This window comes from Thunnus albacares, chromosome 4, assembly GCF_914725855.1.
Source record: "Thunnus albacares chromosome 4, fThuAlb1.1, whole genome shotgun sequence".
In the NCBI taxonomy this organism is placed as follows: Eukaryota; Metazoa; Chordata; class Actinopteri; order Scombriformes; family Scombridae; genus Thunnus; species Thunnus albacares.
The window spans coordinates 7,487,903-7,724,729 of NC_058109.1; the positions used below are offsets into that span (position 1 = coordinate 7,487,903).

At 39.1% G+C, this 236,827-nt stretch overlaps 9 protein-coding genes across 18 annotated transcripts; 5 read left to right on the forward strand and 4 right to left on the reverse strand.

The window, feature by feature from the left end:
- The first annotated feature begins 389 nt into the window (after window positions 1–389).
- On the forward strand, window positions 390–3,616 carry LOC122980977 (E3 ubiquitin-protein ligase TRIM39-like). The gene has a single exon (XM_044349449.1). It carries the CDS (start codon window positions 1,472–1,474, stop codon window positions 2,867–2,869), a length of 1,398 nt encoding a protein of 465 aa, XP_044205384.1. The 5' UTR covers window positions 390–1,471; the 3' UTR covers window positions 2,870–3,616.
- Window positions 3,617–9,986: 6,370 nt separating this feature from the next.
- LOC122981505 (complement C1q subcomponent subunit C-like) lies at window positions 9,987–16,927 on the forward strand. The gene is made up of 7 exons (XM_044350250.1): window positions 9,987–10,102; window positions 11,166–11,340; window positions 12,372–12,548; window positions 13,897–13,973; window positions 15,057–15,173; window positions 15,402–15,485; window positions 16,511–16,927. Exons 2-7 carry the CDS (start codon window positions 11,178–11,180, stop codon window positions 16,655–16,657), a joined length of 765 nt encoding a protein of 254 aa, XP_044206185.1. The 5' UTR covers window positions 9,987–10,102; window positions 11,166–11,177; the 3' UTR covers window positions 16,658–16,927.
- Window positions 16,928–19,892: 2,965 nt separating this feature from the next.
- LOC122981445 (complement C1q subcomponent subunit C-like) lies at window positions 19,893–26,252 on the forward strand. Its single transcript, XM_044350171.1, has 7 exons — window positions 19,893–20,063; window positions 20,760–20,875; window positions 20,970–21,032; window positions 22,514–22,667; window positions 23,282–23,422; window positions 24,519–24,645; window positions 25,376–26,252. Exons 2-7 carry the CDS (start codon window positions 20,770–20,772, stop codon window positions 25,508–25,510), a joined length of 726 nt encoding a protein of 241 aa, XP_044206106.1. The 5' UTR covers window positions 19,893–20,063; window positions 20,760–20,769; the 3' UTR covers window positions 25,511–26,252.
- A 2,638-nt stretch (window positions 26,253–28,890) lies between these two features.
- Window positions 28,891–33,662, forward strand: LOC122981460 (complement C1q subcomponent subunit B-like). The gene is made up of 5 exons (XM_044350208.1): window positions 28,891–29,002; window positions 29,785–29,950; window positions 30,605–30,836; window positions 31,715–31,832; window positions 33,309–33,662. Exons 1-5 carry the CDS (start codon window positions 29,000–29,002, stop codon window positions 33,516–33,518), a joined length of 729 nt encoding a protein of 242 aa, XP_044206143.1. The 5' UTR covers window positions 28,891–28,999; the 3' UTR covers window positions 33,519–33,662.
- Window positions 33,663–36,269: 2,607 nt separating this feature from the next.
- On the reverse strand, window positions 36,270–38,295 carry LOC122980518 (protein ATP6V1FNB). Its single transcript, XM_044348590.1, has 4 exons — window positions 38,120–38,295; window positions 37,433–37,598; window positions 37,191–37,293; window positions 36,270–36,391 (listed from the first exon to the last, which is right to left on the reverse strand). The coding sequence occupies exons 1-4, from the start codon at window positions 38,293–38,295 to the stop codon at window positions 36,270–36,272; spliced, it is 567 nt and encodes a 188-aa protein (XP_044204525.1).
- Window positions 38,296–41,014: 2,719 nt separating this feature from the next.
- Window positions 41,015–116,435, reverse strand: LOC122980693 (filamin-B). Of its 2 annotated transcripts, XM_044348958.1 has the most exons (49): window positions 115,895–116,435; window positions 87,406–87,515; window positions 87,119–87,254; window positions 85,750–85,847; window positions 83,359–83,506; window positions 82,719–82,837; window positions 82,533–82,607; window positions 82,107–82,269; window positions 80,845–81,045; window positions 80,605–80,742; window positions 80,169–80,295; window positions 77,910–78,046; window positions 77,481–77,674; window positions 76,523–76,636; window positions 75,382–75,525; window positions 68,784–68,907; window positions 66,040–66,200; window positions 65,824–65,914; window positions 65,505–65,659; window positions 64,911–65,028; window positions 64,663–64,742; window positions 63,756–63,941; window positions 63,010–63,324; window positions 62,422–62,539; window positions 61,902–62,102; window positions 61,528–61,701; window positions 61,261–61,423; window positions 60,980–61,140; window positions 58,647–58,938; window positions 58,246–58,399; window positions 57,956–58,145; window positions 57,595–57,842; window positions 56,091–56,174; window positions 55,172–55,277; window positions 53,445–53,585; window positions 52,235–52,363; window positions 51,918–52,091; window positions 51,526–51,684; window positions 51,148–51,351; window positions 50,844–50,996; window positions 50,388–50,510; window positions 48,818–49,084; window positions 48,579–48,716; window positions 48,364–48,479; window positions 46,215–46,347; window positions 45,859–46,035; window positions 44,981–45,199; window positions 44,127–44,336; window positions 41,015–42,897 (listed from the first exon to the last, which is right to left on the reverse strand). In XM_044348958.1, exons 1-49 carry the CDS (start codon window positions 116,184–116,186, stop codon window positions 42,710–42,712), a joined length of 7,848 nt encoding a protein of 2,615 aa, XP_044204893.1. In that variant the 5' UTR covers window positions 116,187–116,435; the 3' UTR covers window positions 41,015–42,709. The 2 variants fall into 2 exon arrangements, with proteins under 2 accessions (XP_044204893.1, XP_044204894.1); XM_044348959.1 differs by lacking the exon at window positions 56,091–56,174.
- Window positions 116,436–121,497: 5,062 nt separating this feature from the next.
- slmapa (sarcolemma associated protein a) lies at window positions 121,498–189,202 on the reverse strand. Of its 9 annotated transcripts, none has more exons than XM_044348961.1 (26): window positions 188,772–189,202; window positions 187,384–187,809; window positions 165,674–165,821; window positions 164,131–164,203; window positions 154,124–154,160; window positions 150,771–150,833; window positions 150,044–150,139; window positions 149,649–149,720; window positions 149,399–149,539; window positions 149,140–149,277; window positions 148,737–148,905; window positions 148,461–148,511; window positions 145,809–145,955; window positions 143,862–143,927; window positions 140,200–140,259; window positions 139,848–139,922; window positions 138,359–138,433; window positions 137,775–137,834; window positions 137,372–137,497; window positions 137,026–137,100; window positions 136,819–136,919; window positions 136,462–136,666; window positions 135,706–135,823; window positions 133,465–133,636; window positions 133,116–133,250; window positions 121,498–125,264 (listed from the first exon to the last, which is right to left on the reverse strand). In XM_044348961.1, exons 2-26 carry the CDS (start codon window positions 187,579–187,581, stop codon window positions 125,169–125,171), a joined length of 2,697 nt encoding a protein of 898 aa, XP_044204896.1. In that variant the 5' UTR covers window positions 187,582–187,809; window positions 188,772–189,202; the 3' UTR covers window positions 121,498–125,168. The 9 variants fall into 9 exon arrangements, with proteins under 9 accessions (XP_044204896.1, XP_044204895.1, XP_044204898.1 ...); XM_044348962.1 differs by adding an exon at window positions 130,093–130,180 and having other exon boundaries at window positions 125,163–125,264; window positions 187,384–189,202; XM_044348960.1 differs by having other exon boundaries at window positions 187,384–189,202.
- Window positions 189,203–196,529: 7,327 nt separating this feature from the next.
- On the forward strand, window positions 196,530–216,429 carry dennd6aa (DENN/MADD domain containing 6Aa). The gene is made up of 19 exons (XM_044348481.1): window positions 196,530–196,959; window positions 198,623–198,661; window positions 198,852–198,894; window positions 203,351–203,463; window positions 203,613–203,693; window positions 204,694–204,799; window positions 205,322–205,401; window positions 206,655–206,714; window positions 207,199–207,254; window positions 209,470–209,592; window positions 210,400–210,495; window positions 210,791–210,885; window positions 211,423–211,488; window positions 211,817–211,881; window positions 212,243–212,332; window positions 213,046–213,209; window positions 213,576–213,678; window positions 215,215–215,289; window positions 215,954–216,429. The coding sequence occupies exons 1-19, from the start codon at window positions 196,729–196,731 to the stop codon at window positions 216,083–216,085; spliced, it is 1,818 nt and encodes a 605-aa protein (XP_044204416.1). The 5' UTR covers window positions 196,530–196,728; the 3' UTR covers window positions 216,086–216,429.
- Window positions 216,430–223,563: 7,134 nt separating this feature from the next.
- LOC122980450 (soluble scavenger receptor cysteine-rich domain-containing protein SSC5D-like) lies at window positions 223,564–234,585 on the reverse strand. Its single transcript, XM_044348482.1, has 5 exons — window positions 234,205–234,585; window positions 229,002–229,565; window positions 227,012–227,304; window positions 225,985–226,112; window positions 223,564–223,944 (listed from the first exon to the last, which is right to left on the reverse strand). Exons 1-5 carry the CDS (start codon window positions 234,353–234,355, stop codon window positions 223,755–223,757), a joined length of 1,326 nt encoding a protein of 441 aa, XP_044204417.1. The 5' UTR covers window positions 234,356–234,585; the 3' UTR covers window positions 223,564–223,754.
- Window positions 234,586–236,827: the final 2,242 nt, after the last annotated feature.

Consider the following 236,827-nt stretch of genomic DNA (forward strand, 5'->3'; position numbering starts at 1 on the left):
TAATAACTCTGAATTGAGGACAATATAGTCCTAGAGTTAGAACAGATTTAAATATCTGTGAATCGACACCACTTTCTTTATGATTCATTCCTGATTAACTTTGATCAGCACTAAACTAATAACTGATCATTAATTACTAATTACTTAAACATTAGTTACTATTTTTGTGCACTCCCAAGTAATATCTCATGACATTCATCATTATGTTTCCATTATTTACCCTTTTTATGTCCCATCAAGTAAACAATCATCCAACAAAACTAACAAGTAGCTACTGAGTTTTTAGTTAATATTTTATTAATAACAAACCAAAAACAGCAGGATTATTATAAAATCTTTTAATCATCATAATCAGAGCACATATACATTAATATTCATGATGCCCAGTAGCCTTTGGTTCAGAATTAATCAGGAACAGCATTTATGAACTTATTATTACATAATGATTCATTAATAAAGTATCTCCCTGTCTGTCCTCTACTAACTCATCATTATAGTCCTTGATTCAGAGTTATGGAGGAACTTATTAACGATTTATCAAATATCATTCATTCCTCCCTTGTTCCTTCATGACTATTGTTATGAAGGAACGATTGTGTGCACCGTATGTCATCTTTGTGTTTTTATGTGTTTTAAAACTGTGTCATCTTTACAATCTCTGCTGAACTTTACAAAACACTGTTGATTTGGTTTTACTCCAATTTTCTTTTTCTTTTCTTTTTTTTTTTTGCTTTTAGTCATCTTTATTGTAGCTGCTTTGACTTTGACTGGACTTTCTGTTGACTTTTATCACCTTTATTCATGTGTTTGACTCTCTCCTTTATTTTTATTTCCTGAGATTTGCCCAGTTTCATTAATTGTGTTTTTACTTCTGTGTAACTTTTGTTTTGGAAAGAAATGTATAAAGCGATGTTATAATGATAATGTTTATGGACCATAATGTTTTTCCATCATTTCTGGATGACGTGATGGAAACTAAACCAGAAATATGGGATTAACAGTGTGTTTCACGTGTGTTTTCCATTCTTACAGAAACAGCCTACAAGACAGGACTTGTCATGGTTTCTTAGCATTCTTCTCATGAAAGGTATGTTGAAATGTTAACTCCAAGCAGTGTGACAGTTTGTTATCATCATATACATCATCAGCTATCTTCAAAATGCTCCTGATGGCCTGATGAAGCTCCACCTCCTACCATGCGACACAAACAGGAAAGAGAGTTATTCTTTGTTACTCTGACAAGAGATTCACAAACTGAGAGACAGATATTAAAATTAATCGCCATAACTGAGGAAGGATTGTCACCACGATACTGAATACTTCTCTTCAAATCTGCTGCCAACTGAAAAGAGGATGAATCAAAGTGAAAGTAACTGAGGAAACTTGTTACAGCAGTGAGGGAAAACACAACTGACTGTCTTCCTGTTTTAGCCTTCGGCTGGGTGTGTTTTTGGCTTCACTCGAAGAGGAAATGGCTTCCTGTTTAGCAAAGGATCTCTCCTGTCCTGTCTGCCATGACATCTTTAAAGATCCTGTTGTCCTGTCATGTAGCCACAGCTTCTGCAAAGCCTGCGTGCAGAGCTGGTGGAGAGAAAAACTACCACATGAGTGTCCGGTTTGTAAGGAAAGACATTTACTGAGTGATCCACCTCGTAACCTGGTATTAAAGAATCTGTGCGAGACCTTCTTACTGAAGAGAGATCAGAGAGCTTCAGCAGGGTCTGAGGCTCTCTGCAGTCTGCACTTTGAGAAACTGAAACTCTTCTGTCTGGACCATCAGCAGCCAGTGTGTCTCGTCTGCAGAGATTCAAAAACACACAACAACCACAGATTCAGACCCATTGATGAAGCTGCACAAGATCACAAAGAGGAGCTCCAGAAATCTCTGAAGCCCTTGCAGGAGAAACTGAAGCTCTTCAAAGAAGTTAAAGGAAACTGTGATCAAACAGCAAAACACATTAAATTTCAGACCCGAAACACAGAGAGACAGATTAAGGAGCAGTTTAAGAAGCTTCACCAGTTTCTACAAGAGGAAGAGGAGGCCAGGATTGCTGCTCTGAGGGAGGAGGAAAAGCAGAAAAGTAAAATTATGAGGAATAAGACTGAGGCTCTGAGTAAAGAGATAGCAGCTCTTTCAAACACAATCAGAACCACAGAGGAAGAGCTGAGAGCTGAAGACGTCTCATTCCTGCAGAACTACAAGGCTGCAGTGGAAAGAGTCCAGCAGCACCCCCTGCTGGATGATCCAGAGCTGGTCTCAGGAGCTCTGATAGATGTGGCCAAACACCTGGGCAACCTGACCTTCAACATCTGGAACAAGATGAAGGAGATGGTCTCCTACACTCCTGTGATTCTGGATCCAAACACTGCTCATCCAGGGCTCATCCTGTCTGAAGATCTGACCAGTGTGAGACGTGGAGAGACACAGAAGCTTCCTGAAAACCCAGAGAGGTTTGACTATTATTGCATTGTCCTGGGCTCTGAGGGCTTTAACTCAGGGACTCACAGCTGGGATGTTGAGGTTGGAGACAGTACAGGCTGGGTCCTGGGTGTGGCAGCAGAGTCTGTCCAGAGGAAGGGAGACATAAAGTCTGGATTATGGAGAATAGGGTTATCTAATTGTAAATACGCAGCAGTCTCCCCATCAGTTCCCCACACTACTCTCTCAGTGAAGGAAAAGCTGCAGAAGATCAGAGTTCATCTGGACTGGAACAGAGGAAAACTGTCATTCTCTGATCTTGATACTAACACACACATACACACCTTCACACACACTTTCACTGAAAGACTGTTTCCATACTTCAACAACAGGAATGAACTCCAACTAAAAATATTGCAGAGAAGACTCTGTAACAGTGGAACAGCCTAGTTAGAGATGATGATGAAGCATGAATAGTAATACTTTTTTTAAAAGGAAATGCTGCACACTTAGAGCTCTTTACTGTGTATTAATGAGAGTTTATTATCTGTTGTGCTTGTAAGGTGGCTCTGATAAGTTTATAGTTTGGTTGGCAGCTTGTATTCAAAGCTTGATTCCAATGTTGACCCAGAATCATGGAAAAATTACATCAAAATGTCCACGTAAACTTCTCAAACCACTCCTGCAGCATAACCAGCTTCTGCAGTGCTGATATTCTCCAAGATTTTTTATTGAGTTTGTCTTGTCTTTTTAGAGAGCTTGAGTTGGTTCTGGAAATGTTGACTGACATATATGTATGTGAAAATACTAGACTTGATATTTAATTGATGTTGCATATTATGATTGGCTGTTTCAATACTACACACTAGCATCGGCATCAGTTATAGTATTTGCTTTTATATGATAGTCTAACAGTGTAGTCAGACTATCATATAAAAGAGTAAACATTTTTTGGTTCAAGTGTTGAAATTATTATCAGTATTAATATATGTAGTTAGAAGACAAAGTGGACATAAGTTTGTGCCACAATCATTTCTTCAATATATCGTAAAAAGCAATGTGATTATACTAATCAAACATGTCACTCTGTGCTCTTTAGCTTCTTTGCTAACATGATAGTTATATTTGCTTACTAGTGTAACTTACCCAGGAGCTCACAAATGTTACTGTTTTTTAAAGTCTGTTTACAAATGTACAAGACTTACCTTTTTCAGAGGTATTTTTTCATCAGCTCATACATGTCTTTGTTAGTTTTGACAGGAATAGTTATCCTGGAATATGAAGTAGCAAAAGTTAACCAAGTCTCAAAATAACTTTGGCTGACTAGTCTGTAACTTCATCTGCTAGGTCTGTCACTTTTTATTCAAAATTTAAACTACAATTTCAACATGGGAAAAATTTGTAATGTTTGATCAAAGACCAGCTTCAAATTTAACAGTGTGTAGAAGCACAACAGGCTCCAGCGAGGGGTTTTCCTTAAATGCACTGTGAATGACTGTAGGAGCCATGGCATGCCCTGTTGGCCTATAAAATAGGCTGTTGTTGTTCTCTTGCTAATGAAAAGTGAAGAAAACATGGCTGTTTGTCAATGACAGTAAAATTAGTTTAGGAGTATAGGTTCATATTAATTCAGACAAAATATGTTTGTTTGAATTAATTCTAATTAGATTTATTGAAAAAGTTTTACTCCTATTACCAACCCAAACTTAACCCCACAGTAATTTTCTGAGAACTTGTCAGTTGTTAATTTTAGTTACTGTGGTGTAAAGCTACTGAAATGCTGAATCATTGTAAGGTCAAGATGTCTTGTATGACTTTAACAGGCATGTAACCTCTCTCACACTCAGTGGGGGCCTGACGGACCATGTGACGTTGCAGGGGTTCAACTCTTATTAGTTTGTTGCAATGACTGGCTCCTTCCACAGATAACGAGGGGAGCTGTTTGCATCAGTTTATGACCTTGTTGTCTCTTGTGCCGAGGTATAAGTCAAGTATTCTTTAAACATTTGTATTGTTTATTTTATTCTGTAATTGCATTCTGTGTGTGTACAATAGCTTCCTAGGCTCAAAATTAAAGTACTTTAATCTAAGACAACAGAGACCTGACCAGAGAGTTTTGGGGTTAACATTTGTAGAAATGCTCCCTGCAAGTCTAAAGCCAGGGCTACAACCTGTCAAATGTTTTTCTTAAGATGGAGAAGTCATGACCTGCCGTACTCTACCTCTGATTGGCTAGTACTCATTACCTTCGTTGATTGGGTTGGTTGGGTTTAGGCATGAGGAGTGAGATTGGTTAGGGTTAGAGTAAGAATATCAGGGTAAGCCAATCAGAGGCAGAGTAGGACGGGTCATGACTTCGCCATCCAAGGAAAAACAATATCGCCAACCTGCCCTCGGTTGCTAAGGTTGTTGCTAAGGTTGTTACATGGGTTGTTGACATTGATTGGATTTCAGCTCCAACATGCACAGATGTATTTGAGAAGTTGACATTTCGAGTAAACAATGAGAAAAAGAAGTGAAATCCTGCTACTACAGTTTTTTGATGTTGCCTCCTTTAGCTGCCAGATGAGGAAATGTACACAGTTACTTCCCACCACTGAATATGACTAAACTGAACTTAAATCATGGTCAATAAAGGGATCCAGAGAATTGTAGCACGATATGAGATATAAAACACTGAGCTGTTTGACTTTGAGACAATACATTTCCTTTTCTTTGCATCCTAAAAAACAGAGACATTTTTAATTACATATTTGTCATTCATTTTAGTTGTGTCTTTCACATCAGATCACAACTTCCACTAAAGGGTGATCAGTTACAGGAAGGAACACTAGCAGGCCCGAGGCTACCATTGTGGAAACCGAGGTCATGTCCTAGGTATTTTTTCTGGGCCTTTTTCAATATATATATTTCTTAAAATGTTAAAGTAAAGTGACAAATCGCGTGTGTTGTGAACAAAGGTTGACATTATCTCGCCAGCAGAGTTGATCAGCTCTATGTAGAGTACGGTCCCTTCAGTTCAGCCTCTGTCTGAAACAGGTTGTTTTGGCTCCTGTCTCTTTAAAGCCCCCCTCCCAATGAACCCACTCTGTTCTTATTGGCCAGCTTCCAGAAGGTGACCCTCTGCAATCTTTAACCTATGTTACAACAGAGAATGAGGGCCACTTCTTGGGGGTTTAGGTTAAGAATTGGTTGTAGGCTCCTTAGCTGCCAGAATTCTGCCGAGTGTCAGCTTCTGGAAGTTGGCCAATCAGAACAGAGTGGGCTCATTGGGAGGGGGGCTTTAAAGAGACAAGAGCCAAAACAACCTGTTTCAGACAGAGGCTGAACTGAAGGGACCGTACTCTACGTAGAGCTGTTCAACTCTGCTGGTGAGATAATGTCAACCTTTGTTCACAACACACCATACAACTAAGCAGTTTTAGCGATTTGTCACTTCAGTTCACTGAACTGAAAGGCAACATATGGAGCCAGTATAAGATAAATAACATACTTATCCCTGATTTTCTTTGACCCTTTTTTCCTTATTTGTATTTTAGAGACTAGACTTTGCGAGGTAACTCCAAGTAACTTTCTTATACACTATTCCTGTCTAGTACAAATTGAACGGTCTGCACACGATACTGTGAGGAGGCTTATGTTCCCAGGCAGGATTTTTTGGTCATTGGTGGTTACAAATGTCAGTGAGATTTTAAATTAGGTGATCTTACTTTTGAAACAGAGCCAAGAAGATCAGTATAACTCAGTTTTGGCTCTCTGTTGCACAATTAAATGAAAATCAGTTATGTATGCATCCTCATACTTGCAATGATGTGCAGATATGGGGACATATGACCACAAAGAAAAATGTTATTTTCATATATATATGTAGTATTGTTGTATATATGTTTATATATACATAACATAATGTTTATATATTACATTTCTATAGTACAACATAGAGTGCAGAGTAAGAAGTAAGAGCTTGTCTTTTACTGCTGTCCTTGATGAATAAAAACCGACATTCATAGTGCTGTGAAAGGAAATACATGCTTTGTTTATTGCATTGAATGGCTTATTGTTTGACACAGAGTGCCTGACAAAGCACCACCTCCTACTCACCTGAGACAAACCAGGAAACAAGACCGTTGTTCCTCCACCAGGAAGCCACACACATACACACACAACAAACACACAAACTTTTTGTTCCCCACACCTCTGAAATGAATCAGATACCCCTGAAACCAGGCAGGTACATGTTTACTGGTTGATGCCAGACAAGTGTGCGATTCATCTTCTTGAGAAGAGGTGGGCCCTTCTTGCTCAACAGCAAAATTTACAATGAAATATTAAACTGTAGCAACATGTCCTGAAGATGCCTTTTTGCTGATGTTGTAAACCAAGACAGACATTTAATGTGTGTGTTGATTTCATAAAGTAGAAATGGAGCTCCTAATCTTGGTGAAGATTGTGCAAAGCTCAAAACAGTTAATGGAAATACATTGTACATACGATCAGTTCAGTCTTTTTAATTTAAACTATGTTACAACAGAGAATTAGGGACACTTCCCAGGGGAGTTTATTATGAATATAAAGTTGTAATGTTGAGAATTAAAATATTATTACAAGAATAAAGTTGTAATGTTTTGAAAAAAGTCAGTAACAAATTCATAATTTTACAAAAAAAAAATCAATAAAATCTACTCTTAAATTTGAATATCATAAGATTACAGTGGTTATTTTTCCAAAAAACTGCAATAACCAAGAATAAATTACAAAAGGTCATCTTAACTCATTTATATAACAGTGCATCGTATTATAGAAGCTCATCACATGAAAACTGTCTTGATTCAAGGAAATACTTCATAAATTAACAAAATCTGAAAAGTAATAGCAAACTAAAGCTGTCAAATAAATGTAGCAGAGTAAAAACTAAATTAAAATTCTACAGTAGTACTTTAAAAGTGTACGTAAACATAGTACTTGAGGAAATGTACACAGTTACTTCCCACCACTGAATATGACTAAACTGAACTTCAATCAAAGTCAATAAAGGGATCCAGAGAATTGTAGCACGATATGAGATGTAAAACACTGAGCTGTTTGACTTTGAGACAATACATTTCCTTTTCTTTGCATCCTGAAAAACAGAGACATTTTTAATTACATATTTGTCATTCATTTTAGTTGTTTCTTTCACATCAGATCATAACTTCCCCTAAAGGGTGATCAGTTACAGGAAGGAACACTAGCAGGCCCGAGGCTACCATTGTGGAAACCGAGGTCATGTCCTAGGTATTTTTTCTGGGCCTTTTTCAATATATATATTTCTTAAAATGTTAAAGTAAAGTGACAAATCGCTAAAACTGCTTAGTTGTATGGTGTGTTGTGAACAAAGGTTGACATCATCTCGCCAGCTGAGTTGAACAGCTCTACGTAGAGTACGGTCTCGTCATTCTATTCACTCCGTGGACGAGAAGGCTGTAACCTACACACACATACAACACTTACAAGATTAGTCAACACTGTGTTTAAATACAGTTTGCTCTTTCAAACCATGCATGACTGACCATGGATAATACAAATCCTCTTAAGAACAATATAGAATGGCCATAATAAGGTGGGGCGATCCGGTTATATAGCCTACATCTTGAGGCAAGATTGGTCAATGTCATGAACGATAAGCCTGGCTATAGCCTTCCATAGACTGTATTCCACTTGATATACACGCACAAAACAAGTAACTACAAGTTACACTACAGGAACAGAAGCTGCAACTGTGTTCAAGATCTGAGCTCACCTACTATTAATCTTTCAAATGATGTGTCCAAACTTATGCACACGGAATAAATTAGGAGTTTCCGCTCTGATATTTTAAGTAGCAAAAATATTGATGGGAAATAGGCTAATACATTATAATAAAGTTACAGAGAATTACTGTCTCTGCACGGCAGCAGCTTTGGATAAACAATTAGACTACTTCGCTGCTGTCACACTGTCTGCTATTGTCTCCTCCAAAACTGGTTCATGGTGGTGAAGGATCGCATCAGGGCATATAGCCTATGTCCAAAATAATGCTGCACCTTCATGTATCAGAATCTGCAGACAGGAAATGAGTCACAGATAGACAATTGTGTGTACAGTGATTATTACCAAAATGTTTCAATGATACCTTATTTATCACTACAATCTATTGATCAATGAAGAGAAATACCTCTTCCTTTTATTTCATTGCAAATAAGAATTACATGAACAGTATTTTATTTCTTATTTTAAAGGGCATACTATGTATTGGTATATATTTAATTTAAAGACATATTAGGCCAATGTATCTTTTCAACAATTTTATACAACTTCCTTGAATCTGTGGAACATGTTAGTATTTTTTTTTTTTTTTTTTTTTTTTTTTTTGCAAAGTTTGAATCAAATTGTAATTTTTCAAGTCAAAAAATTTCCAGCACCTCTTTCTTCCCTTGTATTGAACACGCCATTTTTGGTGGGTGTAGCAACCATCGCATTTAAAATGAATTATTTCCATCCCTGCCTGGCTACTTCATACCCAAAAGTAAAAAAAAAATAAATTACAAACTGGACAGCGGGCTACAGTACGTTAGGTAAGCAATGCTCCTGCCTCCAAAAAGCACAGCTAACTGATTAATCAATGCTTGTTCATTGCATTACAGAATTACTGTCTCTGACATCATCAGGGACAGTAACTTAAGTAAATGTGAGTGTGATATAACTACAATCCTCATTAATGTGCAGTGTACTTAGCTCGAGTCACTTGTGATTGCATCTCAGAATTGCTCCTTGCAGATATAATTCATGGACAGTATCTGTCTGCTGCCATTGCATCATGTGACCACATGAGGGCGCCCCAATCTGTCTAAATTGTTGAATTTGTGGTTTGCACTCAAGTCATTATTGCTGAAAGTTATTTTATTTTATTCATTATTTGTTTGTAGTTTTTCATGCATATCAGTTGGTATATGATACTTTGGGAAATATATATATATATCCCACATTTGAGAATCAAGGTTTTTGATCAACAGTGAAACTAAACTTTCTTTTCTTTTTGATATTTGAGAGAATTTTATTGGTTATACTTGTTCTCTTTTACTTGTAAATTTTGAATGCTTTCTGCATTATATTTTCACTGTGGTGTTACTACTTTTACTTAAGTAAAGGATTTTAATACATCACAGACAGATGTTCCAGCACTCTGTGTGTCTGTGTTTGCTTCAGAAAGGCCACATATTCTAAAAGTTTTATTGTTGCTTTCTCTGACTGCCTGGAAGGTGAGGTTTGATTTGTTAAATGATTATCAATAATGTTGAGGAGACTATAGGAAAATTGTTGTGGGTTAAAAAAAAAAAAAAAGCTAAATCACAACTATGAACCTTTAAATCTCAACCCCATCAACCCTGATGAAGTCCTACAGCAGCAACTTTTATGTCGATCCATCTTTCTGTGAGAACATAAGTTTCATTTCCTTGCTGATTTTGTACTCTGTGTGTGTGTGTGTGTGTGTGTGTGTGTGTGTGTGTGTGTGTGTGTGTATGTGTGTGTGTGTGTGTTTGTGTCAGAATAAGTCAGTGAGTGTCTCTCTTCAGTCTAATAAGAACTCTTCATTTGTTCACCAAAAGAGGAAATACCGTCCTTTGCAGCTCTGAATCTCCGCTGGTAAGACAGAAAACTCGACTGGTGAGTAAAATAAAAACTGGTGAAAAACTGATAATAGAAAAAAAAAAACAATTTTCTGTTCAATATTTCTTTATTGTGCTCTGTAAAAAATTACAACAATCAACTAAAACAATCAAACAAATCTTATTTTGTCTGAAATGTTTTGGTACCTTCTCAATATTAAAAAGCTGTTGAGGTAACAGTGAAGCAGCACAATGTGCAACTTTGTTCAAACAATGTGTTTGTGGAGGCACATATCAGTTTCTTTTTTATGTTTTTAGGCAATCAACCTCAAATGACCAAGTCATACTGTATGCCATTAACTCCAGTGTCTTTTTTTTTCTTTTAATCTTTACTCTTACACTCTTTTTCCTGGACTGATTTGTGTGTGTGAATAATTTAATGTGTTTTCGTGTGTTTTAATGTTTGGAAACCAGCTTTCCTATAATTCCCCCCCCCTCAGAGGGACGAATAAGTCATTTGAATCAGTTTTAGATTGATTTTCTTCTTGTTAGACAGCCATTAAATTCAGCTGATTTCTATGTGAAAACAACTTGCAGAGATTTGAATCTTGTCATGTTTTCCTTTTGACTACCCTCACACATTACAACAAAAATGCAATCTGTAGTTTCAAATTAACTGTTTGATTATATTTTCCTATAAATTTTATTTCACAAGATGAAGTTCTAACTGTCTAAAGTCTGTTTACAGTACAGGACAAATAATGCAAAGAAAACGATTATGTCTTTGGTTGTTCTGTGTCGATTTTGATCCTTTTTTTACTGTCCAGTCCGGTGTACTCTTAAATACTCCATAGACATATAGGATACAGATACTGAAATCAGAGTAAAAAATAAAATACCCATGATGTGTAAGTTATTACTTTAATGGTAGAATGGCTGCTAGAACCCAAAATACACAGTTTACAACCTCAATGTCTTCAATATCGGCTGGTTTTAAAGTCTTAAAACGTGTAAAAATGATTTCCACCAACATATACTTAAATATCTTATATCATTTATTCTCATTATCTCTTTCTTGTATTTTAACTATTGTCATCACCATCATCACCTTTTTCTTCTAGTGTTTTGGGACCATGGGAGAGTATTATGGGCTGGCAGTTGCGGTGGGCGTGGCCTTGTTGCTGTCGACCGGCCAATGTGATGTGAGCTGTAAAGGATTGGACGGTCGCCCGGGAGAGGCAGGAGCAGTGGGCAGAGATGGATGGCCTGGACAGAAGGGAGAGAAAGGAGAGCCAGGTAAAAGTCTGAAGAGTACACAAACACATAGTTAATGCATACTGATTTGTTCTTCAGGCAGCTTTCTGTATGGAGACCTAAAGTCTTTATTTTGGGGTATTTTATTTATTTATTTGCTTGGTTGGTTGTTCTTTGCCCTTCTAATCATACTGCAGAGTACTCTCAGTAGAGCAGCTCAGGGGAATCAATCATTCCAAATGTGGGAGAAAATAGAGATCCAATCCACTGCTAAAATTTCAAATACTGATTGTATCAAAATAATTATCCTGGAAATATGTCCTGTCGTGATAAAAGCTAGAAAATGACTAAATACTTCAGAAATTAGGAGCAGATTTGTCTCGTTCATTTTGGTTGACAGTTAAACCTGTATTATCAGGGTTTTTTGTTTTTTTTTTGGCCACTTGGGGGCAGCAGAAAAAAGTTGTGAACACAAAACTAACATATCATTGTCTTTTAGGTTGATGTGGCACTTGTTAGCAAACAGTTGCTTATTTACACATCCAGCAGTTAAGGAGCAACATTATCATTCATTTGCAGTTGTGTTTCTGTCCACCTGGTCCAATAAGTCCAATACTCACTCTCTTTTAGTTCTGTTTTTAGTCTCTAGCGACTCCTGAGGGAAATATCTGGTTCTTTAGCTGCTAAATGCTCCACTATGTTCACCAGCTAGTCTACAGCTAAATGTGTCTCTTTGCTGTTTGGTGCCTAGCAGGTAGTGTACAGTGGGTTTTTAGAGCTTTTTCTCTGGAAATAGCTGCCTTCTGCAGCTGAAAAAGGACGCTATGAGAGCGCTGAGAGTGAACCAAAAAGCTAAACAGCTAAACAATGAGCTGAAACTGGCTATAAATCTCCATAAAGACGAGGGGAGCTGCAGCGTCTGTAGGTTCATCACTACGAGAAACGCCTCTGACATTACACAGTCATTTGATACATTGTTATGATGAAAAATATTAATTATAGCCGCTTTAAGAACAGCATCATGATGCCCTTCTCTCCCGGTAGCTATTAATCATTCATCTGTTTGTCTTCAGCTGTGGCAGACAACACTCAGGTGGATGCAAACACCCTGCTGATGCTGAGGGGGGAGATGGGGAGTCGGGGCTTGCAAGGGGACATGGGTCCCAAAGGTTACCGTGGAGCTCTGGGAGCAGTGGGTCCATCTGGACAACCTGGTCAGCCCGGCCCTGAGGGGAAGAGCATCGGCCACAGTAATGACACGACCTCTGACTCTCCTGTATATAAATATAACTGACTCTTTAACTTATCTCTCATGTATTCTTTATGCCTAACAAGTTTAAAGAGTAACTGAACACCAGTTAAGTCCTGATACATGTCTTATCACACCCAGTGGTGATGTCACAGTGTACTGACCACACCCTGAGTACACTTCTACATCACGTCAGTAAAGTGAAAACTTCAACAAAAACAAGACTTTTCAGCTGGTGTTGAATTACACTTTAAATGCAGCCATGGCCAATTCTCACACTCCTTATCAGCTAATTCTCCTTATTATATCATAATACTATAAAGCAAATATTTCAACAAATGTATTAAATTAAGGTGCTCACATTTTACTGTACAGATGACAGGATTGATATTTATGCTGATACCTCTTTGAAGGGCCAAAGTCTGAACTACTTTTGTGCTACCTCACAATACTTTTCCCATTGACCCTGATCCATAGAGGAAGGCCATTAGTACAGTATGACCACGGCTGTAGCTGGCTGTGAGTTGAGTTATAGTTGAAGTTGTGGCTGTTTCTGTGGCTGTTGCTATGGATATGTACATCTTAAGCACTGCAGGTGATGTCTAGTTTAGTGTACTGGTCATGGTGTATTATCCATGTGTGGACTATGTCTTGGACTGCCCGCTAATTGTGATTGATTTTTCTTCTTTCTTTCGTATGTTGAATTTTGTGACCACACTGCATTTCCCTCTGGGATGATAATAAAGTTAACCAAATATAGCTACAGCTATACAACTGTATATACTGAGTATGACAAAAGTGGCTACTCTTTACAGCTCCTAATGTATCAACAGTAGCTGAGAAAACATGGTAAAACTTGACACTCAGGAACCCTGTGCTTCTACCAAATATGACAGATCTGTTGCTTATATAGACCACAGAGGTTCAGGAATAGTTTCACCACAAAAATCAGCCATGTCTACTCACTGCACACACACACAACCCCTACATGTAGTTCACACTAATTAAAATCTCACATGGCTATAGTCACCATCATGGTGACAGTGGCAGTCCACTAGCTTGCCTCCACTAGTTATCTTGACATTAGTTGCAATGAAAAAGACGTGCACTGTGGTCACAACCAGCTGCTGTAATATTATTGTATATCGTAATACATCCATGTTGTATGTTAGCATCAAAACTCCTCCTTCCTTCCTTTATGGCTCAGGGGGAAAATAAAAAAGTATCTCAAGGTGATGGGAAAGGTAGAAAGAAGGAAAAAAGGTGACCTTGGTCTGTAATATGTCCTCCTCTGTGTTTGATGGTGAAGAAGAGTGATGTTCACCACTGTGTCTCCTCTCTGCTCCTAGGTGATGACTCCCCTCAGCAGGCCAAGTCAGCCTTCTCAGTGATCAGGAATATTAACACTTACCCTACCTTTAACCAGGTCCAGTCTGTCGTCCATCACTCCTCTCTGTCTCTCAACTTTTTCATTATGAAATGTTTTCAACATTTTAGAATACATCTGTTTCTTTCTTTAATGTCTGCTGGAGTAAAAGAAAAGACATTACATTTTAATACTATAATTAAAGGCTAGCGATTTTCTGTATTTTTCTCTTTTTCTCAACAGAGTCAAACCAACAATGATCTACTTACAAGTATTGTTTGTATATCCAAAGCCGAATATATCTTATTCCTCTGTGACGAAGACCTTCGTTTTTGTCCAAAAACTATTAAAAACACGTCAGTGAGCCACACTGTTGCACTGGGTGACATGTTCCTTCATCCCGAAGATCAAGATTACGTTAGTTTGTTTAGAAATGGCTCCAAAGACAAATAACAGCGATCACGTTTTGAGTCTCCAGAGAGTAGTTCTCACTAGCTTATGCTACATATCACAACCTCTTGACTTTGTACTACATTATAAATTCATAAAGAACTTTAGTACAAAGTCAAGAGGTTTTGATATTTATCACAATAAGCTAGTGAAGCTTTGTAAATGGAACCACGTTCCTGCCTTACACAGAACTACTCTCCAGAGACTGAAAACATGATCGCTGTTATTAGTCTTTGGAACTGTTCCTAAACCAAAATCTTCAGGACCAAGGAGCATGTCACCCAGTGCAGCTGTGTGGCTCATTGATGTGTTTTTAATAGTTTGGAGGTCTATGACACAGAGGAATAAGATATATCAGACTTTGGATACGCACACACAATGCTTGAAAATAGATCAGATCATCTTTGGTTTGGTTCTGCACATGAGATTTGATTACAATAAGAAAAAGATTGAAAATTGCCAAAAAAATATATATGTTTAGCCATGCAGATATTTTTTGAGTCATCTGCTCATGTTTTAAAATATCTGTCTTAACTGTTGCCTCTGCCCCAATACACTGCTGATAGTAGTGTGTCTTTCCTGTAAAAGTCTGTTATTCCTTGTTACTTAACATCCAGCAACAAATGACATTTTTCACCGAGTCTTTTATGTTTTTCTCATTCTTGTCATTATTTATCTTGTACTGTCTAATAGGTAGTAACCTACCAGAGATATGCGGTCAACAGACCTGGGGACTTTAACAAAGACACAGGTCACTTCACCTGCAGAATACCTGGTGTTTATTACTTCGTCTTCCACTCTATGGCCAAGGTAACACGCTGACCGCTTCTTTACATGAGAATAAGTGCTGACCATTTCCTAAAATATATCATGAATGTTTTTGATATCAGAATGTGTTTTATTACTTTCTAGATAGACAGGAGTTTCATTAAATGCAGTAAAAATCAACATGCAGCGAAGAGACTTTAAACCTGAGATGTGATCTAAACCTTCAGCTCTATCACCGCTCTGTGTTATAGTGATGTTGTGTGTTTGTAGGTCAGCATGTGTCTGCGTATCGCCAGTGAGGTTCTGGGCCAAGACAAGATTGGATTCTGTGATTACAACAGAAACCTTGATCAGGTAAGTTTCAATTAGTACCACAGTGCCAAGGAGATATCAGGAGAGGAAGTCTTTCACTGAAATTCCTAATGTACTCTTTAAAATGACTTAATGATGAATCAATAGGTTATTCCCTACCATTTGTCCTTGTGGAGTGCAACTAAACCTTACTCGAGTTTACCTGAAGCTGTGTTTTGATGAACTAGAAGAAATTTGCTATATCTAGTCTTTTGTGCCTGAGCAAATTAGTTTTTCCCCTTTTTCCACATTATCTTTATTGACAGTACCAATAAACAGGATTGTGACAGTTTGAAATAAATTATAATAATAATAAATACAGTCCAGACAGTAAGTATTTGGACAGTTATACATTCTTTGTCCGTCAGGCTCTCTGACCCTTCACAGTATCCTCTCATAATTAGTCCCCCACAAATATATTTTTCATTCATAAATACCTTATCAGTCATTAATAAATGGGTGATTAATCCTTAATGAAGCTTTCATAGAGCAGAGAGAGTGTATTATTTAGGTTTTACGCTATTTGTTTACAAAGAAAAAACACAATCACGCTATACAATAGTCCTATGATACATAAAGCACAAGAACATAACAGCACCATGATTTCAATTAATTGTATTGAATTTGAAGAATACAACAACATTTTGAAGGGTGATTTATGAAAAAATACAGGTCAAATTTAACCCGGAACACCCTCTATCACTCTGGGAAAAGTCTTAACATTTCAGGCTAAAAGAAAGGGTGTTTTTACTGCTCTCACATGTCAAAACGGGTCAAATTTGACCTGAGCAGTATGTAATAGTTAAAGTACCAAGTGTCAGCTTTGATGTGAGTAGGATTACGTCAATATTGAAAGAACTGTGTGGGAGATACTGCCCTTTTACTTTTGTACTGTTGCAAAAACACAGTTTAGGCTGCTTTGGAATCACAGATGGTTACAGGACACAATAATCTGTGTTTTTAGTTGTTTAATATATATTGACGGCTGAGTATTGTCATGAAGTCTTAATGTAATTGTTGTGTTTCAGGTGCTGTCGGGTGGCGTGGTCTTAGAGCTGAGATTTGGACAGAGGGTCTGGCTGGAGTCCTTTAAGGAGCAGCAGACAGATCATGATGCAAGAGACTCCAGAGAAAAAGAGATCATCTTCAACGGCTTCCTGCTCTTCGCAAATTAACAAAAAAAGTTCAGTTGTACACTCAATGATTTCACTAAAGCATGGATTCAGTGCTGAAGACTGAGACCGCACCAGTTTATGAATTTAGCATCTAAAAGTCTCAGATTTCAGTTCACACTTTTCAAAAAGCTGTTTTTAAAAGTTGCTTGTGAAACTTTTGATTTGTTCACTTATTTGTTTCCTTTATACTGACTCATGTAAACCTTCTTTAAATGTTTATTTGGTCTGTAAATGCTACTAAAACAAAATTAAAGTGTATTATTGAGTGTGGGTATGTTTGGTATAATTTCATTACACACAGATTTAATACAGACAATCACTGATTTTATTGTAGCTTCAAGCAATCCTCCAAAATCGAGCATTTCCTCCATTTCCACAAATTTTCACAGTTGAGTTTCAAAACATAAAAACTTCCTCTGAGTGAATGCGGAAGAAATTTGGAGATTAGGGAGCACTGTTATGCACTATAAAAAACCTCAGGGTCCGATGTTCTTGTGTGTATAAATGCTAACACTGGCTACTAGTATATGGTGAGATATGCCACATGTTGTTGTAGTATTATCACACTTTGTTGTACTTAAATGTCATCAAACTTTATTGTGTAATTGTAGAATAATATTATTGATTTTAACTTTCAATAGGACTGTGAATGACCTTTGGTTTTGTCTGAATACACATACAAACTAACTGTCAAACACTCAGAGGGGAAACACTCTCGCCAAGTGTGCATAACTCTCTAAATCTGGTATCATAAAAAACAAATGTTTAAAATTTTGAATATGTATCTGGATTCAGATATGTATCAAAATACACATTAATAATTAAAATAATGAGATATATGTGCCAGATTTTAGTTGAAAGTTGAAAATGTTCAAAAATATATTGTCTCTTAAAGGTTATTTAAAGGTGTAACCAACTGAATACCCCTCCCCCTCACCTTTCAAGCATGTGGAAGAACCCACAATGGCCATAAAACCTTAGAAAAAAGTAAAAGGCCCTTTTTAGAGCCGATGTTTGATTTGTCTGTTCTGGGCTACTGTAGAAACATTGCGGTGCAACATGGCGGGCTTCATGGAAGAGGACCAGCTATGTAGATATAAAGGGCTCATTCTAAGGTAACGAAAAGCCAATGATTCTTATTTTCAGGTGATTATACACTAATTAAAACATATTTATGGGTATTACCTTCCAATTCTGCTGAGTCCATTCCACTAAATTCTTCACACTGCACCTTTAATGTTTAGAATTTTTATAAAAACTTTTATAAAAATCATGGATTACTTGTTCCTGGTCGACAGCTGAACTGTCTACCAAACTTGCCAAAGTCTGTACAGTTTTTGCGTTATCCCACTAACAGACAAAGAGGACCAAAAACATGACCTCCTTGGTAATTTTTTCTGTCTCAGCTAACACAGCTAATCAATAGACCAAGCCCTCTTCCCACATCCACAGAGAATATTTCAATATGACACATAAAAAGCAGACTAGTTTGACCTCGCGGCAATGAACATCTTACAGAATGGAAGTATGTATCGTCTTACTCAGATAAGAAGATCAGCAGGGCAAAGTTATCAGTTTCCCCTTGCTTCCAGTCTTTGTGCTTCGCTAGGCTAAATAATGTCTCGGATCTATGTTTGTATATGAAGCACAGAGATGAAACTGATCTCCATCTTCTCATCTGAGTCTGAGGAAGACAGAGAAAAAGCAGATTTCGCAAAAATGTTGCACTGTTCTCATAGGTCATCTATGCACAAAACACTGTAAACAAGTTCATCGCCCCGTCTCAGCATTGCAGACCTCCATAAAATTTTTTAAGGTCTGTTTCCTTTCTTGCATATTTATTGATTTTCTCTCATCACATTCTCGTGTGACCCCTCTGAAGGTTACGGAAGTGAAACGTTTTCAGGTTTTTGCACTTCTTCTTTTTGGTAAACTTTTGTCATTTTGGCACATCCTCAGCTGACCTCTTCTTTTTATTGTAGTGTATGTGTGTGTGTGTGTGTGTGTGTGTGTGTGTGTGTTTGTGCATGTTTTGAAGTATATTCTTGCTGTATTTGTGGTTAAATCGCTGAAACCTGCATCTAAGAAAAACATATCCTGTCAAGAGTCAGAAATGTAATTGTCTGAGTTAAAGGTCCTGTATGCACAGAGGGGGACTATAGTGTAGTGTAGTGGCAGTGATGGTAGAAAGGGGTCAATAAAGGTTTTAAAAAAGACTTGTCAGTATTTTTTGAGGTAAGAATGCATTCAACATATTCAATAAGGCTGGCGATATTCTACATAGGGCTGCATCTAATGATCATTTCATTATCAATCAATCTGTTTTCTTGATTAATTGATTAGTTGTTTGGTCTATAAAATGTCAGAAAATGGTGAAGTATGTCGATCACTGTTTCCCAGAGCCCAAGTTGACATCTTCAAATGTCTTGTTTTGTTTACAAACCAAAGATATTCAGTTTACTGTCATAGAGGACTAAAGAAGCCAAACAGATATTCACATTTGAGAAGCTGGAACCAGAGAAACCAGAGACAAGAAGATCATCAGACACTACATGAGTAAATGTACACTACATGGCCAGAAGTATGTGGACAATGTATGTGGTCCAAGTGTACTGGTCTGAGGCTGTTTTTGGTCTGGTCCTCTTAGTTCCAATTAAAGAAAACGTTAATGCTGCAGCATACAATGATATTTTCAACAGCAGAGTGCTTTCAACAGAAAGTCCTTTCCTGTTACACGACAATGTCCCTGTTCACAAGGCCAGCTCCATAAAGAAATGTTTTCCCAGTTTGGTGTGGAAGAACTTGACTGACCTGCACAGAGCTCTGACCTGAACCCCATCCAACATCTTGGGGGTGAAGTGGAACACTGTGAGCCAGGCCTTATCACCCAACATCGCTGTTGGACCTCACTAATACTCACTAATATCCCTGCAGCCAGGTTACAAAATCTTCTGAAAAGCCTGAGACCAGGAGAGTGGAGGCTGTCATATCAGCAGATTAATGCTCATTGTTTTGGAATATCACATATGGGTGTAATGTTCAGGTGTCCACATACTTTTGACCATGTAGAAAACTTTCATACCTCTGCTGGTTTTGTGTCTCAGTTTGACAACTTGCTGGTGTCATAAAAAATTTGACACCTAAACACAGAAAAGGTTGACAAACACTCATTTACTGTTGAGGGATTTGTTACTTTATTATCTCTCTCTCTCTCTCTCCTCCAATCTCTCAATCACTCCCTAAAAATGCAGAACTACATACAGCAGACGCCGAAAAAATAGCAAAAGCTGCTGAATCTTCGGTTCTGCGTCGGCTTCCTCTTCTGGCTGCTGCAGGACTCGGAGCTCCACTTCAGTTTGCTTGGAACGCCAGGTGGTGGATTTTATTCCTCTGCCTGTCCTCTCAGGTGAGTTTAATACATTTATTTTCAACATCTTTCAACATTTACCATGTTCTAAATAGAAGTAAATGAAATCTATTTGTGAAAGAGAATCTGCTTTTGTTAACAAGATCATCGACTGTTTCTCCTATTTTACTATGATTGTGTATTATTTTTTATTAAAAGAGGACTTTGATATCTGATACACTTTGATTATTGGGGATTGAACCAACAACCTGTCAGCACCTGCTTTTCTCCTTCTTCTCCTTGTCTCCTCTTCTTCTCCACTTCATCCTCTTCCTCATCGTGCTTTCTCTCCTCTCCTCCTTTCTTCTTCCCTTATCTCATCTATCATGTTTCTTTCCTTTTCTCATCATCTCCTCTCCTTCTGTCCTTTCATCTAATCTCCCTCCTCTCCTCTTTTCTCCTGTTTTATCATCTTCTCCCCTCTCTTCTTTCCTTCTCTCCTCTCCCTCTACCCTTTGTCCTTTTCCATTCCTCTCATCCCTTCCCATCCTGCCTTCACCTATTTTCCTCTCCTCCTTCCCTGTATTCTCATCCTCATTCTTCTTATAATTCCTTGTCCCTTCCTCTCTCCCTATTTCCCTCCCTCGCATTTCTTTTCTTCTCAGCTTCTCCTCTCATTGAATCCCTCAACACCTCTCCTTGTCTCCTCTCGTCTAATCTCCTCTTCTTTCATCTATCTCCTTTTCTCTTTGTCAGGTTCTCCATCATGCTCCATCGTTGTCTCATTGTGAGCGGGGCCCTGCTCTCATTAGCTGTAACCCTGCTGGTTGCCCAGGACACCTGCCCAGCAACAGGGATGCCTGGGATGCCAGGTATGTGTGTGCATGTGTGTATATGTTTATAGGTGCATGTGTGTGTGTGTGTGTGTGTGTGTGTTCATCTGTTTATCTATCTGTACGTCCTCAGGTATTCCCGGGCTGCCCGGCAGAGACGGTCGTGACGGAGAGAGAGGACAGAAAGGAGAGCCAGGTATCCAACACACACACACACACACACACACACACACACACACACACACACACACACACACACACACACACACATACACACATATACACACACACACACACATACACACATATACACACACACAATCATAACCTGAGCAGTCATACACTGAGTTGGTTACATTAGGGGCGACCATCAGAAGTTTGTACAGATATTAGAATACAGTAAGGAAACGATAAGTCACACAGAAACTTTGCACTTCTCTAAATTTTCAGCCAGAATTTCCCTGAATCTTCTTAAGACCCTTCTACATAAGGCACATTTTTTTTTTGGGGGGGGGGGGGGGGTTCATTTTCATGTAATTTAAAAAACATATAATTGAATGAAATAATGCAATAACCTGCAACAATGCAACAATTGCTCCAAAGTCAAATTTTCCTTATTTTACCTGTCACACATTGCAAAGTAAAGAAAAAAATGGTAGATCATATCATTTACAACTCACAGCAGCCTCCACTTTTTGTAAAACCTATATTAAAAAAAAACACATTCAGACACATCCAGTTTTCAGTTCCTAGAAAGTTCACCGAGGTGCAGACAGTAGTGCTGGTTTTGGTGCACACATGATTAAAATCTCAGACAGCTGTTCATTTATCTACCATAATGGGCAGCAGCTGATATCAAAGCAGCTTTTTCTCAAATGCAAAGCAGTATGAAGTATTCAAATTATCTGACTATCATATTGTTCTTTCAAGCTGTGTGAAGCTTTGTGGAAATAACTGGAGGAATCGTCTTAAATTTGCACTGCAAATTAACAACGTTGACAGCAAACTTGACACATTTTCATGCTATTAATTCTTGACGAGTAAAAGGGCCTTTAGTTTTTGTCCTTTGGTGTAAAGTTCAGTTTTAACAAAATGTGTCTTATGTTTGTACTTTAATTCGTCTTTGTATGAAAAAACACAAAACAAATCTCCTTTATTATATAAACTAGAATAAAGTTAATGCAAATACAATGCATGCTGAAAAGTATGCTTATAGAGCTAATTGTCAAATTATTTTATTATTTGACAAATTATTTGCTGTTATCTTAACAAAGTTTAAGTTGATTTGACAGGATTAGTGAATGATCAGCATTCAACTCATTTCAAGTCACATGACTTGAACATCTGATTATAAGTCTACCTCCTCCTTTAGCCAACTCCTACTTAAACCACAAACAGTTCTTTAATATCTGTGATTGGAACAAATGAGATACAATATGTTAACTTGAGAGTTTTAGAGGTGCTGATAGGTGTATTTAGATGAACTTTGAACAGAGCTTAGCTTGCTGTTTCCCCCCTGCTTCCAGTCTTTATGCTAAGCTAGGCTAACCACATCCCGACTCCAGCTTCTTGAAATGAAAGCGAATAAGCTGAACTGTTCCTTTAAAGTGTCTGACACAGCAGGCGATTGCTGCTGGTTTTTCTCTACAATGACTCGCCTGTTGTTGTCATCTGCAGGACAAGCGTGGGGCGGCGGCCGCGGCCCTCAGAGGGGAGTGAAGGGGGACCCGGGGAATGTGGGATTCGTTGGTAAACGAGGTCAGAGCGGGGAACCAGGGAAACCAGGGGTCCCAGGGCTTGCAGGACCTCCAGGAGAACCAGGAGAAAATGGGTATGGAGTCAGACAAACCCTTGAGCAAAGTACAAGTGTTCTAATGTGGACAGCAGGGAGGTTGACTGAGAAGTTTTGGTTGTTAAAAGTTTTGGAATCCGTCATCTTGCTTTGAATTAAAGGAGACCCCAGTCTACATTATAAACCATTACAAATTAATAAAATCTTAGACCACTCTGCAAGCCCACAGGGGTTAAATCTACCATACTCAAAAGACAGAGAGTGTGAGAGTGTGAGATTTTCAGAGGAGAGTCACTTAAAGGGACTTAATTATATTTGATGAGAACAGATTGCCAGATTCAGCTGAGCCTCGAGGCTGGATGACTGAGTGGGCCCCAGACCCTCAAGGGGCCTCAGATTCACTGTGTGGCAATAGCTTTGTGGTATTTTGATTAACAGAATATAAACAATATAAAATTCAAAAGGCAATTCCTGGATTTTTACCTTCTAACCTAAAATCTAGTTTTCATATTCCAATTGATTTAATGTTTACATTGTGCATATATAACGTAGCATCTAATTAAACTAAGTTGGGGGACATTGGCAGCTCAACAAGGGCCCACTAGCAGGTTAATCTGGCTCTGAGTGTCACTGTGTTGTTTCTGTGGTTACAGGGCTGCCGGAGTCCAGCAGAAGGCGGCCTTCAGCGTGGCCAGAGGAACTACCGAATACCCGGACAGGAGCAGCGTCATACGGTTCACCAAAGTCATCACCAACATCAATAACGACTACAACACAAACACAGGACACTTCAGGTGAGGAAACCACTCGTTTTCTAGTCATATATTACTGAAAGGTAAAACCCTAGACTACAAATAAAGTTGGATGTAGTGAGGTGTGACGTCACCCATTGCTCTGTATTGGAACCAACAAGTAATATTAAACTGAGTGAAATATTACGACAATAGTCCGAGTCCGAGTCAGGGAGAGTAACAGGTGAGCCAACTGTCAATCACAACTGTCAATCAATGCTCACACAGCAGATATCACAGCTACTAAAAGTCTTCAAATCTTATTAATGGAGCAATAATTTCCAAAATAACCACCAGCACACTTATTAGAGGGCCTGAATTTAGTGATTGAGACCATAATGACTTCTTGACGCTTTGTGAATGGGAGTCAGTTGGAACGCTTCAGCCTCAGGCCGTAGTAGTTTCCACTTAATCACAAATTTGTATGATCAACTGACTCTGAATAAATGGTTTTGGATGAGGTTAGGGCAATGTCAGTTCAATGTAAACAAGGCTAAGAGTCTACAGCGTGGCTCACAATGACGATGCTAACATGCTGATGTTTAGTGGTTTACTATCTTCCCCATCTTAGTTTAGCATGTTAACATGGCTAAAATTTGTTAATTAGCACCAAATGCAAGTGCGGCTGAGGCTAATTGGAACGTCATTCATTTTGCAGATATTTAGTCATAAACCAAAATATTTGAGAAATAGAAATTTTGACCCAACAATGAAGTTAGATGATAAGTCAGAGGATCATCAAAGTTATTAAAGTTCATCATGAGGAGAGCATGTCTTAACCAAATTTCATGGCAGTCTATCAAAGAGATGATGATGATCAATGGGACTTCCTCCTCTAGAGACAATGAAAGTCTGTACAAAATTTCAGTGAAACCAATCCCACAGTTATTGAGATATTTTAGACCAACATCCTTACAGCCATGCCGCCAGATTGGCTAAAAGCTAAATGATTCCCTGGTTGCTCTGCAATGTTTCAACCATGTCAAACAAATTCAAGACATTTCTTTTTGTACGCATTTCATTTGTGATCAAACTGTCAAACCAGACAGGAGGAAAAAAAATCCACTTTTAGTGAATTAATGAAGTTTGTGTGTTGTAGGTCTCGGATCCCAGGAACGTACTACTTTGTGTTCCACGCCTCTGTAGATAACCGCCTCTGTGTGACGCTGAAGCTGGACGGAACATCGCTGACGTCGTTCTGCGATCATCGCCACAGGAGACGACAGGTAAGAGCATTAAAGGGATAGTTCAAATTTTTTTGAAGTAGGATTGTATGAGGTACTTATCCATAGTCAGTGTATTACCTGCAGTAGATGGGGGTCGGCACGTTCCCAGTTTCGAGAAGCAAACAAGAGTACAGAAGCCAAGAGCACAACAGCATTACAACATATTTTAGTCACTTAAATAAAAGCCCACTTAAAAAAGTCAATATCAGTTTAAGTGTACGCTATATTCAGAATATTTTCACCGCTTTACCTTGCAGTGAGACAGCCCTTTACTTTGGCACTACATTTTCTCAACCATAGAACTACTCCTATGCATGCCGCACACTATATTACACCGCACATCAGCTGTTTTGGTCAGAAAGTGCTGTTGCGTCCATGCTGGTACTCGTGTCTCCAAACTAGGAGCAAGCTGATCCAAATCTACTGTAGGTAACACACTGACTATGTATAAGTACCTCATACAACCCACTTCAAAAAATACGAACTATTCCTTTAAAACAATACTACAGATTTATTTTACTACATTGTTATGCCACCAAATAATACTCAAGTATTAATCAACATAAATTAATATTAAATCTAATGAGTCAGCTCATGTTTCAGCTAACTAAACTACTAACTAAATCCTCAAATTTTTGTAAAGTATGAGTGAATGTTATCGTTTACAGTAGTTCTCATTTCTGGAAAAAGATGCACCCTGTAGTTAAATTTCAACCGGTACTGATTACAGGTGACTTCAGGTGGCCTGGCGGTCTACATGTCGAGGGATCAGGAGGTTTGGCTGGAGACTAAAGACTACAGAGGGATGACAGGGAAAACGACTGGTTACAGCATCTTCTCCGGCTTCCTGCTGCATCCTCACTGACCCGCAGGGACGAGAAACACAAAACAGCCTTTCTCTCGCTTTTACTGAACAGTTTAACAGCAACTATTTGAGTGAAATGAGTGAAACTAAAGGCAAAACAGTATCTTCCCTCCCTTCACACTGACCCTTTCACATTGTTAAAAAAAACACATGTTCGTTACTTTTCATTCTAACATTTAATTTTCTGTTGATTTTCAATGATTTAACCAGGTTAAGGCTCATTAAGATTGATATTTAGGTTAAAGAGAGTTGGCCAAGAGGGCAGCATAAAAAATGTTCTTACTAACAACATAAACACTGTCACATGCTACAAATAAGTGCAGGCAATTTCCTGTTAAGATGCATAAACACATTTTCTCAAAATTATCTAAAAAAAAAAAAAAAAGCAAACACTTTGACCAAGAATATGGTTTTCCAGATCCATTTAGGTCCTTCTGTACATTGTTCCAGGTGGAAGGGAAAGCACATTTAAAAGCTTTTTTTTTTTTACCCAACTTTGTCCAAACATCTGCACAACATCATGAGACTAAAGGTCATACTAGATTAGATTTTTACACATGTATGTAAACAGAGAAGGAGGAACCAGCCCACACAGAGATTTATTAATAAAAGTGCAGTGGTGTACAAGATAACATAGACAGTAATCTGAAAAAAAAAACATCTGCTGATGTTACTTTCTCTGTCTGTCAGTAAACAGATAATATTGTATGAACAGGAAATCAAATAAACAGCTGAAAAACAACCTGAATGCTTCGTATTTGTTTGTCATTTCTCCTTTTTCTCTAATCTGTTCAATATTTTTTATTTTGGTCTCATGCTGATCAGAACACAAAAAGCTACTATTACTAGCTAAGCTATTTTAATTGTAATTTTAAAGTGTCCATCTCCATGTGTTGTTTAAAGACAGCTGAGGCTAATTGATTTACAATAACAATAATAAAACCTTCCTAGTTATTTTTTAGAGATTTTTCGAACATGGTTCAGCAGGCATTAAAACAACACGACAGAGTGCAATTTGCAGAAAGCCTGGAAGGTATAAAGGTAATAAATTTTAATAAGACCGACATACTTATATCTAGAAATGAATTAATAAAAAATAACACGATCCAGACTCTTTTCTTTTGTGGTTCTGCGATGGTGGATCGAGCTACTCAGCTCCACACATCTGCTGGTTCCCCTGGTGCATTCAAGAAACACCTGAAAACTCAGCTCTTCCATGAACACCTCAACACTTGATCCCCTTTAACCCTTTAGTACTTCTAAGCACTTTGTTGATTGTTGCATTAGTTTCTTGTTGTTTATGGTATTTCTTATGCATTTGTCTACCTCTAGTCATTTCTAACTTTAATTTACAAAAAACAACAACAAAAACGTGTCTGTCTGTCTTCTGTTTGTTTGTTTTTGTATTAATTGAGCATGGCATTCAAGCAAAGCCCTGAACGTTGCACTTGAATTAGCTGATTAGTATCAGCTGCTTCATTCATCATGCAGGTGTCCAGTGTGGCTGTTATAACCAGACACATCTTGTTATTACTCTGCTGATACCTTCGTTACAACGCCATCTGATGCTGCAGCTCCTGCAACCCCAAACCTCCTCCTTATAGCTTTTCTATTGTTGATTTACAATCATCTATGTTTGTTACATAAGGGAGGATTCGTTCTCTCTGCAGAGTCTTTGCTGCGTCTCAGTTTCCTTGAGAGCTCCCTCGAAGAGAAGAGCCTTTTTCTGCCAATTTTAACCATTCACAATAAATAGACACTTACATTTCTGCTTGGAGTTTTTCCTGATTTGAATCAAGGGTCTAAGGATAGAGACTGTTGTATGATGAACAGATTATAAAGGCATCTCGGTGTCATTTGACATTGACATTCATGCAAAAATTGGCGATTTCCAAGTCAAGTTAATTTTTTATTTGTATGGCCCAATATTGCAAATTAGAAATTTGCCTCAGAGAGCCTGAAAAATGTGGTTGTTTACCTGGAAAACAGTAGTGCATTTATTCATTAGGTGTAACAGCATGATTCAGACCAACCCAGGACATTAACCCCCAAAACACAAGGGATCATGGGTGGAAGCTGATGCTCACGTTTACCAGAACGAGAAAACGGAAACATGGAGAGAATGCAGTAAATGGAAAGAGGATCTGAGAAAGAAAATTTCACAGGATGTAATTATTACATAAAAAATACATAACAGCTCTCTGTTTTTAGATGCAGCTGAGGAAATTAAATATTTTGTGGAACAGATACTGACCTCCACATCCGGGGGGGGGGAGGAGAGAGAATCAGCAAAACACTGCCGGGAATAACAAAGAGGAAGTCCAAAGAAAAACAGAACAAAATGTTAATTTGAAGAAAACTTTTTCTAAGAATCAGATACATTCAATGATGCTTCATCAGTTCTTCATCAGGTGGACTTGTTCCTGACTTCGGGTTAAACAGTTTCACTTCCTCTGATTCATGATTTGCAGATAAATGCAATCAAATACTCCATCGAAACCCACAGAAATGAAACTGATTCGAAAAAATGGAATGAAGACACAAACAGGAACAGAGCAAACAGGAGGGATGATAAACAAATGCAAGAAGATTTAAAGTATCATGCAGGAAATTATCAGCGATTCTGCAGCTCCCCTCGGCTTTATGGAGCTTTATATTGAGTTTCAGCTCTTTCCAGCTGCAGCAGGAAGCTGTTTTCAGAGAAAAACTACTAAAAACCCACTTTACACTACCTGCTCAGCACCAAAAAGCAAACATACACAGTTAGCAACACTTAGCAAGAGCTAAAAGCGGATATTGGACTCACATTCACCAGTTTGACAGAAACTCAAAATGAATCATAATGTTGCTCTGTAACTGCTGGATGTGGAAATAAAAACTTAAAAGTTGATGATATGTCAGTGTTTTGTTCACGACTTGTTTCTGCTGCTCCCAAGTGGCCAAAAAATCAGTTAATGCAGGTTTAAGTAGAATCTTGAAAGCTTGTTTTTGAATTACTTGTACAAGGTAATAGAATATTTTTACATTGATGTATTGGTACTTTTACTCAAGTAAATGATCTGAATACTTCTTCCACCACTGCTTTATGAATGTCCTAAAAATGAGCACAGTGCTAAAGATTACCTTTAAAGGTCTTTAGGTAACGCGTCACCTTTAGCTAAAATACAGATAGAAATAGTAAATTCAAGCTGTGTCAGACGTTTGTTAAACCCAGATAACCTGGGTTGACCCATTCACACCAGCAGCAAACATGCACACAGTTTTTTTACAGGTCCATGCTACGCTAATGTGAACAGTCAGTATTTTATCCTAAAAAAAATATTTTTATGAACTCCAGTGGAACAGCAACCATGCTGTCTTCTATTGTTTCACTTCCTTTTTTTTTCTGATTGAGCCACTGCTGTCGCTGTGAAGCAGGACAGCTCTTCACCTCCACTCTCCATCAACTCCACCACTCCACCACAGCACGAGAGACTGCTTTACCTGCAAATGGTGAGACTTTTTTATCCTAAAAAAAAACAAAATAAAAAAACATATATATGGAAGGAGAGAGGGGGAGAGAGAAAATTCAGATTTGACATATGTGTTATTGAGACAGAAGTGGGTGGTTTTCAGTTTCATGACACTCTTGCTGAATGTTTCTTGATGTTTAATCTAAATCTCTGTCAGTATGTTTAACTGTTAAATATAGTTCAGTATTATTTGTCTTTCTCAGGCAGAGTTAGAGCTGTTGTTGTGGGCTGCAGATCTGTAAGAGGCTTCAAATGTTTTAAATTTAAATGCACAAAAATTTAATTTGTCTTAATTACAGTGTTTTATATCATCTTGTATTATTTGCAGATAATGGACATTCATCACATTTAGTACAGTAGAGTGTTTGTATGTCGCTGTTGCCAGATTTCAGCCTCCAAAGTGAAATAAGTCTTTATTATATGTAGCTTATGTATTTGTGTAATGTGTGTGGCTGTAAACTTGTTGTCATATGTGGGTTTTACTGATATGAGTCATTGAGTCAGCTACAGTTATAAGACTTTATTATTGTGTATGTGTGTATTGTGTTAATCACAAGAACACTCCTTCCATTTTGGACAAAGATCTGGTCCCCACAAGACAAAACATTTCATATGAAAGTTAAGACTTGGTGTTATGATGCGTTCAGGTTTAAACATGTTCTGGTTATGATTAAGGTGCAGGGAATCTTTAAAAAGTCAATGCATTGACACAAACAAGTTGCTGTGTGTGTGTGTGTGTGTGTGTGTGTCTGTGTGTCTCAGGCCCCCCAGTGGCTGAGCTGCAGTACTGCAGTGTTGCTGCTTTTGGTTCACGTCGCTCCGGTTGTCACGCAGTCCTGCACCGGGGGAACTCCAGGGATTCCTGGGATACCAGGAACCCACGGACCTGATGGCAAACACGGTGTGAAGGGAGAGAAGGGAGACCCTGGTGAGCTCGCACTGGACATGAAGACATCAGACACATTTTACACATCCTGTTCACAAACTTTTCTCCACATTATCACCATTTCTGATTCAGTAAATACTGTATATAATCTATATAAAGTTTTAACTACCTTATACTGAGAGTGTGGCTTTAGACTCCACAAAACAAGGTTGTGCTCTTGTTTGTTTGTTTGTGTGTTTGTTCGGAGGATTTTTCAAAAATATGTCAACAGATTTTAAATGAAATTTGATGGGAGTTTGGCCCTTTTGACCAAGAAATAAGTGATTAGTTTTTTTTGTTGGAAACAGGAGTTTATCTTATAGGATACACGTGTATGTATTTTACAGTGGTCCTGATCACTCAAAGTGTCGCAGCTTAAGAAAACACATGCAAATAGTCAAAATACAGGCAACATCTCAACCTCATGTTTTTTGTATTTGGTTGTGTTTTCTATTTGCGGCATGTTTTATGATGCTGTATGTGTTGTCAGATTGGTGGAGATGTGTCCTTCATTTGATTTTATCTTTGTATTTTCTAAAAGCTTGATGCAGGATACATTTTTCTAAAAACATCCTTTTATTATAACACCTGTCTTTCATCTTAGATTCAGATCACAACCATGTGACATGTAATAAGTGTTTTTTTTTGTATGAGCAGGTGAGTCAAGTCAGCCTGTCAGGGGCCAGAAGGGGATGACAGGTCCACGGGGCCCCCCAGGACGACCTGGGATGAAGGGGGACCTGGGTCTGCCGGGACCTCCTGGCCTTCCGGGCCAACCAGGGGAGAAGGGAAGGGCCTTCAACCCTTCTAACCAGCTGAAATCCTTCTTCTCCTACAAACGGATGATACCGCAAGTCCCAGAGTCCGACACTGCCATCGAGTTCAGCAGGTCAGAGACGAGAGATCAGAAACGTGACATCCTTTTTTGGAGATGTGTGCATGGAAATGGAAACATAATGTGACCGCACCTTTATTCAAAACTGCGAACCAATGTTTAAAACAGAGAGGAAGTGAAAGGCCATTTGATTGGATAGTGAATGTAAAAGATTAGAAAGAGAGTTTTTTTTATTTGCTGCTTAAAGTTACAGGATATTTACAGGACATTTTCAAACATTTAAAACACAAGTAACAAACAAAAACTCTGTAGATGTTTTGGAGTTTCTTGTTAAAATGATGAATAATGTAAAATAGATGTCTTAAATTTGATTATTATCATTAAATTGTGACAAAGATACACTCTGAGGGGAGCATTTTACAGTTTAACAATAAAATAGTGAATGCTCTTTGGTGCACTATATAGTAAATTTCAGACAAGCCTGTGTGTAAATTTATGAACCAATGTGTATATCTGTGAAAATCAGGCTCTAAAAGTATTTAAATATATATATATATAACTTGCTTGCTTCATAAGAAAGGATGGACTACTTTATGTGTCCATGTAAAAAAATATATACATACATCCGACTTGTTAAAGGATATAAATATCAATATTGGTCAGGTTTTTGTCATAAATCTAAAATAAATGGCTTTATTTGTGTATCTCACTATTTACAAAATGTTTACAACTGTATTCATAAAATAACCTTTGTTCCCCAGACATGATTAAAACATTTTTGATTTTTATAGAATCATTAAATACAAATAAAGTAATAAATAGCTCACAAGGCTTAAACATAAATGGAGAATGTTTTGATGATGGAGCTGAAAAAAGAACAATCATAATCAATAATCAATAAAACATGAAATGTGTGTGTAAACTTCCTACAGTCCGATTTTGCCGGACCTGGATCCACTGCTTCAAGGAGTATCGCTGATAGATAAAAGTTTCGAGTGTGTCATCAAAGGAGTCTATTTCTTCAGTTACCACATGTCAGCGAAGAGCAAGGTGAGTTTCTGTGTATCTGTTAGTATCAGTCTACTTTGTCTTTCCAGCCTCATCGTTCTGATTTCCTTCATCTCTTTGTTTCTCTCTCTCTTGTTTCCTGTCATCTCTCTACTGTTTATATTAAATGCTTAAAGATCCCCTCCACACATGTTTTAAAACATATAATAATACTCTGCTTTGAATCATAATTTGTGTCTGTTATGGCTTTCCCACATAAACGTTAAATTTCCTCGTTAAAACCTCTTAAATTAGAAATTAATCCTTCATCCTCACTGAAAAATCCAAAATCTATAAAAATGCAAATATGTCTTATTTCAAGTTGAACTGCTGAATACAAGACGTCTCCCATGTCTCTGAAAAGTCTCTCTAGTGTTTGTGCACTGAAGAATTCAAGTTTCCACATCAAAATCATGTAAATTGTATACTGGACCTCGATTGGCTCCAAACTAGTTGTGATGTCACAAATCATCCTCATCCTCACTCACCTTAAACGCAGATTACATTTAATTATTATTATTGTATTATTATTATTATTATTATACAAAACAACTGTGGAGTAAATTGTCACGATTTATTGCTGATTATATCTACTCTCACTTTACATCAGTGGTTCCCAAAGTGGGGGTCTGAGGACCTCCAGGAGTCCTTGAAGGGGTTCCAGGGGGTCCTCAACAAAAAGTTTTTTATTTTCACTATACTTCCATCCATTAGTAACACAATAACAGACTGTATGACTATTTTGGTCATGGGGTTCATACACTTACTGTAATAAAACATCTAAAAGCAAAAATCTTATCAGATTAGGGGTCCTTGACGTGAAACATTTTGAGAACCACTGCTTTACCAAAATGTATTGCTTGGATTCACTGGATATGACAAGAATCTCTGTTCTCAGTTTTATTTAATTCATTTGTTTATTATTTTGACCAAATTTTATATTCACAAATCAACATTTTTAAGACGAAGCCAAACTTTTTAGAGCTGATTGTCCGTATCAAACAATACATTTATTTTATATCTGAATGTACGAACAAAAAAAAGCTGTTAAAATGTATTAATCTCATTCAGCAGATTAATGAGAGAACGGCCTTCTAGTGTCATTCTGCACCATGAAGTGAAGGAACAAGAAGAAAAACACATTTTTGAGGAAGGGCACTTTAAAATGCCCAAAAACATAACATTGTGTCATACATGAGTTATTATTATTTTTATGACTCCTGACCACCATCTCTCCTCAGCCTCAGCCGTATCATATGTAGATATTGCAGAAAGCAAGAATTTTAAGAACATTGGATGTAAGAAAACATCATTGAAATGTCTTTTGCAGAATTTTCAAATGTTCTTGTCTAGAATAAAAAACACATCTACTGTTTCTTCACCAGATGCAAATTACATCCTGACCTCCACCTCTCAGTGGATAACGATATCTCATACTCACATATTCATACTCCTGACTGTATTTTAATGATAATCTAGGTGTGTCTGAAGCTGGTGAAGGGAACTGAAGCTCACATGACGTTCTGTGACGCATCTGAGGGTTTCCTGGTCACCTCCGGCTCGGCGGTCCTGGAGCTGGAGGTCGGAGACACGGTATCGCTGCAGGCATCCAGGTTCAACAACATCGTGACGAGCATGGGCAGCACCAGCCACACCTTCACCGGCTTCCTCATCTTCCCGACCAGCTAGAGCTCCAGCCTCTGATCCATACAATCATTAATAAAATCACAGATGTTTTGGGACATTTACGGCAATTAAATGAATATACTGTATGTGTTTTCTGTAATAGTACAAAGATCATCAGAATTAATAAAGGCTGGCTCAATTGTGTCACTGCTGCCTTCAGAGATCAGTGTTTTTGCTTGTTTTAGTCTATTAACTACAAATCATGTGTACTTTAAATTGCTGATGTGCATTTTCCAAAACATACTATAACGGTTTTGATTGAATCCAAACTTTCCAACAGTTCGTGGTTTAAGTTTATTTCAGTACAATAAATCTATCACAGTAAACAATTCACCAGCTTAATTCAATCATTTTGTTGGTAACACTCTACTTTAAGTCCCCTTATTTAGTATTTATAAGCAGTAATGAATAAATGGTTTATAAGACATTATAATGTTGTTGTTTGCAAAAATAAGTGTTTATTAATGTATTTGTCAACAACTATAACTCCTCCTGTGGACACCCACAGGCCTGATGTATACACAGATAATATAGTACAATACAGTATAAAGTACACAGTTGTAATAACATAAAATATGTCTCCATATGTTGACATGTTGACAAATACTATACATTCATAAGCACTTAAAATGTCCTTATATCTGTGTACAACTACATTATAGTGTGTTATAAACCATTTATTACATGCTCATATACTGCTTCTAGATGCTAAATAAAGGGATGTATATAAAAGTGTTTCCATTGTTTTTAATACAATTAGACTGAAAAAGCAAGACTGAAACCTGCTGTTGCTCCCACACTGACAGACAAACTTCTAATACTTTCCAACGTTGAACAACTAAATCTACATTAAAATGTTTTTTGAGGCTGTTAAGTGTTTGTTTTATTCGATTATAAGCACTTGAGACACTTGCTCCATTTACAAATCTTCTGTTGTATATCCTCAATAAACCTCCATTTTTTATGGTTATAAAATTATTGACCATGTGAAACATTTCACTTTGTTCAGATTGGTACCAAAATGAGTAAAAACACCTCAAGATCAGATTCATATGACAAACACCTTTTGTCCACTAGTGGTCTGGTAGAGAACTTGCATACAGGAAGTCTGTCTTCTCTGAAACTTCTTAATGCAGACTTCATTTCCTCTGTATATAGCAAACATAATGTGTAGAACTTCTTCTAATATTCATCATGTGTTTTGTTCTTGTTTTTAAAGTGAATTTTTGTTCTTTTTTTCTCATCAATAACAACTTAAATAATAAAATTGTTGTTTTCAGTTGTTGACATAATGTCCAGCACCAGCAAATCGTTTTACAGCGATGACATTTTTTTGATTTTATTTCATCCATCATTATATTTTATTAATTACATATTTTATCAGCTGAATTATCAAAGAACAAAGTGGTGTCTAAAAAGGAAACAACACGTTCAAATATCAGTCTAACTATAGACATAATATTGTGCAGATAAATAAAATAAATAAACAACTTCTTCACACTTCCATCAACAACATGTGCAGGTGCTAAATTAGATAACTGAGACTGTTATTATCATAATTTAGATGAATTAAAAGACTGACATTATTTTTCCAGTTTTATTTTATGATGTCAGGTGTCCCACATACATCGTCCCGCTGCAGGAAACACACACTAGAGCATCAAATGTGTATTAACTTGCAACAAATGCAGAAAATCTACTCCAGTTTGACATTTGCTGAAATCTTCAGTGGCCAGCCTTCAGGAAATTACTGAGGCTTTTCCACAAATGAAAGAATATATTCATGATCCATTTTTAAAGACTTACGTCTGTACAGACAGGGTGGGAAGTCAAAATGCAATAAGAGATGAATTGTTGGGTTTGGTCTCTTAATGTGATTTGTTGACAAATGGAAACAAAAATACACATCATTACCAACCTTATCCTTCAAAAATCCTGATTCAGTAGCCTTAATTTTAAAACACACTAATGTGTAAAAACACCTGGGAAGACATCTCTATATATGGAGAAAGAATAATTGGATTATTATGACGGAATAGAAATAAAATATTTAATGGGGTGTGGTGTGTAACATTTCCTCCAGTGACTCAGTGTTTAAAAACACTGAGGTATCAGGTGTGTGTGGTTGAAGTGACTCTGTCTGACTGACACCAGTCCAGGAATCCATTAATTATCCATCATACAGTATCAGGTTGTCAGACACTTAACCTTACAGCTGTATGGATGGTAAACAGACATCACAACAGGAAGTAGAAGATGGATGGACTCATCTGTTGCGTTTTTTTTCCCCATATCATCGTTCTCACAAAGACCCTGATTGGACAGACAGACGCTCTGATCCCGATTTAAATATTTGCTGCTCATTCAAACTGTCCAATCAGTCTAACATCTGACACCGGTGTTTTTATGTGGGAGGAAGTCAGAATAAAATCTCTTAAACACAAAATAATTAACCTAATAAAATTCAAAAAGCCTCATAAAAACAAAATACTGTGTAATTTTAAGGGAAGCGCTCCCTAATTTTGTTATAGTAATCCCAAATGCCAACATTTTATATCGTGCTCCCAAAATTTGCCATTTGTCATGATCCCAAAACGGGTTATAGTACCACCAAATCCCACAGTGATGACATGAGCGGGGTAGTGGGGGTGTTTGTGGGATTTGTTGGCACTATTTGCCATTAAAACTAAAATTGTGTCATAAAACAAACAGGAATGCTGTTTATCACATGAAAGACTTTTAGCTGCTCTAAAATCACACACCAGGTGTGTCAGTAAATGACGGGCTGCTGAACACGCCGTTCCTGGCGTAGAAAGTGTTCTTCACCACTGACGACCTGGCGTGGGGTGGAGTTCTGTAATCCAGAGTGTAGTCACCTGTGGATATAAAGAGATACTCAGGTGACTCCAGGACAAAGACAATACACAGGCATGGCTCTATGGATGGTAATGTTGCTTGGTCTGTCCACTACTTTGGTTCATGCTGAAATATCTGAACAGCTATTTGGTGGATTTCCATTAAATTTTGTCCAAACATTAAGGGTTAATCAGTTAATCAATCAATCTAGCGTCACCAGCAGGTCAAACTTCTCCCCTATCCAACTGAAATATCTCAGCATTTACTTGATGGATTGGCACATTTTGTACAGTCATGGTTCACAGATGAATCCTAATGACTCTCACTTTCACCATGACGTTGATATTTGTAGTTTTGAGTGAAATATCTCAACAACTATTGGATAAACTGGATGAAATTTTGTACAGACATTAATTTTCCTCTGAGGATGAATAACCTTGGTGATTCCTCTGCTTTTCATCTAGCACCACCATCAGGCCACAGATTTAATGTGTCGAATACTTTGGTTTATGTCCAAATATCTGCAAAACTAATGACATTACCCATGAGTCTGTACTTTGTGTTTAGTGGTAGCTTGCAAATGCTGAACTACGATGGTTAATATGGTAAACATTATACTTGCTGAACATCACCATGTTAGCATTGTAATTTTAAGTATGGTAGCATGCTGACATTAGCATTTAGCTCAAAGCAGAGCTGTGCCTGTAAGTACAACCTCACAGAGCTGCTAGCATTGCTGCAGACTCTTAGTCTTGTTCAATCCAGAATAGGCTTTAATCAAAGATACAGACATATTAGATACATTAAATTCCTCTATACCCAGCCTCCAGCCGTACTCCCAAGACGACAGCAGAGGAAAGTCAAACTTCTCCTCAGGTCTCATCAGGCCACGTCTCTGCAGGTAGAGACTCCGCCCCTTCCCCTGCACAGGAGATATTGTTTAATGTTTTTGTTTTCTTTGCTATAAAATGAAAAGGTTTTGTTTCATGCATAATATTCCCAGGTAGTGAAAGATTTAAAATGAAGACTTTGAAAACAAATGTAGTTTAAATGTTTTGTACGTGGTGAGAGGAATCCTGATAGAGAGCCTGTCTGGTCTTGGGGGAAATTGGCCTCATCAGAGGGGCCACATTGAGTCGCCCCTCCCCTTCCATAGAGAGCACAGGAGGAGGAAGAGGAGGGACACTCTTCTTCTCAGGTGTTCTGGTGACAGGAGGCAGGAAAGCTCTGGTGGGTGGAGCATAAACACAAGATCAGTGTGTATCATCAATAGCTTACATGATACATTTATAGAATTTTACAAAAGTCTTTATGAATATCATTAAAACTAAAACTTTTACCAGATTTAGTTTCTATTGCACTACATTCCCACTCATTAAACAATACGTATGTAAATGAATTCAACACACATCGGCGCCTTAATGGGGGTTCAGACACATGATTGCATCAGGATAAACCACGGTCCTATTTTCCAACATTGATACATATCAAGCCTCCAGAAAAGCAAACATTTTTATCTCAATCATACCCTGGATCAGCACATCCTGGCTATTGTACCTCAACTACTCTTTTGATAGTCTGTGTGGTACGTCTGCTGTGTGCTAGGGGCTTCAGATGATGCAACTCTACGTGATGCATTCAATGTCTGTACTCAGATTTAACTAGACTGAAATCACAATTAATTTTGGACAGGGTGTTACAGAACGGTGTTGTCCAACTGCAGGTTGAATGTGAATAAATTAGCTCACTGGGGGTCAGCAGGCAGGTGGGGCAGCTGTGTTGAGTCTGTGCTGTTTTTTCGGGGATTGTCGCAGGACGGGTAGAGTTTGGCGTAGCGGCTCTTCCAGGCCAAACGGGTAAACATCTCCTTCTGGATCTGTTCCCGGTAGCAGTTCTGGCTCTGGGTCGTCAGCAGGCAACACATCTTCTGCCAGAAAGCTTGATTTAGCAATTCTGTGTACCATTTTGACAAAGTTTTACATTAATTAACATCTTAAAGAGACTGAATTCAAAGGGCTTTAAACATGAACTGACGCAGGCACAGGTACAGTTGTTTTGATTGGTGAACGTTGTTCCTACAACAAGAAAACAGTGTCATTAATATAAACCAGGCTCATCCAGTATCACATATTTATGAGGTGGGAGGAGCTATTTTGGGCGCCACTGGCTCCAGAAGTAAAAGTCCCGTTCATTTTCTCATAGATAATGCCTTGTGACTCACAGTTGAAGTACTTTCATGTGTTGGATGGACATGAAATTCTCCCGGTTGAATCATCAGTACAGAAAATTATTTTTAAAAGTCAAACGTACAAGCCAGTGGGCATAAAAATGTAAGGTGAAAAGTCCACTATGACTCCCTACAGAATCATCCCATCACAGAGCTTCAAAATCTCTTATGTACATCGCTAACAGTGAGCAAAACATAAAATTACACTGTTCAGAAAACTGATCTTACAATCTGCAGCTATAATTAATTCTTTGTCAATTTTGGATGATTTCAGCAACAAACAAGTGACCTGCTTCAGCGAGGCAAACACTGGGGACAGACATTTAAATAGTCCCAGTAGGTGTACTAAGTGCTGAAATAATTGTCCCCCATCCTGATGAAAATGTCTTGATGCATACATGTATACATGTGCACATGCATGAACATGCAGTAACGTAAGCTTGAGGATCCCAGTTTGGGGATTTGAAAACCCTACAATGTCTTACTTTGACAAAGAATGCTGTTCACATACAGTCTCTTACCAACAGTCAGTGTTTGTTTATTTAAATGACCACAATCTTTCCCTAAACTCAGCCAAACTGTTTTAGTTGTCTTAAATTAACCAAACCTTCATATCTGAAAACAGTCACATGACTCAGAGACAGTTTTGAAAGATGGAGCGATTCATAGAGCTTCATCTACTGGATAAGTTTCCATCACCATCATTTTGTTTCTGGTCAAGGTTGTGAAAAAAAAATCTCAAAGACACTAAAAGGAACATAGCCTTGAGTCAGTTTGGACTGGTACTGCAAATGTTTATAAAGTCAAGAAGAAAGAAAAAAACAGTGATCAAAAACTCTAGATTGAATTCACTTAGATTTAGACTGTAACATCACAAATATGGAAAAAGTCCATGAGGGTTGAATATTTTCTATAGAATCTGTTGTACACCACAACACCACCACAAACTGCACAATAAACACTACCTGATGGATTCATGACCACGACCAAGTAAAAAAAATGTCTGAAAATCCAATTGTCCGATGTAGATTTAGTATTTGACTGAGTACACAACAATATTTAAATGTTAAAGCTGCTGCATTTCTGAAATCCTTTTATGAAACGATTAAATTAGACAACAGTTAAATCCAAAATGTCTTCATTTACCTTTTGTGTGATGCAGAGCTGTGCAGGATCAGCTTCTCACTTTGGAAATGAGCTGTGGATCAGATAACACACAGCAACACAGGGAAACATGAGACACACACTCTCTCACACACTGACACACTCATTAGCATCCTGGTTCTGATCTTAGTCGGGAAAGGCCGTCTACAGGGATCATTAGAAACCTCGTTCATTCAACAGTATCCAGATTTCTGATCATTTATGTCCAGTTGTGTCTTGATTTCTTAATCATCTCAGCGTCTCATTTTGCTGCTAACAGAGAAGGTTCAGAAACCAGATGTATACATGCACAACACATATCCGGGATACGCCAAAAACGGATACTATTGGAGGATACTATTGTGAATGTAAACACACTCACCATGGTAATTATTCAACATTCATATTGAAATCCCTAACATATTTCACAATTTTCACAGTTTGAACAGTGAAAGAGGTTTTCCTCACTGTAATCATTCCTCCTGTTCATACTGGCTATTAAAATCCCCTTCAAATGTGCTTTCAATGTAAGTGATGGAGGCCAAATATCACTGTTACAGATTATCAGATGGGTGTAGAGACGCAAACACAAAGTAGTCACTCACATCTTCAGGATTCTCATTGGTCAGTGCTCAGAAATTTTGAGCATTGCTATTTAAGGAACGGAGAAGTCAAAGGATTTTACAAAATAAGTATTATATGTAGTATTAGTGTCCTACAGGTTGTGTGACAAATTGTGTTAGATTGTGGGTTGTAGCAGCATTTTTTCAAGATCAACTGCGTTGAAAACCAGAATGTTCACCACTTCTTGACTTCTCCCGATTTGGACGTAATATGTTAGCATAACTGCTTAGATCCGGCACTTGGCTTTTTTTGGGGGGTTATGACCTAGGAAGTCCTGCGAAAGACCAGAGACTAGATGTGACTTTGAATATGTGCTAAAACAAATATCTGTATGCACTCTTTTTGTCAGATTAATACAACTGTGTACACACATTGCTGTTTTATAGATCTTAATCATAATGCAACTGGCACAAGTCTGATTTCCACTTCTACAGTTAGCATAGCCCCATCGGTGACCTCAGTACTTCATCTGTTATTCTGTGGAAATGCATTTTACTGTTGGCAGATTGTTACATAAATGAGAGGAAAATTTGAACTGTAAAGTAACTGAACTACTTACAACCTCCTGTAGTCCATGAATGAAGCTGGATGTCAGAACGTTTCTTAAAATAAATGAGATCCAGGAAATGACAGACTCAAGTCACAATCATCTTATTCCAGTTGATTTTAATTATCAAATGTACATAATCTCAGAGTTTAGTTTCACATTAACACACCCATTCCCTAATAACAAAATGAGAATTTTTTTCCCCCCGTACAAAATCCTCTAATCCCTTTAGTATCAAAACTAGCAGTAATTAGGCAACAACATCCAGATGAGGCATAAAGACAGAGGTTTCTGTGGGTTTTACACACAAACCAAAAATCCGACCTCCAATTATGCAGCTCAGATCTGATTTTGAATGTTTTATTTTAACATTTTATACCAAGAGTATAGCTGGTAGAACAATACGGTGGATGATAGATAAACTTTCATTAATAACAATATCAAATCTAAATCCCGGTCCTCTATATCAAGAGGGGATTTGAAGCAGATCAGAACTGAGCCACAAAAGTTAAAAGTCAGATTTGTTCATGTAAAAATGCAGCTGAAGGAACAACAGAGAACAGCAATAAACTCAGCATGTATAGTAATTAAGTAGTCTGTCGTACAGTGCAGGAAACAGCAGTGTGAAGGCAGCTTAACAGTCATTGATTTGTTATGGCAACATGCACTCATGGGATTCTGGGAGCTAACGTTCAAGAGCAAGAAATCAACAATAAACATCAGTAGTCTCGTATAGTTTGACCCTTCCTGTCAGAGTGAGTCCGGTCTGTTTGCACTTTAAAAAAAAGAGACCTCAAACTGACAATAAACCAAACAGAAATCTCCAGTTTTCTCCTTTTTTTAATTGAGATGTTTAGCCATTTTTGTTCTGTTCACAGCACTTCATAATTTAGTTGAGAAAAGTTCTGCAAAAAAAATCTGGTTACTATTGGCTGGTTCCCTGTGGCAGGTGGCCAAGCAGAGAAACCATTAGCTGGTCATTTGGCTCCCTGGTACACAATCAAACCATTAAGAAACCTCACAGAACTCCAAGTTAAATATGTCTTTCGTTTGTTCCTGGCACTGTGTAACCTCCTGAAGGAAAGTGCTGTGTAATTCCAGTTTTTTTTTTTTTTTTTACTCATTTAAAAAGGTTTGGCTCCACTCGTCTCGGTCCAGACTTTCTCCAAATCCAGTTTAACATTTTGGAAACGTGCAGAGACACCAAGCTGATGTGTTGGGACGTTCTAATCAACCGACTTCTTGTGTAAAATCAGCAAACTTTAATTTATCATCAAGTGTAAAAAAATATCATCAAGTGCAAAATTTGTCAATTGATAATTTCAGGGCATCAAAAAAACAGACTAGATTTTCCTCCCTATCAGGTCGTGTCTCCCTCTACTTTCTTTACAGCTCCAGTTTTAGGCCAGATTATAATCTGCCACTTTTACCATTTTGCCTCCCTGATTCATTGCAGAAGAGTCCAACTAACTAACTAACCAACTACCAAGTCTCCATTCACTGATGTGTTTTTTTTGTTTGTTTGTTTTGTGTTTTTTTTTTAAATGTCTTTTGCATTTTTGCTTGTTTCTATAGAGCAGTTTGGAAGGATGAAAAATGTCTCAACAAGTAAATCAATTGTGTCAGGAGTGTGTCTCATTTGAACTGAACACATCTGAAAGCAAAATTAGCAGACAAAGCTTTGTTAAGCAACTTGTTCACTGGACAGTTACTTGCAGTCCAGCTAATGTGTCCCCTTTTATTCAAACAGGGATGCAAAATGGTACAAGAGGAGTGACAGTGGGTTTTCTTAGTTCATCATGGGACGGTGACTTGGAAGGGGGATCCAGGGATGTGGTCCTCGCCCCATTTGACCACCAGGACGTAGCTGCCCCGCTCCTTCAGCAGGTAGCTGACGTTGTACTGCAGGTTGCCCATGTGTTTGACCAGAACCTCCTCACAGGGAACCTGAGGACCGTGTACACCCACCAGGAGCATGTTCTTACCTGTGGAGAGGAGGATAAGGAGAGGACGGGATAACGGGTAAGTAAAGTATCTGATTATCAATCAATTATCCATCTTCTGTTTTAACATGTTATGTATTTTCATAGTTTCATTCATCGTTCTTGTCAGTCATAATGGAAACATGGACATCACCGGACAGATTTACATCTCAGTGTAGTGTATGAGTGTTTCCTGCATCATCTTATAGCAGAGGCTGGAAGGGCTGGGTATTGTTTGAAATACTGTTGCTAATATGACACCTGAATAGGTCTGGATATCGAACCTCACTACTTTTTTTGGTACCTATTGAGTAACGCAAACAGTCAAGTAATGAAAGCATTGAATGCCTGATCATTATTCTGGATTATTAACTATTCTGTGACCAAACATTATATTCTTCATTCCACAAGGTAGTGGAAGAAAGTATAATTGAACGCTATTAAACAGAGGCAGCTGTTCAAGAACTTTTGATTTACAACAGGAACTATCTGATCAGAGAATCGGTATCCAAGATTATCAATCTGACCAGAACCAGACATTCAATGACAACTTTCAGTGCTTGACAGTTTGATACTGTAACAGTCATACAGAGATGTCACTAGACAGCTGAGTCCATTAAAAAAGCAACAAAAGCAAGAAAAGAATCACACAGAATTTAAACAAATCCCAGATTTTACCGAGACCAAGTGTCACAACGAAATTCTCTCATTTATTTCAGTGAAGAAAAGGGCTGGATGCATGTAGTTATTATCATTATTACTGTTAAGCATATTAGTTTGTCAGCATGGTATGTTCGTATTAATCACAAAGTCATCAGGATTTATCCTCCATGGATGTCTGTAGTATAGCCAAAATATTTCACTTTGTGTCACTCAAACTGTTGGATCAACAGGTCATCCCTGCAGCAACAGGGCCAGTTTGGAAGATAAAAGAAAGATGAACTTTGATGTTTATGACCCCAAAGTATTTATTTAAAACGTCACTGTAGTGCAGCATTGCTTGTGCCTGCAACTACTTACCTTAGCTGCGCACATGCACACACACAAAGCTGTACATACATTTTGTTTTGGTCCCAAATCATTAAATTTAGATAACTGGATTAAAGTGTAAGTTAAAGTTGTTGTCCCGTTGTTCCCCTCATGGAGTCTATTAATTTGTAAATTGAAAACAAATCTTTCCCTCCAAACACAAAACATGTCATGAGTTGCTAACTGAACTCTGTGTTCCTCACCGGCTTTGCTGCAGTCGACGGAGAAGCTGCTCTTCTGGCCCACAAAGGCCTTGCTGAGGCCGGGACCTCGACTCAGCACCTTGCTGGCATCAGAGTCGGCCGGCCTGGGCATAGCACTCTGGGTGAAGCTGCTGCTGGACGCCCTCAATACTGGATCCACTGTCAGGGTCGACGTCTCGCTGGCGTTGGTTACATTCACCAGTCGAGTACCTGAGAAAGAGGGAGAAAAAAAATCAGGTATAATCATTTTTATTAAATCTTACCGTGGTAGCTGAGCAGAACCACAAATGATAAGTGAAAAAGAAGAAGCTGTTATGCAAAAAACAGGGATTTAAATAAAAGAAGAAAGAAAATCAAATGAAATACACCAAATGTATTCAGCTCTGTGTTTTTTCATGTTAGGAGGAGGAAAACTACTCATACTGAATGGATGATAAAATAAGTAGCTTTCAGCTTCATGTCACAGTCATCATTGTTCCATTTGCAGAAAAAGACCATGAGATGGGGTTGGAAGCTAAAATCAAAGGCTATTATTATTTTTCAACCCATCTGGTATTAATGTTCTTCCAGAGGTCAAGAATGAACTATGCTCAAGATGCCAAATGGCATTACTAATGGAAATAAATATATTTTTCTACATCTGAGAAAAAGTGAAAATCACTGCATTGGAGCTGGTAGAAATATAAGGACATGACGTCACTTCTTATGCAATGAGCAGTTATCCACAGAAAAGACCCACACAAATAAACCAATCTACACAGAGCCATGTCTTCATCACAAACATCTGGTTTTTAATGTAAGATTATAGTGGTTCAGTACACTGACGATCAACAGAGTGACTTTCAACACATTACCTGTGACTTTGGCCTTGAAGGGGCTGCCGGTGATGTGGTTCGGGCCTCCATATTTGATGCTGATCAGGTAGTTCCCGGGCGCCATGGGAGTGTACTGCACCTTGTAGCCCTCTGGAACCTCCTGGCAATCCATCTTTACCTTGGACGGACCCTCAATGGTCACGGCCAAGGCCCCAGGGCCCGCCTTAGTGTTGTTGATGATGAACTCTGACTGGGTACCTGAGAGATAAGTTTTATAACTATCAGTCATCACAGTGTTGTGTCCTGTGGTCAGAGCAACAGCTGACTGCTAAACCACTGTGTACTGCTGGTGGATATGTGTTGTTGTGTACGTCATGTTAAGCAATAAAATTAAAGGCACTGAAACATCTATGTGATGTTGTTGATGTACAGTACCAGTCAAAAGTTTGGACACATTTTCTCATTCAAGGGAACGTGAAGGTGTTTCCAAACTTACATCATGTGATTAACAGATGTTACAGTAAGTCTTTCCCACTGTGACACCTTAACCTGTTAACATCCCGTAACATGAACTTTTAAGAACCTGTAAAGCTTTGGGGCTACAGTCTGCCTTGTGTTGACTGTCTGTCATGTTTACACACAATGAATTTTAAATATCTTGATTATTAAATTATTGGAAGTTAGTAAAACCTCCTTAGCAGTGCTGAAATTTAGTTTCTGGAGCATGCATGTGCAGAACCCGTGACAATGGATACATGTTACATTACAGGTTGTTAAGTTTCTGCAGTGGAAAAGGCGTATTTGTGTTGTTGCGTTCTTTAATGGTGCCGTTGTGTCATTTATTTTGTATCGTAAAGCCCTTTTGTAACTTTGTTTTTTAAAAGTGTGGAGGTCAGGGGTCACACAGATAAACCCACCTGTCGTGCCTCTCTCCAGTCCAGCTCCATACGCTGAGACCAGACCAGGATCTCCGGTCTGTCCTGGTTCCCCGACTCGGACCTTGAAAGGACTTCCTGGGATGTGAGCGCCGTTGAACTTGACGTCGATGGAGTGGATGCCGTTCTCTCTGGGGATGAAGCGGATTGCGTACTTGTCTGGAGGACAGGAGAGAAGGTTTGGTTACCAGCAGTCACAATATCAAAGATTTTTGAGACTTTTCTACACTTTTGTAGTGTTTGTGAACAACAACAGGGATTCAGGCAGCGACTTTCTGGCATCTCTGGACCACTAAGTTGCCGAATGTGGTCTTGAAAACCTGCTCATAAACACAAACCTCTTTCCAGCTCACTGACAGCACACTCCTCCAGAGCTCCGGAGGGGCTGTGGACTTTGGCCTCTATCTTGCCCTGTGCTCCGTTCAGACGCACTGCAAAGGATGCTGGGTGATTCGCCTTCAGACCAGACTCCTACCGAGGTCGGATACGCACACACAGTTAGTGTAGGGATGGACAGTTAACACAGACACACACACACACACATACATCAACATGTTTATTAGTAGCAGATCTACTCTATTCTGTTATGGTCTCTGCTCTACTGGCATCATTTCTCATGATGCATCTACTCACTGTCTTCTACTCTTACCTGAGCTCCTGTTGGTGCAGCTCCAGCAAACAGAGACAGACGGCCACAGTGTTAAAAAGCAAAGTTAGACGCACCGACACTACACTAGAGTCTTACAGTGTTATAGTACAGTCTCTAGTCTTTATAGTACATCTGCTTCTTAAAGAATTTTACTTGTCAGGATATACACCAACACAGGTACTACTGTCATAAGTTAAATGTTGTAATCGTATTAAATGTTGTGTAAACAAAATCAACTGTACAGGAACACTGACTTAATAAAATAGTGTCCAATGGGCAAATTTGTTCTGTAATCTGATCAAAGAATAGAAGAATATAAATAAAGTTATAAATCTAACCAGGCATTCAAAGGCTTTTGGTTCTTGACTGTTTTAATCTCATTTTCCAGTATTGAGGCTCAATACCTAACTCTGATCACAATATTACATTATTTTAAATTAGAGTGTTATATATAATGATATATTGAATTGAAATTAATTTGAGAAACTGTTGTCATATAGGATAGCCAGATGAGCATGTCTGTCATAAGCTAAATGTTGTAATCATATTAAATGTTGTGTAAACAAAATCAACTGTACAGGAACACTGACTTAATAAAATAGTGTCCAATGGGCAAATTTGTTATGTAATCTGATCAAAGAATAGAAGAAGCAGGTCTGTTTTCGGTTAATGGGCTGAATAAATATCTGATTACATTGATACAAAAATACTGGAAATAAAGCTGATCTGTTCACTAATTTGCAAACAAGAGATATCAAAGAAAAAGGCAATTTGGCAAAATCTATTTGTTGACAAATTTGTATTGCTGCACGGTATATATCATCATATCATCCAACACTAATTCATTATTCTAATTCAGCACCAACACAGCGGTGCTTTACCTGTTGACTGTACTATAAAGACCCAGATTTAACTAGCTAACGAGAGCAGACCTTCATTTACAGCTACAGACGAGAAACAAACTACGGTCTCTAAGAGCAAAGCAGGAGGTCTGCTGTGGCCCGCCTCTGTCTGCTGTAGCCAGGCAACCAGGGAGCTGATGTTGCTGTTGATGGTGATGAAGATGATGATGCTGTTAGAAGCCTTTAAATGAAACACAAGAGAAACACCGACAGTTCCACACCAGACAAAAAGGGATGACCAGAGCCAGGCAAAACGCTCAAGAGAGGGAAGATAAGCTGACATCAGATCTCTAAACTCAGCCAATCTGAACAGCTGTGTAGAGCTATTAGATTACTGTCATTTACTGTAGAGGATGAAAAATCTAACAGTCAAGATAACAATGACTTTACGTCACTACATCACTGAGAATATTCCAAATCTCACTGTACGATTTTGGACTTTTGGTCAAATAATGGTGCTGTCTGTCCAACACCTTAGTCAAGAGAAAGTTATGTCTACAACTGTCGGCCAGATTGCAATTTACTTTTCCTCTAGTTCCACCATCACAACAAAATTTAATGAAAAGTCTCTAAATCTCATTGATTGAGTGTAAAATCTGTCTCTTTCAACATTTGACACACACAAAAGCTGTGTTTGCCTAGCTGTGGTCACACCCATGAGGCCAGTTGCATAAAGAAAATTCAAATACTATAAATAACCTATCTGTTCATCTGCAAAGGGGTTCAACTGACATGGGCTATTTAAGGCTGGCACTAAGCCTCAAATAAAAAAACCCCAAACCAGTCAAACCCTCAGTTAATCATCTCTGTATGGGATGAAAATCTAGCGTGTTGTAACGCTTCGCTCACTATTTCACATTTTTATGCAACTGTGCCCCAGAGCCCCTTAATAAAGGCAGGGCAGGCTGGTTGTGGAGGTGTCTCCTCATGCCTCACCTGAAGACCGGTAACAGTGAGGCGGCGGGCGTCGTTCACTGGAGCGACGACAGGAACCAGGTAGGGGCTGTCGGGTATGTGCTGGTCGTTAAACTTCACTGAAATCTCATAATCACCTGGAGGAGGAGGAGGAGGAGGGTGAGAATGTGACTCAGAGACAGAGATACATCAGTGAACACCCGTAAGTGATCTGTATAATTGTGTGTTTTCTCTACCAGGCTCCTGAGCGATGTAAGAGACACCACAGGATCCGTCTTTGCGGTCGTCGAAGGAGATCTCCGCCCTGCTGGGTCCCTCCACAGCGATGGACAGACCGCCGGCCCCGGCCTCCCTCGTCCAGATACTGAACTCAGCTGGAGAGAGAGAGAAGATATAAGAAAAACCTAAAATTCACAGACCTTTTTCTTACATATTAGGCCTTTTTGTGCATGTGTGTGTGTGTGTGTGTGTGTACCTGGCTCTCCTGCCTGTGCTCCCTCCAGTCCCGGACCTCCTGCTTTCACCTTGGGGGCTCCTCCCTCTCCGAGAGGCCCCACAGTGAACTGGAAGGGGCTGCCCGGCACGTGCATGCCCCTGTACTTCACACTCACGCTGTGCACGCCCATCTCTGTGGGCACAAAGCGCACGCAGTAGGTGTCCTTGCCCACGGCGACCAGCTCGGCAGGCTGACTGGCTCCGGAGGGGGAAGTGACCTCAGCAGTGACGTCCTGTATGTCGATCGCTGTGAGGACAGAGACAGTACGCTGTTTTACTACTTTTTTGTGTAATGATATTTACTGTTGGGAAGTTTAATCTGTAACAATCGTAACAATAAATCAATTAGTCCAAGACTGAAGTTGTTGCAGATGCTCATGGTGGAACTACGCCTTATTAACTCACTTTGTTAGTTTTTACTGAAATGTGTCACCCATCTGTGTACACTCATATTAAAGGAAAGTTTTCTGATTATTGTGATATAGTAATTTATCACCGAGCCCTAAAACCAAAACAAAGTAATGCTGAAAACAGATGTGGCAGATTCTCTTAAGCACACACACAACCACACAGCTGCAACTTAATAAAGCATGTTGTTGCAAACCTTGTACTTATAATTCTTTCCCCCCCTAGGGCTCTACAACGCACCCTCTACCCTGGAACTGCCCACCGAGCAGCGGGCATCAGCGACCCAAACACCCCTCGCTGCCCTCGCACCCCCTGCTAGCACCAGACCAGAGAGGCCAGAAATGAGGCGAAAGCGCCCAGGAGAGAGGCTCTGATCCTGGGCAGCAGTAGAGGGACGAGCCCCGCGACCGCTGGATCTTCCAGACCACCAGATGGAGCAGTAGGAGCGAGAGGAGGTGTGAGAGAGGAGCTGCCGAGACAAGACCAGGAGGAACCAGCTGACTGGAGGAAGAGGGGGGTGATGAAGAGGAGAGGATGAAGAGGAGGAGGAGGGAGAGAAGGAACGATTGGAGATGGGGACAGAGGGTAGAGGAAGACAAAATAAGAAGAAACTGAGTAAGAGAAGAGGGACGAGGAGAAAGGGAAAGTGGATTAGAAGAAGAAAAGAAAGAAAGAATAAAGAAGAAAAGGAAGGTAGCAAGGAGACGGTAAGGAGGAGGAAGGGTGAGACAAAGGGAGGAATGGAAGGGGAGGGAGAGAAAGAGGAAAAGAAGAGAATGAGAAAGGAGAAAAGACAAATCTGACACAGAGTACAGTCAGTACAGAGCAGCAGTGAGAAACAACAGACAGAAACCAGAGAAATGTCGGAGCTTCAGACAGGAAAAAGATTTTAAAGGAGGAAGAGCAGCTCTGATGGCGCAGGATGTCTGAACGCTGACATATGAAACATCCAAACACACCGTTTTTACTTTTAGAAGCGTTTACAGGTGAGCGGTTGGATAAAAATAAGAAAAGAAACACAGCACCTGTCTCATCCAGAAGTGTGTGAATACCTCACAGTAACCACATAAGGAAACTTTTGTGTGTGTGTGTGTGTGTGTGTGTGTGTGTGTGTGTGTGTGTGTGTGTGTGTGTGTGTGTACCTGGTATCTTCAGGCTGAGGTCACACACGCTGCCCACACTGGCGACAGACGCCGCCTTCTGTCGTCGGGTGATGCTCTCCCGAATACGACCCTCTCCCGTCACCCGCACAGTGAACGGACTTCCTGTTGACAAACACACACACACCTTAAATTATTTGTCTGTAAAGACTTATCACTAACATCGCCCCAGTGAATACACATACTGGTGATTTGTTCTCAGCGGTACTTGTTCTATGTTAGCATGCTAACAGGCTAAACTATGGTGAACACATTATTCCTGCTTAGCATCAGCATGTTAGCATCGTCATTGTGAGAATTGATGCCGTGATGAAGTTTGCATTTAGCTCAAAGCACCACTGTGCCCAAGTACAACCTCTAAGTGTTACTAGCACGGCTTTAGACTCTATTTTCTATTTTCATTAACAGTAGAGGCTGAAGATAATTGTTAGTTTTTACCTGGAATATGTTCTTCAGCAAAGCGTATTGAGACGATGTAGTTTCCTGGTTCAGTGGGACAGTAGGTGACTCCACAAGTCCCGTCCTCCAAGTCCTCTGTCTGGATGTCCACCTTACTGGGACCTTCGATGGACAGAGCCAGTCCGCCATAACCTGCACACACACACACAGTATATAAGCTACCACTGGCTCCCGATCAGCAGAAATGAAATGAAATGACATGACATGACAGGAACAATCCTTTAAGTTTATATATAACAAAAAACAAACAAAAGCTGTGGCGGACAGAGACCACCGTACTGACCGGCCTCCTGTGTGTCGACCACAAAGCTGGCGTTGGTGAAAGTGGTTCCCTGGACGAGGCCGTCGCCGTGAGCTTTGACCCGGCTGGCGTCGCCGATCTCAGATTGGACGACCATGATGGTGATGGGACTGTTGGCGACGTGACGCCCGTTCTTTAGGATGCTGACCACGTGTTCACCCACTTCCCTGGGGATGAAGGAGATACCTGAGAGGAGGAGGGAGGGAAAGACAGAGAGAGAGAGAGGGGGGGTGAGGAGTAAGAATTTGGAGGGAATAAAAAGAGGAAGAGGAAGTGAGGGAGGAAGTAAAAGATTCAAATCAACACAGATTTCAACACTAACTTTAATGACTTCAGAGCGTGTTTGTTTTCGTGTGTTACCGATGTGGTTGTTGGGCATCCTCTTCAGCAGGCAGGGCTCGTCACGGCCGGACGGCGCCTTGATGCTGGCAGTCAGCAGACTCAGGTCCGTCTCATTAATGTCCAGAGAGAAATCCGCTGCTGAGCCCAGTTTGACCTGAGAGCGCCGCTGTTTGTCCTCTGAAACACACACATGACACCACTGTGAGCATGTAGCCAAATTCAAATATTTATAGATTATATGACGCTATTTACCAATCACATTCACAGATTAATTTACATTTTAAGAAAATGAATTTTGGAGGCAGGACTGAGAATAAAAGGCTTGTAAAGAGGAGATATTATGCATCACATCCTTAATGGTGACATCATTCTCCACATATCTGTGTCTGTCTGTTGGTGTGCAGACTGACCGGTGATCCTGGCGGTGAAGGGGCTGCCGGCGATGTGTTCGTCGTTGTATTTGACCAGGATGTTATAGTCTCCGGGCAGAGTAGGCAGGTAACTGACGCTGCACGTCCCGTCTTTGTTGTCCACACAGCTGATCTCAGCTTTGGATGGACCCTCGATGGCCAAGTCCAAACCTCCTGGACAGACAGACGGGGAGACAGACACAATGAATATATCTGATACTACTGTAAAATTAAGAGCAAGTAAGTCTCTTGCAATCCAAAACCACGTTTGCTCTCACTGATGTTGTTGCTACCACAATGACTACCATCTCTCGTACCTTCAGAGGCGTCCTCTGTGAAGACTGTGAACGTGGCCGTCTTCATGGCGACTCCGTAACTCAGACCAGGACCGTAGGCTGTGACGTTGGGGCTACTGGTGTGGTTCACATAGAACTGAAGGGGAGACTCTGCAACATATAAAATATGCCATAAAGAAAAAGGATGAAAAAGGAGAAAAATGTCACCTAGAGGCTGCAATGTTCATTACACCCACACAGGAAACGTCAAGGAGCAATTAACATCTAAAATGTTATCATCCTCTGGAGAGCAGGACTGATTTTATGGGCTGGCGATTCTAATAGAGCAAACTTAATGATGCCATCTCTGCTGCCATCGATAATAGTTGAGGTGTAAATATAGCTGAAGTGTGTTGTGCTCTGAGGTGTAGCTGCACCGTCAGCTCCTGAGGGAACGACTCCATCACACAGCTGAATATGAACACATAAAACCTCCTTAAGTTTGAGCTCTGTGGAGCAAAAAACTCTTCAACTCAGGTTTCAGTTTCCAACTTCAACACACATACACAGAATCGCTGACACACAAGAGTAGACACACACATACACAGTAGTGTTTCCATCTCTTCAGAGGACATTACACTGACGTACATTCATTATTTCCTGCAGACTTAAAGACCTAACCTAACCACAAACCAAGGCTTCACCCAAACATTTTTGGATTTACATTATGGGGGACTCGCTTTTCGTTCCCAAAAAGGGAGACGAGTCCCCACAATGTAAACACATTTGTCCCCACAACATAAGTAACATCTGGTACAAACACACACACACACACAAACAGACAGATTCTCAGGGTGTGATGTCATCGCTGGTTGGTGGTTAATGGTTTTCTCCTTGTGGCTAAAAAAAGACCAACAGATGCGTAACACTCACTCACTCACTCACCCACTCTCACACACACACACACTCTCTTAATCATTAACATGCACATATCACATCACACTGCACACATTTCTTCTATAGCTGATATACAGTCTTAATCTCTCTCTCTCACACACACACACACACTCCTCTCCATGTTTCATCCTGACTCTGATGTCAGAGCCCAAACATCCTGACAGCAGATTGATGTCTGAGAGAGAAACAGGCTGCAGTTCTCCTTCTGGACACCAGGTGTCTCCAGTCCACCTTTCAAACCCTTGTCATGAGATATGACTGAAGTGTGAGAGTGTGTGTGTGTGTGTGCGCTGACCTGGGATGTGTGTGCCGTTGTATTTGATGTGCATCTCGTGCAGGCCGGCCTCAGTGGGCGAGTACTGCACTGTGACCGTCCCGTCCAGGTTGTCTGTGATCAACGGCTGAGCTGATTTACCTGAAGGCATCAGCACCTCACCTGAGAGAGTTGAAGAGAGAAGTACATGGTTTTTGCATATTTCCATGTGACCTATTTCTGTTATTATTCTGTTATTATTTTTCTCATTTTGAGGACAAAGAGAGAGAAAGAGTGTAACCCCAGTGCCCCGTATGAGCTGTACTACTTCACTTAATGGCAGAGTAGATGTTGAAAGAGTCTCTACTACACATTTGTTATGTTAATAAAACACATTTTTTGCCCTGTGTGATTTGCATTTTGATAGCAGAAACCAGTTTTATTTCCTGCATTGTCACGTTCAGCTGTGGTGACATTACAAAAACAAACAGAGAACCTTTAGTCACAGAATTTGGTTCTGAGTTTTACATTTCTGGCGACATGAACACTTTAACCGCGGTCTATTTATACGGACTCTTCTTGTAAAAATAGATTATATTTACATTTTACAAATATATTTCCCTCTGATAGCTTTGTGCTGCTTGGGCCCCGTTCTTGTCTGAATCATACACTGCGTGGTAGACAGATGCTTTGCGGCTCTGTGCTGCTCTTTAATGAAGGTGGAAAAGTTAACCAGATGTATATTTACCAAAGCAACCAGTTGTTTCTCATGCTTGAAGCCTTTTTTCTTATAAAACTGAAACATACCGTTTAAAAATTTCAGATAAAGAATTCATCTCAATGTGCAGCTTGTCTAAAAGCACGATTTTGAGTGTTACTGGAACTGACTTATTACTCCCCTTGTGGCCACTGGAGGAAAAACACCCACAATTAACATGGATGTTTTTCTCATATTGGCTTCAGGCAGCATTAATAAACCTATTCCTATTTGAGGCACTAAAGTGGGGTGGAAAAAGTTGCCACACTCAGGAACAGACTTAAGATTTACGGGAAGCAGAGGTGCAGTGATGCGTATACTCAGGTATACAGTATATACCTGCATCTGGGCAGGGAAATTTACCCTATCCCTAACTATGAATAGCCACAGATACACAACAGTGCATATCTGACAGATAACGATGACACTGACAACAATTATGAGCTAGAGGGGGGAAAAAAACAATGAGATGGACTTAACGATGAAAAATAAAGAAAGACTGTGATGTTATAGCGGCTGGGGGTGGAGGTGTTGATAAGAAAGTAGCAATAATGCAATATAAAAATTCTCCGTTACAACATAAAAGTTGTATTGAAAGTGTCAGCAAAATGTACTGTACTTAAAAAAAAAAATCAAAAGTAAATAAGCTTCTTATAATTTAGAGCTGGTGACTGCTATGCTATTATACATTATTGGATTATTATATCTGATGCAGTAATGTGTAAGTAGCGATTGAGGATTTTCATATTATATTACAGGTCAGATTCAGACATGAGACCAACATGTAAGATTAACATCACATCTACGTAACGAGGTGCATATCTGAGAGGGGCTTCTGTCTGAGTAACTTGCCGACCTTCAACAAAGAGCAGCTTCTTCCCAAAGATTTTAAATAGCAGCATCCAGGACAGTCTCCACACAGCGGACGAGATACGGATCACCGACATAAACCACTTTGCATTTCTGAATCAGCAGATAATATACATTCAGTTCACCAATCCCTCTCTCTCACCGGTGATTTCTCCCTTCCTGAAGGAGAACGGTATCACCATGTCGAACGGTCTGAAGCCGCTTCCGTTAACGCTGCTGCTGTTTGGCTCATAGTTGTCTGTTGTAACCTGCAGAAGACAAACAGACGGAGTTTAACGTGTTATTGAATACTAAAACAACTTCCTGTCCTTCTCAACGACCTGCATTACAAATATGCTGCCGCATCTGCACGGGCATCCTGGGAAGTGTAGTGCGATGGAGCAGCAAGGAGAAAAAGGATGACGAGGCGACTTTGTGATGCAGCCACGGCGATGAAGAGTGCACTGAGGAAGAGGAGAAAGAGATAGAGAGAGAGAGAGGCCACCACAAACAAACCTCTGGAGGAAAAGACCCCTCGAACACCCCGTAACCATAGCAACGCCTTCTGCAACACGGTTCATTCATGTTACATTGTTAGATGTTTGCTGCGATCCGATTGGCTGAGACAAAAAGAGAAGCGATGACATGGAGGAAGGCAAAGCGGCTGAGCGAGTACACTTTAGAAAGGAGAGAGAGAGGTCAAGGTTTAACCAGCAGCCATTCACCTGCAACAGAGAGGAGCTGTGTGTGTGTGTGTGTGTGTGTGTGTGTTGATGTGTGTATTTAGTGCCTCTGTGTGAATGTTGCGCATATCCAGTATGTGTGTACACTAAATACATTTGTGTACTATGAGTGTTTGTCTAAGTGTGTGTGTGTGTGTGTGTGTGTGTGTTGTTGCTACTGCTTTGTATATATGTTGCATGGAGCTGCTTGTCTGTTAAAGGGACATTTCACCCAAATAACAAAAACGTACCGGATGTGTTCAAGGTTGTCCATGTATATGCAGTAAGCTTGTGCGTGTGAATGTGTGTGTGTGTGTGTGTGTGTGTGTGTGTGTGTGTGTGTATGTATGCGTGTGGTACCCAGGGCTGGAAGCCAGCTCCAGGGGCAGCGGCTTGTTGCTGTAGAGACTTCTGCTCTTGCATCATGGGTACCTCGTCAGTAGCCTGCAGACACAACAGTAAGGGTTAACATCTGACGTCACACACACACCTATCCACTCCCCCTTTTGTTTGTACACACCGGTATGTGTGGAGGTTTCTCTATATTAAGATCCACCACAAATCATTAAGTTTGCAGTGGGAGTGCTAATTCAAACCCCCCAACAGTGAGTCTACACCAGTGCTGACTTCAGCTAGTAAACAGTATTTTGGACATGCTCATAAACCTTTAGCTACTTTTTTTTTTTTTTTTTTAAACACTGCCATTAAACTGTGGGTTCAAAATCATTGAATATACATTAAAGTAAAATAAATTACAAAATGCAAGTTTATGTTAAAGTGAAGGTACAGTATGTATTTTAATAGACAGTGAAATATATGGGTACCTCTTCTTTATATTACTGGTGAAAATGGTTTGAATTTTCCTAATATGGTATTTAAATCATGTCTGTTATACTTCATTAACAAAATTTAAACATCAAGAAAGATATAATGTCACTGTCTTATTTCCTAGCATTAATGCATGTCTAAAACTTTCCAAAAAAGCAACAAATTTAGATCAGCACATCATGACTACTGCACCTTGACTACTTCCTTCGTCTTTTGTGCTTTACGTATCAAATGACACAATGCTACATGATGCATAATAAAAGCACAGGGCCAGTGTAGACAGCTGTATTTGTTAAATTTGAAACGTATCTGTTCCATCAGATACATGAGACAGAAAACTGAACAACAGAAAGACCTACACACACACACACACACACACACACACACACAGCTTAACAGATGGGAAGCACAATTTACACATTCAAAAGGTTGACAACCACTGCTGTGCCATCGTGGGTAAATCCTTGTCTGTAACCAAAAGGCACAAGGTCAAAGGTTAATTAATCAACCCATAGTCTCACTTAAAGCTGCATTAATTGATGTTTTAGGAGAAAAAGAACATCACGACTATGATGCAGTGGAGACTTTTTCAAATTCAGTATTATAATATAACAAACACTAATGAAGAATTCATGTTCACAGAGAAGGATTACACAACTCAAGAGGCTGCTAGTTGGTCGCACAACTCCCTGACGTTTTTGGCTATCTTGCCTTCATCCAGATGATGGTAAGATGGCCGAAAAAGCTTGGTGAATAAAACCTGGTGTACTGGAGAAGAAGTGCAACCTGTTTTTATATTGATTGACTTTCAAGAAAAATACATAGAAAATCTAAAACTGTAAATACATTTTTGTGGTTAGGGAGCTGGCCCTTTAAATACTAAACCCATTTTGGATCCCCAATTAGACTGTAATAAGCACAAACACAGTGCAGGTCTTCCCTTCAAGCTGCAACAGATAACCACCTCTGCTTACATGAACCCATTTTGGATCCCTAATCACAGTGTAATAAACACTATTCTGCATCCCTGGCTCACCATGACTTTGAAGGGACTGCGCGGGATGTTTTCTCCTCCAAAGCGGACGTAGATGACGTAGTTTCCGGGTGCCGGCGCGGTGTAGAAGATGTCGAAGGTGCCGTCCTCGTTCTCCAGCACCTCAGCCTCCACCTCGCTGCCGTCGGGCTGAACCACAACGCAGCTCACCTTCCCCTTCCCAGCACCCTTAGCGTTCACCACCAGGCCCAGCTCCTCGCCGATGGCCACTGTAGGACCAACACCAGGACCTAAGAGAAGAAAAATGTACTTGATTTTATTTACTATATTTAAATATATTTAAAAGCATCTTTTAATGTTTGTATTTATTTATTTGAAACAGATGTTTTGAGCGGTGACAGACCGGTTACGGTGCACTTGCTGGCGTCTCCAGTTGCTGTGGCGCGGACTCTGTAGGGTGAGGCGGGGATGTCGTCACCTCCGTACTTTATGACGATGGTGTACCGGCCCGCACGGTCGGGGATATAAGACACCCGGTATGTACCGTCGCCGTTGTCATGGATAGTGGGCTGCTTAGGTTTACCATCCTGGTCCTGAGGTAGAAAGAAGAAAGAGAAAGGAACATGTGAGACAGATTGTCTCAGTGTGATGTCCTCTTTCATGTGTGTGTATGATTATGTGTATGTTACTGACGGTGATGAGCACGCTCAGTTGGCCCTGGCCGGCGTCCTTGGCGTCGATGTTGAACTCTACGGGGAAGCTGGCAGGGACGCCGCTGGTCAACCCGGGACCACTGGCTCGCACTTTACTGGCATCGTGAGTCGGCAGAACCCGAAACTTGAAGGGACTAAAGAGACACAGACACCGTTACTACCTACAGTGATCCACAGGGAAACAGTGCAGTACTGACATTCCCATTCAGAGTGTCAAAGATTATTATCCTCCAATGCAACAAAGATGAAAATAAACATTAAAATAAAATAAAAAATACGTGTGAATGAAAAAATATTCTGATATTCAGATCTTATTTTGGATTTAAACAGATCACATAGGATCCTACGTTTGTACTGCAGTACTGCAGTACTGCTCTGTACCTGCGGGGGATGTCCTCCTCTGCGTACTTGACGGCCACAGAGTACGGACCCTCCACGGATGGAGTGTAGGACACCGTGTGAGTCCCGTCCCCATTGTCCGTCACATCCACTGGCTCTGCCATGCCTTTGGGAGCGGTGACAGCCACAGCTAGCGGGGCCACACCTGCCTTCCTGCAATCCACCGTGAAGGATTGTGGGATATTGGCCCTGACCCCTGACCCCACACCTGGACCAGACACCTTGACCTTACTGGAGTCGACCACGTCCTTAACTGGAACTTTGAATGGACTTCCTAGAATGAACAGGAAGAAGACATGTTGGTTTAAGTCACAAAACAAAAGTATCCTAATCACTGTGGTCACCATTTTATTTGTACAATACTTTGGTTTATGACTAAATATCTGCAAAAGTAACGACATTCCCATCAGCCTCAACTGGACTTTCTTTCGTGCTAATTTTAGTATGTCTGCATGCTAAACTAAGCTGGTGGCCCATGGTAAACATTACCTGCTAAACAGTAACATATTACCATTTTTATTGTGAGCATGATGATATTTGCATGTAACTGAAAGCACCATTGTGTCTAGGTGCAGCCTTACAGAGCTGCTTGCATGGCTGTAGATTTGTGAAGTAATATTGATGCCGAGGTGAAAATAACTGGTCAAGATAATCATAACATTAATATTTCGAATTGACACAAGCCTACCTAGCTAAAAGCCCAATTAGATGGATATCCCTATTTAAATTAAGATTTGGGGAAAAATACTTGTGTCCAAGGCAGATATAGGTCTAGGAAATGTTTATCCTAGCTTAGTGCACAGACAAGAAGCAGGGGGAAATGCTAGCCTAGCTCAATTATTGTGCTAAACATGTCCTGGACCCACAGGCCTGGAAGTACAGAGATTAAACTGATGATCATCTTCTCATCTGAGAACAAGCTTATTTCTCAAAATGTTGGAATATAATTTAAAAATTTCTCTTTTCAATAATCTAGTTCAGTTTGAAAGCAGGCTAAAATTAATCTGGCAGCAACAGTAATTATGATCTCCTTCATTTCCTCTATAAAACTTTTCACTCACTGCTACAGCCAATACAAATTAGGGACATTTTGAATTTTTCTTCATTTATCAGATTATATGGCTGTATTCATGCAAAAAAATTATACAAAGTGTACTCATGTTGATATCTGTGACTTCTGGATTTTTTTTGTGGAGCTGAACATTCTTAATTGTGTTGTTGCACCTAATGTGGGGTTTTGCAGAAATGTCCAATGTATTTTTCTGTTTTGCCGGACAAGAACAGCTAAATTAGGTGAATTCTGTAAAATGACGGAGTTCCAGATTAGCCATCTCAAATCCGGCTCTTCACTTTCTAACAAAGACCAACACAAATTAACTGATCAAATAGAGCCATGTTTCAAACACACTTGAGTCAATCTCAAATTCTTAATATAAATGGTCATCAAACACAGACCCAATTCTAAATAACTTGTTTCCAAAAGATAAATATGTTGTTAGCATATAAAAAATTGTGCACACAAGATACTACTTTGTGGGCACAAGATATTGTTCCCACAAGAAAAACAAATCTTTTCAGAGTTTGGGGACTCTGTACATTGTGTTCTTTATCCATTTACACCATTATTCACTGTCCACTGCGGGAAAATATTCCCAAATTCATTCTTTAAATCTGCGTTAGCATCACTGATTCTCAAATTCTTCAGTTTACCGTAACAAGTAGCTTTACTAATTGCAAAAGCTCTATAAAGTTTATCCTGCTGTTACACTCTTTGTAAGTTTGATCTGGGTGTCAAGGTTTTCGGATAATGTGGTTTCTGCATCCTGAAGCTTTCTGCAACGCCAGCTGATGCAGACTTCATACAGCAGAGCCACAAACCAACAGCTGTCTATGAAAGGTGTTAAACAAGGGAACACGCTGAGCTTTTCCTGAACAAAGTCAATTAAACTGAGCTGCGGCTTTTCAACTTCAGCCAATAACTTCAACCACATCTTTAAATCATTAAAGTGAAACACTTGGCAAATCTTTTATCAGCCAATAACATCAACATCTTTTTAACATGAACTGAAAAACATTATCCACATCTTTAACATCAGTGGTTGTTTATGGACGGAAACAAGAGCAAAGCCAACAAAAAGTGTTATGAGGGAATAGATATCGTGCCTTTAGGTAATAAATAGTGTATGTGAGATCTAAGCAGATCTGGGTTACATTATTTTACTTTATTTTTATTTACTGTATCCTGCTTTTTCTCATGCTGACAGGAATTCAAAAACTCCATAAAAAGGTTAAAAAAAAAAGAAATCTAATCTCACCAGGAATGTGCTCTCCTCCGTAGGTGATGTTAACGTCATAGAGGCCGGGGGTGAAGGGAACGTACTCAACGCTGCAGCTTCCATCTTTGTTGTCTTTGCAAGACATCTTTGACTCTGATGGACCCTCCACGGTGATGCCAAGACCACCGATACCTGCCCCTCTGGTAAAGGAATCAATACACTCACAATCAGCAATAGTTTGACCTCAAATTAGAGACTTTTTTTTTTAAAACAACAAAATGCTTCACAAACAGAAATCCGACTGTAAAACTCTATATTACCTGGTGATGATGTTGAAGTTGTTGGGCTTGTCTGTCAGGGCTTGTTGGAGTCCGGGGCCGGTAGCCACCACCCTGCTGGGGTCACATCCCTCTGACACAGAAACCCTGAACGGGCTCTTCGGAACCGGTGTGTCGTCATACAGAACCTGGACGTTGTGGACGCCTGAAATACACACCAAGACAGGCAGACGGTTTGGTAAAGATTAAAGGTTTATGATTAGTGTATCTCAGTCCTGACTCGTAAACACGTTGGTGCGGGTGTGTTACCGTTCTCAAAAGGAGTGTACTCCACGTCGTAGGTCCCATCAGCCTTATCGGTAACCACGCAGTCTGTCAGCGCTCCGGATGGGTTCCTGACCTCCGCCTTCACGTGGTCTCCTCCTCGCCGGCTCAGAGGACGGGCATCCACTGTGAATGCTGTGGTGGCTTCTCTGAAAACAGCTGGAGGAAAGAGAAGTTTACGTTAGTCTGGGTCAAATAAGAAGCAGTCAGGTGTGTATCTGCTGCTGTGTAAAGAGAGATTACACAGAGTTTAGTTTAGTTGAGGGGATGTAGAGCAGAGGTTCCAAGGCTTTTCTGCATTTTGTGCACAAATTAATGCCTCCTTTTCTCAAACCAGACTCAGATCGACCATACTGCACCTTGTCCTTCCACTCCGGGTCCAAACACTTTGACTTTGGAGGTGTCGACAGCAGGATCCACCATCACTTTAGCGGGGAAACCAGGGACAGTCTTGCCTCCATACTTCAGCAGCAGGGTGTACATGCCAGAGGTCAGAGGGATGTAGGTCACCGTGTAGGTCCCGTCTTTGTTGTCCACCACCTCCGTCTTAGCTTTCACGCCTGAAACACACGGTGCACTTTAGCATAAAACCTTTTAAGGATGATTTCAGTGGTTTCCCCTTCCAGGCAGCCATTTCTTTCAGTTAATTTTTTGTCAATATAATTTTATAGCTATGTAGATGAGAACTAGGAAGTTTTTTTTTTAAAGCCATCACTGATTGTGCATGAATTTGGTTATTTCTTGCAGTTCGGCTTCAAAACTCAGATGTCTAGATTAACACACCAAGAGCGAGAAATAACAGTACCTGCTTACAACTGCATTAGCTGCATTATAGTTAATATACTGATTACTGGTGAATGAAAACAGTATTGGTGTTACCAGAGCCTGGTGCAGAGCCGGTGGGACTGGTCGGGGAGGAGTCTGGAGCAGCCTCCAGGGTGAGCTGTCCCGGTCCAGCGCGAGAACAGTCCACATTCACCACGCTGGTCTCTCCAACCTGCACAGACACAACAAGCTGCATCAGACTTCAAGCTTTATATGACAGTTTGTCATTTAACCTAGCAAGATGTCTAAGAATAGATATTATTTTTTGCAAATCAGTAGAGCTGAGGAGTGGGAGAAGAAGTTTTCTTTTAATGATCTACTCAAAGTTTCTCATAACAGAAACACTGGAGTCTTCTGGACAATTTAACCACATTAAAGGTTTATGTTCTGACCGTCAGTTTGAATTATTTTAACTTTGTTTCCGAGAAATCATGTTTTTTCCTCTGGTTTGGTATAGTGGAAGTCTCTAAATACTGCTTACCACGAGCCTCAGAGAGTCAGAGGATCAAATCAGAGCTCTAGCAAAACACATCACCATAATCATTAAATTGATCCAGAATTGAATTTTTATTTAAACTGCTCAATGTTTTGAGGTTTCTAGAGAGAGATTCAGGCCTGTCTGTCCAATCTCAAGTCCCTCACCTTGGCTTTCTTTAGGCCCGACCCAGACGCCACCACCTTGGAGGGATCAAAGGGCATCTGGATGTCGGCTCTGAACGGCGAGCCGGGGATGTGGACCTCCTCAAACAGAATGTTGACCAGGTAGTCTCCGGGCTCGGTGGGCAAGTAGGAGACAGAGCAGGTCCCGTCGCCATTGTCCGAACACTCGATCTTGGCCTCGGTCGGTCCCTCCACCGTCAGCCCCAGACCTCCGGTCCCGGCACCTTTGGTGTCGATGGTGAACTCTGCCGGGTTACCCACCAGACCTCCCTTCAAACCAGGACCGAACGCCTTCACCTGGAAGGAGGAGATCAGAGGAGGCGATAATGGTGCCATGCAGCTGCTTTTATTGCATTTTCAGCTTTTACGTTTACATTTTCTGTTCCTGTATTATTTGCATCTATTTAGTATTTAGGTGTATCTCATTGATTCTGTTTCTGCAGAATATGTTGCTCTTTTTTTAAATTTATAACATTTTTTGCACATTATATGAGTTATTTTTGATTCATACAATTTAGTTTTTTGGCCCTTTTGATTTCCCGCTGACCCAGAACCTTAAAACATCCAGGACATCAACAAACAAATAGTTTTTTCTTTTCAAATGCCACCTATTCTCATTTAACATTTTATATAAACTGACAAAAAAAACTTTAAGGAATAGCATAGAAACAAAGAATTAAAAAATACAGTTTTTTTTTTTTAAAACGGGGATCAGATGCTGATGTTACCTTGCTGGGGTCTGGAGGCAGCTGGGCCTCCACGGGGAAGGGGCTCCCAGGGACGGGGTGTCCGTCATAGGTCACGTTGACAGCGTACACGCCCTCCTGTGTGGGGGTGTAACGGACCAGACTGACATCTGCTTTACCGGGCTGAGGCTGCACTTTACAAGGTACCGCCCGCTGGCTGGGACTCAGCTAGTAACACATAAAAAACACACACAGTGAGAAACACTCAAACTCCCACGAATGAAGAAACACGAAAGTCTGTCTTTTAAAGTTTAAGTCTGTTGATATATAAGAAATAAAAATGACAAAAATGACATTTTAAACATTTCTAAACTTAATTGCACCCTGAATGTCTCATAGTTTAAGTTTATTTACTTACAAAGGTTTAAAATCAAACAAATATACACAAACAAAAAGAATCAATGTGTGTCTAGATGGGCTTATTGATTACCTCTAACTAAATAATATACATATGTAAATATTAAAGAAAAACACTATTACAAGAAATTAGATTAAACCAAATTCTCTGAGGAAGAAGAAACTCCAACCCAATGAGAATAGTAGTTTCAGAAATTTAGACTCCTGTATCTGATTAAAAATTGACATCTGGTTGTCAGATGTTTGGAAAGATGAAGATTAGATGACTGTCTGGTTGAGTAAGAGTGAATCTGAGAGTGAAAGATCTGAAATGATCTGGAATATTTACCTCCTTTAACTTTATCTCATAATAAAAGTACATATCTGGAAAATGTTAATATCATAAATTGTGAGAGGTTGAGTTTCTTGAAATAGAGGAGCTGAAAGGCAGCAAAGATTTGAGTGGGTTGCAATTCTGGCAAAACATTTTAGGAGCTTAAAGGAGAACTGAGTGAAAAACTGAATAAGTACATAGACCGTCTCCGACACTCACCACCGACACCTCCAGGTGACCTTGACCTCCTGCTCCCTTGGTGTTCACCGTAAACTCCTGATCCTGACTGACCTCCACTCCTGAAAGACATTTATCGATTTAAAAATAATGTAGAAATGAGTGCTTTAAAAGCCCTTTGAATATCACAATCAATACCAGTGACTCTCTGGTGGACTAGTGTTGTCCTGGAAATGTATTCATTGATGGAAATTCCATATATATTAAGTAGAGAAAGACAAATTTCTTACTTCCATCCAGGTTGTCCACAGTGATCTTATCAAGGTCCAGCGGAGCAGCGACACCGACCGTAAAGGGGCTCTTGGCGATAGGATCTCCTCCAAACTTCACCACTACCGTCATCTCCCCCTGCAGACACATGCAACATGCAGATCCAACGCTTCAACAGTTACTCCCCTGTTAAAGCACTTGGTAAGAACACAGGAGGCGACACACAGTCTTTGTTGTCGTAACGTCAGACGGGTCGTGCTGCTTTGCTTTCTTTTCTATTTTGATTTCAAGCCGATAAGCATTCACTGGGTTTGTTTTTCCTGACTTTTCACCATGACTGTGGACAATTTAGGAACTCACGCACAATAAAACTTTCATTTTTATATCATTATTTTGCGCTGATCAAAGCCACAAATCGCAAACAAATCTGTTGCACACGTGTGCATTTGATGTGTGTGTTGCATGGGTGTAAACCTGACATGAATTTTGTGCATGTTACACAAAGTTTACATACCTGTCATACATGTTTGTATTTGAGATACATAGAATATGAAGAGTTTGCTGTGTAGGTGTGTATTACAAATACCCGTTCTACAGGTGCACATTTGACATACCTGTTGTACGGGTGTGTATTTGACAGTATGAGAGTAGTCGTAGTTGTCGATGATGTCAAAGTCACTGACAGGAGAGGAGAAGGAAACATCCAGCGGTGCTTTACCGGCTCCTTTAGTCAACACTGTGAAATGAGTCGGCTTACTGCTCTCTACTCCTGGACAGACAGAGAGAGAGAGAGAAGAAAAGGAAACGCTCAGACAAGAATGCACATGGACATGAATAGTTTGAGAAAAATAAAAAACAAACAAGCTTTAAAATTTTTGTGCAAATGGCTCATCTTCATCGCATGTGTGTGTCTGCGTGCCTCGTGTGTCTTACCATTTCGAGCCAGTCCAGGACCCTCCGCTTTAACCTTTGATGCATCGTGAGAGGGATCGACTTTGATATTGAAGGGGCTCTGTGGAACTTCCTGCATGAAAACAGACACATGAATTCAACAGGATTAGCCTTTAAACTACCCACATCACATCCTAATCAGTGTTGCTGTTAATTTTTCCCAGCGGTGTCCAGGTGTGTGTGTGTGTGTGTGTGTACCTTGTCAGTAAACAGGACTTTAACGGTGAGTCTTCCAGCAGCAGGAGGAATGTATTTGACAGTAAACGTATCATTGGCGTTGGGAATGATGTCAAAGTCCACGTCTGCCTCTTTCTCACCGACCATGTTGGCATCACACTTAATGCCCACGCTCACATCACCTAATGTGAGAACGAACACACACAGCAGAGTTGAAGCAAAATGCAAAACACAGTGTTGACAGAGCAGATGGACAACCATATCTTTTACATATTTATTCTTTAACTTGCTTCTGTGACAACAAGCTCAAACTAGACCCGTGTTTGTTTCAGTTGGTTTCTATCAAGTGTCACTGACTGCCACAAGGGGGTGTGCTAGATTGTCTTTGTTAACCGCTGCTCATTCATTTCATTCAATCATATCAGCACCACTTTGCCTCTCCTACATCCTACATAGTGCACTATTACAGCCTCTAATGTAAACAATGAACTTAATCATGCAGTACTCGGTGTTCCTTGCTGAACTGTCAATCACAGCAGAGGAATTTAGAGTATGAGATGAAAGATGAATGGTTGAAGATTGTTCAAATGATATCATCAGCTGCAAACTGAAAACTCCAGTCTTTTCACTATCAGATACTAACTGCTGTAGGTGGCGCTAAAAAAGTTTGTAGCTTGATGCTTTGTTGAAGGAAGAATTGAGTCCAATAGAGACCAAGAGTCATCTAAAAAACATAAAAACATTCATAGAAACTTCACAGACAACTAAAATTTTCCACTGTTGCTCCACAAATTCATATTTTTTGCCAATAAAATTGCCAAATATGCCACTTTGGACCAGGCTTCAGAGACAAATGTAGTGTGTGTAGCTCTGTTGTGGAGAGTGTTAGGAACATACTGAACACACAGATCAACAGTGGAGAAATGGGTTATTCTGCAGCAGTAATTTGAGAAGTTTGAATAGACATTTTGCAACTAGAGCTGGGTATTGAATCCCAATGTGTGTTTGGGACAGACAGACATGGACCTTTAACACTGACACCAGGCTTTCTCCCATCATCGATCTGTTGTGTACATCGCATAAGTCAAATCCAACTGGGCGCCATTTGAAACAGCAATCGGTGCAATGTTTTCCCCCTTTTACTCTAAATCAGAATAGAGTAGCAGACTTTAAAAGTAACTTCAAGCTTAAAGCTATAATAAATATTTTTCATAATAACGTATCGAGGTGAAATGTCAGAGGCGTTGCTCGTAGTGATGAACTTATCAGCGATTCTGCAACTCCACTCAGCTTCACAGAGCTTTATAGTGAGTTTCTGCTCACTGTTTAGCTGTCCAGCTGCCACTTTAATGTTTTGGTTCACTCTCAGCGCTCTCAAAGTGTATTTTTTGGCCACAGCAGGCAGCTGTTTTCAGAGAAAAAGCTCTAAAAACCCACTGTACACTACCTGCTCAGCACCAAATGGCAAACAGACACAATTGGCGACTAGCTGGTGAACATAGTGGCTCCATTTAGCAGCTAAAGAGCCAGACATTTCCCCCAGGAGGTGGTAGAGAGCGACAACAGAGCTAAAAGAGAGTGAATATTGGACTTACATTCACCAGGTGGAGAGAAACATGACTGCACATGAATGATAATGTTGCTCCATAACTGTTGGATGTGGAAATGCTAACAAGTTCAACATATCAACTTCAAAGGTGACGATATGTCAAGTGCTGTGTTCACAACTTGTTTCCGCTGCCCTCAAGTGGCCAAAAAAAAAAATCAATTAATGAAGGTTTACATAAAGAAAAAGCAGTTTAATTGCTAAATGTTTTCAAAAATGTAGTTAATTAATAATAATCAATTTTGAATAGACTCTTTCTTTTGAGGACATTTTAGAAAGCTTTGTAAAATCATGACGGAAAATAGAAAAATAACATTTGTGAATACAAAATGTTCCCATCATAAATATTACCACACTTGATTTAGTACTACCTCCTGGGGGATGTCGGGTAGGTAGTGGAAAAGGCCTTCATGTAAGCCAGTAAAAAAGGCACTTCTCAAGCCATTACATGGCCGGTATAGACATTAAAAGGAGAGTTGGTATGTAACTACAGTTCTATGAATTCTGGATGACTGCCATATTTATTATCTGGGTATTAACACAGCTAAAACACGTCCGGTGTAGACAGTCAGGGGGAAATAGAAGGACACTGGAGCAGCGATCTGACAGAGCTGCAGAGGGGGTGGAAGTGTCAGTAGTTGTGCGGCAAAGGGGGGCCTGTCTGGGTTTGAGTGCATTTTTTTTTTGAGATATGTGAACAGTGCAAGCTGAAGAGGGACTAGTTAAGTTGGTCTTTGTTCTTGGTTTGTGTAAAAACATGATGCCGTGTAATCTTGACAAAGAGTGTGTCGCTCCGCTCAGGAAGGTCAGAGTGATGAATTTCCTGTCAGGATGTTTCTGGCTTGAGATCATCGCCAAGACATACCAGGGAAAGGAGTGTGTGTGTGTGTGTGTGTGAGTGCAGAAAATATAAAGAGTGAATGTTTGTCTGTACATGGCAGAGAGACAGAGAAGTCAACAGTGGTGTGTAGAATGTGTAGACGTCTTTAAATGTGTAACTTCTTGTGTGTTTCTCTGACACAGATGGAAACTGCTGTCACACCAAATAAAACTGTCTGTGGGGATTTACTGTCTTAATTATTACTCTGTGTGTGTGTGTGTGTGTGTGTGTGTGTGTGTGTGTGTGTGTGAGAATGGTGTGTGTGTGTGTGGGTTTTACCGTCTCCAGCTCCTGAACAGTCCACGGTGAAGTGTGTGGGCTCGTTGGCCTTCAATCCGGTCCTCTCCACTCCGGGTCCGAAAACCTTCACCATGTTGGGGTGGCTGCCTTTACCCACATTCACCTACAAGCACCGACAGGACATTACATCACTTATTTTCATTTAAAAGAAAGTTTTTGAAGTTTTTTCCCTAATGAGATCCTGCGGTGTTTAAAAAAAAAACCACAGCAGTTAATCATTTTTTTTCCTCATCATTACAAAGAATGAACACTTAATATGGAGTGCAACAAGGCTCCATACTAGATCCACTACTTTTCAGTCTTTAAGTCTTTTTAAGTATACAATATATTACTTAATACAACATATTTCAACACATTTAAAAATATATTGTACTAAGCATCAAAACATCTCTTTTGACTTCATTTCATTAAACTATATTGATAAAGATGAAAGAGAGCAATGCAGTTTAGGTGAGAATGGTAAAATTTTAAACAGTAAAACTGTTTGCACAGATCATTGAACAATTATTGAATCTTAATCTGCATATCAGAAATATCACACCATAGAGAGTGTTTTTTTCCTTCTTAATTGATTCAGGGAAGGTATAGATATACAGTATCAAGAATTATAGATATTGTATCTCTCAGAGCCCCTACAAGTGGTACCAATGCTAGTGAACCAACATGCAGTAAACCAGGCTTGTGATACTCAGCCTTGATCATGTTTTTTTTTTTTTTAAAAACGTTAAAGCTGGAGTGCGGGACTTTTACATATAAGTTAACGTCTGTTACATTCAAGCCCTTGCCAAACGAGTTCACACAATGTTGATTAAACATTCACCACCAGATAAATCTCTCTGTGTTTCACAGTATACAGAGTTTTTAAATCTGCTGTCTGGTATGACATTCACGCGCTGGTGCACAGGTAGTGATGCATTTTACACTAACCAGCAATGATTGATTTCCCCTCAGATATACTGGGGGGTCATGTCTGGCATCCCGACCCATCTCAACGGGTGCTCGGACCACAAGGCATACTGGGTATGAGTGACTAAAAGCTGTATTTTTTGCTGTAGGACTGTTAATGTCACTTTATTAAGTTTTAATATTTTTTCAGGCAAGAAAGTAACCTTTTTTTTTTTTTCACGATGCTGTTTGAGACCAGCCAGTCGGCATACGTCATATCGTACGTGTCGACAGTGTTTTTGTGGTTATTTTTACCGCCAGAAGGGGGAGACAAAAGTTCTGGACTGCAGGTTTAACATGGTACAATTAAACAGCTTTTCTAAATGTAAAATTAAAATGATGTGTTCACTAGAATTTAAGATATGCATTTATTGTCTTGGTCAAAAAACAAGACTCAGACGTTTCTTTAGTTTCTACTCCAACAAAGAGAATATGCTATGCTATGTTAGCTCACGTTCTAACTACAACATGCTACAAACTGCACTGATAATTGATTTCGAGTCTAAACTTGATCTCAAGAAGTAAAAAGCATTCAATAACAGATCATAAGAATAGTCAGATAAAAAAACAACAAAAACAACTGACACAGAAATCCAAACTATATAACCAACATTTTTTTTTTTGTTTTTTTACAACTGTTTAGCGCAGCCGTAAATAGCAGCAATAGGTAACTGTCCCTGTGTGATGGTATCAGTAAACTAGTCTATGATGCTTTATACACAAGCTTATCAAACATCGATCTTCACTGCTATTTTTCTTTTCAAGAATAGTTTCTTTCTTTCTTTTTTTTTTTTATTTGGTCAGCAGCAGTTATGGTATAAAAGCAATACTTATCACTTACTCAGCACACACAGCTACAGAATGTATTATGTACACATGTAGTGATTTATGGTCAGTGTGATGTGTGTTTAGTCAAAGTCAACTGTCTGTTTCCTGTGTTTCTGAGATCCAGAGAAACATTAAAGTCATCATATTTCTTTCGAATGAAGTAAAGACGAATTCTGAAGAGAGGAAGTCAGAATTTCCACTGTAGCTACTTCAGCATTTCTATTTTTGCCAAGCTTGAAACATGTTTCATTACTAATTTCTATTTTAATATTATAAGTTATATTATTATGGATCATAAAATCCATATTTCTGGTTGATCCTTTGTATTAAAATATCATATTACACCAAAATTTTAAATATGTGAAGTCCATCATCAAATTATTAAAGATACTAATAATTTTAATAAACTACCAAAATGAAAATTAAGACATCATTAATGTTACAAAAGTCAGCAAACTCTAAAGCAAATGAACCAATCAACACAGTAAAACATTTAAATGAAACGTCAGAATTTATTTTGATACCAATTAAGTTTCCACTGAGGTTGGTTTAAATTAATGTGAATAACTTTGGATTTTAGTACAGCTGGTGATTAATGTGAGTTTCAGTCAACATGCTGGTTACAGATTTAGATTCAGTTCGTTGCTGTTAGACAAAAATGCAATCATTAAGAAAATAATTTCCTAAATTGACCTTTGTAAAACTAATTCAGGAATAAAAAAAGCTAAAAGTTTTTGCTTTAAAGTTACCCAGTGATTCAACATTTTACACAGATCAAAAGTCAATAGACTCACATGATACATGAAAAACTAGAAGCCAGACTGGAAAGTGCATAGCTGCATCTACACTGAACATTTCTTTAACTTATAAAGCTTAAATGCAGCTTTCTCATTATTTTAAGTTTGTTTATCAGCTGTCTTCCAAGTTTGTTTTTAAGAGGGTCCCCCCCAAAGTTTTATCAGTCAACCTAACTGCAGTCAAATCTCACACCATCCTCACAACCAACAAGATGATTCAAACATCCAGAGATTAACTTATTGAAGACGCAGTGACTATTCTGAGTCACTGCACAAGCTTTCCAGAACATGCTAGCATGAGCCAGCCATTGTTCAGTTAGAGACTAAATCATCTCAGTTTGTTGTAGAGACGTATATGTATTTGTATCATCAATTCCTGTTAAACAGGCTGCAGATAATGCATCTTCCGAGGAACAGATTATACTCTCACAAAGCAGGTCAACTGCGCACATTCACGTACCAAAGTCAACAAAAGTTGAACTACACATGAAAGCTCTGGACAGATTTACTTTACCTCAGTGAGTGAATCAAGTAACCATAGCAATTCCACTGCAATTAAATGATTTCACTCTGAAATTTCACTATAATAAGTGCTGGTATAACTGAGCCTGTTTGGCTGCAAAGAACAATAAACTTTTGTCCTTTTTGTCTCGGAGAGAGTGACTTGGATGGTTTTTCTTTTTAATATCTTAGCTATTAGACAAAGCACCAACACTACAGTAAAATCTTTCTTAGCAAAAGTAACAATGTCGTTCTTTAATACATCGAACAACAGCTTTAAAATCTGCAGTCATGTGATGTTTGCCATCACAGCAGTGACTATAAGTAAATAAGTCAGGTTGGGTCAGGTTTCCACCATGATCCTCTCTTCCTCGCTGGCTTCTTTCCTTTCCCATTTTTAATGAAAAGGTGTCACTGCTGTATGTTCACAGCCTGACTGAGAGATGGGTGTGACTATTTACTCTCTTATTCATCTACTGTATCAACATTGAAGTTGCAGAAAGGTGCAATTGGTACCAGGCAGCCTGCAGGCTGCTGCAGCTCACAACAAGCCTGCTGAATCATCACTGTGACATCATCTCTAAACCTGGAATTATACTTAAAGACAAGTACAAACTTCCCGGGACCAGCTGAAATGATTTGTGGACCAGTACAAATGCTTTTGAACTTGTAGAAAGTCAGAGCAAGTACTTTAACAAGTCTGTTCCATTGCAAAATGTTTTTCTTACTTTGAAAACCGAGAAAAGCGCTGTGCAGTATAATAAAGCCAGTGGCCAGATCTTAACTCTCAAACAGTTTGATCTTATTTTTGAGCAAAAACAATGTGTAATTTTCTTGTAATTGCACAACAAAATTTTCATGTGGGAAAAAAAACTCTTCAAAACTACATCATCATCATCATGTTCTAACTTTCGGACTTTGTACTTCTGTCGTCCCATCAACACAAAAAGAGGAATGCCAACTTTCGAGGCCTGACGGCATCTTAATGAATTCTGAGCAGCACTCAGACATGTCTCCAAACATATCTAAAGGCACATTGTCAGTTTCTCGTGAGACTTGTTTCCCCTGCGGGTGAAACTTTAACACCTTATAACAAACGGGGAGAAGGGAAGACAGCTGATGAACAAATTAAAACTAACAGTAATAACGACAAAAATCTACCAAACTGTGAATAAAAGAAAAACACTTTTCTCCATTCAACAGAAACAAATTTTCTTCACACAAAATATTGATCACGTGCTGTTAAAATGACAGCAGAACTTCACTTATCTGAACCTGTCATGCTTCCCAACTCAGTGTTAAACATCTGTTATTTGACCAGAACATTTGGAGCCAAATTATTTCTTTCATGACTACACCCAAATGTTTTACAACTTACAAATCTGTGTTACAAACTCATCTCTGCACAAACATGTTTATACTCTCTGATTTATTCTACTGTCAGTGCTTCAGGAGCTTCTTTTTTTTACAGTCAGTGCTAAAGAATTGCTGATAGGATTCAACCAATTTAAAATCATTTATTCGATCAGAAAAGTTCAGATTAGTGAAGTTCTAGTGTATAAAGTGTTAAAAAAATTACAAAAAGCAAAGTGTGTTACAGTGCATAATCAGTGGATACAGTGCAGGACGGGTTAGTGCATGTGGTGGTTAAATAATTTTCAGTAAAAATCAACATCAAACATACCTTTAGTTAAAAAATATTTTAAAATGTATGATTAGTGAGGTTGTAAAAGACAAACCAAAGGTTGATACAGGTTAGACAGACAGGTTACAGTGTGGTTAATGAGTACGGTGAATAAACTACTACATATAAAATGCAAAAAAATAATCAAAATACAATAACGTTTGTTAAACATAGAAGTTGTAACTACTTTTTTGATCATATCAGTAAGCAATAGTAAGAGGCAGACATGTTTTTTCAGTCAACAAAAAAAACTTTATGGTGTTATTAATCGGTTAATTTCATATCAGAAGATGGTTTGAAATTAAAGTCTGGACAATTTATGTAAAACGTATTTCAGTTCAGAGATTTACCACAAACTAACAATTAGCTGTCAAGTGCTCAAGCTACTATTAGTGCACATAACGAACCAACCAACCTGTGTTCAGTCAAACTGTTGTAACAAAAATGAAGGGCTTCATGCCACATGACCTCTGTGACGACCACACTGAAGGCAACACGATCTGAGAACTTTTGATTCTTGAGCATACTGCAGACGTGACCTTTAAGAATTGATGTTTCTGTCTGTTTTCTAGGCTTATCAGCTTCTTAACTAGCTAGATAGTAGCAATAGTAACTGCCCGGAAAAAGGTAAATAAGGTAATATCTGGTAGCAACTAATTAGTCAACATTAGTACTGTTTTTGGCTGCTCATTAGTTAGCGAGTTAACGGTCTGTTAATGTAACAGTTATTAGAACATTTTGGTCTGTTTTCTGTCTGAGAATTTGATGAGAAGATTTTAATCTCATGCCTGTTTGTTAAATCCAGAGCTGGAGCCAGGACGTGGCTAGCCTAGCTTAGCATAAAATTTTACCAGTAACACCTTTGTATCTTATTTTGTTTAAGCCGTACACAAACAGTATGAAAACATATTTTTGCTTTTAAAAAGGACAGTTATGTGCTAGAACTATTTCTTGACAAACAACAGTGTATCCCTCCACCCAGCACTTCTGTGCAGAGTCTCCTGCTAAGTTGCTAGATACAGTGGGTGAGCACCATAGACTGTATATAAAAAGATGGACGTCTTGACAGCTCCCCAAAAGTGAAGCCAAAACATCTCGATCGCCCATTGGCTGCAGTATAGGTCATAAGTCCCGCCCTCCATGTTAGCAGAGCGAACGTGAGCCAAACCAAAAAAAAAAAAAAATCACATCAAATAAATGTTTCCCAAAGATGCTTCCTGTTATTTTGGGTAGTTCTCATTATGCTGATGTTCCAAGTGCTCATTTTTCTGATAAATTTGTTTTTAAATTAAGTTATTTGACGATATAAAAAGGGGGCCGCCTCCCGACTCTACTGCATAGACTCTGGCTCCAAATGACGTCACACAAGCAAGATGGCAGCAAGGGAGATATTTAGGTTTCACTTTTGCACGGCGGTAGGAAGTGGAGACACGTCGTCCATATTTATATACAGTCAATGGTGAGAACAGGTTTTGGTTTTGATCTGTGTGCAGGCACGACTGAAGACTTCAAGAAGCTGCACACAGTTATTTCAGTCGACTGTTGTTCAACAAGAAATTTTTCGAGGACATAACTAAAAGCCGTACCTCTCCTCGGTGTATGTAGTGATGATTATCAGAGGCTTCTTAGTTTTACTGCTCGCACCTGTATATTTTGACTGGACCGTCTCGACATTTTTCTTAGGAACAGTCGGCTCTGACTGGACAAACTCGACCGAAGGCTCTGAATTAACAACAGTGGTGCTTTCGGACTTAATCGGATCCTCAGATTTTGGAGGGTTGTCACCTCCTGTTGTAACGGGGTGCTGTGATTGGCTGCTTACCCTGAAGGGGCTGTTGGCGATGCTGACTCCTCCCCAGGCGATGGCCACGGTGTGTTTGAGAGGGTTGGTGGGCGTGTAGGAGCAGGAGTACAGCCCGTTACCTTTACTCCTCACCTTCACCTCAACAGGAAGTCCCTCTGCGTCCTGACAGACAGGAAGACAAGACAGACAGTTTAAGCTATAAATATTTCATCAAATCAGACCCTGTTTTGACACTATTTATGGTCATTATAGCCATTTAATTACATTCTGCAACTATCTCTCTATATATAATAGTCCGCAGTGTCCCCCAAATTCCAGTACTGGTTTAAAATTCACATTTTTATTGATTAATTTTGTTTGTTTATTTAACACAGACCATGCAGATAAACGTGGTTACATACAGATAAGCAACGCAACAGATGTAATGTATACGGGGCATCTAGCTGAAGCTGAATTTGCAGCCCCACATGCACGAGGGATTTACAGGAAATGATGCAGGATGAAGCTAATTATATAAATCATGTAAGCATGACTGTTTTTAATTTTATCACAAGATGGTTCGAGACTTCACACGTGAAACAAAAACACAGTCGTGATGTTGTTCTTTGTAGTTACTGTTGCGTGACTTTGATGTTTGACTTGGATGAAAAGGAGACGTACGGTGCTGAGTGAGGCCGACAACTGCGGAACATCTGTATCTGTAGCATGTTTGATGGATATTATTTTCTGCTTTAGAACGTAATCCACAATAAAGCAGTCGGCAAATTGACTGTTGTCTGTCTCTCTCTTTTTATCTCAGTCGCCAGTTCTCACAACTCATCCGTTATCTGATCATCACTTGTCAATACGTCCCATGAAAAGCAGAACATCCTGTTTTCTGCGGTGATCATCAAATAATGATCATCATTTTCTGAAATTCCATTTACTAAATGATCACTAAATCAAAAAAAAAAAATATTGAGAGATTAATCTATAATGTAAATAATCTTACTAGCAAACCTGACATATAATTGTTAGCATTATTACAAAAATCTGTCTGCTGTAAACGAGACACACACACATACAAGATAATCCACATCTGCATCATCAAACACATCCAGAGAATCAAACCTTTGTTGATTTTAAAGGCGCGTGTGTCTGTATTGATTCTGTATCTTACCTGAGCCATGATCTTCAGAGGTCCTTTCCCAGCATCCTTAGCGTTGACAGTGAACTCAGCGGGCTGGCTGACCAGACAGCCGGTCTTCTCAAGCCCCGGCCCGGAAGCCTGGACCTGCAACCACAAAACCAGTGAAATTCAAATCTCAGTACTGGAACTGGTCTTGTGTCTAAATTAAAGCTGCAACAATTAATCGATTAATCAGTTAGCCGATGGATTCAACTCTAGCTGGTGTCAGCTTCTCAAATGTGATGATTTAATGATTTACTTTGTCATACATGATGTTAGAGTCAATATCTTCAAGCATTTCTCACAATTTTTTGACATTTTTCAGGTTAATCGAGAAAACAATTAGCAGATGAATCGATAATGTGAATTATCATTAGTTGCAGCCGTGGTCTAAATAGTTAATTTCAGTATACAACAAAGAAGTAAATTCACATAATTTTCCAATTTAGCATTTCAATGCTTATATCTAAACACATCTAGAGCTGTAACAACTAGTCAATTAATCAACTAGTTGATCAAAAAGAAACTATTTTGATGGTTTGATGGTTTCAAGTTTTTAAACGTGAGAATTTGCTTCTTTTTCAAAAATTATAGTTAATTGAATATTTTTGGGCTGTATAGGATATTGTGATACAACATTTTTTCATTTTTTGCTGATGTTTTATGGACCAAACCATGAGAACTTGCTCATGGGGGGGAACTGTTGGGTCTAAAGAGTACACTCTAGACCTGCTCTGTGTGCAAAGTGCCCTGAGATGACTTTTGTTGTGATTTGGCGCTATATAAATAAAACTGAATTGAATTGAAAACGATAAATCGAGAAAATGACTGACAGATTAATCAATTATGAAAATAACCATTAGTTCCTACACATTATCATATTTCATTGTAAATATATAAGTATAAGAAGAAACTGAAGTCTGGGCAGAGCTCTTTGTGTCCTGCTGACCTTTTCCAGGTTGTTGTCATGGTTGTCGGGGACGATGCAGGCCATGAAGGGGCTGTGTTCGATGTCCTCTTCGTCGCAGGTCACGTGCACAGCGTATTCGCCAGGCTCCGTCGGCCAGTAACGGACGTCACATGACCCGTCGTTCTGGTCCTCGCACTCGATTTTAGCCTGAGAAGGTCCCTCGATGGCAAAACCTGAAGACACAGCAGGTCAGATGTGACAAGATTCAGCTGGATTATGAAGTAGACCTTATTTCTCACCAGCTAATGGATCAAAACCATTAGCTTGATGATCATACAGTTTGATATCAGTGAGAGTTAAACGGGGACGTCTCTATCAGAGTCGACAGCAGACGACAAATATCAGCCTGATAAATACTGTTAAACCACAAATAAACCTGATATGAAGAAAGTGAAATCAGAGACTCACCCAGCACTCCGACATCAGTGCCAACAGACTCCACTACAAAGGCGGCAGGTTTACCCACAATGCCTCCCTCCAGGCCAGGACCCCAGGCCCTGATCTGCTGAGACCCGGCCTCCGGACCCACCGACACTTCGAATGGACTGAAACAAAAGAAGCGAGAGCAAATCAGTAAAATCTTACTGCTTTGTTGCTGTTCTGTCTGCAATGTGGAAACATATGTATAAAAAAACAGTGTGTGTGTGTGTCTGTGTGTGTGTGTGTGTATATATATATATATATATATATATATATATATATGAGAGAAGAAGGGTAACAGACGTCACACAGCATGAGCTAACCCATGAGGCTGTCAACACACGTACATACAAACATATAAATTAACAACCTCAGTGCCTCACGGAGCTGTAATCCAATCCTCAGCAGTTACTGGCTGTATATATAAATATATATATATACTTATTTCTGTGTGTGTGTGTGTGTGTGTGTGTGTGTGTGTGTGTGTGTGTGTGTGTGAACAGTTAAAGTGTGTGATTCTTCATGTGTGTCGCTCTCGGATGGAAACTGGCTTCACACTAAATAAAACTCTGTAGGGATTTACTGTCTGTCATTACGTACCACATACAGTTTTCCCCCCCCCCCCTTTACGTTTTTTCACAATTTGTCCCAAAATACACGTCTCCACTGCCTCCACCTCATGCTGCTACTACTATTAATATATCTAATTATAATTAATCATAATTATTTGTATAATTCAAACATAGATTGTTGGTCAAAATAGTAATAACGGAAAAAATAAATACAAATTTGTATCTAAAGTAGGTTTCTGCAGTGATAGCGCCCCCTGTATCGATGTTCTCAACTGGGTGTTTACATTAAATTTTTAGTACCGACTATGAATGTTGTGTACTCTAATTTGATTGGTGCAACATCTGTGTGTGGACGAGCACTTAAAATGGTTTGTTATATGACTTCACTTCAAGCCTAACGGGCAGTTCTGAGCACTTTGATGAATACTGTAAGTCTGAACCAGCTGGAGGTCGACCTTGTCGTCCCCGTCTGTAATTTCAGCACTCTGTATGTTACTCTCTGTCTTGATTTCAATTACTTGACAACATATAGAGTATAGAATAGTAAAAGTATATAAAATATGTACAAAAGCAGCTGCAGTATCATTAAAGTTTATTTCCTCGCATGAAAAGAAAGTATTTAAATTGCAGTTCAACTCTCTGACTCTTTGCTCAGTAGAAACCTAGAACATGATTCTTGTGTGTAACATTAGCCCAATGAGCTAAGAGTCAGCACTGGATGAAATAAAACAGAAACCTGCTGAAGGAGAGCTTCTCAAAATCCCCAAAGTTTTGAAGATGGCTTTTTTTTTTCATTGTGGGAACATTTATGATTCAGAATGTGATGCTGCCTGTACATGTTTCTGCTCCGGATTATGACTGAACCATGTTCAGTCACGGCAAACACTCTTTATTTCTCTGTCTGCTTTTCAGCAATCACATGTTGTTCTCGGTCTCTAATTATCATTATTTGATTAAGTATTTACCCTCCGTGCACAACTTCTGATGCATGTTCTGTTTGTCTGAGCGGGGCTACTCATCAGTATTTTAAAAATGACCTCACCGGACCAATTTGTGTTGCTGCCAAAAATCCCTCAGTTGGCTTCTTTTCCCAACTGGATGGCTGCACAGAAATGTGGGGAACTCCCCGCGGCAATACTATAACTAATATCCACACAACAAAACCCACAATCTGCTTAATCTGAGAGGTGACAAAGAGAACAAGAGGCCCAGACTTTAAGTCTTGGTTTCCCTGCGGATCCAACCATTCAGATCAGATGAGGTAATGTGTTGAGGTAATGCATTGAATCACACACATACACACACACTAGCCCCCTTTTTATATAGAGATCCCATAATATTGCCGTAAAGAAGAGCCGTCATTATGTCGGCTTGTTTTTTGGGGTTTTTTTACACTATAAAGCCGACATAATGCTGCTCTCGTGTGTGATTTTAGATCACGTTCTGGAAGCAGAGGAGTGACGTGTAACACAACGGCGTGTATAGGCCCACCATGTCGGCTGTCCCTTTTTACACAGACGTCGCTCCGGCAATGTGACTACCTCCGCTGCCGGCTTAACTGCGGAGCAACAACGCCTCCCCATTCTTTGTTCATACATTTCATACAGAACGGCGAGGTGGGATAGCGGCGCAACGTTCCTGCCTTGAACAGGCTGTGTAAACAGGGTTTGCTCACCTCTTTGGGATGTGCTGACCCCCCCAGGTGATGGAGACGGTGTATTTGCCAGGACTGCTGGGGTAATACTCATAGGAGAACACACTGTCCTGACTGGAGATCTGCTTCAACGGCTCCTCGATACCCTCTGAAAAAACACACAAACACACACACACACACACACAGATCAAACAGAGAAATCAGCACTTAGATCTCAGTTAAAAGAACATTCAGACATTTTGAAAATATTCTTAGTTGCCGTCAAATGCACAAGACCAAGGTCACGTAACAGGCAGAGGCTTCTTCACCGGCACTGAACACCTTCTTACAGCATAAATAACGTAGCCTAGTTAGCTAGTTAGTTAGTTAAGGTGTAAATGCAAAGACCCGATGATCAGATGTCATTGTCCAGGAGGAAATCTTGTATTAAAACCTCTACAGTGTGAATCCTACTCACTGGGTCCTTTGACGAGCACCTTCAGGTCTCCACTGCCGGCGTTCCTGGTGTCCACCTTGAAGTCTCCGACCTGTTTCACCCTCATCCCCGACGGTTGCAGACCACGTCCTGTCGCCCTGCACGCCCCCGGCATACAGGCTGGACGGGTGAAAGAGAAAAACACACATGGAAGTATGATGGGATGTTTTACGGTGCGTTCAAGATCGCCAATGCTGTCTGTCGAGATTTATTTGAACTCACCAGGCCCCACATCGACAACGAAGGGGCTCTTGGGGACCGCCACCCCTCCGAAGGAGACAGTGATGGTGTGCGGGCCGGTCTGGGTGGGCCGGTAGGTGCAGCGGTACACGCTGTCGCCCTTATCCTCCATCATCACCTCCACGCTGTTCTCACGGCCCTGCGGGTCTCTGATCATGGCCGTCACGTCTCCTGTACCGGCTCCTACAGAGAAAGAGGAAACTTTATTCAACAAGTCAGTCTTAGTGATGGAGCTTCAGTCAGTGCTTATGGGGAACAGGAAAGAATAAATCTTTTAAATGTGGACACAGTAATGACATCGCTCAAGCTGTGTAAGTGTGTTTCACTTTATGAACTCAACTTTTCATTTGGAAGAGAGATGTTGTGTCATTTCTTCTTTTAAAAGTTATTTAATCTCACTTTAAATGTTCATTCGAAGCTACCAGATGTTCATCCGTTGGTTATACAGTCTACACAGTATACTGGGAAGTAGGACAGTAGCATATCCTGATGCACGTCAACCTGCCATGATGTGTGTCAAGATGCCACTGGTGTGTCTGTTTAAATAGGATGCACTCCAAAATCCAACCAGTATAGTGCTGGTTTGTGCCGGATGGGCGTGACTTTCACTCCATTTGAATCCAGCACATAAAACGTCACTCATGCTGACCTGATTCATCATCTCTGTGCGACACGTTAACAAAACACTAGATGTACCGACATCATCCCATATAACACAGACTATTGAAAACATTTTTTTTTACACAGCTTGTCATAATAAAAATGTTCTGACGTGGTTTTGCCAACACTTACAAGCTGTAAAAAGATAAAAGTTTATACAGCATTTCTGCCACCTGCTGCTGTTTAATTACCAGCTAATAAAGATTCAACATGATACCTACCATCTGACGCCTGCACTCCATTCGACCATGTTTCTCCACCCTTACCGCTACCTTAACAACAGCCTGCACAACCAAATGGAGCGCAGCCATAGAAAACAATGAGTGTGGGCGTTGTGCTGCCTGTACGTGTTGCCCTTTATACTACCACACTACTATCAGCTTTAACACTCTTATAGATGGTTTATAGTTTGTGATTGCTCTGTTCGACATTTATTTATTTATTTATTACCGTTATCAGAGCCATGACATCATATCTCGTCTCGGAGTCGAGTGATGTGGCACTTTCGTTTGACAGATGATGATAATTTGACCGTAACTACAAACATATCCGTTTTTTTCTCTGGTTTCTGCCATTTCTCTGACCTGCAGTGTAGATGTCAAAGTAGGTGGGTTTGTTGGCGATGTTGCCCACAGGTTCGATTCCCGGGCCTTTGACCGTGACCTTGGTGGCGTCTCCCAGCGCCTTATCTACATTCACCTCAAACGGACTCTTGGGAATCTGCTGACCTGCAAACAACACTGTCACCTAGGAAACAAAAACAACAGTTACTCAGAACTTCAAAGGCAATAAATTAGAAACTCTTTTTTTTTTTTTTTTTTTCAATCTCAAGAGAATTTCAAGGGATTTTAGGATGCAGGATTTAAATTCAGAAAACAGCTTGGAATGTGGATATGGATTCCAGGTCTTAAAGTCTTAAAGAACTCCTCTCAAATTGCATCTGAAATGCATTTATTTTAGTATTTTATTCATGGTTACATGTTTACAGAAAAATATGAACAGACTCTTACTTTGTGAGGTCCCATGACTTGAGGAATGTAGGTGACGCTGAACGTCTTCTTGCCCTCATTAGGCTCCGCTTTCAGCTGATCAACACAACACACAAACAGATGTCAAACAGATTTGTCATGTGCCAGTTTGAGACCATGGATCATTACAGAGGAGGAGGAGAAGGAAGAGGAGGAGAAGGTGTTTACCTCCTCTCTGGTGCCATCAGGATGGTCCAGGTAGACGGTGACCTGACCCTGACCTGCACTGAATGTGTCCACTGTGAACACAGCAGGACGCAGCACCCTGTTTCCTGTTGGTTCGATACCTACAGAAGAAGAAAATCAACAGATACAGTTAAAAAAAAAAACAACTTTAATTTTTTCAAGTAACAGTTTCAACTCACTGAAATGAATGAGGGAGCTGTGTTTTTTTTTTTGTTTTTTTTTTACGCAGTACTGATGTTGGTCTGAACGCGGCCCGTTTCCAGGTATTTCCTCCTCAGGGTTACAGTCCAAGTTGGAGGACGAATGTCGACCTCATCAATCTGCGTGTGTGTGTGTGTGTGTGTGTGTGTGTGTGTATCAGATATGAGTTCATTCCATTGTTCAGACTAACAGCTGCTCACTTCCTCTCTTTGTCAGACAGACCAATGTTTCCAGTGTTCCCATTAGCCGACACACACTGGGAGGAAGAGGTCATAAACATAGAAGCTCCTGTGGTATTCAATCATCAACCAGATGGCCTTTAAGAAAGTGTTTCCCGAACTAATTTAAAACCTATGGAAAAGTGTGTGTGTGTGTGTGTGTGTGTGTGTGTGTGTGTGTGTGTGTGTGTGTGTGTGTGTACCTGGTCCGTATGCTCGGGCCTTCTTGGGGTTGAGTTTGGGTTTCAGTGGAGCTCCGGGCTTCAGTTTGGCTTTGGGGAACTGAGACAGGTAGGTCATCACCGACTGCTCGTCCACACTGGGATCAATGATCTCCTCTGGAGCGATCACCTGCACACACACACACAGACACACACACACAGACACACAGACACACAGACACACACAGAGTTCAGGTTTGTTTTAAGTATCCCTAAAATCATATTTAGGCTGCCATATAACAATATATATATATCAAGTTCAAGTTTGTTTAATTGTCATTCCAATAATATCCGTAAAAATACACATACAGCAGAATGAGATGTTCTTCAAAGGCCCAGGTAATGATAAAAATAAATAAAATAAAAATAAAAACACAGGACACTAAAACATCTTAAGTGTGTGGTGCATACAGTAAATAATTACAAGTCATAAATAAATATTCCTAGCAAGTAAGCAAGCAGAATTGGCTCAGCTGCTGATTTTGTGTGGCGTGCCACATCATCGGTGAACCGCCTGTGGGTAAAGTCTGGCACACAGCAGGAAAACCACATTCTGGCTTGCTGCACTTGAGCCAGAAAACTGTTTTTTTGACTTAATGCCACGAGAGAACCTGAGATGCCTTTATGTGCTTCCTGACTACACTCAGAGTAAGATACAAACATAAAATGAGAGGTTTCATTAATTAGTAGTAATGACGATAAAAAAAATTACTGACATCAAACAGAAACAGAACATGGTTTTTGTGGTCCTCTCAGGCTAAATTATTATGTCTAACAAGATGTATAACTGTCTATACTTTGCAGTCTCAGCTTCACAGGTATACCTGCACAGGACTCTCCTTTTAGTTCTGGTTCTTAAAAAGGATTTGTCTCAGTGGATTTAATAGGTCAGCCATTTATATGCCTGATAGCAAAGCTGCGAGCGAACACAGGCACCTATTTACACATTTGTTCCTCCAACCCAAATGGATTACATATACTTTATATCTGTATCTGTAAAAAGACATCAGAAAATATCCAAACTGTAGATAAATCTAAGAGATAATTCTTCATGGACTAATCAGTAGGAGGGGTGTCCACATAATATTGGCCATATAGTGTATAATGACTAAGACTCTTTTGAAAAAGGGGGGTGACATAAGTGAGAAAGTATCTGAGTATTTAGAAGGTGCAAGCCCTCTGTGATTGTTTACATATAATAGGATTAACTAGTAATAGTGACCGCTCGGGGGGGGAAAAAAAGTGAAGTGACCAAACTGAGCTCACAGATCATAGCTGGGGCATGACGTGGAGGATGATGAGTGATGGGTTTAAGGAGGAAATGTGGTTATGAATGAACTCTGACAACAACTGACGGTCTCTCGGTTCAGTCCAGGACACTGAACTGGTGTCACACTGGTGTAATTTACAGTCACTGCTCTTTTCTTTTCCTTCTGCTCACGTCAAGTCTTTCTGCTTCACATGCTCTTCTGATAGTGATAAAAACTGATATAAATACCGCACCAATTATTTCCTGGGAATAGTCGTTTGTTACATAACTCATTAAAAAGAACGTTTCCGTTTCAGCTCGCAAATCTGCGGGGCTGCACCCTCTCGGCTTGAGACGAAAAAGTGAGTAAAAAACAAACTCAGGTTTGAGCGAGTTTCCTCTGCTGCTGAACAATCAGGAAACCAAACAACGTCTGGGTGAGATGCTGCCGATGACCTTTGACCTCTGGAGAAAAAAAAAAAATCACAGTAGAGGAAAATTCTTCTGCCTCTATTGGGCTGCGTGATACTGAGAAAATACAGGATGTGCGAAATGTTTGTTGGATATCGCCACGGTGATAAAAGATGTGAAGCGAGCATTTAAATGTCACCGGATCTGTCTAAATAATACAGAGAGGTGAAATCCGTCCCCCTTCCGCTGGACCACCATGGGACCTTATTTAGGAAAAGATATGCACGTTAGTCAACAGCGAGGACTTGATTCTGTTTGATTTGTTTGATCTGGTAAGATACATTTGTGCGCGTCAAGGTGACGGCCTAGTTGGCGTTGGTGATGTATATTGTGCAAGACGAGAAGAGATGTAGTTCACTGAGCGGTTTCACGCAAAATTAAATGGTGCTAAACTATTTTTACACTTTTAAAACAGGGAACTTTTTGTAGTGATATAAATTGACAAACATCATGTGTATAATTAATGGCACATTGCAGACGGGATCAAAAAATTATTTGTCTCTCGCCGTTGAGTACCATACATATTTTTTTCCAAAATAAGGTCCCATGACGGACAGCAGAAGGGGAGGGACTTAGACTCTCTATTAGACATTAGCACTGTTAGCAAGCCGGGCTTCAGCAAACACTGATGTATGCATCTGAGGGAATCTAACCTGCGGGATGCCCAGCCAGTCGTCAGCCAGCTGCATGGCTTCAGTGGCGTTCTCCACTGGTTTCACTGGATCCCAGGTCTCCCAGTCTGGACACAGACCTGCAAACGACAGAAAAAAAAAAAAAACATAGTAAACAACAACAACATACACACAACAGTATGAGCTCTGCTGGGAAAATACCAAAACAATGAGCTCAAGTTCTGTTTATGCACATGATCAAAAAACACAATATGTAGTGATAAACAAGACCACACCTCGTTTTTAATTTACTTAACCAGAAACCATTTCTTAAAGAAAGAAAATAAACAACTTAATTAGTTTCAGGGCTTATAGGGTCATATTTTATCCAGTCAGTTAATGTTAATCCGGTTACAGCCCACAGTCTTCCCTCACTGATCCTAACAAAGCTCTAACATATGTGAACAGATAATCGACAGTTCTCTTGTTCCCTCAGACGTAAATATGAACCTTTTTCATCACCAATCACATCATCTTTGGCCTTTGATTCGTATTTTCATTCTGGAAAACATGGTGGCAGTTAAGAAAATACACTTTATTTGGTACTTCTAAATAATAAAACTAATGCAGTCTAAAGGGCTCTTAAACGCTGTGTGAGATATTACAGGCTCATCGCAGGTCACACTGTGCGAGACGGATCCAATAAAATCTCGGACGTCATCTGTGTCAGACTGTAAGATATCCATTTCATTAAAAAAAAAAAAAAAGACGATTGGCATAGATATTTACACGCCAATGTGGTATCTGTGTGTGTTTGTCTATATGTACTTAAAATACCAGTTTATTCTGTATCATTTCATGCTGTATTCTGATTTATGTCCATCTCATTTAGATCAATAAAGATGAACAAATATTAGAAACACTTCTCAGCGTTCTGCAATATAATTAAACAGCACCACAAGCTACAGCCTCCAAAATCTAAATAAGTTATTTTAACTTTCTGCTTTTAAAATACTTTTATCTTGGGTGGACCTACAGTGATAAACTTGACTGATTGAGTGTCACATGTTTCCTGCCTGAATCATCAACATAAATCAGTTTCTTAATAAATCTGATGCAAGACAACGACCACGCAGGATGACAACACCTCGTTTTCATGATAATTCATTCTTACTCATTCTTTGATAGATGACAAATCACAACATCATCTTCACACTCCCATAGTTCATGGTACAGTATAAACAGAAGGGTTGAGTCAAGAGCAACTGGAGACCAGTTGTCTGACTCTCTGGTTCTTTTAAATATTTCCAGATCAATACTGTTATATTAATAGAAAACACTGTACGTAATAATATTTTGGCCTCACATACAACTCTACAGTCTTGTACACACACACACACACAGAGCATACCTGGTGCACAGCTGTCCACCAGTGCTCCCAGTGCCCTGCCGTTACTCCAGTCCTGGCTGAAGTTGGTGATTGGCAGATCAGGGACTTTGTGTTGGATCCAGCCCAGCAGACGCTGTTTAGGTGTCTTTGACTCTGACTGAACACAAAAGCACAAACGTGGTCAGTCACGTCCTGACAGGCGTCAGTATTTGTGTATTTACGGCATATTTGGCTTCATTTTCTCTTTTATTTTGAAATCCAGTTTCATCACTTTGTGTCTATTTTGTCAGAAGTAGGACAGAAGTTACCTCTTCATCCTCGCCCTCCCACACTGGCATGGAGATGGAGTAGTGCAGGATCAGAGTCCAGATCAGACCCAGGATCAGTTTCAGGTTCCCGTCCACGATGGCTTTAGAGTCTGACGGAGAGAAACAGACAGATCTGAAGTCAGATTCACATCCTGGTCTGGAGACAGAACCATGCTGCTCAGGGGTGATCTGGGTTGATGACTAATACATCAACAACTAAACCACAATAACAACAACAACAACAACAACAACAACAACAACAACACCACAACCACATTACTAGAAAGCTAAAGAAAAACAAACTGATTATTCGATTACTATCACCAATTATTATTGTAGTAATTATTTAAAAAAAACAGGTCAAAACATGATAATCAATGCCCTTTCTCCTTTATTTATTTATCTATTTTTATTTTGATAATTGATTTATCGTTTAGAGTCATTATATTTGTTATAAAATGATAAAACAATCTGGTTACAGCTTCTCAACTGTGAATATTTTCTGGTTTCTTTAGTCCTCCATGATCGTAAACTGAATATCTTTGGGTTCTGGACTGGATGTTCAGGATGTTTTAGGGTGCATCATGGGATTTGGGACATTTTTTGCCATTTCCTGACATTTTTTTAGATGAAACAAGTCATTAACTAATCACGAAAATAAAGGACAGATTAATCTCTAAACAGATTAATCTCTAAAGAAAACAGTCACTAGCTGCAGCCCCACTCACTGTACCAGCTGGTACCTCATACCAGTTAACACACACACACACACACACACACACACACACACACACACACACACACACACACACACACACACACACACACACACACACACACACACACACACACACACACACACACACACACACACAAACACACAGGAGGCAATACTAGCTAATCTTTGGCTGCAGCACACAGAGTTCGGAGTGAAGCAGACAAAACATTCCAGTCATTTTTAATCTCTCTGTCTCCATTTCTCTCTCCCATAATAACAAGCTTGTTAAAATGTTTGTGGTGTATTTTTTTTTTTGTTTTTTGTCCTCCATAAACAACTGAACGGGGGGTCACATAAAAGAAAGACTACTGCTGGACGGAAAAGTTCCTTTAAGTCTTACAGAGTAAAAAGTAATAACTAACACGAAATGAGGTTACAGGTTATAAGTCCACGTCAATAAACTCCTACTTCCTATAAATAGTGCACAAAATCCACTTTTAGAGTCTGTCTCCCCCAAATAGGAAAAGACAGGGTCCCATGTTTTGTAGATCTGAAATGGCTTGTCCTTCTAGAAAACGCTTACGGCCTCCATCAGCGTTAATTCCAGGGTAGATCCGCTGTGTTATGATGTTTTTAGTGTTTTTGATTTGAGCAGCGATGTATACAGTTCACTGCTCAGTTTGTTCAGTCAGTAATTTTACTATATCGTAGTATTTCAGAAAAGTTTGTTGATTATAGCAATTACACTGTTTACCATGATACTTTTGGCCACAATCGTAAAAAAAATCATAGCATGAAATTTTAATACCAGGATATCCCTAACCACTAGTGTGATTATATGTTGTATAGATTCGCTCCAAATCGGTCGTCTTTATGTACTTCCTGTAAAGAAAAATGCATGAAATCGATTTCCTAGCCAGGTGGTTAATTAGTTGGTTACTAGATGACCTCACTCCTTAAACACACGGCCTTTGCGGTGTGTTTTTTTCCCCCCCTGAAGCTTAATAACTCTAATATTAGATTTCATAAGTTTCATAAAAAGCTCTCTTTATTACAGGTGAGGCGGGGCACCTCCACTACAAAATTCTGCGGGACACTCTGCATGGTTCTGTTTATGTATTTAACACATGTCGATATAAACAAGGCTATATATCTGTATCCATCGCCTCCCTGCACGTCTGTAGTGAACACAGTCAATTTAATAGGAATATAATTCTATAACAGTACTCGCTGCAACATTCACACCTTCAAAGTTACCACATATGTTTGTCTCCGCTTGCTTATGTAACCGTGTTGCTGCAAGCTGACTTTCCACAAAGCGTATTAAGTGTGTTCAGCAGATATGAGCCATGTATGCACAGTGTGTGTGTGTGTGTGTGTGTGTGTGTGAAATCCATCTGGTGAAGCTTAAGGTCTGTTGCACTGTCGGCAGACCAGCTGTGATCCAAACATGTTTCAGCAGCTCTGGTTTAGGTGAGGCTGCTGCCTCGCCCAAAAATGACACATCACTGAAATGACTGAGGGTATTCTTCAACATAGTCAAACACACACAGGAGGGGTTGCAACATCCTGCTTTCTACATTCCTAATTTCTCCCTCTTTTACCAACTCAACACACTCATTTATCTCTTTGCCTTTTCTCTCTCACTCTCTTATCTCTCCTAAAAACCCCTATCACTCTCTCCACCTGTTTGTTTGTATTACGTCTCGTTTCTCTCCAATCTCTCTCTGTGGTTTCTCCCTCCGTTTCTTCCCTCCTTTCTTTTCCGTCTGAGGTCGTCCAGCCACACCTTTCTAAGTGTGTGTGTGTGTGTGTGTGCGCCGCCTCTCTAGCAAACATCCTGTCAGTGAGTAGGACAAGTCGGTGGCCTTTACCCTCCACACACACACACACACACACACACACACACAGAGCTCCACCCATAGCTGAGCTCACTCACTCAGCTTAACGCTAATCAGTCACACTAAATGGGACACTTTCTTCATTGAAACCAGGTGAAGAACTAATAAAACATTTATGACGTGTTAGTTTAGTTAATGCGGTAGACAGGGGATTATTTTTAAACTTAATGTGGTGTTTTTCTACATTTTAACTGATACCTTCTGCCTTATAAAAGCAACATGTCTTACCTTAAAAAGGTCAGTTCAACCAAATATTTTTAAAAAAAAAAACACCTCTAGTCTAATTACTTCTCTTGGTTTAACTGCTCACAATTAATGTCCACATTAAGGCTATAACCTGTGATGAGGGCTCACTTACTTTGCTTTAACGGGGTAAGGTTGGAAACCACTGACAGAATCATACAGTTTTGTATAGTACACGTGTTTTTTATTATGCTTTCCCATCTTGCTAATCACTTGCGCCGCCTTAGATTAATTTAACAACCCCTCGGAGGGTCCTGTGGTTAGGAACAACAGCTTTAATGCTATTTAGCCATGTGAATACGTTTGCTTTTATTTTCCCAGGTTTTGAGACATGTAATTTGGACGAACTGTCACTCTTTAACAGTTGAAATGTTACTTTTTAACCTTAAATTCTTACTTTGTCCCCTTCATCTCAATGTCAGTTCACATAATCATACTGGGAAACTAAACATCGTGTGTGTTTGAGGTGCTGTGACTCCTCCCTAACTTGAATGTGACCCTGCAGACTGCTGCTGTCATTGTATTTGCTGGTTCTGTATATGTATTTACACCCCTGTGTGTATGTGTATGTGTATGTTGTGTGTGTGTGTGTGTGTCCTTGCCGACACGGTTTTGTGAGTAACGAGGCTATCGCCATGGTAGCCTATTGTTCCCATAAAGGACGAGAGAGAGAGAGATATGGGGGGGGGGGGGCAAAGAAAAATATTTAAATGCAGCGAGAGTCAAAGCAAAGATTGTAGAGGAGAAAATAACAAAAACACAGAAAGAAGATTATTTTGTTGGAGAGTATCCTCTGATTTTGGCTCTGTGATTAGGTGTGTGTGAGTGCAAGAGAGAGAGAATTTGTTACAGAGGGTTTAGTTTTAAATGCTCTAATAACCTGCTGCATTGTTTCCTGCTACTTAAAGCCTGATCTCTCTTTCCCTCCATCCTCCTCATGTGACCGACTCAGAGGTCTGGGGACCCAAAAATGGCTCTGCAGTCTGTTTACTTGTGGCCCCTAAAGTGACATCCGCAATGATCGTTTTCCTCATTTTCATCTTACGTTGATAGGATTCATGTTCGTCTGGGGGAAGATTAGCAACCACTGTGGCAGGAAAAAAATGAGGATCCAATAAAATAAAGAAACGGCCAGTTATCTTCTAAAGAGGTCCAAGAAAACTTGATTTAAACACTGATGTAATGTTTTGGGTTTGGTCAAAAAAAACACAGCTGATAATACATAACTTAAGGTAAGCAGCATGCTAACATACATCTGGACAGATGGTGCAGATTGACTGGTCTTTTTTAAAAACAATCATGCCAATCATCATGCTTGGAGGACCTAGATAAACATACTTATCTGTGAAACTCACCATTGGAGCCTTGATTTTCAATCTGACCTGAACTCAGATTATGGCAAGATTAAAACAGGTCTAAAATGACACTTAAAAGTTTGAAGTACAGGAATGACAAACATGGACAGACTTCTATGTTTACTTGCACATTTACAACAGGTACAAAACACTGCTGCAAGAACCCGAACCAAGAGAAGTGATCAGACCACATCACTACGGTTCTTGCACTGGCTACCTACGTCTATTAGAATCCATTTTTAGGTGTTTCTGTTAGTTTTGAAGTATCTCCATAGTCTTGCCCCCGTTTACCTCGGAAACCTGATCAGAAGATATGGACCTAGGGATCGCTAATAAGTTACCATGTGATGATCAGTTTCTATGTCTCTGACAATCTCAAGGCAGCTGTCTAACAAATATCACTATATACATATATATATATATACACATATATATATACACATATATATATATATATATATATATATATATATATCACAATATCGATTAATCATTTTGAGTCATTTTTGAAGAGGAAAATTTCCAACTTCTCTCTTCAAATGTGAATATTTTCTGTTTTCTTTAGTCCATGGTGATAATAAACTAAATATCTTTGGGTTGTGGACTGTTGGTTGGGACATTTGAGGACGTCAAATTGGGCTTTGGGAAACTTTTCACCATTTTCTTACATTTTATGGACTAAACTATTAAATCGAGAAAATAATCAACAGATGAATTGATAATAAAAATACCAGGAATAGTTAGTTGCAGCCCTAATTACTATACATATGTCACATACATTAACACACACATAAACCCAGATGTATACTTAAAACTACTGTTACACAACACACAAATGGAGCATGCAACCCCAGAGTTAATGAGTTACCGAGGACATATGGTCCAGATTTTACATGTGATAACAGAGACTTCATTTTGCCCTAGAATCCTCTTTTTTAAAGTATGTTCCAGGTGAGAAACTGCCGTGTTTACTGCCCTGCTCTTATTTACTGACATTAGAAGCTCCCCACCCTGTGACCACAACAGTCACCTGTTCTTTCGCTGCTCTAGAGATTTATCTGTCCACAAATCCATTCACAAAAGGTCTCAGTTTAAACCAGCCCGGATCTGCGTCAGATCAACACTGTCTGAGACTCTCAGCTGCCACCACTGCTGCCGATACCTGCTGATTTGTTGACATGTTGTTATGGAAACACAACAAAGCCGAGACAACAAGGACTTTAATGGAGATGCGGGGGCTGGGAGGGTTAAAGTTTGTATTACAAGAGAAAAAGAATGAGTGAACGTGCACAAGGAGAAACGGAAAGTGAGGGAGAAAGATAAAAAGTGTGTGTGGGTGTTAGTGTGTGTATGAATATGTGTGTGTGTGTGTGTGTGTGTGCGTGCATGTGTAAAGGTGAATTAGACTGGAACAAAATGCCTTTCTTTTTCTTATCAGCATGGCACACCCTCTCCGGTACAGGAAGTTACATAATGAGTCGCCATGCAGACTGCAAAAATACCTGCTTTGTGATCCCAACAGTCTACAAACTAACCAACCAACAGTCCGGGCTGTTCGTTACCTCACACTGACAACTAACCACCCTGACAAATAACTAGTTATAGTATATACTATATAGTTATAGTAGAGGCAAATTGGGTCCAGAAAGAAAGAAATAAAACAGTCATACGTTGACCTTGCCACATCAGACCGACAAAGTAACATAATGTGCGAGATGGGGCCCAGAACGGAGCCCTGAGGGACTCCACAAGGTCAAAACCAAACACCAAGCTGAACTGAGCTGTGTTGCAGTTCATTCAGAGTTTATATGAGGAACTTTTAAAGCCAATCTGCTCTGTGATCTGGTGTCATAGTTATCAGCTCTCAGCTCAATTAAAGATTCAACATCTCTGCAACTTAGACAGCAAGGCCTTATAAATGAAGAAACAGTACGCTAATGCCTTCTACATGTCAGTGACAACCATTGCACCTTTTCATATGACTCACAGTGATGAGTGCCATTAGCTGTCTTGTGTAATGACTCAAATAACACTGTGATAGATAGCATCCAGAGGTTTAAAGGGCCATGGATGGTTCACTGGACTAGCAAAAAATAAATAAATCTGATCTCATCTGGTCATTTTATCTATAAATTGTTTATGAATTGAATTTCTAGCTGTATCATGATATGCATCACTAGAATGATATCATTTTACTGTAATGTAATTTTACTGTATTCGACCCTTGTCCGAGTTAACTCAGCCACTTGTTTCCAATCTCACGTTTTCAGTGTGTTTGTTTACCAAACTACTATCAAATCATGGCTTTGTTCCACTGCTTGGATGGAGTTTAGATGATGTCAGACATCCACGCTTTTATTTGTTTTTTTGGACTTCATATTATATAATGAGATTCCAAGTCATTATTTCAAGTTGGATGTTATCATGAAAAGTATTTACCTTTCTAGTTAATTAAAAACACATTTATAATCTTATGTTTGCCAGAACTGTCGTTCTCTCTATCCAGTGTAAACACATTAACCTGTGAAGTCCAGCCACGCCTCCTGTACAGGTGAGATAAATGACATTCTCTCTTTCAGGAGACTCTAGCTCACTCTGTGTGTTGTGACAGGTAAATATGTGCCCCTCTGTCTTTCTAAGTCTCTCGATCTCATCAAGGCACAACCGCCGTCCCGCTTATGACAAACAGCTGTTCCTTCACATGATGACCACATCGCCGTCTCACAAACACATATGTTCTGCTTCCTACCCAACAATTTACTGCTGCACAGTACAGAACAGTCGACGCCTGAGGCAGATTAGCTAACATACAGCCGGCCACGCCCCCCTCCAAAAAACAGGTTAGATTCAACTTTTTTGTCATTTCATACAGTAAATACCACTCTAACGAAATGCAATGTAACATTTGACAGTCAAACGCCAGCAGCCAGAGTGAGGACAGCTCATCTTAAATCACAGTTATTTAATTTTAATTAGTTTAATACTACAACATGTCCTGAATTATCAAAATGTAATAAAACCTCACTCTATAAATGGATTAAAAATCAAATAAAGCCTTAAGTTACTGACTTAGTTGGCACAAATTACCTTATAGATACACACACAAACAAATTAGCACACAACGAGCATGCATTTACTGATCGATTGGGTCAATAAATAAAATTTTCCCCAGATGACCAAAGTTAACGAGCTGCATAGCCATTAATGATCCAATGTATGAACATTTGAAGCATCTTGAGGCTACTAAATCAATTTAAAAAGGACCATACTGGTGTTTTTCAAGTTTTATCTCTGTAATTAGAAATCATATATATTTAACATTACTGCTGACAATTCTGAAATACAGATTTTTAGCGCATTCTTCCAACCAGTCATTGGTTTTCATTAATTTCCATATAATATAGCAACTAGCGGACCAGTTACTTGCTACAGATAGGTCAGTTGTTTCTAACCAGGAGTTCACAAAAAATCAGAGGGGTCAGATTATTAAAAAGGAAAGGAAAGGGGGAAAAAAACAACATATTTCTCATATTTCTAAAGCTGAAAAATAATTTAACAGGTGGTGAAAGTGAACTTTGGGTGGAAATGTCCTTTAAAAAAAGGAATGCCGGTACCTGCAGTGGCAAACAGGATGTGGAGCTACCGTCCCTCTGTGGGTGTGTGTGTGTACATTAGGTATGACCCATGGCACACACACACACACACACACACACACACACACACACACAGATTCCACAACAGTGAGATCATATCCCCACCCACCCAACCCCCCCCCCAGTTCACCACAAACACACACACACACACACACTCTTCAACACCGCCCACCCCACCGAGGATGCAATGGATGGTGGCAAAGGAACAAAAGCCACAAAGACACACCCCCACCAGTCTCTCTCTTTACGCTTCACATTACTCAACAAACACATTAAACACATTTAAACACAATCACACACACAATCACACACACACACACACACACACACACACACACAGCCTCTTCAAACTGCTGTCAGGTCAGTTACTACCACATATTTCACTCAACACACACACACACACATTCCTCTAGGTGTATGACATCACTCCTCTTTGTTGTGAGATGGATCACATGTTAGTAATCTAACAGTGAACCCCATCATCATCATCATCATCATCATCATCACAGTTTGGTAAAGGGCTGGGAAAGTAGATGAAATCAATATCACAATTTTTCCAATATAAATGTATGTCACAGCATGACAAGTGTAAACGCAGAATCACATAAAATAATCAAATTAATGTTCAATGTCCTGAACTATGATGTACAGTACATCAGACAATACTCCTGACACATGTAAAAGAAAAACTTCAGTAGTCCTTTTGTTAGTTTTTCATCCTAATTTACTTGGAATCATGTGTTTGGATGACAGACTGAACAATAAATGGTATAATGATCATCTATCAACAATGATCATAAATAAAATACTGAACTTTCACCCAGTTGAACTTGGTAGAAGTCAAAAAGTTTAAGCTGTGGTTCTCAAATTCCTGACATATCTTTGACTCATGAGTGCCATCTTGACAACTACACGCTAACCTACCACAAAATTTGATGAAGGCATTCATGAACCTCAACGGAGGATTTCTCAAGATTTTGTTGAACCAGAACCAGAACTCAATTAAGATTTCAGGCCTGCGTAGCTTGACTGGTACTTTTGACAGTATGTGAGGCATATATTTGTACTGTACATTTGGCCTGATGGTGGACGATGAGTATTCTTTCCAAAAAGTCTTAAGGAGGGGTTCACAATTTTTCAAGTCTGTCTTAAAACAACAGTCAGGTCCCCAAATGAACATTTCAACATGTTTTTCTTGCTGTAATCATTCCTCCTGTTCATACTGACCATTAGAAGATCCCTTCATAATGCAATTACAATGTAAGTGATGGGGGCCAAAATCCACAGTCCTCCTTCTGTGCAAAAATGGATTTATGAGTTTATCTGAAGCTAATATGAAGCTTCAGCATCCAAATGAGTCAAATCAAGTAGATGTCTTTCAACGTTACAGTCTTTTTAGTGCCAAAGTCCTTGTTTTTGTTACTATACTTCCACCACAGCTCAACATGGAAACACAAAGAGGGAATTTGATGCTAAACAGACTGTAAATGCATGGACACACTGTGGATTTTTGCCCCCATCACTTACATTAAAATCACATTTGAAGGGCATCTTTTAATAGTTAGTATGAACAAGAGGTATGATTACAGCGAGGACTGTTGTTTTAAGACACACTTGAAAAATTGTGAACCTATCATTTAAGTATAACATCTTTTCATCTGCATGTCTAGATATGACTAGAAGAAATATGTTTGGATGAACGGGGATCCTTAAAGCCTCCAGTGAGGTTTTGCAAAAGACTGCAAATCTTAAAATAAACTTTCAAGGCCTTAGATTTGAGCCGTTTCCAGAATAGTCAGCAGTATTCCCCAAAGCATCATGTCGGCACTCCCAAAACTGTGGCACCCACTGATGACATCACCGCATGATGCATTGCTGTAATAACGGCGCTGCTTAACAAGAGTCACATGAGTCATGCATCAGCAGCTCAGACGGGGGCGATCCCACCAAAAAAAAAAAAAAAAAAAAAACCCCGATTACAGACAGAAGAAGGCAAGAGACTCTTAATGTCTTTGATTTGGTTAATGAGGGGAGAGCAAGAATCACAGTCTGTGTCATTCTGTCTCTCTCGCTCTTTAATCTGGACATTGGTCAGACTCGAACAGCTGCAGAGATGAAGAGAGAGAAAGATCAAAGAGTAAGAAAAACTTGGTCTCATGTCTTTTAGACTCATTCACAAGGAATCAAAGAAGTGAATGAACCAAGAAAAATACTTCTGAAAAGTGAATGAACCAAGAAAAACAATTCTTAAAAACGTCCAGTGATGGACCAAGAGGTTAATGTGTAAAGACTAGCATGTAGGAGAACCTTGCCAGATGATCTCATGTTGTGACCCAGCTTGTAAAGGGTCACAGATGTAGCTTGGGGGCCAGATCTAGTTTAGATTTGAACGTTATCAGCTAAGTTTTCAAATTGATTCTAAATTTGACCGCAGTCAAGAGAAAGAACTTTGGCCCGAGCACGACTAAACAGAATTAAAAAGTCAAAACTGCACCAATAAAAGCATGTGTAACTTTCTCCAGGGGATGAAGATGATATATCAATGATGAAGCTAGTTCAAAACATCCAAACAGTCCAATTCCACGCAATCAAACAGTCAGTTTTTAGGTACTCCATCCGCAAATTAAGCCACCGGTTCAGTTCAGGTCATTCAAAACAAAACAAAAGTCCAAATTTCCACTCTCCGATTTACCGTCAGCTCAACCTAAAAAATCACAAACAAAACAAAACTGGGAAACATCTCAGTTACTGCAGTCCAAGTTATATATTTACAAATATTTACAAGCAAGTATAATTTCTCAGAACTGTGAATCAGTCAAGTCATTCATGCTGACGGTCGTGGGCAGAAGTGGGCAGATGCCACAGCGTGCTCATAGAAAGCAATAGTGGGCCTTAAATTGAGCTTTGCGGTACACCATGAGCGGAGATATATAAGATCTATAGTCTTTATTGTCCCGCAGGAAATTAGTTTTTGTAAAGACTGTACATATTCCACTCAGAAACATACACAGGACAGTAGAGCTGCAACAGTTAATCAATTAGTCATCAACAGAATCCATTTTGATAATCATTTTAATCCCTTTTCAAGCAAAACTGCCAAATATTCTCTGGTTTTAGCTTCTCAAATGCTGTTTTTCTTTGTTATATGACACCAAATTGAATATCTGAAGGTTTCAGACTGTTAGTCAGACAAAACAAGCAAACTGAAGACATCACTGTGGCCATTTCATAGAGTAAAGGATTGATTGATTCCAGTGTTTCCCCTAGTGACTTGCTTTGGTGTGGCGGCCTCGGGGGGTGGGCTGGGATGGGGGGGGACTCAAGACTTAGCAGCCACACATTTCTCTGTTCTCTGTTTAGCATCATCAGGTTAGACTAACCCATTGTTGCTAACCCCCTTCACTTTTCCAGCACTTAGAGAAACAACAGATGTGACTTTTCTTTGTCTTGACAAGCTGCAGCGTTTATTTACTGACATACTGGAGTCTGTGCTGTATTTACTGCCAGACTGACAACTTACTGCTTAACTTTTTCCTCTGCTCCGCTCGCATGCACCGTTACTTTTCTACCGCCTGCACTCGCTACGCACACACATTACGCATTGACCTATTGCTTAAAAAAGGAGCTACGCTACGACGAGTTTCCCAGGCAGCGACGCAGAAGTTAACTCACGTTTTAGAACAGCGCTGCACAGAGAGGCCGCCAAACGCTATTGATTTCTAAATGAACGGATATTTGGCGTTATTTTTGGCATTAAAAAAAAAAAAAAGATTTTTTGGCCTGGCGGGGGTTCTTGGTCCGGTTGCCTGCCAGGCCTGTATAATTATAGGGGAGACACTGGATTAAATCGAGAAAATAATCAGCAGATTAACTGATAATGAAAATAATTGATGGTTGCAGATTGTTTTTGGATTTGAACCAGAGTAGAGCGCCATCACAGATCCTGTCAAGACTATTAAGCAATATGCTCTGGTCCATTGTCTGATGCTACTTGTTGTAGCATGCAGCATCACAGCAACCAGGAGATCAAATTAAGTTAAAAAAAAAAACAAAAAAACAAATAAACCAGTTTCTTTTAGGGAAACAGTAGAGACTAAAAAAGTTTGATACTAACAAACAGCAGAAGAAACATGAAAACATAAGAACCACAAGAGAGCTGAGTAACCGAGCTCAGTGCTGCCCTGTCATTAACACACACACACACACACACACACATATATACACACACACACACATCTGGCATTACGTCTGCGTGCATAAACAGGACACACACACACACTGAAACACACACACTGCAGCGTTTAGCCTTGCATGACCTCACCCTGCTGGTTCCCAGGCTATGATGTCATCAGACTCAGACTGGCCATGTGGTGAGGAAGAGGAGGATGAAGAGAAGAAAGAGAGGGGGATAACAATGCACTAATGAAACACTCCGGTGGTGAAATTTGTGTGAATAATGCAAGACAAAGATCTATTAAAAAAAAAAAAAGAGAAGAGAGCGTAGAATCTTTCACTACTAATGCCAAAGTTCTCACATTTTAAATATTGTCTAAATGACACCAGTTGTTAGTTGGAGCCCTTCGTTCTCTGATTCAAATCAGCAACTATCTGATCAAAGAATAAATTAACAAGATTGCAAATAGGACCAGATATTTCAGTCAAGTGCCAAAAAAAAAAAAAAAAAAAAAAAAGTACTGAATACCCAGAGGTAAAAGTTGAAAAACAATAAAGACAAAGGAGAAGAAGAAAAAGAAGAAATGGAACCAGAGTGAGTAAGAGAAGCAGAGTTTGGGATGTTTGTAGACGAGCCAGGCTGCAGGAGGCTGACCACGATGATTATCACTGAACAATCCACAGAAAACCCTCAACCACACACACACACACAGGCTGAGCTCAACATCACAATGTGTGTGTGTGTGTGTGTTTGGAAGTTGGAGTGTATGGTTGGTTAAATTTAGAGGTTTGTGGTTCGCGTGTGTGTCCGTGTGTTTGTTTGTGTGAGAGAAAGAGCGAGGGGAACAACAGTTTTTTTGTTTCAGTGAACTGTCTGTCTCTCTCTGTCATCTTCTTGTCGGGTTCGATCATCATCATCGACCAAATATTTAGTGAACAGTGACAATGTCCCGAACGCTGCATCATGTCTGCTGCCTCTAGAACCAGACAAATAAGGACTGTGTGAGTAATAAAATTACATTCCAGACATCAAAAGGACAGCTCAGCGCCAGAGCACAAAGACACCAGAGACGTGATGACAACAATTCAGCTTCATAAGGGCAGAGACAACAGGACGACTGGTAGAGACAGGTAGGTGTGTGTGTGTGTGTGGTGGTGGTGGGGGGGGGGGGGGTTCAAGGTTTTTTTCCGTGGTGTCATCGCCACAAAACAAATTTCCATTCACCATTATTGGGTTTGGTTGGCATCAGCAGACACCTCATAACCCTTAAAGACGCATTAAAACCCAAACTACTGTTGTGTTTAAATGTAGAGCTGCTGATCAATCAATTAGTAGCCAACTATTAAATTAATCGGCAACTTTTTTTTTTTTTTTTTTTTGGAAAAAAATGTCCAACTTCTGTGTTTCCAGCTTCTCAAATGTGAAGATTTTCCATTTTCTTTAGTCTCCTATGAGAGTAAATTCAATATCTTGTGGACAAAACGAGACATTTGAAGATTTCATTTTGGGTTTTGGGAAACAGTGATCAATATTTTTCACCATTTTAAGACGTTTTATGGACCAAACAAATACTGAAAAATACTTTATTAATAATTTCAAGAACATACAATTGCAACTAAATAAGTGTTACAGTTTTATATGTCAGCATAAACGTAACAATGTGCCTTCAGATATTCGGTACAGTATGACGTCATTCCGTCCCCAAGTTTGACTATGCCATTATCACGATATAATTTGTTTTTTATTATATTAAAAATTATACTAATATTATCGTGAACAATAAAATATGGAAGACCTCTAATAGATTAATCGATAATCAAAATAATCATCAGTTGCAGCCCTACCTAAATGTTCTTTTTTTTGTGATTTGGGTGAACTGACCCTTTAACATGTGACTTTGCATTACAGACAGTGACATATATGATGCTAATGCTATGCTAAGCTAAGCTAACTAGCTGTTGGCAGTAGCTTCATATTTAACAGACAGATAAAGTGATGTCAATCTACTCTTCTGACTCAGCAAGAGTAGATTCATTATCCATTATTTTCTCATATATATGTGTATAATTAGTCATTTGGTCTTTAAAAATGTCAATAATTGTTTTCCAAAGACCAGGATGCAACTTAAAATGTCTTGTTAAGTGCCGACCAACAACCAAAAGATATTCAGTTTAATATCATTGAGGACAAAAGAAACTATAAATATTCACATTTAAGAAGCTGGAAACAGACATTTTTGGCATTTAAAAAAAAAAAAAAAAGAAAAGAAAAAGACGTTGAAAAAAATGATGAATAGTTTATCAAAATAGTTCTTTTTCTTCCTGTCCATGAATTGAATTGATTCATCGTTGCAGCTCATTTCCCTCAAATGTCAAACTAACAGTTACTCAAATTAAACAGTCTGGTGTTAGAAGAGAGAGAAACAGCCAACAGTGTGTGACGTAGGGTAGCTAATGAGAATCACAGCACTGAAAATAATCAACAAAAATCCCATTTAACCGTGAAATGTGTTCATCACTTTGATATTAAATAAACATGAAGTCTGACTTCCTGCATTACATTCTTTAAATGTTTCTCAAAGTGGGTTTCAGGTCAACATTTGTTCATTTAAGCTTCACATTGAAAAAAAAAAACTTTCACAAAGCTGCTGCGTTTAGACCCAAAACCAACAAAAGGAGCTTTCTCTGCAGAGGGGAGGTGTAAGTCTATATCCCTGCCTCTCTCAGGTTACCTTTTCTGCAGCAACACAGGCTCTCTGTCACACACACACACACACACACACTACAGCCTTGTAGCATGGGAGGGGAGCTGATCGAGTGAAAAGATAAAACAACACACACACAAAAAAAAAGCTTTATTTCTGCATATAGATAAAACATCTGCAAGGTCAACTTCAGACAGAAAAAATCCTGACATGCAGAACTGAGACAAAGAGAATTTTCTTCATGCACTTGTGTATCGTTTTTCCATCCCCGACTGCCGAGCAGTGAGCTGCAGGTTTGGAGCTGCACGATGTGTGTGTGTGTGTGTCCGAGTAGGAAGCTTCATGATACGGCTGACCCGTCCTCCTGTGTTTTTAAAACAGCTTCAGTCACACCTGAATGAGACTTTTGGCAGAGTCGCTACATGTCTTAGCTCCACATGTCACTTAATTGTGTTTTCAGGATAATTTAAGCTACTCAGAAGTGCCGTCAATTTGTATGTGAGTGATGTTACACACAGGGTTGCAACTTCCAATTACTTTTATTATTGATTAACCTGCAGATTAGTTTCTCGATTCATTGTTTAGTCTTAAGAAGTCTGAAAAAATTGCATTAGAGGCCATGGTGATGTCTTTAATTTGCTTATTTTTACCTGACTGGCCAAAAAACAAACCATTCAGAACCAGCAAACGAGCACTTTTGCTTGAAAAATGATCAAAACAATCATATGATTATCAAAATGATTTTTTTTGTCAATCACTAATTGTGACGGCTCAGTATCCATGTTGTCCTGCCTTTGCTTCCCTCTCTCCAGATGGTATGATCCGTCTCCTCCTACCTCATTATAGGACTGGCATCACCTGTTTGGAGCCTTTATGAACTGGGCTTTTGATTGTGTTTAGTTTAAACTTTGGTTTATGTTTTTTTTTAGTTTACTTAAATTGAGTTATCTTAAATAAATCAATCATTTACTTAAGCTGTCACTGTGTGGAACTTCCCTTCTTTGTTATGCTCCTAAGTGAGTCAGGTATAATAACATCGATGATCAACCCTTTAAAAAGACAAAATGACTCATCGATTAGTCAAGAAAATAATCATTAGCTGCAGCTCTAAATGTAAGAGTACAGTATGAGCTACAGTCTGTCACAAGCTAAATGCTACAGCTCCTCACTAACCAGAGTTTAGTGACGGTGGTTAATCCTGAAGTTAACTCCGACCTCCGCCCTGGTTCCCGACCGCAGTCTGCTAGTAGCAGGAACGTTAAATAGCACGTTTCAGACGCAGCAGATACAAACCCTGAAATCATCCCACAGGCTGAATGAGATGAACAGAAGCCATGAAGTTATTTATAACGTTACTTATTTTGATAGTCAAGACGTGAAACAGCAGATTTTTCACATAGGTTTTCTATTTCAGATAAATAAGAGTTTCACAGTGAGGACGGAGAATCTGGTGCTCATTTAATTTACTCATTATTGAGATAAATGTGACAGTTAATGGTGATATTGATTTCAGGTGCTATCAGCTAACCCCTGCTGCTAGTTACTGCCAGTAATGCAATTCAAAAAGTGGGTCATGTTATAAATGCTCCCATTTCGACCGCAATACAAGTGACGTGAGCTGCGATCTGGTGGTAATCATTGATCTGATTGTGATCGTTATCGTGGTTGTGAACACACTGATCACTTCTACCACGAGTAATAAACGAGCGGTTGACAGTCTGGACTTTGTGTCAGCTGACATGAACATAAGACCCTTCAGTGTTGCTGCGGAGGTTTCAGTTTGGTACGGCTTCAGTAACAACGTGTGCAGTAAAAGCAGAGATGAGAGCAAAGGTCCAGAAGCATAAATATAACAACAGCTCTGATGTTTCTGGAGGAGTGAAACTGAAGAACTGAAACAAATGAAGAAGAGAGAAAAGTATCTTTATGACTCTAATGAAATGAAAGTGATCTCTGTACTTTAAAGGAGGTTTTGCTCACATCTCTGCACTACAGTTTAGGGCTGCATCTAATGATTCTTTTCATTAATCGATTAATCTGTTGATTATTTTCTCAATTAGTTGTTCGGTCTATAAAATGTGACTCGTTTTGCCCCGACCAACAGTCTACAACCCAAACATATTCAGTTTATTATCACAAAAGACTAAAAAAAACAGAAAATATTCACATTTGAGAGGCTGGAACCAGAATATTTTGGCATTTTTTCCCTAAAAAATGACTTATCAGAACAGTTGGTGATTAACTTTCTGTCTATCGACTAATCAATTAATCGACTAACATGCTACAATAAGAAGGTGAACGTTACACCTGCTTAACAACAGTATGTTAGCGTGCTCGGCTCATATGTTCTTAACGCCAGTTCCGACCGAAGGCCGACCTGAAGCCTCATCTGGGACACAGCTGGAATTACAGGTCACATGATGCTCAACATAACTTTTTATATCATATTTTCAACCTTTAAAGTCAATGAATATTAAAAAAAAGGCTCAAACAGATGTATAAGTAAACTATTTTGGCTCCATTCATGTGTTCATGAATAAAAAGAAAGCAGGCAAGGACTCAAAAAAAAAAAAACAGCCAATCACTGGCTTTGTTTACCGGGGTTGCCGTGACAACAGGTGGAATGTGCTTCATCTCATACTGACCTTGAGACGCTTTCCCCCCCCCCATGCTGTCATTCCCTGCTGTGTGTGTGTGTGTGTGTGTCTCTCTTTGTCAACACTGATTGTTCTTGTGATTGTATTGTGATTAAAGTAAACAACAACGTTACCAAATCAGTTTCAGATGATTTTTTTCCCTTTAAACCTGGTTTCTGTGAGAGTTTCACTGTCTTCACGCTGGAGAATCTCTGTTTCTTTGTTTATTCAGATCCCCATCAGGTTAATAGACATTAAACCAGCTGAATGCCAGAGTTTTTAAAAATTAATTGCATTTTTTGTGTGTATTTTTTACCATACACATGTTTTATTGATGTTTAAGTGTGTTGTTTTATGCTGTTGTTATGCTTTTGTATGGATCATTATGATGTTGTGCCTGTTGTTATGATGCTTTAGGCTCTAATTAAAACTTCCACAAACCTTAAATGAAGATGTAGAGCACTGGTATTGGAATCAGTATCACTTTCTTGCCTCACATGTTTAGTTTTTTTGTTGTTTTCTTTTAGAAGTCGTTCACCATAGATGCCGATCTAACCCCTTTTTCTGGCGATCTACAGTATCTGAATGGTTCAACATGTGTGAACCAACTCTCTTTCCTACGTGGGTTGGATGCAGGTCGTCTTCTGATTGTCTTTCAAGTCTGACATAATTGTTGCTTACGTCATGTAAGTCTCTTGTAGCTCCAAACCTGGGAAACGATCTGATCTGCTCTCTCATCATTTTGAAAGAAAAATAGCGAGATACAGCGAAGATTAAAAAAAAATGGAAAACTGGCGAGTCCTTTTGTCTTGGGACAAAAATAATATTTTACTGACCGGAGATACTGCAATTAAGACTCAGTTTTGAGGAAACCAAACCAAAAAAAACTACCTCTGTTCTTCTGGTATTTCATATTTAGTATTTTGGATTGAAAAGTCTTTCATCGTCATGCATTCACTGCGCAAAACGGGAAAATATCCAGATCTAGGTCAACTTCAGTGTGTTTGAAACATCAAAAAAAAAAACAGCATTCAACAATATTACACGCATGACTCAACAGGCACAGACGAGCCACACAGGAGCATAAACATAAACAATGATGTCTTTCCTTTTTTTAACAGTTAGCATGTGAGAGTTTAATGCCGCTTTACAAGTCTTTAGCAGTCAGATGTTGCATCTTTTTAATTGACACATTAAAAAAAACACCACAAATAAAAAGTTTAACCTGCGAAAACAAACCGCTTGTTTGTGAGCGAAAATGTGAGAAAAATCCCAGACGGCGGATAAAACCAGGCAAACGATTCAAAAAAAATAAAACATCATAACACTGAAATGAAACACATCAGAAACAGAAAGTTGAGTTTCAACAAAACGTATCGAAGCCTGAACTGTAAAGCAGGAGCGCGCACGCACACACACACACAGACACACACACAGACACACACGCACACACGCACACACACACACACACAGACACACACACAGACACACACGCACACAGACACACACACACACAGACACTGTGCATGATCCTGTTAGACTGAAACCAAACATTTATCAGCTGTCAGAGTTCAACGAGCCGAGCAGGCCAGAGGCTGCTGTTGACACACAGTGCCATGGCAACCGAGTGGTCGAGAGACAAAGAGAGAGAGAGAGTGAAAGCAAGAATCCGCGCGCGTGTGTGTGTGTGTGTGTGTGTGTGTGTGTGTGTTTGCAGTGTGGTTTCTGATCCAGCACAGGAGCAGCCTGCCAGTTAGTTAATATATTACAGAAAGTGATGTCAGGTGTACGCAGGTCTGCAACTAATAATTACTTTTATTACCGATATATCTGCCACATGTTTTCTCAATTAATTGATTAGTTGTTGTGTCTAAAAACGTCCTAAAATAGTGAAAAATGCCCGTTATAATTACTAAAAGTCCATGGTGACGTCTTCAAATATCTTGTTTTGTCCAATCAACAGTCCAGAATCCAAAAGATATTTGGTTCACTGTCACATATGATAGAAAAGCTTAAAATCCTGACATTTGAGAAGCTCCAACTAGTAATTATTTGGCATTTTTGTGACAAAAAAAATGAATAAAACAGTTATTGACTCATAGTTCCAGCCTTAGTTTAGACTGAAAATAGTCTTGTGTTAAAAGACAAGTTGCTGCTCTGATGGGTGCGTTGTGTTCCAGGTACCAGCGAGAAGATAAAATATGATACAATTTCAGTTTCAGTGACAGATCCATGAGTCTAAAAGCTTTATCAGACGCCAGAGAACTGCACAGCGGTTAATATTTCCAGGAGATCTGAACACTCATACGACAATTATTTCATCCTCCCGTCTCCACAATCGGCAGGTTAACAAAAATAAAATTGTTCATGGCACAAAGAAATCTACCAGGAATGTGTGTGTGTGTGTGTGTGTTTGATCATCCAGCGCAGTGTCGAGCCATTACTGGGAGCCTTCTGCGTCCACACCCACACTGAAATTAATGAGGCGGCTGCATTTCTTCACGGTGTTGATGTCGGTCTGAACGCAACTTTATCGGCCTGAGAAGGTCAAAAACACATCGTTTCCTGTGTGGCAGCAATAAGCCACCAGTGTTTACAGCGACGAAGCTTCTAATGAAGTGGCTGAAATCACTGCTGCATGTTAAGATGTAACAGATATGTTTATACTCCAACCGTCGTCTTCCAGGTTTAAAACACGGTCCGAAGATTCAGTCACAAGCGAACGGTACTCAACAAAAACACAGCCTGGAGGTTCAACAGGTTAACTGTGTGTGTGTGTGTGTGTGTGTGTGTGTGTGTGTGTGTGTGTGTGTGTGTGTGTGTGTGTGTGTGTGTGTGTGTGTGTGTGTGTGTGTGTGTGTGTGTGTGTGTGAGGGAGAGAATGAGGTCACACAGTCTGATTTAGGTCAAAAGTGAAAGCTACAGATCCCGTCGGGCCTGTTCTCACTGTTTTCACCTGGTTTTTCTCACTTTCACACAGATGTAGGACAAGCAGGGCGAACACCCTTCAGACGGATTTAAATGAATAAATTAAAAATTTCAAGAGCTGTGCGACGGCTCAGTGGTTAGCGCTTTTTTACACTGCGGTCTCTTGTTGGGGTGTTTCTCTAAAAGTCTTGCAGCTTGTTCCAGCGGATGAGTCTAATTGCTGGTGGTGGAGACTGTAATCACTTGTGCTTTATTGGACCATGATGCTTAATATATTGCTGTTTGTGGTGTTTCCTCTCTTTGTCAGCACAGATTTTTCAGCAGCATTTACTAAGGCACATGATTAATTGATTATATAGAAGTAGGAGCTTTAACTCCAGTATACTGTGTGCCTGCAATATGAAACATAACTGACATTTTAGCTAACTTGTCCTGATGAAGGTCACTGACAAAAAGAAGGGCTGCCACTATCATGAGTTTCATTATCAATTAGTCTGTCAATAATTTTCTTGATGAATCAATTAGTTGTTTGGTTCTGTCGACAGTCCACAACACAAAGACATTCAGTTTACTGTCACAGAGGACTAAAGAAACCAGAAAATATCCACATTTGAGAAGCTGGAATCAGGGAATTTTGAAATTTTCTTCTTTAAAAAACCGACTCAAAACCATTAATTGATTATCAAAGCAGCTGGCGATTATTTAATAGTTGGTAACTAATGGATGAATTGACTAATTGTTGCAAAAAAAAGAAAAAAAAAGTGGGTGTGTGCACATAGCTAATTTTGGTTTTACGGTACATTTACTGTTTTGCTTCAGTCTCTGTGTTTCCAGCAGCTGGCAGCTGTTTTCATGCTCTGATAAACTAAGAGTTCACGACCCGTCCAGAACCAAACAGCAAAGTTAGAGACTAGCTGGTGAGGAAAGTGGAATATTTAGCATCTCAGGAGCTGGTGGAGACCAAAGCAGAGCTACGAGGAGAGTCGGTACTGTACTTGCATTAATCATGGACACAAACGTGACTCCAATGGGACGATCGTGTTGCTCTGTGCGTGCTGGATGTGTAAATAAACAGCTGTTCATCACACAGATCATAAAAAATTCAATATGTGATGTTGACGTTGTGTTTACCGCCTGTTCCACTGCATCCAAACAAATAAACAAGTAAGCACCACTTTCCAGAAACACAGGGCAGCGCTAACAATAACTAACAGGTGATTATTAAAACTATAAAAATAATCAAATCATTGACTAAATTATTACCCAACTCACTGTTTCATCTCTACGCAACACATACTTAACAGGCTGAAATCTGTCCTTGACTTAAGTCATGATGCAACACACCTGTCTGCACAAGCAGGTTAGCCAACACCCTTTTCATACACACACACACACACACACACACACACACACACAAGGTTCTGCAATCTCAGACTGATAAAGTCTCAGTTGTTATTGTTGCTTCAAGCTAAACTGCTGCTATGCAACACAAACACACACACACACACACACACACACACTCATAAACTGTCACAGTAAAGTTCATTCACAGATCATTTCACTTTAGCTTCTACGGGTTTTTATTCAATTTACATTTGAGTAACTATAAAGTTTATTTCTTTTTTTTTTTTAAATGTGAGACACAACCCAGAGTTTTCACTCAAAAGGCAAAACTTCTGCGATGTATTAAAGGACCGTTCCGGTGATTTTGGTAAAACTCCTGGAACATAAATGAATCACAGTTTTAAGACAGAAACAGCAGAAGTTGACAGATCAGGTCAAAAGGTCAGTAACACCAGGAATAAACCACAGCTGGTGGTAATGAAGCAGGGTGGACACACACACACACACACACACACACACACACACACACACACACACGACAACCTGCAGCTTCCTCTTATTCAAATCTCCAAGGAGACACTGAAAGCAGCAGAGCACCGAGGAACAAACACACTGCAGCAGCAACAGCTAAAGAGACAAACTGGGAACTGAAAATATACAGACGTCAATAAAAGAAGATCATCTGATATCATAAAAATGTCTCAAGGCTGCAACGATTAGTCAATTAATCGATTAGTTTATCAACAGAAAATTTATTGCCAACTATTCTGATAATCGATTCATCGTCTTTTTCTCTGGTTCCTGCTTCTCAAATGTGAATATTTGCTGGTTTCTCTAGTTTTCTATGACAGTAAACTGAATATATTTGGGTTGTTGACTGTTTGTCAAGACAACAAGACATTTGAGGACGTCATCCTGGGGTTTTGGGAAACAACGATGAACATCTTTCACCATTTTCTGACATTTTAAACAATTAAATCGAGAGAATGATGGTTAGTCGCCGCCCCGATCAAATAATTAAAACACATAATCGAATGCTTTGGTGTGAAATGTGTATCATCTCTAATAAGACACACATGCTGAAAATATTCTTCTGCCTGCCTCAGTGTGTGTTACAGACAAAAGCCAGGGGCCTCCCAGAGGGGCCCTGCACCACAGTTAACCATTAACACACACACACACACACACACACACACACACACACTTTGAGAGGAGACGTTGAGTTACATCACTTTGTCTGACAACATCTCCTTCCCACGCTCCCTCTCCCTCTCTCTGGTGCACTCTTGCCGTCACGGAGGTGAGATATCTGACAAACTATTGTTACCTGTGTGACCGTACTGGTTCCTTTCCAGTGTGTCCAAAACTCCAGATTCACAAAGTCTGACTCACTGTGGTTACAGTATATGGACCCTCTTTTTTTTTTTTTCCTTTCAGAAAGTGCAAAAGTATTTACAGAGTTCAATAAAATGTACTCAATAGAGTCCTGTTCTTATGTTCCACAGTAAACACTGAGCTGCTCTGACGTGTAGTCGGTTGAGCTGCTGCTGCGCTGAAGTTTTGTCTGGATATTACATATAATACATTACTGCTGCAGACAAATCTAGTAAACGTCAGCTTTATTAAGGATGGATTTCATGTGGAAGATGCACACTAGCAGACACATGAGGCTGTGATGATCGTTACGCAGCAGGAAACAGAATTGTCAGATGGGTAAAAGCGACTTTATGTTTGGTTCAGTTCAATCAGACTCTGCTGCGTTTGCTTGCTTCGTTCGGTTCGTTCTGGCCGGCGTGAAAGCTGTCAATCGAACTCAACGACCGGAGAGAGACCACCTGAAAATGGTGTGAAAAAGCAGAGCAGCCCAACTGTTTAAGGCCGTTTTTAAACCTTTTAGTTTATCTGCTCTGGTCCCAGTCACTGGACCAGTTTGTGAACTTTGGTTCGGTTTCTTTTCACACAGAGAAAAAAAATCCAAGCGAACTAAAACGCATCACTACAGGCCACATGAGGAGTTCACTCTAGTCCAGGTCAGACCTCGATTCATTCTCCAGCTTGTGCTGACGACTGTGATTTCACTCATTCGCATCCCAGCATGCAAAGTACACCTGGTTACAGGAGCCGAATAGTTGGATCGGACTGAGGTCGGATCACATTCCCGCTGCAAAGGAACCGCGCACCGGAGTTTGTTTGGGATCGGACTGAGACCGCATCCTCAAAAGGGTCTGGGTACGGTTGATCACTGTGTTTAGACCTGTCCGATAAATCGCACCGAGAGGAACCAGAGTCTGATTCAACTGGACTGAAAACACCGTGAGAATAGATCTGCGGTTTCTAGCATGAATTCAAAAAGATAAACTAAGTACGGGGCAGTTAAACATCAAGTAGTTCTGGCACGTAATTCCCCATAAAACCGCAAACTTATGTTTTACATTCCAGTCTTTGTATGGATTAAACAAACAAGATAAAGCATGTCAATCAGTGAGCTTTAAAAAGGTATTGGCAGGTGTTCTTCTGCTTCTAGTCTTGATGCTAAGCTAAGCTAAACTAACTAAACTCCATCTGAACATCTCTCTGAAAGGAGAATATATAATAAGTGTGCGAATATGGAGTATATGTGCAAAAATAAAGCGTCCAGTGGTGTAACTCTGAAAGTCTACGGCTCACCATGTTTGAACCGTATGTACTCATAAAAGCCCAAATACTACTAATAACTACAACAAGTCTTCTTAACTAAAACCCTAAATACATATTTTATCATCATTATCTTTAAAAACAAAACATAAATCAGCATTTTCTGATCTGACTGTCTGGTTTACCTCTGATCTGTCTGGAGCTCAGAAAATGGAAACAGGACCAGTGTTGCCACACTGTGTGTGTGTGTGTGTGTGTGTGTGTGTGTGTGTGTGTCCCACCCACCCAGTCATTTCCTTTCTACTGTGGAAAATCAAACCTCCCCAGTTTTACATCACTGAACAAGCTCAGCTCATTCCCATCACCAGCCTCAGCGCGTCGGGACGGTTTGATACTCGGGTCGGTTGGTTTTTTCCTGAACCAGAGTTTATCCAGAGAGTTCTGTTCATCTGATCCAGTATGAAATCTGCTGTCCAATCCAGAAAAGCAGTCCTGGTGCACCTCAAAAAAACAGTTGGTCCGGGTTCAAGCGAGCGCTGGTCTGAGAGTCTCTCAACACTGCGACTCATGAGCTCAGTTCAGATGTGGAAAGTGACTTATTTAGACTCATGGTGAATACTTTTGTTTCAGTCAGACTGAATTTAACTACTTTGAATATACGAGTAAGTATCACAGTGCATGAAAATCCCATGAAAAGACTAAAACCACATCCAGAGCGAGCCAGGAAACAAGAACCCTGAGCTGTGGAGTATTCATCACTCCACAAACACACCTGGACTCACCCACAGGTCTGACCACAGACATGAGATGATGTCACTAATAAAAGCCTGAGATGCGTCTTACAAAAACCACATTGTGTGTCTATGCATGTGTGTGTGTGTGTGTGTGTGTGAGAATCACTGACGGAGGGCAGAGCTGCAGCAGCACAGATAGCTGCAGTCTGCCTTCAGTCCTCGTGCAGCTCAGCTCACCTTTGTGCGTTGGTGTCTGCTGGCAGGATCTGCTTCTGTGTGTAAAATGAGCTTCAGTGTGTTGGTAAAGTTGACTGTGTGAAGAGTTTTGAAGATGTGGACTCAGCACTGAAGCATGCATGTGACCAATCGTAAAAAAATGAAAATGGCAGTGAAAACGGTGCAAATGTCAATCACCATTCCCCACCATTTGACAGTCCAAAAACCAAAATATATTCAGTTTACTGTCATAGAAGACTGAAGAAGTTGGAATCAGAGAAATACTCGAAACGGTTCATCGATCATCAAAAATCGTCGCAGCTCGAGTTTGAAATCCAGTTTATCTTGACTTTCACTTCATCAGGATGAAGGTCAATAAAACATCTTGTTAATCAGAGACCTTGAGTGAAGTCAACATTTTCACTTTCATAACAATAAAAGACATAACAGTGAACACAAAGAGATAAGAGACCAGATCAGATTCTTACATCTCTCCCAGCAGCCGGACGACAAACACACACAGTGATGTTTGAACAGAGAAAACAAAACACACCACAACAGAAAAAAAGAATCTACATACTTTGCCTCAAGTTTTCTCCCCAATTTATGGAAAAAGGAGAAGTTGGAAACGCTGCAATCAAGGCTGAACAGTTATCGGAATTTTTATCAAAATCCCAAAACGGCCTCCTGCAATTTCCAAGTCACAGGAGGCAAAGTATTTGTTAAAAGGAGAAATATGCGTCATGATACTGTTTTAAATTAAATATTGTTGTGCTGCAGAGACGTCCTGTCCTCCACATCATCATCATCATCATCATCATCATCTACAGACTTAAGATCCCCACAAAACTCACATCATAATCATTTTAATATGTTTTTCAATTAAAATGAGAATAATGATGTCAAAGTTAACATTTCCTCTAATATCGCAAATCATATCGCAGGTAAAAATAACCGCAAAAAATCGTTCAGCCTCAGCTCCAATCAATGATTTTCAATGACACTTAATACGCAGATCATTTTCTGAATCAACCAATTAAATGTTTGATCTGCAGAATGTCAGAAAACAGTTTAAAAGCCGAACTTAAAACACTTGTTTAATCCAACCAGCGTTAAAAAAAAACCAAACGATAAGTTTCCAATCATAGAAAACTGAAACAATCTGAACAAAACTGATTCGATTCATTGATAAACAAATTGGTGCAGATTTATTTTCCTATTTATTCTTTACCAGCTTTAAACAATTTAAGAGGTCAAAAATCAAACAATCAAATACAAAATTTTGAAAACATGATTGTAATCAGATGTGTGTTCATTAATTTTTTGGACATAATAACAAGCAGCTTGTTAAAGAAAAGTAGTTTTAAAAAGCAGAATAACTGAACAGCAGACGGAGGCTGAACATGTTTATTCTCACAGAGCTGACAAACCACATTAACAACAGTTGGCTCTGCATGGCTTTGTGAGGTTTTCTATGGGGGGGGGGGGGGGGGAGTTGGGAGTTGGGAGTGGAAATATTTTCATCCGGTACCCAAACTGAGGAGCCTTCACCTCTCTACGTGAAGCCAGGCTCATTAACACAGGTGTGTCCTCTTTCTGTGGGAGCCAGCTCATTAAAACACACTCTGCTGTTGCCATGTGGAGACTCCACACCCACAACATGCCAAACTCCATTGAGAAATCTGTCACTTTAATGCTGCTCTGGACAACATGATACAGTTCAACAGTAATTACTGTGGGAGTCCATTCTCAGACCCGGATGTGACTGGTCCTCTCAGAAACCAACACTAGAATGGAAATGTTTGAGGTGTTTTGGTTCCAGTACTCAAAGTCTCCTTTAAATAAATATTAATCCGAGGAGAGAGAGGCTGAAGCAGCATGGTTTACTTAGAAAATGTGAGTTTTTCAACAGAGCATTGGCATAATTGTGGGTTGTGTGTATGCCGATTTGAAAATGAGGTCCTGTCAATTCTATAAATATTCTAAAAATAAAAATGTATTGATTATAGTGTCGCCGATAAGCAAATGCACGTTAAAGTAGAAGATTTTTAAACACAGTTTGGTACACACATGTGAGCTGCATGTACTGGAGCAAACAGGACTTTCTCGTTAAACCGTAGATTTTAAGAACCGTTAGTTCATTAATTACATGAGGTACTTTCATTAACTCATTTTGTTTCACATTAAAGTGAGAAAAAAACCTAAAACCTCCGGCGGGAAACTTCCATATAAATGAGACCGACTGAACTTTGGTCTCCAGCAAAACTGCATGAAGCTTTCTTTATAAAACACGAGTCAAACTTGACTAAATATTCATAAACCTCTCTTTACTTTACCGTAACAGTAGCGCCAACTCCCATTAAATCTTGTTTTTAGTGTTTTTTCCTCCAGATTACAAACACCGTCTCTCACCTACAGCTAAATGCAGCCAGGTAGACGGCGTGAACCACTTCTAAAACCTGATGTTTTGTAAGAAATACTTATTGCTTTTGTGTGTTACATAAATGCCGAATTAAAGAGTGGGTGCAGCTGATTCAGAAAATGTATGATGATAATAATATATGATATATCTATACATGTGGAAAAGCAGTTAGACTTTAAAATGTTAGGTTTTTGAAGGCAGTCCGTCCTTTCTAGGGCAGAGAACCGTGTGTTTGTGGCTTTAAACTGGGAAAAGTGTGGAGGGGAAAAAAAACATCTGCTGGGACAACTAATATTAGCAACACCAGCACTCATGTCCTGGTTAGACTCTCAATTAACAGTTAAACTAATTAGGGGCCACCGGTTGAGGGTTTTTGATCCTCGGAGAAACTTCCAGACAAATGAATGGAGCGTCGTTACTCACCGACGGAGAGGAAACATCTCTAAAACCTGAGGTTTTGTATAAAATATTTGTGGTTTTGCGTATTACATAAATGCCGAATTAAAGAGTGAGGCCGGCTGATGCATAAGATACCATTTACATTAATATAAGATATATCTATACACGTGGAAAAGCGATTAGACTTTTAAATGGTAGATTTATAAAGGGAGTCCGTCCTCTACAAGACAGAGAACCGTGTGTTTTAAGGCTATAAACTGGGAAAAGTGTGGAAAAAACTCTGCTGGGACAACTAATATTAGCAACACAAGCACTCATGCCATGGTTAGACTCTTAATTAAGAGTTAAACTAATTAGGGGCCACCGGTTGTGGGTTTTTGAGCCTCGGGGGAAACTTCCAGACGAATGAATGGAGCTCCGTTACTCACCGATGGAGACGAGCCTTATGTTCTCCTTGTCCAGGAACTCCAGAGCCACCGACACGTTCTCCAGCTTCATCTGCCTGAAGTTGGGCCTCGGGTGGTACTTTCTGTACATCTTCTTGTGGCTGAGGACCTCCAGCAGGGCGATGAGTCTCAGGCCGTCGCCCAAGTCCAGCTGCAGGTCTCCGATCCGCTTGTTGACGCATTTCAGGTGCTCGTTGGTCCAGCGGGTGAAGGTGTTCTGCTGGATCTTCTTCCACGGAGCGTCCTCAGCCAGGTCCTTCTCTGTGGCCGGCATCTTTTCTTTTGTTTTTTTACTCTAACGGCTCTTCTTGTTCGGTAGTCTAAACGCTTCTTGTTCGGACTTTGGTGTGAGTGTGACAGGGAGTGAAGCGGTGTTTCCTCTGAGCAGGCTGAAGTTGATCTGCAGACTTTCTGATCCTCACCGAGACTGACTGTTGCTGCCGCTGCGTTCAGGTGCTGCCCCATAAACTCGGACTGTTCAGCTTCTAACTGTTCAACTGAGACGTCAGTGGCGTATTATCGCCCCCCATCGATGAAAATGCTTTTTTTGTGACCTTTTTTAAAAAAAATTAAAGATCCCCTCCCGACATGTGTGAAGACATATAAAAAATATTCTGCTTGAAACAATAATGTGTATCTGATATGTTTTTTCTACAAAAAAAGTAAGTTACCACTTTAAAATTCTAAAAAAAAAAATGGCATCTACTCCTTCTCGCTCATTAAAAATCCCGAATCTATAAATATGCAAATAGACAGACAGGTGATAAATTAAAGGAAAAACCTACATAAAGTGTCTTAGTAAGGTGTTGGGCCACTGGTTTGGTGTTTTGATGATGGTGGTGGAGAGCGCTGTCTAACATGTCAGTCTAAAATCTCACACAGATGTTCAACTGGGTTGAGATCTGGTGACTGTGAAGGCCATAGCATATGATTCACCTCATTTTCATGCTCATCAAACCATTCAGTGACCCCTTGTGCCCTATGGATGGGAGCATAGTTATCCTAGAAGAGACCACTCCCATCGGGATAGAAATGTTTCATCATAGGATAAAGCAAAATTCCCCCCAAAGCATAACAGAGCCACCAGATCCCTTTACTGTAGGGGTCAAGCATTCAGACCTGGACCGGTTTTTCCTTTAATTTGTCTGTATTTCATGTCAGAAGTTTGACAGCTGGAGACAAGATGTCTCCAGCTTCACTGTAAAGTCCATTATCAGTGTTTGTGCACTGAAAGCTTCAGGTTTCCACATCACACTTGTGTAAATTGCATACTGGACGACCAAATTAATTATGATGTCACAAGTCTTACTCATAGGTACACGCCTCAGATATGAGATGAGCTCAGAGAAACTTTCCTCCTTTAGTAGCTGCAAGTGAAAACAAACACATATATCATTCTGCACAGTGAAGGAACAAGAAGAAAAACACATTTTTGGGTGGAGGAGGATTTTAATTTAAAAAGAAAACCTAAAAGCATTTACACTTAAAATTTTAGATGACACCTGGCTCTTGTTAATATGGAAGTTAAATGTACTATTGTGAGGACAAACGCCTCTGTTAAATCAGTGTAATGTGATATAATAAGTATAGTTGTGAGGGACTTTGGTTTGTGGAAACAAGGTCAGAGTGATGTCTCTTGTCGCCTGGATCGATTCATCAGAAACCAGACATAAACTCAGTGTGAATCAGCAGCTCTGTGACTGTCAGGCTCATCGATTGATCAGTTTGGTTATTTACACAACAAAAACTTTTAGACTGTCACAGTTCAATAAAGTTTGATCTGATCCGCTTCACGTTTTCATATTATATCTGTGAATGAACTGAGCTGCTCCGGAAGAGTTGGTGTTTGTTTGCACTCCTTAATCTGTTGCTCAGGCAACCAAACCCTCCATGACAAGTCTCAACACACACACACACACACACACACACACACACACACACACACACACACACACACACACACACACACACACACACGGTATACATAACCATCAAACCACCAAATAAGACTTCAAAGAGTGAGACTCGGTGGTGTCTGAGGTTGTGTTTGTGACAATCAGACATCTGAGGACTGATTTGTACATTTTACACATCAATGTCCTCTTGTTGTTTCCTAAACTGGTTTACATGAATCACAGACAAATAATAAGTGATGTGTCAGCGTCACCTGCAGCTGGTTGGAATCCGTCTGTATCACTTCCTCACCGCTCTGCTGGAAAATCTTCACAATATTTCTCCTTTAAAACAATATTTCAGCTCTGATTTCTGTGTTTTCTCCACTTTGTGCCTCTAACATACCTGTTTTTTTTTTACATTTGATAAGCCCACTCAGACATAAAGCTCTTTTTATTCAGACTGTGTAAATTTGTTGCCTGTGGCGTTCAATTACTGTAAGTAGATTTCTAACCTGTTTCATGAGGAACAAGACTTCTCTTTGATGGCAACCGAAAGTAATATCTCATGTTAACCAGCTGCCATCTTTGTCTGCGTCAAGGAAAGATTTGTGAAGCAGGTTAAAAGTCTCTGTTACCAAACACCAGAGATACATGTGGAAGCACATTACCAACAGGAAGAAAGAAGAAATGTGAGGAATCATTAAAAAAAACATAATGGAAAAGTAAAAACTGAGGTTTTAAGATACTGACTCAAAATGTTAAATTTCTAAGACATACTTATGAAAAAGTAAATCAAATTCAACTCTGTAGTATTAATGACAGTGATAGTAGTAAAATACAAATTATGACTTTTGAGTCATAATGTCAAAATGACTTAAAAAGTTAAAATTATGAAGTAAATCGAAACTATTTAAGACAAAATGATGAGATACAAATGAAAAACGTTGACTTTTAAAGAAATTTATGAGATACTACATCAAAATGATTACTTTTGATATTTTTAACTTAAATACAATCTGGTAATTATGAAATACTGATATTATAATTCTGAGATAAATTTGTTTCCTTATGAGACTTTTGTGAATTATGGATCTTATAACTTCTAGATGGTTTTCTTGTAATTATGAGATACTGGTTTTATATGAGATCTTATAATTAAGAGAACTTTTAATTCTACAAGAAAATAATTTCTTACAATTTTAAGATATTAATCTTGTAATTTTGAAATGTTGTCTTTTAAATATGTTAATCGGATCTCATCATTTTTTAAATCTAAATGAAAAATGTGATTCTTAAGGTCTATCTCATCAAAATTGGACTTTTTTTTACTTTAAAAGTCATAATCATAATATTGACTTAGTATCTTGTAATCTTTATTTACAGAAAGTATTTTCTATCTTTTTTATTCTTTATATTTTATCTATTTCTTTTTTTCCCTGCAGATAATGTGGTTGCTTTGACACAAGACGTTTCATACAAATATAAGTGTCTTAAATGATTTAAAACGTTTGTTCAGTAGTCGTGTCTTCTATCTGAGACTTGATGTAATCTTCATGTAAAGTCTTAAATGTAAATGTGACGATTAAACAAGAACAATAAATCCGTCTTTCTATTCCATAAATACTTGTGATGTTCTTAATTAGTCAGCCTTCATTAATTATCTTTTTAGTAGCAACAGATGTGAGTTCATGCTTTCAGTGAAACAAACAACAGTTTTCCACCTAAACTATAACAAATGTCTCATGTTTTCATGTTTTAAAAAAAATCATCTTTTTAATAAACTTTTCCAACAGCGAGAATAAAAAAAAAACTTTTTCTTTTCATTTACTTCTTTTGTTCCTTTGAATGTGTGTATTTCTGAGTGTTTTTCCCTCATAAAAGACAAAATCAATAAAATATCAGTCACTATCAGTCACACTTTCTCAAGTATTTTCTTTCTTCTTTCCAGTTTTCTAATTCAACATTTGACTCTTTATAAAAAAAAAAAGAGACACAGACACACTGGACTGTGTGCCAACTATTAATTCCTTCTGCATGTTGCAACGGCCTCGTAAAGATGACATCATGCCCCAGCTGGATGATTGATGCGTGTTTGTCGTGTGAAGACATCAGCTAATATCACACACACACACACACACACACACAGTCGTGTTTTCATCACTTCAGAGGACATTACATTGACTTACATCAATTCCCTGGAGACTTATCTTAACCTTCACATAACCTTCAACTAACCTTAACTTAACTTCACCAAGTCTTCACCCTAAAATTAATGATTTAAATTAAAGGGACTTCCTTTTTGTCCCTATAAGGGAGACGAGTCCCCACAACATGAGGAATACCTGAACACACACACACACACACACACTAGGCCTGTGTTTAATGGGGTAGTCTTTGGTTCCCTTTATGGCTTTGTGTTTGTGTTAAATCACACATACTGTATGTCCTCACTGTATTTTATTGCCTGATATGTTCATATAAAACTCCATTACTCAATAAGTTTGACATTTTTTTTTATTATTTTTTTATTGACAGTGTAATTTTAGCTCATAGTTTTGGTTTTGAGGCACATTTTACTATTTCGGTTCAGTGTTTCCAGCAGCAGCAGGCAGCTGTTTTCATCAAACAGGCTCCCGGTGAAAACTACCAGCTCAGCACCAAACTGCTGACAGGCAGCGTTAGAGACGACACAGAGGAACATCTGGCGGTTACAGGAGATGAGTGAATATTGAATATTTATATTCACCAGGTGGGAACAAACATGACTGTCAATGAATGTTAATTATCTGATCAGCTTCAGCAAATCACTGTACATTCACGTCTGTAGTGTGTGTGTGTGTGTGTGTGTGTGTACACACTATATTCACATATTTTTGCACCCTTAAAATATCTCCCCTCTGTACATTTTATCCACACTGTAACTCTGCACACAATTACACACTTCATTACTCTTTCTGTTAACTATATTGTAAATTACTTTGTGTACCAGGATTCTAACAAATCATCTATATACTTCTGCTCCTTTCTAATTGTTTCTATTACACATTTTGATTCTAATCTTGAGACCTTTCTGTTGTCTGTTCTCACTTATTTATTTTGCTGCATCAAAACAAATTCCTTCTCCACATCAATAAATTAAATGTGCTGTATGTAGCTTAACGCCGCAGCGTTCAATCATGATGTCGACTCTCTGCTTGTTGCCTTTATTTCAACAACAAATCAAACCTTCGACTGCCTTTGAATAACAAAGTTATCTGAATCAGATTAACAGGATAATTTTAGCCTGATGACGTCATGTGAATTTGAATCAGTTGAACCATAATTGAAACCAGAGCCAGGATTGTTTTCATTATCGATTTAATATTTCAGTCTATAAAATGTCAGACAATGCCTGTTATAATTTCCTACAAACAAAGGTGATGTCTTCAAACTGCTTTTGTCTGACCAACAACCGAAAGATATTCAGTTTACAATCATGTGACGAAGAAAAGCAGCAAATCTTCACATGTAAGAAGCTGGAAACAATGAATGTTTGCTAGAAAATTAATTATCAAAACAGTTGCTGATTATTTTTCTAATCGCTGAGTTGTTTCAGCTCTAAGCAGAGCCTTGATGTGTAACCATTTATTATTTATTACAGATGTGTGTGTGTGTGTGAAGATGTCAGTGAATGAAGACACTGGAAGCAGGTTTGGTGGGTCAGCTTGCTACAACTTTAATCCAAACATCGCTCTGCATATTCAATACATCATCATCATATCCTCTACATAGCTCCCTCTCATATCTCTAAACGATTTTAACAAAATAAGTCTAGTAGCACATCATTCAATAACATTTTATTTTACAATTCTCTCTCTGTACTGTAGTGTTTCTCTTTAAACATCAGGAATATTTGTTCGTTGTCTTTTTTTTTTTTTTCTTTTAACACGGAGACAAGACAGAGTACACAAACGATGACAAACGTTGCTCAAGAGTCCAGAGTGTGAATCAACACACACTCCCCTGTTCGCCAACACACGCACACACACACACACACACACACACACACACACACCCCTTGAAATAATTTAATGTCTGCTTAAAAACACCTCAGCAGAGGTCTGAAGTGTCAAGTTCAGAGTTGGATCTCACAGCCGCCATGTTGGAGTGATGACAAGAGTAAAAGATTAACTTAATCCTGATGGAAATCTTGTTTTTCTCTATTAATGTAACTTCTCAGTTTGCTGCAGTGATGTACATGTGTACTCCAGGACACCGTGACATCACCGCTGGGTGTGGTTAAAGGTGCGACAGAGCAAACGTCAGACGAGGCCAGACGAGAGAGGCCAGTGAAGTTACTCTTTAAAGACAAACACTGACAGATTTGGCTCTCGAGTCTAAGATGAACTTTGGCTCTTTGTGCTGAACGTCATGTTAACGACGCTACGCTAGCATCGACCTCCAGGTGCCGCTAACCCACGCTGATGTTCAGCACAGTGCTTCCAAACTGGTTTTGCTTGTGACCCTTTAATATAAAACATCTGCATGAGACCCTTCCTGACAGGATGAGTGTCTATTCAATTTATGGGTGATTTTATCATCTCCGACTTCATTTTAATAATCTTAAAGGCGCAAATAGTGGAACTGTACAGTATTTCACATGAAAAAAAAGCAAATATTAGAGAAAAGTCTGAAAATTAATATAATTTTGTGTAGCAGAATTTAAGATTATCAAGGATCCTGACCATGAATGTATTAAGAGAGCCGGATACGGAGCTGCTGCTCAGCCTTGCTTCACATTTTTTTCCCAGTGGCCACTTGCGGTATTGCGGCTAAAAAATCCCCTGCGGCCCAAAAAGGCATTTTTTTTCCCCGTAGACCACCATTATAAAAGAGAGTCTATACAACTGTTGACAGGACACCTCAAACTGCAAATAAGGTAAAATATGACTCTGTATTATAAATTTTTAATCCATCAAAGTTTTATGTCTGTAAAACTTTCCTCAAGCCTAGAAAAGTGATTTTTAGAAACAGCACTGTGCATTTTCAGCGGGCCGCACAGCACGGAAGCAAACCTGGAAACTAGAAACTTTTTTTTTTTTTGGCTCATGCGCCAGGCGAGCAGTTTTCATTTGACTGAATAGGCGCCATCTTTGAGTCCAGTATCCAGTTCGTATAATACATCCATGGTCCTGAGCTATCTAAAGCTAACACGAACATGGGAACATGCTGATGGAAACATGGGTTGTTAGATTTTGAGCTACTCTGTCATGAACTCAAGTGGATATTTTTGACCTGTTAACGGCGCTACACGGATTCATCCTTAACGTCTGAACCCTGAACGCATCCAGTAGTTGAGACTTTTCAGTCTGGATCACAGCGCAGGATCGACTGTCATCATCCTCAGAGCTGCTCATGTGGGTAAAAAAAAATCTTCTTCCAGCTGATGTGAATTGTTGGGATGAAGCCACAATAATAATCTTAATTCAAACTGACTCCATTCACTGAAGAAGGCCAAGAGTAGCAGTTGAAAGCGCTGGAGAAAGCTAGTATGACACTGACAGACCTCTGACAGTCGAATAAACCAAGTGTGTGTGTGTGTGTGTGTATATGTGTGTGTGTGTTTATCAGAGACAGTGTGTGTGTGTGGTTGTGTGCGTGTCTGACCGCACACATACACAAACTGTGGTGTTAGTTAGTTACATCAGAGGCACTTTGACCCCCTTTTCTGTGCCCTCAAAATAAAAATTAAAAAAAAAAAAAAAAAAAAAACCCCCACAGAAAATAAATCTGATTTTTATTTTAATAATTTGGCTTCAAGTTTCAACCCCGCCCCCCCCCCCCCCTCTTAAAAGGAAAAAATCAAAATGTAGAGAAACACCATGTTAGACATCCAACATGGCCGACTAAAACCAGAACAGAGCAGAGCCGGACTTCCTGAAACCTCCTTAACGTGAACACTTTCCAGCAGACTGAAAATCCAGATCAGGTCGACGGAAACACAAACACGTTCTTTGTCACGTTTGTGCTCGTTTTGTGCTGATAAATCCTGGATGTACATTCGTTATAAAGCAGATTATCATGAAGTACTAAAGCATAATCCTGTTTAGTGATATATGGAGCTGATTATGTCTTTTTATTAGTCTCACTGTATTTAACCTGCTCAATTTAAACAGATCAATACAGATTTAAGTGACGGCTCTAACCACAACCTGCCGCAGGTTCGCTGTATGTCAGTATACGATCATTTGACTGAATACAATTTTGTTTAAGGATATGCACCATGTGAGCATTATATTGACTGAAATATTAAAGGTTTTACGACTAGATTATGACAGGGAGCCCCTCTAAACAACACAGCTTCAAGATGAGGTAAAAAGACCCAAAAGCAGTTTTTATTTTGCTTTATTGAGCTTTAGTGGTGCATATAACCAAACAAATTTGCATTCAACACCTGAACTGACACTAACAAACACATTTGGATAAAATTCAACATGTTTATTATTATTATATTAGGCTGTTGTTATTTTAAATCTTTTTTATTCTACACTCACAAGAAAAAAAAAAAAGGACAATCTTTTTGGCATGAAAACTCCAAATATCAGCAGCAACAATCCAATAATAATCCTATCAAATAAAGAAAATGACACGTACAGATAAATGACTCAAGCTGAAGACCTCAAAGCGTCATTTCTGGGACGCAGCTGAAACCACTGAGCTGTTTTCAGGATTTCAAAATCAGACTGATGGAGGGTTGCAGCCCGGTTCATCCAGAAAGTCTAAACCATCTCTGGCGGAGCTTCAGGCTGGCTGCTAGCAGACATCCAACAGCCAATGAAATCTATCGAAAGATGTGCGCAGATGCTGCTACCAGCGAATGCAGCTTTTGTGGTTTTGAACAGAGACTTTTCAGTTTTGAGAGATGAAAGCGGATCATGTTCCCCTGACTGGACTGAGACTGATGGAAAGTGCCACGTTCGCTTCCATCCCCGTTTTCCGTTTTCTACGGGCACATGTGCGAACGTCACTTCGGGCAGGTTTGCGTGGAAGCTCGGCCTGCTGGAGAACAATTTTGTTACCCAGAAATCAGCAGAGAGACGAAAAAAAACCAAAAAAAGCCCCCACCACAGCTGAGAGAGAGCCGAGAATAAAAACAACAAAACTCCTCGCTGCAGGAAAAAAAAAAAAACACAAAAAAAAAACAAAATAAACCAAGAAACATCTGAATCCTCTGTAGAAACCACAACCTTTATATTCCCTCTACAATTATGTACAATTAGACTTTATACAAGTAAAGCAGTGATGCTCTCCTCACAGCGCTCTCTGTGTGTGTGTGTGTGCGTGTGTATATATGTGTGTGTGTGTGTGTGTGTGTGTCCATCCTAAGTGGAGCTGCTCTTGGAGAGGTTGGGGTAGAGGACGGCTGCCGTCACGGCGACCATCACTGCGATGACCGGCATCCAGGGGCTCCAGCCGCTCTGTCCGAGAGACACGACAACACACACACACACACAGACAAACAGACGAAGAAAATCAAGTTAGTCTCCTGCGTCGTCTCCAAGTTGTTGTTTTTTTTTTTTTTTTTATACTTTAACTCAACCAAGACTGAAACCAGAGAGAATGAAGAAAGAGAAGAAGAAAGAAGATGCAGAAGAGGGAAAGAAAAGTACAGAGGATTGCATAAAATAAAATAAAAAATATTATAAAAGAAGCCAAAAACATGAAGCCCCCAAAGTCCCAAAGAGGATATTTTTCCTTTCTTGGGCAGGAAGATTATTTATCTAATTGGGGAAGTTATCTAAATAATTTTCAGCTGTACTCCTGACAATCATAAAAACTGACAAAATGGATAAATAACATTTTAGAATAGTAGAAAATGTCTAACAAGACTTTCTTTAGGGGAAATTTTAAGTTAGATTTTAGAGATACTATATTATGAAGCGCAGTTCCTTATTTTTATAGGCGGAGTATTTCTGAAAAGGCTGAATGTTAAATGATTTTTCTGAAGGGGATCATTCAGTCGTCTCTGGCGACTGCACTTGTTTTCCTGGAAGTACTGTCCGTGATTTTGGCAAAGTGTCTCAAAGGAGGAAGTGTCGTTTCATGCAGAATCTTAAACATGAGACTCGAGACGATGTACCGTTTAAAACTTTCCGTACTGAATAACTTGCATGTCTGTATGATACATTATGACACGGTGGTGATGGTTGGGGGGGTTTTGTAGAATACTTTAAGGGTTTCTTTACGCAGCGAGACTATCGGCTTTAACACGAGAACTTCCACTTGTGTAGGTAAAGTGTGAGAAAATCCTTGCGTGCATGATCTGTACAGGTTTGAAGCAGGATTGTGCGACATGATGATATATATCATGCGATGAGAGAAAAATGTCTATCGTTTCATATTATGCTCTGTTGTTTATTTTGTTGTGACACAAATCACTTTACAGCAATATTTTTCATCATTTTAAGTCCATCTTTTGCACGGATTACATTGATAAATTGCTCTTCTTGGCTTTTTACTCCAGAGGCTTTTATTGCATTTATAGTAACATAACGAGTTTAGTTGTTGTCAACTTTCCACAGCTGTCTGTCTCCTCTGCTGCGCTGCAAACACACGGAGGATTCAGCCCCGCTGCCGCTGCGCTGAGAAAAAGCAGAGAAGCAGCGAGACGGCGACTATAAATGACAGCAAAACGCAGCAGAGACCGTCTTTATTTATGTTGTTTACCAAACGTATGTGCATTTGTTTAATTTCAACTCAGTGTGAGAGTCTCTGCTGCTTTTTGCTGTCATTTATGGTCACGCTACTCTCCTCTACTCTCGGCGGGGCTGAACCCTTGATGTGTGTGTGTGTGTGTGCTGCACACACAGGAGAGACAGTGAAGCAGGTGACGCACTCAAGCTGACGAAAACTACACTTGTTACATTACTGTAAGTGCAATAAAAGCTTAGGGAGTAAAAAGCCAAGAAGAGTAATTTAATTTAATCCATGCAAAGGATGGACAGACAGCGGACCAACTATTTATTCATTGACTTAAAATGCTCTATATCAGGATATAAATGACTTATATTGGGAAATGAGATGATTTTGGTCATATCGCCCAGTCCTAGTTTGAAGCATCTAGCGATAGACAGGGCCGAGGTTATGTTTGGAAAAGCTACCTAACACTTCTAATACCTCTTTATAGTGTCTCTGAGTAACCTCTGGGTCACTGCTTCTGCTAAATTATTTTCTGTGAGAAGTTGTCAATACAAATATACACACACCAGATGGTTTTAACCTCTTCATAACCATGCAAGTTTTAACTCATAATGAGTTCTGTAAGTAGTATATGTAACGAGTGCTCAGGATCAAGCTCAACTGAGATGTGATTCTTCACTTTTGAGGCCGTTTTCTTGGCGCTTTGTAAACATCCGTTTAAACCTCTGCATCTGATGAAGTCAACAACATGTGTTGTGCTTTTATTATCAGCTGATCTTGTCGTCTGTCAAACCACACAACAGATGATTCCTGCTGAGGACAGTCAACGTTTTTGTGTTTGAGCGTTTCGTTGTCATGACATTCTGAGGTGAAAATAAGACTTTTGCTGTGTTGTGTATCAAACACAGGAAAGCAGCATGGTAGAGAAGCGTATGAGTTTATAGTCAATTATCTTGGTCCCACAAGATAATGACTTAAAAACAGAATAATAAATAAATAAATAAATAAATAAATTATATAATCTCTTGGGACTTCAGGGACTCTGTACAAGAGAGGTAGAGGAAAGCAGTAAATAAAAAAGGAAAAAAGAGGGTTAAATTAAAAAAAAAACACTATTGAAAGCAGCAAAGTAAAGGAGGCCGAGGAGGCTACCTGAGTAGAAAAAACAGAAAAGTTACAGACCAGTTTTCCTTCCCAGCAGACTGGAAACACTGGTCAGACATTCCCGAATAAACAGACAAGCAGCGAACAAACCAGCACAACACAGGACAAACATGATGGGCAGAATGATGAATGTTTAGAAAAATGAAGAAGTGGCTGCAAGGAAAGTTCAAGAGGCTGAATGTAGACAAAAAAAGGGAAAAAAAACTGCAGTGCAACAAAAAAAATAAAAAAAAATAAAAAAAGGAAAAAGACTTGAAGATCAAAAGATGGATGAGTCATTGTAAACAAACCACCAAACCTGTACGCAGGTAAAATAAGACAGAATAAAAGGAAAAACATCAGATTAAGCAGCAGACTGGATGCATGAAATGGAAAAAAAAAAAACATAACAACAAACCCTGTTTGCAAGAGATGGAGAGAAACAAGGCATGAAATTAAATAAAATGAAAAAAGAAAAAAAAAAAAAAACAGGAGCACCAAAACCCTGAGAGTGAGAGGGAAGTGAAGCAGTTAGTGAATGAATGAGGCAGGCTGGAGCAGATGTCATATTAACGGACTTCCATAAAGGAAGTCTGACTCTTTAAGAAGACTCATTTAGCTTCATACTAGTTAGAATCATTCAAAATAAGAGATTCAATGAGTCACATCCTGATTTTTATAGAGACTTGTTGGTGTTTAGACAGCTTTGTATTAATTAATACAAATTTAAACAATCCTGCATTATTTGTGAGAGATTTTATTTTATGCAATTCTCACAATACTTCAGAAAAAAAGGTCAAATTCAAACTAGAAGAATAAAGTATATAAAGTATAAAGTATCTTATCTTAATACTAGCAAATGTCATTATTCTCTGCCCTTCTCCAGTTAAAATAATCAAATTTATGACAACTCTTATGTATTAATAATTAATAATCTAAGCTTTGGCCAAAATTAACATCAAGTTTTCTAAACTTTTGTCTCCTTAATTTTGACTTCACAGCCAGATCTCTTACCACCGGGCTGAGAATCACTTTCAACAATCTGAACGATCTCTCATCCAATACCTCAAACTAACCATTTGACACTTACCTGACAGGCTAAACTGAGGGCTACAATTATGTTGAAGAATATGTCAGGTGTTGTTCTCTTTTCTTCTTGTCAAGAAATCCCATAAAAAGACCAAAACCAACAATGACTTAAACAGGTATTGTTGCGTATCCAAAGCCTGATATATATCATTTCTCTGTGCCATTGAGCTCCGTCGTTGTCCAAAAACTATTAAAAACACATCAATGAGCTACGTTGTTACACTGGGTGACATATTTCTTTGTTACCATGAACACAAACACTGTAATTTATTTTGATTCAATCCCACATACATCCTCCTGCTGTCAGAAATACTTACTAGATCATAAAAATGTGTATTAAGTTTGAAAAGATTCATGTCTCCAGCAGGGACCGATGGGTTTGAGTGCCATAGACAGGGAGGGAAATCAGAGTACTGAGAGACGGACTGACACATTGTTGGTTTTCATCTTTTCATGGGATTTGTTGACAAAAAAATATATATATACTGATGATGTCTGTACTTTCAGCTTCTAAGAGCTTTTTTTCTTGAGGACTGATGTTTGAACCTGTCCCCCTTGATCACTATAAACATCAGCAGGCGCTGCGTAGACTGAGGTATCCTCTTATAACGAGGGTCTGTAGCTGGTGGGGGATCCAACCTTTTAAAGAGTTCGGTGTTAGCCGCGGCAGAGAGGAAGCAGAAGAAGTGTGACTGACAGCCATGCAGTTAGAGCTGCTCAAACCAGACAAAGACAGACCACCATGATGATTATGAAAATGATGACGATGAAGAAGAAGAAGATGATGATACTCAGTCTTAAAAAGGGAAGAGTAGGAGGTGATGAGAGCGTCCTGCTGATCAGAATTCAGGGTTTAACCGTCATGTAGCAGCAGTCATGATTAATTAAATCCAAAATAATAAACTGCACATTTATCTTTCATGTGCAATTTAAATTTGTTTCATTTCTTTTTATTTTACACTGGTCCAGTAACTGTAACATATCTGACCCTAATTATTACTGTATCATATGTGTTATTGGTATCTTAATGGTGGTAGATCAGGAAAAAAAAACACCTGCCAAACACCTTTTACAGGAACTTTGGAGGTCAAAGGTCATGACCATGGTTTAGATTTGGCAAGAATAATCATTTCTGCTCCAGGAAAACCTGTGTTGGGTTGAATTTTAGCCAGTAAAACTTAATGGAGCTCTGATTCCAGGGTGTGGGTTCCCACTAAAACCTGACACCCTGAATTCATCACAGATCAGGACAAAGTTTTCACCTCCGTCATCTTTCCTTCCACAGATGATGAACAGATGGAGGCAGCAGAGACAGACAGACAGACGGACAGACAGACAGACAGAGAGACAGACTGATGTCATGTCGGTGTGTACCTTTCTACCACAACTGGCCGAAACACCAGTAGAGCAGAGCCAGGACAAGGCCCATGAATATGGCTTGGACAGGCTGCAATATGGATGGCTAGAGGGGAAGGAGTGAGGGGAGGGGAGGAGGGAGAGGAGAGGGATAAGAAGAAATCAGCCGGCAAATCAACCAAAACCAACATGGAGGATGGAGCAGCTACGGCGAGGGGGGAGTGAGGGAGGGGAGACAGAGAGAGAGAGAGACAGAGACAGAGAGAGAGAGAGAGAGAGAGAGAGGGGAGGAGGGGCGGGGGAGTTGGAGGAAGGTAGGTTCGTGTCAGATATCTAATCAGGCATTTCTACAAAGCAACACCACCATTCCTACATATTCAACAGCCACACTGATAAAAAAACACCACAGAGGAAGAACTGCCATCCATCACCAGGCTTGTTTTCCACAGCAGCAACTCTTTCCTGTTGGATTTCAGCCCATTAACTTTCGGCACCAGGACGCCTCGTTAAGCGCTCTGAAATTGAACCCTACTAGCTGTTGGCAGATAAACAGTCCACTGATTTTAATGAAATATGTCAGTATGAAATGTTCGGAATCTGATCTTTAATAAAAACAAAAAAACAAGAACAGCAAATCTCTCTAAATGAGAGACACAGATTCACATGAATAATACTAAAAACTGTTTCCAGTAAACATGCTAATGCATGGCATTTGTATCTAGTGAAGCTAAATAATGCACGTAAAGGATAATTCCAGATTATTTGGGTCTCATAGTTTTGTCTGTTATTTCTATCAGTAATAATCATACTATACTCACCAAAGTAATAACTGAGATCTGGAAACACTGATATCACTGCAACGTGGTGCGACTAGTGACAGTCAACGCATCCCGGCGACTGTTCTCTGACAATATGCAGTCTAGACGACATGGTTGGTGTGTGTTGTACTTAAGATAATCAGACAGATTGTAAACAAGCCAAGAATCCATCCAGATTACGTTTAACCAATTTATTTTAACTGAAAGTGACTACACCTGAAATGTCAATAATAATAATAATGTTAACTATGATGGATGTTTATAACATCAGTTTGGGTAATAATAATACAGTTCACCTTGGTTCCCTCTTTACAACCTCATCTCATCTGCTTGTATTTCATGACCCGTCTGTTTGGTCACAGTGTTCCCAGATCTCTGTTATTAAATTGGTGGCTAGAAAATTATTACTGACAGAAATGACAGACAAATCTCTGACTATAAGACCAAAGTTGCCTCACTTGCAGAACTTTTCAAACACAGGAACTTTCTAGGGGGACCAAGAACCTTTTGGGGAACTAAACCTGTATTTCAACCAGAAGAACCAAGAAACTAAATTTAGTTCCAGGTGTAAAAGAAAAAACGTACTTTCTGCTAGTTCAGGAACTATTAAGCTGAGTTCGTAGGGCTGACCTGTATTGCACTGGGTGCCACTAGTGCTAGTATTAATATTAGGATAACGATCGGATATTTCTCGTTTGTTAAACTTATAAATAAAGTGAGGTTTTAGTGTCGGCTTCCTGACTAATTTAAAAAAAGAGGGACATAAAGAGAGTGGAAATGAGCCGAGAGTACGAGTGAACGAGAGCGGGAGCTGTGGTTCTAGAGATTAAATTGAGAGAAATAAAACTTTATTTGCAGATAGTTTCATGGCTGTTTCTAAAGCAGAAATAAATAACCGTCATATACTCAGCAGATTGTCTACTTTGGAGACAGATGTTTTTGGAGTTTTCAGTCTCATTTTCCAAATCCGCACGTCTCTTTTTCTTTTTATTCATTACATCTAACTCAAACATCAGTAAAAACAAAGACCAGCAGGACGAGTCTGTTGTTTCTTATGTGAGAAAACTGCATTTCAAACACTGTCGTTATTTTATAATCATCAGTCCAATTTGCCTAAACTACACGGTTCTGATGATGAGGTGGAAACGCAAACAGGGACGTTCAAAAGGGACTTTTTAATTCTTAGTTTAGTTCCTCTGGTTCCATAGTTCCTGGTAGTCAAAAAGGGGCAATAAACCAGAATTATCCTTTATTATTATTATTATTATGATTATTATTATCCTTTATTTTAAATGTTAAAATAAAGATGGTTCATCTAGTCCTGCGACTCTGGGTCAGGACTCTTTTTTCTGAAATGTTCTGGTGAAACAAAAAAAAAAAAAACCTGAGGAACAAGACAAATATCAACAGTCACATCAACGAAGAACTGAGGAAGAGGAAGAGCTGAAGACAGGTAGATGAGAGAGAGAGAGGAGAGGAAGAAGAGGGGTAAACAGAGGGTGAAGGCCGCTCTGCCTCGCTGTCGTCCTTTGATTTTTCTGATTCGTGTTTCCTGGAGTTTTCAACGGCGGCGGAGACAAACTAACAGCTGTTATTAATCAGTTCAGGATGAAAAGGCAGGAGAGGCGATGATGTCACATGACGTCACCTCAGCTGGAAGAGCCCAGAAGATTTTTTTTTTCTTTACCGTCAGTTTAGTTTAATAAAAAACAACTGTTTTCTCTAACGTACAGTTTCTATGCTGATTGATGTTTTTGAGCTACAAATCACACTTGTCCAGTTAATGATTATTTTGTTATGATTTGTAATTATTGTTATGAGATTGTGTAGCGGGATTGAAGGTGTGATTGAAGGGTCATTGGGAGATTCAAACAGCAGTGGCTGGTGAGACTTTTTCGTCTTTAGATTTAGCGAGTAAGCAGTGAGGAGGGAAGCTGTGAACTGAAAGTGCTGTGTGGGCTACAGCTAGCAAGTCCAAGACTGCCAACAGTGTCCAAAACAAGTCTGGTGCTTCTCCTGCATTAAAATGTAAGAAAAAAAAAACCTCCGAACTGAGAGAAAAACATCAAGAAAAACAAAACATCTGGATTTAAAGCTGAGCAAACACACAATAAAAAACAATAACTATCACAACACAAAGAGTCCATATAGTCTTTGGTCTTTTTTAAAAAGGACGTGTGTGTGTGTGTGTGTGTGTGTCTGCGTGTGTGTGTGTGTACTCACGGAGCTGGTCTTGTCCTGCAGCAACTTCAGGCTGCTCCTGCACTGCTCCAGCTCCTGGTGGATGTTCAGCTTCTCCTGCTCTGTTCTCTCATAGCGCTGACGGAGGTCCAACAGCTGGGACTGTGTGTCTTCATACTGTATGCACACGCACATACACACACACACACACACACACACACACACACACACACACACACACACACACATACGCACAGAGCAAATCACATCACATCATGTCTATAAATTGTCAGGTCATCAATATCCATAAGGAAGTGACTTAACAACTTAAAGTGATTGTGTAGCCCTCTATGCAGTGTGTGTGTGTGTGTGTGTGTGTGTGTGTGTGTACCTCTTTCTGCAGTGTGTGTGTGCGGGCCTGGGCCTGGTCCAGCTGGCTCTTCAGCCTGCTTTCGTCCTGTAGGTGCTGGTTCTCTAGCGAACCCAGTTTGTCCTGCAGAACATCCTTCCTCTTCTCCAGAGACTCCAGACTGCTGCTGAGGACCTGACTCTGCTCCCTGGTGCTGCACACACACACATACACAAAAACACACACACACAAAACATCAGCATGTCAGCAACACCTTCATCAGTCCCTCCACCTGTGATTTTAATAATATAAATCACATAAAACTGTCAACTATCTCCCACATTTGCAAGAGCATGACATTTTTTTTAACCCAGCAATTGTTTCTGCAAAGATGATCAAACTGGAAGAATTCCAACTTCACCAACCACAGCAAATGTTCAGAACAACATTTGGGAGGTTAAGTAAAAAAAAAAAGCCTTGATCTCCACTAACAACTTTGTTTGTTTTGTCTCCAGAACTTGTCTTCTCAGGCAGCTTTGTCCCCAGGTTATGAATGCTATAGTCTATTTCCTGAAACTATCCATTTTGTTTATGGGACTTTCTTACACAGCACGTTAAGAACCGCTATGATGAACTTTTAGACAGATATTTAAGGCTGCGAGCCGCCATATGAGGACTGAGACGCCTGTGAAAATGTCATTCTCGAGATCAAGAGATTCTTAAACTAATTTTTACGCTGACTGGAACTTATTACACACTATGATTTGCTTTGAGTACTTTGAATAATTGTATTATTTTACAGATGACTTGTAAAACTTCAACCTAACCACAAAACTCATCAATTTTCCCCTTTTAGTTACTGACATGTCAGAAAAGACACTTATGAGGACACGGAGAGGAAAGTGTGAGAGTGTTTATGATTTTTCCTGCTTGAGCTCCATCTGTTCACTCTCGCTGACCTCATCTGTCTTAAACATTTATTCTGATCTGGGAAATTATGTGTTGAATGGATGGATTTCATTTATTGACAGCAAAGATTGCTGGACCGGAGAAAAACTTCCCCTCTGACCTCACGGGGAAATTCCTACTCACACAGCTCTCAAAAATTATTATCTGCTCATGTATGATACAATGAAATATGGAGTTTTATACATGTGGTTTTCAAAAACCTGCTTTCAAACAGGACTGAAACTTTTAATTTACTGGTACTGTATGTTTAGTTTCTGCATGTTTATTTCTTATCACATCTATACAAAAGGTTCAAATGTCACTGAATTTCACCTCGGTGTAAAAACCGCCTGGCTTTGGGGGCAGTTGATTTCTTTAACTTGCAGTTTGTGGTTTTTACTCGAGCCACAGATGTCCACATGTAGTGTAACTTCTAGACATCATCGTTGATTGAGTGTTTACAGTTTAGGAAAACTGCTGGAAAAGAGCATCTCAGCAGGGATGTGACAGTGAGCTGCAGCAGCTGACATCTGTACTTTTACTGGAATAGTGCATTATAGATGTTTATGAAAAGTGCTGCATGTGGCATCTACACTTTATTGGAAACTAGCGAAAGTGTAAGTCCCACACAGATGAAATCCTGCTGAGCTCTCAGCTCCGATGAAAACAAGCAGTGATGTTTCCTCTCTGTGTAGAAGAGACAGATCTGAACGAGCCTCAGAGAACAGAAGCTTCAGTCCGTTAACCTGCTGACTGCTCGGTCCGGTTCAGTCAGCTGTCAGTCAGCTGTCGTCCCTTCTTCCTGTTCTACCTGAATCAGCTGGACGCCACGTTTCCTCCTGTCCTTTCCTTTAATGCTGAAACCAAACTCTGAACCCGTCAGATCCTGCGGACCTGGCAGCGCTGCTGTCAGCTGTCCTGAGCCTGAATTCATCGACTCAATCAAAGCTGTCACAAAGACTTTTAGGTCCAATTTTAAACATTTTGATGTCCAGTCTGACGCATTCTGGATACGTTTTCTGTTAACCTTTCTGTTTTAAATTAAAGTGTAGTGTATTTAATTTAGTTTTGTTATTTACCATGAAATATTTATTATCTGAACTTTATTATCTTGATTTTTACAGATTTCAGTAAATAAATTAATTTAATATTTTTTAGAATTTAGAGTTATTTTTTATTATTTTCCAGAACCAAACAAATCAACACAAATCTCTGCACCACTGCACAAGCAGAAACAAACAAAAAAAAAAAAACAGCATGAAAAAGATTTTTTAACGCTGTGCATGTGTGTGTGTGTGTGTGTGTGTGTGTGTGTGTGTGTGTATATATATATACCTGCTCAGCTCAGACTCCAGGTGGTGCAGTTTGTCCATAAGAGCTTTCCTTTCAGCTCTCAGGCCGTCACAGTCCTGCTGCAAACACACACACCGCTGCTGCAACGCAGTACACTCCGCTGAGAGAGAGAGAGAGAGAGAGACAGAGAGAGAGAGACAGAGAGAGAGAGAGAGAGAGAGAGAGAGAGAGAGAGAGAGAGAGAGAAAGAGAGTGTAGTTATAATTAATATCTAAGAAAATATCAGGACAGCTGTGTGTTTAAAGACAGATATTGTTAAAGGTGTCCTGTGGAGTTTTCTTGTATGTGCTTGTATTTGTGCAGACAATATAAAGCACTTTGTAAACAATGTTTTTAAAAAGTGATATATAAATAAAGTTATTATTATTATGAGGATGTTGAATACATTTCCTTCCCTATAGAACATTTGCGAAGCAGATTTTTCTAAACAGTTTGAATCTTGCATTGTTTACATCCATGTTTACTAGCTAACAGTCTTCCTCTCTCCTGCCTTTGTAGCGTTCCTTGGAGCATTACTGCCATCCGTTGATCCACACCATTGGCGGGAATGTTTGTCACATCCGTGTGCTACTAATGATCACAAACTCCACAGGGCAACTTTAATCTTGATTCAGAAACAAACAACGACAGATTGACTTTCATCGGCATTTTGATGCTCCTGCAGTGGAAAAGGAAACCAGCAGATTCACACAAACACAAACACACACACACACACACACACACACACACAGTGCTCACTCTGCAGCTGGTTGGCGGTGTGCTGCTGCTGTTGCTGCTGTGTGAAGGCCTCCTGCAGCCGGCTGATCTCCTCCTCGTACTTGGCGGCTGTGCTCCTCCAGTGCTCCAGCTCGGATCGGACACCGCCCAGGTCAGCCTGCAGGGCGGCGATCTCGCGCTCCCGCTCCGCCGTGGCTGCCTCCATGGCATGCCGCAGAACGAGAATCTGGCAGCAGAAAAACAATCCGTGGGTCAGAGCGGAGTTGGGTGGAGTAAGGGTGAGTCAGAAGGAAGTTGGAAGGAGTAACAGGGGTGTCAAGAGGAGTTATGAGGAGTCAGAGGGGAATAGACAGGAGTGGTTGTGAGATAAAGCGTTACCTCCTCCTGCGCAGAGTATAGCTCATCTCTGGTGCTGCAGATGGTGCTCTCCCTCTGCTCCCTCAGTGCCTCCATGTCAGCCTGCAGCTTCCCAAGCTGAGCTAAACACACACAAACAAAGATTTATAGATTTAAACACATGCATGTGTGTAGTATCTCGCTGTACTGTGTGTGTGTGTGTGTGTGTGTGTGTGTGTTTGTACTAACTCTGCAGGTACTGGATCTGTTTGGTCGACTCTTCAGTCTGCTGAGAGTTACTCCTCCTCTCCTCCTCCAGCAGAGCTACAGACAGGCACAGATCGTATCAGGTCATACGGTCATCATTTTCATCTCACTGATCCTCTATAATATCATGCATCATGTGATGTATAATGACAGTAATATTGGATTCAGATTTGTCAGAACAATGTCAGAAACTAATGTCAAATATTAGAGGGGAAACTCAAATCTGCTGCCTCCCTGCTCAGTGATGAAACTTACCATACAGAGTGACGGAGTTCCCATGATATGTGTGTGTTAATTGAAGTGGGGTTATTTTTATACTGTTAGTTACCTTGTAGCTCCAGACATTTCTGCTTGCCGGTGTTGGCTAATTCCTGGGCCTCCAGGAGCTCTCTGTGGAGATGGTGGATGACCTGCTCCGTGTCTCCAGGCTCTAGACCGGCCCGATGCAACTCAGCTACTCACACACAAAAAGCATTATTAAAAAACTCTTTTAAGACATGTTTTAACCATTTTATGCACTGCAAATTAACAACATGATAGATTAAAACAATAAAGCCTTTTAAAGGAGCTGCAGCCACTAACATACAGTATCTGAACAGAGCCCCCTAACGGACAATTTACTGCATTACTGAATGTGTTAAATCACTGGTTTACAGCCTTGATTAACAGGTTTATGGTCAGATTGTACAGAACAGGATAAAAAAAAAGCAGAGATGAGTTGCCATGGTTACCTTTGAGCAGAGCTACTCTGTTCTGTGGTTCATTCAGCTCCTGATCGTCCATGTTGCCGTCTGAAACGTACACACACATACACGTTAAAAATCATGTTACCCATATCCCAACTAGTGTTTATATTAAAGACTAAATTTATAAAAGGTCTTTAAAAGAACAGCAAAGTGCTTTAAAAAGCCACAAGATAACAACAACAACAATAATATGACAATAAAATGATTAACATGATTAATAGCTGCAGACAACAGTTACAACAGCAGCGTTGAAAATAAGTCTAAATATGTTTTATTTAGTTCTTAGCATTATATTTAGAGCCTGATCCATGATGGATTCATTAGAGTAGATGTTCTACATATTACAGATGAGCAGACTTTAACACTATTGAATAAAAAGTTATTTAAAGTCAGTTTGAAAAGTGTTGTACAAATGAAATGTATTATTATTATTATTAGTTCAAACTCAAAAAGAAAAACCTTGAAGCTAAAACAATTAACGACAAAATATGATAAAATAAAAGCTGAGGGAGAGATACAATCACATAAATAGATAAATAGATAGATAAATATGTGTGTGTGTTACTGACCTGACGTGTCGTCACTGCTGCGGTCTTTGCTGGGACTCAGAGTGTCTGACATGTCAGACTCTTTGGCATCCATCCCTACACACACACACACACACACACACACACACACACACACACACACACACACACACACACACACACACACACACACACACACACACACACACACACACACACACACACACACACACACACACACACACACACACACACACACACACACACACACACACACACACACACACACACACACACACACAGGTCAGCCAGGCAGGGACAGAATGGGTGGGACAAATTTTTGTTTACAGTTACAACTAGGCAACATGTAATGGCAAACAAAATAAAGAAATAATTAAATAAAATAGCAATAACAAAATAACAAGGATTAGAGATGTTGATAAAGAAGCCAACACACATGTTTATATGTGCAAACCCACATACAAATGTGTGCAGTTCACTGACTGGAGTTACTGGAGTGAATGAGTCGCAATGCTGGTGAAACAGAAACAGCAGCAGCAGTTTGGAGCAGCTTCAGTAACATTCACTCTGCTACAGTGTGAGGACAAATTTAAGTTTGAACCAATCGTAGTGAGGACATTTCTGCATTGTGAGTCTTTCCTTCAAAAGGATTGTTTGAGGGTTAAGACTTTGTTTTAATTAGGGGAAGAATAAACACTGGCGTTAGTTATTTAATTGCGACTGGATGGATGATAGATAGATAATTTATTCATCCCCTTGGGGAAATCAAGGTAAATATGTAAATGAGGGTCCTCACAAGAATAGGAAGATAAAAGTGTGTACGTGTTAACATGCAATGATAGTTAAGGTTAAGATTGGGGAAAAGGAAAATGCACTGTGGCAAGGTATGGGAATATAAAAATATGTGTATCCAGAGAAAATGTATTTCTGCGCTGTGTTAAATCCTCCACACATGGCTGCTGGTATGTCTGAGCATTGTGTGTGTGTGTGTGTGTCCACAGAGAATCCAAAGGACAGAAAACAGTCAGACCTCTCACAACAGCAAAGATAGAGGTCCAAGGTCAAAGGTCACTATGGAAGAATTTCTACTTGTCAGCAGTTTAGCTCTTTGTGAAGTCAGTCGATGTAACTGTCCCCAACTGACTAAAAACAACTAAAACATCTCATATTTTATGAAACCCAGACAGATCTGGGTATTCTGTAACATTTAATAACATTATCAAAGGTATTTAAATAACATTATTAAATAACTGACACAAAATACGATTGTTAGTAAGTTTCTTGAAGATATTTTATGATAAAAGATAACACAGATTACATAAAAACATGTAGCATTTCTCACAGGATGTTGAGCTGAGATTGAGAAACAAGCATGTTGGCATACTTCAGTTTGTCATTTTCCACTATGAACATATCACAGACTCAACACATGGTTTCAATCAGTTATAATTAGTATATATTTAGCCTCTGGGAGATAGAAAGTCTGTGTGTGTGTGTGTGTGTCCTCTACCTTTGAGTCGATCGGGGCTGGCCAGGATGTCGTCTTCTGCTGTCTGGTTGTTCTGTAGGTGAGCATCCATCACTTCTGCAAACACACATAAACATGAACATATGGCTCAGTTTTCACATTAGTGATGACAGACTATAAATCAGTTTAATGTAATAACGCAGCTTTTTATCTTAAAGCTTCACAAGATCAGCCGTCCATTCTCTGTTTATATAGAAACTGATTTTTACATCCGTTTCATCAGATTGAGTTTATTTTCTCTCAGATTTCTAGCGTCAGTTCACAGACTGAACTCAGACAACAGAGGGGAATTCTTAATATGTGCTTTTTATTTGAAGCTTAGTTGAGTTCTTACCATCAAAGTTGGCCAGTTTGTGGATTGAAGAACTTACAGTTTCCTTCAGCTGTTTGACAGCTGTAGAGAAAGAGAGAGAAAAAAAAAGAAAAGCAGAAGAATCAGTGAGTAAAGCCAGTCGAAATTTGTTAGAAAACACAGAATCTGAACTTGGATCAATTCAAATCTGTCTCTGCAAATGTTCAATCTACCAATGTACCATCCTCTTAATAAAGCAACCGGCAGTCATACAACCGTTTACACTGACTCAGGGTCAGCTATGAGCTGAATTAGTGGCTGGTTAGTACAGATGTTGAGTGTAAAGACTCACTGACCTAATGTTTCACTTTGGTTACTGAAGTTACTCAGTTAAATCAGGTCTTGCTTGGTTTGAAATCGGTGTCAGTTAGCTGAATGAGTTTTGTGTTAAAATACCTAATTTATGGTGCTAATCACAAAAAAAGGGGACTGGATGCAGATATTACGTGAAAAAGTACCTCTACTATACACAGAATAAATTAGTTGTTAAGTAAATCACTACAACATGTTAAATATTGACTAATCCAGGTTGCAGACCGAAGAGAACAAGCCACCATCACTCCAATGGCATCTCACTTGTATATCTACACAATAACATGATGATGTACAGGATATCAAGGACTTTTTTGCCATTTTTGGACAGCTTTTGCCAAAACAAAATATGTACAGGATAATGTATACAAGTCTACAAGTTGAAATACAATTGAAAAAAGGACATATGTAATCCAGAATTAACTTTTCAACTAAATTACACCCAGTTAAACCATTTGCAGAAACCACACATACTGGGCTGCGTTGTTATCAGCTGCTACGACAAAATCTACAAGTCTCAGTTCAACTCATTTTGATTCATCTCATCCACTTAGAACCATACACTCTTATATGTTATGTCTCCTTGCTGCAAAGCCACATTTTTTAATGTTACTTAATCTGTGTTCAGTTCAAATGGCAGTACCACTAGAGGGTGAAAATCAGTCAGCGGACTGGTCTATGAAAATGTTCACCAATGGCGGCTGATGGAGAAATTGTCCAACATCTACTGCAAACAGCCAGATCAGCAGCAAGTGGGACTGCCAGTGATGTTACTTGTATTGCCACTTGTATGGTAATACAATGTGTCGCCACTTGTATGTAACTGTCAGCTGATGGAAAATGTCACTGCAGCCAACAAACGAGGAAAAGAAGCCATTAAGGTTCAACATCAGCTGATGTTTAACCGGTATCAGAAATGTAGGAAGTTAAAGGACGTTTCCACAGACTAGATACTTGAACTGTAGCTATAAACAAAGGGTTAAATGTTTGAATTGTTTATTATAAATGCTGCTAAGCCAAAATTCGCTCCAACTGAGGGGATGGGAGGCAAAGAAAGGACCAAAATAGAAGGACAACAACTAAAAATACAAGAAAAGAAATAAGAAGGTTAGTGAATTTACCCATTGAAAGCCTATTAAGGCAACATGATAGAAAAAAACATATGAAGATCTGCTACAGAAGAAGAAGAGAGGAGTGTGTGTGAGTGATGTTTGAGAAGTTGAGAACCAACCAGTCAGCCGGAGGTTCGGCTTGAACCACAACCACCTACTGAAAACAGTCAGACCATGAAAATGACCAAAGCACCAGTAAAACTCGTTACTATCAGACAAGAAGTCCAACAAAAACATCTCCAGCAGCATTAACACAACATTAAAAGAAACATGATGTGGTTTATTCTCAGACTGCCATGAAATTGATAAATCAAACACTTTCTGTAACATCAAGTCTGCTTCTTTAAAAGGATCAGTTCCCTCAAAATCCCCCCTAAAAAGATTACCTTACCCTGCTGTTATCTAGCAATGTATTTATAGAAACAGTGTCCGGGTTACTCATGATGATCCTCCGACTTTAACAATTTTCAGATAGTTCGCAATACAAACTGCTGACAGTGGGGTCTGTGGATTATTCTGAACAATGGGGACAATGTGGATGAATTGGATGCTTTGCACAATCCAAATGTCATTCATGTTCACTGTATTGAGGTAAAAGCAGAAATCTCACAGGAAGATATCTAAAATAAAACCAAAACTATGTGTATTGATAAATAACACTGGAGGTAGGTGAAAAAATGTGTTTGGGTTGGGTAATTTGGGTGAGTTGATCCTTTAATGCAACATCTATCTTGTGACATACTAATCTGTACAACTCAAATCAGTTATATCTCACCTGCAGACATTCTTTACATTGTTGGAAAAATGTTTCTTGAATTGTAAACAAAAAAGGTACCAACTTTATTTTGAAATGAAAGACAAACAAGAGATGCCACCTTGCGGTTGGATGCCTCCGCGGACCAGTGAAGTTGCAGGTTACATCCATGTCTGTCCAGACTCGTATAATATTTGTAGTCAAGACTTTGAAGGAATTTAATAAAAGGTATTATGTGTATTTTGCTTGTATATGTTCACATGTTTGGCCAATAAAACTGATTCTGATAGAACACAAAGTTGTTGCCGTGACAGCAGACGATGCTTCAGATATGTACGTTGCTGCAAAGAAGCTACAAATTCTACAACGTGGACGCTTCACACACATCTTCAACCCGGCAGCAGAGAAGATCTAATCATCACAGTTTCAAGGTGGGAACTACGATTAGTGTCACCAATTCAGTATCCGACCAAATGTGAAATATGGTCACAATCTTCTCTTCTGTTCCTGAGTTATGATCCGTTGAATAACGGCCAGAAAAGTGTTTTTGCAGAACATTATGATGTCACAGTGAAGTTGACCTTTGGGATATAAAATGTCATCACTTCATTGTTTTATCCTTCTGGACATTTGTGTGAAACTTTGTCATAATTAGCGTATGAATTCTTGAGTTATGGCCAAAAATGTGTTTTATGAGGTCACAGTGACCTTTGACCACCAAAATCTAAATTTGACGAAAGGTGTTCCTGAGATACCACGTTCACAAGAGACTTGAGATCATAGTGACCTTCGCCTTTGACTTTTGACCACCAAAATCTAATCAGTTTATCTTTGAGTCCAAGTGGACGTTTGCACAAAATTTGAAGAAATTCCCTCAAGGTGTTCCTGAGATACTGTGTTCATGAGAGAATGGGACGGACTGATGTACGGACGGACAACCTGAAAACATAATGTCTCCAGACATGGCTGTTGACGACGCAGAGGCATGAAAAGTGTCATGTCTTCAAGAGGATCTTCATCTGTCTAGGTTCTAGCTGGGTTTGTTTAACTTGAACACTGAACCACAACCTGCAGTTCTCAATCAAAGAAGGTTCCTCTGGAGCAGAAGCATCGGATACGTAAGGAAGGACATTTTCAAAAAAGTTACGAGATTTTACAATTGATCAAAAATAAAAAATACTCATGGTAAGTCAAAATTATGAGATACCAAGTCAAATCATTAGATAAAAAAATGTGACTTAATCAAAATAATATCAACCAAGATAAAATTATGATATTAAGTCCAAATATTACTTGCTATCTCATAATCTTGATTTATTATTTTTATATTTATTTATTCCCCCTCCTCCTCTTTTCCTGGCAGCAATGAGCCTCCACAGTTACGTATTGAAAAGAAAGCAGATGTATGTTTCTCTGTATGTGTGAATGTGTAGCAGCATACAGCAGGAATGGATGTTTGTACTCACGCGGACACTCAATCAACTGTGGGATTCTAGTCGAGTCTCCTCCGCTGTTGTTAACATGACAGTTGTCTGATAGAAACACAGAAACTGACATTACTAAAAATGACTATAAGAGTGGAGTTGGGTATTTATTTGAGATTTTACTGATTTTTTTCTTTTATTGATTCTGCTTATCAATGCCAGATCTTGGCTCCAGTTCTTCATATTATTGGAGAATGGAAAGAAAACATGTTGAAGGCAAACAACATTTTATTTGAAGCAGACTGAAGCTGCCAATTGTCATTTTTGGGATTATTTGTGGTAAGAGATAAAATAAAAATTATAAGTATACTCCGTCTTTCCATGCATGAGTTGAATGTTCACTTGTTTTTTTTTTCTCTGGCTCTGATTTTGAGCCATTATGACATCAAAACTACAGCAGATGGATATCCTCCCAGCATGAAATTATTTGATTGTAATATTTTACCGTTTCACTACTTGCAAGAGCTCGTTTTGGTCTGTCATAGTGTAACAATACACACATGCGTTGATGCATGCGTAGCCAGTTATGTACATGGAAGAGCATATGGTCCAAATTTGGTTTTCTGGAATTAATAAGCAGAATCAGAGAGCATGTTTCTTCATAAATTTAGATCTTATTCCAATTCAGATTTGGCTCTCAATACCCAACCCTGTATAAGAGAGGACGAAAACAGAAAGAGCCCGAAGACAGACGGTGATGGCAGAGAGATGACGGACAGATACAAGCAGGTAGAAAGCATGACAGAACTCACGAGTTACAGAGAGATAGAGAACTACATGGATAGATAGATGATTGATAACCAAACGCATAGAGAGTAGAAATCAAAGCCATACAAGGCGAGTATTTTCAGACAGATAAAGCTATAACACAGTGGTTCTGGACCCCACAACAGACAAGATGTGGACAGGCGGACAGCAGACAGACAGCTGAGGCACAAAGGGTCATAAAGTCAAGTCTTAACAAATCCTCTTAAATGTCTCAATAAAGTTTGAGTTCAACATATTGCCAACAAAATGTGGAATTAACCAACCCGACAGTTTAAACTGAATTACACAACTATTTCATGAAAAAAATTCATTATTTCTAAATCAGGAAGTGTTTGTGCATCAGAGCACAACTCCAAAAACTAAAACATGAGAGATGATCTGTTTTACATATATATTCTCGTCAGACTGGAAGCATTCAAGAAATCTGTTCCACACAAAACCTGACCAGTCAAAAAGAGACAAATCCAAAAGTCTCTCCTAAAAAGAAAAAACTGGACCTAACAAGCCATAAGTGAACTGAAGTGCTCCAACATTATCTACAGTCTGCAGAAAAGGAGAAGGACCTGTAGATCAACCTTTTGATCACCTCCACAACACAGCTAGAAGACAATAATTAAAGTGAAATCACGTATATTAAGTCCAATTAAGACAAATAAGCCTTGTAGAGAAAGTAACATCATTCACAACTAAGTCATGTATAACCATGATCCAGGATGTCTAACAAAATGGTTGGTTAAAGCACATTGATCTACCACTGATAGATTAAAGTGTATTCAAAGTGTGCACTTAAAATGAGACTACAACATAAAGATTAAGATAAAAGACATATTTGTCTGGATCAAAAGCTATTTTTTTCTATTTCTGAATAACTACTTTGACAATAAGTAGATTAGTTGGAATACTGGAGAAAAGATCAAGATTTCATTAAAGAAAGAAAACTATAAACTAAAGTCAGATTAGGTTAAAAAAAAAAACTCAATACTTTGTCTTTTTTTACATCTTATTTTAAAGGTTTGATTTTCATATTATTCTATTATATCATAACATTTTATTCTGCTTGTTTAATGTTGTGTAATTTTTGTTTTTCTTTTACTGTTCTGTGTCCTATTGCATTGTTTTCTTTTGTTCTGTAAAGCTCTTAAGCATAATTAAACCAACTACCATCAGTAGCTTCATCTTCACCAACTGCACCATCATCGGTATCTGTATCCTCCTCATCCTCGTCATCCTCCTGGTTCTCAGGTGTCTGCAGGTTCTGTTTGTCCTCGACAGGCTCCTCTACTGGTCCGTGGGAGACATTGTCGATATCTGTCATGTGACCAGATCAGATATATATACGATTTTGTCTAAACTTTACGAGCCAAACACATGTTCAGAACAGTGTAAGAGTCCAAAGGATGGCAGGTTCCTTCACAAAGTGGCTACTGTGGCAAAGTGCGCAGTGAGACAGTCACCTCGAGCATTCATGTTCGGTGTTGTCATTCGATCACCAGAAGTCAATCAGTGACCAAAAAGCTCTTTTTCCCCCAGAAGAAGAAAAACAAAGCGGTGGACAGTTTGGCAACCATGGAAACAACACAGATTATCCAGAAAGCCCAACAAGCCCCTTTCAGACCCGACAGAATGCCACCATGTTCCTGAGACAACCTGTCTCCTGTGAAACAGCCACACGCAGTGTGTGCAGAAACAATCCTGCCATTCAAAAGTCACATGTTTGAAGCCTCGTACAGCCTGGCATTGATTCTGGGGGCTTTTTTAAAATTTTTGGCATAGTGGCCACAGCTAAAATTACAGGAAATGCTTGAGCTTAGAAAGACTTTACCCATACACAATCATTATAAAACAAACTGCTTTAAGAAGGTGCTCTATGTAAGAATTGGCCACCTGTCAAACTCATACTCCGGACCCATTGGGGGCAGCATATCACACAAAGAGCTGTCTCCAGCAGTGGAAAGCAACACCCATGTTAACTCTTGTTTTACTTCTATTTATATCACTTGTTTTCTTTGCCACTGAACGTGGCTTCTTGCTGCGGTGGGTGGTGGAGGTGGTGATAATGGTGGTTGCTTGCCAAGAGCTTTAGCCATCATTGTGTTTACTGTTCCATTCATTGACTAACGGGGGGCGGTACCTTCAACATGATTGGCAAAAGGTCAGAATACGCCCTCAGGGCAGCGCTACTTCTTCATCCTCTCATGTTAGACTGAGGGCAGAGTGGACGCTACAGTGACTCACTATCGCCCTTGCAGGTACAAAGTGGTATTATGAGACAGGATGGGCCAGGGCTAACTGGTTAGCATGCTAATTTCAGTAGATATCTCTGCAACACAATACATAGATGCCTTTGACATAACGTCCAAACTGTTATTTCTTCACATTCTGTTGATAATTTTAGCTAATTTTTGAACGTTTTAAATTCTTACATATAGCACCTTTAAATATTTTTTTTCTGAGTGTCTTTAACACTAAAACTATGAAATTACTCCATTTACCCCAATTTGAGCCATAAGTCAATAAAAACCGAAAAATGTCAACGAGCCGCACCAGGTATTTGGTATTTTCAGCCAGAGAATTATTTTAAACCTCATGCACTACGAGGCCAAAAACGTGCAAGTTGTCGGCGTATGTACTGGGTGAGTATTTCATTGGAATGAATGGGATGTCATCTTGGAAAAACGAGTCCAGTTCTCTCAATACATTCATGGCACAAGCCAGGTGTCCTGTCCAAATGTCCCTCAACAAGACACCTGTATGCAGTGTGTGTGATTACACAGGATGACCCAGGATTTTAATTTAATTACATTTCAATGTCAGCACCTATTATGCACATTATGTACAGTTTATACAAATCAGCCCAGCTTGCGCCGGCTCGATCTCTTCACACTCCCTGCACTTCTGCATACTATGCACATCTGAACGCCATACACATTTTAGCTGAATGACGGATTGCTGGACTGTTATATTATTGGCCAACATGTCTTATCTAGATATTTTGGTCACAATTCTTTAATAAATTTAAGGGTCCCTTATCAAAAATTCTTGTTTAAGCTACATGTTGATGTTAAATATCACACAATATATTTGAACTCAAATATCAAGTATTGATATGGGCCTGAAAAATCCAGAATTGGTCAGGCTCTATGTTTATATAATATACATATTTATGTATATTTTTAATGTATTTAACCTATTTTTATTGCATTGACACCCAGTCAAAAACAAATTCTTGTAAAGTAAGTAAATAAAGTTTGTAATTATAATTCTAAACTGAAAGATTTGTTTCTTGTTTTCTCAAAATTCATAACATTTGAGTACCTCTGTTTAGGTGGATTGATGACTTATCTTGCTAACAGTAGCAGACATGTTGTAACACTGCCAGTGTTGCCAGTGTGACTGTGTTGAGGTTTCTGAATATAAATCAAAAAATGATCTTGGCAGAAATGTGCGTAATTAACATACTGAGTGCTGATGTGGACAATTCAATTATTGTGTATTCTGAAATCAGAAAAATCTCTCAACTGAAAGTGAATCAACATCACATGTCCCCTCAAACTATCAGAGGTCACCTGAGGGCCGGACATCAAACTACCATAAACAAGACCAAAACAGAAGAAGAGCCAGACTTGATGGACAGAAAGACAGATGAACAAAGAGAGAGAAAAAGGGCAGCGAGCAACAGGGAGTCATGTGGTCGTCATGCAGGAAGTTGTCATGCATCATTAGTGGAAGATGAGAAAGTGAAGTTAGCACCACGGAGAAACAGCGGCGGGGGGGACGTTTGTCCCAGAGCAGACCAGAGACGTGTGGACTCACCCAGACTGTTGTTTTCTTTAATGCTTTTCTCTTGTAGCTGCTCTAACCGCACTGTAAACAACAACAACAACAGCAGAGAGAAGCGTTGACTGACAGAAGACCCAGCCAAGACTCCGCATTGGTCAAAGACCTGTTCGAAACCTGCTACTGGTTGCTATGGCAACTTGTGTTAACCAGGAAGTTAAAGTGATTGGCTTGCAAGGTGCAGTGTGTTAGCTTGTTAAAAGTGAGGGCAGGACTCTGTGTGTGTGTTTCTGTGTGTGTTTGCGTGTGTACCCTGCAGGGCGGCAAGCCTCTCATTGGTGAAGTCATTGTCGGCCTGCAGAGCTTCGATGCGAGCCTGGAGAACCTGCTCCTTCTCCTCCATCTCCTCGATCCGCAGCTCCAACTCTCTCTTCTCCGTTGCTCCCCGCTGGGTCAGCTCCTCCTGCCGGCCCTCCGCCGCCTGGAACAGGAGAGAAGGAGAGAGGGGAAGGGAGGGAGGTTGGAAAGGAGCGGATAAGGGGGTGAGAAGGGTGAGAGAAGAGGACAAAGAAAGGAAAGTGGGACAGAGCAGAAAGATTATTATACTATTATTATCATTATTTTGTTTCTGCAAAACTACATATATTCAGTATTGAATAGAGTATTATTGCAGGAAGTTAAATCTATGTCATTTAAAGTAATAACACACTCGTACCTTAATTTTGTCAGTGAGCTCTTTGATCTCGTTGACGGCAGCGTTGTACTTGTTGGCGAGCTCCCTCAGCTCATCCTGGCCCCTCTCAGACATCTCCTTCAGATGGGTGCACTCATCCTCTGTGTTACTGAGCGAGCGCTGCAGAACAGCAGGAAGAACAACTGTTTGGTTTCGCCAACACAACAGCGCCATGCCTCAAAATTACAAATAATCATTACAGAGTGTGTGATGCATGTGTGTGTGTGTGTGTGTGTCTTACCTCCACCTCTGACAGCTTCCTGACCACCTCGATCTTCTCCTGCAGGACTCTCCTCAGAGACTCCTTCGCCGTCGTCTCATAGTTGTGTTTGTCCTCCTGGAGAGCCAAGAGCTCCTTACGGATCCCCTCCTCCGTCTGAGACTGAGGAGAAGGAGGAGGAGAAGTGGATGAAATGTTTGATCTAATTTCAGTCCATTTATTGCAGGAGAATGTGTCTTTTCTGTCATGACATATTCTGACAGTGTGTTACCTTAGAATAAGCCTGTAGCTGGCTGCCCATCACCTCCAGTCTGGAGAGTAAACGGTCTTCATCAATCAGAGCCTGATGGAGAAATAAACTCAGTTTACAGCAGTGTTGGACATATCGGCTCGATTCATATGTGCATGATCAAAAGAACATTAACTGATGGATTAGTTATTATTACTTATTACAACCATTTGTTTGCTTTACAGATACACTAAAAACAAAATTCCCATTCCCAAAATAACCACTTTTATTTTGATTTTAAAAATTACATCACTGAAGAGACAAACTGTTGAACTGAAAAAGGAGCAAAACCACCTGAGTAACACCTCAGAGGATGTATGACGACATTTTTATTGTGTTACAGTGCAGGGCTGAAGTATGATAAAGGTGTTTCCTACCTGCCAGCTGCTCTCTGAGGCCTCCTGAGTGGTGGCTAACAGACGCTGCAGAGTGGCTAGCTTCTGCTCCAACATCTGCTCTCTGTGTAAGGCCTCCTGGAAGAGAGAGGAAGCAAGAAAGACAGACCAACGAGAGAGAGAGCGAGGGAGGAATGAGGCAGGTAATCAATGACTCAAATAAGAGCAATAAATCAGGAGGAACAAAAGCAACAGGATCATTTACAGTAAAGAGAACAAGATTTTCAGTTTTATTCTACAAATGTTCTTCTGTAAGGGGAAGGCAAGTTTTGTAAACCAAACTAAACTAAACTAATTTTCTAATAATTCTATTAACTTAATAACCGGGAACAAGGGAAAGATTAACTGGCGCTTCTTTTAAATCTTCTTCTTCTTTTAATAATTTATACCTACTTCTCAGTTTTAAATGTTTTCTGTGCTTTTTTTTTTCTTTATGAGTCATTTCGTGTCTTCTCATCTCCTGTGATGAATCTGATTGTTGATGTTTTTTATATTTTTATGTGTATATTTTGTAATTTATTGGATGCTAAACGCTTTGTGTGATTTAATCAGGTCAGTTTCTGTGTTGACACTAATCATGTTCACAGTGGTGAAGGTTATTTGATTTATGTGATGAAAAACTTCACACAAATTAAAAAAAAAAAAAAATACTGCTTCATTATTTTGTAGTGTAGCTCTGCAGAATGACCAATAGGTGTCAGTGTGTTACCTGTAGATACTGGGAGAGCTGGAACAGTTCCTGAGAATACATACTGGGAGTGTTGGCTGCAACCTAGAAAACACACACACAAACACACCAAGGTAACATATTGACAGTTGTATAGAGTTCAATCAGCCTTGAGTTTAAATTGAAACAGATGAAAATTACACAAAGGTAAAAAGCTCAAGCTGTACATACATATACACACAACACACACACACACAGAGGTCAGTGACTCATACAGTCTTCATATTACAGAAACAAAGGGCAGGGAAGAAATACATACACACATTTAAAACACATGTGCACAGTGTACAAGTATGTGTTATCAGAAAACTCAGTAATAACTGGGATCAACCCTCATCCTACACTAAATTTAGAGGCATATACATTAGTATCAATGGTCAAACTGGTGGACCAGTGAGCCAGTTGTAAAGGACTACACAACAGTCATCTGTCCCGAGCACATGTCAATCTTACAACAGTAGTTCAAGCACTAAACTCCACTAAAACCACTAAAACTTTTATTTACATTTTAAGTTGTGTATAGATTAAACAAAAAGAGTTGCAAAATGTGTTTATTAGTAAGCTTTTGATTCCAAGAAGCAGGTTTATTTTTGAAACATTTCCCCTTTTCTTCTAGTCTTTATGCTAAGCTAAGCATGTCCTGACTCCAGCTCTGTGCTTAAGACACAGACAGCAATATTCACCTGAACAATGTGGTGAAACTAAACGACATCTAATCTTGTCCAAAAACACCACACATTCTTTCTGTGCATCTAGTACATTTCCAGTGTAAGTCAATGTGACAGCCTGGGAGTGTGCGTGTCTGTGGAGACTTGGGAGGCGTAGGGATCTTGCTGTAGGACACTTAATTATGTTAGAGAAGTGGTTCAAATCTAATCACAGCTCCTCCCTGCCCCACACACACACACACACACACAGAGTCATGTTTCCATCACTTCCGAGGACATTACATTGACTTATGTTCATTTCCTGGAGACTTATCCTAACCTTAACCACCACATGCCTAACCATAAACTTACCTAAACTTTAAACCTTTAAGTATTTATCCTAAAATTAATGATTTACGTTAAGAGGACTTGCTTTTTGTCCCCATACGGAAGGCAAGTCCCCAAAACATAACTGTGTAAACAGATTTACGTCCTCACAACATGAGGAATACTTGGACCACACACACACACACACACACACCCCATCAGCTCCAGCCTACATTCCTCAGACAGGTTACACGAGGCCTGTTGTTGGAGCGAGACACGGAACAGGACGAGGCATTAGAGGAAGCTAACGTGATAGTAGTGTGTGGTACGACGCGGTATGTGTTATGGCATGGCAGGGTTTTGTATTGCACAATTAAAATACCATAGTATAGTATTGTACTGTGAGTCATGTATTGTATGTATCAGTGTCAGCTGTGTGTTATGAGTGAAACAAGTCCACAGGAAGGACTGGGGCAGGTCTGAGTATGATGTGGTATACGGTCTATAATATGGTGTATGATTCTGGTATGTAGCATACAAAGGGCTAAATAGAAGGGCTGAACAATCGCCATAAAATATCTAATAGAGGTGAAAGTGGATGTGGCTATGCTCTTCACACTTTAGGTGCTAATGAGAAAGATACAGGTGTCAAGCTGTCACACCTTACATGAGTCGGTGTATCCTTGAGGTTAAACTAACTTGTTGAATATATCATTATATATTTGCAGAGCAGATTTTTGAATATCTTAAATCTTGCATTGTTTACTTTACATCCATATTAAATGACACATCCATCATGAAATACATTCATCCGTGATACAAAGAAAACAGGGAGCCACTTGTGAAAACATTGCTCCGTAGCGCTACTGGTAGTAGAAAACCTCTAATAGCTGCATCAAAGCTAACGGGAGAGTGAGGAAATGTCAGTCATGAAGTCTGTACTCGCACAGTAGAGGTCCAATTAGAGCAAACAAATGAAAACAACTGTGTGGGTGAACCGTGGCTGTGCTGGGGCTTTAAACCTTGTTAAGACAGCATTTGTACTAATGTAGACCATTATCAAAATTGCAGCTCCTATGGTTGTTCAAAAAAAACAAAAAACAAAAAAAATTAGAAATACCGCCTCGCAGTTGTTTGTTCAATTTTCAGTTTACATCCATGTCTGTCCATCATATAATAATATTTGTAAGAGGAGTACGGAGGACTGATAGAGAGCTTCATCACATGGTGCAACAATGATCACCTGAAGCTAAATATCAGCAAAACCAATGAGCTTATGTTGGACTACCAGAGAACCAGGAGCCCCCCCCCCCGTCCTGCTGATCATCCAGGGAGAGGAAGTGAAGAGGGTGAACTCATACACACACCTTGGGAAAGCAAAATGCAAAGAAGCTACAAATTCTAAAACGTGGATGCTTCACACATATCTTCAACCCGTCAGCACCGAAGATCTAAACAATCACCAGAGTTTCACGGTGGGAACCAAGATTAACAATTCAGTATCCGACCAAACATGAAACATGGTCACAATCTCCCATTCTGTTCTTTGACCTTTGGGATATTAAATGTCATCATGCATCATTTTATCCTATCAGACATTTGTGTGAAACTTTGTCATAATTAATGTATGAATTCTTGAGTCCAAGTGGACGTTTGTGCTAAATTTGAAGAAATTCCCTCAAGGCGTTACTGCATTCACGGATGGACGGACAACCCGAAAACATAATGCTTCTAGACACAGCTGTCGCCAGCGCGGAGGCATAAGAAAGGCATGGTTTGATGTGGTCTATCATACGGTATACAGTATGATATATTAAGGTATGTGGTGTAGTTGAAATGATATGTGTCCATAGGTTCTGCCAACCTCAAAGCAGCCGGATTTCAACCTACAGAGAGCATCAGATCTCCTGTTCCTGCAGTATCATCATTCAGTTTCAGCTCTGGATAGAGAACGAGACGAATGACCGAAATCTTACACTGTTTTTAACTTTGGTGAACAAACATTTAAATAGTTTTGAAGACACTCAAAGGCACAGAGCACTCAGAGTGAACAGTGGGGGGAAAAAAAACTTTGCCCTGATCCACATGAAAGACGTCTGTAGTGCAGCAGGAGAAACTAGCAGCGATCCCTGCATTCCTCTATCAGCTGACTACTCCACTCTGTCTGTGTATGTGTGTTAGATATTACACACATAAGTAGTAATTACACTTACACACAGAGACACACACACACACACACACACACAAACACTCAGCTCCATCAATGAGGTGCATGCATACATGTAAATCTGAGACAAACAACTTGCACGTGTGGGACAGGACATTAAAGCATCAAAAAAAACAACACATTTTTCTTCTTACCTTGTCTACAGGTAGTGGTAACGGAGCCTGGATGACACTGAAAGAAGAAGAAGAAAGGAGAAAACTGTTTGTCACCATGGAAACAGCAGGGAGGGAAGACACATGGAGTAACCACGGCGACAGAAGAGAAAAAAAAAAAATTGTTCTTGAGACAAAAAAAAAGGTCTTTTGACATCCTTTTTCACCTCCTCTTTAAACACAAGCCTCATCTCAGCGGCACATCAAAACAGTCTGTACAACAGTTGATGTGAAAAATCAAACCTCCACTTCCTCGGCTCCGCAGTGCTTTGAGGACTTAAAATACCTGTGAAGGTTAATTTAGAGCTGTAACTAATGATTATTTTACATGATCAAATATGAACTTAATCTGATTTTTTTTCTTTTAGCCAATTGATTAAAAGACTATTTACATTCCAGGATCAATATCAGCTTAAACTAGAGCCTCAAAAACACTAACACACACTGAGGGAGTGTCAGTTCTCAAGTAGCCGTCATGTTCCTCTCGATATTTTGTAGTAGTGTGATTTTACAACTATTTTAAGACTAAGCTTCACTGAGTTTAACAACAGCTCACACAGAGTCATTCTGCTGCTTATCATGTGCAGACCTGGTAGTGTGGTTGGCAACTAGTTTCAGTCTCAGTTTCAGTCACAATGTTCAGCTTTACATACAAAACATTTTACATAATACAAAATGAAGTTATTGGTACATTAAAGGTGCACTTTGTAAGATTTGGCCAGAATTTTTGTTTAAAACATTAAAAAAATAACAAAAATTATCAACAGAATATGAAGAAATAACAGTTTTGACGTTATGTGAAAGACGTCTATGTATTGTGCTGCAGAGATATCTACTGAAGTTAGCATGCTAACCAGCTAGCTCCTGCCCGTCCTGTCTCGTAATACCACTTTTTACCACAGGGGCGATAGTGAGTCACTGTAACATCGTCACTCCAAAATGAGAGGATGAAGAAGTTTCATTGTAGGACTGTTAATATGTCACTTTATTAAGTTTTAATATTTTTAAAGTGAGAAAGTAACCATTTAGATTCCCAATATGTGGTCAGTTCTGGAAATTTGCGCCGACATTGTCAGGAGATACTGCTGCTGCAGCCGTTTACCTTTAACCTATGGCTACTAAGTTTCAGTAGATTGTCGATTCAGGGTGTAAAGATTAATAAATACATATGACACAGCAGAATACAAGAGTCATAGAATCATTATATTGATTTAAGGTTGCAGATCTGAACCAAATTCAGAGAAATCTGCCATAAATTGATACTACTTGTGCTGTTGTACCACAGGCCAGGTATGTTACAGTATATGACAATAGAGGTTGTTCTCCCTTAGATTAGCTCAAACTATGTGTATTAATGTGGTCACAGTGAGAGAGCCGTTTCCACTTCTCTCCATGTTGTATCAATCAAATGGACGCAGTGTGTTAGTGTTAGGAGTTATCTCAGTAGTTACATAGATGGTGAAAATTCTGATTTAAGACACCAGAGCAAATTAAAACAAAAACATGAAATTCTTTCCCATCATAGCACCACCAGATCTGACTTACATTATAGGGAAACATTGTGGCCACCTTCAGTTTCTGCCCTGCAGAAACACGACCTCTGCCATGTGGAGATGATATTTATCTAAAGTACCGGATCTTACAGCAGCACAAGGTCATACAGATTTGTTTTAGTGGGGGGTGGAGACCATTCAAAATGTATGTGGAAAAAGCCAGTAGTTCAGTAATGAAGGTAAACTTGACTCTGGATAAAATATAACCAGAGTCTGTTAATGTGTAACTACAAACCAACAGGAAAGGTGGAGACAGCAACGGCTCCTGAGACAACTGAGGACATAACACAACCCGCTTTTAGTAAATCTATAATACAAATGTACTATGTTTTACTCTACACGAGATAAGAGTGTACCAGTTTTCCAACAATATACTTGTTATGCTGCTTGTTAATAATGATGTCAACTGTTATAGTATAAGAGTAACAGTGTGCAGACTCCACTCTCAGACAATGACGAGTGACGATTCAACAATAATCTTGATTAACAAAAGTCACAGAAGTACTATTAAACTACATTTCACAAAATAACACACTATACATAAAATTACAAAACATTATAAGCATATAACAACCATGATTCTCCATGTATGTAGGTATAAATGAAACAAAGTTTAAAATTTACTGCTTGTCTTGGCTCCTTAAGACTTCATTTTTTTATTTATTTTTTTTTAACTATTTTTGGAAGTTATGTTACTGATTTACACATTACTCAGGTCTTTACTTGTTAAGACATTCCTTTAGCTTTAATGATGCAACCAGATTTAGTAAAGCTGCTAGTTACTAAATACTTAGAGACGACTTAACGCAGTGATGGATTTACAAATAGCTGGTGCAACCCAATCCTGGTTATAATGTCACATAATGTTTGTGCTTGAGGAGAGCACAACAGAGAGACCGAGACAAATAAGACAAAAGAATAAAAAATATTTGCTAGAAATAAACCTTGGCAGTTCTTAATAATTAAAAAAGGCAGCAATGTAGACGGAGAATAAAAAGGTTTGGGGAGGGAAGAGTCCTTTAATTGGTAATTGCTGTTTTGCACTCAAGGCCAAAGCTTAAGTAAACCAGACTGAAGGCACTTGAAAAGATAAGCTAATAATTTAAAGGACTTCTGAAAGATCGGGATTTCTGCTGCTGCAGTGTTGTCCTCGTTAAGTGTGACAAACAACTTCCGGAGGCACATCATCCATCACTGTAAACACCAGAGACTTTCTGTTTTATCGTGTTTTCATTACGCTGAGTTGAATGTTTTCATATCAAAGCTCCGCCGCCTGTCGATCACCTGACGCCCCGGGAACAAACAAGCAAGTCTCCTCCAAGAAAAAAATCTTCCTAAATATTTCATCTTACAATCTTCTCTTGTGTCTCACGCAGTATAAGACCGTGTATCTTTTATCTTGTCTTTTTAATAAGTCTCTGTGAGCTGTGGCGGAAGATAATTTCAAGCTACATTTAACACAGTAAATGAATAAATGTTACAAAAATCATAATAGCAAAAGGAGTTATTAAAAGCTGGACAGAAGCAAAGGAAAAGTGTCTGTAACTTTGAATAATTTTGAAGAACACAACTACAGATGGTGTAAGACATGAACATCTAATTTTGAATGTTATGAGGGGGGTTTTCTAGAGATAATTAAATAAATTCCAGCAATTCAGCACTTAGTTTGAAGCATTTTTGTTCCAACTTCTTTCTGAAGAAGACTCCTTTGTCTTTAACGACTCAAATTTTACTGTGCGGTTCCAACACTTTATGTTTCTGCAACAGTCATTCAGCCGCAGCAGTCCGTCACACTTAAATTTTCATCACCACTGTGCATAATACTGTCTTATTTATCTCTACTTGCCAGCAGCGTTTCTGTTGCTCAAACAGTATCATCACAGCTGGAGGCCCTCCATTCATTAGCTGTGGTTAGCTAATGTTCATATGTGTAAAACTGCTGTTGAGACATTTCACGTGCTTTAGAATATTAATAATCGTTTTGATGTGGAGGCGGCGGTAGCCCTTTATGGTGAAGACACCTCAGGAAGTGCTGACGATGCCAGTGAGCTGGGGTGTGGATGTATTCCTAGCAGATGGTTCAATATGAATCCAGACTCAAGTGGATTTTTATTATGTTTATTATTATTATAGCTCAGAGATAGAGAGATACAAAAATGATAGATACGTTTATAACGATACAGTACACTCAAAGCTAATTTGCTACCATTTGATGCAGCTGCAATTTAATGTTGATAATTGCCAGGTTTAAATGGGATTGGATTTTTGTTTGTTAGTGAATCAAATAGCTCTTTTCAACTGTAGGAACTTAACTGGAGCTTTTAACATAAACTGAACTTGTGAGGCTTGTTGAGTCTGCTCTGTATTTTACAAACAGGGATGTATCAGATACACAACATTAAACAAGATTAAGAGCCTACAGCTATACTAATGGCTCTGTTAGGCCGTTCTCAGGCCCAGCTGTGCTTTGAGCTAACAGATCTTAGTTTAGCATGTTAGCATGCAAACATTTGCTAATTTTCACAAAACATGAACTATAGCTGAGGCTGAAAAGAATGTCAGTTTTGTAGGTATTTAGTCATAAACCAAATTATTGGACAAATTAAAATTTTGTCCTGATGATGGTGCTACATAAAGTCAGGAGATCACCAAAGTTATTAGGATTAATCCTCTGGAGACCATGAATGTTTGTACCAAATTTAAGATGTTTCAGTCTGGACCAAAGCGGTGGACTGGACAACATTGCCATCTGTAGCAACTAGAGGGACTAAAAAGGCAACAGCAGAACCGATCTCTTCATTTTCAGCCGTTCAAAACACCAACAGAGAGGATAGTGATCTCAGGTTGTGCAACAATTTCCACATACTGGTTCATCTGCTAAGTTAGCCAATATTGTCAAAAGTTCCCTTAATAAAGTTTATAACAAAATAGATTTAGACATTTTTTCAGTTATTGTTGTTCGGAGGTTGGTTTAAAAGACAAATTAGATTTTATTACATCTCTGATAAAGCCTGGTGAAGAAGTGTGGATCAGAAAACATGAGAAACTATTAACTTTCAGCTGTTGGGAGTAAAAGTAGTTTTGGTTGATGATCAAAAAGAAGACCGTGATGGAGCCGAGCACAGGTGAAGTGGTAAAGGAGGCTCAAACATCAAAAAGTGAAGTTCCACAGCAGGTGTTTTACAGCGGGCTCCGTCCACATCAAGAGAATCACTCGTTTTCAATCATCATCAAACACTCACTGCAGAGATCAGACCCGCACTGCTCCACAACAACACATTTTTTAAAAAAGATGGGAAAAATCCACAGCATTACATGACCTAAATTCACAGCTCTTCAACTATGGCTCACAAGAACATCAAGTCTGCCCACACACACACACACACACACACACACACACACACACACACACACACACACACACACACACACACTCAAAGTACAGCCAGTCCACAGGAATCAGTCATCCACATCAGATTCAGCTGTGTGTGTTTTGCATGCGGTCCAGCAGACACTGATGATGGAAAACACTGGCAGTAGTTTCCATCTGTGCACCGCTCAGATATTTCTACCACTCAATAGGTTTTACAATCACACCACAACATAGACCCGTCCTGAAGTACATTTCGACCTGTCCTGCATACAGCTGGGCATCAAATAAATCTTTTTGGCGCTGACCGAAATATGGTACGTCGATAAAAAATCAAAAACAAAATTACATTCAAACCTCCAAAGTTCTTGTGCGACTGCTTGTGTTTACACATTTAATATTTAAGATTATTTTGTTAAATGAAGAAACGCTTTGGAGAAAACTGTCTCTATTTCTCAAGAAAGACATAACTTGTTTTGGTACCAATATCAGTGCTGAAACCATTGCTCAACCAATCAGTCAATCAAGAGATAAGCAATCAATTTCAAACAAGCAGCTAGAGATGTCACGAGTCAACTGAGGCTCACCGTTGGGGCCGATGTAGATATATTTTAATTGGCCGCTGCTGTCCTGCCTACAGTGCATGTCTGCATTAGAGTGCAGCCCCTCGGTTCAGCCTCGGTCTGAAACAGGATGCTTTAGTTCCTGTCTCTTTAAGATCCCCCCTCATGATGAGCCCGTTCTGTTCATGTTGGTTAGCTTCCAGTAGCTGCAACCCTCAGCAGACCTACAACGTTTCTGGAGGCTACATACACAAACAATGGTGGTAGTGTTGTTAGTAGTAGTAGTAGTAGTAGTAGTAGTAGTAGTAGTAGTAGTAGTAGTAGTAGTATTTTTCTTCTTCTTTAATCAACATGGAAACTTCTGAAATCCATCCCTACATGTTCGAGCCCAAATCCAATCCAAAATATGCAAGTGGTCAATGAGTACGACCCTAGTAACCTCCCTGCTTGCTCCAGATTTTTACAGAAGGTTCCTTGCTCACTCAGACTGGCCTGTTTGAAAATCAATACTCTTCTGTTGTTTCTCATATACGGTTATTAAAAGGACAAACCCGACAGTCATCTGATCGTACAACAAGAAATCAGCTGCGCCGGTTGTTGTCTACCAACCGTCAACCGCTTTAGACTTCCATCTTTATTTTATGACTGGATGTAGATCACTCGGTGCCCTTTATAGAGATACAATAAACTGTTAAATCTTCACATAGTGTTGTAACAAGAATCTAAGGTCATAGTAGTCATTAGCTGTAAAGCTCAATAACGAATCAGCAGCATGTGCCGGTCTGATGAGGACCATCTGAGTGTAAAAACACCGGTTCAGGTTCTGGACAGCAGAGACGTTACCTGTCAAGTCTTCTTCCTGTGTGTATGTATGTGTCAGCTTGTGATCCGCCAAAAGGACAAAGTTCACAGTTCAGCCTCTCTCTCTCTCTCTTTCTCTCTCTGTCTCTCTCTCTCTCTCAGCCTGACTCTGGTGCTCCCGTGAGAAAACAGATCCTTCCCTCTTACTTCATTTTCTCTTCCAGTGTCAGAGCGAGCAGCTGATTCCTCTCTACTTTTCCACAACGTGAGTTAAGTCATCCCAATAACACAAACTTTCTTTCTTTCTTTCTACTCTGTGCTCCTCCCCTCCTCTGAACAAAACAGCTGATTTTTCTTCCTTGAACTTGTGCAAGATTCTGTAGCTCCACCCCTCCTGGCACTCACAGTGAGGAAACAAACTCTCCTCTCTACTGCAGCCATGGTTCTTCACTATGTTTATGGTCTGTGAGAGACTACAGGTGCATTAGTGAACTGACCTGGCACTGAATGAGCGGTCGGATCTATAATTTCAGAGCAATGGTTCTGAAAATGAAACATCCACGTTAACCACCAAACCGTGAGTGTGTGTGTGACAGGGTGTGTGTGTTTTAAAGAAATATGGCAGGTGATAACAGACTGATAAGAGAAACAAAGAACCATACTCACCACCAATACGGCGACTGGAGATAAACAATGGTGGTTCAACCTTTAACAATTTGGAGGTGTTACATCTACTGACTGTCTGACTTCATTATGTCAGATGAGTCATATTTACACCTGTTAGGACCATTTTCACAACACACAACAGGAAGTTGCATGTTTTCTGAGCAGAATCTGCAACTTGTGAGACATAATCAATATAGCAAAGTTTAATTTACATCTTGCTCTAACTTCTGATTTGCCTGTTTTTGTCTTGTTCCACATGTTCTCGTCTCCATGTCCCTACGTGAGTTATAATGTTAAAGAATGACTTCACACTGAGTAACACAGGAAGAAAAAAAAACGTGGTTTTCAAAACTTTCTGGCCACACCCCAAATCAGTGATGTCACAGCAGGTGTTTTGCATTAGATGGAGAAGTATGGGTTTGGATGGAGGTTTTCTTTGTATTTTTTTTTTTTTTTTTTAATCCGGTGCCGCCTATTTTACATAAATCTAAAGGAAATATCTGCAAGGAGCTCAGACTGCAGCTATTTAAAAGATACTGCATCTGGCTGCTTGTTTTGCAGAGCAGAGTGTTTCCTAAAGTTGAAAAAAAGTTTAACTTTTCAGAAAAGTTCAAAGATTTTCACGTTGGCACCTGCAGTTGTAACCAAAAGTAACGATTGATTGAAGTTTTAAAAGGACACAGATTTCGTCCCGATGTATAAAAGCAGGTGTTTTGCTCACACAAAGAGGACCACTGAATCAAACTGTATTTGGCAGACTTCCAAACGGCTAATGCTAACACCGGGGAGCAGAAACATTCTTCAGCTATTAATAATTCTGGTTTAGCTTCACATTACTCTCTCCCCGGCTGTACTTAATGAGACACAGAGCCGCATACACTTAAATACAATAATGAGTGGAGCTGTCCTGGATCGAGGAACAAGTCCCTTTCTAAAATTTGACCTGTTAGAGAGAGTAATTGGTGGAAGGCATCGCTGGTGTGTAAGCCTATGAAGGTGGAAATTAGAGCTGCAACGATTAGTCGAGATTCACAGAAAATTAATCTGCAACTATTTTGATTTTTTTTTTTAAAAGCAGAAATGCCAAAATCTATGCTGGTTGCAGCTTCTCAAATGTGAGGATTTTAAGTTTTTCTGTGTCGTACATGACAGTGAACATTTGCGGAGGTCAAACATGTTCTAACAGGCATTTTTCACCATTTTCTGACATTTTATAGACAAGCAATTAATTGATTAATTGAAAAGAATAATCAGATTAACCGATAATGAAAACAATCATCAGTTGCAACAAAAGTGTAATTTCCTCCACGCTGTCCCAAGTAGGAATGTTTATGATTAATTAGTGATCAATTACTATATTAGAATCCATATGTTAATGAATATTAGCTATAAATAAGAACATTTGGGCATCTGTCAGGTGTTTTCAGTGGCTGGTCTTTGAATTTCCGCACAGTTTGAGTAACGTGACACCAGCGTCACAGTAAACGGTGTTTTTTAAGGTGATGATGATGTGTTGGAGGTTTTAGTTGCTATGAGCTGAAGTATGAGGCAACCCCTCTTCATGACAGCTGCTGATTAGTAGACCATTCCTCTCATCAACAACAAACATTTTGCAAAACTCATCTGTCAAATTGTTTATCAACAAGTTGTTGTAAATGACAGCAAGTCTGTTGTCAGCTCATTTGGTTTTTCTACTTGATGTAAACATTTGTAAGCATAACAAATTTCCAAGGTTATTTCTGGCTGATCATTTATTTGAAATATGTTGTTTTTTTTACCGGTGGTGTTGACTGCGCCTGTGATAAATGATGCAGGAACAGATGTCTTTTAAAAATTAAAAGCAGTGCTTTATTAGTACCTCTCTTGATTTATTACCAAGACATAAAATAATTTCTGAGCACCTGCAGTCACAGTTGTAAATTAGTGCTGATTACTGAAAACATTCATTTTTGCAAGTTTTTTACACAAGATTGTGTAAATTTCTAAAAAGGGGATATATGCTCACTTAAGTTTAAAGTTTTTAGAACTACACAGAAATTTTGCCCCAAAGCTTAGATTCAACCAGAGACAGAATTTACTCACATGATGAGCTTGAGGTGAGCTAATGCGTTTTTCTTAAACATGTAAGTGGCCATTGAGTTTTGAGGAATCAACTCTTCATATGCCAACACAGACAGCAGAACCAGTAGACTTTATTCCAGTCAGCAGGTCACAATGCTTATCGGTGATTTCCAGACAGAAAGCTGGACAGCAGGGCAGCAGATGGCACTGCCCACCGTGGCACTGTGCCCCGGCATCACACACACACACACACACACACACACACACACACACACACACACACACACACACACAGATTCCACATGGTATCTACAGTAGCCAATCACACACACACACGGGACTCCAAGTACAGTAGGAAGCTCCATACTGGGTTAGCTGCTGGTCTGCTAAAACCCATTTAACTGTACACACACACACACACACACAAAATGTTTGTGGTACTATTATTAATATATAATCAACAAAACATCATTCATTCTCCAACTCTCAGCATGAATCTGTGTAATCGTCAAATGACCACTTGACCAAAAACATATTTTTTTCAAAGGTTGTCAAAAAGAAACACCGACACACACTTACACACAAACACGCACCATTTCTCTCACAGCTTCTTAGCAGAATGGCTGTCCTCATCAACAACTAGACTGACACTAATCACATCACTATGCAAGCAGAAATTTGGTGTGTGTGTGTTTGTGTGTGTGTGTGTGTGTGTGTGTGTGTGTATGTGTGTGTGTGTAAAAGCAGCCAGACAGGCAGTAGCAGCATCATTTACAACAATCAGAGAATCATCCGTCAGCCATCAGTAATTGATTAATTCTGTCTGATGATAATGTTGCAGTAACAAATTGCTATCTTTCATTGTGGCCGTCTAACCATGGAGAAAGTTTAGTTACAATATGTGATACCCAGACAATTTGTGAGTGTTTAATATGAAAGCGTCATGGATCAGTGTTAACCAATGAGAATGCTTACTCGCTTCGTCGGCGTGCCTCCATCCCATCAGGTAGGAAGAGTTTGATTGTTGACACGATGCAGCCATGGGTGACTGGAGACACAGACAGACAACCACCACGTATGTTAATGTACGACTCATTAAAGTTTACATCATGTCAACTCATCAACTGGAGAAGACTGTTTACAACAAGTTCTGCATCATTGGTGAACATGGACGATGTGGAGAGCAGTCCTGCACATCACTATCATTCACATGAAAAAAGTTCATGAACTGCAGCCGTCCTTGAACCTTTCATATTGACATAATGACTCAGTTACAGCTAGTGTTAGTCCTGACTGTTGTGATGCTGATATGGGGGTGCAAAACCTACACATCTGGTGTAATGATTTCACAATTATTCCAATGATTGCGATAATCAACAGAAACACACAGGGAGTAACTGTGTGCATGGCTGCTGCCTTAATCCTCCCCTTCACCAAGTTTCCTGTTTACCCTTTAATGTTACATTTATTTGGCATTTGTCCAAAGTGACTTTCATTTTTTCCAACACATACACACACACACACTGGGATTACAGGTCAAAGTCTTGCTAAAGGACACTTTGGAGGGGTTTGATCCCTGACCCATCGACAGCCAGTCAATGGCCGACCCGCCCTTCATCCGCCCATCTCAGACTAGCATCTTGTTTATGGGGTGGTAAGAAAAAATTAAACATGTTTGAAAACTGTTATAGTGTCTGGCACAGCTCACAACAAGGTCAGGAGTTATCCAAGAACGGCTCCAACAAGACTATCCATCATATCATGAATGGCATAAACAAGAAATCCATGCCAACTGAAGAGTTTTGTTTGAAGGATCTAAAAAAAAAAAAAAAAAATCACGCCAACAGTTGTATATAATCTGTCCTGAGCTTTAAATAACCACAGCAGTGGGGATTTATCTAGATGGGACAACACATCATCCATCAGGCTTCATGGAACTCTTTCTGAGGATATTAGCTAGAATTTGAATTAATCCGGTGTTTATTTTATGTGATGTAATTCTGTGTAATTCTAAATAAAACTATGTTGTATGTTTAGTGATGTGATGTGTTTGGCACCACCGGTGCAGACTGGAGTCTTTATGAAGCAGTGATCTTCACACATGAACCTGTGACAGTGAATGAAGGTCCAATGCAGGTTAAACTGGCTGCTGGGTTTCCAGAATGAAAGTGCTATTAGTGGAGCTGAAAATTTGACCTCAATATCTGCTCTGCACTGTGTATGTGTACAATATGTAGTCTATGACCTTAACAAAATGTGCCCTAAGGTACCCTGGAGGGTTAGTCAAGTGTAATTATGTCAAAGCTGTATTTGTGCATTATCAACTATACTGGTATTAAAGGAAAGAAAAACCTGTTCCTGCTCTACCTCACTGTAACCTACTTCCTTTTGTTCTTGTTATTCTGCATGTCACTCAGCATTATACACAATTTCTCCATTATAAAAAGTGTTTGTACTTAAATTACTGGGCTCGTAGTACTTGTAGCTGTGTGTAAATATATCGGGTATATGCATGTACCTTTACGTGTGTTCTCAGTGACATCGACGCCGAACTGGATGATGTCTCCGGAGAGGACCTCACAGGGCGGACTCTCCTCTGAGCCACGACTCAACCTCTGGCTGTTGATGAACGTCCCGTTGCTGCTTTTAGTGTCCTGCAGGTAGAACTGAGAGAGAACACAGAGCAGGTGAGAACCATAAAACAATGTAAGACTGTTATAATCTATCATGAAAGACATTGACAGAGGAGAGGCACAAAATGTTAAACAGGATGGTAGTAAACATTCAGCTGCACCTTATAATGAAATTTCACAACCGTCAATAGTCATTTTCAAATTCTATACATCATACTAGTGCTTATACCATTTGACAGCAGCCAAAACCCAGCAGGAAGGGGACGATATACTCGGACAACGATACTGTCATGTATCTATATATCTTAATATAGCAACTGCAACACGTTCACAGAAACAGCGTCAGCCCTCTTAGCATGCTAACATTAGCTAATATCACTGATCACAAGGTCATTCATTTGCAAGTTTAGGAGCCTTTACCTAACGTGAGGCCAACGTAATGCAGTTCACTACTTTGTACGCAGGGTGTGCTGTGGTAGGAACATTAAATCAGGTGTCAGGTGTTGCTAGACAGAAGAGGCAAACAGCTCTTGAACGTCACGCTGGCAACGCTGCTGCAATGTATTGGTGAAACTGATGGCTTTATAATGAATTTACTGGACTGCTGTATTGGGTTCTTGCATTGCCTACTGAAGATCCTTGTACAGTGAACAATAAAAACAGTTTATTACTATTTACAGCCTGTCTAGTATAGGCTAGAATAGGTATTTTGATCATAAACCAAAATCCTGGCCACATTTTTACCTGATGATGGTTTAAAAGGTAAAGTTAGGGGTTCACTGTCAGTAGATTTCATCCTCTGAGAAATATGAATGTCTTCATGGCAATCCATCTGATAGTTGTGAGGCTATTTCAGTCTGGACCAAAGTGGTCGCTGGCGTAGCTAAAAAAAAAGCACCTACACATTGATGGTATACTAGTGTTTCTTAGGTCAGGACTCCGAGGGTCCATAAACCAGCGTGTAGGCCAAAAACAGCTCATTCATTCATTAGAACATCCATCCCTAAATTCAATTTTTTCAATTCAATTTTATTTATATAGCACCAAATCACAACAAAAGTCATCTCAGGGCACTTTTAAGATGGAGCAGGTCAAGACTGCACTCTTTAATTTACAGAGAGAGAGACCCAACAATCCCCCCATGTGCAAGCACTTGGCAACAGCGGTAAGGAAAAACTCTCCTTTAACGGGAAGAAACCTTAAGCAGAACCTGGCTCTAGGTGGGCGGTCATCTGCTTGGACAGGTTATAATCTAAATCTGTAGAACTGTTCAATAGACTTTACACTATGATGATATCACGTAAAAATAAATAAATATGTAAATAAAACTTTTCTAGGCTCTGGTGAAGTTTCCCTTATGGTTGAAAATTCAACCATGTCTCTTTCATTCAAGACATCCTGTCAGTCATCCTGTCAAAACACATCTTGAATAATTGTGGTCGATGAAGAAAATGCCTCCTGTTGCAGTACTGCGGTTGGCCAACGGGAAAAACTGACAACAACACTGACTGACACGCTATCCACTCTATAAATGTACCCAATGCACCAACATACAGTCGATGAAGCAGTTATTTGTAATTTTTGGCTTGGATAGTTTTATGAATTTGTGCCTCCATTTACAACAAACTCATTAATTCTCTCCTCCCATCAGCACTTAAGACTGCATGACAAGTTGTTCATAATTGTATCCTGAGGCTATAATGTAGTTCCACAGCCCGGAAATATACAAAAGACACTAACAACACCGTAACTTTTCACATCATTTACAAGCACTTAGACACAGTCGCACAGCGTGAATCCACAACGATGACAACATCGACCGCAACAGTACACCACAAACTGCGAGAATCACGGCAACAACCCCGTTTCATTCACACATCATTCAGCAAACACATGTGGAAGTCAATTATATAAACACGACACAGACGAGGGAAGTAAAGTATAAACACACACATGCAGATGTCAAGACAGGAAACTGAACACACACACGCACACTTACACACTAACACCTGACATTAAAAAAAAGCATGTGTACAGAGAAACAAGTATTAAAAGCTAACATACAAACATAAACCTAATGCAATGACACACAGAGACGCAGTAAGGTATAAAATTACACAACACACACACACACACACACACACAGTTTAAGCGATCTGATCTGGATGCCTGAGGCCTGTCTGTCGTTCCAGGAGTTTCATTCATCAGCTCTCAGCTCTCCATCATGACTGAAAACCATTGTCGATCTACCAGAGAGAGACACACACACACACAGATCGAGCGCTGGAGAGAGGAAGGAGGGACTGAAGGAAGAAAAAGCAAAACAAAGAGACAGAGCGAGAGCGAGAGAGAGAGAGAGAGAGAGAAAGACGCACTTAACTGACTGACTGGTTTACTGACTTCACTGTTTATCTAACTGCAGTGTGCTACGAAAAGCTACCGATTCACAGCTCATGATAGCTTACCCCCCCCCACACACACTCACACACATACACACACACAAACACACATTGACAGTTACCTCCTGTCCCCATGGTAACCCGGAGACAGGGAGGGAGGGACCTAACTATAGAGCTTTTCACCCAGCAACAACACACACACATACACACACACACTATGCGTCACATACCTCACATATGGCTCGCACTTATACCTAGTGTGTCTCACATACACACACACACAAAGAAAAGATGACGTCATCGACCTGAGCAGGCGACTGCTGGTTTAGTCTCCAGTGAAAGTTGTCCGTCTGTCATTCATCTCTGAATCATCATACACCTTATTTCTATTAAACCGTTTGACATGTTGACTTTTTCTTGATTTACGGCATCACTAGTAACATGTCACACAGTCTATAAGTAATAATCGACTGACAACAGCAGTGAAACGGCGAGTAAAGCAGCGCTAAAGCCATGTACGGATAGATACCAGCGCTACGTGAAAAAAAAAAACACAACCCAACAACCTCACTTCTTTGGATGGGACCATTTAAACAAGTCTGTTTACATGCCAATGATTGTAAGAATGTAAACTTGTAGTTGATAAAACCATGAATAAACACCAGCATGGTCCTTTAACAAAGTGACAATGACTGGTTAATTGTGGAATGTGCTGGCTGATAAGACCTGTGGGTAAAAAGCTTACTATGAGGACTACAGAGAAGTTCCCAGAGTTGTTTTGTGATAGAAGACAGCGTTTCATCTCCCTAACATTTTTTAACCCCTAAACCTTTTTTTTTTTGAAACATACAGGAAGTTCCTTTCATTTCCACAAACAAGCTGTGGGTTTATGCTGAATCACAGTTGCTTCATTTCCTCATTTACCAGACTTAGAAGGCTGACTAAAACATAATTTTGAGGCAACACGGTGCATCATTTTCTCACGCTGCTGTAAATCCACCAGTCACACCAGCAGTTAACCTGCAGTACAGCCTCATATCCTCCTCTGTTCTAAACACCCCGTAATGACTGGCTGCTAACTTAAAACTTGTGTGAACTAATGAAGACAGACAGATTTATTGGTTAGGCTGAATTGTAACCAAGCCACCAGACCAGTTGACTGTTTGTTTTTTTTAAATGTTAAACGGAAAGTGAGCTCACCTGAAATGTTGTAATAATCCCTCACTGCACAGGAAAAGTGTGTGAACACAACCACAGTGCGTTCAGTGGGTGAAAGCTGGTCTGTAAACTGTTTATAATGGACAGTTTGGGTAAAATATTACTGTTGATCTTCATTTTATTTAAACCCAGAGGTTTGTTTCCAACCTGTTAAGCAGGATGTGGTCTGCCCAGACAGGCTATGTTCATAACAGAGGGTTGTTTTTTTTTTTTTTTTTTAAACCAACCAGATCCAAACTGGCCCAAAGAACAGTCAACAATCACAGAACTGAGGATGATTTAACATGATCCAAAATGTTGTCGACCCAAGCAGACCCCAAAAAAAAAGAGAGAACAGCCTGATGCTCCGCTACATAAGCAGCCACGGTGGAAAAGAGAAGCGATACGTGTCATTTTAACATGCACGTTTTCCCTGCACAGTTTCATCTCACCTCAAGAAGAAGAAAAAAAAAAATCTTTCCCCATGTTGATGTGATCAAAGCTCATAGAAAGTCTGCTTGGTTGCGTGTCAGTGACTGGGAACTGTGTGGACCTGCAAAGACCACTATTTTGTACGCTCCATTACTTTATTTCAGACGTGACTGCTGCAAAATGTCTCAACACAGCAACAGTCATCTGTGGCCGGTTGTTTTGAATGTCGAGCAGAAAAAAACTAGTAAAGGTAGGTGGCTTTTGAACTTAAAGCTCAAAGTCTGCTTGTGTGAGTCTGATCTTCTCACATATTTACTGGTCTTTCTGTCTGCTGCTGCCTCAGTGCATCACTTTTGCTTTCCTTCTCGTCGCTCTAATCCATCTGTGTTTTTGCCTGTGTGTGTGTTCATCCCACTGATTCTCCTACTACATCCATTAGTGATTAATCTCCATCACCATTAACAGTTATGTAACAACAAGCACAGGTTTCCTACCGTCCAGTCGTCCGTTGGTTTCAGGTTTGTATGAAAATCAAAATGTTGCTTAAGTTTACATTATGCTGGCGTGACAATGTCCATTAATTTAAATGGTCTGATGGTGTGATGCGTTCAAATGCTGGTGAGAGACTTTCAAACCCTCAAGATCAACAAAAAAATGGCTCTGAAAAAGGGAGATAATTTGTCCAATCTATACACGGATGCATCACTTTTCATACCAAGCCTTTCCACATCCACTTTCAACCAACTTTCACCACCACCACCGACATTCCTTGCTCTGCTTCCACCCACTAACCGAACATTTCTCGGGGAAACACTGCATCCCTTTATCCCTCTCTGTCGTCGTCCTCCTCCTCCTCCTCTCGTTCTCTCTCTCTCTCTCTCTCTCTCTCTCTCTCTCTCCTCCCTCATTAGTGTCAGCTGTGAATGTGAATGCCATGTAATTGTGTTTGGATTTTAATTTGCCCTCAGCCTCCAAAAACAGTGCAAACCATCATCTAGCAGCCAACAGGCATGACAACCACTTAACCAGTCAGCAGGTCAACACATGACACCAGTTTGGTTGGACACTGCACACACATACACATACACACATACACACACACGCACGCAGATGTGTTAATAAACAGATAGTAGCAGTCAGCTGACAGATAAAGTCAGCCTGTATTTATCGAGTCCCGCAGAATCACTCGAAAGAACATGGAAAGTTTAACTACGACTAAAAATACTTCCACCTCAGAGTAGAGCTCTAGCGACCTACATCTAGTCTCTGCAAGAGTTTACATCACTTAGAATAAAATTTAAATGAATGACGTCTTAGTTTTTTCCTGAGTACTTGTGTTATAAAGTCAACGCATTCATAAGACTGTTAACTGATATTCATGACCGTTGCACTTTTTTGTGAGTTTTTTTTCTCTTAATGACGCCAGTAGACTTCAATCCTGCATTATATCATCAGCTGTTTAGCCAGCGAACCTTTTTATCCATAACAAGTATATTAAATTTTAATGTAACTTGGTGACAGTAATAAAAAACGCCAATGTGTTGATGTTGGATGGTCCTGATCTTTGCATCTATAACCACTTACATGTGATGTGTGCGTTTTTGATTAAGTGATGTCATTTAGTCCTCCTCTGTGCTTGGAGTGTTGATATGATGTTGAGTGATAATAACATAGATTTATATTTCTAACCACATTAGTGGCAGGCCAGTTATTTTACATGCACAGTGTTGGAGCTTTTATGTGCAGTAAACACATTTACAGTTTTGAGGGATCCAAATCATGATTCTAGGTTTATTTTTCTTGCTACCAATCATACATTAATAGCAAAAAAAAACTTGTTTAGAACAGTATTGTGGAACATCATCATCATCGGTTACAAAAAGCTTTAATCAAGTTCATCTTTGAAGAGTCATGAACCTCTTAAGAATGTTCTACATCTTGTATTTCCACATAATCTAAATCTGGTACATATTTGTGTCCTTTCCACCTGCTGGGAACATGTCAGAACAGCTCTGCAGCTTTCCTACATATAGAGATAGTTATAGGAAGTAGAACCAAACATCTGTCACTCTTTGAATCTTCAGCCAGATAGGACAGATCTCTTACTGCAAGGGTCTTGATAAATATATTCCCGTGTTCCCTGAACTCTCATAGCCATGATAAAAAACGATGAAGCAACTATGTAAAACCAAAAAAAAAGGAAGAAAGAAGACACTGAGGCTCAAATGGAGTCAGTAGATAGTAGTAATAGAAAAGTAGATACATTCTGCATATGAACAAAACACTGATGTACCTCCAAAAAAAATATCAGCCTCAGTATCACCCGTATTACCTGAACTATCCACCAATTAACAAGTCTGAAAATATCTGTTTGCTGTTTGCATTATGTGTGGTTTTATGTAGTTTGTAAAAAGTAAATCATTTATTTTGAAGATTAAAATTGAAGAAGCCTTATTACATTATTATAATTATTTTTTGGCTTAGTTTGTTAGCTAAAAAACATGTTGATGTTATAAATAGCAGCAAAAGGGGAAGCAAACAATAAAGCAGCAGGAATTAGGTAAACAGAAACTGTAGGAAAAGTACTGGTATAGTACAGATAACATACTACAGGAATACTGGAGAGTATTGTAGTACAATATAGAATATAATCTATAAGTGTACAGATCAAAGAGCAACTAAGTTAAAATAAGAAGTCACTGCCCCAGAGGTCAAGTGGAAGATCAAACGGCAAACAAAGAAGAAGCCGTTAACAGTTAGTGACAGTAAAAACATGAAGAGGCTCCTTCATGGGGCTGCAGGTCAAAGGATTGGTCACAACACAGGACTGGAACTAAGGCGTGAGATTTTCTCCTTATTTTAATATTAAATGAATCAGCCACACTGATGGAAGTGAGCCATGGCTGGTATGATAAATCTGTTATATTAACACTGTTGCTGAGCAGAGAAAAAGAGGAACAGCAGGCTACAAAAAGACGACGACACCAAATGACTTTTTCGATCACGGACTCCATCACGTTGCAGTTTTTCTTCCATCTGTTTAAATAAATGTCCTGTTAGCTTTCACACAGAGGTTTCTTTTCTGGAAAAGTTCCATCTCGACCGTTCAAACATAATGGAACAGTTTTGGATAGTGCCACAGTGCTCACGTGATATTTGGCAACTTCTACATGAGAGGTTATGTATGATGCACATGGTGAAAATTGTTTAGTACAACGTGCTGCTAAGCTGTCTTGTTATTTCATCCTTGGCATGGAGGGAGAGTATAATGCGCATAAACATATATTTAAATGTTTGACCTCCTCAACATTTCTAAACATAGAAACACTGGAGTCTCCCAGAAAATACAACAATCCTTTAAGTTTATGCTCATGGCCACCAGTTTTAATTATTTCCACTTCTTTTCACCTGATTTCAGTCTGTTGGAAATGTGAGTTTTAGATCCTGACTGTGGTGCAGAGTGTCACTACTATGCTGAACTTGATACCTACACATGCTGAGCTAGAGGCAGGTTTCATAACTTGTTCATACATGATGCAAGTTGATAGAAGTAATATTTTTCAGACTGGAGTTAAGTCCGTCTACTCTACAGGTCACCAAGCATTATTTGGAGTTATATTCAACGCATGTGATTGGCTGCTAAATCAGTTAAAGTATCCTGGGAAAATTAGAAAAGATTAACATACCGATAACAGCTGAACATTATCCAGCCTGGTAAGATAAGTTGTTGTTGTCATAAAGCAAGAAAAACAAAGAAATTAGCCGTTCACGTTGACCAGAATAAACTCCAGCAGACAGGTGAACCGGTTTGTTCTGTCTGGTGATGCAACTCGTACAGAGTCTTCAGCTTTTCAACACTTCCTCAGACAGAAAGGAGGATGCTGTCGACACCGTCTGCCTCTGAGAGCTTAACGTTTAGAAGTCACCACGAGCCACCGCAACACATGACGCTAAATCCTGACATGTGGCTAATAAGTTTAGGTTATCTGGATGAATTACAGCAAAGAGACACTGTTTCACAAAGCTATTCTTAAGATGTAAGTCTCCTGTTGAAGTTACCTCCTTAGTAATCAGACTACAGAACAGGAAGAAGATGACGTTTTCAACAAATTATACTGCCTGGACTCAAAAACTCATTTAATACATGGTATTATAAAAATGTAAAGCTGGAGTGTGGAACTTCTGTCACACAGCCCCCGCGAAATGACTCCTTTCCATATCAGAATTTGATCCATTCACCACACAAATTAAATGATTTTATCTCAATTCAAGTTAGCAGAGGGCTAACTGGAAGTCTCTGGTGTGTATGCTCCGCCCATGGAGCGTGTGCAGTATCATCCAGCCGGGAATGTCAAACCTGACACCAGATATAAAAACTCTGTATACTGTGAAAAACAGAGAGATTTACCTGGTGGTGATGGGCTCAATCAGAGGTTAGGTGATTGATCTTGTTGGCATCGACTGACATATAAAGTATCATTAAAAAGTAACTACGACAAAAAAGTTTGCCTCCAAGCATTTCCACATGAGGACCACACAAGTAATTTAAGGAATACAGTATCTTATTTGAAAATAAGCCTAATAAAACTAAGCAGAACAAGGAAATCCTCCACGTAGGCTGCTTGGTAGAAAAGCTTCCTCCTGCTACTTACAAGTAGATATCTGCTCAGATTCCTTAAAAGACAAAAAACGTTATCTATAAAGAAGACGGGTTTGATTTGGTTTTAAAACAGCATAAAACTTAGCAAAAAAACAAGATTCATGACACAGCAGAGAGGGAAACATTCCAGAAAAAGACTTTACGACATTCATTGGATACCTTTACTGAGAGTGAAAAACTTTTGGGCTGCGTCAAATGATTATTTTCATCATCAATTGCTTTTTTGATTAATTGTTCAGTTAAAAATGTAAATGTTATGTAAATGATACGTTTTAAGCGCTCGAGGTGACTTTACGTTTTGTCCGTCCAGCAGTCCAAAATCCAACAATATTCAGTTTAGAAAAAGACAAACAGAAAGCAAATCCTCACATTTCAGAAGCTTTAACCACATAATGATTGACATTTTTGCTTTATTAATGACTTAAATCGATTATCACAATTGTGAGGATGATTTTCTGTCTATCGACTAATCAATTGCATATTTGACAGTAAAAAAATCGATGATATTTTGTTTACAAGTTTTGTCTTATGAGCTACTGGTTCAAGTAGATAATCCATACTGGAAGACAAGAGTTAGTGAATACCATGTGCACTCCCTCGCTCTCTTCCCCCTGACTTCCATTTAGACCTCTAGTGACAGAGCTGAAAATAGGCAGCTGGAATCTGTGGCCGACACAAATGCACACACACACACACACGCACACACTAACACTCACCTTTCAAGGAAACACACACACACACACACACATTCTGCTGCAGTAATATGTTCACATGCTAACTGATAAAACCCTCTTTCTATTTGCCAGTTGCAGCAACCCGTCTCTTCTAGATATGGTGGCAGGAGTCCAGGTTTAGTCAACTGGTACTTTGCACAGACACACACCGCGATCAACAAACTCTGCCCTGCCTTCTTCTCCATCTACAGCCTCTTACAGACATGCACTACACCCTGGAAATACTCTGTAGGTTTTGCATGTCAGCATCACATCTGAACAGCATCCCAAGTTAACTTTCAGTAAAAATAGTCTGTCTACTTACATCCTGTCAAAGTTTCTTTCCCTATATAGCCATACAAAAAAAAACATTTTGTTATTGCAGGTTTAAGAGTTAATGCCTTCACGAGCTGCAAGAGAAAGTTTAGTTGCCGACTGTCAACTTAGTTGGTCAACTATAGTTATTTCATGTTAATACTGTGTGTTGGACGAACTACAAATGAAAAGTGGTTGAAAAAAGGTTTTTCCTAAAGTATGAAAACATCACTCTGTATCACTTTGTGGTCTGGAAAGATACACTAGAAAATGGACTGCCAGGCTTTATCTATATTGTCTCATTTAACACTATGTCAGAATCAGGTTTAAAGGCAAGTAACTAGTTTGCACATCCAAGGAATTTGCCTTGGTGTTGTGGTGCATAACAATCAAAATAGAAGCTGAGAGAATACAAGTATCTATAACTTGTATCCTATCTATACAAATAAGATTAAAAAAAAAAAAGTACCACAAGTCAAGTAATCAAATAGAATATAAAATAAAAATTTACAATGAAAAATATGTCAAATATATTCTGAACTGAAAAGTGCTGTTAAGGTTTAAAATGAAGATGGATATATATACATATGGATATATATACATACACACACATATATATATATTGACCTTGAATGTACAAATGATCATGGTGCAAACATGTAGAGCAGCTGCTGCAGTCTATTAGTTGCTAGCTATCACCAACTATTTCAATAATCACTTTGAAATCATTCTTTAAACCTGCAGTGCGGAACTTTTACATCTAAATGAAGGTCGGTTACATTCAATCCCTTACTGAACCAGTTCACACAATGCTGAGTAAGTCTGTCACCGCCAGACAAATCTCTCTGTATTTCACAGTATGCAGAGTTTTTAAATCTGGTGTGGGGTTTGACATTCCTGCGCTGGCCGGATGAATGCATACTGTCCATGCTCTATGGGCAGAGCATACACAACAAAGACTTCCGCCAGCCGAGCCGCCTGACTTCCAGTTAGCTTTCTGCTTACTTGAATGGGGTTAAAAATCATTTAATTGTGCAGCTCTTCTTGACTTTCCAAGTGTTATCGGACCAAATGGATCAAATTCTGATGAGTTTGAATTCTGAGTTAAATGAGTCATTTCGCTAGAATTGTGTGGTGCTCATAACAGTCACCATGCAGCAACGAAGTAGGCTAAGGCGGGTCCTATGACGTAAGCATGTGTCAACACTGTTTTTGTAATTATTCTCACTGCCAGAAGTCCTGCACTCCAGCTTTAAAACAAAAACGTCCAAATTCTCTGGTTGCAGCTCATCAAATGTGAATATGTTCTCGTTTCTATGATAGTAAAGTGAATATCTTTGGGTTGTGGACTGCTGGGGACAAAACAAGACGTTTGACATCATCTTGGGCTTCGGGAAACAGTGATTGACATTTTGCACCGTTTTCTGACATATTATGAACCAAACAACTAACTTATTAATCGAGAAAATAACTAATAATAATGAATAATGAAAATAACCGTTAGTTGCAGCCCTACAAACGTGCAAACATTAATACAGAATTGCATTACAGAATTTGGTTCACAGATGAGTAAATAAGATTTTACAATAATGTAACATCAGCATGTGGCCAACCAATACATTGCTGGGGTAATTTATAGAAAATAATAGCAATTGCAATATGGGTCAGAAAATCTTCTAATCACTCATACTTAACATTGTCAATGCTGCATTGCTGCTTGTAATATTTGTGATGCGTTAGCAAAAAGATTAAAAATAAACTGATGTAAATGAGCTGACTGTCTTTTTTTTGCGTTGTCTGTGCTAGCTTCTTGACTGCATATCAGTAGATCCCATTTCTAAGGTTTCATTGTGGTGTCCTGCTGCAGTATCTGGACGCAGTATTCTATCACTGAACACACACATGCACAATGCCAGAGCCGAGACTGCCAGCCTGCCTTTCCTGCCAACAGTGTCTTATTCCTTCACACTCACACGCAGATATAAAAGAGAGTTACAGAGCTGTGTCCTGTCTGTGTAACAGCGTTCCTGTGCTGTGTTGGTATTCAGATTTGAGGCCATTACCATGCCATGGAATACTGATACCAGACAACAGCTCTGCTGTCAACACTGCTCTCCACTGGCTGCCTGATTGACTGAATGATTAGCTCTCCGGTTGTCTTTACCACAAACCAACTACCCTCCAGAGCAAAAACAGACTTGAGAGGCTGGTGAATGATGCTGTATTAAAACCATGCGCTAACTGGTTATCTCCCTGGATAGCTATATTCTGAGCGTGGCTTGGTCTCGCAGTGATGATAGCACTCTGTTGCAGTGAGGCAGTAGCGGTGAAGATGTATTTTTTTGAAGTGGTGGCTTGGGATGGAAGTGTATTTTAATTGTCAATGTTTTCATGTAAGCGAATGTATTCAAAAGGTTTTAGGACTGAATCTACTCCAAAAACACCCAGGCGTGACAGCTACAGAAGTGGCCATTCTAGTTATGAAGCTGTAAGCCTATCTGTTCATAATCAGTTAGTTTGTGCGCACTGATGCTGACTGTTATGGGGCACTTGTAGTCGAGCAGTAACTCTAAAGGTACAGGGAGTGAAGAATCTATTCTCCATTTCAGAGTATATCTGGTCCCACCTGAGGCCTGCAGCGATCTAATGACTCATCTACTGTAGAGAGAGAGAGAGAGCGTGTGTGTGCGGGTGTGTTTGTGTGTGTCCTCATTACAACTTACCAACTAGACTGGCAATAACATAATTTTTTCCCCCGCACAAACAACATCTGATGTACATCTACTTGAGGAAACATCCCGGGGGAAAAAGACTGTGACCAGACTGTGACACCGAGGTCTCTTGTTAAGTTTCTCCTCAGGGTGATGCAAGTGAAAAGGACGGGTTACAAATATCAGAAGGTTTATCCTCCGACATTCAAATGTTGGCATGTTAATATGCTAACTTGAAGCTTGTAATGCTAATGTGTGTTTACATATTTCTTTGCATGTTCCAGTCTAACAAATGGACCAAACAACCAGCATTTGCATCCTTAAAGCCACATATAAAAGAAGGCTTAAGAAGCAATCGGGCTGTCACTAAAAAAAAGAAAAAAACTAGTTTGAACAAACAAGAACCAATTCGTCTGTGCCCCAAACCATTACTGTAAAAATAATTTAATACTCCACTTACTCCAACATGTGGAACAATAATTCTAGAGCGCAAGTTCCACCCGGGACGTTTTGGCAGCACACCACGTAGCTGTAGCATGCTACATGGATGTACATTAGCCGGCTTAGCCAAGGTAGCCTGGTTACCCCGTAGTGTCGCTGCCGTCAGAGTGACAAACCAGAGACCCATAACACTGACCAACAAGTGGCCGCATCCAGCTTTGAGCACCATCCAGTCTGGCTCATGATCATCCAAAATAGGTAAAAGAAACACGGTTAGGGTTAGAAACACCGATATGATATATCCAGACTCAATGAGGAATAACGTTTTGTAAATAAGCTTCAGTAAAAAATATATAACGCAGCTCACTTTGTCTTTGCTACCCTGCTGGTCTTAAACACACCGCGAGTAGCTCAGCTCACTGGAAGCTCATTGGACGAGACGCATGCAATGCAATCTGGTTGTTGTAGGATTCCCCCTTAAGAGCAGTATGGGGAATCCACAGCCTTTTACTCAGTTTTCTCTAGTCATAGGGCACCAGTTTTTTTCCTTTAAGTTAATGTAAACCAATGATATGAGTCATAGTTTTACTTATTTGGAATTACAACTGTTGTCATGGATATTTTCAAAGGTTCAGTATCAGCAGACAATAGCTAATGTCCTCATTAAAAGACATATTTTTGAGATTGTGAAATCAGATAATAACATGTTCCAAACCAACACCAGCCAGACATCAAAAGCACAAGTATATAAAATGACATGGTTTGTCTTCACCTGGCAGGAGGGATATTCACTCTGTGGTGCCCAGCACAGGTTTCTACTTGCTGACTCGTAGTTATACCTGTTTAAACCGTGAGGCTTCAAGCTGATAACACTCTTAAACCATTCATTCATAGTTCAATTACAGTCTGGGGTTCCCCTGCATTCTTTTCACTTCTTAACTCTAAATCCTCCACAGAAGGCTGACCAAATGTGACAAAGTGTTGCAGATCCTGATGTGGGTGGAGGTACTGCATGGGGGCATACAGGCCGCCAGCAGGGAAACATGTAGGACAAAAGAGGACAAATTTAGCTCTAACATCATATCACACATAGCTGCAAAACAACAGCACTGATGCAGCAGTATGTACACTGGCTAGCAGAGTATTTATGAAGCAGGAAGGCAGACGATTCAACATTTTACCGTCCAACTAGCAGATGCTAACCTTTCAGTATAAACAAACTCATCCACATGATTTACCAAAGCCAGAATTTGACCAGCAGCCTGTATTAGTTGATATTCTTTACTTTTCACTTTACTTTTTCATGTAACATTCACTAAAACTGGATGTAGTGTGGACATCAAAAATCTGTTGTTTTTACAGATTAGTGTCAGGGCTCTGTAGGAGTTACCAGGTGTAGTTTTGATGTGTTACAACTACGTCCCCCAGTAGGATAAACCTGGTCTGATCTGGTCAGCTGGCACGTGTTAGGGTTCAGTGTACACATTCACTGGATGAATGAATGACTGGCTGGCTGGCTGGATAGCTCTAAGTGATACAGCTGCGTTACAGAGACCTCCACTGTGAGTCCTAAATCTGGTTTAATCTGGTATGTATCTGTCTGAGCACACCACTGAGTGACTGACAGGCTGTATAGTGATTTCTGGTTTAAGGACAGTTACTGACAGCTACATAGCCGTCCTGTCTTAAGTGTAAACGCGCTTCTTAGGTAGCATTTCAAGGTGGGATGTGGACATTTTCCAAGTATTATAATAGGCAAATCAGACATATTTGACTGGTCATAACAGGAACCAATGATGGCTCAGTTCCATTAAGTCTCCCAGTGAGTCATGCTAGGGAGCAGTCATGCACAACACCATGGCCTTGAAACTGATAAACGTGAATGGAATGAAGCCTTTATTCATGTTATCATTTCCTCATGCTGTTTTCCTGCTATGACATGTCAATCCTCTGCTTTGAAAAAGATCTATCAAGGCTGGGTTTCATTTATAATGCGAGTTTCTGTGCAGATAGCGAAAAGACATTTTTCTTTCAATACCTTTCTGAAAGTAATGGAAATGTTTTTCCACAAAAGTCTTGTTTCGCCTTCAACAAAGCTCTCAAATGGTAAAGTTCAAGTCTGGTGTCATTCTATATATTTTTTTTTATTGTCAACAAATCCATAAAAAGAACAAAACCAACTGTGCATTAGTCCACTTCACAATACTTCCCTAATCTTGTCTGTGGCACTCAGCTCCAAACCCACTGGTTCATACCGAAGACGTAGATCTTTAAAAACAGCTCACAAATATATAGTTTCATTTTTTTAAAAAGGGTCAGTAATTTCCCAAAAACAGCAGAGCACAAGGGCTGCAACTAACTAGTATCTTCATTATCAATTAATCTGTTGATTATTTTCTCGATTAATTGATTGGTCCAGAAAATGGTGAAAAATGTCGATCACTGCTTCCCACGGTACAAGGTGAAATCTTCAAATGTTTTGTCCACAACCCAAAGATATTTACTTCACCATCACAGAGGACTAAATAAACCAGAAAATATTCACATTTGAGAAGCTGGAATCAGAGAAATAATAATAATAATAATAAATAATAGTTGGAAACTAATCGATTAATCGACTAGTCATTGCAGCACTCCAGACCACTGTAGTTTTTAAGATTAAGATTAGCCTTTATTGTCTCCCTTGGGTAATTGAGAGAACACAGGTGACAAAGCAGCACACACAGCCTCTCCTTATACACACACAACATACCCATATACATGTACAATCAAACTACAGTTAACATGCAATATCACACACAATTCCATATACACAAGAACACACACATCAAGAATACTGCACGATGCCCTACAAGATACCACTCATTCCCCCCCAATAATCCTCCCCCACCTCATCTCTTACTGTTAAGTAGTTTGACTGATAGTGAAACTAAGGAAAATTTATACCCATTCAATATACAGTTTGGTGACCTGTACCTTCTGCCCGAAGGCATCGGCTCGTACTCTTTGTGAAGGATGTGGTTTGGGTCACAGGTGATTTGAAGGCCCTGCTTCCTCGCTGTCTCCTCGAATATCTCCCGGAGAGGAGACGGGGGCAGCATGCCAACTATTTTCCCAGCCCTTCTGATAAGGTTTTGGAGTTGTGATTTGAGTTTAACGAACAGGTTACCGAACCATGTTGTGCTGCCATAACGAATAATAGATTCATAGCTGCCCTGTAGAACCATAACGTAATGCTTTTACCAACTCGGACACTGAGCCTTCACAGAAAATGCAGACGCTGACTGCAAAAATACTCCTCTTGATGAGCCCATTGTAACTGAGAATCAAAGTGAATACCTAAGTACTCGTATGGTGTTACCTGCTCAACTCTCTCCCCGTTGATTAAACCTAGGCTGTGATCACCAACAGACCTGGGATCGAAGACCATTTCTTTAGTCTTTTTGATGTTTAACATCGGGGTTGTCCCCTCACACCACTGAGCAACCTCTTCCATCTCTGACTTATACATAGCAATGTCTGAATCTTTTGTGAGTAAACCAGAGTATGGCTGTAGCTCCAGTACTTCTAACCTGTATGTCTGAGAGAGTTGAGTTGACTTTCACCTGCTGTTGTCTTCCTATGAGAGGTAGCACCCATGTATCTCAGTGTTCACAGATTTGCCTTTGTTTAAGCCATAGTTTTGCCTTAGTATTAAAAGCTTTAAAAATCAGTTAATGTTTTTATTTCTGATGGCAGGTTATTCCAAATCTGTGGGCCTTTAACTGGAAAAGAGGATTGACCGAATGTTGTTTTGCCTTTCGCTGGTTTACAGTCTCCACTAATTGCTCCCTCCATAGCGGCTCCTTTGCTATTATATTTTAAAATCATTTGACTGACTAGTTCTGGGGCAAGGCCATTCACACACTTAAAAATTGTTTTTTATAAATGAGAGATTTATAAAAAATCTCAAAAGGTTAATAAATTATACTTTTTCTGAATGTTACAATATTGTGCAACAGTGTTATTCACTGATGTGTATTTTTAACATTTTAATAGTTTTTGTCAGTATTTATGGCAGTCGGTACCAAGACAGTACAGATGTCTGATACCCAGCCCTAATTATAATCAGGCAGGACATGTGCAAAACCCCCCCTGAAATGTTTGGGGGTCATTTTGAAGGATGAGTTCTTTGCATTCAACAGCTCCGTGTTGAGTGCATTGGCCCCAAAATAAACTTAAGACTGTGAAAAACAACTTGTACTCAGCATTTTCAATATTTTGAGCCACGACTGTAACATGGTAATATATCTTTTGTATTGTTTCATGGAATGTAAACAAACTTCATCGGGGCTTGACGTAGTTGCTGTAGCAGTAATGATAAATTACAGACAGAAAACTATTAAATATATACCAGATAAACACAACGTCTTTGATCACATTTCAATCTGGGTACAGTTTTTCAAAGTTACGGAGGAAAGACGTAACAACCATCAATGACGGAGCGTGGACAACTCAACTTGACTGCCGGGGGCTGTTTGTCTGAGAAACACTCTGACTGGTCCTCTCATAGGAATGTGGGCTGTCTGATTGGCTGTCTGCTTGTCTTTATCTCCGCTTCTCAAACACAGCGCTTCCCAAACTGAGGTCCCAGGACCTCCGGGGTTAAGAGAGAAGCAGCTGGGTCTGATCTGACCTTTCAATGATGGCTGCTGCTTAAATAAGAACACAGTTCATTATTTCTTTTTTTCTAAGAGCCCTTCAGATATTCATCCCACCAGCTGTGTTCATGTCAATTAGTTCATCCTTCCTTCACAGAAGTCAGTGTCAAGGCAACAGTCCCAGCAGGACTCTATGACATCAGCGGGCTACAATACATAACGTGTAATCACAGTGTTACAGTTCTCAGTCCTTAATCACATTTACGTCTGGCTGCAAAACAATTAAACTGACTGAACAACTGAACATGTTCATTGATCTAAAACATCAGGTTTTGCTGTCAGTCATACAGAATCAGTAAGTGTAAGGGATCTCTGTGAGTCTCTTCCAGTCTTACAGTAGGACAGAAGACCCTGCTCTGATGTGCAGAATGATCACATCAATAATACAGCAATGTGCCGGATCACTGAGCCGACTGATTGGTTCATCAATCACAGAGCGCGTCCAACCATACCTGTTTCTTTTTCAGTGCACACTTATCTCGCACAGACAAGATTGAGGCGAAGGCTGCAGAGCATAAAAAGCCATCAGAAAGACAATGTTACGATATGTACAGTAAAAACATATTTACACCCGTTCTCGTCTTACCTTATTCTACTTTTGCTTGCTAAATGAACAGCGGGATGTCGCCGCACACGCTCTCGGTCACGACGCAGAACGGTTCAGGTGAAAGCAACAAACTTGCATCCAACTGTTTCAACATGGTATTAGAGCAAAGTGAAACTGTCGGCTGTTTTTTTTTTAACAAACTTAAAACTGCAGACTCATGTGACAAACAATGTTCTTACTGCAAGAGGAACCTACAGTTGTGAGATATTGGTTAAGCAAGCCAGGTCTTCGTGTGTGTGTGTGTGTGTGTGTGTGTGTGTGTGTGTGTGTGTGTGTGTGTGTGTGTGTGTGTGTGTGTGAGAAAAGAGAGAGAGAGAGCGCGAATACTGAGCCATTGCCCTTTTTAGTCTTTCTCTAATGTCCATAACTTGAATGCAGTGTATTTTGTATTTGCATTATTTTATTTTATTTATATGCACTCACCCTGTGTCCTAATTGTACACTAAAGACAAATTCTACCCACGTTATGTAGTACTTCAACACTGTGAAAATTAAATTTAAGTGTAAAAAGAGCCTGAAGCATACTGATTTTTTCAGGCCAATATCAATATACCAAGAGTAAAACAAGAATAATAATGCTATACTGGCTTAGGCTTATGTTCTATTTTTTAAAAAAAAACACGACGGTAAAGTTTGAACAGTAAACTTAACTGAAAATAAATTATAAATAATTATGAATATGAAGAAATACTGGACATATTTTACTGAAAATGTATTTTATATCTGCCAACATGCTGTATACACCTCTACCAATAGATCTTTTCACTGCAGACATGTTGACATGTCATAGCAGGAAAAGCACAGATGCAAATAATATAATTCATAAAGGCTGAATCCTATTTAGTTTTTCAAAATTCATGACCCTGGTATAGTACATGATGGTTTACCATTATGCCTTACCTGGACACTTTAATGGAACTGAGCCATCGTTACTGTTATTAGTTCTATTTGGGCTTTTCCTGCTACGACAAGTTAAAATGTCTGCTGTGACACCTGTGATAAGTTAATATCAACCGATACAGTCAGCCTGCCGATGTATCGATTGGGCTTTACTTAAAAATGGCAGCATATGTTGCAAAAATCCCTTCATTTCTTGATGAGAACATTTTGATTTGAAATGACTGTTGATAGACTACTTGAGACTACTGTCACATATGAGATGTTTAACAGGAATGGAGGCGCTATTCCCAACAAGCAATTATAATTTTTTTTATAATTTTTAAAGTCTCCTAACCTGTTTTAGGTTGATAATGTATGGAAGCAAGAAGCTGCCAAAGATAGGCACCAAGAAAATGTAATATGTTTCCTATTGACTAAAAGCAGGTGTTACAAAAGGGAATCGTCTTGTGTTTGGGCCAACAGAGTTCATATTATATATTTATTCAACTTCTGGTGAAATCTGTTCTTGTATGATCAAACTACTTTAGCATTGAAAATCACTTATGGCCGGTCAGTGACCAGGTTCATTATTTTGAAAGTTGATTAACTATGTTAATCAGCACAATAAAAAAGTACCAGTACAGTCCTTTTCTGGACCATAAAAGCTGTTAATAAATCAGTACTAATAATAACTGATCCTCCATTTGATCCATTTCAATACAGGATATATTGGTGACTTGCAAGTGCCAAAAAATCAGTCTGTGTCGGTATGTGTGCATGTTGGTTGGACCGAGTTTGTGTGTGTATATATCCCTGAACAGAGGAAAGGATGACGCTACTGTCGTTATAAATAGCTTATGCTGTGTGCACACACAAACGCACACAGGGTATTTCAAAGTCCCTGCATGCCACATAGCTGGGTAATCCCATGGCTGTCTCAGCCTGTTTGACCTGTTCTACAGAGAAACTACAGATACACTAAAGCCACACAATGACAGATGCTACGACGCACAGATTTGATCCGTCTGCTTCAGATCTCAGACCTGTGGATTTTAAGGAAATAACAGGTTGGATTCCCAGATAAGGATTAAAGCTAGTCTTACACCGAACTTCGGACATTTCTCAATGGATGTATTCCAGGACTAAATTCAATCCAGTCTGCAACTGTTTTCTAATAAAATCTTAATGATGCTCTCTTCATTTACATGAAAATAATCTCAACAAGAAAATGAGTTTAGTCTTCAACAATCAAACTTTTACAAATGATAAAAATTACTTAGATATTTCACAAAAGATTAACTGTATAAAAAGAAGATATTGGTGCTGAAACGATTCTGAATTGTCTGTCGATTGACAGAAAATTAATGAGAAATCATCTTCATAACTTATTCATTATTTTAATATGCAGAACATTTGATGGTTCCAGCTTTTCAAATGTGACATGTTGATTTTCTCGGCGTGATGAGTTTTGATTTTCTGTTTTAGCGGAAAAGCGGGGTGAGCTTGTGTTTTTGCCCCAAGTGTTCCTAAAGAGGATGACTTTGTTTTGAAGCTATTTGTGAAATGAAATGATGCAGATGAAGAAAACATGTTTCATGAATCAGAACATAAATAAGTAACAAAATAAGACCCTGTACTTGCAATAAATGGGAGCAAAATGTGCAATAACAAAATGAAAGTCCACACAAAATTAAATTTACAATACCTTTACCAATACCTCATATTTAATAAGATTTACATCCTAACCTTCACTGTTGTTTAAGTAGAGTAGAAACACAAAACAAGCGTCAGGATCAAGACCTAAACAGGTTCTGAAAGGCTGAAAGTTAAATTTACCTGCACAATTAAAGGCAGAGTTTGCACACATAAATCATGTGACTCAGGTGTCTTGTCAACTGGGTTTTGATAGAACATCTCCAATCAGGATAGACTTTTTGGTCGAGGGTGGAGCATAAATCCAGAACCAATCCAGACATTATTTTGTTCTGCTAATTTTTCTTCCCGTTTTCCTAGCATGAGAAACACCATATGTGTTTTACTACCCATAATCCCTTGAGTTTTGGGAACATTTCCTGTGCTCAATTGGGATTATGTATTACCTTCCAAGTACAGTGTTGGATTTGTCTACAAAAGGCAACACTCCAGAGTTTGACGTATCTCTCCAAACATGCATCAATGTGAACGCACCCTTAAACAAACTGAATCTGTTCAGGACTAATCAGAGTTCACATTCGGGAGAAAGTCTTGCTCCAGGGTGTTGTTGTGTGAAAGAATATGTGTTTATGATAGGACTAGTTGTAATATAAATATTCCTCTGAATCATTCTGAGGTGGACATTTGTGAGGCTATTGTAGAGGCTAGCCTGCTGCAGCATTTTGGATAATTGGTCCCCATTATTATTCAGTTATGACTTTAAATCAAAACATATTCATTAGAAAGTGTGAGAAGATTCACACCAAATTCATTTGAAATCACGGAGGACAGTCAATCCTAGGAGAAACAGTAATCAAATGTCAGTTTGTCATTATCGTCTTGTCTTACCTTGCCGGTCTTGTGGTCGAACCAAACCAGGGCATGATTCCTGGACAGGACCTTGCAATCGAAGGTGGCATTGTTCTGGGCAGGGCGGCACCGAGCCACAGACCTGCCGATCTTGACTGGCTCATCCAGGTACACATGCCGCTCCTGGAATGGATGCGAGTTGGGTCGGCAGGCGAACACGGCCAGCGCTGAAGGCATTGATTTTGGCTTGAGAGTATTACTCCAACCAGACACGAGGGACAAGTCTTCTTGATCCAGAGTGGCAGGCTTCTGTTGCAATCCCCAATGAATAATCTACAATATCTATGGCCTGTATGTAGGCAGGGTTGTTAGTCTTCCAAGCTTCTAGGCACTAACTAATAAACATTGTCCACTGTACACAGCCCGGGCTGCACCACTTTCCCACTTTGATTCAACAAGACTCTCCTGTGTTTGAAAAAAATGAAAATAAAAAACAAACTGACAGGTATAAAAAAGACAAGACATTCCCTTCACTCACTGTCCACCAAAGCTACATAACGACACTTATATCTGACAGCAGGCACTATGTACAGACCAAGGTGCCATGTGTCAAGACATACATGACTGAGTATAGCACGGACAGTCTGGCAAACAGCCTCCCACGTCCATCAAACTACTCCAGCACTGAAACAGGCGATTGAGCCCAGTCAGCCACCAGACTTTATCTTTAGCCCGCACCCCCCAAGATAGTAACAGTTCAAGTCAATAATTGTGAGTGCTATTCAAATTAGTTACCAATCCAGGAAACTATCAATATAATGACTATCGAAAGCAAATTATTGCGCCCTTTCTTGCAGTGTTTAGTCTTGTCTTGCAGCGAGCTAACATCGGAGCACACACCCCAATGTGCAACACGCCAGTCGGTCTACACACGTTTGGTGTTTAGTAATGTGTTATTATATTCGTCATTTAAAGTCATAATCTGTGTGACCTTGTTGCCCTGATACAGGGAACCTCAGCTAGCTACCTGACGTTACCACTCCCTCCAGAGAACACCTACAAGACCGCTAACGACACCTTAGAAAGACTGAATGCCAGAAATACCCCTGAGTTACAATACGTGAACGGTCAATTAAACTAAAACAGTTCACTCCCCACTCTTCGTCACGGTTAACTAGTTAGTGCGGAGGCTTCAAAACACTCAGCCGGGATGAACTGGGGGATTAGCAGGTCTTCTTGTGCAACTAAAATGCTAATTGGCTAGCTCGCTAGTGGACCAGCTAAGCGCTAACTGCCGGCCAACGATTTCTGGCGTTGTACCAGCAAGCTAGGCTAGGCTAGGCTAGGCTAGGCTAATGAGTGCTTACAAACTTATCATCCAGGTCCTCAAATGTTTTCTCCCCACCCTTCTCAACCAGTTCGCTTACCGAATGGGGACGAAATGCCATCCCTGTCTCCTGGAGCAAATAAAAGCAGCAAGCTAGCCCCGTCTTTTTTTTGGCTACTACGGAGCCCTGCCAGCGGACGTTAGCATGAAGACGGTGCGACTACCTAGCAGCAGCTAGCCGGCTAACTGACAGTCAGGGCAGAAACAGACGCGGAAAAATCAGGGGAGTTTCTTGGCTGCGGGGTTCCTCACGCATCACATCAGCCCGTTTATCTTCCAGGAAAATCCTCGGTACAGGCCACAAGTTGCACTGTCGTCGTCTATCTCAGTCCAGGTCGTGTTTGCCGTGGTGGTTTGAACTTATTGCGATCGCCTTCCAGCAGTTTTCTGGAAGGAATCTACAAGAAGTTGTCCTCCTCCGCAAGTCCCGGCCGCCATACTGTAACTAGAGAGCAGGCAGGCGGGGTGCGTTCACTGCCCGAATCACATCCACTCCGCTCACCGCTGAGCTCATTACATCTGACTAACAATACAGTCTTAATTTTGGTTTATCATATATGCAATGGATTGTTATCTTAAAATGGAGACTGAGACCGCACCTGCAAATTTTACATGTTATACATATTTATTTTAGTTTAAATATCCCCTCCAGGCTTGTTTTGAGATGTATGTAAATTAGAATCATCTTTATTGGCCAATTACGTTTACACACGCAAGGAATCTGACTGGTTTAGTGGCTCCCAATGTACTTACACAAAATAACAACACAGCAATCTTCAGAAATATACACTAGGGAATTTACTATATATATATACAGGTGAAGCTGTGTCTGTGAACTATAAACAGGGTACAAATTGTGCAAAGAAGTAAAGAGTGCAAGGTAGTGCTGAGATAAATATTAAATGATAAAAAAAGACGTTACTTTATATACATATAGTAGGTGGTTATGTACAGTAAAATACTCTACTTTAAATAACAGTGTGTGTGTGTGTGTGTGTGTGTGTGATATAGTTTTTCAACAAAAAAAGTTAAATTATCTCGTGAAAGTCCTTAAAATGTCATCTCCTCATTTTCCCTCATTAAATTTTCATCTTAAAAGTTGAACTGCTAGTCACGGGATGTCTCCTACTTCTCTGTAAAGTCCATTTGCAGTGTATTTGCACCAGCTTCAAGTTTCCACATTACACTTCTGTAAGTTGAATATCGGACCAGGATTGGCTTCAAACTAGTTGTAATGTCACAAATCAAACTCGTAGGCCCACTTCTCCAAATTGGATTTTCAGTGAGCAAAGAGAAACTTTCCACTTTGAGCAGATGAATGTGAAAACAGCCTTCCAGTGTCAAACTCCGCTCATACATCATTCTGCACCGTGACGCTCAAACATCCAACTGTAGAAACAAGAAGAAAAACACATGTTTGAGTGGAGGGGGACTTTAAAACAGGTTTGGAGGTGATCTTTAAAAGATGGTGTTTTGATTAGGGGAAATGTAACTGATATGGAAAAATATCATACAACAGGCCTCATATAGTAACTGAAAATATATTTATTTGGTCAATATAAAGACTGCCCACTGTTTAATTGAGGATTATATTATCATTAACAACAGGAAATGGAAAACATATGCTTTAGACAATATACTTCTGAACTAGTTAAAAAAATATTTAGATATATCATAAACATAAAAGCAAAACTACAAGTCTGTATTACAATATTACAGAACATATTATGATTATGATATGTGATTGTGAATAATATAATATACAATATAATATAACCATAAAAGTCTTATTTTCTCCCAACCAGAACCTGACTCTGTTGGGGTCACAGAGTGGAGATGTCACTACTAGATGGTAGTAAAACAAGACTTTTCTTCATAATTGTTCATCTGCAGGATATTATTTCATAATTGTTAAAACACTAGCCAAGGTATTATTGTGTTTTACTCAAGTAGTATGTATCTAACTTGATTATAGTTGAGTTTCATAGGAGTGTATGTTTAAATGGGTTTCCTAACCTATCTTCACCTATGTAACTTACTTACCAGTTTTATGCCACTTTTCTGTAGACAACATTTGTAATACTATGAATTTCAGTGTCATTATATACATATACGTATACATATAACAGAGCACTAATTTGCAATATTTGACATTTCCATTATGAGGTTTTATACAGGTGACTGACTGTGACAGTAGGGTGGGGTGGGGTAAAATGGGAGGAGATCAAATTCTGCTTAGAGGTCAAGAAACGTCTCTGCAGTGTTCCAGTGAACCGACAGCTGAGACCAAATCAATGCTGGACGAGACAGTAGGAGAGTTAAGAATGGGGAGAAATCAAACACCACAAGGCTTATCTGCTGCTCATTTTATTTGATTCAGAAATCATTGAACAAGAGATCTAATAAAGAACATTTATATCAAATGAAATATTAGTTTTTGCCTTTTTCATCCACCTGAACAAACTGTTCTCAACCTTTTTTGCCTTTCAGGCTGCACATAGAGTCAGGTCCAGGTTACGAAATCTTGTGGCTCAAAGCTATTATCATCTGAGGCTCCTGTTTGGTCATGTTATAACAAATAAAAAACATTCAAGCCCACAGGAGAACACTGTGAGTGTGCTGCTACTGATTATAGGTGACAAACTAAGAATTATGTTTTTATTACTGTTGTAATATTACATTATAATGTTTATTAGACCACAAAATGATAAATTAGAGACTACTACAATCTGACAATCACAAACAGGGGACTGTTTAGGAAAAGAAAACACCAAAACAATTCATTCTACATGTTGACCCAGCACATTAAAAAAAAGGCCGTCAGAGGTGTCACGACCACCCGTATCAACCACGCTAAATCCAGCAACTGAGCCACCAGACTCTTAAACACTACACTGAAGTGCACTATATCTAGTGCACAGGTGAATGAAAGAGTGAGTTTCCCTTATATGGAAGAAATTCTGCTTCACAGTTCATAAATATGTGAAATTATTTAGTATATAAATTAACAGTAAAGATTTTTAAATGCATAAACAAGAAAATAATTATAGCTGCAAGCAGCAGAGCAGTGACCGAGCACCAGATATTAAATTAGTCATGAAAAGACAAAAATAAGCCTAAAAATCAGAACTGTAGAAACAAAACTTCACAAACAAAAAAAAATCAAATAATGTTGATTTCTATAAATCAATGTTTCATTCATTTCTATCATGAAATATTCCAAGATAAATAGATGTGCTCTTCTTGCCAAATGAATGTAGTTTCACATATATAGTGTAAATATTGCAACATTTCTATGAAGGACAACGTTTACAGTAACCTTTATAGCAGAAATGTTTCACTTATGGGCTCAAATTTTGATTAAGTTTTAATATTTATTTACATTACTTGTCCAAGTCTGAATACGGTTGACAGAAATTGTGGTGAAACTGGAACTTAAACCCGGTTAAAATGACAGAAATGCAGGTGAGTGAAACAGCAAACTATTGAACTACGATTGATTTACTGATATTACGCACCACAGTTCGAATTTCCCATTTGAGAACATTTAGAAACCTTCATTTGGTCACTATATTGCTTGTATAGTTTTTTTTGTATCTCTACTAATATTGAATCATTGTTGACAACCTAGTGTCACTGATGTAATCACATTTTGGCTCAAGTCCATTTAACACAAGATGTATTCTTAAAACTGACATGTTTCTAAGGTCATATATTATAGTCCTGCTGAAGGTCTTGGCTGGTCTGAGAGGCCTGAGTGTTGATACAGGATTCATTTTGGGATCAGACTGATTATCAGTCTGTACCAAATATACCAGAGTGAAGGACGCGACAAGGACTGAGGGACTAACACAGAGTGTCAAGATAGAGCTGTAAACTACATCAGCCTGTTGGTTGATTCTCTTTTTGTCAGAATCAGAAAGTCTTGCAGTTTCACTGTAACCAGTTCCAGATTTAGGTTCTGGTTGGTCATGGTCACGAGCTAGATCCTGGTTTTAGTCCATGCGGCCCTGCCCAGCTCTCCTGCAGAGCAATGCGAGCAGGGGACCAGCTGTCACTACGCTAACAGTCTGACTAGTTGAGATTTAACAGCATTTGACGGTGTTTAGCTTCTTATCCCAGTTTGACATCATGGTGTCCAGTTGTTCAGCATTTTCTCAAATACTGTGGTTTATTTTAAGTTATTCTGTTTTCTGATCTCACTCTTGTTTTTTATTATCTACTTCAGTTTCATGTGAAGCACTTTGTAATATTGTTACAAGTGTGTTATTATTATTAGTTCAGCACTGAGGATGTTATTTAATGATGCAATAGGAAGCTCTGATGCGCTCAACATGGAATTTTATTCTATTTTTATTTGACTATTTGGCAGCAGGTTTTTAGCTTGTACCAAAGTGATTCCATATTAATGTGATATAATCTAAACATGTATTATATGTAAATATGTATTACTCAGTTACTATATGGACCATGAAGTGAGACTGATTATTGTTGAATTTTCTGTTCATTGTTCATTGTATATACTGTATATATTTAGTTATGTGCATTGATCTATATGTATTAATTTCTGCATGAATTATTTTAGTACTTTATGTTAACATTTATTTTGTTATTTTAGCCATAAATTAAATGTAATTTATCTTCTAGGACCAGGGTATAAAAACCAATAGAAAATAAAAACATTGAAACCACACAAACATAGATAATATACAGAATTTATTTAGTATTATTCATTATTATACTAAGTAAGTAAAGTAAGTAAGTAAAAGTTTATTTGTATAGCACCTTTCACAGATACAAAATCACAAAGTGCTTTACATTAATGAAAAATACACTGTTAAAGTAATATTAAAAATAGCAAGCACAACAAACAGCGCTGACAAGTTAAAATCACAGCAACAACAAACCAATGAGGACAGAGACACATAAACGAGTACAGACGTTCTGAAACACAAACGAGGAAATAAGCCTTTAAAAAGCAATAAATAAAGTGGAGAAGCTAATCAGACAGGCTAACCAAAAGCCTGTCTGAATAAAAATGTTCTCAGCTGTTACTATACTATTAGTTTAGTCTAACCCAGTAATTTTTCAAATATTAGTACATTTACATAAACAAATTAGATTTGTTTGCATACTCAGTTAACGTAAGCTTTGTTTTTGTCTATCTGTTAATGATAGTGTGGATTTGTGACACAACTTGTGCCAACAGGGGGTTGGCTCAAGTTAGTACTGGTCCTTCTGTAAGCACCCCCACTCTGTTTTATCCATCTGCTTGCTAGGTGTTGGAGCTATTAAAGGATTTAGATAAAGCTGATTTACTGCCGTGCTCCTGATTCAGAGTCAGGATGTAATTAAAGAAGTAATTCATTCAGTGATGTGAGTTGTACTCAGAGTTGGGGATGTGAAGGGGAACGACGCTGATCCAGCAGAATATACTGAAGTTGCTGCCAGTGGCAGGTGCCAACATTAAATATCTTTAAATATAACAATTGTTTAAGCCCAAACAGTCATTGACGAAACACAAAGATACTTTATAATAAATATAGATTTCAGAATTGCAACATAACAATTGTCAATAAAAGTTTGACAATTTCTTGTTTCTAATGCTAATCTAATGTAGTTGGACAAAAAACTGTTCTGACTCAAGGTCCACTTCTTCACTTTTCTAGAGCTTTCTGCGGCAACTCATAGTCAGTGGATGATATTTGAGACAAGCAGTCAATCCATATGTGATTATTAGATCAAATCTTTATTTATATATGAGTTTTACTAAGTACATAGCAAGTCATTGATTTACTGTTTCAAAATTATGACTACATACCTCGTAATTGTGATGAAGAAAGTCTATTTGTAAGTTTTGAATTGAAAATTTTTATTGACTTATCTCAAAATTATGACCAAAAAATCATGACTAAATCATTATGACAGCACGTGTAATCTCATAGTATCAGTTTATTTTTTCATTGTGAAAAAACAGTTAAAATTTGGTCTGATTTAAATTAAAAATGTTTTCAATAACACAAAGGTTACTCACTGTTATAATCTTTAAAATATGATTTGTTACTATGACATTATGAGTAACAAATCTATAAACTATGTTAACTTTTTTTATTGTATTGGGAAAATTCTTTAATCACAAACAGTTCTTAGGTTCCCAACCCTATTTCCCTCTTATTTTATTTTTTTAATGGAATTTAACTCAATACTTAACTCTCTTGCTCTTACAAATGATAAAAAAGCAAGTTCTTTGAATATTACAGAAATATATTTGATGAGACCCCCTGAGGTCAAATTAATTACCCTTTTTTTCATGTCTGTCCTTTTAAATATATATATATATATATTCCTATAATTGTTTAAATTTTAAGTTATTTTGAATATTTGTTTTTCTCATTTCATTGATTTATTTTGTTTTTACCCATTTTATTTTATAAATATTTATATACTGTTTTTTTGTTGTTGTTGTAATCAGCACTCTGTATTTTTTTCTCAACTTTATTGAAAACAGTCAAATTTAAAAAACAGTAACATATAACCAAGTATGAAGAACAAAAAAAGAGGAAGTGCCATAGAATTCAATTATGACATAATAAATAAAAATAAAATAAAAACATTCGATAAAGGGATTGTGCAAGGAACTTATTACATTCAATGAAATCAGAGATAAGAGATAGGAGGAGGAAAATAAATAAATAAATAAAGAGGTATATATTAATAATTAAGTAAAATTGGTCAATAAATTTACATGTTTTAAAAATTGCTTTGGTCATGTTTACTTTTTTATTTCGCAGCTTGCCTAGAGAATTGTAATAGAGTTCAATATCAATTAGAAATAAGGTAACGTTTGGTTTTCTATTGGTACATGTCATTATATGCATATGGAATTTGCCAAAAAATATAAATTATTGGATTAAAAGGCAAAAACATTCTTGTCCATTGATTTATTTTGAAAATTAATTAAAATATCAATACCATAAAGCATGACCATTTGACCAGTTTTTCTAGATAGACAGTTTTCATCCAAAATATTTTGGAATACATACAATGGAAAAATAAGTTAAATTTAGTTTCTTTGTTTAGCACTCTCTATGGTGTTGTGTACTTGTTTTGTGCCTGACGAACACATAAAACCAATTCTGTTTTCATTGCACTGGCTCCCTGTCTCCTTCAGGCTTGACTACAAAGTCCTGGTCCTCACACATAAATCCATCAACAGCCATGCACCTCCCTACCTACAGGAACCAATCACACCACAAACCTCCACCCGCACTGTCAGATCTGCCAACAGCTTGCTCCTCCGGGCCCCCAGTACTAAGCTCCACACCATGGGGGGTCGAGCCTTCTGCTCTGCTGCACCACGCTTGTGGAACAGACCTCCTAATAATCTGAGGGCAGCATGGACCCTAGACTCTTTTAAAACAGGCTTAAAAACCTCTCTATTTGGGAAGGCTTTTTCATCTTAACTATTGTTAATTTCTTTATGTTGTGTGTTGTATGTTTTTAATGCTGAAGCATGTAGCACTTTCACTGTGATTCGCTGTGAATGAAAAGTGCAGTACAAATTAAATATATTATATTATCATTATTATTATTATTGTTATTATTATTATTGTTACTTTTTGTTGGATAAAGTTTTGTATTTTTAAAAATGTCAAAAGTTTGCCTTGGTATCTCACAATTTACCATCACTATTTTTATTTTTGTCATTCCTAACTTGTCCTTTTTTCTTTTCAAAGCATTAATTGGCCTCCGTATGATGAGTACACCTCAGTTCCAGGGACGGCCTTACGTGATGACGTTTCCCTTTCATCACCGCTACGTACTTACGCTCTTGCTCCTATGCTAAGTGCTAGCTGAGTGGCTACTTTTCTGTACCGTTGCTTTCCTCCTGTTGTTGTTACCTGAGGGGGGGACACCAAACAGAAAGACCGCTAAACTTAACCAGAAAACCGTTAACATTCTCCAGAGCGTCTGAGTGTCCGTGTCGGGCCGTCGACATGGCTCTGCAAGGCCCGGAGGAGCTGGGGGAGCAGGTTGAAGAGCCGGAGGATCTGGACGACCAGGACGCTAGTAGCATCTCCCCGGCCGAGGAGATAACGCTACCAGTCGGGCCCGGAGGCGACGAGGAGCCGGAGGAGGCTCTCCTGCTGCCCTGGGACCGCTTCTCCGCCTGGCTGCACTGCATCTGCGTGGTCGGCTTCGACCTGGAGCTGGGACAGGCGGTGGAGGTGAGAAAGAAGGAGCCGCCGGGGGCAGCTGGGTCATGTGAAACTCTTCACTGTGGCTAAAAAATGCCTAAGTTAGCAGTTATTGAAGGCTCTGACTATTTCCTGGACTCCTGCACACAAACCTCTCCACGAAGCTGCTAGTTTGATACTTTATTAGTTGTACTTTGGGCTAACAGTGCTGGCATGTTTACACACAAATGTTACTAAATGCAACAGAATATTTTTTTACTGCAGGATAACGAGTTTATTACCCGATAGTGGTTATCTTATCCAAGGTGAAGTGTTGGTATGCTTTCTTCCCTGGAGTTAGTCTGTTCCCAGGAGCCATAGCATCACCTCATCTACTGTTTTACATGAAGGCATTTATCTGTTGTCATCTCAAACTACACATACATAGAACTTATTCAGGCTTTAAACTTGGAGAGTTGAGCAAGGCACTTCTGGCTTGGAGGTTTGAATCCTACTGGAACAACTCAGACTGACAGAACAAAAACACCTGTTGTCCTTACAGGTGTTTGGGATGCAGACATCCATCAATAAGTTGTATACAAGTTTTAATATGCGTTATGCAGCACACTGCATGTGTTGATAAGGTTTTATAAAACAGTCTGGGTTCAGATTCCTGCCAGTTAACCTGTTTCACTTTCTGAGTTAATTGAGCAATATGGAAACTGCAGTTAGATATTGCTGTAGGGAATGTAAACTTTTGTCATTTTTGATTTATTGAAGTTTTAGTAATTCATCACTCTGTGTCAGGAATGTGTGGATTTGGCCAAAATGTGGAGACATGCCATTTTTAATGCCGGGTATTGTTTGACATATTTTCATGCTGGTGCTGATCTGACCTGACGTTCGGTACTGATATCAAAGTTTCTTTTTTTTTTTTTTTCTAAACACCCTTTAAACAAGGTTTTTCTACAGAGTGCGTTTCATGAGAAGTTCTCAAATTTTAAATGTTGTCTCATCACAAGCAGCACAGTCAATTTTGATTCAAGTCAGATAATATCCGACTGAAGAATAATTTGACAAGACTTCATGTAATTGACAGTTTTCTACACGCGATGCTACAGACACGTTGCAGTTAGTCACAGATATTCTAGATATTATTTAATGCTGAAATGTTCAGCGCATCAGTCACTCAAAATCAGTTTACATCACAAATTACATCCCTTTTAAACTTGCTAAACTGAAAAAATAGTTTTAGGCAATTCAGTCACCATTTTTAACAAAATATCATGACATTTAAACATTTCAATATCAACTTTGTTATTATCCCAGAGGGAAATCAGTTTGCAGTGTGTACACCAAACTCGACAAACACTATAAAAAAACCATACACGCTAATAAATAAACACACACACACAAAGAAGGAAAGAGCAGCAGTTGGTTCACACGTGGCATACATCCTTCATAAAATACACAAAACTAATTCAGTGACTGCTAATCAAACCACGTGCAGCCAAAGGACAGATGGCAGTTACAGAAAGTAATGAACCCAGTAACATTAAGAGAGACAAATAAATGTTGTAAAGGTGTCCAAGTTTGAAATCCTCTGATGAAACAGTGCAGATGTTTTGTTTCGCAGAAGCTGAACAAAGTTACCAGATGTGAGTTGATGAACTCCTGCTGTGTACTGTAGTAACCCTGTTCATCTGTGTTGCAGGTTATTTATCCTCATCATTCCAAACTGTCAGAAAAAGAGGTGAGTTAAACTGACCTGGTGCATTTTGTACAAAAGTCAAGTTCATTTTTAAGATATTTATTTATTTATTAAAATCATATGCTGATAAACTATCTATCATGTGTCTATCTTAGCTGTGTGGCTCAATGAATCGACCTGTGATGACACAATAAAGAAGACAAGAAAACTAAATCTTGTTGTTTATTTTCAGAAAACAAGCATCTGCTACCTTTCCTTTCCTGACTCCAACTCAGGTGAGTTCCTGTTTCAATCCAGTGTAGCCGGCTGGTAATAACAACACACACTGAGAAGTGTTTCTATTTTGTCTACAACATTAACATCAATGAAGGTTCACCGTTTATTAACCACACCACAAACTACAGCCTCCAAAACAACCATAAAGAATCAACACCGCTCTAAAACTGTTTCATTTCACTAAACATCATAACACTCTGATTTATTGCAAGGCTGTTGTATTAAGCTTGTAGACACAGCGGATCGACCAAACTCATCTGCAAGTAAAAGTGTTTCTACCATTTGAAGGTGAAAAGCCTGCCGTCATAGAGAGAGGGTGAGATGTGATGAATTGTACAAATGTGGATAACGGTGCGCACTTTCAGACAGTTTCTCCTGGAAGATATTCTCGGTGTTGCGTCTCTATTTTACATATAAAAAGTGACAGAAATAGTTCCGAGAAGTTCAAACCCTGCTTTTACATTCACACCTCTACGTACTTTACCACGTGAAGTGAATGTGATTGTCACAACACTCCCAGTTCTGGCATCGGAAAGAGGTTTCAGAAGCTGTTTGACCATCTGATAGTCGTTTGAAGCATACTGATTAATTTTAGCTAAGTGGACATCTTAACAATTTCTCCTTATCTATGATATCCAGCCATGCTCTCCTTTATCATGTGTCCAACGTTTTAGCCGTGATCTCTGCTGTCTAAAAATGTCTTCCGGCCTTCCTTGTCTATTCTCATCGCTCACCACTAGACTGGCCTCAGTCTGTTGTTTAGCCTTTAAAATCTCCCCTCCCACTCAAAAATGTGTTTGGTTGTTGTTTGAGCTTCACTGTGCAGGATGATGTATGTGCAGAGTTTGACACTAGAAGGCTGTTTTCACATTCATCTGCTGGAAGAGGAAAGTTTCTCTGTTCTCACCTTAAATCTGAGTTTAAGGTGTCTACAGACGAGGATGATTTGTGACATCACAACTAGTTTGGAGCCAGTCGTGGTCCAGTACGAATCTTACACAAGTGTGATGTAGAAACACTGAGAATGAACTCTTCAGTGAAGCAGGAGGCATCCAGCAGTTAAACTTCTGAAATAATTGTTTTTGTATATTCATAAAATGTAGACGTCATTTTAGGGATTTTTAACGAGGTAATTGAACTTTTCTGTGGGAAAAACACATCAGACACAAATTAGCAGAATATTTTGATATATCAAACATGTCAGGGGGAGATCTTTAACTCTGGACAGTCTTGGGATTATGATAAATAGTGTTAATCAAATGCAGCTAAAAACAGAAATATTGAACAAAGAACAATATTGCGCTGATTTTTAAAGTTCACCATTCCTGTCCAGACTAATACGTGACATTCTGTTGATCAGAGTTATGTTGTAGAGCTGGATTTCTGCAAATTTAATCACAAGTGTAAGATTGTCTTGTTTCAGAAACACAACCTAGAAGTTGTTGTTTCACTGCACCTTTTTATTGACAGTTGATTGCCTTTAAATCATAACTGTTTGGCTCTGGTGTTACATTTAAGGACCATTTTGAAAAATCGTTAACTTTGTCCAAAAAACAAGCCCAGACAAAAAAGAATTGGTTTACAGAGATATTTTTAGACGCTTTCATTTGACTGAAGATAAGATGGCATGTGGGATTGATTTACACACAAACACCTCTCTGGATTGTGTGTGTGTGTGTGTGTGTGTGTGTGTGTGAATCAGGTGTGTGTGTGTGTGTGTGTTTGCCTGCAGGTGTGTGTTTTCGTTGACTGAGTCAGCAGGCGGTGGAGCTGAGGAGCCTGCTGCCCTCAGGATGATGACAGGATTAGGACAAATGCTTACAGGGCTGCTATATATACCGTAGGTGTGTGTCAGACAGAGAGAGAGAGAGAGAGAGAGACGTTACACTGTGGATCTGCCTCTCTCTCTCCCTCTCTGTGTCTCCTATAATTCAGTCTCACATCTTTATCAGAGTTGGCATCATTGGCCTTTAATCCACTTGAAACTCTTGTTACTGCGGGGAAAAGGATGGAGAAAGTTCAGCGTGTTCAGAAACGAGTAGTGAAACCAGAAACCAGAAAATATTCACATTTAAGAAGCTGAAATTGGAGAATCAGGAAATTTTCATCTTAAAAATGACTCTAAACAATGAATTGATTATCAAAATAGTTGGCGATTAATTCAATAGTTGGCAACTAATCGATTTATCGTTGCAGCTCTAGTTTAATCCAAACATTCTCGTCATTCAGGACGATGAATATTGTAAAATATTTTGCAGCTCAGATACTTGATCTCATTTTATCATTAATGGCAGTTTGGCCAGAGTTCTTTCAGACTTTCCCCTCTGTGATGACAAAGTGATTTTCTTCTTCACTTCACTGCGTCCATTTGGCTAATGAGATCCTAAAGTGTTACAGACGGTGCTGGCAGGGTCGCGGGTTCAGATGCGGCGTCTCATCTCACACGCTCTGATCAAAATAAACAAAAAACACACAAATGAAATGACGATACGGAGGTGGAGGGAAGAGGAATCACAGCCCGTCCAGTCAGCTGAGTGTGAGAATCAGAGCTGCGGCTCAGCTGCTGGGTGGTCTTGAACGCAACCCGACTGCATGATGTCATGGAGTCTTGGCTGAGCTGCGAGAAGCGTGTGTGTGTGTCCTAAAAGTGAAACGCCTCGAAGACTGTGTGAGACTCATTTGCTGTAAATTTTAATTGCTTTATTCGTCATAAAGCTTTTAATATGTTAGTATTTTTACTAATTAGTTTTTTTTAATTACTTTTACTTTTTTATTTATTGACTTTTTTTTTAATCCAAGTACCTTATCTGTGTTTCTTGGCGCCTCGGATGTGTTGTTTGTGCTTCGCTCGGCTATATTGTAAATGAGGTCTCCACCTCAATATATTTCCGACTCTAATTAAAAGTTGAATGAATGAATGAGATTGAGTGTGTGTGTGTGTGTGTGTGTGTGTAGTGTTTGTAATTTCTTAAACTCTGATTATCGTTTTCTCACACTCACACACACACACACACACACTCTCTCTCTCTTCTCGCGTGTCTGCCGGAGGATGTGTGGAGGTCATGTGGAGGTTAAAGGACGGTTGGTGACTCATCGTGTACTTTCTATTTCCTCTTTTTTTTCCTCTTCCTGTTTGTCCAAGAACCAGGAAGAGGAAAAAAAGACGTGAAAGAGCCGACCGATGCACATTGTAATCAAAGAAAAAAGTACAAAGCGAAATATCAACTCTCTCTCTCTCTCTCTCTCTCTCTCTCTCTCTCTCTCTCTCTCTCTCTCTCTCTCTCTCTCTCTGCAGTTTTCTATAACTTACAGCTTTTAAAATTCATTGGGTGAAGTCACATTTTCTAAATTGCAGTATATAACTACGCTATATAGGTTAGAATATGAAAAACCAATGTCTGCATCGTCAGGTTTAAGTGCTTTGCTTCATATTTAACTCGTAGACTTCAGAGAGACGAGGTTCAGGGTCATGTTTGTGTTTTTAATTATGAGGATGACACGGCTTTAGTCGACCCTCCTCAGGAAACAGATCCCATAAGCGAAGCTGCGTATTTGACCCAAACAAAAGCCCCTAAAAGCTCGGTGGGGAAAGTAGCAATTTTGAGATTAATGCTGAAAAGACTAAAAGAAATGAAAGTTTCAAATATCCTGATACAGTTCTGGGCTGCAGTCCGAGCTTCTCTGAAAATGTTTTTTCAAGAAACGCACACAACAGCTTCGTCTTCAGCAACATCTTTCAAGTAAATCAGTCAAACTGGAAATATTTTATACAACTCTGAGAGTGTTTTACCTTTCTACTTGACATCATGGTTTGGCCACCTGACCTGCGAGGCCAGAATGGTTGGCACGGCCAGTAAAATAATCAGTAAATTGAGATGAAACTGACTGAGTTGCTCAAAATGAGCTTGTATGTGTTCAGAGGTGAAATGAAAGTTCAGTTAAGCTGAAAAACTGAGCCACAAATCTTCAATTATAGGTGAATAAATTGGAATCTGCTCAGGCTGAAAATGTGTTTTTTTTTTTTTCTATTCTGATGATTCAGCATCAGCAAATAAAGTCCAGTTACCAGAACACCCACTGCATTTTTATTCCGTTTACGTCATTGGTTAAGTCCACAATGGAAATAAGTCTTTTAACTTTCTGATGTTTTTGTGTTTGTGTGTAATTTAATGTCCTAATCACATGTCCTAAAATAAACTAGACTCAAAATTAGAATATATGTCTGAATTTAGCAAATGTTTTCTTATTTAACACAAATTAAGAAATAGAAAATAGCAATACAAATAAAAACTGAAAGACAAGCAGGTTCAAAATATATAATAAGATATGAAGATTTCAAATTATATGCAAAATATCTAAATGATGTCCAGGTAAAAAGTCTCATAATCCTAACTTAATGCAGGTTTTGATGAGTGTTTCCACGGTAACCACATTGTCACTATGTTGTCTTCCCAGGTTGCCTTGGCGACACCCAGTTCTGCTTCCGCTTTCGTCAGGGTTCCAACAGGAAGTCGTCGCTCGGCTGTTTCCTGGAAACCACGGACCGTGACGCACCGCCCTGTCTGAAGGTTGGGACTCACACACACACACACACACACACACACACACACACACACACACACACACACACGCGTAGAGCAGTACACACCTACATATATAAACACAGCATGCATTTATCTGAATATAAAACTTGATTGTGTGTGTGTTTGTTTTGCAGAGGGAACAGGGCCATTACTATGGTTACGTGTATTTCCGTCAGGTGCGAGACAAGTCTCTGAAGAGAGGATACTTCCAGAAGGTCAGTGTCGGTCTGCAGCATTGTCACTTAAAGGAAAGCCCTGAAATGTTTATCTAGTTTATCTAGTTAATTACCTGCACTATATCAGCTACATCGGTAGTATAATGTACGTTTCCACAGCAATAACTCATCAGCACAGCAACACGTCATGTCAGTCTGTTCTCACTTACTAATTAGTTCCAAGCGCTTCCATTTTTATGTTTTTATGATCACTGTTAAGCTACTTTTAATGAAGCGGTTCCTGCAGATTGTTCACTTTAAAGCCTGCTGGGAAAAGCAGAGATTAACAGAGATCTAAAAACTGTCTGGAAGTAATGAGAGGAAAATGGATGAAAACAGTATTTCTGTTAAAAAAAGTGAAAGCGAGAGCAGCTCAGTGGTGAGTATGATGTGACTCTGATGTTGCACTGATGAAACTGGTTCTGTAAAAATGTACATTATATTGAATTTATCAAGTCGACAGGTAAACATGGAGGAAGTGTTAATGGAAATAAGAAATGAAGGCCTGTCTCTAAATTGAACCTGTTGAAAGGCCTGCTGCTCTGCGCTACTATGAGAATTCATGATAATTGATCAAATTAAACAAAACCTGTTGATTCGATTTACAGAATTTATCAACAAAATTAAATATAATTAATTAATTAAGTCATTTATTAAGTAAAATACCAAACATTCTTTAGTTCCAGCTTCTCTGATGTGAGGATTTGCTACTTTTCTCTGTTTTATTTTATTATAAACTTGATGTCTTTGTGTTTCGGGCTGTTGGTCAAACATAACAAGCTCTGGGAAATAGTTGTGCATTTTCACTGTTTCCTGGCATCTTACATACTAAATGATAAATCTGTTGACAGAAGAAATGATCAAGAGATTGATCGGTAATGAAAATAATTATAATTAGTTGCAGCCATAGTGGCAGTATGTTCCTACACTGATGTCTTGTTGCTTGTTGATTGTATTGAAAGTTTATAAAATCTCTCTGTGTGTTTTGTCTTTCTATTAGTCTCTGGTCCTGATCAGTAAGCTGCCCTACGTGACCTTCTTCCACTCCCTGCTGAAGATCATGGCTCCAGAATACTTTGAGAAACAGGAACCATGTTTGGAAGCCGGTAAGTCTGTATATCTTACATCCTACCTGTCTGTCTGTAGCTGCCAAAATGTTAAAAATGACTGATTTTATATTGTAAACATCCATAAAGAGAAACTGTGAGTGTCTCAGATGTTTCAGCTCAATCTGCAGCGATGCTTCTAACACAAACAAGCCTCAGATCACAATTTACAACAAAATTTTCATCTAGATCAATTAGCTTCTCATAATCAGGCTCTTTGTACTATAAAGTATAGTGACCTCTGAACACCAGGAGGAGACTTAGGTCAAAGGTCAAGGCTGAAAACTAAACGTTGTCTTGTTTTTGTCTCAGAGAAGCATATTTCTTTGGTCTTGATCTTGAAATTTTATATGTTGTGTTTGTGCTGTTTATGTCCATGTTTATGTGTTGTCCATCTCCTCTATTTCCTCTTATTGTTTAAGAGGAGTTGAAATGTGTTTTACAAACGACTCTTTCTCAGTAGAGCTTTGTTTGGCTACAGGGTGAATGTCTTAATCTGTTCTTTGTGTATTTGATGAACAGCTTGTAATGACATTGACCGGTGGCCGACGCCTCATCCTGGAAGAATCCTGACGCTGCCTATCATGGGCGTGGTCATAAAGGTACACACTCTCTCACACACACACACACACACACACACACACACACACACACTCAATAGGTGGAGATGAGTAGACAGTTCATTTTGACTTGAAGCACAGGTGCAACTGGAACATCTCATTTACACCTGGCATTAAAATGTGATCTGTATCTGGATAAGGAAAAAAACATGTTAATACAAGGTGTAAACATATTGTCATGGGAACGCGATCGGATCAGCCAGACCATATTTGGAGGTGGTCATGCTCACATTGTGATTGGATCTCATTCAGCTGTACATGCAATCTGTACAGCGTGATGACATCCATAAGAAAAAATTAGTCCCTGTAAGTTGAAAGGTCACCTAGCCCCGCCTCTTCCTGCCATCTGAAGCGAAGCCTGTGAAAGATACAAGTAATGTTCACTCGCAAAAGGTGATTTTAGAAAAGAACAACGTCTGTGAATGCATCTTAATACATGTTGTGTGCAAAGACTTGTGGATCAGATGCGATTATCCAGATAATGTATCCAGACACAGATCACATGTTAATATCAGGAGTAAATGAGGTACTTAATGCAGCCATTATTAGTGTAATTCATTACACCTGTGTTTGACTAGTCAGAATATCCCTCGTTAGAAAGGTCTAACGTGTAACAGTGTAATTCTGAAGCTTCAGTCCTACATGTGAAAAGTGTTTTGTCTGATTTTAAGGCATATCAGTGGAACTAGTGGCGAGCAGTGATCCCCACCAAGAAAAACATGGTTCAGAACACAACTCACGGCAACATTATATATTAGTCTACTGTGTCCACTGTATTTTCATCAGATTTTGAAGCATTAACAAGCAATCTGATGCCTAAAAATACTTAAACTGAGCAGTTTTAGTTGTGCAATCATGTGCTGTTCATGTGCAAACATACAGACGGATGCGGGCAAAACCAACTATGAGATGTGTACACTATCTGATTTTTATCATCTGATAAAGCTGTGAAGCATTAAAGGGGAAGTCTGCATATGTTAAAAAGGTTGTATGAAACTTTTTGTGGCTCAAGAGGGAGCTACATAAAAAAAGTGATGTTCCTTGAGTGGTTTATTTGTATTGTGAGTAATTTAGACTCCATGTTTTGTCCATTGTGAGTCAGACAGTGTTACAGAAGTGCAATGCTGAATCGGTGGAGGACTCTTAATATTCAGAAGTGAAGACACACACAGAAGAAATCATGTCTCAGTGTTAAATTGGTTTCTGATGAGTGTTTGATCTGTGTGCTGCTGCAGGTTCGCATTCCAACCTGTTACGACAAACCAGGAACTTCACAGCTGGTCCAGTCTGCCCAGGTGATTTTACACACACACACACACACACACACACACACACACACACACACACACACACACACACACACACACACTCCCTATACTTGTGAGGACCCTAATTGACATAATGCATTACTGAGCTCCTAACTCTAACCTAGACTTAATTCTAACCGCAAATTTAATACCAAGTCTTAACCCTCAACGGCCCTTTGAAGTCGTGAGTACTGGCCAAAATGTCCTCACAATGTAGAAATGTCATCACTACGATCGTTTGCCCTCACAAAGATATCAATATAATCACATACAAACCCCCAAACAGCCCTGGTCCAATGTGAGGATGGAAGTAACTGACATAAATGTACACACACACACACACTCAAATATCATATAATTGTCTTGTGAGTTGTTTTTTTCAACATTTGGTATAGTGTAGTAATTTCTGACTGAAGTGTGTGAATATACATTGAACATTGACTTCAGCCAACAGAGAGTGTCTGTTTTTCAGAGCGACAGTCTGGTGTCCATCGTGCTCCCAACCATCCATGAAGTCGACCTCTTCAGGTGAGACCTGCAGGCCACAGGTGTTTTCCTCCTTGTTTATGTTGCCACCTGCTGTTCAGTGGTGGTACTGCAGAAGTTGCTGATTGAAGCACAATCTGAACTGAGAGTGTTTTTCCTCTGATATCACTGCTTTTACTTCTGGACACCTGGAGAAACAAAAAGTTTTCTCCTCAAGATACAAGATTACCACCAAAAATAGTTTTATGGGACAAAATGAAGACTGAGTGTCCATTGAAAGCCTTAATCGCAATATTTAGGTGGCATTTCTAAAATGTGATTACAGTTAAGGGGTCAGTAAACTACCCCCCTCCCACCCACACACACACACACACACACACACACACACACACACACACACCTTTCTAATGTTGGATTCGAGAGGGTGGGGGGGTGGGGGTGGCTGTAGAGCCATTTCTCTCAGAAACTGACTGTCACAACCACTGGCTGTGATTGGCCAGCTGTACAGAAGTGAGAAAGGAGCTGGATTTTTAACTCCTGTCTCTAGCTCTCTCTTTTTTTTTTTTTTAATACTTGACTCAACTATTTCTGTTGTAACAAACGAGTGCAACACTTTGAAGCCTTCCAGGAGAGACTGTCTGAAAATGTGCCCCATTATCTCCGTATTCAAACGATATCACATCTCAACCCTCTGCTGGAAACAACTATAAACACATTTGACTTCTGACGTGGTCGGACAACACGTTGTATGAACTGATTCTGATTGAGCATAAACAGACTCTTATTCACAGAACTCGCCCACAGAGTCAGTGTGACCGGCATGAATAGTCATTTTAATGATAAAAAGGTTGTTGTGTTGGCAGTTTCTTTATTCAGATCAAAAAAGAACAATAACCACCATTTGTTTATTTTGCCCTTTATCACTGGCATCTCTCAAAGGGCCTTTAAGAGAAAAAGGGGAACAGAAATGAAAAAAAAACAAAAAAAAAACAGATAAAAAGTCGAATAAAGAAAACTAACAGAGCTGTTTGACCTTGTCAGGCGTATCTGACTCCACCAGCCCAAAACTCAAAAAGCATGAAGGAAACAAAAAAACATCACCTGCTCTGTTCACACTGTGGGCTCAGAAGAGTCAAATATTGACGAATGAGGAAATGCTCCACTGAGACGACCTCAGCTTGTAACGTCTGCAAATGTTTCTGAGCACAGAAAATATATTTTAGAAAGAAAAACATTTGTCAGTTTAATTTTTGCTGGCAAGTCTGTGGGGGAAAAAAACCACCAAGAATCACTTCTGTCTTGATTTTATTAAGCAACCAAATCAGGGTCTTTGCGTGTTTTAGTCAAACAAACACAGATTCCTTTACATTACAGCCAAATATCTTCCAAAGCATACAGCAGTGTTATGAATGGTGTTATGACACGGCTCTTTGGCCACAACAAAACAGGAGACACACCAACCTACAGGAGCAACTGAAGATAAATCAAATTAAAGGAGGTAACTGCATTGAAGTCAGTGGGATCAGTGGTGTGTGTAGGTGTTGGAAGGTGCTTGAAAACAAAGAAATAACTAAACTAAGGCAACATAACTAAACTAAACCAGGATGGGTGCCTTAAGAGAGAAGCAGAGAGCTGCAGTCAGAGGAGGGAGAGAGAGAGAGAGAACTGCCTCAGCTGCAGCCCGGTGTTAATAACCTGGCCTCACTGTGGGCCTTCAGGTGTCGCCAGCTGCCCTTAATGGTCACCTGCAGAAACAGAGCAGACATCCCAAAGCCAAACACAGAAGACACCAAAGGTCATCACAAATGGTTTAAGGTGTTTTTTTTCTATGCAGACATTTGTTTCAGGTCATTTCAATGCATCAGACAAAATCAGCCCGCAAAGACGTGAACCTTTATCAACATTATTAAGCTCTGTAATCCATTCAATCCATCCAAGTTCCCGAACTATTAAATTCAAACAGATGAAAGTGTGAGCTTGTTTGAAAACTCTGCTTCTAATTCATGTGCTGATGAGAAGCTCCAGAGGGTCGTGTCCATGGTGTGATTTTCGGTTTGTACTCGACGAATGTTGTCGTGAGAGAAATGTGGTGAAATATTTGGCCGTCAGTCCAAAAGATGGTCCTCACCAACAGCTGATTTAGAGTTTTTGAGGCCAAAGACAGCGTGAGCAGTTTGTTCTCAAGTCTTTCAGATTTATTCATCCGTTCAACTCTTTTATTCACCCTCTCCCTCTTCTTCTTCTTCTCTCTCTCCAGGTGTTTTTACCCAGTCTTCTTCCACATCCAGATGCTGTGGGAGTTGGTGTTGCTGGGGGAGGCACTTGTCGTCATGGCGCCGTCGCCAGCGGAGTCATCAGATACCGTGCTGGCACTGGTCAGGTGAGTCAGATGGTTATGGGCAATCGTACTGCTAAAAGTATTTTGACCATCAATAAATCATTTCAGTAATATTTCAAACAAAAATGCCAAGTAATCTTTGGTTCCAGCTGCTCCGATCCTTTTCTCTGTTTTATATCACTATAAACTTGAATGTCTGGGAGTTTTGGACTGTTGGTCTGACAAAACAAGCTCTTGGAAATTGTGAACCTTTTTCACTAGTCAATAATGAAAAAATATTTGATATAACATTGATTATGAAAAGAAATGTCAGTTGCAGCATGAGAAAGGTTAACTTATCTGATAACTGCACTTGTATTTCATAACTTTGAAGTAAAATTTGGATCAATTTGAATCTTTATACCATATTGAATTTTGCTTTTCTATGTCACATATAACATTTAAAATATCTAAAATGAAGTTCTCTATATTGACAGTTTCAGTGCCTTCTTGCTGCATTGTGTCTCTGGAAGGAATTAAATCGTCTATTTATCAATCAGTCAGATTTCTAAAACATGAAATTGGTCTTATTTTTTCTTTAAATGGTAAGATGTTGACATAAAATAAAACTTAAGATTGCGGTCGCCTTTAAATTCAGATTCAGGTTTCTGAGCTGCTATATCAGGAACAAAGAAAACAGATTCAACCATTTCGTCTGTCTCTGATCTCAACCAACACATACTGACTGTACCTACAAGTACATTTATTACTCAGCTTGTTATATACAGAGCAGCATCTCTCTTCTCTCTGTTAATGGAAGGGTTTTTTAAGTTATTCAGGTTTCTAAAGTGAAATGTTCTCTCTCTGCAGCTGTATCGCTCCTCTGCGTTACTGCAGCGACTTCCGGCCGTACTTCACCATCCATGACAGCGAGTTTAAGGAGTACACCACCAGGACGCAGGCTCCGTGAGTAAACATGAAGCAGCACAGCCTTTGAGCAAGGCACTGACTTCCCCCTCTGCCCCCATGTAGCAATATTCCAGTGTGAGATGATGCAAAAAAAATGATTTGCTTTATATTTATTGGCAAGTTCGTGATGCCTCTAGCAGACACAAAACAGAGGTTATTAAACACTGTACAGATCTACCCGCTCACTGTAGCCATCATTGCTCTCCGACCCCTGAAAGGTTTTAAGGCAGCAGCTTAATTTTAATTCAGTTAATAATTGTTATCTTTGATCTGTCTCTCTCTCTCTCTGCAGGCCGTCAGTCATTCTGGGAGTGACCAATCCATTCTTTGCTAAAACACTGCAGCACTGGCCACACATCATCCGCATCGGAGACATGAAGCAAGCAGGTAGACGACACTGCTGCTAGTCAAGAAGTCTTCAAATATTCTACCAATATTTGTCTTTAATAAATAAAAGACAAATATAATGTTCTTGCAATGCGATTTTTTTCCACCACAGCAGAAACTTCAGCCACAGAAATTACCTTAAAGACGTTCAGTCTATGGCCAAAAGTATGCGGACGCCCCAGTCCAGCTACGTCTGTGTGTGTTTGGTCTGTTTTTGCTGGTTTGGTCGAGGACCCACAGTGATATTTTAGACAGTAGTGTGTTTCCAACATTGTGGAAACACTTGAGGGAATCCAACTCTCCTCTTTCAACATGACAGTAACCCTCATGCACAAAGCCAGCTCCATTAAAAAAAAAAAATGTTTTTCCCAGTTTGGTGTGGAGGAACTTGACTGGCCTGCACAGACTCCTGACCTCAACCCATTGTGGGTGGATTGTTTTGGCCATGAGTGCATCAACTTCTGTCTGACAAAGAGGCAAGAAAACATCTGTCTGTCTCTCTCATCTTTCTTCTTTTCATCTGTCTGTTCCTCTCAGGAGAGATGGCCAAACAGATGAAAGTCAAGAAACTGAAAAACCTCAAAACTCTGGACTCTAAACCCGGTAAATGTTTCATACTCTCCATTGTATGTGTTTGTTTTTCAGTATGATGTTTCTTTCAATGTCAAGCACCTCACAGAACTCTGCTCACAAACTCACCTTCACATTTATCACTTTTTAATGATATTTACAGTGACTTGTGTTGCTTTTATATTCTGTCTTGATGCCTTTTGTTGTTGAAATGTGCTATAGAAATAAATTAACCTTGCTTTACCTTATCAGACTGCAGATTATCCACCAGGGGGAGCTGTTCAGTCACTGTCAGATCAGATTTACACTGTCAAATTTATGTTATTTGGTGTGTGTGTGTGTGTGTGTGTGTTTATTGCAGGTGTGTACACTGCATACAAGCCATATCTCAACAAAGATGAAGAAATTATTAAACAGCTTCAGAAGGTAAACAGGCTCGCTCCTCTTACTTGTTTTATGAAGTGACTAATTGGAGCCAAACACTTTAGTCCTCCATGGCTTTTGACATGTCAGTTACTCAGTGCAGCCTTTGCCTACGTCACTCTATAATAGAAAGTAAAATGAAACAGTTACTATGGGGAGTATAATTAAAGCAGCATACAGTCTAATTATGTAACTAAGGTATATATTTGGCGGATGGGTTTTTGATTTCATGACTTAAGAAAGGTTTGTTTGTTTTTTTGGTTTTGAGAACGGCTACACTATGTTGTTGCTACTGGGAAACATACTTAAACTATTACACTGATGATTCTAGTTGAATGTAATGTTGTTGTTTTTTTCTCCTCAGGGTGTTCAACAGAAGAGACCCTCAGCGGCCCAAAATGCAATTCTTCGACGCTACTTCCTAGAACTGACACAGAGCTTCATCATTCCACTGGTAACAACCAATACATTTCTCAAGATGCTTTCGGCTAATAGTGACATGGTGTTCTTCAGTTTATGTCTGACTGTGTTTGATCACCTATCAGTGTGTTTACGTTCATTTAAAGAACCAGGACACTGCAGGTAATCAGGGAACACATTTACAGTCACTGTAGTAACCTGGTTACTGTAAATTTGCATTAACATGCAGCAGATCAGTAACCAGATGTTTCCCTGTGGCGTTGCTTCCTGATTTGAACTGCATTAGTGACAGAAGACACTGCTTTCTGACTTTTTATGTGTGTGTGTGTGTCTGTCACAGCAGACCGACAGCGCAGTGAGAGATAGACTGAGTGGAAGTTTTCCTCATAATGAATGTGTCTGAATTGAACAAATAGGCAAATGGTCAGCGGTAGAAACTGACTTATCAAACTTTGAATAGAATGATATGAAAAACGAGGATGCAGAGCTTTGTGTAATGATCTCTCCTTTCATCCAGCTGCTCCACTCTATGCTTTCCCCGATTGTCATGTACATACATAAATGTATGAAGCCAATTAGAAACCCAGTTAATTGTATACAAGGCAGAGAAATCTGTCTTGTTAACGTGACAGTTAAGAAATCAGCTTACTGGAGAAACTTGACTGTATTCTGGTTACTTACTTATTACTTATGCATGTAAACGCTGGATGTTGTATGTGTGTGTGTGTGTGTGTGTGTGTGTTACAGGAGCGGTACGTTGCCAGTCTGATGCCTCTCCAGAAGTCCATCAGTCCCTGGAAGAGTCCTCCTCAGCTGCGACCGTTCATCCAGCAGGACTTCATGAAGACGCTGGAGAAGGCTGGACCTCAGCTCACGTCCAGACTGAAAGGAGACTGGATAGGACTCTACAGGTACGCATACACAGTTTTAATGTTGATGAATGCATAACATCATAAAAACCCAACGGAAATCGGCAGTATTTTCTTCTCTACTGAGTACTAGGCCTGTATTTGAAACAGGCCCATATTAGAGACAAACTTTATTATAAATTTAAAAGTATATTGAGCATAATTTAGTAAAAAGCCTGTCTGTTTTTTTAGCTCAAAGGGCAAAATTCTTCCCTTTACGTACTTTTCTTTTAATATGAAACATCTGCTGGGAGTGTTGAGTTTGATGGATAACAACGTAACACAGAACAAAAAACAGCAACGATCAAGTAAATGGTGATTATCCTGAGCATCATTTGGTCTCCTGTGTGGTTTTCTCTGCGTCCGAAGGCATTTCCTCAAGTCTCCCAACTTTGACGGCTGGTTCCGCAACAGGAGGAGAGAGATGACCCAGAAACTGGAGGCTCTACACCTGGAGGCGTTGTGTGAGGAGGTGAGGTGGGAGGGAGGAAGGAAGAGGGTTTAATGTGAAGATCAGGCAGGGTCAAAGTGCAGTTCACATAAACCTGTACCGACTGATAGTTCAGACTTGTTCAGGCATTTCAGTGCAATTTTCTGGTAATAAACTGTTATGTCTCTAACTTTACGACTTGATGTGGTCTGGACTTTGCCACAGTGTAACTACATAGTCACCACTACATAGAAAACCCAGTTTACACCACAGTGAATCAGTGACACAGTTGTACTCGCCCTGAGTGAGTGACATAAACTTTTATTCACCAAGAAAGTTCAGTTAATATTTGTTCAGTTAATATTTGTTCAGTTAATATTTGTTCAGTTAATATTTGTGTTTCAAATATCAGTTATGGAGTAATGAGTTTTTGCAACATGGAGGAGCCAACGCCTCATAGTTGAGTCTGACTGAGTCAGGATCTCGTTCTCACCATAAACAAATTGCTTCAGAATATGTGATCGGACTGAGACCACTTCCTGTAAAGGGTCTCGGTGCGGCTGTTTCTGTCAGCACCCGAGTACAGTGATGGAAGAAATATTCAGATCCTTTACTTAAGTAAAAATACCAATACAGCAGTGTAAAAATACTCCATTACAAGTAAAAGTCCTGCATGAAAAATCCCACTTTAGTAAAAGTACATAAGTATTATGAGCTTGATGTAGTTAAAGTATTGCAGTAAAAGTAGTGGTTTGGTTCCTCTGACTGATATATTATTATATATGACATCATTAGATTATTAATACTGAAGCATCAGTGTTAGAGCAGCATGTTACTGTTATAGCTGCTGGAGGTGGAGCTAGTTTCAACTACTTTATATACAGTTAGCTAGTTTAGTCCAGTGGTTCCCAACCTAGGGGTCGGGCCCCTCCAAAGGGTCACCAGATAAATCTGAGGGGTCATGAGATGATTAATGGGAGAGGAAAGAAGAAAAAAAGTTCTGATACACAAAACTGTTTTCAGTTTTTGGACTTCTTCTCTAATCTTTTATTTATTTTTTTAAATACTGGATCATTTGTTGTTTAGAGGGAAAAATCACTATTTGGTGGAGCTGTTAACAACTCATAGACATATAAAATTTGACCCTGACTACACACTGCTTTATGTAAGACGTCAGAAGTCAAAACAGTTAGAAACCACTGGTTTCATCTTTAATAATGTGTTGTATTTTTAAAGCTTGTTATATTATCCATTGTGTCAAATCTTCATCTGAAAAGTAACTAAAGATGTCAAATAAATGTAGTGGAGTAGAAAGTACAATATTTCCCTCTGAAATGTAGTGGAGTGTAAGTATAAAGTAGCATCAAATGGAAATACTCAAGTACAAGTACCTAAAATTGTACTTTAAGTACAGTACTTGAGTAAATGTACTTAGTTACTTTCCACCACTGATGAAACCAGAGTCTTATTCAACTGTATTAAACCATGCAGGTTTTAAAAACATCTTTAGACAAGACCCAGACTTCTTTTCTCTCCATCTGTCTGTCACTCTTATCTCCTGTCTGTATCTGTCTGTAGGATCTGCAGCAGAGAATCCAGAAGCACACAGAGGTGGAGTCAGTTGATCTGGTTCTGAAGCTAAAAGATAAACTGGTCAGTACAAACTCATTCAAATCCTACTACTGCTACTAGTGCTGTTTCTGTTTAAACTGTTAATACTAGTGCTGCTTCTACTACTACTAGTGATCTTGCTAAACTCCTGTTGTTACTGCTAGTATTACTGTGAAACTGTGATGAATGAGATCTATTTACAGAGCTCCACCTTTTCTGCCACTGGTCCAGCTAATACCACCATGAAACTAGACACCCACATCCGCTATCAGTAGTGATCACTAATGGTGTTATTCCCACTATTATTACTGTTAAATCAACTTGTAATAATACAAATATGTAGCATTTCCTCATTAAAATCTCCTCCTTTAATTAGGAGGTTAGTTAATTAACTATAACTATTTTCATAATAGTCACTTTTCAAGGAAAACATTCACTGGTTCCTGCATCTCAAATATGAGGATTTGATGTTTTTTGTTCTCATATATCATAGTAAACCAAATATCTTTGGGTTTTGGACTTTAGGGTGTGAACATGTGAATACATCTCACTGGGCTGTGTGAAATTATAAGCATTTTTCACAATTTTCTGAGATTTTACAGACCAAACACATCATAAATTAATCAAGAAAGTATTTATCAGATTAATTGCTAGTTGCAGCCCTAAAGTGAAGCCTGATTAATGCTCACCGTGTTGTCTGCTGCAGACCCAGGCGGAGAGGGAGCAGCTCCCTGTGCGTCCAGGGACCCTGGCCAAACTGAAAGCCCACATCGAGGCTGTCATCCTGGCGTTACCAGAGGACTTGCAGGGCATCCTCCATAAGCCCTCCACACCCTGAACTTTAACCCCTTCGGTCTGCAACCTGAAGCCACAGGTGGAGCTTGTTTTAAAGTTTTGGGGGCTCCCAGGTGGAGGGACCCTCGTTTACTCAGACTGGGTTCCATGACCAGTTTAAGGGTCTCTAATCTGGTCTAACATGGAAAGCAGACAGCACATTTTTTGTTTTCCCAAAATATACATCCCACTTCAGTTATATTTACTTTTATCCCAGACTGCTACTGAGGCGGTTCAGTTGGATTCAGATCCCTCACGTCTCAGTGATCATGTGGTATTGAATCGGCCAGGCTGCAGCTACCCGACATAAACTCCTCTGAGGGATTTTCAGGCGGCAGAGCTGAAATTGTGAGGATGTTTTTCATCATGGAGACATCAAGTACAGAAAGGAGCGCTTGATGCATTTGCTCTTTTAGCACAAGGCACATCATGAGAGGTTCATCTGAGCCTTTGGTGGCCGGCGTGCAGAAAGATTTGTCATCACCTTGGAAGTAAGAGCAGGAAGATGATCCCAGCTGACCTTTGATCCTCAGAATTTTTACCTCCTGACGTTTTTAATTTTTACTTTTTTAACTTGACGATGGACTGCTGCAGTCAGGCTGAACTGACTCCAGAGTTTTTCATCCATTTTTAAAAAAAAAAAAAGTTTTTAAAAGAAGTGCACTTCATCGCTAACTGGACCAGTGTGCCCTCCACACACACATACACACACACACACACACACTTTTATGCAAACACACTGAAATGAGCAGAGCCAAGCAGTGCTTTATAATTCAGTTTTACTAAAATGTTCACTAAACTGCACACACACACACACACACACACTCACACACACACACACAGCATTAAGCACCAGCGACCCTGTAATAACTGTCGATGCAGTAAACGGCTCTTGGCTCGTGTGCTGTAGAAGTGTGTTCAGAAGCCAGTCACATCCCTGTAACCATGTCACATGATCTCTCCGTAGCCTATCATAACAGTCTGAGGGAAATATTCAAAATTGTCCTAAAATGTTCAGAAATCTTGGCGTGGGTTGTCATTATATTTGTTTTTTTGTTTTTTTTTTTGAAGACTGAATCCGAAACTTGACTGTCACTGTTGTTGTGTGAAAATGTTCTGCTTATTTAATGTTTTTATTTCCACTGACCAAACCTGAGCTCCTCAGGAAGTCATTGGCCCACTGGACTGCAAATCTATGGAGGCCCATTTCACCAGGAAAGACAAAATAAATAAAACGGAAAGTTAGAAATGTTAGAAATACTCATGGTAAATCAAAATTATGAACTACTTAGTCAAAATGAGTAGAAACTAAGTTAAAATCTTAAGTCAAAGCTATGATATAGTATGTTCAGATTCCTCTTAAGTAACATTATATGAGATTATAAACTATAATAAAAGTTCAAAGTTCAAATTTTGACTTATTACATTTATAATAGTAAGTCAAAATTAAGTAATTCTGACTTACTACCTGATAGTTTTGACTTGGTATTTAATAATTTTCACTCACCATTAATAAATTGTCATTTCTAACATTTAATCTGTTCTTTTTTTTTCTTTTCCTGGCAGAAATGGGTTTTTATAGTTAAACGTCTGATAAACTTGAGCTCAAAGCAATACTGCTTTCCTCCCTTTTTAAAAACTTTTCACTTGGCAGCAGTGACACAAGAAATTCATGTGGGTAGTATCTACATGTCTTTCTTCGGGGATAAAAAATTATATTTAAAGTTCACCATATAAATTACTAATCCAGTCCAATTCTGGCAAATCCAGAGTGTAAAATCCATCTAACAGTTTTTAGACATTTGATGTTTTTTTAAAAGTTTACTTGAAAAAGTAGAATTTAATGTTATGCTTTGCATCAATTTGTAAGAGCAGGTTTTTTTTATTTCAAATGGAGGAAGACTAAGATTTGGTGATGGAAAATCATAAATATTTTCAGTGGCTCCAACTTTATAAACCCCGGCCACTAAAACAAGACTCATGTACACAGATGAATCTGCACTCACACTACCTAAGCTGCTCTTTTAAATTCAGCTGACATGAACGTTTGGGACAGTGATGCTGAAGTGACAGTAAAGGCTGGTTTATATACTTAGGATATAAATAATGCAAAGTCTTCAGTTGTAATTTGGGCGACAAATCTAAAAGATGTGTCGCACAGTGATTGGATGTGGGAAAATAGACGTTGAGGGGAAAGTCTTATATTCTAGTATTTCTTCCTCTGAATGTATAAAAAGTCTCACCTGGTTTCTATGAATTATGAAAGCAAAACATCTGACAAAACGCCTGACACACCGTTGTATTTTACAGGTATACAGTATATGTAAGCCTTAATGTCTTTCAGGAACTAATGTGCTGTTTCAGTCTCAATACCTAAGTCATCAGTGAGTGATTCATTTAAGCAAAATGCTCCTATAATCATGTGACAAAACCTGCCGCAGTCATCACATTTTAGCATTTCACCATTATCAAAATGAGAAAGTGTTTATTTGGAAGATTTTTTTTTAAAGGTTTTTAATACTAAGGCATCATTGATATCATACTGTAGTATGTTCTTGACAGCAGTTAAAGAGCAACATGTTTATAGGAATTCAAATTTTATACCAGTAGCAATACAATGCGACTCTGAAGATGGAGCTGTGTATGGAAGCCCATTTCTGCCAGGAAAGGAGAAAAAAAACATTAGCAACGATAAAATTTACTACATATATATGTTAGGGATGTCAACTGTTAACTGTTAATTGGTTAACTGCTGAGAATATAGAGGCTCCGACACGGACAGAAGCACCAACCTGCAGATACAAAGAGACACAATGGATCCATTTTACCAACCTGCATGGCGGCTAGCGGCATAGCTGTGTGTGTAGCCCATAGAGTGTATTAAAAAAATAATGGTGTAGCGGCAGTGCCTCCAGTTTAATAGCACCGTGCTGGTGTGCTGAATGATTGAGACTGATATGCTGCCAATCAGTGTGGTAGAGAGTTAGCGATTGAAAGAACTAGTTCGGTACCTCAAGCCCAAGTACATTATGCCATCGAGAGCTACTGTAACTAAACGCAATAAAAACACTTTTAGGTGAAGAAGGATGTACTAAAAGTGAAGCTAACAAGGGCAGACAAGCTAGCTCTGACCACTGACTGCTGGACAGCTCAACACAAATGGAAAGCTAAATCACTTTTCTTAACCAGTTAGTTGGTTAATGGCTGTCAGTCTATCAAAAGCTAAATTAATCGTACCTGACATCCCTAATATATATGATAAGTCAAAATTATTAGATACTAAGTCAAAATTCCTAAAAACTCCTAATTTTGTCATTCCGCTAAAGTCATAGTTTTAAAGTCATAATAGCATCTTGAAAATTGTATGTAGTGATAATTTAAGTAATAACTTTAATTTATTAAGTCTAATATTTTTGATGTATTAATAATTTTGACTTATTACTTAATAATTTTGACTGAAAAAGTCAGAATTTTGAGTTGACGTTGGTATACTTTGCAGTATGTCAATTTCTACTAAAGTTGTAATCTCATAATTTTGATTGACCATAAATACTTTTATTTCGCAATTCCTCACATTTAATGTATTTTTTTAAAATTTTGACAGTAATGTGCTTCCATACATTAGATGATCGCAAAGACAAATACCAGCTCTCACGTTAGTCCCGCCTCCACACACCTGCATTAAATACTTGCAAAGATGCAACACATTAAAACTGTTACAGCTAAAAACTAAAACGTCTGAGAAAAGTCCTGCAACAGGTGGCAATAACTGACGAAATTCACCAGCCACTTTTTAACCAGCCAGCTTTGTGGCTGCACAATCAGACAGTGTTGGTACATAGCTGGAGGCTTGTGTGCATTCTCGAGAAAGGAAAAAAAACAACAACACTACAGCTAGCATTGTTTTAACTGATGTTGATTGCACACTGAGAAAAGAATAACGTGACTTGTATCATTTATTTATATTGTAAAAACAAACTTTTGTTCAGCAGCCAGACAAATTCTTTTCATTTGAAGTTAAAATATGCAAAACCGTCAGTATGGTCCTTGAATTGAAAATTATTCAAATGAAAACTTCTCCTGGACACCTAACAATGTGTAAATTGACAAACAATTAACATGACTTAATTTATTATGGTAATTTACATTTTTAGAGTTTTGACCCAAAAGTACACAACCACTCCAGGGTACGTGAGTGTGATGTTTGCATTTCAAAATATCACTTGTTTGAAAATGTTGAATGGACTTGTTGTCAAGCAGATGGAGTGTTGTTTGTTTATTTGTTTTCTTTGGTCATTTTCTTTTAAGCCATCATGTTCCATTATTGCTTTGAAATTTGCCTCTTTTTTTGTCGAGCAGATAATTGTGAGGAAAAATAACAAAAAAAAATATGCTGGTTGGAAAAACCTGTGACATTTGGTTGTTGGGCAACCAAATTTTATATTTGTAAAAAAAAAAACTAAAAAAAAAACTTATTTTAACAAGTTTGAATTTTTTATGGAGGGCTATTCTCATATTCCACTCTGTAGAGAATGAAGAGTTTTGTACATAATGCTGTAAAGTGAAATGATGGCCCAGATATGAGGATGTACTATAATTATTTTGTTATTACAACAGATGTCTTACTTAATACAGATATTTAAATAAGAGTTGCTCCATATAATGTTAATTCACCTTTCTTAGAATAATTACAATGAGACACTTTGACATTTTGAATTTGTAGTTTGTTTGCTAACAGACACTATGGGATTACTAAACCTGAAAACATCTCACTAATGTTGTCACCATTAGTCAATTAGGTTTTAAAGAATAACTAAATTGCTAAGGTCCACCTATTTATTGGTGTCAATGACCATGTATTCATGCTTGTGAAAATTGAATTATAATGTGATTAAGCAACCTTGAGCAAAGCCCTAGATTACCTGCTATGACTGATCTCTCTATGATTTCAATAAAATATAATATCTGCTTATGGCAGTTATGGTATGGTTATGGTTTAATAGATTTGTTTATGGCAATTAAACTATATGGATAAGTTATGGTTAGGGTTAGACAACGAAAACAAACATAACTGCATATTTTTGTGATCTGATGTATGTCTCCTGTCTGCCCAAAATGATAAAATATTTGCCCGGGGCACAACCAACTGGTAACAGTTATACCTTAAAGGATGTAACCCTCACTAGATAAGTTTAAAAAACATTTTTTAAAGAGACATTGTATTTAAACTATCTGAGGCACCTGTATGAAGTATTGATCCACCCATAGCTGCACTCTGTTCTGTCAAACTCAAATTAAGATTTATAATCCCATGACGTACAAAAACTACACAAGTCCCAGTCTCTTTAAAAAAAAAATGAGTAGCATCTATTCAAATGAAAGGAAAGCTCAATGAGATTGTTTCCTTACTTGCAGTCTGCAAACCATAAGTTTGTGTGCTTCCAGTGAATTGGACAATATCTTGTTGGTTTATGTGGACAGAGGAACAGTCATAAGCTGTGGCTATCTTAAATGTTTAATGCTAATAACACTTTCAAGATATTCTCCTGTCAAAGTCGTAAAATATTTGACCATCGTATTGTACTTTAACTGCCTGGGAGGAAAATGATACGATGCTACAAAATCAAAATGTCAATGTAAGCTAATATAAGCACCTAGCCATTATGTTGCGTAGCTTCAGATATTTTGCTCAGTTTACACTGTTTTTGTTTTTGTTTAAGCCATAACCACTACACTAAACCACTCTGTCGGCCTGAAGGACTGTCTTATTAAAAGTATTGATAACAAGCGTCATGACGAAAGTGATGAAATTGTTATCTGTTGGCCGTTTTCACATGAAGGTCTACAGGTTTTTGTAAGCAAATGCAAAGATGTTTATCACAATCTTATGTTGGCTTTATTGTAATTTGAACCTTGTTTGAATTTTTAAAGACATTATTTGTATGTTTTGGGTTTTTTTCTTTTGCTTTATACAGTATTATAATAAAAACATTCACACAGCGGCCATTTTGAAGACTTGGGATGTTTTATCTTGCTAGCACTGTGCTACACAACTCCTGCTAACCAAGATGAAACACATGTAGCTTGTTCAAGCCACTGTTTATAACTGAAAAACATGTTGCAAATAATATATGTTCATATTTTAATATTTTGGCCCGTAAATGTTGCTCTAGCTAACGTTAGCTAGGTTCTCGTACTGTAGTAAAGTAAGCTAGCTAGCTTCCAAGCTAACTAGAGTCAAACTATCATTGGCTGCTAGCAGCTGTTATAGCAGCTTCTTGTGTGTGGAAATTAACAGTTTTGTACACTTTCTGACCAATTTTTCAATAAGGCTGCTGTGAGACTTAAGTTGGAGGGTTTTTTTCATGATTCTGGTGAGGTCACTGTTGATTGATTATTATTTTTTTTGTCTTCTGTACAAAACAAATAACAGCTGACATAACTTTGACCACAGTGGTTATTATAATGTCATTAAACAGACAGCTTAAATTTTAATGGATTCTCTTGCCTGTTGCTGCTGTGGATTTTATGATATTGTGTGATCTGTGATTTATAATCCAAACTAATAGGTTTTAAAAAAAACTGCATACAAATTTATAAATTGTATACTTTGGTGAAATGTGTCTGTCTGTGACTATCAAAACCACAACAGCCAGGCGCAGTGACTTCATTAAGTCTTGTTGTTGAGTATTTGGTACTGATATTGTTTACTGATAATATGCTAATCAATGCTATAGCAGGAGAGATAAACAGTTGATGGTCAAGAAATGGTTCCAGCTCATAACTTCCTGAAAACCATGATTTATAATTTTTACATTTCTGTTTGTTTATGGATTAAACAAGATACAGTACTGTTTTTACAACATACCATGGTGAAACATGCTGACGGTATCAATACCGCCAACCATTTCCATTACCGTCATTAGCGTTGTTTTCAGAGGACACCATGAACACACAGCAGCCTGCTTTTGTTCACAGTTTAAACTTTTTTTGATGTTACGCCTTATACAGTCAAATGAAGCTGCAACATACAGACTGCTGCTCAGTGAATAAAATCCAAGGTGATCATGCTGTGAAGTAATTTAACTATATTTTAGCACTAATAGAAGGATTCCAGGAAACGTTGTTGATTATCGTGATAATACCGTTTACTGTGATATTTGTAATTGTTTATTAGTGAACTTAGGAGGTGCTGGTAGGTGGTTTTGAACTTTGGACAGACCCAGGCTAGCTGTTTCCCCTTACTTCCAGTCTTTATGCTAAGCTAGGCTAAACAGGTCTTGCGTATTTACTGTAGCATATTTCCCAAATTGTTGAACTATTCCTTTAAGGCACAATGGGGTCTGACCTCCCAGTTGCATGTTATATAAAAGTGACAATAAATAACAATATTCTGCCAGCCATCTCTTTATTGCTTTTTTAATAATTACAAAATTAGGAAACAAAGACTTTTAAAAAAAAAAGTCGTTATAAAGATGTTCGTAAAAATTAAAATATTTTTAATACCGACACTGTTAGGATTGTAAATATAATCACATACATCCATCAAATCGGTAACATTTATAATACATTTATGATTAACTACTGATTGTTGATTAAATCTCAATTAATGCATTTTTGAATATCAATCAGGAAGAAACAGAACACATGCATACATACACATGTATGTATGATTAAAGCCTTTCCTCTTTCCTTCCACGTTTATTGAAAACCTTCCAGGTCTTCTTCTCCGCCTTTGGTTGATGCCCTCTTTTTCTGCTGCTGACCTGTCCTCCCAGCAACTCATAGCTGTCCTCAAATAGCGTTTTTCCACTCACAGTATAGCTGACGTCGGACCAGGTGAGGACAGAGCCTTGGTACGGCCTGAAAACACAAACACATACTTTATATATTGAAATGATGAATTTAAACCAAGTCCAAAAAGTTTGCAATCCTTTTTTGATAAAGGATATTTAACTGTAAAATGTCACTTTGGTTTATATTGTCAATTAAGGCATTTTAAGGAATAAGTTAAGGTGTGGTGTGTTTCATGGTTTTTGCACCATGTTAAGGGTTTTTACTCTTTAAAAAAATTTCAATCCATTAATTTATCCATTAATTATCCCTTTAATACCCATTAATGAATACCTTAATTTCATCTTTATTAATGGGTAAATTAATGGAATTTTAAGGTTAAAGAAATGAAAGGATTTTGTTTCATGATGCAACATAAAATATATTTATAAAGGCCTGGGCTGGGTAACAATATTGATACCTTACTTTGTGAAATATAAACTATATGTTTTAACATCATTTAACAAATTCAACAATTCAACTACTCAGGGACTCAATAAAATATAGTCTGGTGTCTGTGTTTGATTGACAGCAGCTGCCACTGATGTTACACCATACAGAACAAAGTAAACAAACTGCTGTAGCTATAAGTCATAGATTTGGACAAAGTGACATTTGCAGATATGTTCACATGGTGTTTAATGTGCTGCAACAAGCTAAGGTGCAGGACAAGATGTGTGTTCATGTTTGTTAGTTAGATAAGAAGAAGACTTTAGCAGAAAAGCTAATGTGAGTTGTTGTTCAGAGTCTGTGGCTACTGCGATGTGTAGCAGGATGCAATCAGGCTCAGTGTGACTGTCTGCTCTGCCTCTGACTGAAGACTTCATTTGAAATAAGGACTCCAGGTACATAAGCAGATGGCAGAACAGTATTTAATTGAAATAATGTCAAATAGGGGGCACCATCATGAAAAGAAAGAATTTAAAATATAAAGTTCTTTTGGTTTCTGATTTGAGAACACAGGACAAGTGATTTAGAGAGCAGATATGTTGATGTAGTGGACAAAAAAAGACTTTAAAATAGGAAGTATCTCCCAGACCCCTCAACTATCCACAGTGATAGTGCAATCTGTTCTTGGTTTGATTTCTCTATGTGAACTTCGGGGTCATTTGAAAGTTGAAAGCTTCAGACTCAGAAATATTTCAGAGATAATCTTAGCTGCATTAGCTAGCTAGCCAAGATTTCGTGACTTCATACAAGAATGAAACGTAACGTAGATGAAATGTTGAGATGAGCTAATGTTTGCTTGTACTGTTACTTCTACAGTTTGTACTCTGAAGACCTGGATACTGTTAGTATGAATTGAAGTAGTGTTAGGTAGGTATACAGTCTCAGGTCTAGTATCTGAGATGAACCTGAAATTTGTCAAAAACCAAATTCTTTGTCAATGTTTACACTGTTTTTTGTCAATGTTTTTTCAGCTGCCATATAAGATAAGAGCCATATAGATAAGACTTTATTGATCCCGAGAGGGAAAATTTGCATGTTACAGCAGTGCAGGAAACAGATAAGAGTATAGAGTATATATAAGAGTAATAAATACAACAAAATAAGAAGTCAAGTAAATGACATTCAGTCTACATACATTATAAACATTACAATACTTAGGCTATATACATGACCTGACTTGTGCATTGTAAAAAAAAAAAAGTGCAAACTATGTGCAGAAGTAATAGTTCTGTTCTGGTAGATGTAGCTATAATTATATACGGTATGTATTTATAAAGGTGAAGTAGTGAATACAGAATAAATTAAATATGTAGTAGTGTTACCTTATTTATTTTGTATTCACTACTTCACCTATGTAACTACATATATAACTATATATATAACTACATATATAATCACCATATTGGAGTGATAGCACCTTTAGATATAATATAAACTTATTATAAATCCAGTCTTGACTTTGGTTTAAATGTAAACCTCGTTTGACGATTTGTGCAACATAACCAATAAACCTCAATTTGAACAGACTTGATCCTTACTGGTGTAACCTGACTATAAAGTTATAAAACAACTGATCTCTCTCTCACACACACACACACACACACACACAGAGGGTCATACCTGTAGACATCACGGGTCATGTAGTTGAAGATTTCTTTGTGGCTGAGAGCATAATCCCATATCTGGACATCTGTCACCTGACCGTCAATACCTGAAAATTCAATCATAGGCTCACCTGACCACACATTCTGAACACACACACACACACACACACACACACATACACACACACACACACACACCAACATACATGGACACAAAGAGTGAAGAATAAGACATATCAGGCTTTGGATACACACACAATACTTCTAAGTAAATCAGTGCATTGTTGGTTTGGCTCTGCACATGAGATTTGTTGACAATAAGAAAAATATAGAAAGTCGACAGATATCTTTTAAAGATGGCTGCTCTATTGAGGGAACATTTAAAGTGAGGAGAACCTTGAAAATGTGATACAAGACAGGAGGAGCAGACAGAGGGACTGATACGTATGGGAGCAAAAATTAGGCTTGATTGCACAGTTCCACCATGATTAATATTTATAAAGCAGAATCTAACAATGTTTTTTACACTGTTTATGCAGATTCAAGAACCAACAAATGCACTGTTTATTAAATTAAACACTAAAATTTGGAGATTTAGCAAACTTTAAAATGGTTCAAATCATGTATAGAGTTAAAATTCAATTATTACATGAAAGTACCCAAAAACTGTTTAAAATGAGAGAAAGTCAACATGATTTGAGAGGAATTTACATGTTTAAAAAATACATTGTGAGGACTAATGTAAGAAACATTGTATTTATGAAACTTATGGAACAGCTGAAAATATGTAGCACTCTTAGTAATGTTAAAAAAATTTTTAAAAATCATTTGCTGATCAAATATAAAAATGTATATTCAGAATTTAACACTGGCATTGTTTCCAACTGTGCGATTGAGAAATAGCATTTTTATAGGTTTTTTTTTTCTTTTTTCTTTTTTGCAGACTCAAAAAAAAGATGAAAAGACAGTTTCATAATCAGGCTGTAGCAACAAAAATGTTAAACAAATTAGATGTGCTTCAGCTTGCACTACTCTTTCCTCACCCGAAAAGGCAGGATCTTCCTGATGCTCATGTTTGAGCCACTAAACACCTGGACCACACTGTTGGTGTCCACAGTGAGGCAGACTCTGGTCCAGATTTCCGGTCCAATGAGTGACTGGAACTTTATGTTGGGTGTGAAGTACCAGTAGTAGTAACCGGAACTGGGCATGTACAGTGAATACTTATCAGAGCCACTGACTCCCAGAACTATTGGGTTTCTGCTGGCTGGACTCAGTGTGAAGATTCTGCTTGATGTTTCAAAGTCAATGAGATAACGCAGACACACGGACACACCTGCAGGGGTCATGGAGAGTGTTAATAAGTAAGTGTAAGTAAACAACAAACACATTAACAGCTTTTGGTTGTTGTAGTACATTCATTTAAAAGGGAAGAGCCTAAAACACACAATAGAAATGTGCCTGTGCAGTTATAATCCACCTCAGATGAAGGTTCACATTTTCTTTCACGCTTTAAGTCAGCGTTGACTTTTTTGTGTTGTTGATTGTTGGTCGGGGACAAAACAAGACATTTCAGGACATCATCTTGGGCTCTGGAAAACTGTGATGGACATTTTTTTTTTACCATTTTCTGACGTTTTATGGACAAAACAACTAATCGATTAATCAGGAAAATAATTGGCAGATTAATCGATAATGAAAATAATCATTAGTTTGCAGCATTATATTGCATACTGACATTTCCCACACTGTTTACATAAATTATGCCTACAATAAGTTACTGTATATCATCAGTTGGAACAAGTAGTTCCAGTGTAACAACTACACATTGTTCTCAAATTGTAAAAACAAAACCAAAAGAAGCAGGGAAATGAAAGTGAGTTGTGGGCTGCATGTTTGTTTCTGAGAGACATGGTCAATATAAATTTAACCCTAATAAGTATCGCCAACGTGAAAGCAGCATCATGTAGATCATCATGTAGGTGCTTGGACTCTGGTTGTCTCCTACGTGTGCATGTGTCTGTATACAGGCTGCTGTCAATAAATGCAATGATAGTATAATAATAATAACAGATGGAAGCTACAAAGGTCCTACTGTAAAGCCACTATGCTTATAGTGGTAACGGTACATTACATTCAATGTGTTGGTGACAGTAGAGTGTTGTGAAATAACTCTTCATCTATGAAATTATTCCTTGTGTCTCATTTTTGGCATTTCTCATTTATGTGTATATACTGTTTCTATGGCCTAGTTCTGTATTTCACAGATTATTTTTGGTCTGTAGAACAGAATTAATGGACTTCTCAAAAAAGTGCATTAAAGGACAGGTTCACAATTTTTCAAGTCTGTCTTAAAACAACAGTCAGATGCCCAAATAAACACTGAATAGGTTTTTCTTTTGCTTGCTGTAATCATTCCTCATGTTCATACTGACCATTAGAAGATCCCTTCATAATGCACTTACAACGGAAGTGATGGGGGACAAAATCCACAGTCCTCCTTCTGTGTAAAAATGTATTTAAAATTTTATCTGAAGCTAATATGAAGCTTTCAAATGAGTCAAATCAAGTAGATGTCTTTCAACGTTACAGTCTCTTTAGTGCCAAAGTTCCTCTTTTTGTTACTATACTTCCACCACAGCTCAACAAAGAAACACTGTCTGAGGAAACAAAAAGAGGGAATTTGATGCTAAAAAGACTGTAAATGTGGCAGATATCCACTTGAAAAGACACACTTGAAAAATTGTGAACCTTTCCTTTAAGTGTTAAATTATGCTTTAACACATACTGTAAGTCTTTAATGCAGCTCTTTGACAGAGAAAGTTTCACAAACAAACACAAATGTGCTGGATTCGGTTCTTGTTCTGCTTCTTTCCCTCTCAAGAATCAAATTATTGTATCATCTGATAGCATCACCTCTTAACTTTAGAAATATCAGAGAAATAATGGGAGCAAATCTGTAGATCAAAATAATATTTTGGATTTCAGATGCTGACTCAGTGTTTCTGTTTGGTTGTTAGTGAATATACTCACCAGTAGTGGGAGGCGCCGTGGTGGTCCAGCTAGGGTAGGTGGTGGCGGGGTAGGGACGTGTGGGGTAGGGACGAGTGGTGTAGGGACGTGTGGGGTAGGGACGAGTGGTGTAGGGACGTGTGGGGTAGGGACGAGTGGGGTAGGGACGAGTGGGGTAGGGACGTGTGGGGTAGGGACGTGTGGGATAGTCATGGGTGGGGTAGGGATGAGTAGGGTAGGGATGAGTGGGGTATTCATGGGTGGGGTGCGGTTCAGTGGGGTAAGGCCAAGTGGGGTAGGTCCAAGTGGGGTAGGGCCAAGTGGGGTCGGGCCAAGTGGGGTAGGGACGGGTGGGGTAGGGCCAAGTGGAGTAGCGTCGGGTGGGGTAGCGTCGGGTGGGGTAGGGACGGGTGGGGTAGCGTCGGGTGGGGTAGCGTCGGGTGGGGTAGGGACGGGTGGGGTAGGGACGGGTTTGGTAGGTAGGAGTGGGAGCAGTGGAATTAGCGAAATAGGGGGGATAGAAAGATATTCCTCCATAACGTGACAACGTGACCATCTTCCAGTTTAAATTTGATTGAGGGGGAGCTGGAGAAAGAAAAGAGGAAGAGTTACCACACAAACAAGTTGTCAGCACGATATAAAGTCAATTCTTTCTACTCATGCTTTATATGGCATGTTTTCTGCTTCCATCATGTGTTTCATTGTGTGACTCTCACATTTATACCATACATTACAGCAGTGGTTCCCAACCTTTTTGGCTTGTGACCTCATAAAATAAAACAAAGTCTACCTGGGATCCCTCATCACACTTTGGATTCTAATGAAAGAGGACTTATTTTCTTTTATTTTAATAACTTTTAGAGGCTTTGGGAGATCAAATACACTAATTCAGAATAAATAAAGCAAAAATTATAGGAAAGCTGTCCTGTCCTGTCCTGTCATCTTGCGACCCCTTAGATTAATCCAGCGACCCCTTGTGGGCACCCCGACCCCCAGGTTGGGAACCACTACAATACAGTATACTGTGTTAATTAGAGTTGATTGTATTTTATCATTATTAATGGATATGTCTGGTGTTATTCTAGATTTGATGTTATTGTCAACAAATCCCCTAAAAAGACAAAAAAACAACAATCTATTAGTCCATCACTCAATACTCTCTGACTTCCCTGCCCCATCTGTGGCACTCAGCCCCAAGACCACTGGTCCAAACTGAGGATGTACATCTTTCAAGCCGCTATAATCAATATTTTTTACAATAACAATGTGACAGTGTGTAATGTGAGGGGTGCCGCTCGTAGTGATGATCCTACAAAGAATTATCTGCAGCTCCCTTCGGCTTTACGGAGCTTTATAGTGAGTTTCAGCTCATTGTTTAGCTGCAACTTTACTGTTTTGGTTCACTCTCTGCGCTCTCATAGCATCGTTTTCAGCCACAGCAGGCAGCTGTTTTCAGCTCTAAAAACCCACTGTACACTACCTGCTCAGCAATAGGGCAAAAACAGAGCTAAAAAGGAGACAATATTGGACTTACATTCAGCAGAAGGACAGAAGTGGCCAAAAAAAAACAGTTAATGCAGGTTTAACAATCCTTTTTAGATTCCTAAAACAGCTGGTCCCTGTAGTTTTTAGGAATTGTTCCTCAAACAGGGTAAAATAATACATTTGTTGGGAACTACTTTCTGCAGCGGATGAGTACTTCCGACAGCAGGACGGTGTGTGTGGGATTGAGTCAAAATAAGTGTTTGTATTCATGGTAGTGAAGCAACATGTCACCCAGTGCAGCAGTGTGGCTTTACAGCAGAAAGGAATAAGATATATCAGACTCCCAGAGAACAAAAGGGACTGAAGCACACCGATTAATTCACAGCCTTTAATTGTTCAACACTACTGTGTCTTAATCACAGTAGTGTTGAAACCTTAATCTGTTTGCACAGTTAAAAGCTGTGAATTAATCACTGTGCTCCAGTGCCTTTTATTCTCAGGAAGTCTGCCGTCCTCGAACTGAGAAGCACGTGATTCAGCTGCATTTTGCTGGAAGATGTGCGGAGAAACCTGTTTCAACAAGAGATATCAGGCTTTGGATACACACACAATGTTTGTTTGTAGAATTAATATTAATATAATGAATTAATATAAAGATTTGATTATAGAATATAACCCGATTTATCCTTTGAGAAGTTTTATCATGAGTTTGAACACAAGTTATCATCATAATTAATTATTAAGTTTTAAAAATATATCCTGAAGTTAATGTCAATAAATCTCACCAAAGTACACTGAATCACTGATAAAGTCAGAGACATATTTCATTACACAGTAAACAAACTTACACAAAATGTACACAATCTTGGTTCCCTGTTTTCAGTGTGTGTGTGTGTGTGTGTGTGTGTGTGTGGGAGAGAGAGAGAGAGGAAATGGGTCTTTGAGATTTGTCGCAAGCTATGTCCCAGTTCCACACTACATGCTAACAGTACGCAGTATTCACTAGCTGTCATTATATAAGAAATCTTTTTGCTCTTACTGAAAAGGCTTCAAACTGTGACTTCAGAATGCTGCCAAACAAACTTCACAAAGTTAAAGCTGAATGGTTTTCCAAATGTTTAGTTTTGTTGTGTGTCAGGTTTTTTTTTTTTTTTTTTTGAGCTGTCTCACCAATATCCACAGTTAGATGTCATTTTGTTGCCGCTGTGAGTAGCTCCTCTGTTTCCTTTATGCTTTGCATTGTTGGACAATAATGTCCATCAACAGTAGAACCTTCAAAAATCAGGTGTTGTTTTGGTCTGAATACTAATTTCACTTTTTTTTAAAAACCAGTATTTTTTGGCATATTATGCCTTTCTGACAGAGTTCACAGTAGCACCTTTCGACAACAACATGCAACAAAGATCCACAGTTGGACTCAAACTGGGGATGTTGGGGTTCATGGTCAGTGCTTTAAACCCTAGACCACCACGGTGCTCCATAATTCTTAATTATGAAAGGATATGGTTGATGATTTTCCATATTTTTCTTATTGTCACCAAATCTCATGTAGAACCAAAACAACAAGTACAGGTATTGTGTTTGTATCTAATTCTGATATATCTTACTCCTCTGTGCCGTAGAGCTCCATTGTTGTACAAAAAACAAAACACATCAATGAGCCACACCACTGCACTGGGTGACATGTTCCTTCACCACAAAGAGTCTAAAAACAAAGGCTCCAAAGACTAATAACAGCGATTACATTGTACTACATTGTACCGTAGTCTTAGGGGTGAAGGAACATGTCACCCAGTGCAGCAGTGTAGCTCATTGATGTGTTTTTAACAGTTCTTGGACAACAATGGAGCTCTACGACACAGAGGAATAAGATATATCAGACTTTAGATACACACACAATACTTGTTAGTACATCAGTTCATTGTTGGTTTGGTTCTGCACATGAGATTTGTTGTCAATAAGAAAAATATAGAAAATCACCTGCCATATATCATTGGTCCCATTTTAAGGTGCATCACTTACTTGTTAATTGATTGATTGTATTAAATTACATGTTTTTTTTTATTCAGTGGCTAGTTGGGATCCTGAGCTACACTAATGTGAACATGTGTTAGTTTGTATGTTAGTGTTACGACTGTTGTGGCGTTAAGTCTGTCATATGTTGTCTGTTGTGCTATTTGTCACTGTGCATGCGTGACTAAACCAGTCGTTTCCTCATTGAACTAAAAAACTCAAAACCAAAAGTTGCTTAGAGTCAGTCTGCAGTCTGTCTGCAAGCGTCAGTCTTACCAAAACCACAGAAGAAACGGAACGAAAACTGTGAACTTTAGCCCGACTGCACTGACTAATCCTACCTGAACCAGCATTTGTATCCTGTTTTGCTATCATATGTACACACTTGTTATCTACCTGCTGGAGGAATATTTACATATTCTACCGTTGGCTCCTCTGAATAAAAGATTCAAGATTCAAGATTTAGTTTATTTGCATTTTCTTGTGTATTTGCATACACGAAAAAAACGAAATACTGTTCCTTCCAGCCCACAGCAGTGCAACAACAACAGAAAGGGTAAAGATATACTGCATATCTTATTGTATTGTATTGTATTTATTTATCAGGACTGTGTACAGTTTTTAACATAAATGATGCACTGTACCAGATTTAGCTAGTTTTCATCTGCAGTCCCTTACAATTACAACATCTAACAGCACAATAACAAACAATACAAAGCAAAAAACACACACAGGACACACTACACAAAATACAAAGCCACACACAACAGCACATCATGTACACCCACACGTCGACCAGAAATCAACAATGCAAGTATGTCAAACCAAAAGCAAGATTATTTGAGAAGATCATGAGATCAAATCCAGACTCAGTGACCACAGAGCTGAGCGTCCTTCAGCAGATTCTTCAACCTGGTTCTGAATGCACTGATTGAACTGCAGTTCTTCATATCTGGACATTCCTCTGAGTTGTGTCTTTCACAGAAAAAGCTGATGGTCCAAATGCAGTGTGACGAAATGGTATGGTACAATCATGTATAGAAGATATTCTGGAGGATCTAACAGAACTTATTGAGCGAGTGTACACAAAGTCACATAGTGGAGGAGGGACCAAACCATTTAAAATTTTATAAACTAGGCACAAATTTGAGAATAATCTAAAATTCTCCAGTACTCTACAGTGATGGAAATGCATTGGCTTCTTGTCAAGAGTTTTTAGAGTTTGTTTGTATAAGGACTCAAGAGATTTTATGGCTTTTTTCCAGCCTGCCCCCAACATGTGATGCAATAAGACATACAGGAAAAAACTACAGCATGAAGAAATATCTTGGCTGCGTCCAAAGAGAGACAGTTTCTAATATGTCTAAATTTGCTAAATTGTACTTTATAGTTTTAAGTGTTTCAAAACAATTCCCCTTTTTTTTAAAAAAATAATGAAAACATATAAACCCCAAGAGAAAATAAAACAAAAAAAGAACGAGCAGTTAGCAGCGCAGTTTGTTGAAGTGCATTAATGTCTCAGTTAGACAGCTCTTACATGTAAATGGAGGAGTTGTATCATCCATTTTGCTGTCCAGAGTCTGCTAAATGGATAAAGTGTATAACCTGCATTTAACCAGCAAGTCAATTGCAATATATAAGAATATCTTAATCTCCCTTAAAAGTATTTATAGTGTGTGTGTGTGTGTGTGTGTGTGTGTGTGTGTGTGTGTGTGTGTGTGTGTACCTGATGTAGTTGGCCATGTTGGTGGTCTTTGAGTAGCAGTCGAAGTTCTTGCAGATATAGTCGTAATTAAACGATCGGTATTAATAAAAAACCCAAACCCTATGACAACCAATGCGACGGGAACAAAAAGCAGTTTCCCCATCATCTTCATCCTTGCCGGGCTGATCAGAGTCTCTGCAGTGATGCGTCTGTTTATCCTCCCTATGCAGAGACGATGTGTTTGTCTTTCTCTCGGGTATTTGACCAGGCTGCTCTTCAGCTTGTAAACTCTCGTTTCCGTGTTCTGACGTCAACAGACACTTTAAGTTTCATTTCTGGGCACAGAGACATTCCCGCCACATCCTTCCCTCTCCTCACTGGTAGGAGAGGGAAGGACATGGCGGACCAAACGCTAAATCACAGTGTTGAACTTGACCATTTATGGTCCGAAGCTGTCTTCAACTTGTTTGATAACAGGCTAATCAAATATATAGTGTCCTATTTTATAATTACATTTTTCGTGTGAACAGAAAAACATGGGAATCCACGTGCTTTTCCAATTTTCGTCTTCAAATCAGCAATTGGAATAGAAATTAAACCTAAAGCAAAAAACGTTTTTATTGTTATATCTATATTACCTGCTCCCTACTGCATCTCTACAAAAACAAAGTCATTGGCTATGCTTGCGATAGATAGATAGATAGATAGATAGATAGATAGATAGATAGATAGATAGATAGATAGATAGATAGATGAGGGAAGTTTTTGAGTTCATTAAGCACCTGCAGCATCCCGCCCCGGCAGAGACATGTTGCCGGTCGACAAGATCTGTCAGGATTTAACTATAATAAATGTTCTTCCGTGTTCTTCTGTGTTACATACACACACACACACAGTCCAGGTTCATACAGCCATAAAGCACTTTATGACAAGTTACACATGTGCCGAATTTCGCAGCACATCTGGCTTATTCAGAAAATATTCAAAATGTGTTTTCTGAGGTCTGCAGATTTGCAGTAAAGCGAAGTAAATCTTTAAATGACACAGCTTTGGACGGAGGGTACACGAACCATGTATCATAAGTGTCTTTTTTTCGTATATATGAAGGAATTGTTGTTGTTGTTTTTTTTATCTTAATTTGAGTTTGATGATGTTTTTTGTACCACTTTCTTAAAAAACTACTCTTTACAAGGGATCTATAAGCATTAATCAGTGGCTTTGTTAACGGTTTAATAAATCATTTTTGAATGCTTTATAGATCCTTTATAATCCATTAATAATTACTTTCGGTTGCCAGGTTGTGCAAAATCCTCCTCCAGCATCAATCTTTCTTTGTCTTTTTAGCTCTTTAGTTCATCAGGAAGACGAGATTTTGTGCAGGTGTCACTTTTGGTTGTTTTTTGGGGATCCACATTTACTATGTTTAATTGTTGGGATTGTTCATGATCCATCAGTAAACCAGACAGAGTTTTGAAACAAGAAGCAGTGAGCTCTGCTCTGGTGCTTCTGCAACTTTGTGCCATGCAACTGACTTTCTAGACAGCCAGCCAACCATCCTGAACTACGTCACTTTCCCTATGATACGTATTTCAGAAATGTCGATGCGTATTTATGGTGAAACGTAGAGATTCAACGTATCCACGCTTTGCAGAAACGTACTACACCAACATTTTATTCTGGCGGCTGGGCAGGTGTGTATGCAAAAAAGGTGATGTTTATTACCAAAAACACTACTGAAAAAGAGGTTTAAAAAACCTGACTGGTTATCATGGTTACCACAGGGGGCGCTAGACTGGTATCAAGCTTTCAAAACATGGACAGTGAGGTAAAAATTTATAACAGCCCGTGTTTTACAGTGTAACTTCCCGTCACTTATGTAATTACTCATAACTTACAGTGTAACTTCCTGTATGAATCCATACATACTGGCTTCTACTGGTACTGATATGTAAATACAGCAGAAGAAAACAAGACAAAAAGGAACAAGAGTAACAATCAGGGGTTAAAACTGTAACTTCCCGACATTTACCATGTAATTTCTCGCAACTTATAGTGTAACTTCCTTGTTTTAATCATTACATGAGGTGCAGTAGAATCAGATGTTTTGGCCCTTTGTTCATTGGCAGTTATGACAATCATTTTTATGCATGTGTGTTTGGCACGTAGTTGTTCACTCTCTGCACTCAGTCTCAAATCACCTGCTTTTGTGATATTCTCCTGTTAGTCTGCCTTATGGTAAAGTTTTAACAATCAAATTAATGTTTATTAGCATGCTAATCGCAAGTTAAACTAATTGCTAATTATTAAATCCAAATAAGGAAGGGAGAACAGTTTAAATTTTATAATCCAGGCCCTGTTGTTATTATGTACTCATAGAGTAAGAATGGGAGAACAACATTAATGTACAATTTCTCTGTTACTGCTGACAATCAATTTCCTCTGGTCAAACACCCACAAAACCATGAGTGCACCAAATTATACAGAACGTCATTTACTGCAGCACAGTTTTACCCTTCCTAACTCAACAGTTCCCAGTGATTCACTGCTTAGTGCAGGTTATGATGCACACCCGTTGTCACTATCACTGATTAAGCAGATGATCTGCCCTACCGTCACAAAACTACCAAAAAGTGTCACAACAAGA

Bases quoted from the DNA above. Each gene is read 5' to 3' on its own strand.
- LOC122980977 (XM_044349449.1), top strand. From the start codon at position 1,472: ATGGCTTCCTGTTTAGCAAAGGATCTCTCCTGTCCTGTCTGCCATGAC.
- LOC122981505 (XM_044350250.1), top strand. From the start codon at position 11,178: ATGGGAGAGTATTATGGGCTGGCAGTTGCGGTGGGCGTGGCCTTGTTG. The intron at 15,174-15,401 runs GTAACACGCTGA...GTGTGTTTGTAG, and splicing joins TCTTCCACTCTATGGCCAAG to GTCAGCATGTGTCTGCGTAT. The intron at 15,486-16,510 runs GTAAGTTTCAAT...GTTGTGTTTCAG, and splicing joins ACAACAGAAACCTTGATCAG to GTGCTGTCGGGTGGCGTGGT.
- LOC122981445 (XM_044350171.1), top strand. From the start codon at position 20,770: ATGCTCCATCGTTGTCTCATTGTGAGCGGGGCCCTGCTCTCATTAGCT. The intron at 23,423-24,518 runs GTGAGGAAACCA...TGTGTGTTGTAG, and splicing joins ACAAACACAGGACACTTCAG to GTCTCGGATCCCAGGAACGT. The intron at 24,646-25,375 runs GTAAGAGCATTA...TACTGATTACAG, and splicing joins ATCGCCACAGGAGACGACAG to GTGACTTCAGGTGGCCTGGC.
- LOC122981460 (XM_044350208.1), top strand. The intron at 29,951-30,604 runs GTGAGCTCGCAC...TTGTATGAGCAG, and splicing joins GGGAGAGAAGGGAGACCCTG to GTGAGTCAAGTCAGCCTGTC. The intron at 30,837-31,714 runs GTCAGAGACGAG...AACTTCCTACAG, and splicing joins ACTGCCATCGAGTTCAGCAG to TCCGATTTTGCCGGACCTGG.
- LOC122980518 (XM_044348590.1), bottom strand. From the start codon at position 38,295: ATGTGTTGCCTGCTGACGACCCAGAGCCAGAACTGCTACCGGGAACAG. The intron at 37,599-38,119 runs GTGAGCTAATTT...TCCACCCACCAG, and splicing joins CACCTGCCTGCTGACCCCCA to AGCTTTCCTGCCTCCTGTCA. The intron at 37,294-37,432 runs GTACAAAACATT...TCTCCTGTGCAG, and splicing joins ATCAGGATTCCTCTCACCAC to GGGAAGGGGCGGAGTCTCTA.
- LOC122980693 (XM_044348958.1), bottom strand. From the start codon at position 116,186: ATGCCGGCCACAGAGAAGGACCTGGCTGAGGACGCTCCGTGGAAGAAG. The intron at 85,848-87,118 runs GTATGCTCTGTG...TGTCGTTTGCAG, and splicing joins GGTGGACAGCTGTGCACCAG to GTCTGTGTCCAGACTGGGAG. The intron at 45,200-45,858 runs GTGGGTTTATCT...CTTATCTCTCAG, and splicing joins ACTGGAGAGAGGCACGACAG to GTACCCAGTCAGAGTTCATC.
- slmapa (XM_044348961.1), bottom strand. From the start codon at position 187,581: ATGCCTTCAGCGCTGGCCGTGTTCGCCTGCCGACCCAACTCGCATCCA. The intron at 149,540-149,648 runs GTAACACACTGT...CCTTCTCCTCAG, and splicing joins AGCTACAGGCTTATTCTAAG to TCTCAGACGGAGGAGGGGAT. The intron at 133,637-135,705 runs GTATATATATAT...GTGTGTGTGCAG, and splicing joins CTGGAGTCTGAGCTGAGCAG to CACCAGGGAGCAGAGTCAGG.
- dennd6aa (XM_044348481.1), top strand. From the start codon at position 196,729: ATGGCTCTGCAAGGCCCGGAGGAGCTGGGGGAGCAGGTTGAAGAGCCG. The intron at 198,662-198,851 runs GTGAGTTAAACT...GTTTATTTTCAG, and splicing joins CCAAACTGTCAGAAAAAGAG to AAAACAAGCATCTGCTACCT. The intron at 212,333-213,045 runs GTAACAACCAAT...TGTGTGTTACAG, and splicing joins AGAGCTTCATCATTCCACTG to GAGCGGTACGTTGCCAGTCT.
- LOC122980450 (XM_044348482.1), bottom strand. From the start codon at position 234,355: ATGAAGATGATGGGGAAACTGCTTTTTGTTCCCGTCGCATTGGTTGTC. The intron at 226,113-227,011 runs GTGAGGAAAGAG...GTGTGTGTTCAG, and splicing joins GGAAGATCCTGCCTTTTCGG to AATGTGTGGTCAGGTGAGCC. The intron at 223,945-225,984 runs GTATGACCCTCT...TTGTGTTTTCAG, and splicing joins ATGACCCGTGATGTCTACAG to GCCGTACCAAGGCTCTGTCC.